A 248,976-nucleotide genomic window follows, 5' to 3' on the forward strand; every position below is an offset into this window, starting at 1 on the left:
ACATGGAGACAGGTGTCAAAATCGTCAGAACAAATAGAATTATAGCTCTCTATGCACATCATTAACAAAATAGAGTAAATTTGTACAAGTAAACTAGAGTAATAAATCTGTACAAATATATATATATTCTTTCATTCATTCATCCAATCGTATTTACTGAGCACTTACTGTGTGCAGAGCACTGGACTAAGCGCTTGGGAAGTACAAGTTGGCAAGTGAACTAGAGTAATAAATCTGTACAAATATATATATATTCATGCATTCATTCATCCAATCGTATTTACTGAGCGCTTACTGTGTGCAGAGCACTGTACTAAGCGCTTGGGAAGTACAAGTTGGCAAGTAAACTAGAGTAATACATCTGTACAAATATATGTATTCATTCATTCATCCAATCGTATTTACTGAGCGCTTACTGTGTGCAGAGCACTGTACTAAGCACTCGGGAAGTAGAAGTTGGCAAGTAAACTAGAGTAATAAATCTGTACAAATATATATATTCATTCATTCATTCATCCAATCGTATTTACTGAGCGCTTACTGTGTGCAGAGCACTGTACTAAGCGCCCGGGAAGTAGAAGTTGGCAAGTAAACTAGAGTAATAAATCTGTACAAATATATATATTCATTCATTCATCCAATCGTATTTATTGAGTGCTTACTGTGTGCAGAGCACTGTACTAAGCGCTTGGGAAGTCCAAGTTAGCAACATATAAAGACGATCTCCACCCAACAGTGGGCTCACAGTCTAGAAGGGGGAGACAGAGAACAAAACAAAACATATTAACAAAATAAAACAAATATAATAAATGTGTACAAATAAAATAGAGTAATAAATATGTACAAACATATACATATATACAGGTGTATACAAGTGTCGTGGGGAGGGGAAGGAGGTAGGGCGGAGGCGATAGGGAGGAGGAGGGGAAAAAGGGGGCTCAGTCTGGGAAGGCCTCTTGGAGGAGGCCTATTGTATTTCCTAAGCGCTTACTGTGTGCAGAGCACTCACTCAATCGTATTTATTGAGCACTTACTGTGTGCAGAGCACTGTACTAAGCGCTTGGGAAGTCCAAGCTGGCAACATCTAGAGATGGTCCCGACCCAACAGCGGGCTCACAGTCTAGAATCAATCAATCAATCGATCGTATTTATTGAGCGCTTACTGTGCGCAGAGCACTGTACTAAGCGCTTGGGAAGTCCAAGTTGGCGACATATAGAGACGGTCCCTACCCAACAGTGGGCTCACAGTCTAAAAGGGGGAAGGGGGGGAGACGGGCAACAAAACAAAACTGAGCACCCGAATGACTGTTTCGACCCTTCACTGAGTTGGGACATTTCAGGCCAAAGCAGTGTGGCCTGATGGCCAGAGCCCAGGCCTGGGATTCGGGAGGACCCGGGCTCTGATTCCAGCCCCGCCACTTGTCTGTTGCGTGACCCTGGGAAAGTCACTTCTCTGGGCCTGTATATATCATCATCAATCGTATTTATTGAGCGCTTACTGTGTGGAGAGCACTGTAGTAAGCGCTTGGGGAGCCCAAGTTGGCAACATATAGAGGCGGTCCCTACCCAACAGCGGGCTCATATGTAGATATGTTTGTATGCATTTATTGGGGAAGCAGCGTGGCTCAGTGGAAAGAGCCCAGGCTTTGGAGTCAGAGGTCATGGGTTCAAATCCCGGCTCCTCCACTTGTCAGCTGGGTGACTTTGGGCAAGTCACTTCACTTCTCTGGGCCTCAGTTACCTCATCTGTAAAATGGGGGTGAAGACTGTGAGCCCCAAGTGGGGCAACCTGATCACCTTGTAATAATGATAATAATAATAATAATAATAATAATGATGGCATTTATTAAGCGCTTACTATGTGCAAAGCACTGTTCTAAGTGCTGGGTAACTTCCCCAGCACTTAGAACAATACTTTGTGCATAGTAAGTGCTTAATAAATGCTATTATTATTATTACTCTATTTATTTATTTATTTATTTTGCTTGTACATATTTATTCTAGTTATTTTATTTGGTTGATATGTTTTGCTTTGTTCTCTGTCTCCCCCTTCTAGACTGTGAGCCCACTGTTGGGTAGGGACGTCTCTAGATGTTGCCAACTTGTACTTCCCAAGCGCTTAGTCCAGTGCTCTGCACACAGTAAGCGCTCAATAAATACAATTGAATGAATGAATGAATGGGCAGTGAGCCCCCCATGGGACAACCTGATCACCTTATAACCTCCCCAGTGCTTAGAACGGTGCCTTGCACATAGTAAGCGCTTAATAAATGCCATTGTTACTGGCTCAGTGGAAAGAGCCTGGGCTTTGGAGTCAGAGGTCATGGGTTCAAATCCCGGCTCTGCCAATTGTCAGCTGTGTGACTTTGGGCAAGTCACTTCACTTCTCTGGGCCTCAGTTCCCTCATCTGTAAAATGGGGATTAAGATTGTGAGCCCCCCGCGGGACAACCTGATCACCTTGTAACCTCCCCACTGCTTAGAACAGTGCTTTGCACATAGTAAGCGTTTGATAAATGCCATTATTATTATTATTATTAAAATGGGGGGTGAGACTGAGAGCCCCATGTGGGACCGGGATTGGACCCCATTACTTTGTATCTCTCCCAGAGTTTAGAATAGTGCCTGGCACATAGTAAGGGCTTAAATTTAGAGAAGCAACATGGTTCAGTGGAAAGAGCCCGGGCTTGGGTGTCAGAGGTCGTGGGTTCTAATCCCCGCTCCGCCAGTTAGCAGCTGGGTGACTTTGGGCAAGTCACTTCACTTCTCTGTGCCTCAGTTACCTCATCTGTAAAATGGGGATGAAGACTGTGAGCCCCCCCATGGGACAACCTGATCACCTTGTAGCCTCCCCAGCGCTTAGAACAGTGGTTTGCACATAGGAAGTGCTTAATAAACTGTTGGGTGGGGACCGTCTCTATATGTTGCCAACTTGTACTTCCCAAGCGCTTAGTACAGTGCTCTGCACACAGTAAGTGCTCAACAAATACGATTGAATGAATCATTATTATTATTATTCTCTGGGCCTCAGTTACTTCATCTGTAAAATGAGGATTAAGACTGTGGGCCCCATGTAGGACAACCTGATCACCTTGTATCTACCCAGCGCTTAGAATAGTGCTTGGCACATAGTAAGTGCTTAACAAATACCAAAATTAGTATTATTATTATTAAATACCACAAAATTTAAAAAAAATAAGAAAAAGAGCGAGGAGGACACCTTCATTTTCCAGGTTAGTAGAGTAGAACAGAGCACAGGGCAAGTGACGCTTGAATCAGTGAGCCTGGCTAAAAGAGCCCAAATAATCTTCTGGATCCCCTGCAATTCTCCAAATAATAACAACAATAATAATAATAATAATAATAATAATAATAATAATAATAATAATAATGGCATTTATTAAGCACTTACTATGTGCCAAGGACTGTTCTAAACACTGGACACCCACTCCTTTGGAAAACTCAGTCCTTCTCTGTAAGCTCATCAGGGGAAGGGAATGTGTCTATCTAGTGCGTGGCTCAGTGGAAAGAGCCCGGGCTTGAGAGTCAGAGGTCATGGGTTCGAATCCCGGCTCAGCCACATGTCTGCTGTGTGATCTTGGGCAAGTCACTTCATTTCTCTGAGCCTCAGTTACCTCATCTGTAAAATGGGGATTAAGATAGTGAGCCCCATGTGGGACAACCTTGTATTTCCCCAGCGCTTAGAACAGTACTTTGCGCATAGTAAGCATAGTAATAGTAATAGAGAAGTAATAGTAATAGAGAAGCAGCATGGCTCAGTGGGAAGAGCCCGGGCTTTGGAGTCAGAGGTCATGGGTTCGAATCCCGGATCTGCCACACGTCTGCTGTGTGACCTTGGGCAAGTCACTTCACTTTTCTGAGCCTCAGTTACCTCATCTGTAAAATGGGGATGAAGACTGTGAGCCCCACGTCGGACAACTTGATCACCTTGTATCCCCCCCCAGCGCTTAGAACAGTGCTTTGCACATAGTAAGTGCTTAACAAATGCCATAGTAAGTGCTTAACAAATGCCATCATCATTATTATTATTATTATTAGTGTTCTATAGTATTCTTCCAAGTGCTTAGTACAGTGCTCTGCACACAGTAAGCGCTCCAATACAATTGATTTTCTTCCACTGCCCGCCTTCCACGATCAGTCGGAAGGTGATGGGTTCTAATCCTGGCTCCGCCACTTGTCTACTGTGTTGCCTTGGGCAAATCACTTCTCTGACCTCATCGGTAAAACGGGAATTGAGACCGTGAGCCCCTCGTCGGACAGAGACCGCGTCCAATCCCATTTGCTTGTATCCACCCCGAAGCTTAGTACAGCGTTTGACACATAGTAAGCGCTTAATACCCCAATTAATATTATGATTTTCTTGGCACCTGAGACTTTGTGGTTAGCACCAGCCCAGGAGAGCCCTTTGGTCTTTGCTTGGGGGAAATAAGGCAGGGCCAAGAGAAGCAAACTTCTCCCGACTTTAAGAAACCAAACTGAGTTGAAATCTGAGTCAGAGCACTTTCTGGAGACCCCCAAATCTGCTCTTGAGTGGTGCCGATAAAACCTATTTCCTTTTCCTTTGCGCTTACGGATCCTGAATCGTACCTGTTTGGAAGGAGGAGGTTTAAAGATAATAATAATTACGGTATTTGGTGAGCCCGTTGTTGGGTAGGGATTGTCTCTGTTGCCAAATTGTAGTTTCCAAGCACTTAGTACAGTGCTCCGCACGCAGTAAGCGCTCAATAAATACGGCTGAATGAACGACTGAAACGTTTCTCATTTTCCAGTACGGTGCTTGGTGGCTTCAAGGTGCTTGAATAAACTCTGTGGAGTTGCAAGTTGTGTGGCCTAATGGCTAGAGCCCGGGCTGGGGAGCTAGAAGGCCCTGGGTTCTAATCCTCTCTTCGCCACGTCGGCTGTGTGACCTTGGCCAAATCATTTCCCTGAGCCTCGGTTCCCTCATCCGTCAAATGGGGATGAAGACTGTGAACCTCACGTGGGACAGTGAATGAGTTCGACCTGATTAGCTTGTATTTAAACTCGGCATTTAGGACAGTGCTTAGCACATAATAAGCGCTAAGCAAATACCACGATTATTATTAAGGAATCCCAGTTCTGGCTCGAGATACCCCAAGCCTTTCCCCTCTAGGATTTATCCTTTAACCCATCATCGATTTAGTGCCCCAAATCATCATCAATTGTATTTATTGAGCGCTTACTATGTGCAGAGCACCCAAATCTACTAGGACATTTGAGAAAAACACATTTATAAGTTCTAAGCTGGTGAGCCCCAAAGGGGACAGGGACTGTGTCCAACCTGATGACCTTGTATCTACCCCAGCGCTTAGAACAGTGCTTGGCACATAGTAAGTGCTTAACAAATGCCATCTTTATTATTATTATCCATCCCAGCACTTAGAACCGTGCTTGGCACATAGTAAGTGCTTAACAAATGCCATCTTTATTATTATTATCCACCCCGGCGCTTAGAACCGTGCTTGGCACATAGTAAGTGCTTAACAAATGCCATCTTTATTATTATTCTCCATCCCAGCGCTTAAAACCGTGCTTGGCACATAGTAAGTGCTTAACAAATGCCATCTTTATTATTATTCTCCACCCCAGCGCTTAAAACCGTGCTTGGCACATAGTAACTGCTTAACAAATACCATCATTCTTATTATTATTGAACTCCTTATCTTCCCTCCCAAACCCTGCCCTCTTCCTGACTTTCCCGTCACTGTAGACGGCACTACCATCCATCCCGTCTCACAAGCCCGCAAACTTGGTGTCATCCTCGACTCCGCCCTCTCAATCAATCAATCAATCAATCAATCGTATTTATTGAGCGCTTACTATGTGCAGAGCACTGTACTAAGCGCTTGGGAAGTACAAATTGGCATCACATAGAGACAGTCCCTACCCAACAGTGGGCTCACAGTCTAAAAGGGGGAGACTCGTTCACCCCTCACATCCAAGCCGTCACCAAAACCTGCCAGTCTCACCTCCATAACATCGCCAAGATCCGCCCTTTCCTCGCCATCCAAACTGCTACCCTGCTGGTTCAATTTCTCATCCTATCCCGATTGGATTACTGCATCAGCCTCCTCTCTGATCTCCCATCCTCCTGTCTCTCCCCGCTTCAGTCTATACTTCACGCTGCTGTCCAGATCATCTTTGTCCAGAAATGCTCTGGGCATATCACTCCCCTCCTCAATAATCTCCAGTGGCTACCAATCAATCTGCGCATCAGGCAGAAACTCCTCCCCCTGGGCTTCCAGGCTGTCCATCCCCTGGCCCCCTCCTACCTCCCCTCCCTTCTCTCCTTCTCCAGCCCAGCCCGCACCCTCCGCTCCTCTGCCACCGCTAACCTCCTCACCGGGCCTCATTGTCGCCCGTCCCGCCATCGACCCCCGGCCCACGTCCTCCCCCGGGCCCGGAATGCCCTCCCTCTGCCCATCCGCCAAGCTAGCTCTCTTCCTCCCTTCAAAGCCCTACTGAGAGCTCACCTCCTCCAGGAGGCCTGCCCAAACTGAGCCCTTTTTTCCTCTCCTCCTCCCCATTCCCCCCGCCCTACCTCCTTCCCCTCCCCACAGCACCTGTATATGTTTGTACAGATTTATTACTCTATTTTACTTGTACATATTTACTATTCTATTTTGTTAATGATGTGCATTTAGCTTTAATTCTATTTATTCTGACAACTTGACACCTATCCACATTTTGTTGTCTGTCTCCCCCTCCTAGACTTGAGCCCGTTGTTGGGTAGGGACCATATCTATATGTTGCCGACTTGTACTTCCCAAACACTTAGTACAGTGTTCAGTACAGTAAGCGTTCAATAAATACGATTGAATGAAAGAATTATTGAGAAGCAGCATGCCTCAGTGGAAAGAGCCCGGGCTTGGGAGTCAGGATGTTGGTTCTAATCCCCACTCTGCCACTTGTCTACTATGACCTTGGGCAAGTCAGTTCGCTTTTCTGTGCCTCAGTTACCTCATCTGTGAAACGGGGACTAAGACTGTGAGCCCCACGTGGGACAACCCGATGACCTGGCGCTTAGAACAGTGCTTGGCACATAGTAAGCACTTTAACAAACACCATCATTATTATTATTGAGAAGCAGCATGTCGTAGTGGAAAGAGGCCGGGCTTTGGAGTCAGAGGTCATGGGTTCAAATCCCGGCTCTGCCAATTGTCAGCTGTGTGACTTTGGACAAGTCACTTCACTTCTCTGTGCCTCAGTTACCTTATCGGTAAAATGGGGATTAAGACTGTGAGCCCCACGTGGGACAACCCAATTATCCTGTATCCCCCCCAGTGCTTAGAACAGTGTTTAGCATATAGGAAGCGCTTAACAAATGCCACCATTCTTAGTATTGAGAAGCAGCGTGCCTTAGTGGAAAAAGCCTGGGCAATTAAATGCCATCATTATTATTATAGTAACAAATGCCATCATTATTATTATAGTAAGCACTTAACAAATGCCATCATTATCATTATAGCAAGCGCTTAACAAATGCCATCATTATTATCATAGTAACAAATGCCATCATTATCATAGTAAGCGCTTAAATGCCATCATTATTATACTAAGTGCTTAACAAATGCCATCATTATTATAGTAGCAAATGCCATCATTATTATAGTAAGCGCTTACCAAATGCCATCATTATCATAGTAAGCGCTTAAATGCCATCATTATTATACTAAGTGCTTAACAAATGCCATCATTATTATAGTAGCAAATGCCATCATTATTATAGTAAGCGCTTACCAAATGCCATCATTATTATAGTAGCAAATGCCATCATTATTATTATAGTAAGCACTTACCAAATGCCATCATTATTATTATAGTAGCAAATGCCATCATCATTATTATATTAAGCGCTTAACAAATGCCATCATTATTATTATAATAGCGAATGCCATCATTGTTCTTATAGTAAGCGCTTAACAAATGCCATCATTATCATTATAGCAAGCGCTTAACAAATGCCATCATTATTATCATAGTAACAAATGCCATCATTATCATAGTAAGCGCTTAAATGCCATCATTATTATACTAAGTGCTTAACAAATGCCATCATTATTATAGTAGCAAATGCCATCATTATTATAGTAAGCGCTTACCAAATGCCATCATTATCATAGTAAGCGCTTAAATGCCATCATTATTATACTAAGTGCTTAACAAATGCCATCATTATTATAGTAGCAAATGCCATCATTATTATAGTAAGCGCTTACCAAATGCCATCATTATTATAGTAGCAAATGCCATCATTATTATTATAGTAAGCACTTACCAAATGCCATCATCATTATTATATTAAGCGCTTAAATGCCATCATTATTATTATAATAGCAAATGCCATCATTGTTCTTACAGTAAGCGCTTAAATGCCATCATTATCATTATAGCAAGCGCTTAACAAATGCCATCGTTATAATTGCTATTCATTATAGGAGGAGGGGCATCGAAGAAATTGCGTCTTCTGTTTTCCATTCCCGGTCGAGGCCAAGGTAGAAGCGCTCAGTACGGAGCCAGGCACATAGTAAGCGCTTATATCTTGTACATATCTATTCTATTTATTTTGTTAGTATGTTTGGTTTTGTTCTCTGTCTCCCCCTTTTAGACTGTGAGCCCACTGTTGGGTAGGGACTGTCTCTGTATGTTGCCAATTTGTACTTCCCAAGCGCTTAGTACAGTGCTCTGCACATAGTAAGCACTCAATAAATACGATTGATTGATTAACACCAGAATAATGATTATCATTGTTACTACAGAAGAGTAGGGCAGCTTCCAAATCATAATGACGGCATTTATTAAGCGCTCACTATGTGCAGAGCACGGTTCTAAGCGCTGGGGTGGCTACGAGGTCAGGTCGTCCCACGGGGGGCTCACAGTCTTCATCCCCATTTTCCAGATGAGGGACCTGAGGCCCAGAGAGACGAAGTGACTCGCCCGAAGTCACACATCTGACAACTGGAGGAGCCGGGATTATCCGAACCCACGACCCCCCCGACTCCAAAGCCCGGGCTCTCTCCACCGAGCCACGCTGCTTCTCCGAAACCCACACGTCCCACCACCCCTTGACCGTTCGCTCCACCCCGTCCGGGGAAGACCCAGGGTCAAAGGTCACGTATTATCCCTCTCGACTCGACCGTGAGCGGGAGGCAGGCGGGGAACGTCACCGTTTATGGCGGCGTCGCCCTCTCCCCGGCGCTTCGCCCACGGTAAGCGCTCAATAGACACGATCGAACGAATGAACGAGGCGGCGCCGATAAAGTGCATATCCTTTTTATTGAGGCACTACAAGGCATCGTGAACGGCCCGTCCTAGAGGCGAGCCCGTCTAGAGGAGTCGGCCGCACGCTTTCACGGTTTCGAGGATTCACGTGAGGGCTGAAGTGCAAACTGAATACATTCCCGGCTTCACCGGCGGAGCTCCGGCCCGATCCGTCACCGCACCGGTCGCCCGGCTTCGGGGATCCCGTCTCGGAAAAGCAAAAGGGGGGGGAAGGACGGAGCAGCGGAAACTTTTCTAACCCTTCGTCCGCCCGGGGAAGCCTTTCGGGGGGCCGCGGGAGGGGGAAGGGGGAGAGGGCCGCGGCCACGCTGGCTTTCAGTCCTGGTAGAGGAGGTAGCCCGAGAAAGTGGAATATTTCCAGCTGCTCCCGTACACGGCTCCCCTGTGGAGCCGGAGCCAGACCTGGTCTCCCCGGAAGAGCTGGAGGATGGCGTGGTTACTGGCGGTCTCGTGATCGGGGGCCCCGTCGTTGGCATAGGCCGACACCAGCACCTCTTCGTTCTTCATGAGGTTGACGTAGAGGGGCACGTTGACGGCCAGCTTCAGCATGTGGAAGATGAACACGTAGGTGCCGTCCACGGGGCAGTTGAACCGGCCCAGCTGCAGGTCGAAGGTCTCGCCCAGGTTATTCAGGAGCAGGTCGAAGACGATGGGTTGGTCCAGGGTGCCGGGAGCCAGGTTGGAGGTGCGCGCCGCCGAGAAGGCCACCCGCATCTGCTGGGGCAGCGGGTACACGTGCACGGGCAAGAGGGCGGCGGCGGCGGCGGCGGCCTCGCCGCGGGACTCCCCCGGACCGGCCTCTCCGTCGGCGTAGGGTTCGCCGTCGCGGTCCGGGCTGCTCAGCTGAGAGCAGTCGCCCCACCCTGCCGGCGGAGCAGCGCGGGTCAGCGTCTCACCGGGATCGGGGCCGCCGCGGCAAAGGTGGGCGCTCACTACGTGCCAGGCGAGCCGGGCCGGCCCGCTGACGAGGGAGGCCCGGGCAAGCGACTTGCCCGAGGTCACCCGTGCAGACGAGAGGCGAAGCCGGGATTTGAACGAGCTCCCCTCAAAACCCAACGGAGCTCCCCTCCTCCAGGAGGCCTTCCCGGGCTGATCCCCCCGCTCCTCCTTCATTCCTTTATTCAATCGTATTTAGTGAGCGCTTACTGGGTGCGGAGCGCTGGACTGAGCGCTTCGCCCCCACGTTCTCCCTCCGACCTACCCCCTTCCCCTCCCCGCGGCACCTGTGTAGGCTGGTACCTATTTATTACTCTATTTTATTCGTGATGTGCCTATAGCTTCTTCTAGACTGTGAGCCCACTGTGGGGTAGGGACCATCTCTGTTGCCAACTTGTACTTCCCAAGCACTTAGTACAGCGCTCTGCACACAGTAAGCGCTCAATAAATACGATGGAATGAATGAATATAGCTAGAATTCCATTTATTTTGATGGTACCGACACCCGTCTATTTGTTCTGTTCCGTGGTCTGCCTCCCCCGCTTCTAGATCGAGGAGTCTTCTAGACTGAGCGCCCACCGTGGGGTAGGGACTGTCGTCTCTGTTGCCAACCTGTACTTCCCAAGCGCTTAGTACAGTGCTCTGCACACAGTAAGCGCTCAATAAATACTATGGAATGAATGAATATAGCTAGAATTCCATTTATTTTGATGGTACCGACACCCGTCTATTTGTTCTGTTCCGTGGTCTGCCTCCCCCGCTTCTAGATCGAGAAGCAGCGTGGCTCAGTGGAAAGAGCCCGGGCTTGGGAGTCCGAGGTCAGGGGTTCGAATCCCGGCTCCGCCAATTGTCAGCTGTGTGACCTTGGGCGAGCCACTTCACTTCTCTGGGCCTCAGTTACCTCATCTGTAGAAGGGTGATTCATCCATTCATTTTCATTCAGTCGTACTTACCGAGCGCTTGCCGTGTGCTAGAGCACTGTACTAAGCGCTCGGGAAGTCCAAGTCGGCAACATCTAGAGACGGTCCCTACCCGACAGCGGGCTCACAGTCTAGAAGGGGGAGACGGACGACAACGAAACGGAACGTATTCACGAAATAAAAGGAATAGAAGAAATATGTACAAATAAAATAGAGTAATAAATACGTAGTACAAATAGAGTAATAAATATGGACAAACGTATATACAGGTGCTGTGCAGAGGGGAAGGAGGGGGCTCAGTGTGGGAAGGCCTCCTGGAGGAGGGTGGCATCCGCCCCAGTGCTCAGTACGGTGCCCGGCATGTAGTGAGCGCTCCACAGATACCGTAATGATTATTAACTCTTAATCGGAGCCCGGTGGCTCTCGGACGGAAGGCCCCGCCTGGGGAGGGCCAAAAAACGGGGCGCGTCACGGCCGTCCGCCCCACCGTGGGACACCCTGATCACCTTGTATCCTCCCCAGCGCTTAGAACAGTGCTTTGCACATAGTAAGCACTTAAATACCATCATTATTATCATTATTATTATCGCGAGCCCGTTGCCGGGTAGGGACCGTGTCTATATGTGGCCGAATTGTACTTTCCAAGCGCTTAGCGCAGTGCTCTCGATAAATACGATTGAAGGAACGAATGAACCCGGATCCTTTTGACTCCCAGCCCGGGCTCTGTCCACTAAACGACGACGCTGTTTCCACACCTGTTCTCCCTCCACCTTAAGACTGTGAGCCCCATGTGGGCCGGGGCCTACCTGATGAACGTGTGCCTCGCTCCAGCACTTGGGACGTAGTAAGCGCTTAAATATCTCAATTATCGTTAGTGAGCTCGAGCGCGCTATTCCGTACCTTCCCCAGACCGCAAACTCAAAAAAGTTCACCAGGCTTCACCAGGCCGGGGTGGTGGGGAGGAGCTTTTCAGATGACAGACTTACAATCACCAAATCCCAACTCCCAAGTCAATCATTCAGTGGTATTTATTGAGCGCTTACTAGGTGCGCAAGCACTGTACTAAGCACTCGGGAGAGGATGACAGTGTTAGTCACACGTTCTCTGCCCCCGGTGAAATTTCGAGGCTAGTGTTATTCAACGGTCTTTGTGTGCCAAAGTTGTCGATTGTTGGACAAGCAGTGTGGCCTAGTGGAGAGAGCCGGGGCGTCAGAAGGACCTGGGTTCTAATCCCGGATCTGCCACTTGTCTGTTGTGTAGCAAGTCACTTCACTTGGAGAAGCAGCGTGGCTCAGTGTTAAGAGCACGGGGTTTGGAGTCAGAGGTCATGGGTTCAAATCCCGGCTCCGCCAACTGTCAGCTGTGTGACTTCGGGCAAGTCACTTAACTTTTCCGTGCCTCAGTTACCTCATCTGTAAAATGGGGATTACAAGTCACTTAACTTCTCTGTGCCTCAGTTACCTCATCTGTAAAATGGGGATTAAAACTGCGAGCCCCCCGGGGGACAACCTGATTTCCTTGTAACCTCCCCAGCGCTTAGAACAGTGCTCTGCTCGTAGTAAGTGCTTAACAAATACCATCATCATTATTATTCTCTGGGCCTCAAGTTACCCCATCTGTAAAATGGGGATTAACAACTCGAGCCCCACGTGGGGCATGGACTGTGTCCAACCCGATTAGCTTGTATCCGCCCCAGTGCCGGGCACATAGGTAGCGCTTAAATACCACAAAAACAATAACGGAGTCAGTTCTATTGCCAAAAGTAATACACAAGGGGTGTCTCCTTGACCCCCTCCAATCTGGTTTCAGTCCCCTCCACTCCAAAGCCACCCTCTCAAAGGTCACCAACGATCTCTTTCTTGCTAAATCCAATGGCCTCTATTCTATCCTAATCCAAGCACTTAGTACAGTGCTCTGCACACAGTAAGCACTCAACAAATACAATTGAATGAATGAATAATCCTCCTCCGCCTCTCAGCTGCCTTCGACACTGTGGACCACGCCCTTCTCCTGGAAATGTTATCCAACTTTGGCTTCGCTGACTCCATCCTCTCCTGGTTCTCGTCTTACCTCTCCGGTCGTTCATTCTCATTCTCTTTTGCGGGCTCCCCCTCCCCCTCCCATCCCCTTACTGTGGAGGTTCCCCAAGGTTCAGTTCTCGGTCCCCTTCTGTTTTCCATCTACACTCTCTCCCTTGGTGACCTCATTCACTCCCACGGCTTCAACTATCATCTCTACACTAATGACACCCAGATCTCCATCTCTGCCCCTGCTCTCTCCCCCTCCCTTCAGGCTCGCGTCTCCTCCTGCCTTCAGGACATCTCCGTCTGGATGTCTGCCCGCCACCTAAAACTCAACATGTCCAAGACTGAACTCCTTGTCTTCCCTCCCAAACTCTGCCCTCTCCCTGACTTTCCCGTCTCTGTTGACGGCACTACCATCCTTCCCGTCTCACAAGCCCGCAACCTTGGTGTCATCCTCGACTCCTCTCTCTCATTCACCCCTCACAACTGAGCCATCACCAAAACCAGCCGGTCTCAGCTCCGCAACATTGCCAAGATCTGCCCTTTCCTCTCCATCCCAACCGCTCCCCTGCTCGTTCAAGCTCTCATCCTATCCCGTCTGGACTACTGCATCAGCCTTCTCTCTGATGTTCCATCCTCGTGTCTCTCCCCACTTCAATCCATACTTCACGCTGCTGCCCGGATTGTCTTTGTCCAGAAACGCTCTGGGCATATTACTCCCCTCCTCAAAAACCTCCAATGGCTACCGATCAATCTGCGCATCAGGCAGAAACTCCTCACCCTGGGCTTCAAGGCTGTTCATCCCCTCGCCCCCTCCTCCCTCCCCTCCCTTCTCTCCTTCTCCAGCCCAGCCCGCACCCTCCGCCGCTAATCTCCTCCCCGTGCCTCGTTCTCGCCCGTCCCGCTGCCGACCCCCGGCCCACGTCCTCCTCCTGGCCCGGAATGCCCTCCCTCTGCCCCTCCGCCAAGCTAGCTCTCTTCCTCCCTTCCAGGCCCTACTGAGAGCTCACCTCCTCCAAGAGGCCTTCCCAGACTGAGCCCCCTTTTTCCTCTTCCCCTCCCTCCCACCTTACCTCCTTCCCCTCCCCACAGCACCTGTATATATGTTTGTACAGATTTATTACTCTATTTTATTTTACTTGTGCATATTTACTATTCTATTTATTTTATTAATGATGTGCATCTAGCTTTATTTTTATTTATTCGGATGTTTCTAGACTGTGAGCTCACTGTTGGGGAGGGACTGTTTCTAGATGTTGCCAACTTGTACTTCCCAAGCGCTTAGTACAGTGCTCTGCACACAGTAAGTGCTCAATAAATATGATTGACTGATTGATTGACTTGACACCTGTCCACGTTTTGTTGTCCATCTCCCCCTTCTAGACTGTGAGCCCGTTGTTGGGTAGGGACCGTCTCTGCATGTTGCCAACTTGTAGTTCCCAAGCGCTTAGTCCAGTGAGCTGAGCGCACACAGTAAGCGCTCAATAAATACAATTGATTGAATGAATGAATGACTGAATATTCAATCCATCGCTAAATCCTGTCGGTCCCACCTTCACAACATGACTAAGATCTACCCTTTCGTCTCCATCTACCACGTTAATCCAATCTCTCATCCTATCCCGCCTGGATTACTGCCTCGGCCTCCGTGCTGACCTCCCAGCCTGCTGTCTCTCCCCACTCCAGTGCATACTTCACTCTGCTGTCCGGATCATTTTTCTACAAAAACATTCGGGACGTGTCACCCCACTCCTCAAAGAACTCCAGGGGTTGCCCAACCACCTCGGCATCAAACAAAAACTCATCTTTGGCTTTAAAGCTGTCCATCACCTCGCCACCTCCTCCCTCCCCTCCCTTCTGTCCTTCTCCAGCCCAGCCCGCACCCTCCGCTCCTCTGCCGCCGCTAACCTCCTCACCGGGCCTCGTTCTCGCCCGTCCCGCCGTCGATCCCGGGCCCACGTCCTACCCCTGGCCTGAAATGCCCTCCCTCCTCAAATCTGACAGCGACCCTTCCCACCTTCAAAGCCTTACGGAAGCCACATCTCCTCCAAGAGGCCTTCCCAGATTAGGCCACCCCCCCTTCCCTTCTCCCACTCCCTTCTGTGTCACTCTGACTTTCTCCCTTTGTTCTTCCCGTGTTTTACTTTTAGAGAAGCAGCGTGGCTCAGGGGAAAAGAGCACGGACTTTGGAGTCAGAGGTCACGGGTTCAAATCCCAGCTCTGCCAACTGTCAGCTGGGTGACTCTGGGCAAGACACTTCACTTCTCTGGGTCTCAGTTACCTCATCTGGAAAATGGGGAGGAAGACTGTGAGCCCCCCGTGGGACAACCTGATCACCTTGTAACCTCCCCAGACTGTGAGCCCACTCTTCTAGACTGTGAGCCCACTGTTGGGTAGGGACTGTCTCTATATGTTGCCAACTTGTACTTCCCAATCGCTTAGCACAGTCCTCTGCACAGAGTAAGTGCTCAATAAATACAATTGATTATAACAGTGCTTTGTACATAGTAAGCGCTTAATAAATGCCATCATTATTATTATTCCCCATCCCAGTGTGTGTACATATATATATATAACTATTGATATGATTGATCAATAACTATAACTATAACGATAACTATATATAGATATATATATATACATATATATATGTACACACACATGCACTGAGGCCCAGAGAAGTGAAGTGACTTGCCCAAGGTCACATAGCAGAGAAGGACAGAGCTGGGATTAGAACCCATGACCTTCCAACTCCCAGGCCCGGGCTCAATCCACTAGGATTACATAGTCATGAAAAGCAGGCCACATTCAGACATTGAAAATATCTGTCTATCATCTATCTATATCTCTCTATCATCTATCTCTATTATCTATCATCTATTACCTATCTATCATCTGTCAATCTATCATCTATCTATAATCTATCTGTCTATCCTATTTATAATAATAATAATAATAATAATAATAATGGCATTTATGAGGCGCTTACTATGTGCAAAGCACTGTTCTAAGCGCTGAGGAGGTTACAAGGTGATCAGGTTGTCCCACAGGGGGCTCAATGTCTTAATCCCCATTTTACAGATGAGGGAACTGAGGCCCAGAGAAGTGAAGTGACTTGCCCAAAGTCACACAGCTGACAATTGGTGGAGCTGGGATTTGAACTCATGACCTCTGACTCCAAAGCCTACGCTCTTTCCACTTAGCCACGCTGCTTATCTATCTAGCTATCCTATCTACCTATCCTATCTATCTCCTGCTGTTGGGTAGGAACCGTCTCTGTATGTTGCCAACTTGTACTTCCCAAGGGCTTAGTACAGTGCTCTGCACACATTAAGTGCTCAATAAATACAATTGAATGAATGAATATATATATATAGATATAGATACATCTGTCAATTTATTTGTATTGATGTCTGTCTTCCCCCTCCTAGACTGTAAGCTCGTTGTGGGCAAGGAATTTGCCCGTTTATGGTTGCACTGTACTCTCCCAGAGCTGCTTGGAGAAGCAGCGTGGCTCAGTGGAAAGAGCCCGGGCTTGGGAGTCAGAGGTCATGGGTTCAAATCCCGGCTCTGCCAATTGTCAGCTGGGTGACTTTGGGCAAGTCACTTCACTGGGCCTCAGTTACCTCATCTGTAAAATGGGGATGAAGACTGTGAGCCCCCCTGTGGGACAACCTGATCACCTTATAGCCTCTCTAGCGCTTAGAACAGTGCTTTGCACATAGTAGGCGCTTAATAAATGCTATCATTATTATTACCGTAGTAAGAGCTAAATACGATCGACAGTATTGTGTTCCTGTGGTTCAATAAATTCACGTTGTCGTACTTCTAGCTTGTCCAACAATGTACACGTGACAAATCCATTCTGCATTACATTAAATGCACATTGTCGAAAGAATGCCCCATAATTTCACATGATCCTTCTATCCAACCTGTTAGAGAATGGACTGGATTTATTCATATTCAATCACGTTTGTTTTTTGGGTTTTTTTCCCAGGCACTGTACTAAGCGCTGGAGTAGATACAAGCTAATCAGTTGGACACAGTCCATGTCCCACATGGGGCTCACAGCTGCAAGACCCTGGGCTTGGGAGTCAGAGGTCGTGGGTTCTAATCCCGGCTCCGCCACTTATCAGCTGTGTGACTTTGGGCAAGTCACTTTGCTTCTCTGGGCCTCAGTTCCCTCATCTATAAAATGGGGATTAAGACTGTGAGCCCCCCGTGGGACAACCTGATTACCTTGTATCTACCCCAGTGCTTAGAACCGTGCTTGGCATATAGTAAGCACTTAACCAATACCATCATCATTATTATTAATAACCTTTTCCAGCATATGTTATATCTTTGTGCATTCTCCCATTGCAGGTAACTTCTCTCATTCCCTACTCACTAGTAATATATATATATATATATAGAGAGAGATATATATATAGATATATACGTATCTATATATATATTACTTTCTTCCCTCCTCCTACCCTTATTATACCTATTATTATTATGCCTACTATACTATATTATACTATACTATATTATACTATGTTATAGTAATATATATATTACTTTCTTCCCTCCTCCTACCCTTATTACACCTATTATTATTATGCCTATTATACTATATTATACTATATTATACCTATTATACCTACCCTATTATAAGTACTAATATATATATATATAACTATTATATATATTATTGTATATATTAATATATATATATATATATATATTCCCTTATTCCCTTTCACGGAAAAGGGAAAGAATCTACTGCCCAACACTAATCATCAGAAGCAGCATGGCTCATTGGCAGGAGCCCGGGCTTGGGAGTCAGGGGTCGTGGGTTCTAATCCCAGCTCCGCCACTTGTCAGCTGTGTGACCTTGGGCAAGTCACTTCACTTCTCTGGGCCTCAGTGACCTCATCCGTAAAATGGGGATAAAGACTGTGAACCACACCTGGGACAACCTGATTACCCTGTATCTACCCCAGCGCTTAGAAGAGTGCTTGGCAAATTGTGAGCGCCTAACAAAATACCATTATTATTATTATTAGACCTGAAAGCCTACCGTTATTCAACTTCACATAATAGAATAATAATAATGATGGCATTTGTTAAGTGCTTACTATATGCAAAGCACTGTTCTAAGCGCTGAAGCACTGTTTTAAGCGCTGAAGTAGTCTTCAACTGTCAGTCCTAGCCAAAGGTATTAGTGTGGCCTTTATTCAGTGACTGACATCTCGATTTGGGCTTCCACAACAGGGAGTCACTTGTCCCATCTCAGATAATAATAATAATAATAATGATGGCATTTATTAAGCACTTACTATGTGCAAAGCACTGTTCTAAGCGCTGGGGAGGTTGCAAGGTGATCAGGTTGTCCCACGGTGGGCTGACAGTCTTAATCCCCATTTTCCAGATGAGGGAACTGAGGCCCAGAGAAGTGAAGTGACTTGCCCAAAGTCACACAGCTGACAACTGGCGGAGCCAGGATTTGAACCCATGACTTTTGACTCTACAGCCCTTGCTCTTTCCACTGAGCCACGCTGCTTCTGCCTACGGTGGACTGCTCAGAAAGAGGCCTTGAGAAGCAGTGTGGCCTAGTGGATAGAGCAGGGTCCTGGGAATCAGAAGGACCCCAGATCCACCCAGGTTTTTTGGGCGACCTTGTCCAAGTCACTTCACTTCTCTGGGCCTCAGTTACCTCCTCTGAAAAATGGGAATTAAAGCAGGGAGCCCCACGCGGGACAGGGACTGTGTCCAAACTGATTCGCTTGGTTCCACCCCGGCGCTTAGTATAGTGCCTGGCACATAATAAGCCCTAAGCCAAATACCGCAATTATTATTATTAGCTCTGGCACCCCAAGGTGGGAGTCGCAGGGAGGGCCTGAAGCAGAACGGAGCAGCGGAGACAATGACTGTCCCTCCTTTCAAAGCCTTAGTGAAAGCCCATCTCCTCCTAGAAGCCTTCCCTGATTAAGCCCCTCCTTTCCTCTTCTCCCACTCCCTTCTCCACCACCCGGACTTGCTCCCTTTACTTTTCCCCCACAACACATGTCCATTTCTAGACTGTGAGCCCGCTGTTGGGTAGGGACCGTCCCTATATGTTGTCGACTTGTACTTCCCAAGCGCTTAGTACAGTGCTCTGCACACAGTAAGCGCTCAAATACGACTGAATGAATCTCTGACACTTCTTTATTTACGGGGGGAGGTCCCCCGGCTCCGGCCTGGAATTCCCTCCCTCCCAACATCGGCCAAGCTAGCTCTTTTCCTCCCTTCAAAGCCCTACTGAGAGCTCACCTCCTCCAGGAGGCCTTCCCACATTCAGACCCCTTTTTCCTCTCCTCCTCCCCATCACCCCACCACCCTACCTCCTTCCCCTCCCCACAGCACTTATATATATTTGTACAGATTTATTACTCTATTTATTTTACTTGTACATATTTACTACTCTGTTTTGTTAATGCTGTGCATAGAGCTGTAATTCTATTTATTCTGTCACCTGTCTAATGTTTTGTTGCCTGTCTCCCTCTTCTAGACTGTGAGCCCGTTGTTGGGTAGGGACCGTCTCTAGATGTCGCTGACTTGTACTTCCCAAGCGCTCAGTACAGTGCTCTGCACACAGTAAGCGCTCAATAACTACAGCGTGGCACAGTGGAAAGAGCTCGGGCTTTGGAGTCAAGAGGTCATGGATTCAAATCCCAGCTCCGCCAATTGTCAGCTGTGTGACTTTGGGCAAGTCACTTCTGGGCCTCAATTACTGCATCTGTAAAATGGGGATTAAGACTGTGAGCCCCCCCATGGGACAACCTGATCACCTTGTAACCTCCCCAGCGCTTAGTACAGTGCTTTGCACATAGTAAGCGCTTCATAAATGCCATCATTATTAAATACGATTGATTGAATGAATGAATGTCTGTCTTCCCACTCTCCAGACTGTAAGCTCGCTGTGGGCAGGGAATGTGTCTGTATATTGTTGTACTGTACTCTCCCAAGCACTTAGTACAGTCCTCTACACAATATAAGCGCTCAATCAATACTACTGAATGAATCATCATCAATCGTATTTATCGAGCGCTTACTATGTGCAGAGCACCGTACTAAGCGCTTGGGAAACACAAATTGGCAACATATAGAGACAGTCCCTACCCAACAGTGGGCTCACAGTCTAAAATGAATAAATGATGGAGCATGGGTTGGAGAGTCAGAAGGTCATGGGTTCTAATCCCAACTCTGCCATTTGATTTCTAGACTGTGAGCCCGCTGTTGGGTAGGGACCGTCTCTATATGTTGCCAACTTGTACTTCCCAAGTGCTTAGTACAGTGCTCTGCACACAGTAAGAGTTCAATAAATACGACTGAGTGAATGAATTTGATTTCCTTTGTGGCCTTGGGCAAGTCACTTCACTTCCCTGGGCCTCAGTGACCTCATCTGTAAAATGGGGATGAAGATTGTGAGCCCTATGGGGAACAGCGACTGTATCAACTCCAGGGCTTAGCAGAATGCCTAGCACATAGTAAGTGCTTAAATACCACCATTTTTTAAGGTGAGCTTTGGAGCCCCGTAGCTACTCAGTTTTATTCATTCAATTGTATTTATTGAGCGCTTACTGTGTGCAGAGCACTGTACTAAGCGCTTGGGAAGTACAAGTTGGCAACATATAGAGACGGTCCCTACCCAACAACGCGCTCACAGTCTAGAAGGGGGAGACAGGACAACAAAACCTATTAACAAAATAAGATTACGCATTCGAGCAGGTACAAGAGGCAGCATGGCCTAGTGGATAGAGCATGTCCGTGGGAGTCACAGGTTGTGGGTTCTAATCCTGGCTCCGCCATTTGTCAGCTGTGTGACTATGGGCAAGTCACTTCACTTCTCTGTGCCTCAGTTACTTCATCTGGAAAATGGGGATTGAGACTGTGAGCCCCACGTGGGACAGGGACTTTGTCCAACTTGATTACCTCATATCTACCCCAGCACACAGAAGAGTGCTTGGCACATAAGCGCTTAATACCCTAATAATAATAATAATAATAATAATAATAATAATAATAATAACCATAATAATTAGAATACCATAATTATTATTATTATGGCATTCTAATTATTATGGTATGATTATTATTATTATGGTATTATAATTATTATGGTATTATTATTATTACACACAGAAGAGTGCTTGGCACATAAGCGCTTAAAACCCTAATAATAATAATATAACCATAATAACCATAATAATTAGAATACCATAATAATAATTATTATTATTATGGTATTCTAATTATTACAGTATAATAATAATTATTATTATTATTATTACAGCTGCATATTTGCCTTAAGAGACAGCCCACAGACCTCAGCATCCAGCAGTGTTGCCTAGTGGAATGAACACAGGCTTGCGAGTCAGAGGACCTGGGTTCTAATCCTACGCTGCCGACTGCTTGGTTGAGCGACCTTGGGCAAGTCCCTTCACTTCTCTCTACCTCAGTTACCTCATCTGGAAAACGGGGATGAAGACTGTGAGCCCCCCGTGGGACAACCTGATCGCCTTGTAACCTCCCCAGCGCTTAGAACAGTGCTTTGCACATAGTAAGCGCTTAATAAATGCCATTATTATTATTAATGCCATATTAATATTGCATACAATAATAATTAATATAATAGTATACATAATTATATTTAACTATAATTATATATAATTATATTTAATATATGAGTAATTAATATAATAATAACATGTTAATATTATAGCATTATTTGTATTATATTAATGTGATTACATTATATTAATTATTAATAAGTCCTCCTCCCTCCAATCTAGACTGTAACCAATCTGATAAAGTTGTATCTACTCCAGCACTTACAACAGTGCTCGTCAGTGTGCTCTGCACACAGTAGGTGCTCAATAAATACGATTGAATGAATGAATGTCATGAAACATAGTAAGGGCTTAATGAGTACCATTAAAAAAAAAAAAATTAAGCAGGACAATTTAGATTTTAACTAGAGTTCCAAACGGTCTCAGGCCCCCTTTTAGACTGTGAGCCCACTGTTGGGTAGGGACTGTCTCTATATGTTGCCAATTTGTACTTCCCAAGCGCTTAGTACAGTGCTCTGCACATAGTAAGCGCTCAATAAATACGATTGATTGATTGATCTGTGGCGGGTGTAGACACAATGTTTACTCCCCCAGATCTCCCCCATCTAGACTATGAGCTCACTGTGTACAGGGAACTTGGTATAATTCTATTTATTTATAATAATGCTACTGATGCCTATTGACTTATTTTGATGTCTGCCTCCCCTCTTCTAGACTGTGAGCCCTTCGTGGGCAAGGATTGTCTCTCTCTATTGCTGAATTGTACTTCCCAAGCAGGTAATAGCATGGCTCAGTGGAAAGAGCCCGGGCTTTGGAGTCAGAGGTCATGGGTTCAAATCCCGGCTCCGCCAACTGCCAGCTCTGTGACTTTGGGCAAGTCACTTCACTTCTCTGTGCCTCAGTTACCTCCTCTGTAAAATGGGGACTAGGACCGTGAGCCCTCCCGTGGGACAACCTGATGACCTTGCAACCTCCCCAGTGCTTGGAACAGTGTTTGGCACATAGTAAGCACTTAATAAGTGCCTAAATTATCATTGTTAATACAGTGCTCTGCACACAGTAAGAACTCAAATACCAATCATATTTATTGAGCGCTTACTGTGTGCACAGCACTGTACTAAGCGCTTGGGAAGTACAAGTCGGAAGGAATGAATGAATGACTGTTGTATTGTACTCAAGTGCTCAGTACAGTGCTCTGCACAAAGTAAACGCTCAATAAATACCACTGATGATGATAGAAAGGATTTGCAGGATGGTATTTCTATAGAATCTTAAAGTACCATTACAAGGTTTTGCTACACTTTAATACCAGTGGTTAATTCTGTTTCACAACCGTGTCCGTAGTACAAAAAAAAACAACTCAATAAAAGGATTCATTCATTCATTCACTCGTACTTATTGAGCACTTCCTGTGTGCAGAGCACTGTACTAAGCGCTTGGGAAGTACAAGTTGGCAAGAACCAGGAGTTGAAGATGGTCATTTCACTCCTACTGTGGGCGGGGAACCCACAGTACCCAACTCTGTTGTATTGCACTCTCCCAAGCGCTTAGTGCAGTGCTCTGCACATAGTAAGCGTTCGCTAAATACCACTGACTGATTTGAAATTGGCCCCTTAAGGCACAGCAACTGAAGTAACCTTGAGTTCATCTTTCACCGGCTTCAAACCACCTGAAGTCTAAAAATAATTTTTAGAAGGCGAAACACCGGCTGAATCGGGGCAATCATCAAGACCACGTGTTTTCCAGAGAACAGACCGCATTCAAGCCAAACTTCCTCGGGTTTCCCGGGTTCCCAAATTTAGAAAGGGTTTCAACCTCATTACTGTGGAAGCAACCACCAGCATCTGATTCGTTTCCAGGGAAGCTGAGGCCCAGAGAAGTTCACTTCGGAAAAGTGGCCGTGGCCTAGTGGAAAGAGGAGGCGTCTGTGAGTCGGAGGACGTGGGCTCTAATCCCTGCTCTGCCGCTTGCCTGCTGTGGGATCTTGGATGAGTCACTTCACTTCTCTGGGCCTCAGTTCCCTCCTCTGTAAAAAGGGGATTGAGACGGTGAGCCCCCCGTGGGACGTGGAGCGTGCTGATTTTCTATCTCCCCCAGCGCTTCACATAGTGCCTGGCACGTAGAAAACGCTTCTTTAACAAACACCCTTAAAAAAATCCCAACTACGCCTATTCCTTTTTTCCGAGCCTAGGGTCCTCTTACCTCTGGAGTTGGCCCTGGGACCGGACGTTCCTCGTTTATAACCTTGTTGAAAATGGAGGTCCTAAAAAAGAAGACATCACCGGCTTAGTCCGTGCTCGCAGACCGAAAGCGCATCCTCTGCCCTGGAAGCTTTGTCCTCTAATAATTCTGCCGCTAACCTCCTCACTTGGCCTTGTTCTCGCCCGTCCCACCATCGAGCCCCGGCCCACGTCCTTCCCTTGGCCCGGAATTCCCTCCCTCCACACATCCACAAAAATAGCTCTCTTCCTCCCTTCAAAGCCCTTCTGAGAGCTCACCTCCTCCAGGAGGCCTTCCCACACTGAGCCCCCTTTTTCCCCTCCTCCTCCCCATCCCCTCACCACCACCCTCCCGTCCCCACAGCACTTGTATATATTTGTACAGATTTATTACTCTATTTTACTTGCACATATTTACTATTCTATTCATTTTGTTAATGATGTGCATATAACCTCCTTCCCCTCCCCACAGCACCTGTATATATGTTTGTACATACTTATTACTCTATTTTACATGTACATATTTATTCCATTTATTTTATTTGGTTTATATATTTTGTTGTCTGGCTCCCCCTTCTAGACTGTGAGCCTGCTGTTGGGTAGGGACTGCCTCTATATGTTGCCAACTTGTACTTCCCAAGCGCTTAGTACAGTGCTCTGCACACAGTAAGTGCTCAAATACAATTGAATGAATGAATATAACTTTAATTCTATTTGTTCTGACGGTTCTGACGCCTGTCTACATGTTTTGTTTGGTTGTCTGTCTCCCCCTTCTAGACTGTGAGCCCATTGTTGGGTAGGGAACGTCTCTATACGTTGCCGACGTGTACTCCCAAGCCCTTAATACAGTGCTCTGCACACAGTAAGTGCTCGATAAATACGATTGAATGAATGAATTTGTTAAGCGCCTATGTGCTGATCACTGTTCTAAGCGCTCCCTCTGAGCTGGCAATGTGTCTATTGTTCTGTTGGACTCTTCCAAGCACTTAGTACAGTGTGCTGCACCCAATTAGCGCTCAATAAATACGACAGGAGGCCTTCCCAGACTGAGCCCCTTCCTTCCTCTCCCCCTTGTCCCCCTCTCCATCCCATCTTACCTCCTTCCCTTCCCCACAGCACCTGTATATATGTTTGTACATATTTATTACTCTATTTATTTTACCTGTACATATCTATTCTATTCATTTTATTTTGTTAGTATGTTTGGTATTGTTCTCCGTCTCCCCCTTTTAGACTATGAGCCCACTGTCGGGTAGGGACGGTCTCTATATGTTGCCAACTTGTACTTCCCAAGCGCTTAGTACAGTGCTCTGCACACAGTAAGTGCTCAATAAATACGATTGATTGATTGATTGACAATGAACGGAGCCTCGCAGCCCATCACGAGACCCGATCTGGCCTTCTCCACTTTGCCGACGAGCGCTGGAGTGGCCCACCAGGATCCCAGGAGTTTCCCAGCACACCTCTCTGGCTCCCATAATAATGATAACGGTGGCATCTGTTAAGCTCTTACTAAGTGCCGAGCACTGTTCTAAGCACTGGGGTAGAAACAAGGTTAAAAGGTTGCCCCACGTGGGGCTCACAGTCTTCATCCCCATTTAATCAATCGTATTTATTGAGCGCTTACTGTGTGCACAGCACCGTACTAAGCGCTTGGGAAGTACAAGTTGGCAACATATAGAGACAGTCCCTACCCAACAGTGGGCTCACAGTCTAAAAGGGGGAGACAGAGAACAAAACCAAACATACTAACAAAATAAAATAAATAGAATAGATATGCACAAGTAAAATAAATAAATAGAATAATAAATACGTACATAAATACATATATACAGGTGCCAAAGGCCAAAGGGTTGTTGACTTACAAAACTCCACCTTCCCGGGGGAAATGGAGGGGGAGCATTCTTATTTGGGAATAGCAACAGGGTCCCTAAATACCTGAAGACAAAGGTCAGGAAAGCTCAAGTGCCTTGGACTAAATCCCACAGGAAGCGGAGAGGATTAGGACGTTTGGGAAAGGCCGAGTTTACTTGAGGATCTCGCCGGTTCTCAACTGCCACCGGCCAGATTCTGCTCCAAGGGGTCTAATAAGCTCACCGTGGGCAGGGAACATGCCTACCAACTGCTGAGAAGCAGCGTGGCTCGGTGGAAAGAGCCCGGGCTCTTTAACAGTTTAACAGATGAGGTAACTGAGGCCCAGAGCAGTGAAGTGACTTGCCCAAAGTCACACAGCTGACAAGCGGCAGAGCCAGGATTAGAACCCGTGACCTCTGACTCCCAAGCCCGGGATCTTTCCACTGAGCCACGCTGCTTCCCATCTGCTTCCGGGTTGCCGCTTTCTTACTCGGGTCCGGTTAGGAGAGTGGCAGATGGAAGGAGAACTGCTTCTGCGGAACCCTTCCACTATGTTGCCGACTTGTACTTCCCAAGCGCTTAGTACAGTGCTCTGCACACAGTAAGCACTCAATAAATACGACTGAATGAATGAATGAAGGGTTTGTGACTAAACTCGCTGGGGGCAGGGAACCTATCTGCTAATTCGGCTGTATTGGACTCTCCCAAGCATTTAATACAGTACTATGCGCACAGTAAGCGCTCAATAAATACCACTGCCTGACTGGGACTAGATTTAGCGCGTGATTTAGAAGCACAGTTGGCCCAAGTCTCGACCCAAAGACACTGTTACAGTTCAGGGACCAGACTTCTTCTAGATTCTCTCTCGTCCCCTTCATCCTCCCCTTCTCCTGACAACTGGGAGTTGCTAGTCCTGGGATCTAATCCTGCTGCGTGACCTTGGGCAAGTCCTTTAACTTCTCTGGGCCTCAGTTTCCTCATCTGTAAAAATGGGAATTCAATAGCTGTTGTCCCCCCTGCTTTGATATGCGAGCCCCATGGGGAACAGGGACTGATTATCTTGTGTCTGGCGGAGAGCTTAGTTCAGTGCTGACACATAGTAAACACCAAATACCACGATTACAATTATAAGGCAACTTTTTGGCAGTAAACACCGTGGCCTAGTGGACTGAGCCCAGGTCTGCGGGCCAAAGGTCCTGGGTTCTAATCCCTGTTCTGCCACTTGCCTGCAGTGTGACCTTAGGCAAGCCTCTTCACTTCTCTGAGCCTGTTTTCTCAACTGCAAAATGGGGATTCAATATTATTATTGTATTTGTTGAGCGCTTACTATGTGCCAGGCACTGTACTAAGCACTGCGGTGCTTACAAACAAATTGAGTTGGAAACAGTCCCTGTCCCACATAGGGCTTACAGTCTCAATCCCCATTTTACAGATGGGGGCTTACATTATTCAATCGTATTTACATTATTCAATCATACATTACAAAGTAAGGGCTTAATAAATACCATAAAAACCCCCCACCAAAACAACAACATAAAACCCATAAAAAAAATTTTAAAAAAGGAACACCACTGCACCTAAACTGAAAGGCTTTGCCACCTGGCTTCCCTGGTGGAAGTCGGAGATAATAATAAACAATAATAATAATAATAATAATGGCATTTATTAAGCACTTACTATGTGCAAAGCACTGTTCTAAGCGCTGGGGGGATACAAGGTGAGGAGGTTGTCCCACGTGGGGCTCACAGTCTTCATCCCCATTTTACAGATGAGGTAACTGAGGCACAGAGAAGTTAAGTGACTTGCCCAAAATCACCCAGCTGACAAGTGGCAGAGCCAGGATTCGAACCCATGACCTCTGACTCCAAAGCCCGTGCTCTTTCCCAGTGAGCCACGCTGCTTCTCTTATTAATAATAATAATAATGGTATTTATTAAGCACTTACTATGTGCAGAGCACTGTTCTACGCACTGGGATAGATACAAGGTAAGCAGGTTGTCCCACATGGGGCTCACGGTCTTCATCCCCATTTTCCAGATGAGGGAACTGAGGCCCAGAGAAGTGAAGTGACTTGCCCAAGGTCACGCAGCAGACAGGTGGCAGAGTCAGGATTAGAACTCACGACCTCTGACTCCCAAGCCCAGGCTCTTTCCACTGAGCGACGCTGCTTCTCAAGTGACCCGAGCCTCATGCTGTCGTCGTAACATCTGAGGCCGGAAGCCGTTGCCCTTTGTCGTTTGGAGGAAAGGTTTCATCGCCCTTCCAACCCCACAGCGCTTAGGCCCCAAATAGCCCGGGCTTGGGAGTCAGAGGTCATGGGTTCTAATCCCGGCTCCGCCACTTGTCAGCTGTGACACTTTGGGAACTTCACTTCTCTGGGCCTCAGTTACTTCATCTGGAAAATGGGGATCAAGACTGTGAGCCCCGCGTGGGACAACCTGATAACCCTGTATCTACCCCGGCGCTTAGAATAATAATAATAATAATAATGGCATTTATTAAGCGCTTACTATGTGCAAAGCACTGTTCTAAGCGCTGAGGAGGTTACAAGGTGATCAGATTGTCCCACGTGGGGCTCACAGTCTTCATCCCCATTTTACAGATGAGGTAACTGAGGCACAGAGAAGTTGTGACTTGCCCAAAGTCACACAGCTGACAATTGGCAGAGCCGGGATTCAAACCCATGACCTCTGACTCCAAAGCCCAGGCTCCTTCCACTGAGCCACGAGTGCTTGGCACATAGTAAGCACTTAAATACCATCCTAATCATCATTTATTTCTATTACTATCTGTCTCTCCCTCTAGACCACGAGCTCATCGCGGGGAGGGAATGGGTCCATTTATTGTCCTCTCCCAAGCGCTTAGTACACTGCTCTGCACACAGTAAGTGCTCATTAGCAAAGCAGCGTGGCTCAGTGGAAAGAGCCCGGGCTTTGGAGTCAGAGGTCATGGGTTCAAATTCCGGCTCCGCCACTTGTCAGCTGTGTGACTTTGGGCAAGTCACTTAACTTCTCTGGGCCTCAGTTACCTCGTCTGGAAAATGGGGATGAAGCCTGTGAGCCCCCTGTGGGACAACCTGATCACCTTGTAACTTCCCCAGTGCTTAGAACATAGTAAGCGCTTAATAAATGCCATCATTATTATTAAGTACAACTGACAGAAGTAGGGAGATGATGGACACGCCACACCAACAGAGGCCAAAGTTCACCCTTGTTTGCTCTGCTTCCCGGAGCTCTAAGCTGCTCTAGCGGCTTCCAGTCCCTGCAAAGATGAAGCGGCATCGCACGTTTCCGAGAGTGCTTTGGGGCGGTGGGCCAGGCCGGTATTAAGTTGCCCTTGAACCGGGCGGGACGAGGTGCGGGTTACAGCCCTGAAGTGCTCTGGGCATGTTACTCCCCTCCTCAAAAATCTCCAGTGGCTACCAATCAATCTGCGCATCAGGCAGAAACTCCTCGCCCTGGGCTTCCAGGCTGTCCATCACCTTGCCCCCTCTTACCTCACCTCCCTTCTGTCCTTCTCCAGCCCAGGCTGCACCCTCCACTCCTCTGCCGCTAATCTCCTCACCGTTAGGCCTCATTCTCGCCTGTCCCGCCATCGACCCCCGGCCCACGTCCTCCCCCGGGCCTGGAATGCCCTCCCTCTGCCCATCCGCCAAGCTAGCTCTCTTCCTCCCTTCAAGGCCCTACTGAGAGCTCACCTCCTCCAGGAGGCCTGCCCACACTGAGCCCCCTCCTTCCTCTCCCTCTCCATCCCCCCCGCCTTACCTCCTTCCCTTCCCCACAGCACCTGTATATATGTTTGTACGGATTTATTACTCTATTTTACTTGTACATATTTATTCTACTTATTTTACTTTGTTAATATGTTTGGTTTTGCTCTCCGTCTCCCCCTTCTAGACTGTGAGCCCACTGTTGGGTAGGGACCGTCTCTATATGTTGCCAACTTGGACTTCCCAAGCGCTTAGTACAGTGCTCTGCACACAGTAAGCGCTCAATAAATACGATTGAATGAATGAACGAATAAAATGGCCCAAGTATCAGGCTCCCTTACCCTTTGGGGATACGGCGTTCCAGGGAACTCTCGTCCTGGAAACTGCAGCTGGCCGTAGCCACCGTTGGCGATTGCAGGAGATCCTCTGTAAGCATCGAAACCTGATGGGAGTTAAAGGGAATGGTTTTTTTGTTAGACGGATTAAATGCCGAAAGCTACACCTAAGAGTAAAGAAAAAAGCAGCAGTGTGGCCTAATGGGTAAGCGCCCGGGCCTGGGAGTGAGAAAGACCTGGGTTCTAATCCCGGCTCCGCCGCGTGTCTGCCGGGTGACCTCGGGCAAGTGGCTTCACTTCTCTGGGCCTCAGTTCCCTCATCTGTCAAATGGGGATGAAGACTGTGAGCCCCACGTGGGACAACCTGATCACCTTGCATCCCCCCCAGCGCTTAGAACAGTGCTTTGCACATAGTAGGCGCTTATCAAATGCCATTATTATTATTATTATTATTATTAATCCCCATTTTCCAGATGGTTATATGTTTGTATGTGTTTATTACTCTATTTTACTTGTACGTATTTATTCTATTTATTTGATTTTGTTAATATGCTTTGTTTTGTTGTCTGTCTCCCCCTTTTAGACTGTGAGCCCGCTGTTGGGTAGGGACCGTCTCTATACGTTGCTGACTTGTACTTCCCAAGCGCTTAGTACAGTGCTTGGCACACAGTAAGCGCTCAATAAATACAATTGAATGAATGAATGAACAAATGCCATCATCATTATTATTATTATTATCTGGAAAATGGGAATAGGAGTGTGAGCCCCACGTGGGACAGGGACTGTGATCATCCTGATTAGCTTCTATCTACTCCAGTGTGTAGAACAGTGCTTGGCGCATAATAAGCACTTAACAGACTAAGCCCCCTTTTTCCTCTGCTCCCCCTCTCCAATGCCCCGACTCACTCCCCTCACTCTACCCCCTCCCTGACCCACAGCACTTGTGTATATATGTAATTATTTATAATTATAATTCTATTTATCTTTATTAATGATGCAAATAGATCTATAATTCTATTTATTTATAATGCTAATAATGATGGCATTTGTTAAGTGCTTACTATGTGCAAAGCACCGTTCTAAGCGCTCGGGAGGCTACAAGGTGATCAGGTTGTCCCAGTTGGGGCTCACGGTCTTAATCCCCATTTTACAGATGAGGGAACTGAGGCCCAGAGAAGTGAAGTGACTTGCCCAAAGTCACCCAGCTGACAATGGGTGGAGCCGGGATTTGAACCCCTGACCTCTGACTCCAAAGTCCGCCCTCTTTCCACTGAGCCACGCTGCTTCCCCGATACTACTGATGCCTGTTGACTCGTTTTGATATCTGTCTCCCCCACTTCTAGACTGTGAGCCCATTGTGGGCCTCTATTTGTTGCTGAATTGTACTTCCCAAGCCCTTAGTACAGTGCTCTGCACACAGTAAGCGCTCAATAAATACGATTGATTGATTGATTGAATGAATGAATGAATGAACAAGTATCCTAATTATTATTAGGAAGAGTTCTCTTAGACTGCTTAATATGTATAGTATAGTATTCAAAGCCCTACTGAGAGCTCACCTCCTCCAGGAGGCCTTCCCACACTGAGCCCCCTCCTTCCTCTCCCCCTCGTCTTACCTCCTTCCCCTTCCCACAGCACCTGTATATATACTTATACATACTTATTACTCTATTTCATTTGTACATATTTATTCTATTTATTTTATTTTGTTAATATGTTTTGTTTTGTTCTCTGTCTCTCCCTTCTAGACTGTGAGCCCGCTGTTGGGTAGGGACTGTCTCTATATGTTCCCAACTTGTACTTCCCAAGCGCTTAGTACAGTGCTTTGCACACAGTAAGCGCTCAATAAATACGATTGAATGAATGAATGAATCAACAGTCAATACAACTAAACCTAGCCAGTGTCCCTATACTGTCACTGCTCTAGACTGTAAGCACTTGTGGGCAGGAAATGTCACGTTTATTGCTGTACTGTATTTTCCCAAGCACTCAGTACACTGGTCTGCACACGGTAAGCGCTCAATCAATATTACAATGAATGAACCACATTCAAATGCAGCTACAATGGTTTGTCCCTCCAGATTATCAGTTTCTTGTGGCCCCAGGACATCTATCAACTCTGTTATATCATATTCTTCCAAGTGCTCTGCACTCAGCTGATAATAATAATGATGGTATTTGTTAAGCGCTTACTATGTGCAAAGCATTGTTCTAAGCACTGGGAAGGTTACAAGATGATCAGGTTGTCCCACATGGGGCTCACGGTCTTAATCCCCATTTTACAGATGAGGTCACTGAGGCACAGAGAAGTGAAGTGGCTTGCCCAAAGTCACACAAGCTGACAATTGGCAGAGCCAGGATTTGAATAGTAATAATAATGATGGCATTTGTTAAGCGCTTACTATGTGCAAAGCACTGTTCTAAACGCTGGGGGGATACAAGGTCATCAGGTTGTCCCACGTGGGGCTCGCGGTCTTAATCCCCATTTTACAGATGAGGTAACTGAGGCCCAGAGAAGTGAAGTGGCTTGCCCAAGGTCACACAGCTGATAAGTGGCGGAGCCAGGATTCTAACCCATGACCTCTCAAGCCCACACTGTTTCCACTGAGCCACGCTGATAGGACTGAGTGAGCCATGAAGATAATAATTCTGGTACTTGTTAAGCGCTTCCTATGTGTCAAGCACTGTCCTAAGCGCTGGGGTAGATACAAAGTAATCAGATTGGACACAGTCCCTGTCCCCCACGGGGTTCACAATCTCAGTCTCCATTGGACAGATGAGGAAATCGGGGCCCAGAGAAGTAAAATAATAATAATAATAATAATAATAATAATAATGGCATTGGAATCATATAGAGACGGTCCCTACCCAACAGTGGGCTCACAGTCTAGAAGGGGGAGACAGAGAACAAAACAAAACATATTAACAAAATAAAATAAATAGAATAGATATGGACAAGTAAAGTAAATGAATATTATTAATTTAGGAGGCTCCTCCTCTCCCTCCCACCCCCAAACAGTGGGGGTCTCTCAAGGTTCAGTTTCGGGTCCCCTTCTATTCTTCAGCTGCACCCACTCCCTTGGAGAACTCATTCGCTCCCGTGAATTCAGCTACCATCTCTGTGTGGATGATTCCCAGATCTACCTCCTCCAGGAGGCCTTCCCAGGCTGAGCCCCCTTTTTCCTCTCCTCCTCCCCATCCCCCCCGCCCTACCTCCTTCCCCGCCCCACAGCACCTGTATATTTATTTCTACAGATCTATTACTCTATTTATTACTTGTATATATTTACTATTTATTTTGTTTATAATGTGCATACAGCTTTAATTCTATTTGTTCTGACGATGTTGACACCTGTCTCCATGTTTTGTTTTGTTGTCTGTCTCCCCCTTCTAGACTGTGAGCCCGTTGTTGGGTAAGGACCGTCTCTATATGTTACCGACTTGTACTTCTCAAGCGCTTGGTACAGTGCTCTGCACACGGTAAGTGCTCAATAAATACGATTGAATGAATAATGATGAAATGACTTGTCCAAGGTCACACAGCAGACAAGTGGTGGAGCCGGGATTAGAACCCGTGACCGTCCAACTCCTGGGCCTGTGCTGTGCTCTAACCACGTGGCTCCGTGAGAAGAGCATGGGTTTGGGAGTCAGAGGTCATGGGAAGCAGCGTGGCTCAGTGGAAACAGCACAGACTCTGGAGTCAGAGGTCAGGGGTTCAAATTCCGACTCCGCCAATTGTCGGCTGTGTGACTTTGGGCAAGTCACTTCACCTCTCTGGGCCTCAGTTACCCCATCTGTAAAATGGGGATTAAGACCAAGCCCCTTGTGGGACAACCTGATCACCTTGTAACCTCCCCAGCGCTTAGAACAATGCTTGGCACATAGTAAGCGCTTAATAAATACCATCATTATTATTATTATTATCTGTAAAATGGGGATTAAAAGTGTGAGCCTCACGTGGGACAACCTGACTACCTTGTAATCCCCCCAACGCTTAGAACAGTGCTTGGCACATAGCAAGCGCTTAACAAACGCCATTATTATTATTATTATCTGTAAAATGGGGATTAAAAGTGTGAGCCTCACATGGGACAACCTGACTACCTTGTAACCCCCCCAGCGCTTAGAACAGTGCTTGGCACACAGCAAGCACTTAACAAACGCCATCATTATTATTATTATTATTATTATCTGTAAAATGGGGATTAAAAGTGTTGAGCCTCACGTGGGACAACCTGACTACCTTGTAACCCCCCCCCCCCCAGTGCTTAGAACAGTGCTTGGCACATAGTAAGTGCTTAACAAATGCCATCATTTTATTATTATTATCTGCAAAATGGGGATTAAAAGTGTGAGCCTCACGTAGGACAACCTGACTACGTTGTAACCCCCCCAGCGTTTAGAACAGTGCTTGCCACATAGCAAGCGCTTAAATGCCATTATTATTATTATTATTATTATTATCAGCAAAATGGGGATTAAAAGTGTGAGCCTCACGTGGGACAACCTGACTACCTTGTAACCCCCCCAGCGTTTAGAACAGTGCTTGCCACATAGCAAGCGCTTAAATGCCATTATTATTATTATTATTATTATCTGTAAAATGGGGATTAAAAGTGTGAGCCTCACGTGGGACAACCTATCTTGTAACCCCCCCAGCGCTTAGAACAGTGCTTGGCACATAGCAAGCGCTTAAAAAATGCCATCATTATTATTATTATTACCTGTAAAATGGGGATTAAAAGTGTGAGCCTCACGTGGGACAACCTGACTACCTTGTAACCCCCACCAGTGCTTAGAACAGTGCTTGGCACATAGCAAACACTTAACAAATGCCATCATTTTATTATTATCTGCAAAATGGGGATTAAAAGTGTGAGCCTCACGTGGGACAACCTGACTACCTTGTAACCCCCCCCCCCCAGCGTTTAGAACAGTGCTTGCCACATAGCAAGCGCTTAAATGCCATTATTATTATTATTATCTGTAAAATGGGGATTAAAAGTGTGAGCCTCACGTGGGACAACCTGACTACCTTGTAACCCCCCCAGCGTTTAGAACAGTGCTTGCCACATAGCAAGCGCTTAAATGCCATTATTATTATTATTATCTGTAAAATGGGGATTAAAAGTGTGAGCCTCACATGGGACAGCCTACCTTGTAACCCCCAGCGCTTAGAACAGTGCTTGGCACATAGTAAGCACTTAAAAGCCATTATTACTATTATTATTACTATTAACCACTAGGCCCAGGTCACTTTTTCCTTTTAGATAGCATTCTGATATCACCAATAATCCCTTTTTCCTTTTAGACGGCATTCTGATATCACCAATAATCCCTTTTTCCTTTTAGACGGCATTCTGATATCACCAATAATCCCTCTTTCCTTTTAGACGGCATTCTGATATCACCAATAATCCCTTTTTCCCTTTAGACAGCATTCTGATATCACCAATAATCCCTCTTTCCTTTTAGACGGCATTCTGATATCACCAATAATCCCTTTTTCCCTTTAGACAGCATTCTGATATCACCAATAATCCCTCTTTCCTTTTAGACGGCATTCTGATATCACCAATAATCCCTTTTTCCTTTCAGACGGCATTCTGAGATCACCAATAATCCCTTTTTCCTTTTAGACGGCATTCTGAGATCACCAATAATCCCTCTTTCCTTTTAGACGGCATTCTGATATCACCAATAATCCCTTTTTCCTTTCAGACGGCATTCTGATATCACCAATAATCCCTTTTTCCTTTTAGACGGCATTCTGGAATCGCCAATAATCACCCTTCTAGGACCAAGAGGATCAAAGACAGTGAAGAAGTCTAAAAGCCTACCTTTATAGCCACCAGGAGACCGATAAGAATTGGTCAGCGACCGCCCACCTCGGGCGCATCCTCTAACAGTTCCTCGGCCACCGAGGAAAGACTGGTTGGATCTGGGGAACACAGTCTGGGCTGGATAAAAGGCAAGGCTACCATTGCTTGCTTGAACAGCTCCCTCGGGATGATAATTCACTGTTTAACGAAACAGAGAGAGAAAAAAAATAATTATGGCATTTGTTAAGTGCTTACTTTGTGCCAGGCACTGTACTAAGCATTCATTCATTCGTATTTATTGAGCACTTACTGTGCGCAAAAAAATAATTACGGTATTTGTTAGGTGCTTACTTTGTGCCAGGCACTGTACTAAGCATTCATTCATCCGTATTTATTGAGCACTCACTGTGTGCAGAGCCCTGTACTAAGCGCTTGGGAAGAACAAGTTGGCAACATATAGAAACAGTCCCTACCCAACAGCGGGCTCACAGTCTAGAAGGGGGAGACAGGCAACAAAACAAAACATATTAACAAAATAAAATAAATAGAATAGTAAGTGCTTAACAAATATCGTACAAAAACAGACTTTCCTCCTCCTTCAGGAGAAATGTGGTTCTATGGCATGAGACGGTGAATCAATCAATCAATCAATCGTATTTATTGAGCACTTACTATGTGCAGAGCACTGTACTAAGCGCTTGGGAAGTACAAATTGGCAACATATAGAGACAGTCCCTACCCAACAGTGGGCTCACAGTCTAAAAGGGGGAGACAGAGAACAAAACCAAACATACTAACAAAATAAAATAAAATAGAATAGATATGTAGAAGTAAAATAAATAGAGTAATAAATATGTACAAACATATATCCATATATACAGGTGCTGTGGGGAAGGGAAGGAGGTAAGATGCGGGGGATGGAGAGGGGGACGAGGGGGAGAGGAAGGAAGGGGCTCAGTCGGGGAAGGTGAATCAATCAATCAATCGTATTTATTGAGCACTTACTGTGTGCAGAGCACTGTACTAAGCACTTGGTGAAGGTCAGAAATCCATGGTATAATTTCAAAGCAAATGCAGACTATAAGGCTCAGATCATTTTCCTAGCAGTGATTTGTCAAGGTCTCACATCCAGGGCATCAGAACTTGTGAGCACAAAACTTTCTGCAGCGTGGCTCAGTGGAAAGAGCCCGGGCTTTGGAGTCAGAGGTCCTGGGTTCTAATCCCAGCTCCGCCCCTTGTCAACTGGGTGACTTTGGGGAAGTCACTTCACTTCTCTGGGCCTCAGTTACCCCATCTGGAAAATGGGGAGGAAGACTGCGAGCCCCCCGTGGGACAACCTGATCGCCTTGTTAACCTCCCCAGCGCTTAGAACGGTGCTTTGCATTCAATTCAATCGTCTTTATTGAGCGCTTACTGTGTGCAGAGCACTGTACTAAGCGCTTGGGAAGTACAAGTTGGCAACATATAGAGACGGTCCCTACCCAACAGTGGGCTCACAGTCTAGAAGGGGACATAGTAAGCACTTAATAAATGCTATCATTATTATTATTATGATTACTAAGTGTAGGATATACAATAATCATCATCATCATCATCAATTGTATTTATCGAGCGCTTACTATGTGCAGAGCACTGTACTAAGCGCTTGGGAAGTACAAGTTGGCAACACATAGAGACAGTCCCTACCCAACAGTGGGCTCACAGTCTAAAAAGGGGAGACAGAGAACAAAACCAATCAATCAATCAATCAATCAATCGTATTTATTGAGCGCTTACTATGTGCAGAGCACTGTACTAAGCGCTTGGGAAGTACAAATTGGCATCACATAGAGACAGTCCCTACCCAACAGTGGGCTCACAGTCTAAAAGGGGGAGACAGAGAACAGAACCAAACATACCAACAAAATAAAATAAGTAGGATAGAAATGTACAAGTAAAATAAATAAATAAATAGATAAATAGAGTAATAAATATGTACAACCATATATACATATATACAGGTGCTGTGGGGAAGGGAAGGAGGTAAGACGGGGGGATGGAGAGGGGGACGAGGGGGAGAGGAAAGAAGGGGCTCAGTCTGGGAAGGCCTCCTGGAGGAGGTGAACTCTCAGCAGGGCCTTGAAGGGAGGAAGAGAGCTAGCTTGGCGGATGGGCAGAGGGAGGGCATTCCAGGCCCGGGGGATGACGTGGGCCGGGGGTCGATGGCGGGACAGGCGAGAGCGAGGTACAGTGAGGAGATTAGTGGTGGAGGAGCGGAGGGTGCGGGCTGGGCAGTAGAAGGAGAGAAGGGAGGTGAGGTAGGAGGGGGCGAGGTGATGGAGAGCCTTGAAGCCCAGGGGGAGGAGTTTCTGCTTGATGCGCAGATTGATCGGTAGCCATTGGAGGTTTTTGAGGAGGGGAGTAATATGTCCAGAGCGTTTCTGGACAAAGATAATCCGGGCAGCAGCATGAAGTATGGATTGAAGTGGAGAGAGACACGAGGATGGGAGATCAGAGAGAAGGCTAGTGCAGTAGTCCAGACGGGATAGGATGAGAGCTTGAATTAGCAGGGTAGCGGTTTGGATGGAGAGGAAAGGGCGGATCTTGGCAATGTTGCGGAGCTGAGACCGGCAGGTTTTGGTGACGGCTTGGATGTGAGGGGTGAATGAGAGAGCGGAGTCGAGGATGACACCAAGGTTGCGGGCTTGTGAGACGGGAAGGATGGTAGTGCCGTCAACAGAGATGGGAAAGTCAGGGAGAGGACAAGGTTTGGGAGGGAAGACAAGGAGCTCAGTCTTCGACATGTTGAGCTTTAGGTGGCGGGCGGACATCCAGGTGGAGATGTCCTGAAGGCAGGAGGAGATGCGAGCCTGGAGGGAGGGGGAGAGAGCAGGGGCAGAGATGTAGATCTGGGTGTCATCAGCGTAGAGATGATAGTTGAAGCCGTGGGAGCGAATGAGGTCACCAAGGGAGTGAGTGTAGATTGAGAACAGAAGGGGACCAAGCACTGAACCTTGGGGAACCCCCACAGTAAGAGGATGGGAGGGGGAGGAGGAGCCTGCAAAAGAGACTGAGAAGGAACGACCGGAGAGATAAGAGGAGAACCAGGAGAGGACGGAGTCTGTGAAGCCAAGGTCAGATAACGTGTTGAGGAGAAGGGGGTGGTCCACAGTGTCAAAGGCAGCTGAGAGGTCGAGGAGGATTAGGACAGAGTATGAGCCGTTGGATTTGGCAAGCAGGAGGTCATTGGTGACCTTTGAGAGCGCAGTTTCCGTGGAATGAAGGGGACGGAAGCCAGACTGGAGGGGGTACCAAACATACTAACAAAATAAAATAAATAGAATAAATATGTACAAGTAAAATAGAGTAATAAATATGTACAAACATATATACATAATAAGTGAGTGAGCACGGGTTAAGTAGTTGAGCAGGAAAGTTGCAGTATAGCTGTCTACCCATTTTCCAGGAGCGAGAATGTAGGAAGTTGGGCAAAACGTGTCACACGTGTCATTTCAGAGTGTTTGAGAGCTAGTGGGTTTTAGAGAGCTTGTCTTGTCTTATGCCAGCGTTGGGCAAAACGTGTCACACGTCATTTCACAGTGTTTGAGAGCTAGTGGGGTTTAGAGAGCTTGTCTCATCTTATGCCGGCATTGGGAAAAACGTGTCACCCGTCATTTCAGAGTTTTAGAGAGCTTGTCTCGTCTTATGCCGGCGTTGGGCAAAATGTGTCACACGTCATTTCAGAGTGTTTGTGAGCTAGTGGGTTTTAGAGAGCTTGTCTCGTCTTATGCCGGCGTTGGGCAAAACGTGTCGCACGTGTCATTTCAGAGTGTTTGAGAGCTAGTGGGTTTTAGAGAGCTTGTCTCGTCTTATGCCGGCGAGTCATCTCTGACCTATAGCGATGCCACGGACACATCTCTTCCAGAACGCCCCACCTCCATCTGCCCCTCTTCTGGTAATGGACCCACAGAGTTTCCTTTGTCCAAATCCAGAAAAGGTTGACCATTGCCTCCTTCCGCGCAGTCAACTTGAGTCTCCGCCCTCGACTCTCTCCCAGCCCGGGGATGTTTTGACTTGTAGCGGATTGCCCGCCACGCGCTAGCCACTGCCTAAGCTAGGAATGGAATGGGCAGGCCTCCGCTCGACTCCCTCCCGCAGCCGAGACTGGTAGAGGACTGGAAACTCTGCAGGTGCCACCCTGAGAGGGTTTTAGAGAGCTAGCAATCTAGAAAACTCATTCATTCAATCGTATTTATTGAGCGCTTACTGTGTGCAGAGCACTGGACTAACTTGCTTTGAACTGATGCTAGGGTGGGTGGAATGAAGTCAGGACCGGAGACTGAGACAGTCTCTGTCTCCCCCTTTCAGACTGTGAGCCCACTGTTGGGTAGGGACTGTCTCTATACGTTGCCAACTTGGACTTCCCAAGCGCTTAGTACAGTGCTCTGCACACAGTAAGCGCTCAATAAATACGATTGACTGATTGATTAATAATGGCATTTGTTAAGCGCTTACTATGTGCAAAGCACTGTTCTAAGCGCTGACTGTACTCTCTCAAGTGCTTGGTACAGAGATCTGCACATGGTAAACACTCAATAAATATAACTGAATAATAATAATAATAATGGCATTTGTTACTATGGGCCAAGCACTGTTCTAAGCGCTGGGGGGATACAAGGTAATCGGGTTGGCCCACATGGGGCTAACACAGTCTTCATCCCCATTTTCCAGATGAGGGAACTGAGGCCCAGAGAAGTGAAGTGACTTGCCTAAAGTCACCCAGCTGGCAAGTGGCAGAGCCGGGATTAAAACCCATGACCTCTGACTCCAAAGCCCGGGCTCTTTCCTTTGAGCCACACTGCTTCTCTAATCATCATCATCATCAATCGTATTTATTGAGCGCTTACTGTGTGCAGAGCACTGTACTAAGCGCTTGGGAAGTACAAGTTGGCAACATATAGAGACTGTCCCTACTGCTCCGCACAAATTAGAAGCAATGTGGACTAGTGGAAAGACCCCCGGGCCCCGGGTCTTGATCCTGGCTCACGCTGCGTAACCGTGGATAAGTCACTTCACTTCTCTGTGCCCCAGTTCCCTCATCTGCAAAATGGGGATTCGTCCCCTGCTCACCCTCCTACTCACTCATTCATTCAATTGTATTTACTGAGCGCTTATCGTGTGCACAGCACCGCACTAAGCGCTTGGGAAGTACAAATCAGCAACATAGAGACACGGTCCCCACCCAACAAGGGGCTCACAGTCGAGAAGGGGGAGACAGACACCAAAACATGTCACACCGTGAGCCCCATGTGGGATCTGATTATCTTGGATAATAATAATAATAATGGTCCCAGCACTCAGTAAGTGCCATATAGTAAGAACTTAAATACTACAATTATTATTATTATTATGAAAGTACCACATTCATTCATTCAATTGTATTTATTGAGCACTTACTGTATGCAGAAGACTGTACTAAGCACTTGGAAAGTAAAATTCGGCAATAGAGATAATCCCTACCCAACAACGGGCACAGAAGTGCTCTCTCTCAGAGTCACACCTGGAGAGTTTCCATCATCATCATCAATTGTATTTATTGAGCGCTTACTATGTGCAGAGCACTGTACTAAGTGCTTGGGAAGTACAAATTGGCAACATATAGAGACAGTCCCTACCCAACAGTGGGCTCACAGTCTAAAAGGGGGAGACAGAGAACAAAACCAAACATACTAACAAAATAAAATAAATAGAATAGATATGTACAAGTAAAATAGAGTAATAAATATGTACAAACATACATATATACAGGTGCTGTGGGGAAGGGAAGGAGGTAAGATGGGGGGATGGAGAGGGGGACGAGGGCCAGTCTCGACTGTGAGCCCGCTGTTGGGTAGGGACCGTCTCTATATGTTGCCAACTTGTCCTTCCCAAGCGCTCAGTACAGTGCTCTGCACACAGTAAGCGCTCAATAAATATGACTGAATGAATGAAGAGAAGCAGCGTGGCTCAGTCGAAAGAGCACAGGCTTTGGAGTCAGAGGCCATGGGTTCAAATCCCAGCTCCGCCACTTGTCAGCTGTGTGACTTCAGGCAAGTCACTTAACTTCTCTATGCCTCAGTTACCTTATCTGTAAAATGGGGATGAAGACTGTGAGCCTCCCGTGGGACAACCTGATGACCTTGTAACCTCCCCAGCGCTTAGAACAGTGGTTGGCACATAGTGAGCGCTTAACAAATATCATCATCATTATTATTATTATTGTTAACGAATGAATGACTGTGGGAGGGAGAGTCAAGCAGAGGTAGACTAAAGGCATGGCTGAGTGGCCAGAGCCGGGCTTGGGAGTCAGAGGTTGTGGGTTCTAATCCCGGCTCTGCCACTTGTCTGCTGGGTGACCTTCGGCAAGTTGTTTCACTTCTCTGTGCCTCAGTTTCCTCTTCAGTAAAAATGGGGATTAAGACTGTGAGCCCCATATGGGACAGGGACTTTCCAACCTGACTGCCCTGTATCTACCCTAGGGCTTAGAACAGTGCTTGGCACATAGTAAGCGCTTAAATACCATTATCCTTCCCCACTCCTTCCCTTACCCACAGCACCTGCATATACGTATATATGTTTGTACATATTTATTACTCTATTTTACTTGTACATATCTATTCTATTTATTTTATTTTGTTAGTATGTTTGGTTTTGTTCTCTGTCTCCCCCTTCTAGACTGTGAGCCCACTGTTGGGTAGGGACTGTCTCTATATGTTGCCAACTTGTACTTCCCAAGCGCTTAGTACAGTGCTCTGCACACAGTAAGCGCTCAATAAATACGATTGATTGATTGATTATCGTTATTATACTCATTCCATTCCTAGCTTGGCCAGTGGCAGGCAATCTGCTACAAGTAAAAACTCTCCTGTGCCGGGCAGCAGCGGCATGGAAGAAAGTCGAGGGCGAAGACTCAAACTGACTGCGCGGAAGGAGGCAATGGTCAACCACTTCTGGATTTTGACCAAGAAATCTCTGCGGATCCACCACCAGAACGATGGCAGATGGAGGTGGGGCGTTCTGGGAGAGATGCGTCCGTGGTGTTTCTATGGGTCGGAGATAACTCGACAGCACAAAAGACGAGACCACAGAAAGCACAGCAAAGAAGGAAATAGGGTGGAAATGAGGAATTAATCGGGTTTAAATAATAATAATGGCATTTATTAAGCGCTTACTATGTGCAAAGCACTGTTCTAAGTGCTGGGGAGGTTACAAGGTGATCAGGTTGTCCCAAGTGGGGTTCACAGTCTTAATCCCCATTTTACAGATGGGGCAACTGAGGCACAGAGAAGTTAAGTGACTTGCCCAAAGTCACACAGCTAATTGGCAGTGCCAGCATTCAAACCCATGACCCCTGACTCCAAAGCCCGTGCTCTTTCCACTGAGCCACGCTGCTTCTCTATAACAATAACAATATCTTGTAATTGCTTTAAACGTGCCAAGCACTATACTAAACACTGGGTTAGGTATAAAATAATCACGTTGCATACAGTCTCTTTCCCACAAGGGCAAATCCTGTCTACAGGAGTGAGAGAACAGGTATTTATACTCCATTTTACAGATGCGGAAACTGAGGCCTAAAGATGTTAAATGATTTCCCTTTTAGACCGTAAGCCCACTGTTGGGTAGGGACTGTCTCTATATGTTGCCAACTTGTACTTCCCAAGTGCTTAGCACAGTGCTCTGCACACAGTACGTGCTCAATAAATACGATTGACTGATTGATTTCCCACAGTAACATGGTAGGTAAATGTCAGAGCCTACACTCTTTCCAATAGGCCACACTGCTTCTCTCAGCCCATACATTTTATCAAGAAATCCATCGTATTTATTGAGTATTGACTGTGTGCAGAGCAATGTACTAAGTAAGCACTTGGGAAAGTACAACACAACAGAGTTGGTGGATATGATCCCCGCCACAAGCAGCTTACAGTCTAGAGGGACTACAGACACTACAAGAAATTATAGAAAGGGAAAATGGTCGAGGATGTGTATCATCTTTATGCACACTTTTGGACAATCAATCATATTTATTGAGCACTTATTATGTGCAGAGCACTGTACTAAGCGCTTGGGAAGTACAAACTGGCAACATATATAGACAGTCCCTACCCAACAGTGGGCTCACAGTCTAAAAGGGGGAGAGAGAAAGGGACAACAGTCTCTTTGTTCTAAGGCTCTCTTAGTTATGTAGGGTATTTAATAAGCTCTTCCTAAGTGCTAAATTCTGGGGTAGACAAATATAATCAGAGAAACATATAGCAGAGAAATATATAGAGAAGCAGCGTGGCTCAGTGGAAAGAGCTCGGGCTTTGGAGTCAGAGGTCACGGGTTCGAATCCCAGCTCCTCCACGTGTCTGCTGTGTGACCTTGGTTAAGCCACTTAACTTCTCTGCGCCTCAGTTACCTCATCTGTAAAATGGGGATTAAGACTGAGCCCCACGTGGGACAACCTGATCACCTTGCATCCCCCCAGCGCTTAGAACAGTGCTTTGCACATAGTAAACGCTCAATAAATGCCATCATTATTATTATTATTATAATCAGATCAGATACGGTTACCTTTCCCACCCAGTACTGATAGTCAAGCAGGTGTCTTATCTCCATTTTAAGGGGAAAAAGTATGCCCAATGACGTCATGAAGAGATCAATCAATCGTATTTATTGAGCGCTTACTGTGTGCAGAGCACTGTACTAAGTGCTTGGGAAGTACAAATTGGCAACATATAGGGACAGTCCCTACCCAACAGTGGGCTCACAGTCTAAAAATGCTCCCTTCGAGGTAAGCATAGATGCTTTTTTAATTGACCCAAGCCACAACATTTAAATTCTACTAGTGCCTTAGAGAAGCGTGGCTTAGTGGAAAAAGCACAGGCTTAGAAGTCGGAGGTCGTGGGTTCTAATCCCCGCTCTGCCACCCGTCAGCTGTGTGAGTTTGGGCGTCACTTGACTTCTCTGTGCCTCAGTTACCTCATTTGGAAAATGGGGATTAAGACTGTGAGCCCCCCGTGGGGACAACCTGAGACTCCTGTATCTATCCCAGTGTTAGAATGGTGATTGGCACATAGTAAGCACTTAATTATTATTATTATTACTATTATTACCTGTTTGCAGAGACTCTTGAGAAGGAGGAGCTTGCTCAACATGTGTAGGCGATAGCTGGCACTGAGATGGCGTTTGGGTACTTGCTGTAGAGTAGCTCTGGTTATTTCCGCTTGAGTACGGGGGACTCTCTTTTGTCTCCTGCTCTTTCCGGGGAGGCAGGGGTGCGTTGACATTAAATACCTAAAAAGAGCAAAAAGCGTGCCTTGGGAAGGTTGTCAGAGTTCCACGATTTGCAAAAACTCACCTAGGTTTTCCGAGTTTAAATTCATTCATTCTTTCAATCAATCGTATTTACTGAGCACTTACTGTGTGCAGAGCACTGGACTAAGCGCTTGGGAAGTACCAGTTGGCAACATTTAGAGACGGTCCCTACCCGACAACGGGCTCACAGTCTAGAAGGGGGAGACAGACAATGAAACAAAACATGGAGACAGGTTTAAATGCTAAGGCCAACTTCCAGGCTAGACTGTAAACCCTTCAGGGGCAGGGGATGTGTCTACCGACTCAATCAATCAATCGTATTTATTGAGCGCTTACTGTGTGCAGAGCACTGTACTAAGCACTTGGGAAGTACAAGTCAGCAACATCTAGAGATGGTCCCTACCCAACAACGGGCTCACAGTCTAGAAGGGGGAGACAGACAATAAAACAAAACATGGAGACAGGTTTAAATGCTAAGGCCAACTTCCAGTCTAGACTATAAACCCTTCAGGGGCAGGGGATGTGTCTACCGACTCAATCAATCAATCGTTATTTATTGAGCGCTTACTGTGTGCAGAGCACTGTACTAAGCGCTTGGGAAGTACAAGTTGGCAACATATAGAGGAGGTCCCTACCCACCAACGGGCTCACAGTCTAGAAGGGGGAGACAGACAATAAAACAAAACATGGAGACAGGTTTAAATGCTAAGGCCAACTTCCAGTCTAGACTATAAACCCTTCAGGGGCAGGGGATGTGTCTACCAACTCAATCAATCAATCGTATTTATTGAGCGCTTACTGTGTGCAGAGCACTGTACTAAGCGCTTGGGAAGTACAAGTTGGCAACATATAGAGGCGGTCCCTACCCACCAACGGGCTCACAGTCTAGAAGGGGGAGACAGACAATAAAACAAAACATGGAGACAGGTTTAAATGCTAAGGCCAACTTCCAGTCTAGACTATAAACCCTTCAGGGGCAGGGGATGTGTCTACCAACTCAATCAATCAATCGTATTTATTGAGCGCTTACTGTGTGCAGAGCACTGTACTAAGCGCTTGGGAAGTACAAGTTGGCAACATATAGAGGCGGTCCCTACCCACCAACGGGCTCACAGTCTAGAAGGGGGAGACAGACAACAAACCAAACATATTAGAACAAAACCATATTGCACTGTCCTCTCCCAAGCACTTAGAACACTGCTCTGCGCACATTAAGTACTCAATAAATACCACCGATTGATGGACTAATCCTGCTGAAGATATCTTAGCATCCTGGTTCTCGAGCTCGCCTCAGAGACAGTATTATTTGGACACTCACAGGCACAGCTTTGCTCTAGACACTCAAAGAACCAAGAAGGAGGGAAGTCAAGTCCCGCCTCAGAGCACCAGGTGAAGATACTTTCATTCATTCAATCGTATTTATTGAGCGCTTACTGTGGGCAGAGCACTGTACTAAGCGCTTGGGAAGTACAAGTTGGCAACATATAGAGACTGTCCCTACCCAACAGCTGGCTCACAGTCTAGAAGGGGGAGACAGACAACAAAACAAAACATATTAACAAAATAAATAGAATAAATATGTACAAATAAAATAGAGTAATAAATATGTACAAACATATATAGAGGTGCTGTGGGGAGGGGAAGGAGATAAGGCGGAGGGGATGGGATGGGGGAAGAGGGGGAGAGGAAGGAGAGGGCTCAGTCTGGGAAGGCCTCCTGGAGAAGCTGAGCTCAGTAGGGCTTTGAAGATACATACCTTGTACATATTTACTATTCTATTTATTTTGTTAATGATGTGCCTTTGGCTTTAATTCCATTTGTTCTGACGACGTGATACCTGTCCACATGTTTTGTTTTGTTGTCTGTCTCCCCCTTCTAGACTGTGAGCCCATTCATTCATTCATTCGCATTTATTGAGCGCTTACTGTGTGCAGAGCACTGTACTAAGCGCTTGGGAAGTACAAGTCAGCAATATATAGAGACGGTCCCTACCCATCGACGGGCTCACGGTCTAGAAGGAGGAGACGGACAATAAAACAAAACTTGTAGACGGGTGTCAAGTCGTCAGAACAAATAGAATTAAAGCTAAATGCACATCATTAACAAAATAAATAGAATAGTAAATCTGTACAAGATAAATCTGTACAAACAGGGGCTGTGGGGAGGGGAAGGAGGAGAGGACAAAGGGGGCTCAGTCTGGGAAGGCCTCTTGGAGGAGGTGAGCTCTCAGTAGGGCTTTAAAGGGAGGAAGAGAGCTACCTTGGCGGATGTGTGTATCCACTGCGTGGAACTTTGCTTGGCACAGAGTAGGCGCTTAAATACCATTATTAAATACCATTAAATACCATTACTCCCCTCCTCAAAAACCTCCAGTGGCTACCAATCAATCTGCGCATCAGGCAGAAACTCCTCCCCCTGGGCTTCCAGGCTGTCCATCCCCTTGCCTCCTCCTCCCTCCCCTCCCTTCTGTCCTTCTCCAGCCCAGCCTGCACCCTCCGCCCCTCCGCCGCTAATCTCCTCACTGTACCTCGCTCTCGCCTGTCCCGCCATCGACCCCCGGCCCACGTCCTCCCCCGGGCCTGGAATGGCCTCCCTCTGCCCATCCGCCAAGCTAGCTCTCTTCCTCCCTTCAAGGCCCTGCTGAGAGCTCACCTCCTCCAGGAGGCCTTCCCAGACTGAGCCCCTTCCTTCCTCTCCCCCTCGTCCCCCTCTCCATCCCCCCATCTTACCTCCTTCCCTTCCCCACAGCACCTGTATATATGTATATATGTTTGTACATATTTATTACTCTATTTATTTATTTTACTTGTACATTTCTATCCTATTTATTTTATTTTGTTGGTATGTTTGGTTCTGTTCTCTGTCTCCCCCTTTTAGACTGTGAGCCCACTGTTGGGTAGGGACTGTCTCTATGTGTTGCCAATCTGTACTTCCCAAGCGCTTAGTACAGTGCTCTGCACATAGTAAGCGCTCAATACATACGATTGATTGATTATTCTTCTTATTAGATGGGACGGACACCGTCCACATTTAGTACTTACTGTCTGCATGGCTTGAAAGGGTGCGGTGTTGACGGTTACGGAGTGACTGCTCACTGGCGGAGTCTGGAACACCTGTTGCCCCTGAGAGCCTGCGGGCACGGAGGTATTTGGAGCAGGCAGTGAAGACGGCTCCTTGTTCGACAGAGAAACTGCTGCCTAAGGGGCCGAGAGAGATAAAGGTGAGGTCACCCGCCCGGAAGACCACCCAGGAACGACAGCAGTGGTTTAACGCTAAACCCCTTTGCACACAGTAAGCGCTTAATAAATGCCATCATTATTATTATTATTATTATTATAAACCCCCCAGCCCGGACGTGTCAGCCGTTTCTGCGGGATGACACCATTCGGGGCGAGCCAGGGCAGAGAATGGCTTTTGCTTAGAACGGCGAATCTCCATTGCTAAGGAGGCAGAGGCCCCACAGAACTTTCCACGCGTCCGTCTGCTGACCGAGGGAAAAACCTCTACCGCTGAAAGCGGCCCAACGTTTACATCGTGGAAGGGAGCCAAGGTCTCGCCGACTGCCAGACTAATCAATCGTATCTATTGAGCGCTGTGTGCAGAGCACTGGACTAAGCGCTTGGAAAGTACAAGTTGGCAACATAGAGAGACAGTCCCTACCCAACAGTGGGCTCACAGTCTAGAAGGGGGAGACGGAGAACAGAACCAATCATATTAACAAAATAAAATAGGATATGTACAAGTAAAATAAATAGAGTAATAAATATGTACAAACATATATACAGACTGACCATTTGTCGGTGTATTGTAATAAGACTTGTACTTCCCAAGTGCTTAGTACAGTGCTCTGCACGCAGTAAGCACTCAATAAACACGATTGAATGAATGAATAATGATGGCATTCGTTAAGCGCTTACTATGTGCGAAGCACTGTTCTAAGTGCTGGGATAGCTACAGAAGCCAGAGAAGCAGCGTGGCTCAGTAGGAAAAAGCACGGGCTTTGGAGTCAGAGGTGATGGGTTCAAATCCCCGCTCCACCAATTGTCAGCTGTGTGACTTTGGGCAAGTCACTTCACTTCTCTGTGCCTCAGTTACCTCAGTTAAGACTGTGAGCCCCACGAGGGACAACCTGATCACCTTGTAACCTCCCCCGCGCTCAGAGCAGTGCTTTGCACATAGTAAGCACTTAATAAATGCTATAATTATTATTATTATTACTACTACAAGGTAATAAGGTTGCCCCATGTGGGGCTCACAGTCTTAATCCCCATTTTCCAGATTGAGGGAACTGAGGCCCAGAGAAGTGAAGTGACTTGCCCAAAGTCACATAGTTGGCAAAAGGCAGGGCCATGATTAGAACCCAAACCCGGGCTCTTTCCACTGAGCCACACTGCTTCTACACACAGTGGGTGGTTAGTTTGCGTCAAGAACTGGAGCCACGGATTACCCAGACCATTAGACAATGAAGATCCAAACGTTCATCACAACACCTCATTACTGCTTAGAGGTAGAATGCTATCTTGAGAAGGAAGTGAGGATTTGTATGTACCAGAGGAATTTCTGGACTTCCAAGCTCCGTTTCCGATCCAGACGAAGTCTGATCAGCGTTAGATAAGGAAACATTTGAGCCCTGAATTACAGGGGTGCCTGCAGCCTAGAGAGAACAGAGGGGAGGGGAGGAAGGGAGGGAGAAGAGGAAGAGGGGAAAAAATTAAAAGCACCACAAGTCACTCTCAGAGTCACTTAATAATAATGGCATTTATTGAGTGCTTACTTTGTGCAAAGCACTGCTCTAAGCGCTGGGGAGGTTACAAGGTCATCAGGTTGTCCCACGGGGGGCTCACAGTCTTCACCCCCATTTTACAGATGAGGGAACTGAGGCACAGAGAAGTGACTTGCCCACAGTCACACAGCTGACAATTGACGGAGCCGGGATTTGAACCCCTGACCTCCGACTCCAAAGCCCGGGCTCTTTCCACTCTTCTCCACTTCAAGACAATGTAAGTTGCTCAAATCCACTACCTGCTACAATTATTTAGGAACACACTTGCTTAATTCTACAATTCCTCCTTTTTACCACTCCCTTCTCGGTCAATCGTATTTAGTGAGCGCTTACTGTGTGCGGACCACTGTTCTGAGCGCTTGGGAGAGTATGATATAACAATAAACACACACATGCCCTGCCCACAACAAACTTACAGTCCAGAGAGGGAGACAGATGATAGAAATAAACACATTATAGATATGTACGGCTGGGAGGTGGAGAGGAATAAAGGGAGGGAAGCGGGGAGGCTCAGAAGGAAGCTGAAGAAAAGGAGAGGGCTTAAGTCAGGGAAGGCCTCTTGGAAGAGGTGTGCCTTCATTAAGGCGTTGAAGGGGGGGAAAAAAGAGTCATTGTCTGCCGGATAATAATAATAATAATAATAATGGCATTTATTAAGTGCTTACTATGTGCAAAGCACGTGCTGGGGGGGATATAAGGCGATCAGATTGTCCCACGTGGGGCTCACAGTCATCACCCCCATTTTACAGATGAGGGAACTGAGGCTCCGAGAATTTAAGTGACTTGCCCAAGGTCACACAGCAGACACGTGGTGGAGCCAGGATTTGAACCCATGACCTCCGACTCCAATCAATCATATTTATTGAGCGCTTCCTGAGTGCAGAGCACTGGACTAAGCGCTTGGGAAGTACAAGTTGGCAACATATAGAGACGGTCCCTACCCACCAACGGGCTCACAGTCTAGAAGGGGGAGACAGAGAACAAAACCAAACATATTAGAACAAAACCAAACATATTGCGACTCCAAAGCCCGGGCTCTTTCCACTGAGCCACGCACTTCCCAGATACGTCATCCCCCGGGCCTGGAATGCCCCCAATCCCTCTGCCCCTCCGCCAAGCTAGCTCTCTTCCTCCCTTCAAGGCCCTGCTGAGAGCTCACCTCCTCCAGGAGGCCTTCCCACACTGAGCCCCTTCCTTCCTCTCCCCCTCGTCCCCCTCTCCAACCCCCCCATCTTACCTCCTTCCCTTCCCCACAGCACCTGTATATATGTATATATGTTTGTACATATTTATTACTCTATTTTACTTGTGCATATCTATTCTATTTATTTTATTTTGTTAGTACGTTTGGTTTTGTTCTGTCTCCCCCTTTTAGACTGTGAGCCCACTGTTGGGTAGGGACTGTCTCTATATGTTGCCAATTTGTGCTTCCCAAGCGCTTAGTACAGTGCTCTGCACATAGTAAGCGCTCAATAAATACAATTGATGATGATGATGATGATAGGGAGGGAATTCCAGACCAGAGGCGGGCCGTGAATGAGACGTCGGCAGTGAGGCAGAAGAGATCAAGGTTCAGTGCGTACAGGAATGAAATACGCGGGCTGGCTTGTAGGAGGAGAGTAGCGAGGATGAAATGGACTAGACCTCAGTCTTACATCCCTAGTTGGGCAAGATTTGGAAGCGGAAAGAAAGGAAGGGAAGAAGTGATGTCTACTTGCATTTGCTATTACGCACACAATGGTGTCCCACAGTACTTCCCAAGCGCTTGGTACAGTGCTCTGCACACGGTAAGCGCTCAATAAATACAACTGAATGAATGAATCAGGCGAGAAGCAGCATGGCCTAAGAGAGAGAACACAGGGCCCGGGTTCTAATCTTGACTCTGCCACTTTGCTGTGAAGAATGGGGACAGTCACCTTACCTTCTCTGGGCCTCATGCTCCTAATCTGTAAAATGGGACAGGGCTCTGCACATAGTAAGCGCTCAATAAATACGATTGATGATGACTGAATCCATGGGGGACAGGCTGGGCAACAGTCCCTGATTATCTCGTACCTACCCGGGTACTTAGCACCTCGCAAGTGCTTCACCAGTAGCATAAGTGAATTCACTCATTCATTAGAGAAGCAGCGTGGCTCAGTGGAAAAGAGCATGGGCTTTGGAGTCAGAGGTCACGGGTTCAAATCCCGGCTCTGCCAATTGTCAGCTGTGTGACTTTGGGCAAGTCACTTCACTTCTCTGGGCCTCAGTTACCTCATCTGTAAAATGGGGATTAAGACTGTGAGCCCCCCCCGTGGGACAACCTGATCACCTTGCAACCTCCCCAACACTTAGAACAGTGCTTTGCACATAGTAAGCGCTTAATAAATGCCATCATTATTATTATTATTCAATCGTATTTGAAGGCCTACTGTGTGCTGAGCACTGTACTAAGTGCTTGGAATTTGGCAAAAGATATAGACAATCCCTACCCAACAATGGGCTCACAGTTTGCACATAGTAAGCACTTAATAAATGCCATTATTATTATTATTAGAAGGGGGAGACAGATAGACAGACAGATAGACAGATACAGACAATCCCTACCCAACAATGGGCTCACAGTTTGCACATAGTAAGCACTTAATAAATGCCATTATTATTATTCAATCATATTTACTGAGGGCCTACTGTGTGCTGAGCACCGTACTAAGTGCTTGGAAAGTACAATTTGCCAAAACATAGAGACAATCCCTACCCAACAATGGGCTCACAGTTTGCACATAGTAAGCGCTTAATAAATCAACCGTATTTATTGAGCGCTTACTGTGTGCAGAGCACAGCCGTTATTTTTATTAATTATTATTATTATTATTATTATTATTATTATTATTATTATTAGAAGGGGGAAACAGATGACAAAACAAAGCGTGTACCCAGGTTTTTACCCTTGAGAAACAGCTTCTTACGCACAGTGCTTGGCGGGGCCCAGTTTCCTTTCATCCAGTCAAAGGATCTGGTCCTAATAAACTTTACAAAGGCCACTTTCCAGTTTTCCCCCAAGCCAACTCACCTCACCCATTCAATCAATCGTATTTATTGGGCGCTTACCGTGTGCAGAGCACTGTACTAAGCGCTTGGAAAGTATAATTCAGCAACAGATAGAGATGGTCCCTACCCAACAGCAGGCTCACAGTCTAGAAGGGGAAGGCAGACAGCAAAAGAAGTAGACAGGCATCAGCAACACCCCTGCCTCCGATTCCGAGGGTCGGGAAATGGGGAAAATGGGATCTTCTTTGGATCTGAGGAGGCCGGGTCTGCGAGTCAGAGGACCTGGATTCTAATCCCAAGTCTTCCAGCCTGCAGTGAAACTTTGGGCCAGGACTGGAGAACCAGTGCGGCTTAGTGGAGAGCTCACAAGCGTGGGAATCAGAAGGTCCTGGGTTCTAATTCTGACTCCGCCACATTCATTAATTTATTCAATCGTATTTATTGAGCGCTTACTGTGTGCAGAGCACTGTACTAAGCGCTTGGGAAGTACAAGTTGGCAACATATAGAGCCAGTCCCTACCCAACAGCGGGCTCACACCACGTGTCTGCTGTGTGACCGGGGGCAAGTCACTTCACTTCTCCGGGCCTCAGTTACCTCCTCTGGAAAATGGGGATTAAGCATGTCAGCTTAAGCATGTGGGAAAGGGACCATGTCCAACCCAGCTTGCATCTATCCCAGCGCTTAGAACAGTGTTTGGCACATAGGAAGTGCTTAATAAGTGCCACTGTCTGGGCCTCAGTTTCCTCATCTGAAAAATGGGGATTAAAAAACTTGTTCTCCCTTCCAGTTAACCTGTGTCCAACCTGCTTTATCTTGTATTTACTATGAGCCGGCACTTGGCATAGAGTAAGTGCTTATCAAAGATCATTATTATTATTATTGGCTTGGGAGTCAGAGGTTGTGGGTTCTAACCCAGCGCTTAGAACAGTGTTTTGCACATAGTAAGCGCTTACTATAAATGCCATTATTATAATTATTATCCTGGCTCCGCCACTTGTCAGCTGTATGACTCTGGGCAAGTCACTTCACTTCTCTGTGCCTCAATTCCCTCAGCTGCAAAATGGGGATGAAGACTGTGAGCCCCACATTCGACAACCTGATTACCTCTCTACCCCAGTGCTTAGACCAGTGCTTGGCACACAGTAAGCACTTATTAATTCATTGATTAATGAAGGTATTTGTAAAGTGAGGTAGATTTTTCAAGTCAGAAAGTTCTTCCCAGAAAACATGGGCATGAACTGGGTTCTTCTCCCACTCCCTTCTGCGTCACCCTTGCACTTAATCTGTACCCTTTCTTCACCCCACTCTCAGCCCCACAGCATTTAAATACTCAAATACAATTTATAGATAAATTAAATAGATATTATATAATATATATATTAAATATATAATACATATAAATTAAATTAATTTATATTAATGTCTGTCTCGCCCTGTGGACTGTAAGCTCCTTGTGGGAGGGGAATGGGTCTACCGACTCTGTTCTGTTGTACTCTTCCCAGCACTTGGTACGGTGATCAATAAATACGATTGATGATGATGATGCTGATCCGCACACAGTGAGCACTCCAATCCCAACCACTGATTGAGCTAAGAAATAAGCATACCTGGGATGGCTGTTTTAAGAAGTCACTGGAACTCGGCAGTTTCTCTTCCCTGGAAGCTGTAAGAACGGAGGATTAGTCCAGCAATAGCGAACAGCCTTTTTTTACACAAGAACAAATTTTAGCTCAATTTAAACCAAGAGGTGAACGATTGAAAACAGTCTGGTCCTAGTGGACAGAGCGCAGCCCTGGGAAGCAGAGGACCTGGGTTCTAATCCTGGCTCTGCCTCTTGCCAGCTCCGTGACCTTGAGCAAGTCACTTCTCTGCCCCTCGTCTGTAAAATGGGGATTAAGACAGCAAGCCCCATATTGGACCGAGACAGTGCCCAACATGACTACCTTGTATCTACCCCAGCACTTGGTACATTGCTTGGCACAAAGTGCTTAATGCCACTATTATTATTATTATTATTAGAATGGGCAGTAATGTGGCGACCAGGCTGTTACTTGGGGGAAAGTCACTGGACTGAAAATAATAATAATAATAATAATAATAATAATAATAATAATGATAGCATTTATTAAGCGCTTACTATGTGCAAAGCACTGTTCTAAGCACTGGGGAGGTTACAAGGTGATCAGGTTGTCCCACGGCGGGGGCTCACAGTCTTAATCCCCATTTTACAGACGAGGGAACTGAGGCCCAGAGAAGTGAAGTGACTGGCCCAAAGTCACACAGCTGGCAACTGGCAGAGTCGGCATTTGAACCCATGACCTGGGACTCCAAAGCCTGTGCTCTTTCCACTGAGCCACACTGCTTCTCTGAGAAGATTCTGCTTCATGAGATCAATGGAGTTGCTTAGGATTATAAAGCCACAACACGTAGTTAGCGCTTAATAAATAAATGCCATTAAATAATGACGACGGATGTTGAATGACCACGTGTCTTCAGAGCCAACCGAGGGGCTGGGGAGCGGGAAAGAGGCCGGACTGATGTTTGCTCACTCCGCAAGCGACCCCGGTACATCGTGGCTGAACCAGACCGCCGCACCCAACTGACTGAAGTCCAGATTTTGTCAATATGACAGATTGGAGAAAATGCCAGATCAGTGGTACTTACTGAGCGCTTACTGCGTGCAGAGAACTGCACCATGTGCTTTGGGAGAGTACAATATAATCGCATATATACATATGTATATTATATATGTATGTATACATATGCACACATACACATATATATACATGTCTATATGTTTGTACATATTTATTACTCTATTTTACTTGTACATATCTATTCTATTTATTTTACTTTGTTAATACGTTTGGTTTTGTTCTCTGTCTCCCCCTTCTAGACAGTGAGCCCACTGTTGGGTCGGGACTGTCTCTATATGTTGCCAACTTGTACTTCCCAAGCGCTTAGTACAGTGCTCTGCACACAGTAAGCGCTCAGTACGATTGATTGATCGATTGAATCGAATCGGAAGACACCGGGGGTTTCAAGTTGCAAATGGAAAGCTTGATTGCCGGACACTACTCCCCACGTGCTAAGCTACGAAAATAGCTGAAGGTTTTTGCCTGTGGAGGGGGAAATGGGGGACGGGTTTTAGATTCAAATTGACCCTGTATATTTGTATATATCTTTGTACATATTTTTTTACTCTATTTATTTATTTTATTTGTACATATCTATTCTATTTATTTTATTTTGTTAGTATGTTTGGTTTTGTTCTCTGTCTCCCCCTTTTAGACTGTGAGCCCACTGTTGGGTAGGGACTGTCTCTAGATGTTGCCAATTTGTACTTCCCAAGCGCTTAGTACAGTGCTCTGCACATAGTAAGCGCTCAATAAATATGATTGATGATGATGATGATGACCCTGAGTTAGCTCATCTCTGCCACTTTGACCCCCAAGAGGCAGCTTGGCCTAGTGGAAAAAACTCGGGCCTGGGACTCAGAGGATCTGGTTCCTAATCCCAGCTCTGCCAATTACTTGTTGTATTGCTCTTTCCCTAGCGCTTAGTACAGTGCTCTGCACACAGTAAGTGCTCAATAAATGCAATTAAGCGTGACCAGCGTGACTCAGTGGAAAGAGCGCGGAATTGGGAGTCAGAGGTCGTGGGTTCTAATCCCAGCTCCACCACGTCAGCTGTGTGATTTGGGGCAAGTTACTTCACTTCTCTGTGCCTCAGTTACCTCATCTGGACAATGGGGATTAAGACTGTGAGCCCCGTGGGACAACCTGATCACCTTTTAGCCTCCCCAGTACATAGGACAGTGCCTTGCACAGAGTAAGCATTTAATAATGCTGTCATTATTATTATCCTCTGTGCCTCAGTTACCTCATCTGGAAAATGGGGATTAAGACTGAGCCCCACGTGGGACAGCCTGATTACCTTATGTCTACTCAAGTGCTTACAACAGTGCTTGGCACATAGTAAGTGATTAACAAATACTATTATTATTATTATTACCATGGGCAAGTCAACTGACTTCATTATGCCTCATTTTCCCCAATCGTAAAAAGGGGATTAAATACCTGTTCTCCCTCCTACTCTGTCAACTCCCTGCAGGATAAGGGCTATGTCCAACCCAATTAACTTGTGTCTACCCCAGTGCTTAAGAAGTGCTTAGCAAATAGCACTTTAAAAAAAAGGTATATCCTAAGCAGAGATAAAATTACCACACTGCATGGAAAGTTTTCTCTGAAAGCATCCTCAGGCTAGACTGAGTTAGGAAGTAGAGCTAGACACCATCATAATAATAATGATAATAATAATGGCATTTATTAAGCGCTTACTATGTGCAAAGCACTGTTCTAAGCGCTGAGGAGGTTACAAGGTGATCAGGTTGTCCCACATGGGGCTCACAATCTTAATCCCCATTTTACAGATGAGGGAACTGAGGCACAGAGAAGTTAAGTGACTTGCCCAGAGCTGACAAGTGGTGGAGCCGGGATTTGAACCCATGATCTCCAACTCCAAAGCCCGGGCCCTTTTCTACTGCGCCACATGCTTCTCTAAATCAGGACAGGAAACCAAATGGTGGCTTTTAATAATAATAACAATAATAATAATAATAATAATGGTACTTGAAGCAGCACGGCTCAGTGGAAAAGAGCACGGACTTTGGAGTCAGAGGTCATGGGTTCAAATCCCGGCTCCACCAATTGTCAGCTGTGTGACTTTGGGCAAGTCACTTCACTTCGCTGTGTCTCAATTACCTCATCTGTAAAATGGGGATTAAGACTGTGAGCCCCCCGTGGGACAACCTATCACCTTGTAACTTCCCCAGCACTTAGAACAGTGCTTTGCACATAGTAAGCGCTTAATAAATGCCATCATTATTATTATTACTTGTTAAGCACTTTCTATGTAGCAAGCACTTTAAGTGCTAGGGTAGATACAAATTAGGGTGGACACAGTCCCAGTCCCATATAGGGCTCACATTCTTAATCCCCATTTTCCAGACGAGGTAACTGACGTCCAGAGAAATGAAGTGACTTGCCCAAGGTCAGAGCAAAAGATATGGTGGAGCTGTGATTAGAACTCATGACCTTCTGACCCCCATGCCCATGAGCTTTCCTCAGAGCTGCAGAGTGGCATAGGGGATAACTCAGCTCTGCCCAACTTTTTTTTCCCCTTTCAATGGTATTTGTTAGGCACTATGTGCCAGGCACTGTACTAAGCGCTGGGGTAGAATAGAAACAAGCTAACCAGGTTGGACACAGTCCACGTCCAACACGGGGCTTACAGTCTTAATTCCCATTTTACAGAGAGGGAACAGGTGCATAGAAGTGAAGTGACTTGCCCATGGTCACACAGGAGACAAGTGATGGAAATGAGATTAGAACCCAGGTCCTTCTGACTACTGGGAATGTTGCTTTATCCACTAGGCCATACAGCTGCTTCTCCTAGGAAGTCCCTTTGGCTTCTGAGAAGTGTTGGAAAATAATAACAATAATAATGATGGCATTTATTAAGCGCTTACTATGTGCAAAGCACTGTTCTAAGCGCTGGGGAGGTTACAAGGTGATCAGGTTGTCCCACGGGGGGCTCAAAGTCTTCATCCCCATTTTACAGATGAGGTAACTGAGGCCCAGAGAAGTTAAGTGACTTGCCCAAAGTCACACAGCAGACAATTGCCGGAGCCAAGATTTGAACCCATGACCTCTGACTCCAAAGCCCGGGCTCTTTCCATTGAGCCACGCTGCTTCTCTAAAGTCATCCCTTCTGCACCCTGGGCTTTGGAGCGTCTTTTCCTTTCCTGCAATCCCTTTGCCCGCCTTTTGAAAGGTTTAAAGAATGTCAACCTGTTTGTGACCTTACCATTTAACATTTTAAATTAATGAAAGACTTTCTCTCCTTCCCCTGGGTTGTGCAAATGATTGCACTTAGTTTTGCACCCTTAAGTCACCCTTCTTTCAGCTCCACAGCACTATGTACGTATCCAAAATGATTTATATTAAATGGCAGTCGCCCTTCTAGACTGTAAACTCATTTCAAGCAGAAAGTGTCTACCTGCTCATATTGTACTCTCACCAAAGCACTTAGTACAGTGCTCTGCACACAGTAAGTGCTCAATAAACACAATTGATGATCAACACAGGGCTGTACAAAAATACAGTTGAAGTTTACTATCTATTCTATTTATTTCATTTTGTTAGCATGTTTGGTTTTGTTCTCTCTCCCTTCTAGACTGTGAGCCCACTGTTGGGTAGGGACTTTCTCTATATGTTGCCATCTTGTACTTCCCAAGCGTTTAGTATAGTGCTCTGCACACAGTAAGCGCTCAATACAGTTGATTGATTGATTGATTTACGCAAGACCAAATTCTACGGCTGTATTTAATGGGTTTAAGGTGCAAGACACGTATTAGTATGCTCAAGTCTAGTTCAAAAATCAAGAGCCCAAGTCCTGTTTGCTGAATAATCTTATCTAGTAAAAAAAAAAAAAAAAAAAAAAAGATGCAAGTGATAACCAAGTCAGATAATCGGACAGGTGACAAAGCTGGGATTAGAACCCAGGTCCTTCTGACTCCCACTATCCACTAGGATAGGAGACTGCTCTATCCATAGGCCAAGTTGCTTCTTTTCCATCCTTCTCCATCCTCCCTGGATGGCAGGACAGGTGAAGGGATGGATATAAAGCCTGGGGAGCCCAAGTTGGGAGAGGAGCCAACCTGCTAGGTAACTGGAGATCGATCGATAGACCAGGAATCAAAGGGACTGACTGGGACTCCCAGACTGAGCCCCCTTTTCCCTCTCCTCCTCTCCATCCCCCCCGTCCTACCTCCTTCCCCTCCCCACAGCACCTGTTTGTACGGATTTATTACTCTATTTTACTTGTACATATTTACTATTCTATTTATTTTGTTAATGATTTGCACCTAGCTTTATATTTCTACTTATTCTGATGACTTGACACCTGTCCACATGCTTTGTTTTGTTGTCTGTCTCCCCCTTCTAGACTGTGAGCTCGTTTTTGGGTAGGGACCGTCTCTATATGTTGCCAACTTGTACTTCCCAAGCACTTAGTACAGTGCTCTGCACACAGTAAGGGCTCAATAAATACGACTGATTGATTGATTAGTACAGTGCTCTGCACACAGTAAGCGCTCAAAAAATATGATTGATTGAATGAATGAATGAATGGAAGGCCAGCCAGAATGAGGATAGGCCATTCAGGACGCTGAGCAAAGGAAAAATAATAATAATAATGTTGGCATTTGTTAAGCGCTTACTATGTGCAAAGCACTGTTCTAAGCACTGGGGTAGATACAAGGTAATCAGGTTGTCCCACAAGGGGCTCACAGTCTTCATCCCCATTTTACAGATGAGGGAACTGAGGCCCAGAGAAGTGAAGTGACTTGTCCAAAGTCACACAGCTGACAAGTGGCGGAGCAGGGATTTGAAATCCCCTCTCCTCTGCATTCTCCACATCCTTAGATGTGTACCCTTTTAGCATTTTGACAGTTCATTGAGGACAGGGAATATGTCTGTTCATTGTTATATTGTACTCTCCCAAGCACTTAGTACAGTGCTTGGCACAGATTAAGTGCTCTGCACACAGTAAGCCCTCAGGATAGAGCTCTGCACGCGCTAAGTGCACAATAAATACAAATGACTGACTTCAAGCCCCACAGCATGCATATTCATTCATTCATTCGTATTTATTGAGCGCTTACTGTGTGCAGAGCACTGTACTACACACTTGGAAAGCACAATTCAGCAACAAATGGAGACAATCCCTACCCAACAACGGACTCACAGTCTAGAAGGGGGGAGACAGACAACAAAACAAAGCAAGTCAAGAGGAATCAGTAGCATCTATACAAATAGAATTATAGATATATACACATCATTAATAAAGTGAATAGAATAATAAATGCGTACACATATCCACAAGTGCTGTGGGGCAGGGGCAAGGGAGGAGCAGAGGAAAAGGGGGGCTCATTCTCTATCATTTCCCCTATCTGTAACTTTAATGTCCGTCTCCCCCCCTCAAACTGTAAGCTACTAGAAGGCAGGGATCATGTCTACCAACTCTACTGCTCCCTCTCAAGCACTTAGTACAGTGCTGTGCACATAGTAAGAGCTCAATCCATACCATGGCAGAAGTGACCCTGAAGTCAGAAGATTAAGGAAAGGGAAAAAAGGGGTTCAGATTGAATTAGACCTTATGGGGGAACACAGATTAACTTTCAACGATATGTACTTATTTGTAAGAGAGCATAAATAAGCAGAGAAGCAGCATGGTCTAATGGATAGAGCCCAGGCTTGGGAGTCAAAAGGATCTGGGTTCTAAACTAGAAGCAGCGTGGCTCAGTGAAAAGAGCCTGGGCTTTGGAGTCAGAGGTCACGGGTTCAAATCCCAGCTCCGCCAATTGTCACTTTGGGCAATCACTTCACTTCTCTGGGCCTCAGTTGCCTCACCTGAAAATGGGGATTAAGACTGTGAGCCCCCCATGGGACAACCTGATCACCTTGTAACCTTCCCAGCGTTTAGAACAGTGCTTTGTACATAGTAAGTGCTTAATAAACGCCACCATTATTAATTATTATTAAACCCAGCCCCACCGCCTGTCTGCTGAGCAACCTTGGCCCAAAAGCCTTCACATCTCTGGGCCTCAGTTCCCTCATCTGGAAAATGGGGATGAAGACCGTGAGCCCCATGTGGGACATGGATTGGGTCCAACCCGATTAGTTTGTATCTATCCCAGCGCTTAGTAGAGTGCCTGGCACACAGTAAGCACTTAAAAGCACAGAAACTTAAAAATCAATGAATACCGAGATAAAAGGAATCCCCGGAGAACCATAAAGAAGCAGCGTGGCTCAGTGGAAAGAGCATGGGCTTTGGAGTCAGAAGTCAGGGGTTCAAATCCCGGCTCCACCAATTGTCAGCCGTGTGACTTTGGGCAAGTCACTTAACTTCTCTGTGCCTCAGTTACCTCATCTGTAAAATGGGGATTAAGACTGCGAGCCCCCTGTGGGACAACCTGATCACCTTGTAACCACCCCAGCACTTAGAACAGTGCTTTGCACATAGTAAGCGCTTAATAAATGCCATTATTATTATTATAACAACCCCGGATTTGCCACCTGCCAGCTGGGTGACTTTGGGCAAGTCACTTCACTTCTCCATGCCTCAGTTACCTCATCGGGAAAATGGAGATGAAGACTGTGAGCCCCATGTGGGACAACCTGATAACCTTGTATCTCCCCCAGCACTTAGAAAGGGCTTGGCACATAGTAAGAGCTTAATACCATCATCATCATTTATTATTATTATAAAGACTTAACCATATTGCCTGAAGATCAATTTATCAGGATTGGCGAATATAATTAGTCACCTGGATGCAAGCTGTATTTTTTCCCCTCGCCTCTGGTGCTGTTGTGTTTTCAGAGCTTTTACAGAGCAAGAATTTTAATTCTGGAGTTTTCCATTACCTACCTTTAGGACTACTAGGATTGGTTGAAGGTGGCTGAGGTGGAGCAGTGGCACTTGGAGGAGGTTTGTCAAAATCCAGAACTGATTCCTTAGGTTTATCCATTAAAAAAAAAAATATAAAAAATAAAACATCATGAAGGGGGAAAACCAAAATCGAGCATTCAAAGGAAGATTAGTTTATCTTCAGGAGGTTACAAGCTCATGCTTGCCTTTTAGTTAGGATTTTTAAAGTCTGCTGGCCATTTATTTCCCCAGTCTTCCCAAACTCCCAGACTTTTGACCACCCACGAAACCCTTCACGGTCTTCTGCTGTGAGAATTATTCCTCGCGGAGACTGAGCCTTGTCTTGCCCCAGCTCCATGGGCAATCACTCTGGTAGTGGATCCGCAGAGATTTCTTGGAAACAATCCGGAACTGGTTTATCATTGCCTCCTTCCTCGCGATAAACTTGAGTCTCCACCCTCGACTCTCTCCCAAGCCGCTGCTGCCCAGCACGGGGGAGTTTTGACTTGTAAGCAGACGGCCTTCCACTCGCTAGCCACTGGGCAAGCTAGGAATGAACGGACAGGCCTCTGCTTGACTCTCCCTCCCGTAGCCGAGACCGGCAGAGGACTGGAAACTCTCCAGTTGCGATCCTGAGAGGGGGAGACCGGGTACCTTGTCGAAAACTTCCAAATACAAGACCACCTAACCTTGCATTCTGAGTGTACACCAGATGGCTACCATCAAGGTGGGGTCTGTCTTCAGTCACTTTAGACTCAAAACGAGAGAGCCCGTGACTTGCCTAGTTTAAAACAGTAAAATGGCTAGGGCCACTCAAAGTAACCTAGAAACTCATACTTGCATAAAGTTACAAGTTCCTTGAATGTGAGTCATGAGATCCTGCAGCTTCTCTCTTCTGAGCACGGGATCCTTGGGAAGGGTTGGGGAAGAAGAAAATTCGGAGGAGGCAGGCTGATATACCTAGTGAGAAACAAGCCTATGAGGTACAGTGAAGAGTGAAATTCAAAAAAAGTCAGTGGTTCGGGTTAGTCAACTTTTGTCATCACCATAACTGAATACACTTAGGTCACATTTCCTGTTAGTTCCTGCCATCCCCTCCAAATTAAAAAACAGAAACAAAAAACCAATCCAAATAAAAACAAATACAAACCCACTTCCTACTACCAAGAAAGTGTCAATAAGGATGTGATTGCTAAATTTAAGAGGAATGGCAGGTGAAAAAGGAACAGAAAAGGCACAAGGATGATAAATAATTGTCTCATGAATAGACAGGTTATAGGACAGAACAGGATCCGAATCTAAAAGAGAAAAAAAAATACTCAAAACTTCCTTTAAGCTGGCAAAAAGTGGATAAATATCAAAAGCGTAGCAAGGATGGTGAGATGATTAGTACTAAAAAAGAAAAAGACTAGCTTTCATTCCTGCTTCAATTGCCAGGGTATTCTCCCGAGTGGACACTATGTTTGTTTTGTTTCTATGTATGCAGTGGATGGCTTCAACTAAAATTTAATGCTTTCTACTCTTAGGGGTCACAAGCCTTCAGATAATTCTTGGCTAAATTTCATGATCAAGGTAGGTCAAAGTTACACTAAGTAAGCCATTCCAGTAAGCAATTTGAATTTTTTTTTTATAACCAGTAGCCTGGGAATATATTTTGATCTAATTTTTTTTTTTTATTAAAGGGAAAGCTTTCTAGTTTATGTCTGGCACCCACTAGACTGCAAGCTTGATGTGGGCAGGGAATGTGTCTACCAATTCTGTTATATCATCATATTGTATTCTCCCAAGCACTCACAGACTACGTGCTCAGTAAATATGAAAAACTGATAAGTGAACATAGTCGAGACCAAGGACAATCCAAATGTGAATGGAAAAAATGCTCCTTTAGGGTTGAGAAACGGAAAATAAGGATGGTATTTGCTAAGAGCTTACTATATGGCAAGCACTTTTTTTTAAATTAATCCGATTGAACAGACCAGCTAGGGCACAGGTCAGAATGACTTAGGCCCTCTGATATCTTAAACTCGTTGTGGGCACGGAAATTGCCTGTTTTTTGTTGTATTGTACTCCCCCAAGCACTTAGTATAGCGCTCTGCACATAGTAAGTGCTCAATAAATACGACAATGAAAGAACACGAACATTTTCTTTATGGTTCTTCCTGAAGAATCATTCCTTTCACCGGGATATGAGACAAGACCCTAAACACACGGTGACTATGGTTCAGAATCTGAGAGAACAACGTCTCTGCAGAGCTTATTTTTTAAATCTGACTGCCAAACTCTGATCATTGCAATGAAGGCTAAAAGGAAACACTGATGTTATCAATACCTGTTCTCTTTTCTACTTAGTCCCTGTCCCACATGGGGCTCGCATTCTATGTCCAAACTGATTATCTTTTATCTAACCCAGTGTTTGGCATATAGTAAGCTCTTCAACAAATACCATCATCATCAGATGAGAGACGATTCTCCAGATATCCCCTATACATGGAACCTGGATTTTAGGAGTGCAATTATATTCCTCTCCCTGTTTCCAGACTGCCATGCACACGAAGAATACCGAGCTTTAAAGCTCTCACCAGCGATAGTCAAAGAAGCAACACGGCCCAGTGGCTAGATCACGGGCCCAGGAGTCAGCAAGACTTGGGTTCTAATCCCAGCTCCGTTACTTGTCTCCTGTGAGACCCTGGGCAAGTCACGAAATGTCTCTGTGCCTCAGTTACTTTGTTGGCAAAATGGGGATTAAGACTGTGTGTCCCACTTGATTGGCTTATATCTATCCCAGCGCTTAGAACAGTGCCCGGAATTTAGGCACTTAAGTACCATAGCAAAACCAAAAATAATAATAATCAATCGTATTTATTGAGCGCTTACTGTGTGCAGAGCACTGTACTGAGCGCTTGGGAAGTACAAGATGGCAACATATAGAGACAGTCCCTACCCAACAGTGGGTTCAGTCTAAATAATAATAAAATAAATGGGTTCAGGAACTCAGATCCCAGAGGGAAGAGGTTCAGCTATGTTATTTTCTGCTCCACCCTCTCCCCAAATCATGGCATAGTGCCTAGAGCATGGGGCTGGGGGTCAGAAGGTCAAGAGTTCTAATCCGACTCCACTGCCTGCCTGCTGTGTGACCTTGGGCAAGTCACTTTACTTCTCTGTGACTCAGTTACCTCATTTGTAAAATGGAGATTGAGCCGGTGAGCCCCAACTGGGACAGGGACTGTGTCCAATCCAATCTGTTTGTATCCACCCCAATGCTTAGTGGAGAGCATGGCACACAGTAAGCACTTAAATTCCATAATTATTATTATCCCTCCTCCTCCAACAAGATTTTTCTGCTCCACCACCAACCAATTGATTTCCCAGAACCCTGAGCTTAAATCACCCCCTTCAGTCAACTCGGGAACTTAGTGACTCTCACGTGAACTCAATTTATTTAGATCACACAGCTAAGGGAAGGTATGGCTTGGGAGTCCAAAGAAGTGGATTCTAATCCCAGCTCTGCCCCTTGTCTGCGTGACACTGGACAAGTCACTTTGTTTCTCTGTACCTCAGTTACATCATCTGTAAAATGGAGATTAAGACTCTGAGCCCCATGCGGGACAGGGACTACGTCCAATCTGTTAACCTTGTATCTACCCCAGCTCTTAGAACGCGCTTGGCACATTGTAAGCGCTTAACAAATGCCTTAATTATTATTATTTTGAAGCTCGTCTCCTGCCATTAAAGCTCCACGTGGGCAGAGAATGTGTCAGTTAATCCCCACTTCCCAAACTCCTAGTAAATGCCCTGCTACTACCGAGGCAGTTTAGTTCTTGTGTGTTTGAATATTTCGCCTCGAGACCCCAGCAGTAGTTTGCTTTGTTTGATCCACACTACAGTCCTATCTTACACCAAAGCGCAAAGGGCAGCAGATTTCTGGAAAAGAATGAGTTGCGATGCACGACAGGGCAGGCCATATCCAAAATTTCCGTCAAAATGAGCCGTCACCCTCGTGCCTAGAAGCGATCTGCAGCGGAACCTGCTTGCTTAGCCCCCCGGCATGCTGTTACATTACCCACTTGGTTCACTTCAAGGTCTTGTTTCGGTCTGCGCTCTCGTTTCTAGTTAATAAAAGAGTCACACTTTCAGGAGCATAAATACCGATGGAAGATTTTGTACAAGTTCATTAAGTAAAACAAGCTTGGGTGTTCCAGATTAAGTGACTCAACACCCGCTGCAGAGAGGACTTTCCTTCAAATGCTTTTCCCTCTCAACCTTCGCAATAAAAGCGTCGGATCGAAGGGGAGGGGTGGCCCGGTGATGTTTTGGGGTTTTGCTATTCTAACCTTGTGGTCATATTCAGATCGAACTAGGCTAGAAGAAGAACGAGGCCCGACAGATATTTACCGAAGGAGCTTGGACACCTTATTTAATTAGTTGGGAACATGTTTGGACCAAGGCCTACATTACAGGCCACTGAGGAACAAAATGGACTCCCCTTTAAAGGCCCGCGGTTCCCACTGAGTGTGACTTAGTGGAAACAGCACAGACTTAGGAGTCGGAAGGACCTTAGTACAGTGCTCTGCACACGGTAAGCGCTCAATAAATATGATTGAATGAACTGAATGAATGCACAATAATAATAATTATTACGGTACTTCTTAAGCACTTCCTATGTGCTAAGCACTGTAGTAGCCACCGGGATAGATATCTGATAATCAGGTTGGACACAGATTTTGTCCCACATGGGGCTCACGTTCTTGTACTTGGATCTTCAAAGCCCTACTGAGAGCTCACCTCCTCCAGGAGGCCTTCCCAGACTGAGCCCCCTCCTTTCTCTCCCCCCTCCTCCCCATCCCCCCCGCCTTACCTCCTTCCCCTCCCCACAGCACCTGTACATATCTTTGTACGTATTTATTACTCTATTTTATTTGTACATATTTATTCTATTTTATTTTGTTCATATGCTTTGTTTTGTTATCTGTGTCCCCCTTCTAGACAGTGAGCCTGCTGTTGGGTAGGGACCGTCTCTATATGTTGCCAACTTGTACTTCCCAAGCGCTTAGTACAGTGCTCTGCACACAGTAAGCACTCAATAAATACGACTGAATGAATGAATGCATGACCTGGATTCTATCCCAGCTCCGCCACATGTCAGCTGTGTGACCTAAGCCCAGTCACTTCACTTTTCTGGGCCTCAGTTACATCATCTGTAAAATGGGGATTGAGACCGTGAGCCCTATCTGGGACAAAGTCTATGTCCAACTCCACTTGTTTGTATCTAACCTGGCGCTTAGTACAGTGCCTGGCACGTAGTAAGCACTTAAATACCATAATAATAATTATTATTATTTTCAGGGCCTCAGTCACCTCACCTGTAAAATGGGGATTGAGACTGAGCCCCATTTGGGACAGGGACTGTGTCCAACCCCATTTGCTTGTATCTACCCCAGAGCTTAGTACAGTGCCTGGCACATAGTAAGTGCTTAAATACCATAATTATTCTTCTTCTCAGGGCCTCAGTCACCTCATCTGGAAAATGGGGATTAAGAGTATGAGCCCCACATGGGACACAGACTATATTATCCACCTCAGTGCTTAGTACAGTGCCTGGCACAGAGTAAGCGCTTAAATACCATAATTATTATTATTCTTAGGGCCTCAGTCACCTCATCTGTAAAATGGAGATTGAGACTGAGCCCCATTTGGGACAGGGACTGTGTCCAACCCCATTTGCTTGTATCTACCCCAGCACTTGGTACAGTGCCTGGCACATAGTAAGTGCTTAAATACCATAATTATTATCATTCTCAGGGCCTCTGTCACCTCATCTGCAAAACGGGGATTAAGAGTGTGAGCCTCATGTGGGACAAGGACTATATTATCCACCCCAGTGCTTAGTACAGTGCCTGGCACATAGTAAGTGCTTAAATACCATAATTATTATCATTCTCAGGGCCTCTGTCACCTCATCTGCAAAACGGGGATTAAGAGTGTGAGCCTCATGTGGGACAAGGACTATATTATCCACCCCAGTGCTTAGTACAGTGCCTGGCACATAGTAAGTGCTTAAATACCATAATCATTATCATTCTCAGGGCCTCTGTCACCTCATCTGTAAAATGGGGATTAAGAGTGTGAGCCTCATGTGGGACAGGGACTATATTATCCACCCCAGTGCTTAGTACAGTGCCTGGCACAGAATTAACAACACCATAACTATTATTATTATTGTTCTCAGGGCCTCAGTCACCTCATCTGTAAAACGGGGATTAAGAGTGCGAGCCCCACGTGGGACGGGGCTATATTATCCAGTCCAATTTGCTTGTCTCCACCCTAGGCTTTAGTACAGTGCCCGGCACACCGTAAACACTTGAATACCAGAATTACTATTATTATTATTATTAATAACGGCATCAAAACCAAACCGTTACCCATCAACTCACATCTTTGGGTTCAGCGCTGCACTTCCTGGGCACCAGCAGCTCTTTCGCCACAAAACTGGGGGTGGCACTGCCCGACTTGGGAGGAGTCTGTAACTGTTGGGACGTCGGCGGCGGCTGCTGCTGCTGCTTCAGCCCATCGGTCTCCCAGAGCTTCCGGGTCTCCGGCTTTCGAGCCCGGTCTTCGGCGACCGGCGTCATCCACTGCTTGGGGTTTTCCTGCTTCTGCCCGGCTGCCCAAGGTTTGGGAGGCTGCTGCTTTGAGTCACCCTGCAACTCGGCGGTCCAGGATTTGGGAAGCTCCGGCTTCTGGGGCTCCTCGGGGATCTGAGGCGGCTTGGGCTTGAGGGTCTCCTGTTGGGGCCCCTCCTGAAGGTGATCGGTCCGGGGTTTCACACCATCCTGCTTTTTCGGCTCCTGGGCCACCCCAGCCTGGGAGGCCCCGGGCGGCGTGCCCTCCCAGGCCTTGGATGATTCCCGGTTCTTCTCTGGATCCTTCGGGGCGATCAGTGCTTCCCAAGATTTGGGAAGATTGGGCTTTCTAGCATAGGCCGAATCCCAAGACTGAGGTTCCTCGGGTTTCTTGGTGGAATATTCCACGTCGGGCAAGTAGCGTCTGTTGAGAAACTGAGAGGAATGTCCTGTTTCAGTCACGCGGCGTGGCACATCATCATCATCAATCGTATTTATTGAGCGCTTACTGTGTGCAGAGCACTGGACTAAGTGCTTGGGAAGTCCAAGTTGGCAACATATAGAGACAGTCCCTACCCAACAGTGGGCTCACAGTCTAAAAGGGGGAGACAGAGAACAAAACCAAATATACTAACAAAATAAAATAAATAGAATAGATATGGCACATCATCATCATCATCATCAATCGTATTAATTGAGCGCTTACTGTGTGCAGAGCCCTGGACTAAGCGCTTGGGAAGTACAAGTTGGCAACATATAGAGACAGTCCCGACCCAACAGTGGGCTCACAGTCTAAAAGGGGGAGACAGAGAACAAAACCAAACATACTAACAAAATAAAATAGAATAGATATGTACAAGTAAAATAAATAAATAAACAAAGTAACAAATATGTACAAACATATATACATATATACAGGTGCTGTGGGGAAGGGAAGGAGGTAAGATGGGGGGATGGAGGGGGCACGAGGGGGAGAGGAAGGAGGGGGCTCAGTCTGGGAAGGCCTCCTGGAGGAGGTGAGCTCTCAGTAGGGCCTTGAAGGGAGGAAGAGAGCTAGTGGACAGAGAGTCAGAAAGATCAGGGTTCTAATCCCACCTCCACCACACATCTGCTGTGTGACTTTAGGCAGGTCACTTCACTTCTCTGGGCCTCAGTTCCCTCATCTGCACAATGGGGATTATTATTAATAATAGTAATAATGATGATGATGGTATTTGTTAAGCGCTTACTATATGCGAAGCACTGTTCTAAGTTCTGGGGGGGGATACAAGGTGATCAGCTTGTCCCATGGGGGGGCTCACAGTCTTAATCCCCATTTTACAGATGAGGTAACTGAGGCTCAGAGAAGTTAAGTGGCTTGCCCAAGGTCACACAGCAGACATGTGGCAGAGCTGAGATTAGAACCCATGACCTCTGACTCCCAAGCCTGGGTTCTTTACACTGAGCCACGCTGCTTCGATTAAGACTGTGAGCCCCACGTGGGACAGAGACTGTGTCTAACCTGATGACCTTGTATCTACCCCAGTGCTTAGAACGGGACTTGGCATATAGTAAGCACTTAACAAGTATAATAATAATAATAATAATGACGGCATTTATTAAGTACTTACTATGTGCAAAGCATTGTTCTAAGCGCTTGGGGAGGTTACAAGGTGATCAGGTTGTCCCACACGGGGCTCACAGTCTTCATCCCCATCAATCAATCGTATTTATTGAGCGCTTACTGTGTGCAGAGCACTGTACTAAGCGCTTGGGAAGTACAAGTTGGCAACATCTAGAGACGGTCCCTACCCAAACAGTGGACTCACAGTCTAGAAGGGGGAGACAGAGAACAAAACCAAACCATTTTACAGATGAGGTAACTGAGGCCCAGAGAAGTGACTTGCCCAAAGTCACACAGCTGACAAGTGGCAGAGCCAGGATTCAAACCCATGACCTCAGACTCCAAAGTCCGTGCTCTTTCCACTGAGCCACGCTGCTTCTTTATCATAAGTACCATAATAATTATTAAGACCATGAGACACGGAATGACAGTTAGGTGGACGTGTCGCCACTCTTCTCACCTTTGACTTTAAGGAACTCAGCCATGCTGGAGAAGTATTTCCATCCCCCCCCCCCCGCCTTACCTCCTTCCCCTCCCCACAGCACCTATATATATGTATATATGTTTGTACGCATTTACTACTCTATTTTATTTGTACATATTTAGTCTATTTATTTTATTTTGTTAGTATGTTTGGTTTTGTTCCCTGTCTCCCCCCTTCTAGACTGTGAGCCCACTGTTGGGTAGGGACCGTCTCTATATGTTGCCAACTTGTACTTCCCAAGCGCTTTGTCCAGTGCTCTGCACACAGTAAGCGCTCAATAAATACAATTGAATGAATGAATGAATGACTGGCCTCGGCTACCTTTTTCTCTGCTGCCTGAGATTCATGATCTCCAAGCCCTGCAGCCCAGGGGACAGGAGGGGGTGAGGTGGAGGTGGCTACATGCTGAGTACCCCAATGCTCCCAGTACCCCGCCTGGCCTTCCTTAGACCTCAGTTGGAAGTGAGGGGGAGGTGATGCGAAGGGGGTAGCGGGAGGTGATGAGAAGCAGCATGGCTCGAGAAGCAACGCGGCTCAGTGGAAAGAGCCCGGGCTTGAGAGTCAGAGGTCGTGGATTCTAATCCCAGCTCCGCCACTTGTCAGCTGTGTGACTTTGGGCAAGTCACTTCACTTCTCTGGGCCTCAGTTCCCTCATCGGTAAAATGGGGATCAAGACCGTGAGCCCCAAGTGGGACAACCTGATTACCGTGTATCTCCCCCAGTGCTTTGAACAGTGCTTGGCACATAGTAAGCACTTAACAAATACCATTATTATTATTATATTATTAAATAAGATGGCTAGTTTGCTAGGGCATTCTGGATTGATGTCTGTCACTTCCCCCTCTAGACTATAAGCTCACTGTGGGCAGGGAATGTGACTAGTGTTTGTACTTTCCCAAATGCTTAGTACAGTGCTCTGCACACAGTAAGCATTCAATAAATACAACTGAATGAATGGAGTGTGGGAATGTAGTATTTGCTATTAGACTGCAGACCAATATTATAATTAATATTATAAATTAATATTATAATTAATATTAGACTTCTTGTGGCCAGGGATTACATCTACCAATGCTACTGACTTTCCCTGAGTGCTAAGTACAGTACTCTACACAGCCAGGAGGCATTCAATAAGCCCCATTGATTGCCAAAGAACCATAAGGCCAGATGTGAAACTACTTGTTTTCAATGCTTACTCTTTAAGACATATCATTAAGGACTAGAAAATAGATTAGTGCTTTAAGGAGAGGACTAAAAAACAATGGGGTAGCAGCTCTCTGGTATCTCCCATGGCTTCAACTACCATCTCAACATGGATGATTCCCAAATCTACCTCTCTCCTGCTCTGAAGGCTTGGAATTTCCTCCCGCCTGCAGGCCATCTCTATTTGGATGCCCCTCTGACAACTCTAACTTAACATGTCCAAACCTGAATTCCTCATCTTCCCACCCAAATCCTGTCCTCTCCCTGACTTGCTCCTTCACTATAAAGCAACAGTGCCATCCTCCCTCTCAAAAGTCCATAACCTTGGTTTTATTGATTCAGTCATATTTATTGAGCACTTACATTGCAAAAACCACTGTACTAAGCGCTTGGGACAGTACGATATAACAATAAACAGACATTCCCTGCCCACAACGAGCTCACAGACTAAAACGGGGAGACAGGCATTAATATGCATAAATAAATACATTACAGTTATATACATAAGTGCCGTGGGGCTGGGCACTTTATCCATGACTCATTCATTCATTCATTCATTCAATCGCATTTATTGAGCACTTACTGTGTGCAGAGCACTGTACTAAGCGCTTGGAAAGTACAAGTTGGCAACATATACAGACAGTCCCTACCCAACAGCGGGCGACATCTCATTCAACCCACACATTCCATCTGTCTCCAAATCCTGTTGATTCAACCTTCAGCAACGCTAAAATCCACCCTTTTCTTTCCATCCAAACGGCTACTATGCCGATCCAAGCACTCATTCCTCATTTTGACTACTGCATTAGGCTTCTCATTAACCTCTCTGCAAACTCTCTTTCCCCACTCCAGTCCATACGTCGATCTCCTGCCTAGATCGTTTTTCTAAAAAAAATAAAATAAAATAAAAACCGAACACATTGTCTACCCCTCCCACTCATAAAAAAAAAAATCTTCCAATGATTGTCCATCCACCTCCACATCAAAACAGAAACCCCTTCTTTACCATTGGCTTTAAGGCACTCAGCTCCCTCTCTCTAACCTAACTTTGCTGATTTCCTATCATTGGGGCATTTGTTTTATGATGTGCCAGGCACTGAACAGCTGAAATAAATTCAAGACAATTGGATCAATTGTCAATCAATCAATTCAAGACAGTCCGTGTCATTCATTCAATCGTATTTATTGAGTGCTTACTGTGTGCAGAGCACTGTACTAAGCACTTCTTTCATTCAATCATATTTACTGAGCACCTATGTGCACAGCACTGTACTAAGCACTTGGAAAGTACAATTCAGCAAGAGAGAGAGACAATCCCTGTCCACACCGGGCTTACAACTAGAGGTGGGGCAGACGGACATCAATGTAAATAAATAAAATGACAGATATGGATGCAAGTTCTGTGGGACTTGGGGAGGGAGAGCAGAAGGAGCAAGTCAGGATGACACGGAAGGGAGTGGGAGAAGAAAAAAGGGAGGGCTTAGTTTGGGAGGGCCTCTTGGAGGAGATGGGCCTTCAGTAAGGCTTTGAATCAATCAATTGTATTTATTGAGCACTTACTGTGTGCACAGCACTGTACTGAGCGCTTGGGAGTACAAGCTGGCAAGATATAGGGTAAGTCCCTACCCAACAGTGGGCTCACAGTCTAGAAGGGAGACTTTGAAGTGGGGGAGAGGCACTGTCGGTCGGATTTGAGGAGGGAGGACTTTCCAGGCCAGAGGCAGGACATGGGCCAGGGGGTTGGTGAGGAGATAGATGAGATCGAAGGAGGGAAGCGTGCGGGCTGGGTTGTAGGAGGAAAGTAGTGAGGTGAGGTAACAATAATAATGATGGTATTTGTTAAGCGCTATGTGCAAAGCACTGTTCTAAGCGCTGGGGGGTACAAGGTGATCAGGTTGTCCCACGTGGGGCTCACAGTCTTCATCCCCATTTTACAGACGAGGTCACTGAGGCTCAGAGAAGTTAAGTGACTTGCCCAAGGTCACACAGCAGACTGTGAGCCCACTGTTGGGTAGGGACCGTCTCTATATGTTGCCAACTTGTACTTCCCAAAAGCTTAGTACAGTGCTCTGCACACAGTAAGCGCTCAATAAATACAATTGAATGAATATGGCGGAGCCGGGATTCAAACCCATGACCTCTGACTCCCAAGCCCGGGCTCTTTCCACTCAGCCACGTTGCGTATTTTAGAGCCAGTGGTGAGGAGTTTGATGTGGAAGGGGTTGGCCATCGACCTACTGCAGTTTTTTGAGGAGCGGGGTGACATGTCCTGAACATTTTGTAGAAAAATGATCTGGGCAGCAGAGTGAAGTATGGACTGGAGTGGGGAGAGGCAGGAGGCTTGGAGGTCAGCAAGGAGGCTGATGCAGTAATCCAGGAGGGATAGGATGAGTGATTGGATTACAACAATAACAACAATTACGGCATCTGTTAAGTGCTTACTATGTGCCAAGCACTGGGGTAGATACATGGTAATCAGGTTGTCCCACATGGCTCTCACACTTTTTATCCCCATTTTACAGATGAAGTAACTGAGGCACAGAGAAGTTAAGTGGCTTGCCCAAGGTCACAGCAGACAAGTGGCGGAGCCGGGATTTGAACCTGCATCCTCTGATTCCTCAGCCCGTGCTCTTTCCACTAAGCCCCACTGGATTAATGTGGTAGCAGTCTGGATGGAGAGGAAAGGGAGGATTTTAGAAATGTTGTGAAGGTGGGACTGACAGGATTTCGTGATGGATTGGATATGTGGGTTGAAGGAGAGATAGGCAAGGGTAACGGCCAAGGTTACGGGTTTGTGAGACAGGAAGAATGGTGGTGTCACCTACAGTAAGGGGAAAGTCAAGGTTTGGGAGGGAAAATAAGGAGCTCTGTTTTGGACTTGTTAAGCTTGAGGTGACAGGAAGACATCCAAGGAGAGATGTGTTGAAGGCAAGACAAAATGTGAAAATGCAGAGAGGGAGAAAGAGCAGGGATGGAGAGGTACGATTGATTGATTGAGGTAGATTTGGGGATCATCCGCATAGAGGTGGTAGTTGAAGCCACGGGAATGAATGAGTTCACTAAAGGAGCGGGTGTAGATGGAGAATAGAAGGGGACCCGGAACTGAACCCCCCCAGTTAGGGGATGGGAGGCAGAGGAGGACCCTGTGAAGGAGACTGAGAATGGAAGGCCACAATGATCAGAGGAGGACCAAGAGAGGACGGAGTCAATGAAGCCAAGGTTGGATATGTTTCCAAAAGAAGGGGATGGTCCACAGTGTCAAAGACAGCTGAAAGGGTCGCGGAGGATTAGGATGGAGTAGAGGCCATTGGATTTGGTGACCTCTGAGAGGATAGTTTTCAAAAATCTCCAGTGACTGCCTGTTAACCTATGCATCAAGCAAAAATTCCTCACTATCGGCTTCAAGGCTGTCCATCACCTCGCCCCCTCCTACATCACCTCCCTTCTCTCCTTCTCCAGCCCAGCCTGCATTCTCTGCCACCATTAACCTCCTCACTGTACCTCCTTCTCGCCCATCCCGCTGTCGACCCCCGGCTTTAATTCTATTTGTTCTGATGACTTGGCAACTATCCACATGTTTTGTTTTGTTGTCTGTCTCCCCCTTCTAGACTGTGAGCCCGTTGTTGGGTAGGGACCGTCTCTATATGTTGCCAACCTGTACTTCCCAAGTGCTTAATACAGTGCTCTGCACACAGTAAGCGGTCAATACAAATGAATGAACAAATGAATGAGTGGTGGGGACGGAAGCCAGACTGGAGGGGGTCAAGGAGAGAATTGCAGGAGAGGAAGGGGAGGGAGGGGGTGTAGACAAATCGCTCAAGGAGTTTGGAGAGGAATGCTAAGAGGGAGATGAGGGCAATAACTCGAGGGAGCCGTGGGGTCAAGAGAGGGTTTTTTTTTTTATGACGGGGAGATGTGGGCATGCTTGGAAACAGTGGGGAAGAAGCCACCGGAGAGTGAACTGTTGAAGATGGCTATTAGAGGGAGAAGGTTCCCTTTTTCCGCCTCATAGGGCTCACAATCTTAATCCCAATTTTACAGATGAGATAACTGAGGCACAGGGAAGTGACTTGCCCAAGGTCACACAGCAGAGAAGAGATTAGATCCAGGTCCTCTCACTCCTAGGCCTGTGCTCTTCCCATTAGGCACACTGCTAGGAAAACCCAACAGACACACTCCACTCCCCTAACAGCAACCTACCTCTCTGTACCGCCATCTCATCTAGCCCACTATCAAACACTTGCCAACATTCTCCCTCAGCCCCGAAACTCCCTCCCTCTTCATATTCATTTAGTCTTACTTACCGAGTTCAGGACACTGTACTAAGCCCTTGGGAGAGGACAACAGAACAATAAACAGACACATTCTCTGCCCACAACAAGCTTACAGCCTAGAGGCAGTCCACCACCCGACCCACTTTCGAAATCTTCTAAAAACAAAAATAAACCAAAAAGCACCTCATTCAAGAGGCCTTCCCAGACTAAGACCTTAATTTCCCCTCTCCATTCTCCCTCTTGCATCGACTATGTACCCATTAAGCACTGATACCCAGCTTCAGATGGTCATCGGTTCTAATCCCGGCTCCGCCACTTGTCTGCTGTATGACCTCAGGCGAATCACTTCCCTTCTCTGGCCTCAGTTACCTCATCTGTAAAATCAGATTGAGGCTGAGCCCCACGTAGCACAGCAACTTTGTCCAATCTGATTTGCTTATAATAATAATAATGATGATGATGGCATTTATTAAGCATTTACTATATGCAAAGCACTGTTCAAAGCACTGGGGAGGTTACAAGGCGATCAGGTTATCCCACGGGGGACTCACAGTCTTAATCCCCATCTTACAGATGAGGTAACTGAGGCACAGAGAAGTTAAGTGACTTGCTCAAAGTCACACAGCTGACAATTGGCGGAGTCTGGATTTGAACCCACGACGTCTGACTCCAAAGCCCGTGCTCTTTCCACTGAGCCATACTGCTTCTCACGCTGCTTATATCCACCCTAGTGCTTAGAAAAGTGCCTGGCACATAGTAGGCACCTAACAAATACCATAAATTATTGTGCACAATATCTATGTAAATATTAGAACACTATCTCCTCTATTCCCTAATCTATTTTGCTGTCTCCTCCTGTAGACTATAAGCTCCTTGAAGACAGAGTTCATTCTAGCAACTCTGTTGTATCTTGCCCAAGCACTTAGTACAGTTCTCTGCACCAAGTAAACAGTGAGTACCACTGATAGATTCCATCCTAGTATTTGTCAGTGATCCCATCTGCCCCATCATTCACTCATTCAACCATATTTATTGAGCGCTTACTTTTTGATAGATTCCACCCTAGTATTTGAATCAGTGATCCCATTTGCCCCATCATTCACTCAACCGTATTTATTGAGCGCTTACTGTGTGCACAGCATTGTACTAAGCGCTTGGGAAGTACAAGTTGGCAACATATAGAGACGGTCCCTACCCAACAACGGGCTCAGTCTAGAAACACTGACATCAGACACTGAAGTTGGTAAGCAAGGACTGCAAAATATACTGTTCTAAAATCCGTGCCTCCTTTTCATCAATTGGCTTCGAATCCAGCTAAATTTCTTATACTGCATTTCCCCTATCCCTAATCTATTTTAATACCTGTTTTCCCTGTAGACTGTAAACTCCTGGAGAGCAGGGATTACATCAACCCACTCTGATTTCCCAAAAGCACTTAATACAGTGTGCCTGACCCCATCACAGCTCCTCCTCCTTGCCCTCGCTGAAACGCGGCTCTCCCCAGATGACAGTCTCCCCTGCTGCTCTCTCCAGAAGGAGCCTCTTCTCCCACTCCCCCAGACTCACTGGGAAAGTGGGAGGAGTCGGCTTCCTTCTCTCTCACCCATCCTTCTTTTTCCCTTCCGTTGAAGCCCATGCCGTCCAACTCTTCCACCCACTCCAGATCCTAGTCATGGTCACTGTATTCCACCCAGGCCCCACCGCTAACTTTTAGAACCATTTCAACCCAGCACACATACATCTCTCCTCTAATGCCTCATTGTACCTCCATCTTGTGCATTTCATTAGCAACCTCTCGCCCACATCCTGCCTCTGGCCTGGAATGCCTTCCCTCCTAACATCCGACAATTACTCTCCCCCTGCTTCAAAGCCCCATTGAAGGCACATCTCCTCCAAGATGCCTATCCTGACGGAGCCCTCCTTTCCTCTTCTCCCATCTCTTCTGCATCATCCTTGCAATTGGGTTTGCTCCCGCTATGCACTCCTCTCAGCCCCACATCACTTATCTCCATATCCATAATTCATGGAGAAGCAGCGTGGCTCAGTGGAAAGAGCCCGGGCTTTGGAGTCAGAGGTCATGGGTTCAAATCCCAGCTCCCCCAATTGTCAGCTGTGTGACTTTGGGCAAGTCACTTCACTTCTCTGGGCCTCAGTTCCCTCATCTGGAAAATGGGGATTAAGACTGTAAGCCCCCCCGTGGGACAACCTGATCACCTTGTAACCTCCCCAGTGCTTAAAACAGTGCTTTGCACATAGTAAGTGCTTAATAAATGCCATTATTATTATTATTTATATTAATGTCCATCTCCCCCCTAGACTGTAAATCCATTGTGGGCAGGGAATATGCCTGTTATATTATACTCCTCCAAGTGCTTAGTACAGTGCTCTGCACACAGTAAGTACTACTGATTTATTACCTCATCGCCAACCTTCTGCCCACATCCTGCCTCTGGCCTGGAATGCCTTCCCTTTTCACATCTGACAGACTGACAATTATTCTCCCCACCTTCACAGCCTTACTGAAAGCTCGTCTCTTCCATGAGGGCTTCCCTAAAGCCCTCATTTCCTTTTTTTCCACTCCAGTCTGTATCATCCTTGCGCTTGGATTTGTACCCTTTATTCACCCCTCCCTCAGCCCTACAGCACTTATGTACAAATATGTAATTTATATTAATGTCTATATCCGCCCTCTAGACTGTAAGCTCACTGTGGGCAAGGAACAGGTTTACTGTTACCCTGCACCCTCCCAAGTACTCAATACATTTGATTACCTGCCTTCATTACTTACCTACTTATAGTTTTTTCTGTTGTTATTATTAGGGAGTGAAGAGGAAAGGAGAGGGAGAGGGGAAAGAAGTGTTTGATAGTACACAGCCCAGATACCAAGGCAAAGATCCAAGCTGAGCCAAGGTAATCAGTATAACTCGGGACATCAGGAATTTGTTTAAAACATAGTCAGATGGCTTTAGAGTGTGGCCCCTGCTAGGTCTCCTTAAGGGCTGGGATCAGTGCTGTATATCTCTCTGCACACCGTGGGCGCTCATTAAATACTGGTAATGTAGCCTAGTGGATAGAGCACGGGATGGAGTCAGAAGGACTTGGGTTCTAATCCCAGCTCAGCCATTTGTCTGCTATGAGACCTCGGATAAAATCACTTGAATGAGGCACAGAGAAGTTACCTCGTCTGCAAAAAGTAGGATTAGGACTCTGAGCCCTATTTGTAAAATGTAAAATCTCATCTGTAAAATGGGGATTAAGACTGTGAGCCCCCCCGTGGGACAACCTGATCACCTTGTAACCTCCCTAGCTCTTAGAACAGTGCTTTGCACATAGTAAGTGCTTAATAAATGCCAGCTTTATTATCTGAGATAATGATAATAATAATTACGGCATTTACTAAGGGCTTACTCTGTGCCAGGCACTGTACTAAGCCCTGGGGTGGATACAAACAAATCGGGTTGGACGCAGTCCCTGTCCCACGTGGTGCTTACACAGTCCCCACAGTCTCAATCCCCCTTTCCCAGATGAGGGAACTGAGGCATAGAGAACTGCAGTGACTTCCCCAAGGTCACCAGGCAGACAAGTGGCGGAGCCAGGATTAGAACTCATGATATTCCGACCCCCAGGCCTGGGCTCCTTCTCGATAGGGACTGTGAGGGTTCTTGTGAAAGATAGGGACTGTGTCCAACACAACGGTCTTCTGTCCACATCAATCTTGTAACCACACCAACACTTAGTACAGAGTGCCTGGCACATACTAAGCACTTAATGTTGCTTGGACCTCCATTAAAGGAGGCAAGGTACTGAAAGAGATGGAGCAACAAAAGCAAGGAAGAAACGAATGCAGTAATTCCTTGGCCAGGATTCACTCCCACCATTCATTCAATTGTCTTTACTGAGCGCTTCCTGCATGCAGAGCACTGTACTAAGCGCTTGAGCGCCATAATAAGCACTTAACCATCAACTCCTCTCAAACGGTGTGATTCCATTCACGCGACCTTAGACATCGGTCATCTCCTTTAGTTTGGATCTTTGGGCTCAAACAATTTATTTATTTATTTATTTTACTTGTACATTTCTATCCTATTTATTTTATTTTGTTGGTATGTTTGGTTCTGTTCTGTCTCCCCCTTTTAGACTGTGAGCCCACTGTTGGGTAGGGACTGTCTCTATGTGTTGCCAATTTGTACTTCCCAGGCGCTTAGTACAGTGCTCTGCACATAGTAAGCGCTCAATAAATACGATTGATTGATTCATTCATTCATTCATTCACTCAAATGTATTTATTGAGTGCTTAGTGTGTGCAGAGCACTGTGCTAAATGCTTGGGAAGTACACATCGGCAACATATAGAGACGGTCCCTATCCAGCAAAAACGGGCTCACAATCTAGAAAGGGGGAGACAGACAAAAAAAAAAACCCAAAACAAGTAGATAGGTGTCAATACCAGTAGATAGGTGTCAATAAAGGCTTCGTTAGCAGAGTAATTCCTTATGCCTTACCTCTTGCGCCTGAATTTCCGGCTGCCTCAGTTCCACGATGGTTTCTAGGAAGACAGGACAATACCAAGACTTAATGATAAATAATACGATTTGATGTTAGAAGCATCGCAGTCCGTGCTGATCTGTCCTGGAAGCATGTTTGAGTTTCATTCTGGAAAATGGGGCAGCAAGTCTTAAGCTATTAATTGTGATTAAGAGTGGCTGCTTTCAGGTTCTAATAGGGTACTTAGGACCATCACAGAATAATACTACTGGTTTTACGAGCAGCTCATTCAGATTGAGTAGGATTTCCCCATTAAATCAGTCTGTTCCCTCAAATGCAAGGAAAAAAAAAAGCGCGCAGGGAGAAGACGACGGACCTATTGGGGCAATTAAATTTCAGAATTGAACCGTGAAGGCTAGAGTTATCAAGCGCCACGCCGGATTTGCAGAATAATAAGTCAAATCTATAACACAAATAAATCCATAAGAGGGCCATGACCCCCAAGTCTGACTGGATGCAAAGCGGGAATACAGATGTGACACGTTTCAGACCGAACCTGATTCTGCCTTTGAAAAGTGTTTTTTCTTCAGTTCTTCCAGTCCCTCTTTTTCCTTTATGGGATGGGGAATAGGAACGCTTTCAAAATATCCAGAGTTCAACAGCTTAGATAATAGATCCTTCATGTGTTTGTCTAAGAATAAAAAAGAAAAATGCAGCATTTACGACTGATGTTACCTTCCAAGATATATTCTTTTTTTTAAAAAAAATGGCATCTGTTAAGTGCGTACTGTGTGCGAGACATGTACTAAGCACTGGGATAGATACACACTAATCAGGTTGGACACAGTGTGTCCCCCACATGGGGCTCAGTCTTAATCCCCATTTTACAGATGAGGTAACTGAGGCACAGAGAATAATAATAATAATAATAGTGGTATTTGTTAAACGCTTACTATGTGCCAGGCACTGTACTAAGTACTGGGGTGGATACAAGCAAATTAGGTTGAGCACAGTCCCTGTCCCACTTGGGGCTCACAGTCTTAATCCCCATTTTCCAGATGAGGTAACTGAGGCACAGAGAAGTGAAGTGACTTGCCCAAGGTCACACAGCAGACAAGTGGTGTGTCTGAAATTAGAACCCAGGTCCTTCTGACAGGCAAGCCCATGGCCTATCCACTACGCCACACTGCTTCTCTCATTTGTTTCAGGTAGGGATTGTCTGTATATGTTGCCAATTTGTACTTCCCAAGTGCTTAGTACAGTGCTCTGCACACAATAAATGCTCAATAAATACGACTGAATGAATGAATGAAAATCTGCAAATCTGCTAAGGTAACTCATAATAACTCTAGCTGAGCCCTACAGAACATGACTGCCACAATTAAGAAATTCAGCCCACCTAGCCAAACATAATCCAAAACTGATTGGGGCTTGCTTTGTTGTGCTCTACACCCCACTTTTCTCCACACGCCTGAGAAGGGGAATTGCTTGATCTTATAATAATAATAATAATAATAATAATAATGGCACTTGTTATGCACTTACTATGTGCAAAGCACTATTCTAAGCACTGGGAAGGATACAAGATGATCAGGTTGTTCCACATGGAGCTCACAGTCTTAGTCCCCATTTTACAGATGAGGGAACTGAGGCCCAGAGAAGTTAAGTGACTTGCCCAAAGTCACACAGCTGACAAGTGGCAGAGCCGGGATTTGAACCCACGACCTCTGACTCCCAAGCCCGGGCTCTTTCCACTGAGCCACGCAGCTTCCCATGAACCTATGCTTCCCAGAACCTATATGGGAAATTTCCAGGCTTTAGGAGCAAGGATGAAGGAAGCATAAGTTTAGGAGGGTTCTTGCTTATACTGCAAAAACAGACACTTATGCATGTCTGTATTTATCTTTACAGAAAATCATTTGTTAAGGAGTTTTTATCCTGTGTTGGTACTGCTTCCCACTGATTCATTCATTAACTCAATCGTATTTATTGAGCGCTTACTGCACGCAGAACTTTGTTCTTCCTCCAAGCTTTCACTCTCCGTACATAAGTTCGTGTCTCTCCCGTTAGATTGGAGGTTCCTCCTCCTCTAGACTGAGTTCTTTATGGGCAGGGTTTGTTCCAACTCTGTTGTACTGTACTCTTCCAAATGCTTAGTACGATGCTTTGCATATAGCAAGCGCTCAAATACCCATGATTGATAGGTAATGGAAGATACCTACATTAGAGGCTTAGGAGCAGGTCATCAGAAAGCATTTAGGTCAAACTGCAAAAGTAGAGCGTAAAAACACTCAAAAGTGTTCAGTCCATGTTTCCCCACTCCTCAAGAAACTCCAGTGGTTGCCCATCCACCTCCGCATCAAACAGAAACTCCTCACCGTCGGCTTTAAAGCAGTCCATCACCTTGCCCCCTCCTACCTCACAACTCTTCTACTACAACCCTGCCCGCACACTCCGCTCCTCTGATGCTAACCTTCTTGCTGTACCTTCATTCATTCAATCGCATTGAGCACTTCCTGTGTGCAGAGCACTGTACTGAGCGCTTGGGAAGTACAAGTCGGCAACAGACAGAGACGGTCCCTACCCAAAAACGGGCTCACAGGCTAGAAGGGGGAGACAGACAATAAAACAAAACATGTAGAAAGGTGTCAAGACCGCCAGAATAAATAGAATTATAGCTAGATGCACATCATTAACAAAATAGAGTAGTAAATATGTACAAGTAAAATAGAGTAATAAATCTGTACAAATATATACAAGTACTGTGGGGAGGGGAAGGAGGGGGCATGGGGAGGAGGAGAGGAAAAAGGGGGCTCAGTGTGGGAAGGCCTCCTGGAGGAGGTGAGCTCCCAGTAGGGCTTTGAAGGGAGGAAGAGAGCTAGTTTGGTGGATGTGTAGAGAGGGAGGGCATTCCGGGCTAAGGGAAGGACGTGGGCCGGGGGTCGACGGTGGGACGGGTGAGAACAAGGCCCAGTGAGGAGGTTAGCGGTGGCAGAGGAGCGGAGGGTGCAGGCTGGGCTGGAGAAGGAGAAGAAGGAAGCTGAGGTAGGAGGGGGTGAGGGGATGGACAGCCTTGAAGCCGAGACTGAGAACTTTTTGCTTGATTTGTAGGTTGACAGGCAGCCACTGGAGATTTTTGAGGAGAGGAGTAACATGCCCAGAGCGTTTCAGCACAGAGATGATCCAGGCATCAGTGTGAAGTATAGACTGAAGGGGGGAAAAGACAGGATGATGGGAGATCAGAGAGGAGGCTGATGCAGTAATCCAGTAGGGATGGGATGAGAGATTGAACCAGCAAGGTAGTGGTTTGAATGAAGAAGAAAGGGCGGATTTTGGCGATGTGGAGGCGAGACCGGCAGGTTTTGGCGACGGACTGGATGTGTGGGGTGAATGAGAGAGCGGAGTCGAGGATGACACCAAGGTCGCGGGATTGTGAGACAGGAAGGATGGCAGTGCCGTCTACAGTGACGGGAATCTTAACTGTCTTGCCACCAACCTCTCGCCCATATCCTACCTCTGGCCTGGAATAACCTCCCTCCTACTATCAGACAGATAACTGCTCTCCCTCATTTCAAAGCCTTACTGAAGGCCCATCTCCTCCAAGAAGCCTTCCCTGATTAAGCCCTCCTCTCCTATTCTCCCACTCCCTTCTGCGCCACTCTTACTTGCTCCATTCATCCTCCCACCCCCACAGCACATTTATACCTGTAATTTAATTACATAAATAAATCTATTTATTTATATTAATGTCTGTCTCCCCCTCTAGACTGTGAGCTCACTGTGGGTAGGAATGTGTCTGTTGTTAGAGTGTATTCTTCCAAGTGTTTAGTTCAGTGCTTTGCACACTAAGTGCTCAAATAGTAAGACAATGAATGAAGGGCAACATCATGGTAGTAATCTCTGAAGGATTGGTTTCCAAACTGGAATCAATATGCAGAGCGTAGACAAGTTGAGCAAAGGTGATCTCAAAGACTCTTGGTTAAGATCTGGTGATGAAGTTACCCAGATAGCTTGTGAAAAGGATTAAAATATGTCTGATCTAAGCTCACTGTGGACAGGGAACACGTCTATCAAATCTGCTGTACTGTAATCTCCCAAGCGCTAGTACAGTACTATGCACACAATAAGCGCTTGATCAATTATCTGCAAACAGTGGGGGCAGGGTGGTTACCTAGTTCAGCAGTCAAAGGAATCCAATATGGAGAGACTATTCTTGGTTTCATTGTCAGGAAAAAGAATTAGTTGAGCAAAAAATGTCAAGATAGTTTGATGCATTATATTCAGGGGAGAAAAAACCCCACTCGAATCTGCAGAAACTAAACACAATGAGCTCACAGTCTGGGAACACTTTAGAAAGCTGAGCTTTACTCACTGGCCTCAATAAGGAATAGAATAAGGCTCTAAGAGCCAGGATGTAATTAAGCATAAGTCTGAAGAAACTGTACAGACTGTGAGCCCACTGTTGGGTAGGGACTGTCTCTATGTGTTGCCAATTTGTACTTCCCAAGCGCTTAGTACAGTGCTCTGCACATAGTAAGCACTCAATAAATACGATTGATGATGATGATGTACAAGTACAGCAGAAAGGATGAGGAAATCACAGAGAAGCAGCATGGCTTAGTGGATACAGCACAGGCATGGGAGTCAGAAAGTCATGAGTTCTAATCCCCGCCCCTCCACTTGTCTGCTGTGTGACCTTGGACAAGTCATTTCAGTTCTCTGAGCCTCAACTGCCCCATCTGTAAAATGGGGATTGAGAATGTGAGCCCCACGTGGGACAGAGACGATGTCCAACCTGATTTGCTTGTATTCAACCCACATTTAGTACAATGCCTGGCACATAGTAAAAGCTTAACAAATACCATAATTATTATTACAACCACAAGCTAAATAAGTCACAGTGGAAGAGAGGCGGCGGGGGGGTGGGCGGGGGGTAAGAGGGGAGACGGGGAAAAGAGGGGAGACGGGGAAAAGAGGGGAGACGGGGAAAAGAGGGGAGACAGGGGAAAAGAGGGGAGACGGGGAAAAGAGGGGAGACGGGGAAAAGAGGGGAGACGGGGAAAAGAGGGGAGACGGGGAAAAGAGGGGAGACGGGGAAAAGAGGGGAGACGGGGAAAAGAGGGGAGACGGGGAAAAGAGGGGAGACGGGGAAAAGAGGGGAGACGGGGAAAAGAGGGGAGACGGGGAAAAGAGGGGAGACGGGGAAAAGAGGGGAGACGGGGAAAAGAGGGGAGACGGGGAAAAGAGGGGAGACGGGGAAAAGAGGGGAGACGGGGAAAAGAGGGGAGACGGGGAAAAGAGGGGAGACGGGGAAAAGAGGGGAGACGGGGAAAAGAGGGGAGACGGGGAAAAGAGGGGAGACGGGGAAAAGAGGGGAGACGGGGAAAAGAGGGGAGACGGGGAAAAGAGGGGAGACGGGGAAAAGAGGGGAGACGGGGAAAAGAGGGGAGACGGGGAAAAGAGGGGAGACGGGGGAAAAGAGGGGAGACGGGGAAAAGAGGGGAGACGGGGAAAAGAGGGGAGACGGGGAAAAGAGGGGAGACGGGGAAAAGAGGGGAGACGGGGAAAATAGAAAAAGAGACAGCAAGATCAGGTCTCCAGTCCCCAGAAGGAAAGTATTTGATGTATAAAGTTTGTGTGAAGGGGCAAATAGTAACCTAGGTTTCCAAAGTTAGAAGTAAGCTTCTCGAACACCAAGTTTAGTAGTAAAGTGGACACGAAGAGGATGAGGAAATGCAACTCACAAGTAGTCCCCACGACTGCTTTATCACTGCCTTCCAAAAGGTCCCAAAAGCAGAGTGATGATTGTTCCATCTGGTCTTCAACACTGACACGGGGAAGCAGCAAGCAGAAGGTAAGATAACAATAAATGGGGAAAGGTACCGCCAAAGACTAGTAGCCCGCTACCCAGTGCTGCTTTACTAATCGGGTGAGCTCCCCCAGGACACTGCCATCATCCTATAACTCTCAGAGAAGCAGCATGGCTTAGCAGAAAGAGCCCGGGCTTGGGACTCAGAGGTTGTGGGTTCTAATCCCAGCTGCCACTTGTCAGCTGTGTGACTTTGGGCAACTCACTTCACTTCTCTGGGCCTCAGTTCCCTCATCTGTAAAATGGGGATGAAGACAGAGCCCCATGTGGGACAACCTAATTACCTTGTATCTACCCCAGCACCTAAAACAGTGCTTGGCACATAGTAAGCGCTTAACAAATACCAGCATTATTACCTCTCCTAGAATGGGCCAGGACGATGAAAGGACACACATGGATAATAATAATTAGGGTATTTGTTAAGCGCTATGTGCCAAGCATTGTTCTAAGCACTGGAGTAGATACAAGGTAATCAGGTTGACCCACGTGGGGCTCACAGTCTCAATCCCCATTTTACAGGTGAGGTAACTGAGGCACAGAGAAGTGAAGTGACTTGCCCAAAAATCACACAGCTAAGTAAGTGGTGGAGTCAGGATTAGAACCCATGACCTCTGACTCCCAAGCCCGGGCTCTTCCCACTAAGCCATGCTGCTTCTCCTAAGCCACACTGATGGATGTGATGAGATGATCTGGGAGGGAACTGCGAAAGCCTGTAAGATCGAGTCCTCAATAGCAACCCATAGCCACATTAAAAACGATACAAGTGATAATAATAATAATAATAATGGCATTTATTAAGCGCTTACTATGTGCAAAGCACTGTTCTAAGTGCTGGGGAGGTTACAAGGTGATCAGGTTGTCCCACAGAGGGCTGACAATCTTAATCCCCATTTTTACAGATGAGGTAACTGAGGTCCAGAGAAGTTAAATGATGGTACTTGTTAAGCACTTACTACTTGCCAAGCACTGGTCATGAGTTCTAATCCTGGCCCTGCCACTTATCTGCTGTGTGACCTTGTGCAAGTCACTTCACTTCTCTGGGCTTCAGTGACCTCATCTATACAATGGGGATTGGGACTGTGAGCCCCACATAGGACAGGGGACTGTGTCCAACCCGATTTGCCTGTATCCACCCCAGCGCCTGACACACAGTAAGCACTTAAATACGATCATTCTAACTGCTGGGGTAGATACACGCTCATCAGGCTGGATACTCCCATTTTACAGGTGAGGTAACAGACGTAGAGATCCCTCTGGACTGTGAGCCCGTTGTGGGCAGGGACTGTCTCTCTTTAATCACTATATTGTACTTTCCAAGAGCTTAGTACAGTGCTCTGCACACAGTAAGCACTCAATAAATACGATTAAAAAGTGACTTGCCCAAGGTCACAGTGGATGCAGGGCAGAGCCGGGATTAGAACCCAGGTCCTCCGACTTCCAGGCCTGTGGCCTTTCCACTAGATCACACCACTTCTCGACACTAAACAAAGCATTAGCAGTATGCAAGCGGCCACACCAAGTGAGATTATGACACGCATAATAATAATACCATTTATTAAGGGCTTACTATGTACAAAGCACTGTTCTAAGCGCTGGGGAGGTTACAAGGGTATCAGGTTGTCCCATGGGGGGCTCACAGTCTTAATCCCCATTATTATTAATAATAATGATAGCATTTATTAAGCGCTTACTATGTGCAAAGCACTGTTCTAAGCGCTGGGGAGGTTACAAGAGGATCAGGTTGTCCCACGGGGGGGCTCACAGTCTTAATCCCCATTTTACAGATGAGGGAACTGAGGCCCAAAGAAGTGAAGTGACTTGTCCAAAGTCACACAGCTGGCAACTGGTGGGGTGGGGATTTGAACCCACGACCTCTGACTCCAAAGCCCGGGCTCTTTCCACTGAGCCACGCTAAACGAAGAGCAGAAGGGAAACCATTTCATGGAACAAGTGCTTACGTCTAAGCGCCTACCGAAAATTACGGAAATTTCGAGGCATTGCTCGGCAATGTGATGGGGGGGCAGTGGGATTAATGGTGCTAAATCTTAAAAAGTACTTCTGAATCCACTCCACAAAGTTCATCAATGAGCCGTTTAAAGTCCCGGCTTACCTTAAGCTCTCGTTCCTCTGGGGGCACGTCAGCTTGGAGAACTTGATGAGGTAGTCGAGTTCCTTCGAAGGCAAGTAAACGGCCCCGTTCGAGCCCTCCTTGAAATCTTTCTGTACGTGATCTTGAGTGAAATTCTGCAGTACGTACTGGACTTGGAATATAGTGCGCAGCTTCTTTTTCTCAGCCTCAAGTTTTATTATATGCTCTCTTCTCTGAGCCTTTTTCTGAGCTTTCAGTAACTATTAGATAGATAGTGTTGAATTGGGTTTTTGAAGTCACAAGCACAGGAACGATAATAATAATAATAATAATGGCATTTATTAAGTGCTTACTACGTGCAAAGCACTGTTCTAAGCACTGGGGAGGTTACAGGGTGATCAGGTTGTCCCATTTTACATCCCCATTTTACAGATGAGGTAACTGAGGCACCGAGGAGTTAAGTGACTTGCCCAAAGTCACACAGCTGACAAGTGGCGGAGCCGGGATAGTAACATTACCCATGAAGCCAGGCTTGGATTCCAGTTTCAGGCCTGAGAATCAGAGACCTGGTTTCTAATCCAAGCTGTGCGACTTGCGGGGGGGAGTCACTTAACTGCTCTGTGACTCAGTTTCCTCATCTGTAAAATGAGGGTTTCAATACCCACTCTCCCAGCCTCTTGGACTGTATGCTCCACGTGGGAATCGGGTCTTTGTCTAATAATAATGATGGCATTTATTAAGCGCTTACTATGTGCCAAGCACTGTTCTAAGCACTGGGGAGGTTACAGGGTGATCAAGTTGTCCCACAGGGGGCTCACAATCTTAATCCCCATTTTACAGATGAGGGAACTGAGGCACAGAGAAGTTAAGTGACTTGCCCAAAGTCACCCAGCTGACGACTGGCAGAGCGGGGATTTGAACCCATGACCTCTGACTCCAAAGCCCGTGCTCTTTCCACTGAGCCACGCTGCTTCTCTAATTATTAGCTTGGATCAACCCCAGACTGTGAGCTCCACGTGGGACAACCTGAGCACCTTGTATCCCCCCCCAGTGCTTAGAACAGTGCTTGGCACATAGTAAGTGCTTAGCAAATGCCATTATTATTACTATCCCAAAAGTCTCAGACAGTGCTCAGCACAGAGTAAGCGCTCAATAAATACCACTGATTGGGTTTGTCGGTATGGCTGAAGTGAGCTCCGGTCTGGGGAACGCCCCAGAATTCCCGTCCCATCTCAGATGCTTACTTAGAACTAAAACATAACCCCACCTAACTCTGGTCACGGAATTATGTTCTCATGCTCTAAAAGGCAGCTGGAAAGATGCAACAGAAAAATATTTACTTGCCGGAGTACTATTCTGCCTCTAGACTATATGTTCATTATGGTCAGGGAATTCATTCATTTAATCGTATTTATTGAGCGCTTACTGTGTGCAGAGCACTGTACTAAGCGCTTGGGAAGTACAAGTCGGCAACATATAGAGACGGTCCCTACCCAACAATGGGCTCACAGTCTAGACGGGGGACTGACAACAAGTGGACAGGTGTCAAGGCGTCAGAGCAAATAGAATTAAAGCTAAACGCACACCATTAACAAAATAAATAGAACAGTAAATATGTACAAGTAAAATAGAGTAATAAATCTATATAAATAAATATATAAACAAATATATGTACAAACATATATACAGGTGCTGTGGGGAGGGGAAGGAGGTAGGGTGGGGGGGGATGGAGAGGGAAATGGGGGCTCAGTCTTGGAAGAGGTGAATGCGGCTGCTAATTCTGTGTTGTACTCTCCCAAGCGCTTAGTCCAGTGCTCTGCACAGAGTAAGCACTCAATAAATACCACTGAATGATTGATCGTCAGAAGCTTTGTGACCCTGGCTCACTCCCACAACAGCGTACCGTGGTCAGGGAAGCGGAAATATAATGACTAGTTTCAGCCATACTGTTTTGGCAAGCTTGTGCCCATTTTTCTAAACGCCGTTTCACATAAGCAGTCAGCAGTTTCCTGCTTTTGTTTACTGTGCAGAATGACTGGAAGAAGAGTCCAGAAAAGGAAAAAAATATATACATTTATACTTACATCTTGGCTAAGTCCCGATAAGGTCTTCTGCAGCTCCTTGGCAAATTCTAGGTGATGCAGCACTTCATCGTACTTTTCAACTGCTTCCTGCCAAATAACCAGTGCGGGAGAAAGAGCTGAGCTTTTCAGAAGTCAGTTTTTGAGAAGCAATGTGACCTAATGGAAAGAGCATGGGCCTGACAGGGGACGTGGGTTCCGATCCTGGCTCCGCCACTTATCTGCTGTGTGAACTTGGGCAAGTCACTTCTCTGGGCCTCGTCTGTAAATTGAGGATTGTGACTGTGAGCCCCCCGTGGGACATGGACTGTGTCCAACCTGATTCAGTTGTACTTACCTCAGCTCTTAGCTCAGTGCCTGGTTCATGGTAAGTACTTAAAAGCCATTTAAAAAATAAAAAAGTCAACATAAGCTACTGTCTAGGAAGGGTAGTGGACAGAACCTGCTGAGTAGGCTATTATAAGAGAAGGGAGGGGGCACTTTTATTATTATTATTATTATTAATCATTATTAATTGTATTAATATATTATAATATATTATATAATATATAATAATGTATAGAAATATATAATTATATAATATAATTATATATAATAATATTTATTATTATTATTAATGACATTTATTAAGCGCTTCCTATGTGCAAAGCACTGTTCTAAGCGCTGGGGAGGCTACAAGGTGATCCGGTTGTCCCACAGGGGGCTCAGTCATAATCCCCATTTTGCAGATGAGGTCACTGAGGCACAGAGAAGCTAAGTGACTTGCCCAAGGTCACACAGCTGACACTTGGCGGAGCCGAAATTTGAACCCATGACCTCTGACTCCAAAGCGCCTGCTCTTTCCATTGAGCCACGCTGCTCCTCAATGGTGGTTCTCTAGACCATAAGCTCTTTGTGGGCAGGAACATGTCTGCTAATTCTGTTGTCTCCCAAACACTTAGTACAGTGCTCAATAAATACAACTGATTGGCTGTATTCAAGGATCTCATCTAAAGGCCTTTATTAGCCCTTATTTTGAATCTCACTCCACACCCAAAAATCAGAAAGAAGAAAAGGGTCTACTACCCTCGGAGGCATATCCTCTGTTCACACGCTTACAGGATATGTTTTGTTGTCAGTCTTCCCCTTCTAGACCGCGAACCCATTGCTGGGTAGGGACCGTCTCTATAGGTTGCTGATTTGTACTTCCTAAGCACTTAGTACAGTGCTCTGCACACAGTAAGCGCTCAATAAATCCAACTGAATGAATGTAGATGAAGCGACTGTGATTAAAGCAAGACAGTCCTCAAATCCTTCTCTCCAGGCCAGAGGAGAGGATTCGAGTTTCTCTCTGAAGCCATAAGAAGTAGTCACAGGCCTTGTTCCTCTAGTCATTCTAAATCTAAGATAGGCAGAGGAAAACTACACCAGCTTCTACCATTCTGACTTGAGTCCTTTTTTTATGGTATTTGTTACACACTTACTATGTGCCAAGCACTGTACTAAGTGCTGGGGTAGATACAAGCGTGGCTTAGTGGAAAGAGCCCAGGTTCGAAGTCAAAAGTCATGGGTTCTAATCACAGCTCTGCCACTTGTCAGCTGTATGACTTTCGGCAAGTCACTTCTCTGTGCCTGTTACCTCATCTGTAAAATGAGGATTAAGACTGTGAGCCCCACGTGGGACAACTTGATTACCTTGTATCTACTCCAGCGCTTAGAACAGTGCTTGGCACATAGTAAGTGCTTCACATATACCATCATTATTATTATTACAACCTAATCAGGTTAGACACAGTCCATGTCCCACACCGGGCTTGCGGTCTCAATCCCCATTTTACAGATGAGGGAAGTGAGGCACGGAGAAGTTAAGTGGCTTGGTGGCTGCATTCGATTTCATTCCCTGGAAATAATTTAGGATACACACATGGTGTTGTCTCACGAACACCGTTACAAGTGCAAGGGTCACATTAGACCACAAAGTGTCACTAAAGACTTAGAGACGCCTACTAGTTTGTGTTTAAATTCAAGCCGGTGGCTTCTCAATTAGCGTTTCCCCGATCTGCAGAAGCGGCTACCGAAACCGAACCGTGCAATTTCACAGAGTAGGATTACAACTCGTCTATTCAAGTTTCATTAAAGTGGCAACCAAGTAAATTACAATTTGCTCCATAACTGCTTCAACTCTCAGGTCAAGATGTCCTTCTCAAAGGCCCCAACAGAAAGATACTGAAATGGGAAGTTGTTTCTGATCATTTGGGCCTTTTTAGAGCCTTTACTCCGATTGGGAGGACTGATAATTGGCGTTGCCCAGTCTGAAAAGGCACAGATCTATAGACTTTGTAGTACAACTGGGGAAGGGTGGCTACTATTAATAGCAAAATAACCCAAGAGATACAGAAAAAGGGGAAAGGGTTTCAAAGTCACCCTATTTCTTAATCTCCTAGTCATTTTTCCCCCGACTGAAAACACGATCTTCATTCTACGAGACATATCTGGAAGATCCCAGGGCAAGTCAACTAGTTGGCCATTATATTCTCCACCCTCCCCAAATCCTCTCATCACCAGATCTACCAGGTGGATTCCTTAAAACTGAGTCACCAAGTTTGAAATTTTCTAAGCCTGAAAGGGAAAAATGCATGATTTACCAACTGATCTGGATTAAGGGACTCTCCATTCTTCAGGCGATCCTTATAATCTTCTAGTTTGATCTAGAAATAAAAGAAACGTCCACATTATTTCAGGCAATTCTTTGCCTCTAAACTGGCACCGTGCTGCACGTCATTTGTAATTCCTAATTTTATCCCCCACCCCGCATTAGGTTTTGTAATAGTTGCAGCTTTCTGCCAGCGACAATTGAAATGCTTGACGCACAAAAGCACACAATGCTCAGCATATTCTCAGTCATCTAGTACTATCAATCAATCGTCAATCAATCGTATTTATTGAGCGCTTACTGTGTGCAGAGCACTGTACTAAGCGCTTGGGAAGTACAAGTTGGCAACATATAGAGACAGTCCCTACCCAACAGTGGGCTCACAGTCTAGAAGACAAAACCTAGAATCTAGTACTAGGTTTGTAAGCTCAAAGGGTGCAAAATTCGTTGCGGAATTCTGTATTTGGCTAACAGATTTTCAGGAAATGGTCTTACTGCAATGCCTCTTTGGAGTTAAAAGAGTCATTCATTCAATCGTTATTTATTGAGCGCTTACTGTGTGCAAAGCACTGTACACTAAGCGCTTGGGAGAGTACACTACAGCAATCAACAGATATTTCGTGCACACGATGAGCTAGCTCACATGTAGAAACAATTAACTTGTCCCAGTATTTGGAAGAGCACTTGGTTTATATTAAGTGCTTAACAAGGACCATAATTATTATTATTGTTATTAAGGAAATGGAGTCCATTTAAGATGAAAAATGGGCTGGGGTCCTCGTTAGGGTTATTAGAGACCCAATAGCAACCCAATGAGTTTTAAGGGCGTTCTTCAAGTCAGTCATCCAAACAGCTTGAACAACGGAAGCAGAAGTGGCCTAGTGGATGGAGCCCCGGCCCGGCCTGTACTTCCCAAGCGCTTATACAGTGCTCTGCACACAGTAAGCGCTCAATAAATACGACTGATTGACTGATTGATCAGAAGGACCTGGGTTCTAACGCCAGCTCTGCCACGTGTCTGCTGTGTGACCTTGGGACAGTCACTTCACTTCTCCGGGCCTCAGTTCCCTCATCTGTCAAATGGGGATTAAGGCTGTGAGCCCCACGTGGAACAGGGACTGGGTCCAACCTGATTAACTTGTATCTATCCCAGGGCTTATTACAGTGCCCGGCGCATAGTAAGCACTTAACATCATTAAAAAAATAAATAAAATGGTACAATTTCAGGCCCCTGCAAGCAAAAATCATTTAAGATCTACCTGTACACAACTGTTGAACTGAGCAAAGAACCAGCGTGGCTTAGTAGAAACAGCGTGGCTTAGTGTATATACGTATATACACTTGTATATATGTTTGTATGTATTTATTACTCTATTTTATTTGCACATATTTATTCTATTTATTTTGTTAATGTTTTGTTTTGTTGTCTGTCACCCCCTTCTAGGCTGTGAGCCCGCTGTTGGGTAGGGACCATCTCTATATGCTGCCAACTTGTACTTCCCAAGCGCTTAGTACAGTGCTCTGCACACAGTAAGTGCTCAATAAATACGAGTGAATGAATGAATGAATGAATGGTGGAAAGAGCTCAGGCTTGGGAGTCAGAGGACGTGGGTTCTAAGCCCAACTCCGCTACTTATCTGCTGTTTGACCTTAGACAAGTCACTTTACTTCTCTGTGCCTCAGTGACCTCATCTGTAAAATGGGGATTGACTGTGAGCCCCATGTGGGACAACCTGATTACCTTGAATCTACCCCCAGTGCTTAGAACAGTGCGTGGCACGTAGTAAGCGCTTAACAAGCACCCTAATAATAATAATAATAATAACGATGACAATGGTATTTGTTAAGCGCTTACTATGTGCCAAACTCTGTTCTAAGCGCTGGGGTGGATACAAACAAATGGGGTTGGACACAGTCCCTGTCCCACATAGGGCTCACAGTCTTAATTTCCATTTTACAGATGAGATAACCGAGGCCCAGAAAAGTGAAATGACTTGCCCAAGGGCACCCAGAAGACACGAGGCAGAGCCGGGATTAGAACCCATGACTTTCTGATTCCCAGGCCAGGAAGTTATACCATGCTTTTTCTCAAGTTTGACAGGAACTGTCTGAATTGCTTTCCATTAATACCATCATTATTCCAGTGCTTAGATCAGCGTTTGGCACACTGTAAGCACTTAACAGATACCATCATCATCATTATTATTATTATTAAGATCATATATTCCTGGAAGGTAAAACAGCAGCTTAATGTTAATGGCAGCTTTAACATCTTGGATAGCTGTGTGAAAGTATGAACATATTCTGGGCAGTGGGCTTTCCAAATATTAAAACGTCCTCCCATAACAGCAGGTTTCAAAGTTCCTAATACTACCATGCTCAAATAATGCTTGACTATTTTTCTTTTTTAATCAATCGTATTTATTGAGCGCTTACTGTGTGCAGAGCATGGGCAGTGGGCTTTCCAAATATTAAAACGTCCTCCCATATCAGCAGTTTTCAAAGTTCCTAATACTACCATGCTCAAATAATGCTTGACTATTTTTCTTTTTTAATCAATCAATTGTATTTATTGAGCGCTTACTGTGTGCAGAGCATGGGCAGTGGGCTTTCCAAATACTAAAACGTCCTCCCATAACAGCAGTTTTCAAAGTTCCTAATACTACCATGCTCAAATAATGCTTGACTATTTTTCTTTTTTAATCAATCGTATTTATTGAGCGCTTGCTGTGTGCAGAGCACTGTACTAAGCGCTTGGGAAGTACAAGTCGGCAACATATAGAGACAGTCCCTACCCAACAGTGGGCTCACAGTCTAGAAGGGGGAGACAGAGAACAAAACCAAACATATTAACAAAATAAAATAAATAGAATAGATATGTACAAGTAAAATAGAGTAATAAATATGTACAAACATATATACATATATACAGGTGCTGGGGGGAAGGGAAGGAGGTAAGACGGAGGGGATGGAGAGGGCCACATGATCCTGGCACTTAGTCTTAAAACTGCCATCATGACTGTACATTTTTGATAGGTTATGTGAGGCGGAGGAATGATTTGCTCAATAAATACGATTGATTGATTGATTGATTTACCGAGCTGGATTTTTACATGACTTTCGGAAATGACCAGCTCATAATGACCTCTGAGTTGCCTAACTACCTCTGAAAAGCTGTTTTATCCAGTTCAACCCAAACAGTTGCTCAGACCCATTTGCCTGTCATTTTAAACGGTCTATTACTGCACTGCAACATCGGCTACTGCAGGATAATAATAATAATAATGCTAAATTGTATTTGTTAAGTGCTTACTATGTGCCAACCACTGTTCTAAGTGCTGGGGTAAATACAACGTGATCAGGTTGTCCCTCGTGGGGCTCAGTCTCAATCCCCATTCTACAGATTCATTCATTAGAGAAGCAGCGTGGCTCAGTGGGAAGAGCACAGGCTTTGGAGTCAGAGGTCATGGGTTCAAATCCCAGCTCTGCCAACTGTGTGACTTTGGGCAAGTCACTTAACTCTCTGTGCCTCAGTTACCTCATCTGTAAAATGGAGATTAAGACTGTGAACCACTGTGGGACAACCTGATGGCCTTGTAACCTCCCCAGCACTTAGAACAGTGCTTGGCAGATAGTAAGCACTTAATAAATGCCATTATTATTATTATTCATTCACTCAATCATATCTATTGAGCACTTACTGTGTGCAGAGCACTGTACTAAACGCTTGGGATGTACAAGGTGGCAACATATAGAGACGGTCCCTACCCAGCAGCGGGCTCACAGTCTAATGAGGTAACAAGCACAGAGAAGTGAAGTGACTTCCCCAAGGTCACACAGCAGACAAGCGGCAGAGGCGGGATTAGAACCCACGTCCTCAGACTCCCAAGCCCGGGCTCTTCCCATTGAGCCACGCTGCTTCTATTTTAAGAATATTTCTATTTTGATTTTTGAGACCCAGTCCTAATAATAATAATAATAATTGTGGTATTTGTTAAGGACTTAGTATGGGTTCTTAGTATGGGTGCCAGGCTCTTGGCACTAGGCCATCAATCAATCGTATTTATTGAGCGCTTACTGTGTGCAGAGCACTGTACTATGCTGCTTATTGCTTGGCTTTTCTCATGACGACTTCAATTGAGCCCAATTCTTTCAGTATCTCAAGATACTCCCTAGAAATTAGACAATTGGGGCAACACATGAACTTTTTAATTCCACTAGGAGATGGCTTGGCATCTTCCCAGACTGAGGCCCCTCCTTCCTCTCCCCCTTCTTCTCCTCCCCATCCCCCCCCCCCCCCCGCCTTACCTCCTTCCCCTCCCCACAGCACCTGGATATATGTTTGTACAGATTTATTACTCTATTTTACTTGTACATATTTACTATTCTATTTATTTTATTAATACGCTTTGTTGTCTGTCTCCCCCTTCTTGACTGTGAGCCCGCTGTTGGGTAGGGACTGTCTCTATATGTTGCCAACTTGTACTTCCCAAGCGCTTAGTAATTATAATAATAATAATGATGGCATTTATTAAGTGCTTACTATGTGCAAAGCACTGTTCTAAGTGCTGGGGAGGTTACAAGGTGCTCAGGTTGTCCCTTGTGGGGCTCACAGTCTTCATCCCCATTTTACAGATGAGGGAACTGAGGCCCAGAGAATAATAATAATAATAATAATGGCATTTATTAAGTGCTTACTATGTGCAAAGCACTGTTCTAAGCGCTGGGGAGGTTACAAGGTGATCAGGCTGTCCCATGGGGGGCTCAAAGTCTTCATCCCCATTTTATAGATGAGGGAACTGAGGCCCAGAGAATAATAATAATAATAATAATAATGGCATTCATTAAGTGCTTACCATATGCAAAGCACTGTTCTAAGCGCTGGGGAGGTTACAACATGATCAGGTTGTCCGACAGGCGGCTCACAGTCTTAATCCCCATTTTACAGATGAGGGAACTGAGGCACAGAGAAGTGAAGTGACTTGCCCAAGGTCACACAGCTGACAAGTGGCGGAGTTGGGATTTGAACCCGTGACCTCTGACTCCAAAGCCCAGGCTCTTTCCTCTAGAGCCATGCTACTTCTTGCCCAAAATCACCCAGCTGACAAGTGGCAGAGCCAGGATTTGAACCCATGACCTCTGACTCCAAAGCCCGGGCACTTTCCACTGAGCCACGCTGCTTCTCATGCTCTGCACACAGTAAGTGCCCAATAAATACGATTGAATGAATGAACACCACTAAACAGGTAACAGCTAAACTTTGCTTCCTCTGAGGTCAGGGTCTGAATCCAAAGCCTGAGCCCCAAACACTGTACTAAAAGCTTGAGTACAATAAAACAAATTAATAACAATAAGAAGAAGAAGAATGGTATTTGATAAGCATTTACTATGTGCCAGGCACTGTACTAAGTGCTGGGGTAGATAAAAGGTAATCAAGTTGTCCCATGTAGGGCTCACAGTCTCAATCCCCATTTTACAGATGAGGGAACTGAGGCCCAGAAAAGTTAAGTGACTTGCCCAAAGTCACACAGCTGCCAAGTGTGACCCTCCCCTCCTCACAGCACCTGTACATATGTATACCCCAAGTGCTTAGTACAGTGCTCTGCACACGGTAAGCGCTCAATAATTACGATTGAATGAATTAATATGTTTGTACGTATTTATTGCTCTATTTTATTTGTACATATTTATTCTATTTATTTTATTTTGTTAATATGTTTTGTTGTCTGTCACCCCCTTCTAGACTGTGAGCCCGCTGTTGGGTAGGGACCGTCTCTACATGTTGCCAACTTGGACTTCCCAAGCGCTTAGTACAGTGCTCTGCACACAGTAAGCGCTCAATAAATATGATTGAAAGAATGAATGAAGTGGCAGAGCCGGGATTAGAACCCATGACCTCTGACTCCCAAGCCCGAGCTCTTTCCACTAAGCCACGCAGCTAAGCCTCTCCTTCCTCTCTGCCTTGCATTACCTCCTTCCCCTCCCCACAGCACCTATATATGTATATATGTCTGTATGGATTTATTACTCTATTTATTTTACTTGTACATATTTATTCTATTTATTTTATTTTAATATGTTTTGTTGTTTGTCTGCCTGTTCTAGACTGTGAGCCCATTGTTGAGTAGGGACCGTCTCTATATGTTGCCAACTTGTACTTCCCAAGCGCTTAGTACAGTGCTCTGCACACAGCAAGCGCTCAATAAATACAATTGAATGACTGAATGAACTTAATCCTTACCTCCAATCAACTGTGCCTAAACCGTTAGACTGCATCAAAACTGTTTATTTTTCTCAGCCTACTAAGCGCTTCATCACCAACACTGAGCTGTCACGGAGAAGCAGCGTGACTCAGTGGAAAGACCACAGGCTTTGGAGTCAGAGGTCATGGGTTCAAATCCCGGCTCCGCCAACTGTCAGCTGTGTGACTTTGGGCAAGTTACTTAACTTCTCTGGGCCTCAGTTCCCTCATCTGTAAAATGGGGATTAAAACTGTGAGCCCCCCGTGGGACAACCTGATCACCTTGTAACCTCCCCAGCGCTTAGAACAGTGCTTTGCACAGAGTAAGCGCTTAACAAATATCATTATTATTATTAAAAAGAGTTAACACGCCTCCCCCACAGCTTGATTTACCATCAGGGAATAAAGGAAGATAAGCCATGTCTTCCTCTCAGGACAATCCCCCATTCAACCCATCAATGGTATTCATTCATTTGTATTTATTGAGCGCTTACTGTGTGCAGAGCACTGTACTAAGCGCTTGGGAAGTACAAGTTGGCAACATATAGAGACGGTCCCTACCCAACAGCGGTCCCTACCCAAACAGGTATTTGAGCGCTTACTCTGTGCTGAGCACTGGACGAGGGTTGGGAGTGTCCAGTACAAAATTCCTCTAGACTGGGAGCCCGTTGCTGGGTAGGGACCATCTCTATCTGTTGCCAACTTGTACTTCCCAAGCGCTTAGTACAGTGCTCTGCACACAGTAAGTGCTCAATAAACACGACTGAATGAATGAATGGTTGGTGAACACATTCCCCGCCCACAGCGGGCTGACTCAATTAAGGGTGAGATTCAACTCATTCAGTCGTACTGATTGAGCACTTACTGTGTGCAGAGCACTGTACTAAGCGCTTGGGAAGGATAATTCGGCAACAGATACAGTCCCTATCCACCCCAGTGACGACATGAAAAAGCAACTGGATAGGAGGCTTTCTTGGGGAGGTCCCTATGTTACAATTGAAGGTCAATCATCAATCGTATTTATTGAGCGCTTACTGTGTGCAGGGCACTGTACTAAGCGCTTGGGAAGTACAAGTTGGCAACATAACATAGGTCCCTACGTTAACAACCACTGCCTTTAAAAAAATGGTATTTATTCTTATATTTTGTCCTCCCACGTGATAATACAGTGCTCGGCACACAGTAAGGACGCAATCATTTGTATATATGTTTGCATGTATTTACTACTATATGTATTTATTTGTACATATTTATTCTATTTATTTTATTTTAATATGTTTTGTTTTGTTGTCCGTCTCCCCCTTCTAGACTGTGAGCCTGCTGCTGGGTAGGGACCGTCTCGATATCTTGCCAACTTGTACTTCCCAAGCGCTTAGTACAGCGCTCTGCACACAGTAAGCGCTCAATAAATACGACAAAGAATGACAGCAACCCCCCCATTTTTATTTTTTTAATGTTACCTCAGAACACATTAACCAGAGTGCCTGACTGACCCGTTGACTGAAAACGCTGAACCTCTACTGTGTGACCTTGGGCAAAGTCACTCAACTTCTCTGTGCCTCAGTTCCCTCATCTGTAAAATGGGGATGAAGACTGTGAGCCCCACGTGGGACAACCTGATCACCTTGTAACCTCCCCCAGCACTTAGAACAGTGCTTGGCACATAGTAAGCGCTTAGCAATTACCATTATTATTAAATACTGTACAAGAATTGGGATCTGTGGGGCGGGCGAGTCAGAAGGACGTGGGTTCTAATCCCGACTCTGCCCCCTTGTCCGCTGGGTGGCCTTAGGCAAGTCACTTCACTTCTCTGGGCCTCAGTGACCTCATCTGTAAAATGGGGATTGAGTCTGTGAGCCCCACATGGGACAGGGACTGTGTCCAACCCAATTTGCTTCCCGTAGTACAGTGCCTGGCACATAGGAAACAATTAAATACCACAATTATTATTATTCTCTGTGCCTCCGTTCCCTCATCCGTAAAATGGGGATCAAGACTGTGAACGCTTAGTACAGTGCCTAGCACAGTAAGCACTTAAATACCACAATTATTATTATTCTCTGTGCCTCCATCCCTCATCTGTAAAATGGGGATCAAGAGTGTAAGCGCTTAGTACAGTGCCTAGCACACAGTAAACACTTAAATACCACAATTATTATTATAATTCTCTGGGCCTCCATTCCCTCATCTGTAAAATGGGGATCAAGACTGAGTGCTTAGTACAGTGCCTAGTACATAGTAAGCACTTCAATACTGCAATTACTATTATTATTATTCTCTGTGCCTCCATTCCCTCATCTGTAAAATGGGGATCAAGACTGTGAGCACTTAGTACAGTGCCTAGCACACAGTAAGCACTTAAATAGCACAATTACTGTTATTATTTTTCTCTGTGCCTCCATTCCCTCATCTGTAAAATGGGGATCAAGACTGAGCGCTTAGTACAGTGCCTAATACATAGTAAGCACTTAAGTAGCCACAATTATTATTATTTTCTGTGTCATGCCTCCATTCCCTCCTCTATAAAACGGGAATCAAGACTGTGAGCCCACTCTTCTAGACTGTGAGCCCACTGTTGGGAAGGGACTGTATATGTGGCCAACTTGTACTTCCCAAGCGCTTAGTACAGTGCTCTGCACAGTAAGCGCTCAATAAGTACGATTGATTGAGCGCTCAGTACAATGCCTAGTACATAGTAAGCACTTAAATACCACAATTATTACTATTCTCTGTGCCTCCATTCCCTCATCTGTAAAATGGGGATCAAGACTGTGAGCACTTAGTACAGTGCCTAGTACATAGTAAGCACTTAAATACCACAATTATTATTATTTCCTGTGTCCCTGTGCCTCCGTTCCCTCATCTATAAAATGGGTATCAAGACTGTGAGTGCTTAGTACAGTGCCTAGCACATAGTAAGCACTTAAATACCACAATTATTACTATTCTCTGTGCCTCCGTTCCCTCATCTGTAAAATGGGGATCAAGACTGTGAGCGCTTAATACAGTGCCTAGCACATAGTAAACACTTAAATACCACAATTAGTATTATTCTCTGTGCCTCCGTTCCCTCATCTGTAAAATGGGGATCAAGACTGTGAGCGCTTAGTACAGTGCCTCGTACATAGTAAGCACTTAAATACCACAATTATTATTCTCTGTGCCTCCGTTCCCTCATCTGTAAAATGGGGATCAAGTCTGTGCGTGTTTAGTACAGTGCCTAGCATATAGTAAGCACTTAAATACCACAAATATTATTCTCTGTGCCTCCGTTCCCTCATCTATAAAATGGGGATCAAGACGGCATATTTAGTACAGTGCCTAGCATATAGTAAGCGCTTAAATACCACAATTATTATTATTCTCTGTGCCTCCGTTCCCTCATCTATAAAATGGGGATCAAGACTGTGCATGTTTAATACAGTGCCTAGCATATAGTAAGCACTTAAATACCACAATTATTATTCTCTGTGCCTCCGTTCCCTCATCTGTAAAATGGGGATCAAGACTGTGAGCGTTTAGTACAGTGCCTAGTACACAGTAAGCACTTAAATACCACAATTATTATTCTCTGTGCCTCCGCTCCCTCATCTGTAAAATGGGGATCAAGACTGTGAGCGCTTAATACAGTGCCTAGCACATAGTAAGCACTTAAATACCACAATTAGTAGTATTCTCTGTGCCTCCGTTCCCTCATCTGCAAAATGGGGATCAAGACTGTGCGCGCTTAGTACAGTGCCTCGTACATAGTAAGCACTTAAATACCACAATTATTATTCTCTGTGCCTCTGTTCCCTCATCTGTAAAATGGGGATCAAGACTGTGCGCGCTTAGTACAGTGCCTAGCATATAGTAAGCGCTTAAATACCACAATTATTATTATTCTCTGGGCCTCCGTTCCCTCATCTGCAAAACGGGGATCAAGACTGTGCGCGCTTAGTACAGTGCCTCGTACATAGTAAGCACTTAAATACCACAATTATTATTCTCTGTGCCTCCGTTCCCTCATCTGTAAAATGGAGATAAAGACTGTGCGTGCTTAGTACAGTGCCTAGCACATAGTAAGCACTTAAATACAATTATTATTATTCTCTGTGCCTCCGTTCCCTCATCTGGAAAATGGGGATCAAGACTGTGCGTGTTTAGTACAGTGCCTAGCACACAGAAAGCGCTTCAATACCGCAATTATTATTATTATTCTCCGGGCCTCCGTTCCCTATTTGCCAAACAGGGATCTAGACTGCGGGCCCCGAATGGGGCAGGGACGGCGTCCGACCCCATTTCCTCGCATCCACCCCGGCGCTCAGTACAGCGCCCGGCCCTTAGTGAGCGCTCCCCAAGCACCACCCCGGTGACTAATCGTTACCTTCTTCTTCTCAATGTTCCGAATCTTGTGTTTGAGGCAAAGGAGCCCGTTATCCACGTACATCTCGTAGGCCTGGGAAGGGGAGGCGGCCAAGCCGAGGGCAGACTGCAGCGGGCCGGAGGCGAGTTGGCTCTCTCCATGGGGGTTGTGATTCGTCTGGGGTTTGGCCGGCCTCATGCTCCCCTCTTCGCCCTTCTTCGAGGGACAGGGGCCACCGGGAGAGGACAGCGGAAGTTGCACCATTGAGGCTGATGAGGCTGGAGGGGGAGAGGGAAGGGAAAAGAAAGGAAAACCCTGAGGAAAAAATCTCTCCGGCATCCATTCGATCGTATTTATTGAGCACTTACTGGGGGCAGAGCACTGGACTAGGCGCTTGGGAAGCACAAGCGTGGCTCCAGAGTGAGAAGCAGTGGAAAGATCACGGGATTTGGAGTCATCCATTCATATTTATTGAGCACTTACAGCGGGCAGAGCACTGGACTAAGCGCTTGGGAAGTACAAGCGTGGCTCCAGAGTGAGAAGCAGTGGAAAGATCACGGGGTTTGGAGTCATTCATTCATATTTATTGAGTACTTAGTGCGCTCAATCGTATTTACTGAGCACTTACAGCGGGCAGAGCACTGGACTAAGCGCTTGGGAAAGACAAGCGTGGCTCCAGCGTGAGAAGCAGTGGAAAGATCACGGGATTTGGAGTCATCCATTCATTCATATTTATTGAGCACTTACAGTGTGCAGAGCACTGGACTAAGCGCTTGGGAAGTACAAGCGTGGCTCCAGAGTGAGAAGCAGTGGAAAGATCACGGGGTTTGGAGTCATTCATTCATATTTGAGTACTTAGTGCGCTCAATCGTATTTACTGAGCACTTACAGCGGGCAGAGCACTGGACTAAGCGCTTGGGAAAGACAAGCGTGGCTCCAGCGTGAGAAGCAGTGGAAAGATCACGGGATTTGGAGTCATCCATTCATTCATATTTATTGAGCACTTACAGTGTGCAGAGCACTGGACTAAGCGCTTGGGAAGTACAAGCGTGGCTCCAGAGTGAGAAGCAGTGGAAAGATCACGGGATTTGGAGTCATTCATTCATATTTATTGAGCACTTAGTGCGCTCAATCGTATTTATTGAGCACTTACAGCGGGCAGAGCACTGGACTAAGCGCTTGGGAAGCACAAGCGTGGCTCCAGCGGGAGAAGCAGTGGAAAGATCACGGGATTTGAAGTCATTCATTCATTCATTCAATAGTATTTATTGAGCACTTACAGTGTGCAGAGCACTGGACTAAGTGCTTGAGAAGTACAATTTGGCAACATCTATATGTTGCCATCAATAAATACGATTGAATGAATGCACATCTAGAGATGGTCCCTACCCAACAGCGGGCTCACAGTCTAGAAGGGGGAGATAGACAACAGAACAAAACATAATAAAAAAAATAGAATAAATATGTACAAGTAAAATAGAGTAATAAATACGTACAAACATATACATATATGCAGGTGCTGTGGGGAGGGGAAGGAGGTAAGGCGGGTCTCAATCGTATTTACTGAGTGTTTACAGTGTGCAGAGCACTGGACTAAGTGCTTGGGAAGTACAAGCGTGGCTCCAGCGTGAGAAGCAGTGGAAAGATCACGGGATTTGGAGTCATCCATTCATTCATATTTATTGAGCACTTACAGTGTGCCCAATCGTATTTATTGAGCACTTACAGTGTGCAGAGCACTGGACTATGCGCTTGGGAAGGACAAGCGTGGCTCCAGCGTGAGAAGCAGTGGAAAGATCACAGGATTTGGAGTCATTCATTCATTCATATTTATTGAGCACTTACAGTGTGCTCAATCGTATTTATTGAGCACTTACAATGTGCAGAGCACTGGACTAAGCGCTTGGGAAGTACAAGATGGCAACATCTATATGTTGCCATCAATAAATACGATTGAATGAATGAACGCACATCTAGAGACCGTCCCTACCCTACAGCGGGCTCACAGTCTAGAAGGGGGAGATAGACAACAGAACAAAACATATTAACAAAATAAAATAAATACGTACGAATAAATAATACGAATAAATACGTACAAGATGAATAGAGTAATAATTACATACAAACATATACAGGTGCTGTGCGGAGGGGAAGGAGGTAAGGCTGGTCTCAATTGTATTTACTGAGTGCTTACTGTGTGCAGAGCACTGTACTAAGAGCTTGGGAAGTATAAGCGTGGCTCCAGCGTGAGAAGCAGTGGAAAGATCACGGGATTTGGAGTCATTCATTCATTCATATTTATTGAGCGCTTACTGTGTGCAGAGCACTGTACTAAGCACCTGGGAAGTACAAGTCAGGAACATATAGAGACGGTCCCTACCCAACAATGGGCTCACAGTCGAGAATGGGGAGACAGACAACAAAACAAAATATATTAACAAAATAAAATAAATAGAATAGTAAACATGTCCAAGTAAAATAAATAGAGTAATAAATCTGTACAAACATCTATACAGGTGCTGTGGGGAGGGGAAGGAGGTAGGGCAGGGGGGATGGGGAGGAGGAGAGGAAAAAGGAAGCTCAGTCTGGGAAGGCCTCCTGGAGGAGGTGAGCTTCCAGTAGGGTGGAAGAGAGTCAGAAGTTGTGGGTTCTAGTCTAATTCATTCATTCAATTGTATTTATTGAGTGCTTACTGTGTGCAAAGCACTGTACTAAGCGTTTGGGAAGTCCAAGTAGGCAACATATAGAGACGGTCCCTACCCAACAGCAGGCTCACAGTCTAGAAGGGGGAGACAGACAAGAGAACAAAACATATTAACAAAATCAAATAAATAGAATAAATATGTTCAAGTAAAATAGAGTAATAAACACATACAAACATATATCCATATATCCAGGCACTGTGGGGAGGGGAAGGAGGTAAGGCAGGGGGGATGGGGAGGGGCAGGAAGGGGAGAGGAAGGAGAGGGCTCAGTCTGGGGCTCTAATTCTAATCCCGGCTCTGCCAATTATCAGCTGTGTGACTTTGGGCAAGTCACTTCACTTTGCAAGCACTCAATAAATACGATTGATTGATTGATTGATTGACTCTCTGGGCCTCAGTTCCCTCATCTGGAAAATGGGGATGAAGCCTGTGAGCCCCCCGTGGGACAACCTGATCACCTTGTAACCTCCCCAGGCTTAGAACAGTACTTTGCACATAGTAAGCGCTTAATAAATGCTATCATGGTTATTATTTGCATATAGTAGGCACTTAATAAAGCCATCATTATTATTATTATTATTATTATTATTATTATTATTATTATTATAAGTCGGCAACAGATAGAGACAGTCCCTACCCAGCAATGGGCTCACAGTCTAGAGGCAGTCGAGAAGCAGCGTGGCTCAGTGGAAAGAGCCCAGGCTTGGGAGTCAGAGGTCATGGGTTCAAATCCCGGCTCTGCCAACTGTCAGCTGTGTGACTTTGGGCAAGTCACTTCACTTCTCTGGGCTTCATCTGTAAAATGGGGATTAAGACTGTGAACAACCCCCATGGGACAACCTGATCACCTTGTAACCTCCCCAGCGCTTAGTACAGTGTTTTGCACATTGTAAGCGCTTAATAAATGCTGTGTGACTTTGGGCAAGTCACTTAACTTCTCTGTGCCTCAGTTACCTCATCTGTAAAATGGGGATTAAGACTGTGAGACCCCCATGGGACAACCTGATCACTTTGCATCTCCCCGCCCCAGTGCATGGCACATAGTAAGCGCTTAAACACCATAATCATCAAATACCACAATTATTAAATGCTTAGGACAGTGCTCTGCACACAGTAAGCGCTCAATAAATACGGTTGAAGGAATGAATGCAGCAAAATCTTTAGGAAATGGGGTTTCTTTTTCGGGAAAGTAGGGGTAATTATGCCTAAATGGGTTTTTAATTGTAGATCTGCTTGGTCATGTGGAGTTTTCTAGAATCATCCCCTCTGCTGCCTGATTTCCGGACAATGGAAAGGATAGTAAGCGCTTAACAAATACCAACATTATTATTATTATAATGGGAAGCAACGTGGCTCAGTGGAAAGAGCCCGGGCTTGGGAGATAGAGGTCATGGGTTCTAATCCCAGCTCTGCCACTCCTCAGCTGTGTGAATTTGGGCAACTTGCTTCATTCATTCATTCATTCAGTCGTATTTACTGAGCGCTTACTGTGTGCAGAGCACTGTACTAAGCACTTGGGAAGTACAAGTTGGCAACATATAGAGACGGTCCCTACCCAACAACGGGCTCACAGTCTAGAAGATAATAATAATAATAATAATGACAGCATTTATTAAGCGCTTACTATGTGCAAAGCACTGTTCTAAGCGCTAGGGAGGTTACAAGGTGATCAGGTTGTCCCACGGGGGGCTCACGGTCTTCATCCCCATTTTACAAGAAGGTTCTGCCTAGCTAGATGATGATGATAATACTGTTAGTATTTGTTAAGCGCTTATTATGTGCTGAGCACTGTTCTAAGCGCTGGGGTAGATACAAAGTAATCAGGTTGTCCCACGTGGGGCTCAGTCTTCATCCTGTATATATGTACGTACGGTTGTATGTATTTATCACTCTATTTTACTTGTACGTATTTATTCTAATTATTTTATTTTGTTAATATGTTTTGTTGTCTGTCTCCCCCTTCTAAACTGTGAGCCCGCTGTTTGTATGTATTTATTACTCTATTTTACTTGTACATATTTATGCTATTTATTTTATTTTGTTAATATGTTTTGTTTTGTTGTCTGTCTCCCCCTTCTAGACTGTAAGCCCGCTGTTGGATAGGGACCGTGTCTAGATGTTGCCGACTTGGACTTCCCAAGCGCTTAGTACAGTGCTCTGCACACAGTAAGCGCTCAATACAATTGAATGAATCATTATTATTATTAATCAATCAATCGCATTTATTAAGCGCTTACTGCATGCAGAGCACTGTACTAAGCGCTTGGGAAGTCCAAGTTGGCAACATATAGAGACGGTCCCTACCTAACAGTGGGCTCACAGTCTAGAAGGTGGGCTCACAGTCTGTTCCCTCATCTGTAAAATGGGGACTAAGACTGTGAGCCCCCCCCCATGGGACAACCTGATCACCTTGTAACCTCCCCAGCGCTTAGTACAGTGCTTTGCACATAGTAAGCGCTTAATAGATACCATCATTATTATTCTTCTTCTCTGGGCTACAGTTCCCTCATCTGTAAAATAGGGATTAAGACTGTGGGCCTCACGTGGGACAGCCTTGATTACCTTGTATCCCCCCAGCACTTAGAACAGTGCTTGGCACATAGTAAGCGCCTAACAAATACCAACATCATTATTATTATCATTATTATTAGGAAGGGGGAGACAACAAAACAAGCAGACAGGCATCAGGAGCCAAATAGATAGAATTATAGACATATGCACATTCACAGAGTAATAAATATGTACAAATATACACAAATGCTGTGGGGAGGGGGAAGGGGAGGAGGAGCAGAGGAAAAAGGAGGGCTCAGTGTGGGAAGGCCTCCTGGAGGAGGTGAGCTCTCAGTAGGGATTTGAAGGGAGGAAGAGAGCTAGTTTGGCGGATGTGTAGAGGGAGGGAATTCCGGGCCAGAGGAAGGATGTGGGCCGGGGGTCGATGGCGGGACAGGAGAGAAAGAGGCCCACTGAGGAGGTTAGCGGCAGAGGAACGGAGGGTGCGGCTGGGTTGGAGAAGGAGAGAAGGGAGGTGAGGTAGGAGGTATGTTGCCAACTTGTACTTCCCAAGCGCTTAGTACAGTGCTCTGCACACAGTAAGCGCTCAGTAAATACGACAATGAATGAATGAGGGGGCGAGGGGATGGACAGCCTTGAAGCCAAGGGTGAGGAGTTTTTGCCTCAAGTGAAGGTTGACAGGCAACCACTGGAGGCTAGGATTTTAAAAAAATGACGACAAGGCAGGTTTCTCCCCCTAATGCGCAGGCTTTGGAGTCAGAGGTCATGGGTTCAAATCCCAGCTCTGCCACTTGCCAGCTGTGTGACTTTGGGCAAGTCACTTCACTTCTCTGGGCCTCAGTTCCCTCATCTGGAAAATGGGGAGTCATTCATTCATTCAATCGTATTTATTGAGCGCTTACTGTGTGCAGAGCACTGGACTAAGCGCTTGGGAGGTCCAAGTTGGCAACATAGAGAGACCGTCCCTACCCAACAGCGGGCTCACAGTCTATAAGGGGGAGACAGACACAACAAAACATATTAACAAAATGAATATAACAAATATGTTCAAATAAAATAAATTCATTCAATTGTATTTATTGAGCGCTTACTACGTGCAGAGCACTGTACTAAGCGCTTGGGAAGTACAAGTTGGCAACATAGAGAGACTGTCTCTATATGTTGCCAATTTGTACTTCCCAAGTGCTTAGTACAGTGCTCTGCACATAGTAAGCGCTCAATACGATTGATGATGATGATAGAGAGACCGTCCTTACCCAACAGCAGGCTCACAGTCTATAAGGGGGAGACAGACACAACAAAACATATTAACAAAATAAATATAACAAATATGTTCAAATAAAATAAATTCATTCAATCAATTGTATTTATTGAGCGCTTACTATGTGCAGAGCACTGTACTAAGCGCTTGGGATGTCCAAGTTGGCAACATATAGAGACCGTCCCTACCCAACAGTGGGCTCACAGTCTAGAAGAGGGAGACAGAAAACAAAACAAAACATATTAACAAAATAAATAGAATAAATATGTACAAATAAAATAAATTCAATCTGATTTGAGCGCTTATTGTGTGCAGAGCACTGGACTAAGCACTTGGGAAGTCCAAGTTGGCAACATATAGAGACCATCCCTACCCAACAGCGGGCTCACAGTCTAGAAGGGGGGAGACAGACAACAAAACATATTAACAAAATAAAATTAATAGAATAAATATGTACAAATAAAATAAATTCATTCATTCAATTGTATTTATTGAGCACTTACCGTGCAGAGCACTGTACTAAGCGCTTGGGAATCAATCATATTTATTGAGTGCTTACTGTGTACAGAGCACTGTACTAAGCGCTTGGGAAGTACAAGTTGGCAACATATAGGGACGGTCCCTACCCAACAGCGGGCTCCCAGTCTAGAAGGGGGAGACAGACAACAAAACAAAACATATTAACAAAATCAAATAGAATAAATATGTACAAGTAAATTAATAGAGTGATAAATATGAACAAACATATATACAGGATGAAGGCTGAGCCCCACGTGGGACAACCTGATTACTTTGTATCTACCCCAGGGCACAGAACAGTGCTCGGCACATAATAAGTGCTTAAATACTAACATTATCATCATCATCTAGCTAGGCAGAACCTTCTTGTAAAATGGGGATGAAGACTATGAGCCCCCCGTGGGCCAACCTGATCACCTTGTAACCTCCGCAGCGCTTAGAACAGTGCTTTGCACATAGTAAGCGCTTAATAAATCCTGTCATTATTATTATTATTACTATTACCTTCTAGACTGTGAGCCCGCTGTTGAGTAGGGACCGTCTCTATAGGTTGCAAACTTGGACTTTCCAAGTGCTTAGTACAGTGCTCGGCACATAATAAGCGCTTAACAAATACTAACGTTATTATTCTCGTCATTGTCTAGCTAGGCGGAACCTTCTTTCCCTCAAGGACAGAAAGGGGAAAGATTCCAAGGCCAAGGAAAGTCAGCTGGGCATTTCAAAAATCTGCTTATCACTACTCGGAGGCATCTTGCCTGCTTTGGCCAAGGCCAAACTGGGTGATACACTAATAATAATAATAATAATAATGGCATATATTAAGCACTTATTATTATTATTAGTAATAATATTAGTATTGCACACAGTAAGCGCTCAATAAATATGATTGATGATCTTGCCCGCTTTGGCCAAGGCCAAACTGTGTGTTACACTAATAATAATAATAATAATAATGGCATTTATTAAACACTTACTTTGTGTAAAACACAGTTCTAAGCACTGGGGGGGGATACAAGGTGATCAGGTTGTCCCACGTGGAGCTCACAGTCTTAATCCCCATTTCACAGATGAGGTAACTGAGGCTATACCGTGGCTCAGTGGCAAGAGCCCAGGCTTTGGAGTCGGAGGTCATGGGTTCAAATTCCAGCTCCACCACTTGTCAGCTGTGTGACTTCGGGCAAGTCACTTCACTTCCCTGGGCCTCAGTTACCTCAACTGAAAAATGGGGATGAAGACTGTGAGCCCCCCGTGGGACAACCTGATCACCTTGTAACCTCCCTAGTGCTTAGAACAGTGTTTTGCACATAGTAAGCGCTTAATAAATGCTGTCATTATTATTATTATTATCTTCTAGACTGTGAGCCCGCTGTTGGGTAGGGACCGCCTCTATATGTTGCCAACTTGTACTTCCCAAGTGCTCAGTACAGTGCTCTGCACACAGTAAGCGTTCAATAAGAGCCCACTGTTGGGTAGGGACCGTCTCTATATGTTGCCAACTTGTACTTCCCAAGCGCTTAGTACAGTGCTCTGCACACAGTAAGCGCTCAATAAATACGATTGAATGAATGAATGAAGCAAGTTTCCCAAATTCACACAGCTGAGGAGCGGCACAACCGGGATTAGAACCCATGACCTCTAACTCCCAAGCCCGGGCTCTTTCCACTGAGCCACGTTGCTTCCCATTATAATAAAAATAATGTTGGTATTTGTTAAGCGCTTACTATTCTTTCCATTGTCTGGAAATCGGGCAGCTGAGGGGATGATTCTAGAAAACTCCACATGACCAAGCAAAGCAACAAATAAAACCCATTTAGGCATAATTACCCCCACTTTCCCGAAAAAGAAACCCCATTTCCTAAAGGTTTTGTTGCATTCATTCATTCAATCGTATTTATTGAGCGCTTTCTGTGTGCAGAGCACTGTCCTAAGCACTTAATAATTGTGGGATTTGATGATTATGGTGTTTGTTAAGCGCTTACTATGTGCCATGCACTGTTCTAAGCGCTGGGGGGAATACAAGGTGATCAGGTTGTCCCACGTGGGGCTCACAGTCTTAATCCCCATTTTCCAGATGAGGTAACTGAGGCACAGAGAAGGTGAGTGACTTGCCCAAAGTCACACAGCTGACACGGCGGAGAAGGGTATTTGTTAAGCACATACTACATCAGCCACTGCACTCAGCGCCGGGGTGGATAACACGCAACTCAGGTTGGACACAAAGAGAAGCAGCGTGGCTCGGTGGAAAGAGCCCGGGCTTGGGAGTCAGAGGTCATGGGTTCTAATCCCGGCTCCACCACTTGTCAGCTGTGTGACTTTGGGCAAGTCACTTCACTTCTCTGGGCCTCAGTTCCCTCATCTGGAAAATGGGGGTGAAGACTGTGAGCCCCCCGTGGGACAACCTGATCACCTTGTATCCCCCCCAGCGCTTAGAACGGTGCTTTGCACATAGTAAGCGCTTAATAAATGCCATTATTATTATTATTATTACTATTATTCTTTTCAGTGTTTAGAACAGTGCTTGGCACATAGTAAGCACTTAACAGCATGGCTCAGTGGAAAGAGGCCAGGCTTGGGAGTCAGAGGTTGTGGGTTCTAATCCCCGCTCCGCCATGTCAGCTGTGTGACTTTGGGCAACTCATTTCACTTCTCTGTGACTCAGTTCCCTCATCTGTAAAATGGGGATTAACTGTGAGCCCCCCCCCACCGCCATGGGACAACCTGATGACCTTGTAACCTCCACAGCACTTAGAACAGTGCTTTGCACATAGTAAGTGCTTAATAAATACCATTATTATTACTAATCAATTGTAATCAATCAATTGTATTATTGAGCGCTTACTATGTGCAGAGCACTGTTTCACTTGGCACATAGTAAGCGCTTAACAGCATGGCTCAATGGAAAGAGCCCGGGGGTTGGGAGTCAGAGGTCATGGATTCTAATCCCAGCTCCGCCACTTGTCAGCTGTGTGACTTTGGGCAAGTCACTTCACTTCTCTGGGCCTCAGTTCCCTCATCTGGAAAATGGGGATTAAGACTGTGAGCCCCACGTGGGACAACCTGATCACCTTGTATCCCCCCCAGTGCTTGCAACAGTGGTTGGCACATACTAGGCGCTTAAATGCCATCATCATCATCATCATTATTATTATTAAGAGCCTGTCCCAATCTCACAGTCTCAATCCCCATTTTACAGATGAGGAAACGGAGGCCCAGAGAAGTGAAGTGGCTTTCCCAGGGTCACACAGCAGACAGGTGGCCGAGCTAGGATTCTTCATTCATTCAATCGTATTTATTGAGCGCTTACTGTGTGCAGAGCACTGTACTAAGCGCTTGGGAAGTGCAAGTTGGCAACATATAGAGGCGGTCGCTACCCAACAGCGGGCTCACAGTCTAGAAGTAGAACTCATGACCTTCCGATTTCCACTCCCACGCTCTATCCACTGCGTCAGGCAGAGAGGTGGCTATGCCATGCTTAAGCATTAACCGTAATTAAGCTCCTCACTCATTCAATAATATTAATAATGATGGCATTTATTAAGTGCTTACTATGTGCAAAGCACTGTTCTAAGCGCTGGGGAGGTTACAAGGTGATCAGGTTGTCCCCTGAGGGGCTCACAGTCTTCATCCCCACTTTACAGATGAGAGAACTGAGGCCCAGAGAAGTGAAGTGATTTGCCCAAAGTCACACAGCTGACAATTGGTGGAGCCAGGAGTTGAACCCATGACCTCTGACTCCAAGGCCCGGGCTCTTTCCACTGAGCCATGTTGCTTCTCTAATCCTATTAATCCCATTTATTAATCCTAATAATCCTATTTATTAAGCACTTACTACGCGCAGAGCACTGTATTATCTCATCTGTAAAAAGGGGATTAGGACTGTGAGCCCCACGTGGGACAACCTGATCACCTTGTATCCCCCCAGTGCTTAGAACAGTGCTTGGCACACAGTAAGCGCTTAACAAATACCGTCATTATTATTATTATTGTTATTATTATTAATAAGCACTTGGGAAGGAACAATACAACAATAAAGAGGGACAAACCCGGCCCTTCACCTTACTGTGCATTCACTCAATCACATTTATTGAGCGCTTATCACGTGCAGAGCACTGTAGTAAACTCCTTACTGTGCATTCAATCAATTGCATTTACTGAGGACTAACTGCGTACAGAACACTGTACTAAGCGCTAGAAAAGAATAGACAGAGACCATTCCTGCCCTCCTCCTTACTGGGCATTCTCTCTATCACATTTATTGAGTATTTACTGCGTGCAGAGCACTGTACTAAACTCCTTACTCTACATTCACTCAATTACATCTATTGAATGCCTACCGCGTACAGGGCACTGTACTAAACTCCTTACTATGCAATCAATTGCATTTACTGAGCATTAACTGCATGCAGAGCACTGTATTAAGCGCTAGGAAAAGAATACAATAGACAGTGACCATCCCTGCCCTCCTCCTTACTGTGCATTCAATCACATTTACTAAGTGCTTACTGCGTGCAGAGCACTGTACTAAACTCCTTACTGTGCATTCACTCAATTGCATTTACTGAGCACTAACTGCGTGCAGAGCACTGTCCTAAAAACTAGGAAAAGAACAATGCAACAATAGTGGCAATCCCTGCCCTCCTCCTTATGTGCATTCACTCAATCACATTTACTAAGCGCTAACTGCGTGCAGAGGACTGTACTAATCTCCTTACTATGCATTCACACAATTGCACTTACTAAGCATTAACTGCGTGCAGAACCCTGTACTAAGCGCTAGGAAAAGAACAATGCAACAGTGCCCATCCCTGCCCTCCTCCTCACCTGCATTCAATCACATTTATTAAGCACTTACTGCGAGCAGAGCGCTGTAGTAAACTCCTTACTGTGCATTCACTCACTTGCATTTACTGAACACTAACTGCGTGCAGACCACTGTACTACACTCCTTACTGTGCATTCACTCAATTGCATTTACTGAGCAGTAACTGCGTGCAGAACACTGTACTAAACGCTAGGAAAAGAATGCAACAATAGATAGAGGCCATCCCTGCCCTCCTCCTTACTGTGCATTCACTCAATCACATTTATTAAGCACTTACTGCGAGCAGAGCACTGTACTAATCTCCTTACTGTGCACTCAATTGCATTTACTGAGCACTAACTGCGTGCAGACCACTGTACTAAACTCCTTACTGTGCATTCACTCAATTGCATTTACTGAGCACTGCGTGCAGAGCACTGTACTACACTCCTTACTGTGCATTCACTCAATTTCATTTACTGAGCGGTAACTGCGTGCAGAACAATGTACTAATCTCCTTACTGTACATTCACTCAATTGCATTTTAAGTGCTAACTGCGTGCAAAATACTGTACTAATCTCCTTACTATGCATTCACTCAATTGCATTTACTGAGCACTGCGTGCATACTACTGTACTAAACTCCTTACTGTGCATTCACCCAATTGCAATAACTAAGCATTAACTGCGTGTAGAACACTGTACTAAGCACTAGGAAAAGAACAATGCAACAATACAGTGACCATCCCTGCCCTCCTCTTTAATGTGCATTCACTCCATTGCATTTATTGAGCGCTTTTTGCGTGCAAAGCAGTGTGCTAAGCGCTTGAGCCCCTTCTGGCCTTCTCCTCCCGCCAATTCCAGCGGCTTCCCCTTTGACCGACCTCCTCAGCTTGCAGCCCCCCCAATGCTGGCACATAGTAAGCGCCTCCCCCATGCCCCCCGATGAGTCCTCCAGTGCCCTGGAGCTGCATTGGAAAAGGGAGCGGCGGGAGATGCAGTAACTGCCCCCGTTGCATTAGCCGCAGCTGATGCATTACCTGCAGCCGCTGCATTAGCGGCGGCAGATCCACTCGCGGCGGGAGATAAAGTAGGTACCGCCTGTGCATTAGCTGCTGCAGCTGCGTTCACACTGGGACATGCATTACCTGCGGCAAATGCATCAACTAATGCACATGCATCAGCTGCAAAACTGCATTCACACCGGGAGATGAATTACCTGCTGCAGATGCATTCACACTGGGAGGTGCATTATCTGCTACAGCTGCATTCACACTGGGAGGTGCATTACCTGCTGCAGATGCAGTCACACTGGGAGGTGCATTTTCTGCTACAGCTGCATTCACACTGGGAGATGCATTACCTGCTGCAGATGCATTCACACTGGGAGGTGCATTATCCGCTACAGCTGCATTCACACTGGGAGATGTAGTAGCTGCGGTAGACGCAATAATCGCTGCACACGCATGACCTGCAGCAGACGCATGAGTTGCAGCTGATGCATGACCTGCAGCAGACGCATTAGTTACTGCGGGTGCCCTGCCTGCAGCAGATGCAGTCACACTGGGCGATGCATCAGCCGCAGCAGCTGCATTCACACTGCATTAACTGCTGCAGATGCACTCCCATTGGGAGAGGCATTAGCTGCGGCAGACGCATTACCTACTGCAGATGCCTTCACACCGGGAGGTGCATTAGGTGCGGCAGGTGCAGTCACGGCGGGAGCTGCATTAGCTGCAGCCTGTGATGCAGTCACAGCGGGAGCTGCATTGGGAGCGGCAGGCGCATTACCTGCGGGAGCTGCATGGGCTGCGGCAGCTGCCTTCACAGCGGGAGGTGCATTAGCTGCAGCGGGGGGGAAGGGGAGCTGGGCATCATCCGCACCTCCCCCGGGTGGGACGAAAGAGCTGAAAAGGCGACCCCTGCCTCCTCCGCCTCCTCCTCCTCGCCCGGCCCCTCCCCCACCTGGGCCGGGCATCCTGGGGCCCCGCCTCCGCGCGCCACGCCGGGCCAGCGATGACGTCAGCGGCGACGTCAGCGGTGACGTCACGCGCCGTCGCCCCGGCTGGGCCATCCCCCACCGCCGGACGCGCGCCCGCAGCCCGCCGCCCCCGCCCCCTTATATATAGGACGCCCCTCCCCGCCCGCCAATCAGCGCCAGGAAGGACCTCTCGTGGCCGGGAGGCCACGCCCCTCTCCCCGCCCACCAATCAGCGCCCCGCAGACCACGCCCCCTCTCCCCGTCCACCAATCAGCGCCAGGAAGGGCCTCGGGTGGCCGGGAGGCCACGCCCCCTCCCCGCCCACCATTCCGTGCCCCGAAAGACACGCCCCCTCTCCCCATCCACCAATCAGCGCCAGGAAGGTCCTCCGGGAGGCCACGCCCTTCTCGTCGCCCACCAATCAGCGCCCGCAGGCCACGCCCCTCTCCCCGCTCACCAATCAGCGCCCCGCAGACCACGCCCCCTCTCCCCGTCCACCAATCAGCGGCAGGAAGGCCCTCCGGGAGGCCACGCCCTTCTCGCCCACCAAACATCGCCCGCAGGCCACGCCCCCTCTCCCCGTCCACCAATCAGCGCCAGGGAGGACCTCTGGTGGCCCGGTGGCCACGCCCTTCTCGCCCACCAATCAGCGCTCCCCAGGCCACACCCCCTCTCCCCGTTCACCAGTCAGCGCCAGGAAGGCCCCCTCGTGGCCGAGAGGCCACGCCCCTCTCCCCGCCCACACCCTGCTCACCAATCAGCGCCCAGCAGGCCACGCCCCCAGCCCGTCCACCAATCATCAGCGCCCCACAGGTCACGCCCCCTCACCCCGTCTACCAATCAGCGCCAGGAAGGCCCCCCCGTACCCGGGAGGCCACGCCCTTCTCCCCGCCCACAACCCCGCTCATCAGTCAGAGCCCGGCAGGCTCCGCCCCGTCCACCAATCAGAGCCCCGCATAACCCGCCCATCCCCCAGGAGGCCACATCCCCTCTCTGCGTTCACCAATCAGCGCCCGGCAGGCCCCGCCCTCGGAGGCCACGCCCCTTCTCCCCGCCCTCAGCCCGCTCACCAATCAGCGCCCGGCAGGCCCCGTCCCCTCGCCCCGTCCACCAATCAGCGACCCGCATTGCCCTCCCATCGCCTAGGAGGCCACGCCTCTTTTAGCCGTCCACCAATCAGCGCCCAGCAGGCCACGCCCATCGTCGCGGACAGTTAAACAGACCGGAGGCAAGCGTGTTTCTGCTGGCTCAGCCCTGGAGTCAGTTTTGTGGTTGTTCATCATCAATCGTATTTATTGAGCGCTTACTATGTGCAGAGCAGTGGGGGTGGGAAGGACCCTCGGAGCTGGAGGGAGGAGGGGGAGAGAGAGACCAGACTCCAGGTGGCTTCAGTCGATTAATCAGTGATATTTATTGAGTGCTTACTATGTGCAGAGTACTGCACTAAGCGCTAGGGAAAGTACAATACAATAGTGTTGGTCAATGCGCTCCCTGCCCACAGGGAGCTTACGAAAAAGCAATGTTTTAGGCACCATATAGGACTGGGGCCTCCTTTAGAATAATAATATTGGCATTATGTTAACCGCTTACTATGGGTCAAGCACTCTTCTAAGCACGGGGGAAGATCCAAGCTGCGTGGCTCAGTGGAAAGAGCGCGGCCTTTGGAGTCAGAGGTCATGGGTTCGAATCCCGGCTCCACCACAAGTCTGCTGTGTGACCTTGGGCAGGTCACTTAACTTCTCTGAGCCTCAGTTACCTCATCTGTAAAAATGGGGATTAAGACTGTGAGCCCCACGTGGGACAACTTGATCACATTGTATCCCCCCCCCCAGCGCTTAGAACAGTGCTTTGCACATAGTAAGCGCTTAACAAATGCCATCATCATCATCAATCGTATTTATTGAGTGCTTACTGTGTGCAGAGCACTGTACTAAGCGCTTGGGAAGTACAAGTTGGCAACATCTAGAGACAGTCCCTACCCAACAGTGGGCTCACAGTCTAAAAGGGGGAGACAAAACCAAACATACTAACAAAATAAAATAGAATAGATATGTACAAGTAAAATAAATAAATAAATAGAGTAATAAATATGTACAAACATATATACATATATACAGGTGCTGTGGGGAAGGGAAGGAGGTATGATGTGGGGATGGAGAGGGGGACGAGGGGGAGAGGAAGGAAGGGGCTCAGTGTGGGAAGGCCTCCTGGAGGAGGTGAGCTCTCAGTAGGGCCTTGAAGGGAGGAAGAGAGCTACCTTGGCGGATGGGCAGAGGGAGGCCATTCCAGGCCCGGGGGAGGACGTGGGCCGGGGGTCGATGTGGGACAGGCGAGAACGAGGCCCGGTGAGGAGATTAGCGGCGGAGGGTGCGGGCTGGGCTGGAGAAGAAGAGAAGGGAGGTGAGGTAGGAGGGGGCGAGGTGATGGACAGCCATCATTATTATACAAGCTAATCAAATTGGACAGAGTCCCTATCTTACATAGGGCAGTAAGTGCTTAATAAATACCATTGTTGTTAACTCTGTATCACCTTGTAACCTCCCCAGTGCTTAGAACAGTGCTTTGCACATAGTAAGCGCTTAATAAATGCCATTATTATTATTATAAGGCTCCCAGTCTCAATCCCCATATTACAGATGAGGGAACTGAGCCCCAAAACCACTTCCCCTCGCTCCTAATCACGCCATTTCTCGCCTGCCCCGGAATGCCCTCCCTCCGCACACCCGCCAAGCTAGCTCTCCTCCTCCCTTCAAAGCCCTACTGAGAGCTCACCTCCTCCGGGAGGCCTTCCCACACTCAGCCCCGCCCTACCTCCTTCCCCTCCCCACAGCACCTGTATAGATGTTGGTATAGATTTATTACTCTATTTTACTGGTACATATTTACGTATTCAATTTATTTTATTTTGTTAATATGTTTTGTTTCGTCTTCTGTCTCCCCCTTCTAGACTGTGAGCCCGCTGTTGGGTAGGGACCGTCTCTAGATGTTGCCAACTTGGACTTCCCAAGCGCTTAGTACAGTGCTCTGCACACAGTAAGCGCTCAATAAATACGATTGAATGAATGAATGAACCAATCAGCGCCCCGCCTTCCCCGCCCATGGACCAGGAGGCCACGCCCCCTATCCCCGCCCTCACCCTGCTCATCAATCACTGCCCGGAAGGCCCCGCCCCCTCCCCCGGAGGCCACGCCCCATCTCCCCTCTCACCAATCAGCGCCCAGCAGGATCCGCCCCGTCCACCAATCAGCGCCCCGCATTCCCCGCCCATCACCCAGAAGGCCCCGCCCCTTATCCCCGCCCTCATCCTGCTCACCAATCAAAGCCCGGCAGGCCGCACCCCACCCCTGAGGCCACGCCCCCTCCACGTCCCCCAATCAGCGCCCGGCAGGCCCCGCCCACGGCGGCGGAGGCCACGCCCCTTCTCTCCGCCCTCAGCCCGCTCACCCATCAGCGCCGAACAGGCCCCGCCCCCTCCCCGCGTCCACCAATCATTGCCCCGCATTCCCCGCCCATCGCCCGGGAGGCCACGCCCCTCTACCCGTCCACCAATCAGCGTCCCGCATTCCCCGCCCATCGCCTCGGAACCACGCCCACCCCCACCGAAGCTCCGCCCCCTTCGACCTGGCCCCTCCCTTACTTAGCCTATTGAGCTGCTCATTCATTCATTCATTCATTCATTCATTCATTCATTCATTCATTCATTCATTCATTCAATCGTATTTATTGAGCGCTTCCTGTGTGCAGAGCACTGTACTAAGCGCTTGGGAAGTACAAGTCGGCAACATAGAGAAACGGTCCCTACCCAACAACAGCTAATGTGCGCTCAACATTGCCCTAAGCACATGGAGGAGCACTACAGAGTGAGAATCTATCAATCAAACATATTTATCAATAATAATAATAATACTTTTGGTATTTGTTGGTATTTCTACTGTGTGGTACTCTGCATACAGTAAGCGCTCAATAAATATGATTGAATGAATGAATCTGTTAAGCACTTACTATGTGCAAGCACTGTTCTAAGCGCTGGGGAGGATACAAGCTGATCAGGTTGCCCCATGTGGGGCTCACAGTCTTAATCCCCACTGTACAGATGAGGTCACTGAGGAACAGAGAATAATAATAATAATGGCATTAATTAAGCATTTACTATGTACAAAGCACTGTTCTAAGCGCTGGGGAGGATACAAGGTGATCAGGTTGTCCCATGTGGGGCTCATAGTCTTAATCCCCATTTTACAGATGAGGTCACTGAGGCACAGAGAATAATAATAATAATGGCATTAATTAAGTGTTTACTATGTGCAAAGCAGTGTTCTAAGCACTGAGCACAGAGAAGTGAAGTGACTTGCCCAAAGTCACAAAGCTGACAAGTGGAGGAGCCGGGATTTGAACCCATGACCTCTGACTCCCAAGCCTGTGCTCCTTCCACTGAGCCTGAGGGCTTACTGTGTGCCGAGCCCTGTAGTAATTTCTAGGGAGCGTACAATAGAACAATATCATAGACATCTTCCCTGCCCACAATGAGCATACAGTCTAGAGGTAGAATTAACAATCCAGTGGTGTAGACAGGCGCCAAAAAGTCTTGGGTTCTAATCCTGGCTTTGCCACTTGTCTGCTGTGTGCCTTGGGTAAGTCTTTTCACTTCTCTGTGCCTCAGTTCTTTCGTGGTGGAGATTGTGAGCCCCGCATGGGTCAGGGACTGTGTCCAACCTGATTTGCTTGTCTGCTGTGTGACCTTGGGTAAGTCTTTTCACTCCTCTGTGCCTCAGTTCTTTCGTGGTGGAGATTTTGAGCCCCACATGGGTCAGGGACTGTGTCCAACCTGATTCGTTTGACTCCACCCCATTGCTTAGTGCAGTGCCTGGTAATAATAATAATAATAATGTTGGTATTTGTTAAGCGCTTACTATGTGCCAAGCACTGTTTTAGGAGCTGGAATATTTACAAGGTTATTAGGGTGTCCCACTTGGGGTTCACAGTCTTGATCCCCTTTTTACAGATGAGGTAACTGAGGCTCAGAGAAGTTAAGTGACTTACCCAAAGTCACACAGCTGACAGGTGGTGGAGCCGGGACTCTCAAACCAAGCTTACCGGTACACTGTAAGCGCTTAATAAGTGCATTTACTGTTAGGAAGACCAAAAGTGCTGCAGTTGGCTATAACAAGATAATTTAAAGCTAGGTAAAAGAAAGAGTCATAGCTTAAATAATAATATAATAATGATGGCATTTATTAAGTGCTTATTATGTGCAAAACACATAAAAATAAGCGCTAGGGAGATTACAAAGTGATCAGGTTGCCCCCAGGGGACTCACAGTCTTAATCTCCATTTTACAGGTGAGGTAACTGAGGCACAGAGAAGTTAAGAGACTTACCCAAAGTCACACAGCTGACAATTGGCAGAGCCGGGATTTGAACCCGTGACCTCTGACTCCAAAGCCCGGGCTCTGTCCACTGAGCCACGTAATAATGTTGGCATTTGTTAAGCGCTTACTATGTGCCAAGCACTATTCTAAGCACTGGGGGGATCCAAGGTGATCCGGTTGTCCCCCGTGGGGCTCACAGTCTTAATCCCCATTTTACAGATGAGGGAACTGAGGCACAGAGAAGTGAAGCGACTTACCCAAAGTCACACAGCTGACAAGTGGCGGAGCCGGGATTAGAACCCATGACCTCTGGCTCACAAGACCAGGCTCTTTTCACTGAGCCAAGCTGTACATTCAAACAAATCTCTGAATCTGATGTCAGGGTAGCTCTGAAGTGTCAAAATTCCTTCAATTGCATTTACTGAGCGCTTACTGTGTGCAGAGCACTGTACTAAGCGCTCGGGAAGTACAAGTTGGCAGCATAATGGCTCCAGCCTCATGACAGAAAAGGAAAGGATCTGAAGAGAGAGCAAGGATTTCAGTATTTGTCGCAACAGTCCTTCTTTGAAGACTGTCCAACATGCAAAGACATAATAATAATAATGATAATAATAATAATAATAATGACATTTGTTAAGTGCTTACTATGTGCAAAGCACTGTTCTAAGCGCCGGAGAGTTTACAAGGTGATCAGGTTGTCCCACGTGGGGCTCACAGTCTTAATCCCCATTTTACAGATGAGGTAACTGAGGCTCAGAGAATAATAATAATGATAGCATTTATTAAGTGCTTATTATGTGCAAAGCACTGTTCTAAGCGCTGGGGGGATACAAGGTGATCAGGTTGTCCCACGGGGGGTTCACAGTCTTAATCCCCATTTTTCAGATGAGATAACTGAGGCTCAGAGAATAATAATAATAATAGCATTTATTAAGAGCTTATTATGTGCAAAGCACTGTTCGAAGCGCCGGGGGGGATACAAGGTGATCAGGTTGTCCCATGTGGGGCTCACAGTCTTAATCCCTATTTTACAAATGAGGTAACTGAGGCTCAGAGAATAATAATAATGATGGCATTTATTAAGCGCTTACTAGGGCAAAGCACTGTTCTAAGCACCAGAGAGATTACAAGGTCATCAGGTTGTCCCACGTGGGGCTCACAGTCTTAATCCCCATTTTACAGATGAGGTCACTGAGGCTCAGAGAAGTTAAGTGACTTGCCCAAGGTCACACAGCAGACATGTGGTGGAGTCAGGATTCGAACCCATGACTTCTGACTCCAAAGCCCGGGCTCTTCCCACTGAGCCACGCTTGATACTTGCTCCAACTGTTGAAGAAAATGCTGCATCATTTAGAGCCATAATAGCAATAATCGGGGTATTCAATAGTATTTACTGAGTGCTTACTGTGTGCAGAGCACTGTACTAAGCGCTTGGGAAGTACAAATTGGCAACATATAGAGACGGTCCCTACCCGACAACGGGCTCACAGTCTAAGTAGGAGGGAGCCCAAGGATTGAATCCCCATTTTGCAGATGAGGGAACTGAGACACAGAGAATGGACGTGACTTGCCCAAGATCACACCCCCAACAACAATAGACAGTTATTGTGTATTCACTCAATCACATTTATTGAGCACTTACTGCGTGCAGAGTCCTTACTGTGCATTCACTCAATTGCATTTACTGAGCAGTAACTGCATGCAGACCACTGTACTAAACTCCTTACTGTGCATTCACTCAATTGCATTTACTGAGCAGTAACTGCGTGCAGAGCACTGTACTAAACTCCTTACTGTGCATTCACTCCATTGCATTTAGTGAGCAGTAACTGCGTGCAGGGTACTGTACTAAACTCCTTACTGTGCATTCACTCCATTGCATTTAGTGAGCAGTAACTGCGTGCAGAGCACTGTACTAAACTCCTTACTGTGCATTCACTCCATTGCATTTACTGAGCAGTAACTGCGTGCAGGGTACTGTACTAAACTCCTTACTGTGCATTCACTCAATTGCATTTACTGAGCAGTAACTGCGTGCAGAGCACTGTACTAAGTGCTAAGAAAAGAACAATACAATAATAGACAGTGACCATTCTTGCCCTCCTCCGTACTGTGCATTCACTCAATCACATTTATTGAGTGTTTACTGCGTGCAGAGCACTGTACTACACTCCTTACTAAATGCATTCACTCAATTGCATTTACTGAGCAGTAACTGCATGCAGAGCACTGTGCTAAGCGCTAAGAAAAGAACAATACAATAGACAGTGACCATCCCTGCCCTCCTCCTTACTGTGCATTCACTCAATCACATTTATTGAACACTTACTGCATGCAGAGCACTCTACTACACTCCTTACTGTGTATTCATTCAATTGCATTTACTGAGCACTAACTGCACGCAGAGCACTGTACTAAACTCCTTACTGTGCAGTCACTCAATCGCATTTACTGAGCATTAACTGTGTGCAGAGCACTGTCCTAAGCGCTAGGAAAAGAAGAATACATCAATGGACAGTGACTATCCCTGCCCTCCTCCATTTTTTGCATTGCACTCAGATCTGAGCTCCCCAAAGTCACTCCTTCCCCTTCTCCAACCCCCTGGCTCTCAACACTCTCTGCTACTCTCCCATCCTTCCCAGCTGTATCCTCAGAGGAGCTCTCCTCCCTCCTCTCAAGTGCTCCTCCGGCCACCTGTGCTTCTGACCCCATTCCCTCTCATCTTATGAAATCTCTCGCTCCGTCCCTCCTCCCATCCTTAACTTCCATCTTCAGCCGCTCACTCTCCACCGGGTCCTTTCCCTCTGCCTTCAAACATGCCCATGTCTCTCCCATCCTAAAAAAACCCTCTCTTGACCCCACTTCCCCTTCTAGTTATCGCCCCATCTCCCTCCTATCCTTCCTTTCCAAACTCTTCTAATAATAATAATAATAATAATGGCATTTATTAAGCACTCACTATGCGCAAAGCACTGTTCTAAGTGCTGGGGAGTTTACAAGGTGATCAGCTTGTCCCATGGGGGCTCACAGTCTTAATCCCCATTTTACAGATGAGGCCCAGAGAATAATACTAATAATAATGGCATTTATTAAGTGCTTACTATGTGCAAAGCACTCTTCTAAGCCCTGGGGGGGTTACAAGATGATCAGGTTGTCCCATGGGGGGCTCACAGTCTTAATCCCAATTTTACAGATGAGGCCCAGAGAATACTACTACTACTACTAATAATAATGGCATTTATTAAGCGCTTACTATGTGCAGAGCACTGTTCTAAGCACTGGGGAGGTTACAAGGTGATCAGGTTGTCCCACAGGGGGCTCACAGTCTTAATCCCCATTTTACAGATGAGGCCCAGGGAATAATAATAATAATAATAATAATGGCATTTATTAAGCACTCACTATGCGCAAAGCACTGTTCTAAGTACTGGGGAGTTTACAAGGTGATCAGCTTGTCCCATGGGGGCTCACAGTCTTAATCCACATTTTACAGATGAGGCCCAGAGAATAATAATAATAATAATGGCATTTATTAAGTGCTTACTATGTGCAAAGCACTCTTCTAAGCGCTGGGGGGGTTACAAGATGATCAGGTTGTCCCATGGGGGGCTCACAGTCTTAATCCCAATTTTACAGATGAGGCCCAGAAAATACTACTACTAATAATAATAATAATGGCATTTATTAAGCGCTTACTATGTGCAGAGCACTGTTCTAAGTGCTGGGGAGGTTACAAGGTGATCAGGTTGTCCCACGGGGGGCTCACAGTCTTAATCCCCATTTTACAGATGAGGCCCAGAGAATAATAATAATAATAATAATAATGGGATTTATTAAGCACTTACTATGTGCAAAGCACTGTTCTAAGCGCTGGGGAGTTTACAAGGTGATCAGGTTGTCCCATGGGGGGCTCACAGTCTTAATCCTCATTTTACAGATGAGATAACTGAGGCACAGAGAAGTGAAGTGATGTGCCCAAAGTCACACAGCTGACAAGTGGTGGAGCAAGGATTTGAACCCATGCCCCCTGACTCCAAAGTCCGGGCTCTTTCCACTGAGCCACGCTGCTTCTCTTCTTCTTCTAATGCCAACCTTCTCACTGTACCTCAATCTCTCCTGTCTCACCGCTCACCACTCACCCACATCCTGCCTCTGGACTGAAGCCCCTCTCTCCTCACAGCCGTCAGACAATAATAATAATAATGATGGCATTTATTAAGCGCTTACTATGTGCAAAGCACTGTTCTAAGCGCTGGGGAGGCTACGATGTGACCAGGTTGCCCCACGGGGGGTTCATAGTGCTAATCCCCACTTTACAGATGAGGTAACTGAGGCACAGAGGAGTTAAGTGACATCCCCAAAGTCACACAGCTGACAAATGGCGGAGCAGGGATTTGAACCCATGACCTCTGACTCCAAAGCCCGGGCTCTTTCCACTGAGCCACGTCCTTCAAAGCCTTACTGAAGGCCCATCTCCTCCAAGAGGCCTTCCCTGACTAAGCCCTCCTTTCCCGTTCTACCATTCCCTACTGCTGTGTGGCTTAGTAACAACAGCCCGGGTTTGGGAGTCAGAGGTCGTGGGTTCTAATCCTGGCTCCACCACTTAGCAGCTGTGTGACTTTGGGCAAGCCACCTAACTTAGAGAAGCAGCGTGGCTCAGTGGAAAGAGCCCGGGCTTTGGAATCAGAGGTCATGGGTTCGAATCCTGGCTCCGCCACATGTCTGCTGTGTGACCTTGGGCAAGTCACCCCCAAGGTGACTTCTCTGAGCCTCAGTTACCTCATCTGTAAAATGGAGATTAAGCCTGTGAGCCCCATGTGGGACAACTTGATCCCATCGCATTCCCCCCCAGCACTTAGAACAGTGCTTTGCACATAGTAAGCACTTAACAAATACCGTTATTATTATTATTATTCTCTGGGCCTCAGTTCCCTCATCTGTAAAATGGGGATTAAGACTGTGAGCCCCATGTGGGACAAGCTGATCACCTTGTAACCTCCTCAGAGCTTAGAACAGTGCTTTGCACATAGTAAGCCCTTAACAAATGCCATCATCATCATTATTATTATTATTGTCTGGGACTCAGTTCCCTCATCTGTAAAATGGGAATTAAGACTGTGAGCCCCACGTGGGACAACCTGATTACCAATGCTTGGCACATAGTAAGTGCTTAACAGATACCATCATCATCATCTTTCCACTAAGCCACGCTGCTTCCTTTCCTTTCCTTTAAAGCACCCAATCTCTTTTCCTCCTCTCCTAATTTACCTCCCTTTGTGTTTGGAAAATGAGGAAAGAATGGGACAGGGGTGCTAATTGCCTCAGGTGTGATTGATTGGATTACGGAGGTACCCGGATACCCCAATCTTATCATCCTCCACCCAGTTGAAGAGATGGATTCGTGACCTGCTAATGAGTCTGTATCCTCCAGTTGGTTCTTGCAGCTAGAATCTGAGAGACCCAAATTACTTGTAACATCTGACAAATAATCCTTCTCTGAACTATCAAAAAAAAAAAATCATGGACCCTGCATCGAGTTCAAAAGGGTAGAGAAGCAGCGTGGCTCAGTGGAAAGAGCCCGGGCTTGGGAGTCAGGCGTCATGGGTTCAAATCCTGACTGTGCCAATTGTCAGCTGTGTGACTTTGGGCAAGTCACTTCACGTTTCTGTGCCTTAGTTCCCTCATCTGTAAAATGGGGATTAAGACCGTGAGCCCCACGTGGGACAACCTGATCACCTTGTATCCTCCCCAGTGCTTAGAACAGTGCTTTGCACATAGTAAGAGCTTAACAAATGCCATCATTATTATTATTAAAAGGGTATGTCAGAGACAAGTTTATTACTATTGCCACTACTGCTACAATAATGCTAGAGCTTCTTCTAGGACTAGTAGGGACGCAGGAGAAGCAGCGTGGCGCAGTGGAAAGAGCATGGGCTTTGGAGTCAGAGGTCTTGGGTTCAAATCCCGGCTCCGCCAACTGTCAGCTGTGTGACTTTGGGCAAGTCACTTCACTTCTCTGGGCCTCAGTTCCCTCAACTGTAAAATGGGGATGAAGACTGTGAGCCCCATGTGGGACAGCCTGATCGCCTTGTAACCTCTCCCAGCACTTAGAACAGTGCTTTGCACATAGTAAGTGCTTAATAAATGCTATTATTATTATTATTATTATTAGGGAATGGTGGTTGATGGACGGAGTTTTCTCCCCTTCTAGATGGTAAGCTCGTTGTGTGCAAGGAATACGTGTTTGTTGTATTGTTCTATTGAACTCTCCCAAGGGCTTAGTAGAGTGCTCTGCACATAGTATAAGCACTCAATAAATAATGAGAAGCAGCATGGCCTAGTGGCAAGAGCACCAGCTTGGGAGTTAGAGGACTTCATTCATTGATTCAATCGTATTTATTGAGTGCTTACTGTGTGCAGAGCACTGTACTACACGCTTGGGAAGTACAAGTCGGTAACATATAGAGACGGTCCCTACCCAACAACGGGCTCACAGTCTAGAAGGGGGAGACTGACAACAAAACAAAACATGTAGACAGGTGTCAAAATCAAAATTAGACTTGGGTTCTAATCCCAGCTCTGCCACTGGCTCCTGCTGTCACTTAATTTCTCTGTGCCTCAGTTCCCTCATCTGTAAAATCAATCAATCAATCAATCAATCGTATTTATTGAGCGCTTACTATGTGCAGAGCACTGTACTAAGCGCTTGGGAAGTACAAATTGGCATCACATAGAGACAGTCCCTACCCAACAGTGGGCTCACAGTCTAAAAGGGGGAGACAGAGAACAGAACCAAACATACCAACAAAATAAAATAAGTAGGATAGAAATGTACAAGTAAAATAAATAAATAAATAGATAAATAGAGTAATAAATATGTACAACCATATATACATATATACAGGTGCTGTGGGGAAGGGAAGGAGGTAAGACGGGAGGATGGAGAGGGGGACGAGGGGGAGAGGAAAGAAGGGGCTCAGTCTGGGAAGGCCTCCTGGAGGAGGTGAGCTCTCAGCAGGGCCTTGAAGGGAGGAAGAGAGCTAGCTTGGCGGATGGGCAGAGGGAGGGCATTCCAGGCCCGGGGGATGACGTGGGCCGGGGGTCGATGGCGGGACAGGCGAGCGCGAGGTACGGTGAGGAGATTAGTGGTGGAGGAGCGGAGGGTGCGGGCTGGGCAGTAGAAGGAGAGAAGGGAGGTGAGGTAGGAGGGGGCGAGGTGATGGACAGCCTTGAAGCCCAGGGTGAGGAGTTTCTGCTTGATGCGCAGATTGATCGGTAGCCATTGGAGGTTTTTGAGGAGGGGAGTAATATGTCCAGAGCGTTTCTGGACAAAGATAATCCGGGCAGCAGCATGAAGTATGGATTGAAGTGGAGAGAGACACGAGGATGGGAGATCAGAGAGAAGGCTAGTGCAGTAGTCCAGATGGGATAGGATGAGAGCTTGAATTAGCAGGGTAGCGGTTTGGATGGAGAGGAAAGGGCGGATCTTGGCAATGTTGCGGAGCTGAGACCGGCAGGTTTTGGTGACGGCTTGGATGTGAGGGGTGAATGAGAGAGCGGAGTCGAGGATGACACCAAGGTTGCGGGCTTGTGAGACGGGAAGGATGGTAGTGCCGTCAACAGAGATGGGAAAGTCAGGGAGAGGACAAGGTTTGGGAGGGATGAAAATGGGGATTAAGACTGTGAGCCCCATGTGAGACAAACTGATTACCTTGTATCTATCCCAACGCTTAAAACAGTGCTTGGCACGTAGTAAGTGCTTAACAAATACCATTATTATGATTATGATTATTAATAATAAATAAGATTGGCTGACTGACTGATTAGTCAAAGCCAGCTCAACTTCAAGCAATCCAGAGTTTCCTTATAGATAGCTGGTACAGTGTCCTAGCTTCACACATGATCCCCTTCTAGACTGTGAGCCCGTTGTTGGGTAGGGACCGTCTCTAGATGTTGCCAACTTGTACTTCCCAAGCGCTTAGTACAGTGCTCTGCACACAGTAAGAACTCAATAAATACGATTGATGATGATGACGAACAGTAGCAAGGCATAGGTTCCCTGCCCTCAAGGAACTGACTCTGATGGTGATGATAATGAAAATAATAGTATTTAAGTGCTTACTGTGTGCCAGGCACTGTACTAAGCGCTGAGGTGTATGCAACCAAATTGGGTTGGATGCAATCCCTGTTCACAGTCTTAATCCCCATTTTAAGGATGAGGGAAGCATAAGTATAGAGAAGCAGCGTGGCTCAACCCTGGGGTTGGGAGTCAGAGGTCATGGGTTCTAATCCCGGCTCCACCACTTGTCAGCTGTGTGACTTTGGGCAGGTCACTTAACTTCTCTGGGCCTCAGTTACCTCATCTGTCAAATGGGGATTAAAACTGTGAGCCCCATGTGGGACAACCTGATAACTTTGTATCCCCCCCCCCCCAGCGCTTAGAACAGTGCTTCGCACATAGTAAGTGCTTAACAGATACCATTATTATTAACTACTATTAATAATAATAGTGGTATTCATTAAGTGCTTCCTATGAGCCAAGCACTATAATAAATGTATGACTTAGAGTTAGGATAATCCAGTTGGACCCAGTCCCTACCCCAAATGGGACTTAGAGTTTACCATCATTTCTATTCTTCATTCAATTGTATTTATTGAGCATCTACTGTGTGCAGAGCACTGTACTAAGCACTTGGGAAGTATAAGTCGGCAACATATAGAGACGGTCCCTACCCAACAACTGGCTCACAGTCTAGAAGGGGGAGACAGACAACAAAACAAAACATGTAGACAGGTGAAACAAAAGATGTAGACAGGTTATCATCATCATCATCATCATCATCAATCGTATTTATTGAGTGCTTACTATGTGCAGAGCACTGTACTAAGCGCTTGGGAAGTACAAATTGGCAACATCTAGAGACGGTCCCTACCCAACAGCGGGCTCACAGTCATAAAGGGGGAGACAGACAACAAAACCAAACATATTAACAAAATAAAATAAATGGAATAAACATGTACTAATAAAATACATAGAGTAATCATCATCATAATCAATCGTATTTATTGAGCGCTTATTATGTGCAGAGCACTGTACTAAGTGCTTGGGAAGTACAAATTGGCAACATCTAGAGACAGTCCCTACGCAACAGCGGGCTCACAGTCTAGAAGGGGGGGACAGAGAACAAAACCAAACGTATTAACAAAATAAAATAAATGGAATAAACATGTACTAATAAAATACATAGTCATCATCATCATCAATCGTATTTATTGAGCGCTTACTGTGTGCAGAGCACTGTACTAAGCACTTGGGAAGTACAAATTGGCAACATATAGAGACAGTCCCTACCCAACAGCGGGCTCACAGTCTAGAAGAGGGAGACAGAGAACAAAACCAAACGTATTAACAATATAAAATAAATGGAATAAACATGTACTAATAAAATACATAGAGTAATCATCATCATAATCAATCGTATTTATTGAGCGCTTACTGTGTGCAGAGCACTGTACTAAGCGCTTGGGAAGTACAAATTGGCAACATATAGAGACAGTCCCTACCCAACAGCGGTCTCACAGTCTAGAAGGGGGAGACAGAGAACAAAAAATAAAGATTAAAAAAATAAAATAAATGGAATAGACATGTACTAATAAAATACATAGAGTAATCATCATCATCATCAATCGTATTTATTGAGTACTTACTATGTGCAGAGCACTGTACTAAGCACTTGGGAAGTACAAGTTGGCAACATCTAGAGACGGTCCCTACCCAACAGTGGGCTCACAGTCCAAAAGGGGGAGACAGAGAACAAAACCAAACATACTAACAAAACAAAATAAATAGAATAGATATGTACAAGTAAAATAAATAGATAAATAAATAGAGTAATAAATCTGTCCAAACATATACACATATATACAGGTGCTTTGGGGAAGGGAAGGAGGCAAGATGGGGGGGATGACGCGGGGGAGAGGAAGGAAGGGGCTCAGTCTGGGCTCACAGTCTTGTTGAGCGCTTACTACGTGTGCGGGACTGTACTAAGCGCCGGCTCCCCGCCCCCTCTCCCGGATTATTATTATCACTATTATATTTGATAAGTGCTTGCTATGTGTCCAGCAGTCCCTCTCTTTTAGACTGTGAGCCCACTGTTGGGTAGGGACTGTCTCTATATGTTGCCATCTTGTGCTTCCCAAGCGCTTAGTACAGTGCTCTGCACACAGTAAGAGCTCAATAAATACGATCGATTGATTGATTGTTCCACATGGGGCTCACAGTCTCAGTAGGAGGGAGAACCGGCATTGAATTCCCACTTTAGAGACGGGGAAACTGAGGCACAGAGAAGTGAAGTGACTTGCCCAGGGTCACCCAACAGGCAAGTGGCAGAGCCAGGAAGACAACCCTGGTCTTCTGACTCTAAGGCCCACGCTCTTTCCACTAGGCCACCCTGCTTCCCCCAACCCACTTGAACTAACTTAGTACTTGTTTGCTTCAGTGCTATTTTTTAAGTGCAGGCTCACAAAAGAACCATTTGGTGGTGATTAAGAGATTAATTGAACTGCGCAGACAGGAATGACGTGGGAAGAGCTAAATGTTTGACCTGCAGCTTTCTGTTATAAACATGGGAGCTGAAAAACTTCATTAGGTTCAGATCTGGTCTAGCGATTTACCAGATTTGCATACGTCGCCCCTTTAGGACGTGAGTCGAGCCGTGTCATGTTAATATAGTCTGATAGATCCAGGGCAAATTCAATATAACTTTGCTGCGGCTCAGGGGAAAGCATTCTGGGAATCAGGAGACCTAACAATCCATCCATCAATCAACCTGGCATATTTGTTGAGCGCTTATTGTGTGCAGAGAGCTAAGCGATTGGGAGAGTATGATATAACAGACCATAATAATAATAATAATGATGGTATTTGTTAATCGCTTACTATGTGCAAAGCACTGTTCTAAGCACTGGAGAGGTTACAAGGTGATCAGGTTGTCCCATGGGGGGGTTAACAGTTTTAATCCCCATTTTACAGACGAGGTAACTGAGGCACAGAGAATAATAATAATAATAATAATTTTGGTATTTGTTAAGCACTTACTACGTGCAAAGCACTGTCCTAAGTGCTGGGTAGGATATAAGGTGATCAGGTTGTCCCATGTGGGGCTCACAATCTTAATCCCCATTTTACAGATGAGGTAACTGAGGCACAGAGAAGTGAAGTGACTTGCCTAAAGTCACACAGCTGACAAGTGGCGGAGCTGGGATTTGAACCCATGACCTCTGACTCTAAAGCCCGGGCTCTTTCCACTGAGCCACGCTGACTTGCCCAAAGTCACACAGCTGACAGTTGGCGGAGCCGGGATTTGAACACATAATAATAATAATAATAATAATAATAATAATAATAATGGCATTTGTTAAGCACTTACTATGCGCAAAGCACTGTTCTAAATTCTGGGGAGAATACAAGGTGATCAACCTGCCCACATGGGGCTCACAGTCTTAATCCCCATTTTACAGATGAGGTAACAGGCACAGAGAAGTGAAGTGACTTGCCCAAAGTCACCCAGCTGACAATTGATGGGGCCAGGATTTGAACCCATGACCTCTGACTCCAAAGCCCGGGCTCTTTCCACTGAGCCATGCTGCTTCTCCAAATTTACAATCAATCAATCACATTTATTGAGTGCTTACTGTGTGCAGATCACTGTAGTAAGCGCTCGGGAGAGTACACTAGAACAGTAAGCAGACACATTCTTTGCCCACCAAGAGCTTTCAGTCTACAGGACCAGTCCCAACTCTGCAAATAGGGGGATGCCAGATAGACTCTGTTATTAGTGCCTCACTGAAGACACACCTCCTCCAAGAGGCCTTCCCTGACAAAGCCCTCATTTCCTTTTCTCCCACTCCCTTCTGCGTCACCCTGATTTGCTCCCTTTTTTCACGCCCACCCCTCAGCCCCACAGCACTTATGTTCATATCTGTAATTTATTTATATTAAAGCCTGTCTCCCCCTTTAGACTATAAGCTCATGGTGTGGGCAGGGAATTCATTCATTCATTCATTCAATCGTATTTATTGAGCGCTTACTGTGTGCAGAGCACTGTACTAAGGGAATGTGTCTATTATAATTCATTCATTCAATTGTATTTATTGAGCGCTTACTGTGTGCAGAGCACTGTACTAAGGGAATGTGTCCATTATAATTCATTCATTCAATCGTATTTATTGAGCACTTACTGTGTGCAGAGCACTGCACTAAGGGAATGTGTCTATTATAATGCCATCTTGTACTCCCCTGTGCTCTTTATTCACTCATTCATTCATTCAATCGTATTTATTGAGCGCTTACTGTGTGCAGAGCACTGCTCTAAGGGAATGTGTCTATTATAATTCATTCATTCAATCGTATTTATTGAGCGCTTACTGTGTGCAGAGCACTGTACTGAGAATATGTCTATTATAATTCATTCATTCAATCGTATTTATTGAGCACTTACTGTGTGCAGAGCACTGTGCTAAGAGAATATGTCTATTATAATTCATTCATTCAATCGTATTTATTGAGCGCTTACTGTGTGCAGAGCACTGTACTAAGGGAATATGTCTATTATAATTCATTCATTCAATCGTATTTATTGAGCACTTACTGAGTGCAGAGCACTGTACTAAGAGAATATGTCTATTATAATTCATTCATTCAATCGTATTTATTGAGCGCTTACTGTGTGCAGAGCACTGTGCTAAGGGAATGTGTCTATTATAATGCCATCTTGTACTCTCCCATGCTCTTTATTCACTCATTCATTCATTCATTCAATCGTATTTATTGAGCGCTTATTGTATGCAGAGCACTGTACTAAGGGAATGAGTCTATTATAATTAATTAATTCATTCATTCAATCGTATTTATTGAGCGCTTACTGTGTGCAGAGCACTGTACTAAGGGAATGTGTCTATTATAATGCCATCTTGTACTCTCCCACGCTCTTTATTCACTCATTCATTCATTCATTCAATCGCATTTATTGCGTGCTTACTGTGTGCAGAGCACTGTACTAAGTGCTTGGGAAGTACAAGTTGGCAACATATAGAGACAGTCCCTACCCAACAACGGGCTCACAGTCTCGTTTAAGTGCTCAATAAATAAAACTGATCGGTGATGAAGGTTTCTGACAGGACAGGCTATTGCATGGACAATCCTAATACTACTACTACTACTACTACGACGAATAATAATGGTTTCTGTTAAGTGCTTACTATGTGCCAGGCACTGTACTAAGTGCTGGGGTGAATACAAGCAAATCAGGTTGGATATAGTCCCTGGGGCTCACAGCCTCAATCCCCATTTTACAGATGAGACAACTGAGTGAGGCGTGGAGAAATGAAGTGACTTGCCCAAGACCACATAGCAGACAAGTGGCAGAGCAGGGATTCGAACCCATGACCTTCTGACTCACAGGCCCATACTCTATCCACTAGAGAAGCAGCGTGGCTCAGTGGAAAGAGCCCGAGCTTTGGAATCAGGGGTCATGGGTTCAAATCCCAGCTCCGCCACATATCTGCTGTGTGACCTTGAGCAAGTCACTTAACTTCTCGGAGCCTCAATTCCCTCATCTGTAAAATGGGGATGATGACTGTGAGCCCCACGCGGGACAATCTGATCACCTTGTATCCCCCCCAGCGCTTAGAACAGTGCTTTGCACATAGTAAGTGCTTAACAAATGCCATCATTATTATTATTATTACGCCATGCTGTGTCCCATGCTTCCCTTATGGGGAGGAATTGTGTCTACTAGCTCTGTTCATTCATTCATTCAATTGTATTTATTGAGCGCTTACTGTGTGCAGAGCACTGTACTAAGCACTTGGGAAGTACAAGTCAGCAACATCTAGAAACGGTCTCTACCCAACAACGGGCTCACAGTCTAGAAGGGGGAGACAGACAACAGAACAAAATATAGAGACAGGAGACAGACAACAGAACAAAATATGTAGACAGGGGTCAAAATCATTCTGGACTGTGAGCCCACTGTTGGGTAGGGACCGTCTCTGTGTGTTGCCAACTTGTACTTCCCAAGCGCTTAGTACAGTGCTCTGCACACAGTAAGCACTCAATAAATACGATTGAATGAATGAATGAATCAGAAATGTGTCAAGCACTGTTCTAAGCACTGGGGTAGATACAAGGTAATTGCGTTGAACACAGTCCACCTCCCACATGGGGCTCAGTCTTTATCCCCATTTTACAGATGGGGGAACTGAGGCAGAGAGAAGTTAAGTGATTTGGCCAAGGTCACATGGCAGGCAAGTGACAGAGCTAGAATTTGAACCCAGGTCCTTCTGATTCCCAGGCCCATGCTCTACCCACTAGACCATGCTACTATTACTACTGCTACTACTGCTATTGCTACTACTACTAATAATAATAATTATGGAATTTATTAAGCGCTTACTATATGCCAGGCACTGTATTAAGTACTGGAGTGGGTACAAGAGAAGCAGCGTGGCTCAGTGGAAAGAGCACAGGCTTGGGAGTCAGAGGTCATGGGTTCAAATTCCGGCTCCACCAACTGTCAGCTGTGTGACTTTGGGCAAGTCACTTCACTTCTCTGGGCCTCAGTGACCTCATCTGTAAAATGGGGATTAAGACGGTGAGTCCCAGGTGGGACAACCCGATCACCTTGTATCTTCCCCAGCACTTAGAATAGTGCTTTGCACATAGTAAGTGCTTAACAAATGCCACTATTATTATTATTATTACAAGCAAATCTGGTCAGACACAGTCCCTGTCCCACATGGGGCTCATAGCCTCAATCCCCATTTTATAGATAAGGTAACTGAGGCACGGAGAAGTAAAGTGACTTGCCCAAGGTCACACAGCAGACAAGTGGCAGAGCCGGGATTAGAACCCATGAGCTTCTGATACCCAGGCCCATAATCTAGCCACTAAACCATACTTCTAGACTGTGAGCCCACTGTCGGGTAGGGACCGTCTCTATATGTTGCCAACTTGTACTTCCCAAGCGCTTAGTACAGTGCTCTGCACGCAGTTAGCGCTCAATAAATACGGTTGATTGATTGATACTGTTAACCCTCTTCTTCCTCCTTCTTTTCCTCCTCCTTCTTCCCCTCCTCTTGCCCCTTTTCCTCCTCCTCCTCCTTTTATTCATTCACTCATTCAATCGTATTTTAACCCTCTTCTTCCTCCTTCTTTTCCTCCTCCTTCTTCCCCTCCTCTTGACCCCTTTCCTCCTCCTCTTCCTTTCATTCATTCACTCATTCAATCATATTTAATGAGCACTTACTGTGCGCAGAGCACTGTACTAAGCGCTTGGGAAGTACAAGTGGGCAACATATAGAGACGGTCCCTCCCCAACCACGGGCTCACAGTCTAGAAGGGGGAGACGGACAACAAAACAAAACACGGAGACAGGTGTCAAAATCGTCAGAACAAATAGAATTATAGCTCTATGCACATCATTAATAAAATAGAGTAGTAAATATGTATAAGTAAAATAAATAGAGTAATAAATCTGTACAAACTTATATACAGGTGCTGTGGGGAGGGGAAGGAGGTAGGGCGGGGGGATGGGGAGGAGGAGAGGAAAAAGGAGGCTCAGTGAGAGAAGGGAGGGGAGGAAGATGGACAGCCTTGAAGCCGAGAGTGAGACATTTTTGCTTAATTCGAAGGTTGACAGGCAACCACTGGAGATTTACTTTTACTACTATGACCACCTCTCCAGGTGCTGATTTAAAGACTGCCCTTATAAGACCCCAGGCACCTAATTCATTGACCTCTAACAAGCAATTTATACAATTTCAGACTGACACTAGTTTATTGGGAATTGAGCAGGGGAAAGGAAACGTTCCTCGAACTCATTATTTCCATAGTTCTGTGGGAGTGAACTATTTGAGTGCTAATGTGAAAACAGCTTCAATTCAGGGTTTAAAAGGGGGAGCAGATTTTATCATTCTGCTTAGGCTTACAAAGAATGAAACAGTAATGGGAAAATTAAATGGCTGATTGAAATTATCGTACATTTATTTTCCACATCATCCATTAAATTAGAGCTGTGACACTGATTTCTAAGTAGATAATAGAGAAAGCTAAATTAGCATGCCTACTTAAAATTTGTCCAAGTGGTTTGCAAATTACTTATTTGGTAACACAGTCACAGCGCTTGTCAGTGATACACTGAATATATTGAAAGTTTCTTCCAGGCAGGATAGACTACAGATTACCAGATAAATATAATGAAGTTTGTTTTAAAACTCGGAGTCAAAAGACTACTATGAACAGGCCCACTCGCTTCGCTTCTCTAATGCTATCCTTCTCAATGTGCCTCAGTTTCTCTCGTCTATCTTACCGCCGACCCCTGGCCCACGTCCTGACTCTGGCCTGGAATCAATCAATCAATCAATCGTATTTATTGAGCGCTTACTATGTGCAGAGCACTGTACTAAGCGCTTGGGAAGTACAAATTGGCAACACATAGAGACAGTCCCTACCCAACAGTGGGCTCACAGTCTAAAAGGGGGAGACAGAGAACAGAACCAAACATACCAACAAAATAAAATAAGTAGGATAGAAATGTACAGGCAAAATAAATAAATAAATAAATAAATAGAGTAATAAATATGTACAACCATATATACATATATACAGAATGCCCTCCCTCCTCAAATCCCACAGACAATGACTCTCCCCGCCTTCAAAACCTTACTGAAGGCCTATCTCCTCCAAGAGGCCTTCCCAGATTAAGCCCCGCTTTTCCTCATCTCCCACTCCCTTCAGCATCGCCGTGACTTGCTCCCTTTATTCATCCCCCCTCCCAGTCCCACAGCACTTCTGTCCTTATCTGTCATTTATTTATTTCTATTAATGTCTGTCTCTCCCTCTAGACTGTAAATAAGCTCGTTGTGGACAGAGAATATGTCTGTTTATTGTTATGTTGTACTCTTCCAAGTGCTTAGTAAGTGCTCAATAAATACCATCGAATGAAGGAATGAATGAAAAGGCTTTTTCAACACAGAAGGAGGGAAAGGGATTTGAAACTGGCTGTCGATAATACACGGAGGTCTCTAGATCACCATGCAATTCCGAAAATAATAACAGAATTTGTTAAGCGCTTATTACGCACCAAGCACTGTACTAAATGCTGGGGAAGATACTATACAATCCAATCAGATAAATTCCTGTCCCACATGGGGCTCACAGTCTAAGTGGAAAGGAGATCTGGCAATTGAATCTCTGTTTTACGGAGGGGGAAACTAAGGCATAGAGAAGTTAAGTGACTTGCCCAAGGTCAGAGAGCAGGCAAGTGGCGCAGTCAGGATTAGAACTCAGGTAATAATAGAAGTAATAATTATTTGATAAACACCAACTATGTGCCAAGCACTGTTCTAAGCACTGGGGTTATTACTCTATTTATTTATTTATTCTACTTGTACATATCTATTCTATTTATTTTATTTTGTTAGTATGTTTGGTTTTGTTCTCTGTCTCCCCCTTTTAGACTGTGAGCCCACTGTTGGGTAGGGACTGTCTCTATATGTTGCCAATTTGTACTTCCCAAGCGCTTAGTACAGTGCTCTGCACACAGTAAGCGCTCAATAAATACGATTGATGATGATGATACAAGATAACAAAGCCAGATCTGCACCCTTTAGGCACTTGTTATTCACCCTACCTTCAGACCCAGAGCACTAATAATAATAATAATAGTGGCATTTATTAAGCACTTACTATATGCAAAGCACTGTACTAAGTGCTGGGGAAGATACTATACAATACAATCAGATAAGTCCATGTCCCACATGGGGCTCACAGTCTAAGTGGAAAGGAGAACTGGCAATTGAATCTCTGTTTTACAGAGGGGGAAACTAAGGCATAGAGAAGTTAAATGACTTGCCCAAGGTCAGAGAGCAGGCAAGTGGTGCAGTCAGGATTAGAACTCAGGTAATAATAGAAGTAATAATTATTTGATAAACACCAACTATGTGCCAAGCACTGTACTAAGCAATGGGGGTAGATACAAGATAACAAAGCCAGATCTGCACCCTTTAGGCACTTGTTATTCACCCTACCTTCAGACCCACAGCACTAATAATAATAATGACATTTATTAAGCACTTACTATGTGCAAAGCACTGTACTAAGCGCTGGGGAGGTTACAAGGTGATCAGGTTGTCCCACGGGGGGATCACAGTCTCAATCCCCATTTTACAGATGAGGTAACTGAGGCCCAGAGAAGTGAGGTGACTTGCCCAAAATCACACAGCTGACAAGTGGCGGAGCTGGGATTCAAACCCATGACCTCTGAGTCCAAAGCCCGGGCTCTTTCCACTGAGCCACGCTGCTTCTAATGGATAAGGCATCTTATTCTGGATCAGAAGAATGAGCTTTCTAGTCTCTTCGTGGTCGGAATTTTTTAAAATTCTAGACTGCGAGACCGTTGTTGGCTAGGGACCGTCTCTATATGTTGCCAACTTGTACTTCCCAGGCGCTTAGTACAGTGCTCTGCACACAGTAAGTGCTCAATAAATACAATTGAATGAATGAATGAATGAAATCCCAAGCACTTAGTACAGTTCTGTGCACACAGTAAGTGCTTAATAAATATGATTAAATGAATGAATATGATACTTTCCCAAGCACTTAGTGCAGTGCTCTGCACAGGTTGAGTATTCCATCAATCAATCAATCAATCAAATTATTGAGTGCTTACTGTGTGCAGAGCACTGTACTAAGTGCTTGGGAAGTACAAGTTGGCAACATATAGAGACAGTCCCTACCCAACAGTGGGCTCACAGTCTAGAAGGGGGAGACAGAGAACAAAACAAAACATATTAACAAAGTAAAATAGAATAGAGAAGCAGCGTGGAGGAGTGGATAGAGTTTGGCCCTGGGAGTCAGAAGGTCATGGGTTCAAATCCTAGTTCCACCACTTGCCCGCTGTGTGACTTTGGGCAAGTCACTTCACTTCTCTGGGCCTCAGTTACCTCATCTGTAAAATGGGGATGAAGACTGTGAGACCCCCGCGGGACAACCTGATCACCTTGTTAACCTCCCCAGCGCTTAGAACAGTGCTTTGCACATAGTAAGTGCTTAATAAATGCTATCATTATTATTATTCTCTGGGCCTCAGTTGCCTCATCTGTAAAGTGGGGATTGAGACTGTGAGCCCCATGTGGGACAGGAACTGTGTCCAACCCAATTTTCTCGTATCCACCCCAGCGCTTAATTCGATGGCTGGCACATAGTATAAGCACTTAACTAATACCATCGTCATCATCGATAAATACGATCAATCGATGAATTAAGCTTGTTATCATTTTTGGTCCTCATTTTCTTATAGTATCATTGCATTCATTTATTCATTCAGCCAGTAGTATTTATTGAGCTCTTACTGTGTGCAGAGCATTGCACTAAGCACTTGGAAAGTACAATTTGGCAACAAATAGAGACAATCCCTGCTCACGATGGGCTCACAGTCTAGAAGTGGGGAGACAAACAAAACAAAACCAAACAAGTAGACGGGCAGCAAGTGCATCAATATAAATAGAGTTATAGATTTATACACATCATTAATAAAATTAATAGAATAACAAATACGTACATATATACACAAGTGCTGTGAGGCAGAGAGGGGCGTAGAGCAGAGGGAGGGAGTTGGGGAGAGGAGAAGGGAGTGCCTGTTTGTTTCGTTTTGTTGTCTATCTCCCCCCACTTCTAGACTGTGAGTCCACTGTTGGGTAGGGACCGTCTCTATATGTTGCCAACTTGTACTTTCCAAGCACTTAATATAGTGCACACAGTAATACGACTGACTGAATGAATAAAAGGTCGTGGGTTCTAATCCCGGCTCTGCCACTTGTCTGCTGTGTGACCTTGGGCAAGTCGCTTCACGTTTCTGTGCCTCAGTTGCCCCATCTGTAAAGTGAGGATTGAGACTGTGAGCCCTGTGTGGGACAGGGACTGTGTCCAACCCGATTAGGTCGTATACACCCCAGCGCTTAGTACAGTGCTCGGCACCTAGTAAGCCTATAATAAATAATAATAATAATGGCATTTGTTCAGCGCTTACTATGTGCACAGCACTGTTCTAAGCGCTGGGGAGGGTACAAGGTGATCAGGTTGTCCCACGTGGGGCTCACAGTCTTAATCCCCGTTTTACAGATGAGGGAACTGAGGCTCGGAAAAGTTAAGTGACTTGCCCAAAGTCACACAGCAGACATGCGGCGGAGCCGGGATTCGAACCCATGACCTCTGACTCCAAAGCCCAGGCTCTTTCCACTGAGCCACGCTGCTTCTCTATACTTCCCAAGCACTTAGTCCAGTGCTCTGCACACAGCAAGCGCTCTCCCCCTCCCCATCCCCCCCACCCTATCTCCTTCCCCTCCCCACAACACCTGTATATATGTTTGTACATATTTATTACTCTATTTATTTTACTTGTACATATTTATTCGATTTATTTTATTTTGTTAATATGTTTTGTTGTCTGTCTCCCCCTTCTAGACTGCGAGCCTGCTGCTGGGTAGGGACCGTCTCTAGATGTTGCCAACTTGGACTTCCCAAGCGCTTAGCCCAGTGCTCTGCACACAGTAAGCGCTCAATAAATACGATTGAATGAACGAATGAATAGGAGGGGGCGAGGGGATGGAGAGTCTTGAAGCCAAGAGCGAGGAGTTTTTGCTTCAAGCGAAGGTTGATAGGCAACCGCTGGAGATTTTCGTTTCCGACCCATTGCGACCGCACAGACACATCTCTCCCAGATCGCCCCGTTCTCCATCTGCCATCGTTCCGGGAGTGGATCCACAGAGTTTTCTTGGTCAAAATCCAGAAGTGTTTGACCATTACCGCCTTCCACGCAGTCAACTTGAGTCTCCTCCCTCGACTCTCTCCTACACCATTACTGCCCAGCACGGGGGAGTTTTGACTTGTGGCAGATTTCTTGCCACTCACTAGCCACTGGCCAAGCTAGGAATGGAATGGGTAGGCCTCTGCTTGACTCCCCTCCCATAGTCGAGACTGGTAGAGCACTGGAAACTCTCCAGAGGGGAGAGAGATTTTTGGAGCGTCTCAAAGAAATCTTTCAGTTAGAACGTATCTCACTAGAGGGCATCAATCATTCATTCATTCAATCGTATTTATTGAGCGCTTACTGTGTGCGGAGCGCTGTACTACGCGCTTGGGAAGTACAAGTTGGCAACATATAGAGACGGCCCCTACTCAACAGTGGGCTCACAGTCTAGAATCAATCCCAAATAAACACTCACTCTGCACACAGTAAGCGCTCAATAAATACGATTGATTGATTAATCCCCAAAACGCTAAAATACTTTAAAACTTCCTTTAACACCCTACCGTCTGTCTAATAGAAAGAAGGCTAGTTTTGTAACTCTCATCCTTGATCAGCGTGGAGTTACCATATTCCTGCCCAAAGGAACTGAGTTTATTGCTGCTCAGAGAAATTAAGCTTATTGCTGGCTCTTAGTTACTCAATGATTAGATTGTAAATTATCATTTATTCATTCATTCAATCGTATTTATTGAGCACTTCCTGTGTGCAGAGCACTGTACTAAGTGCTTAACCTAACCTTCCCTGACTGGGAATCAAACCAGGGCTGCAGCAGTGAAAGCGCAGCGTGGCTCAGTGGAAAGAGCCCGGGTTTTGGAGTCTGAAATCATGGGTTCGAATCCCGGCTCCACCACATGTCTGCTGTGTGACCTTGGGCAAGTCACTTCACTTCTCGGAGCCTCAGTGACCTCATCTGTAAAATGGGGATGAAGACTGTGAGCCCCACGTGGGACAACCTGATCACCTTGTATTCCCCCCAACTCTTAGAACAGTGCTTTGCACATAGTAAGCACTTACCAAATGCCATTATTATTATTACTATTATTGGAGAAGCAGCGTGGCTCAGTGGAAAGAGCACGGCCTTTGGAGTCAGAGGTCATGAGTTCAAATCCCGGCTCTGCCAACTGTCAGCTGTGTGACTTTGGGCAAGTCACTTAACTTCTCTGGGCCTCAGTTACCTCATCTGTAAAATGGGGATTAAGACTGTGAGCCCCCCGTGGGACAACCTGATCACCGTGTAACCTCCCCAGCGCTTAGAACAGTGCTTTGCACATAGTAAGCACTTAATAAATGCCATTATTATTATTATTAACCCTGTTGTTTATTATAAAAAAAGTCTATTGCATTCTCATCTCACAAAGAAATTTTCCCAGCAGAAAGTCCCCACTTTCTTTCGGTAAGGGAACTGATGGTGTTGTAGAAGGTCGATGATAATAGTTTGCCCCAACAGTTAATAGTAATAATAATAACAATGATAACTGGGGTATTTGTTAAGCACTTACTATGTGCCAAGTACTGTGCCAAGCACTGGGGTAGATACAAGATAACTGGTTTGAACGCAGTCCCAAAGCCTTAATCTCGATTTTACAGATGAGGGAACTGAGACACAGGGAAGTGAAGTGACCAACTTTTGCCAATGTTGCCAACTTGTACTTCCCAAGCGCTTAGTATGTGCTCTGCACACAGTAAGCGCTCAATAAATACAATTGATTGATTGATTGACTTTCCCAAGGTCACTCTGCAGACATATGGAATAGCTGGAATTAGAACGGGCTTGGGAGTCAGAGGTCATGGGTTCGAATCCCTGCTCTGCCAGTTGTCAGCTGTGTATCTTGGGCAAGCCACTTCATTCATTCATTCAATCGTATTTATTGAGCGCTTACTGTATGCAGAGCACTGTACTAAGCGCTTGGGAAGTACAAGTTGGCAACATATAGAGACGGTCCCTACCCAACAGCAGGCTCACAGTCTTGAAGGGGGAGACAGACAACAAAACAAAACATATTAACAAAATAAAATAAATAGAATAGTAAATATGTGCAAGTAAAATAAATAGAGTAATAAATACGTACAAACATATATACATATATATAGGTACCTTGGGGAGGGAAAGGAGGTAAGGCGGGGGGATGGGGAGGGGGAGGGGGGGAGAGGAAAGGGGTGCTCAGTCTGGGAAGGCCTCCTGGAGGAGGTGAGCTCTCAGTAGGGCTCTCTGTGCCTCAGTTACCTCATCTGTAAAATGGGGATTAAGACTGTGAGCCCTATGTGGGACAACCTGATCACCTTGTAGCCCCCCAGCACTTAGAACAGTGCTTCACACATAGTAAGTGCTTAACAAATACCATCATTATCATTATCAAGCGCTTAGAACAGGGCTTCGCACATAGTAAGTGCTCAACAAATGTCATCATCGTCATTATTATTATTACCCCAGTGCTTAGAACAGTGCTTGGCACATAGTAAGTACTTAACAAATACCATCATTATTATTCAATTGTATTTATATTGAGTGCCTATGGTGTGCAGCGCACTGTACTGAGCACTTGGGAGAGTACAGAGAGCTGTACTGAATGCTTGGAAAAGTAATAATAATAATAATGATAGCATTTATTAAGCACTTACTATGTGCAAAGCACTGTTCTAAGTGCATGGGAGTTTACAAGGTGATCAGGTTGTCCCACATGGGGCTCACAGTCTTAATCCCCATTTTACAGATGAGGGAACTGAGGCCCAGAGAAGTGAAGTGACTTGCCCAAAGTCACCCAGCTGAGAAGTGGCGGAGTCGGAAGACACATTGGTAGAGTTGGTAGACACATTCCCTGCCCACAAGGAGGTTACGTTTAGAGGGGGAGAAAGACATTAAAATAAATTACAGATATGTACACATGTGCCGTGGGGCTGAGAGCAGGGTGCCTATCAAGTGCTTAAAGGGTAAAAATCTAAGTGCATAGGTGATGCAGAAGGGGACACAATAAAGTTGGTACATGCAATCCTTGCCCACAAGGAGCTTACAGTCTACAGAGGGAGACAGACATTAAAATAAATTACAGGTAGGGTGGCACCTGGGGATTTCCAGTCCTCTACCAATCTCGGCTCCAGGAGGGAGAGCGAAGCAGAGGCTTACCCATCCCATTCCTATCTTGGGCAGCGGCTAGCGAGTGGCAGGCAATCGGCTACAAGTCAAAACTTCCCCAAGCTGGGCAACAGCGGCGTGGGTAAGAGTCAAGGCTGAGACTCGAGCTGACTGCGCGGAAGGAGGAAATGGTCAACCACTTCTGGATTTTTGACCAAGAAAACTCTCTGGATCCTATGGCAGATGGAGAGCGGGGCGTTCTGGGAGAGATGTGTCCGTGGAGTCACTATGGGTTGGAAACAACTCAACAGTCCCGCCGTCGACCCCCGGCCCACATCATCCCCCTGGCCTGGAATGCCCTCCCTCTGCCCATCCGCCAAGCTAGCTCTCTTTCTCCCTTCAAAGCCCTACTGAGAGCTCACCTCCTCCAGGAGGCCTTCCCACACTGAGCCCCTTCCTTCCTCTCCCCCTCCTCCCCCTCCCCATCCCCCCCACCTTACCTCCTTCCCCTCCCCACAGCACCTGTATATATGTATATATGTTTGTACAGATTTATTACTCTATTTATTTATTTTACTTGTACATAGCTATTCTATTTTATTATGTTAATATGTTTGGTTTTGTTCTCTGTCTCCCCCTTCTAGACTGTGAGCCCACTGTTGGGTAGGGACTGTCTCTATATGCTGCCAGCTTGTACTTCCCAAGCACTTAGTACAGTGCTCTGCACACAGTAAGCGCTCAATAAATATGATTGATTGATTGATTGATATATGTTTGTACATATTTATTACTCTATTTATTTATTTATTTTACTTGTACATATCTATTCTATTTTATTTTGTTAATATGTTTAGTTTTGTTGTCTGTCTCCCCCTTCTAGACTGTAAGCCCACTGTTGGGTAGGGACTGTCTCTATATGTTGCCAACTTGTACTTCCCAAGTGCTTAGTACAGTGCTCTGCACACAGTAAGTGCTCAATAAATACGATTGATTGATAATAATGTTGGCATTTGTTAAGTGCTTACTATGTGCCAAGTACTATTCTAAGCAATGGGGTAGATACAAGGTAATCAAGTTGTCCCACATGGGGCTCACAGTCTTCATCCCCATTTTCCAGGTGAGGTAACTGAGGCCCAGAGAAGTGAAGTGACTTGCCCAAGGTCACACAGCTTACAAGCGGCGGAGGTGGGATCAGAACCCATGACCTCTGACTTCCAAGCCTGTGCTCTTTCCAGTGAGCCACACTGCTTCTCTAGTAGAGTATAAGGATATGGATGGTAATGCTGTGGGGCTAGGGGTTTAACGGGTACACAGCTAAGTCAATCAATCAATCAATCAATCGTATTTATTGAGCGCTTACTGTGTGCAGAGCTCTGTACTAAGCGCTTGGGAAGTACAAGGTGGCAACATATAGAGACAGTCCCTACACAACAGTGGGCTCACAGTCTAAAAGTCCATTAGTGAGAGGAGGGAGGGGAAATAAGGGGGTAGTCAGGGCAGGCTTCTTGGAGGAAAAGTGATTTTAGGAGGGTTTTGAAGGTAGAGAGAGTGGCAGTCTCGGTGTATATGAAGAGGGAGTGAGTTCTAGGCCACAGGGAGATGTGGGCCAGAGGTCGGTGATTCATTCATTCATTCATTCATTCAATCATATTAATTGAGTGCTTACTGTGTGCAGAGCACTGTACTAAGCGCTTGGGAAGTACAAGTTGGCAACATATACAGTCCCTACCCAACAGTGGGCTCACAGTCTAGAAGGGGGAGACAGAGAACAAAACAAAACATATTAACAAAATAAAATAAATAGAATAAATATGCACAAATCAAATAAATAAATCATGAGATTCAGTCACTCATTTTTCAGTCGTATTTGTTGAACGGTTACTGTGTACAGAGCCCTGTCCTAAGCACTCGGGAGAGGACAATATAACAATAAACAGACACACTCCCTGCCCACAATGAGCTTACGGTCTAGAAGGGGAGACAGACATGAGTAGAAATATATAAATGACAGAAATGGACGTAAGAATGGAGAAGCAGTGTGGCTCAGTGGAACGAGAATGGGCTTTGGAGTCAAGGGTCATGGGTTCAAATCCCGGCTCCACCAACTGTCAGCTATGTGACTTTGGGCAAGTCACTTCATTCATTCACTCATTCAATCGTATTTATTGAGCGCTTACTGTGTGCAGAGCACTGGACTAAGTGCTTGGGAAGTACAAAGTGGCAACATATAGAGATAGTTCCTACCCAACAATGGGCACTTCACTTCTCTGGGCCTCAGTTCCCGTGGGACAACCTGATCACCTTGTATCCCCCCCAGCAATTAGAACAATGCTTCACACATAGTAAGCGCTTAACAAATGCCATCATTTTTATTATTACCTTTTGCTGGTTTTGATTATAACTTATAAGTTATAACCGTTTTGCACATCTCCCCGTTCTTATATGTTGTACATCATGCATCTTATGTACTTTCCAAGCGCTCAGTACAGTGCTCTGCACACAGTAAGTGCTCAATAAATTCGATTGAATGATTATTTATTAATTTAGAGCTTTGGAACTAGCTGTAATTCTATTTATTCTGACGATTTTGACACCTGTCCACATGTTTTGTTTTGTTGTCTGTCTCCCCCTTCTAGACTGTGAGCCCATTGTTGGGTAGGGACTGTCTTTCTATGTTGCCAACTTGTACTTCCCAAGTGCCTGGTACAGTGCTCTGCACACAGTAAGCGCTCAATAAATTCGTTTGAATGAATATTTATTAGTTTAGAGCCTTGGAACTAGCTGTAATTCTACTTATTCTGACGATATGACACCTGTCTACATGTTTTGTTTTGTTGTCTGTCTCCCCCTTCTAGACTCTGAGCCCGTTGTTGGGTAGGGACCGTCTCTCTATGTTGCCAACCTGTACTTCCCAAGCCCTTAGTACAGTGCTCTGTACACAGTAAGTGCTCAATAAATTCGTTTGAATGAATGAATGAATCTGTAAAAGGGGGATGAAAACTGTGAGCCCCCTGTGGGACAACCTGATCATCTTGTAACCTCCCCAGCGCTTAGAACAGTGCTTTGCACATAGTAAGTGCTTAATAAATGTCATTATTATTATTATTATTGTTATTATTAAGTGCTGTGGGGATGGCAGGGGGGATGAATTAAAGGGAGCAAGTCAGGGTGATGCAGAAGGGAGTGGAAGACAAGGCTTAATCAGAGAAGTCCTCGTGGAGGAGATGGGCCTTCAATAGGGCTTGAAGCGGGGAGAATCATTGTCTGGCAGATTTGAGGAGGGAGGGAGAGTATTCCAGGCCAGAGGCTGGAGGTGGGTGACAGGTCGGCAGAGAGATGGAGGAGATCAAGGTACAGTGACTAAGTTGGTGTTAGGTGAGCTAAGTGTGCGTGTTTCAATAACATACATAATAATAATAATGACGGCATTTATTAAGTGCTATGTGCAAAACACTGTTCTAAGTGCTGGGGAGGTTACAAGGTGATCAGGTTGTCCCATGTGGGGCTCACAGTCTTAATCCCCATTTTACAGATGAGGTAACTGAGGCACAGAGAAGTTAAGTAATAATGATGGTATTTATTTAGCACTTACTACGTGCAAAGCACTGTTCTAAGCACTGGGGAGGTTACAAGGTGATCAGGTTGTCCCATGTGGGGCTCACAGTCTTAATCCCCATTTTACAGATGAGGGAACTGAGGCACAGAGAAGTTAAGTAATAATGATGGTATTTATTAAGCGTTTACTATGTGCAAAGCACTGTTCTAAGCGCTGGGGGGATACAAGGTGATCAGGTTGTCCCACGTGGGGATCACAGTCTTAATCCCCATTTTACAGATGAGGGAACTGAGGCACAGAGAAGTTAAGTGGCTTGCCCAAAGTCACACAGCTGACAGTTGGCAGAGTGGGGATTTGAACCCATGACCTCTGACTCCAAAGCCCGGGCTCTTTCCACTGAGCCACCCTTTTGTACTCTCAAGTTAAGTGGCTTGCCCAAGATCACACAGCTGACAAGTGGCAGAGCAGGGATTCGAACCCATGCCCTCTGGCTCCCAAGCCCGTGCTCTTTCCACTGAGCCACACTGATTCTCTAAAAACCCACAACAATAACAACAACAACAACAACAACAACCACAACCACGCTGCTTCTCGGTTGTCCCATGTGGGGCTCACAGTCTAAATCCCCATTTTATATATGAGATCACTGAGGTACAGAGAAATTAAGTGACTTCTCCAAAGTCACTAGCTGATAAGTAACGGAGCCGGGATGAGAACCCACGACCTCTGACTATCAAGCCCCCGCTCTGTCCACTAATACACACTGTTTTTCTAATAATAATAATAATAATAATTGAACAATAATAATTAATATTATTATGGTATTTGTTAAGTGTGTACTATGTGCCAGGCACTGTTCTAAGCACTGGGGTGGATACAGGCAAATAGGGTTGGACACAGTCCCTGTCCCACATGGGACTCAAAGTCTTCATCCCCATTTTCCAGATGAGGGACAGGAGAAAAAGAGAAGTGAAGGGCCTTGCCAAAGCCCACACAGCAGACAAGTGGTGGAGCCAGAATTATAATAATAATAATAATAATGGCATTTATTAAGCACTTACTATGTGCAAAGCACTATTCTAAGTGCTGGGAGGCTACAAGGTGATCAGGTTGTCCCGGGGGGGGCTCACAGTCTTAATCCCCATTTTACAGATGAGGTAACTGAGGCACAGAGAAGTTAAGTGACTTGCCCAAAATCACACAGCTGACAAATATCAGAGCCAGGATTTGAACCCATGACCTCTGACTCCAAAGCCCATACACTTTCCATGACACAGACAGTTCATCAGGGTTGCCACATCAGGGCCAGCATTGAAGAGAAACAGTAATGGTCATTTCCAATTTACTCCCCGTTTCCGGACAGGAAGGTCAGCCCCATTATTCCCATGCCCATTGCACTCTCCTGCTGAGAAAGAATAGTTTTAGAATGGAAACTGATAGAGCAACAAAAGAAAAATTATAAATGCAACATATTCAATTTGGACCCAAACCGGTTCAGGCCTTGAATAATAATAATAATAATAATAATAATAATAATGATGATGGCATTTATTAAGCGCTTACTATGTGCAAAGCACTGTTCTACGCGCTGGGGAATTTACAAGGTGATCAGGCTGTCCCACGTGGGGCTCACAGTCTGCAGGCACATGCAATTACTGACTCTCTTAATAATAATAATAATAATGATGGCATTTATTTAGCGCTATGTGCAAAGCACTGTTCTAAGAGCTGGGGAATTTACAAGGTGATCAGGCTGTCCCACGTGGGGCTCACAGTCCGCAGGCACATGCAATTACTGACTCTCTTAATAATAATAATAATGATGGCATTTATTGAGCGCGTACTATTTGCAAAGCACTGTTCTAAGCGCTGGGGAGGTTACGAGGTGATCAGGCTGTCCCACATGGGGCTCACAGTCTGCAGGCACATGCAATTACTGACTCTCTTAATAATAATAATAATAATAATGATAATGATGGCTTTTATTGAGCGCTTACTATTTGCAGAGCACTGCTCTAAGCACTGGGGAGGTTACAAGGTGATCAGGTTGTCCCACGTGGGGCTCACAGTCTTAATCCCCATTTTACAGATGAGCTAACTGAGGCACAGAGAAGTGAAGTGATCGGCTGTTGGAAAGACAACTAGCCAGACAGACTGTTTTGGTACAATATTTATTCATTCATTCAATCATATTTATTAAGCACTTACTGTGTGCAGAGCACTGTACCAAGCACTTGGGAAAGTACAGTACAACTATAAACAGTGACAATCCCTGCCCACAACGAGCTCACAATTTAGAGGGGCGGAGACAGACATCAATACAAATAAACAGCCGTAAATACAAATAAATAAAATTACAGATATTTACATAAATGCTGGGGGGAGGGAGGAGGGCGGGGGGAGGAAAGGGAGCAAGTCAGGGCGATCCAGAAGGGAGCGGGAGATGAGGAAAAGTGGGGCTTAGTCTGGGAAGGCCTCTTGGAGGAGATGGGCCTTCAGTAAGGCTTTGAAGGATGGGGAGAGTCATTGTCTGTCGGATTTGAGGAGGGAGGGCATTTCAGGGCAGAGGCAGGACGTGGGCCAGGGCTCGGGGGTGAAATGGAGGCCCAGTGAAAAGGTTAGCACACAGTAGGCGCTCAATAAATACAATTGAATGAATGAATGAATCACCTTATATCCTCCCTAGCACTTAGAACAGTGCTTTGCGCATAGTAAGTGCTTAACAAATGTCATTATTATTACTTATATTTACCATTCTATTTATTTTGTTAATGATGTGCATATAGCTTTAATTCTATTTGTTCTGATGGTTTTGACAACGGTCCACATGTTTTGTTCTGTTGTCCGTCTCCCCCTTCTATCAATCAATCAGTCGTATTTATTGAGCGCTTACTGTGTGCAGAGCAGTGTGAGCAGAGCAGGGAAGTACAAGTTGGCCACATATAGAGACAGTCCCTACCCAACAGTGGGCTCACAGTCTAGAAGGGGGAGACAGAGAACAAAACCAAACATATTAACAAAATAAAATAAATAGAATAGATATGTACAAGTAAAATAAATAGAGTAATAAATATGTACAAACATATATACATATATACAGGTGCTGTGGGGAAGGGAAGGAGGTAAGAAGGGGGGGATGGAGAGGAGGACGAAGGGGAGAGGAAGGAGGGGGCTCAGTCTGGGAAGGCCTTCTGGACTGTGAGCCCCTTGTTGGGTAGAGACCGTCTCTCTTTGTTGCTGACTTGTACTTCCCAAGCGCTTAGTACAGTGCTCTGCACACAGTAAGCGCTCAATAAATATGATTGAATGAATGAAGCAATGAAGAGGAGCAAATTCTGTGGGCTGGGTTGTAAAAAGGTGATGGACCACTTTATAGCCAATGGTGAGGAATTTTGTTTTGTTGGGTTTGATTTGGATTGGGGGTTTTTTCTGTGGTATTTCTTAATAATAATAATGGTATTTGTTAAGCACTTACTATGTGCCAAGCACTGTCTTAAGCACATACTATAATAATAAAATAATGGCATTTATTAAGCACTTACTATGTGCCAAGCAAGCACTGTTCTAAGCGCTGAGGAGGTTATAAGGTGATCAGGTGGTCCCACGGGGGGCTTTCAGCCTTAATCCCCATTTTACAGATGAGGTCACTGAGGCACAGAGAAGTGAAGTGACTTGCCCAAAGTCACACAGCTAACAAGTGGCGGAGCGGGGATTTGAACCCATGACCTCTCACTCCAAAGCCCGGGCTCTTTCTACCGAGCCATGCTGCTTCTCTGTGTGCCAGGCACAGTACTGGAATAGAATCAGCCTGGCCTAGTGGCTAGAGCACAGACCAGAGAGTCCAAAGGATCTGGGTTCAAATCCTGGCTCCACCACTTGCCTGCTGTGTGACCTTGGGCAAGTCACTTCACTTCTCTGTGCCTCAGTTACCTCATCTGTAAAATGGGGATTAAGACTGTGAGCCCCAACTCGTATCTTAGAGCTTAGTACAGTGCCTGGCACATAGTAAGTGCTTAAAAAATACCATACAGAAATCAACTAATTGGGTTGCACAAAGTCCCTGTCCCACATTCTTAATAATAATAATAATAATAATGATATTTGTTAAGTGCTTACTATGTGCAAAACACTGTTCTAAGTGCTGGCGAGGTTACAGGGTGACCAGGTTGTCCCTCGGGGGGCTCACAGTTTTAATCCTCATTTTCCAGATGAGGTAACTGAGGCCCAGAGAAGTTAAGTGAATTGCCCAAAGTCACACAGCTGACAGTTGGCGGACAGTTCGTTCATTCAATCATATTCATTGAGCACTTACAGTGTGCAGAGCACTGTACTAAGCGCTTGGGAAGTACAAGTCGGCAACATATAGAGACAATCCCTGCCCAACAACGGGCTCACAGTCTAGAAGGGAGAGAAAGACAACAAAACAAAGCAAGTAGACAGGCATCAGTAGCATGGCCCACAGTCTTAATCCCCATTTTACAGAATAGATGGTATTCTGTTAAACCCTTATTATGTGTCAAATACTGGGCCCCCTTTTTCCTCTCCTCCTCCCCATCCCCCCCGCCCTACCTCCTTCCCCTCCCCACAGCACCTGTATATATGTTTGGACAGATTGATTACTCTATTTATTTTACTTGTATATATTTACTATTCTATTTATTTTGTTAATGATGTGCATTTAGCTTTAATTCTATTTGTTCTGATGACTTGACACCTATCCATATGTTTTGTTTTGTTCCCTGTCTCCCCCTTCTAGACCGTGCGCCCATCGTTGGGTAGGAACCGTCTCTATCTGTTGCCAACTTGTACTTCCCAAGTGCTTAGTACAGTGCTCTGCACACAGTAAGCGCTCAATAAATACGAATGAATGAATGAATGAATGAAAATACCGTTCTAAGTGCTGGAGTAGACACAAGCCAATCAGGTTGGACACACTCTCTGTCGGGACTCACCGTCTAAGTCGAATTCACTTTTTTGGACTGCCGGGAAGCTTAATAAATGCCATTAAAAAAAAAAGATCTTTTTTATTTTCCTCACACTTTAACAATAACTCATTTCCAAAGCTAAAAATCCAACTCCTGTTCAATTGCATGTACTTCGCCAACTTTGCCCAGATAAGGCACATTGCACTGAGGTTTTTATTTATAAGGCAAAGCAGGTTTTTGAACAAAAAGAAGGGGACAATTTTTATGGTCACTCAAATGTGACTTCTTTTCTCCTGCCTCCCAGATTTTTCCACCCCATGGAGATCTGAGTGGATCCATTGTGCAAAACTCAAACACGAGGCAGGGTCAGTGGAAAAAATGAGCCCAGGGCCATTTAGGAAAAGCCTGTGTTGAATAATAATAATTATTATAATAATGATGGCATTTGTTAAGCGCTTACTATGTGCGAATCACTGTTGTAAGCGCTGGGGGAGATACAAGGTGATCATGTTGCCCCACGTGAGGCTCACAGTCTTAATCCCCATTTTACAGATGAGGGAACTGAGGCTCAGAGAAGTGAAGTGACTTGCCCAAGGTCACACAGCAGACATGTGGGGGGGGCCGGGATTAGAATTCACGACCTCTGACTCCCAAGCCCATGCTCTTTCCACTGAGCCACGCTGCTTCTCTGGAATTTGTTAAGCGCTTACTACGTGCCAAGCACTGTTCTAAGCACTGGGGAGGATACAAGGTGATCAGATTGTCCCACGTGGGGCTCTCAGTCCTAATCCCCATTTTACAGATGAGGTCACTGAGGCCCAGAGAAGTGAAGTGACTTGCCCAAAGTCACCCAGCTGACAAGTGGCAGAGCCAGGATTTGAACCCACGACCTCTGACTCCCAAGCCCGTGCTCTTTCCACTGAGCCACGCTGCTTAGCAGTGATTTCTGCGGATTCTCTCCAGGGTCGTAAAAGTTCTCCAACTCGGCGATTGAATGGTGCTTTCTGCTTTGTCCTCTCCCAAGTGCTTAGTACAGTGCTCTGCACAGAGTAAGCACTCAATAAATACAATTGAACGAATGAGTGAAGCCTCTAGCCAAGAAATATTTTTAAAATGAATCCAGCATCTAGTCTGTGGCAATTTTTAATTTTCAGGAAAGCCTTACTACTGAATTAGCTAATTGCAAAATGGAACATCTTAGGAAACACTCAGAGACACGCATGGAAACAGCATCAGGGAGCAATAATAATTGAATTGACCCTTTTAACCTCCTTTTAGTAATAATGCAAGGCAGTCCACGAGAAGTGGCTTAATATCCTTTAGGGACCGCCTAATGCCATTTTCTAAAATCCAACTCTGGGATTTCTTTGAGATCCACTCCTCTTTCATTTATGCTTTATGGACCCTGGGGTAAACAGCACCATTAAGGAGGCCAGTTAGACAATCTGACGTACACACTCTCATATTTCCCAGACTCCTACAGGTTATCTTGTTCCGTTATCAGATGAGGAGGTTGAAAGGGTAGAAAAATAATAATAATAATAATAATAATGGCATTTATTAAGCACTTACTATGTGCAAAGCACTGTTCTAAGCGCTGGGGAGGTTACAAGGTGATCAAGTTGTCCCACAGGGAAAGAGAGAGGGAATTGTTTTATTTTTTAGACTGTGAGCCCACTGTTGGGTAGGGACTGTCTCTATGTGTTGCCAATTTGTACTTCCCAAGCGCTTAGTACAGTGCTCTGCACATAGTAAGCGCTCAATAAATACGATTGATTGATTGATTGATTGATTATTAGCTGTTTGAAACGACCAGCCCTTTGTAATTCACTGTGCAAAACTCCTTCTAAACTTCTGTTTTCACAAGGGACGTTAGATGTCAAATCCCTGGAAAAGGAAGGACTGAAATGAGCATCCTTGTTTATAAATCAATAGTACACTCTGGAGGGCTGTCAACTGGATTTCCAAGAAAAGATCTTGCGCTGTGGATTTTGCCACGAACTGGAAAGTATTTCCACCCCGGGGCAAAAATCCAGGATTTTTAAAAGACAGAGCTTTGTGGTTTCTCTCAACTCAGAATTACAACCGTTACTATTTTCAGCCGGGATCCGGTTAGACTTGAAATGCTATGATTAACCGTCTTTAAAGTCTATGTCTGTTTGGAGTTACCTTGGGGCATAATTAAAGATAACCTATGGCAAGCATGGTCGGAGGGTAGGGCGTTCAATGATTTTCATCCACCTGACTGAACGGATAGTGTGTTGTCAGCAGTGGAGTGCAATTTGGTGGGTTTACTTTTTGTTGGAAATCAGAAAATAACGGTCATTCGCTCATCCATTTCCACTCTCCAGACAGGTTCTCCTTGGCTGCTGCCATACTGTAGTAAATAAAGGCCAAGGCTTCCCTTCATTTGAAAAAAAACAAACACCTCAGAAGTGCCCGTAGAGTTCTGGAAGAAAACCAACCCGTAGGTTGAATTTTTCACCATCTGCTGTTGTTGGAAGACTGTGAGCCTTAGCTGAGCTGACTCTGTTGTGGGAGACTGTGTCTGATTCATTCATTCGATCGTATTTATTGAGCGCTTACTGTGTGCAGAGCTTGGGAGAGTACAATTCAGCAACAGATAGAGACCATCCCTACCCAACAACGGGCTCCCAGTCTTGAAGCAGCGTGGCTTAGTGGAAAGAACCCGGGCTTGGGAGCCAGAGGTCATGGGTTCTAATCCTGACTCTGCCACTTGTCAGCTGTGTGACTTTGGGCAAGTCACTCACTTAATTTCTGTGGGCCTCAGTTACCTCATCTGGAAAATGGGGATTAAGACTGTGAGCCCCATGTGGGGCAACCTGAGACCTTGTATCTCCCCCAGAGCTTAGAACAGTGCTTGGCACATAGTAAGTGCTTAACAAATACCATCATTATTATTATTACTATTAGAAGGGGGAGGCAGACAACAAAATGAATAATGTTGGGTAGGGACCGTCTCTATATGTTGCCAACTTGGACTTCCCAAGCACTTAGTCCAGTGCTCTGCAATCAATCAATCAATCAATCAATCATTTTTATTGAGCACTTACTGTGTGCAGAGCACTGTACTAAGCGCTTGGGAAGTACAAGTTGGCAACATCTAGAGACGGTCCCTACCCAACAGTGGGCTCACAGTCTTGAAGGGGGAGACAGAGAACAAAACCAAATATATTAACAAAATAAAATAAATAGAATAGATATGTACAAGTAAAATAAATAGAGTAATAAATATGTGCAAACATATATACATATATACAGGCACACAGTAAGTGCTTAATAAATACAATTGAATGAATGAATGAATGAATGAGCCCCATGTGGGACAGGGACTGGGTCCAATCGGATTTCCTTGTATCTACCACGGAGCTTAGAACAGTGCCTGACACATAGTTAGTGCTTAACAAAACACCCCAGTGCTTAGAACAGTGTTTAGCACATAGGGTAGGGACCGTCTCTATATGTTGCCAACTTGTACTTCCCAAGCGCTTAGTACAGTGCTCTGCACACAGTAAGTGCTCAATAAATACGATTGATTGATTGATTGATTAACAAATACCATAATTAAATACCAGAATTGTGAGTAAAAGTGTGTGAAAATGGTACCACCCTGTGGAGTTGCCGAGCATGACAACCAGTGTTAGATTTTCAAACAAGTCGTTTGAAAGGAATGGCATTTATTGAGCGCTTACTGTGGGCAAAACACTGTGCTAAGCGCCTGGGAGACTACAATACCACAATAAACAAATGCTTACAATGAGCTTACAGTATAAAGAGTGTGATTTCTTGCCATCAATCAAGTTTCTAGACTGTTTGCCCACTGTTGGGTAGGGACTGTCTCTATATGTTGCCAACTTGGACTTCCCAAGCGCTTAGTACAGTGCTGTGCACACAGTAAGCGCTCAATAAATACGATTGAAGGAATGAATGAAAGTGTATTCATTGATCACTTACTATTTGTTTATTCAGTCGTATTTATTAATAATGTTGGTATTTGTTAAGCGCTCACTATGTGCCAAGCACTGTTCTAAGCGCTGGGGAGGTTACAGGGTGATCAGGTTGTCCCACGGGGAGCTCACAGTTTTAATCCCCATTTTACAGATGAAGTAACTGAGGCCCAGAGAAGTGAAGTGACTTGCCCAAAGTCACACAGCTGACAATTGGCGGTGCCAGAATTTGAACCCATGACCTCTGACTCCAAAGCCTGTGCTCTTTCCACTGAGCCACGCTGCTTCTCTTACCATGTACAGAGCATTCATTCATTCATTCAATCACATTTACTGAGCGTTTTCTATGTGTAAAGCACTGTTCTAAACGCTGGGGTGAGTACACTACAACAATAAACAGACACATTCCCTGCCCACAGCGAGCTTACCGTCTAGAGGGTGTGTGGTTTTCTGCCGTCAATTAAGTGTATTTATTGAGCACTTACTATTCATTCAATCGTATTTATTGAGCGCTTACTGTGTGAAGAGCACTGTACTAAGCGCTTACTGCATGAAGAGCACTGTACTAAGCACTTACTGCAGAGAAGCAGCCTGGCTCAATGGAAAGAGCATGGGCTTTGGAGTCAGAGGTCACGGGTGTAAATCCTGGCTCTGCCAATTGTCAGCTGTGTGACTTTGGGCAAGTCACTTCACTTCTCTGTGCCTCAGTGACCTCATCTGTAAAATGGGGATTTAGACTGTGAGCCCCCCGTGGGACAATCTGATCACCTTGTAACCTCCCCAGCGTTTAGAACAGTGCTTTGCGCATAGTAAGCGCTTAATAAATGCCATCATTATTATTATTATGTGCAGGGCATTCATTAATTCTTTCAGTTGTATTCACTGAGCGTTTACTGTGTGCAAAGCACTGTTCTAAATGCTTGGGAGACGACAATATAGCAATGAATGGGCGCATTCCCCGCCCATAACGAGCTCACAGTCTAGAGCACTGTACTAGGCGCACGGGAGAGTACAATATAACAGAATTAGCAGAAACGTTCCCTGCCCATAATGAGTCAAAACCTGATCTGCTCTGGGGCCCGGTCCTTATTCCACTGAACATATGAGGAAAGAGTTAATGAAAACATGAATCTTTTGGCTTAGTGGATAATAATAATAATAATAATGATGGCATTTATTAAGCGCTTACTATGTGCAAAGCACTGTTCTAAGCGCTGGGGAGGTTACAAGGTGATCAGGTTGTCCCACAGGGGGCTCACAGTCTCAACCCCCATTTTACAGATGAGGTAACTGAGGCACAGAGAAGTTAAGTGACTTGCCCAAAGTCACTGCTGACAATTGGTGGAGCTGGGGGGGGATAGAGCGTAGGCTGGAAGTCAGAAGTACCTGAGTTCTAATCCTGCCTCTGCCACTTCATTCATTCATTCCATCGTATTTATTGAGCGCTTACTGTGTGCAGAGCACTGTACTAAGCGCTTGGGAAGTACAAGTTGGCAACATATAGAGACGGTCCCTACCCAACAGTGGGATTATCTACTGTGTGACCTCTGGGGAGTCGTTTCACACGCCTGCTGTGTAACGTTGAGCAGAGCAAGCAAGCAGGGAAGCACCATAGCCTAGTGGAAAGAGCAGAGGGCAGGGAGTCTAATCCAAGCTCTACCACTTACCTCCTGTATGACCGTGGGGAAGTCATTTCACTTCTCTATGTCTCAGTTCCCTCATCTGCACGATGGGACTGCAGTATCTGTTAAAAATAATAATAATAATAATAATAATAGCTTTTGTTAAGCGCTTACTATGTGCTAAGCACTGTTCTAAGCACTGGGGAGGTTACAAGGTGTCCTTCTGGAAATGGAGAATGAAGACTCAATCTAGGGACACTGTCTAACCAGCTCTGAAAATGCCTTCCTAAAGCACACAGCGCTCAATAAATACGATTGAATGAATGAATTTGCTGCCCAAAACAAGCTCAGGGTCTAGAGGGGGAGACAGACTGAGCCCCCACCTTCCTCTCCCCCTCCTCCCCCTCCCCCCTGCCTTACCTCCTTCCCCTCCCCACAGCACCTGTATATAAGTATATATTTTGTAAGTATTTATTACTCTATTTTATTTGTACATATTTATTCTATTTATTTTATTTTTGTTAATACGTTTTGTTTTGTTGTCTGTCTCCCCTTTCTAGACTGTGAGCCCGCTGTTGGGTAGGGACCGTCTCTGTGTTGCCAACTTGGACTTCCCAAGGGCTTAGTACAGTGCTCTGCACATAGTAAGCGCTCAGTAAATATTATTGAATGAATGAATAATATAAATCATTAAATGAATGACAGATGTATAATGATAGATGTATACAGAGCTATACCTATGTGCTGTGGGGATGGGAGGGAGGATGAACGAGGGGAGCAAGTCAGGTTGACGAGAAGGGAGTGGGAGAAGAGGAAGGAGGGCTTAGTCAGGGAAGGCATCTTTGAGAAGATGGGCCTTCAATAATAATAATAATAATAATAATAATAATAATAATAATAATAATAATAATAATAAATAGGGATTCATTCATTCAATTGTATTTATTGAGCGCTTACTGTGTGCAGAGCACTGTACTAAGCGCTTGGGAAGTACAATTTGGCAACATATAGAGACGGCCCCTACCCAACAGCGGGCTCACAGTCTAGATGGGGAAGACAGAGAACAAAACAAAACACATTAACAGAATAAAATAGATAGAATAAATATGTACAAGTAAAATAAATAAATAAATAGAGTAATAAATACGTACAAACATATATACATACATACAGGTGCTGTGGGGAAGGGAAGGAGGTAAGGTGGGGGGATGGAGATGGGGAGGAGGGGGAGAGGAAAAAGGGGGCTCAGACTGGGAAGGCCTTCTGGAGGAGGCGAGCTCTCAGTAGGGCCTTGAAGGGAGGAAGAGAGCTAGCTTGGCGGATGGGCAGAGGGAGGCCATTCCAGGCCCGGGGGATGACGTGGGCCGGGGGTCAACGGCGGGACAGGCGAGAACGAGGCAAAGTGAGGAGGTGAGCGGCAGAGGAGCGGAGGGTGCGGGCTGGGCTGGAGAAGGAGAGAAGGCAGGTGAGGTAGTAGGGGGCGAGGGGATGGACAGCCTTGAAGCCGAGGGTGAGGAGTTTCTGCCTGATGCGTAGGTTGATTGGTAGCCACTGGAGATTTTTGAGGAGGGGAGTAACATGCCCAGAGCGTTTCTGGACAAAGACAATCCGGGCAGCGGCGTGAAGTATGGATTGAAGTGGGGAGAGACAGGAGGATGGGAGATCAGAGAGGAGGCTGATGCAGTAATCCAGTTGAGATAGGATGAGAGATTGAACGAGCTGGGTAGCGGTTTGGATGGAAAGGGAGGATCTTGGCGATGTTGCGGAGCTAAGACCGGCAGGTTTTGGTGACGGCTTGGATGTGAGGGGTGAACAAGAGAACGGAGTTGAGGATGACACCAAGGTTGCGGGCTTGTGACACGGGAAGGATGGTAGTGCCGTCAACAGTGATGGGAAAGTCAGGGAGAGGGCAGGGTTTGGGAGGGAAAACAAGGAGTTCAGTCTTGGACATGTTGAGTTTTAGGTGGCGGGCAGACATCCAGATGGAGATGTGCTGAAGGCAGGAAGAGATGCGAGCCTGGAGAGCGGGGGAGAGAGCAGGGGCAGAGAGGTAGATTTGGGTGTCATCAGCGTAGAGATGATAGTTGAAGCCGTGGGAGTGAATGAAGTCACCGAGGGAGTGAGTGTAGATGGAGAACAGAAGGGGACCAAGAACTGAATCTTGAGGAACCCCGACAGTAAGGGGATGGGAGGGGGAGGAGGAGCCTGCAAAAGAGACTGAGAATGAACGACCGGAGAGATAAGACAAGAACCAGGAGAGGACAGAGTCTGTGAAGCCAAGGTTGGATAGTGTGTTGAGGAGAAGGGGGTGGTCCACAGTGTCAAAGGCAGCTGAGAGGTCGAGGAGGATTAGGACAGAGTATGAGCCGTTGGATTTGGCAAGCAGGAGGTCATTGGTGACCTTTGGGAGGGCAGTTTCCGTGGAATGTAGGGGACAGAAACCAGACTGGAGGGGGTCGAGGAGAGAGTTGATGTTGAGGAATTCGAGGCAGCGCGTGTAGACGACACGTTCGAGTTTGGAAAGAAATGGTAGGAGGGAGATGGGGCGATAACTAGATGGTGAGGTGGGGTCAAGAGAGGGTTTGTGTCCAACCCGATCATCTTGTATCAACCCCAGTGCTTAGAACAGTGCTTGGCGCATAATAAGCGCTGAACAAATACCATTGTTAATAATAATGATAACAATAGTAATAAATGTCATTGACTGACTGATTATCGATAATCAGCAGTCTTGGTTTTAAAGTCTTGCTAAATCGTTTTCACAATGGCTTGGGGATTCAGGCCTGCACAGCTACCGTCTCTCTGGCGGAATGTGTTTTCAGGGGAAGCAGTTTGCTGTGAACTCAGATTTACCTGTTTAAAGGACACTGCGCTTCAGACTCAAGGGAAGTGTTAAAAGGAGAATCCTAAATTTACAATGCAACCTAGGCATTTCAATCAGTCAGTCAATCGTATTTATTGAGTGCTTACTGTGTGCAGAGCACTGGACTAAGCGCTAACTTTGCCACTTGTCTGCTGTGTGACCTTGGGCAAGTCACTTCACTTCTCTGAGCCTCAGTTTCCTCATCTGTAAAATGGGGATGAAGACTGTGAGCCCCACTTGGGAGAATCTAATCACCTTGTATCCCCCCCCAGCGCTTAGAGCAGTGCTTTGCACATAGTAAGCGCTTAACAAATACCATCATTATTGTTATTATTAGAGGGGGAGACAGACATTAACATAAATAACTTACAGCTATGGACATAAGTGGCTGTGGGGCTGGGAGGGGGATGAATAAAGGGAGCAAGCCAGGGTGATGCAGAAGGGAGTGGGAGAAGAGGAAAGGAGGGCTTAGTCAGGGAAGGCCTCTTGGAGGAGATGGGCCTTCAATAAGGCATTGAAGGGGAGGAGAGTGATTGTCTGGTGGATTTGAGGAGGGAGGGCAATCGAGGCCAGAGGAGGACGTGGGCCAGGGGTCGGCAGCTAGACGGGAGAGATGAAGGCACAGTGAGAAGCAGTGATTGTCAATAAGAAGCAGTGTGGCTTACTGGAAGTACTTAGTATTCATTCAATCATTCAATTCATTCAATCGTATTTATTGAGCACTTACTGTGTGCAGAGCACTGTACTAAGCACTTGGGAAGTACAAGTCGGCAGCACATGGAGATGGTCCCTGCCCAACAGCGGGCTCACAGTCTAGAAGGGGGAGACAGACAACAAAACAAAACATACTAATAAAATAAAATAAATAGAATAGTAAATATGACCAAGTAAAATAGAGTAATAAATCTGTCCAAACATATATACAGGTGCTGTGGGGAGGGGAAGGAGGTAGGGCGGGGGGAGATGGGGAGGAGGAGAGGAAAAAGAGGGCTCAGTCTGGGAATGAGTGCTCTGCACACAGTAAGTGCTCAATAAATACGATTGAATGAATTGAATCATCATCATCATCATCATCAATCGTATTCATTGAGCGCTTACTATGTGCAGAGCACTGTACTAAGCTCTTGGGAAGTACAAATTGGCAACATATAGAGACAGTCCCTACCCAACAGTGGGCTCACAGTCTAAAAGGAGGAGACAGAGAACAAAACCAAACATACTAACAAAATAAAATAAATAGAATAGATATATAATAAATAGAATAGATATGTATAAATAGACTAGATATGTAAATAGAATAGATATGTATAAATAGAATTGAATGAATGAAAGAACACAGGCCTGGGAGTCACAGGATCTGGGTTCTAATCCAGCTTGCTTGGAAGGGACTAAAAGGAGAGTTCGATTTCAGACCAAAAACCCATCCAGTGCACGTGTGATTTCGGGGAAACAGCATGGTCTAGTGGATAGACCAACTTGTACTTCCCAAGCGCTTAGTACAGTGCTCTGCACACAGTAAACGCTCAATAAATACGATTGAATGAATGAATGAATGATAGAGCCCAGGCCTCGGAGTCTGGAGGACTTGGGTTCTAATCCCACTTTGCCACTTGTGTGATCTTCTCTGGGCCTCAGTTACCTCATCTGAACAATGGGGATGAAGACTGTGAGCCCCACGTGGGACAGGGACTGCGTCCAACCTGACTTGCTTGTATCTACCGCAGCCTTTAGTACAGTGCCCGATACAATAACAAAGAGCTTAACAAATACCATTACAAAAAAAATTATGTGCGCAGGATTTTATGATATACCATAAATTAGAACCCAGACCCCATGTCCACTACTGTTCATTATGAAAGGATTTTTCCTCCTTCCACAACTCTTTTGAATTTCAAGATTTGGAAAGGTTTGTTCAGGGCTGGACATAAGCTACCCACAAGTGAGCCATGGCATAAGCCATGACTCTCTGTGCCTCAGTTACCTCATCTGGGGATTAAGACTGTGAGCCCCAGGTGGGACAACCTGATTACCTTATATCTACTCCAGTGCTGAGAGCAGTGCTTGGCGCATAGTAAGCGTTTAACAAATATTATTATTATTATTATTATGACTCCTTTGTGGGATATCTTTTCCTCAATGCCCAGAAGTGCTCTAAAAGAAAGAAAGAAACAAATAAACAAACAAAAAGATTGTTTGCAATCTGTAACCACCCAGAGTTCAGCACTGCTGCTGGCATATTTTTTGGGTGCTTCATTCATTCTGTGTTCCGGCAGTAAAGAGGCACCCTTCCTTCACTTTCTACTCCTCACCCTCATTCACTCAATCATATTTATTGAGTGCTTACTGTGTGCAGAACACTGTACTAAGCGCTTGGGAAGTACAAGTCGGCAACATGTAGAGACGGTCCCTACACAACAATGGGCTCACAGTCTAGAAGGGGGAGATAGACAACAAAACAAAACATGTGGACAGGTGTCAAGTCATCAGAATAAATAGAAATAAAGCTATATGCACATCATTAACAAAATAAATAGAATAGTAAATATGTACAAGTAAAATGGAGTGATAAATCTGTACAAACATATATACAGGTGCTGTGGGGAGGGGAAGCAGGTAGGGACTCAACCCTCAAACCTCAAGCCTCAAGCCTTCAATCCCTTCGTTTACCTAATTCATTCATTCATTCAATCGTATTTATTGAGCGCTTACTGTGTGCAAACCACTGTACTAAGTGCTTGGGAAGTACAAGTTGGCAACATATAGATACGGTCCCTACCCAACAGTGGGCTTACAGTCTAGAAGGGGGAGACGGAGAACAAAACAAAACATATTAACTAAATAAAATGAATAGAATAAATATGTACAAATAAAATAAATAAATAAATAGAGTAATAAATACATACAAACATATATACATACATACAGGTGCTCTGGGGAGGGGAAGGAGGTAAGGTGGGGGGATGGAGGGGGGAAGAGGGGAAGAGGAAGGAGGGGGCTCAGTCTGGGAAGGCCTCCTGGAGGAGGTGATCTGCCTTGCTACTTTTTATGGTATTAGTTAAGCACTTCATTCATTCAATCGTATTTATTGAGCACTTACTGTGTGCACAACACTGTACTAAGCACTTGGGAAGTACAAGTCGGCAACATATGGAGACGGTCAATACCCAACAACGGGCTCACAGTCTAGAAGGGGTAGACAGACAACAAAACAAAACATATTAACAAAATAAAATAAATAGAATAGTAAATACGTCCAAGTAAAAGAAATAGAGTAATAAATCTGTACAAACATATATACAGGTGCTGTGGGGAGGGGAAGGAGGTAGGGCGGGGGGATGGGGAGGGGTAGAGGAAGGGGGGCCTCAGTCTGGGAAGGCCTCCTGGAGGAAGTGAGCTTACTATGATGTCAAGGACTGTTCCAAGCGCTGGGGTAGATAGAAGTTAATCAGGGTGGTTACAATCCCTGTCCCATGTGGGGCTCACAGTCAAGCAGGAGGGAGAAGGGGCATTGAATCTCCATTTTTTTGCAGTTGAGGAAACTGAGGCCCAGAAAAGTGAAGTGATTTGCCCAAGGTCATACAGCAGGCAAGTGGTAGAACCAGGACTAGAACTCAGGTCCTCTGACTCACAGGCCCGTGCTCTTTCCCCAAAGTCTCTTCCCCCTGTTCTCCAACCCCCCGGCTCTCAACACTCTCTGCTACTCTCCCATCCTTCCCAGCGGTATCCTCAGAGGAACTCTCCTCCCTCCTCTCAAGTGCTACTCCGGCCACCTGTGCTTCTGACCCCATTCCCTCTCATCTTATGAAATCTCTCGCTCCATCCCTTCTCCCCTCCTTAACTTCCATCTTCAACCGCTCACTCTCCACTGGTTCCTTCCCCTCTGCCTTCAAACATGCCCATGTCTCTCCCATCCTAAAAAAACCCTCTCTTGACCCCACCTCACCTTCTAGTTATCGTCCCATATCCCTCCTACCATTCCTTTCCAAACTCCTTGAACGAGTTGTCTACACGCGCTGCCTAGAATTCCTCAACAACAACTCTCTCCTCGACCCCCTACAGTCTGGCTTCCGTCCCCTTCATTCCACGGAAACTGCGCTCTCAAAGGTCACCAATGACCTCCTGCTTGCCAAATCCAACAGTTTATACTCTGTCCTAATCCTCCTCGACCTCTCAGCTGCCTTTGACACTGTGGACCACCCCCTTCTTCTCAACACGCTATCTGACCTTGGCTTCACAGACTCCGTCCTCTCCTGGTTCTCCTCTTATCTCTCCGGTCGTTCTTTCTCAGTCTCTTTTGCAGGCTCCTCCTCCCCCTCCCATCCTCTTACTGTGGGAATTCCCCAAGGTTCAGTGCTTGGTCCCCTTCTGTTCTCAATCTACACTCACTCCCTTGGTGACCTCATTCGCTCCCACGGCTTCAACTATCATCTCTACGCTGATGACACCCAGATCTCCATCTCTGCCCCTGCTCTCTCCCCCTCCCTCCAGGCTCGCATCTCCTCCTGCCTTCAGGACATCTCCATCTGGATGTCCGCCCGCCACCTAAAGCTCAACATTTCGAAGACTGAGCTCCTTGTCTTCCCTCCCAAACCTTGTCCTCTCCCTGACTTTCCCATCTCTGTTGACGGCACTACCATCCTTCCCGTCTCACAAGCCCGCAACCTTGGTGTCATCCTCGACTCCGCTCTCTCATTCACCCCTCACATCCAAGCCGTCACCAAAACCTGCCGGTCTCAGCTCCGCAACATTGCCAAGATCCGCCCTTTCCTCTCCATCCCAAACGCTACCCTGCTCATTCAAGCTCTCATCCTATCCCGTCTGGACTACTGCACCAGCCTTCTCTCTGATCTCCCATCCTCGTGTCTCTCTCCACTTCAATCCATACTTCATGCTGCTGCCCGGATTATCTTTGTCCAGAAACGCTCTGGACATATTACTCCCCTCCTCAAAAACCTCCAATGGCTACCGATCAATCTGCGCATCAGGCAGAAACTCCTCACCCTGGGCTTCAAGGCTGTCCATCACCTCGCCCCCTCCTACCTCACCTCCCTTCTCTCCTTCTACTGCCCAGCCCGCACCCTCCGCTCCTCCACCGCTAATCTCCTCACTGTACCTCGCTCTCGCCTGTTCCGCCATCGACCCCCGGCCCACGTCTTCCCCCGGGCCTGGAATGCCCTCCCTCTGCCCATCCGCCAAGCTAGCTGTCTTCCTCCCTTCAAGGCCCTGCTGAGAGCTCACCTCCTCCAGGAGGCCTTCCCAGACTGAGCCCCTTCTTTCCTCTCCCCCTCGTCCCCCTCTCCATCCCCCGTCTTACCTCCTTCCCTTCCCCACAGCACCTGTATATATGTATATATGGTTGTACATATTTATTACTCTATTTATTTGTTTATTTATTTATTTATTTATTTTACCTGTACATTTCTATCCTACTTATTTTATTTTGTTGGTATGTTTGGTTCTGTTCTCTGTCTCCCCGTTTTAGACTGTGAGCCCACTGTTGGGTAGGGACTGTCTCTATGTGATGCCAATTTGTACTTCCCAAGCGCTTAGTACAGTGCTCTGCACATAGTAAGCGCTCAATAAATACGATTGATTGATTGATTGATTGATTGATTTCCATTAGGCCACACTTTCTCAACAACCTAGCTCTCTTCCTCCCTTCAAAGCCCTACTGAGAGCTCACCTTCTCCAGGAGGCTTTCCCACACTGAGCCCCCTCCTTCCCATCCCCCCCGCCTTACCTCCTTCCCCTCCCCACAGCACCTGTACATATGTATATATGTTTGTACGGATTTATTACTCTATTTATTTTACTTGTACATATTTATTCTATTTATTTTATCTCGTTAATATGTTTGGTTGTCCGTCTCCCCCTTCTAGACTGTGAGCCCGCTGTTGGGTAGGGACCGTCTCTCTATGCTGCCAACTTGTACTTCCCAAGCACTTAGTACAGTGCTCTGCACACAGTAAGCGCTCAATAAATACAATTGAATGAATGAATGAATGAACCCCATTTCCAACCCCTTACTAATAAATGGCTTTTCCTCTCTCCTTTTTTTGGAAATTGTATTTGTTGAACGCTTACTATGTGCCAGGCACTGCACTAAGTGCTAGGATAGACACAAGGTTGGACGAGGTCCATATCCCACGTGGGGCTCACGGTCTTAATCCCCGTTTTACCGATGAGGTAACTGAGGCACAGAGAAGGGAAGTGACTTACCCAAGGTCACACAGCAGACAAGTGGCGGAGTTGGGAATAGAACCCATGACCTTCTGACTCTCAGGCCTGGGCTTTATCCATTTCAAACCCTTCAGACCAGTTCTCTCATCTGTAAAATGGGGATTGAGACTGTGACCCCCACGTGGGACAGGGACTGTGTCCAACCCCATCTGCTTGTATCCACCCCAGCGCTTATTACATTGCTTGGCACACACTTAAGCACTTAAATACCTTTATTATTATATTTATATATTCATATTACTATTTACATTAATATATTTATTTATTCATTCAATCGTATTTATTAAGCGCTTACTGTGTGCAGAGCACTGTACTAAGCGCTTGGGAAGTCCAAGTTGGCAACATAAAGAGACAGTCCCTACCCAACAGCGGGCTCACAGTCTAGAAGACTGTTATTTATATTATTCCTGCTGAGAGCTCACCTCCTCCAGGAGGCCTTCCCAGACTAAGCCTCCTTTTTTCTTCTCCTCCTCCCCATCCCCCCAATCCTACCCCCTTCCCCTCCCCACTGCACCTGTATATATGTTTGTACGGATTTATTACTCTATTTTACTTGTACATTTTTACTATTTATTTTGTTAATAATGTGCATCTAGCGTTACTTCTATTTATTCTGATGACACCTGTCCACATGCTCTGTTTTGTTGTCTGTCTCCCCCTACTAGACTGTGAGCCCGTTGTTGGGTAGGGACTGTCTCTATATGTTGCCAACTTGGACTCCCCAAGCGCTTAGTACAGTGCTCTGCACACAGTAAGCGCTCAAGAAATACGATTGAATGAATGAATATTATTGTTACTAACCAAAACCTGAAAACACCCCCTCCTCCAGGAAACTTCCCCTGAATTGGCCACATCAGATTGTACTGATCAATCAATGGTATTTATTGAGCACTTACTCTGTGCAGAGCACTGTACTAAGGGCTTGGGAGAGGACAATACAACAGAGTTGGTAGACATGATCCTTGCCCACAAGGATTGAGAAGCAGCGTGGCTTAGTGGAAAGAGCCCGGGCTTGGGAGTCGGAGGACGTTGATTTTAATCCCGGCTCTGACACTTGTCTGCTGTGTGAACTCGGGCAAGTCACTTAACTTCTCTGTGCCTCAGTTACCTCATCTGTAAAATGGGGATTGAGACTGTGAGCCCCAAGTGGGACAACCTGATTGCCCTGTATCCGCCCCCCGCCCCCAAGTGCTTAGAACAGTGCTTGGCGCATAGTAAGTGCTTAACAAATACCATAATAACAATAATAATGATATTACAATCTAGAGGGGGAGACAGACATTAAAATAAATTATGGATATATACGCAAGTACTCTCTCCCCCTCCTCCTCCTCCCCACCGCACCTGTATATATGTTTGTACATATGTATTGCATCTGGTCGACTACGCTCCCTCGGGGGCTGTGCGGGTTCTGTGCCGCCCACGGGACTTCACCTCCTCCAGGAGGCCTTCCCAGACTGAGCCCCTTCCTTCCTCTCCCCCTCGTCCCCCTCTCCATCCCCCCCATCTTACCTCCTTCCCTTCCCCACAGCACCTGTATATATGTATATATGTTTGTACATATTTATTACTCTATTTATTTTACTTGTACACATCTGTTCTGTTTATTTTATTTTGTTAGTATGTTTGGTTTTGTTCTCTGTCTCCCCCTTTTAGACTGTGAGCCCACTGTTGGGTAGGGACTGTCTCTATATGTTGCCAATTTGTACTTCCCAAGCGCTTAGTACAGTGCTCTGCACATAGTAAGCGCTCAATAAATACGATTGATGATGATGATGATGATATGTATTACTCTATTTATTTGTACATATTTATTCTATTTATTTTGTTAATATGTCTTGTTTTGTTGTCTGTCTCCCACTTCTAGACTGTGAGCCCGCTGTTGGGTAGGGACCATCTCTATATGTTGCCAACTTATACTTCCCAAGCACTTAGTACAGTGCTCTGCACACAGTAAGTGCTCAATACAATTGAATAAATGAAGTGCAAAGGTGATGCAGAAGGGAGAGGGAGGAGGGGAAATGAGGACTTGGTCACGGAAGGCCTCAATAGCAGAAATGTGGTTTTAATAAATCACATTATTTGAGGAGACCGGTGGTCTTTAAGATACGATAATAATAATGATGGCATTTGTTAAGTGCTTACTATGTGCAAAACACTGTTCTAAGCGCTGGGGAGGTTACAAGGTGATCAGGTTGGGAGTACAATACAACAATAAAGTGACAATCCCTGCCCACAACGAGCTTACAGTCTAGAGGGGGGATATCTATGTATTATATATTACACATTATTTATTTGTATTAATGTCTGTCTCCCTCTAGACTGTAAGCTTGTTGTGGGCAGGGCACGTCTTCCAACTCTGTCACAGTGTACTCTCCCCAACGCTTAGTGGAGTGCTCTGCGGAAGCAGCGTGCCCTAGTAAGAAGAGCCTGTGCCTGCAAGTCAGAGAATCAGGGTTCTAATCCCAGCTCTGCCAATTCCTTGCTGGACTTGGTTAAGTCACTTAACTTCTCTCATGCCTCAGTTTCCTCACCTGTAAAATGGGGATTCAATCCCTGTTCTCCCTCCTACTTAGAGTTTTCGTGTCTGTCTCCCCTCCTCTAGACTGTGAGCCCGTTGTGGGCAGGGACTGTCTCTATTTGTTGCTGAATTGCATTTTCCAATCAATCAATCAATCAATCAATCGTATTTATTGAGCGCTTACTATGTGCAGAGCACTGTATTAAGCGCTTGGGAAGTACAAATTGGCAACACATAGAGACAGTCCCTACCCAACAGTGGGCTCACAGTCTAAAACGGGGAGACAGAGAACAGAACCAAACATACCAACAAAATAAAATAAGTAGGATAGAAATGTACAAGTAAAATAAATAAATAAATAGAGTAATAAATATGTACAACCATATATACATATATACAGGTGCTGTGGGGAAGGGAAGGAGGTAAGACGGGGGGATGGAGAGGGGGGCGAGGGGGAGAGGAAAGAAGGGGCTCAGTCTGGGAAGGCCTCCTGGAGGAGGTGAGCTCTCAGCAGGGCCTTGAAGGGAGGAAGAGAGCTAGCTTGGCGGATGGGCAGAGGGAGGCCATTCCGGGCCTGGGGGAGGACGTGGGCCGGGGATCGATGGCGGGACAGGCGAGAACGCGGTACGGTGAGGAGATTAGCGGCGGAGGAGCGGAGGGTGCGGGCTGGGCTGTAGAAGGAGAGAAGGGAGGTGAGGGAGGAGGGGGCGAGGGGATGGACAGCCTTGAAGCCCAGGGTGAGGAGTTTCTGCCTGATGCGCAGATTGATCGGTAGCCATTGGAGGTTTTTGAGGAGGGGAGTAATATGCCCAGAGCGTTTCTGGACAAAGATAATCCGGGCAGCAGTATGAAGTATGGATTGAAGTGGAGAGAGACACAAGGATGGGAGATCAGAGGGAAGGCTGGTGCAGTAGTCCAGACGGGATAGGATGAGAGCTTGAATGAGCAGGGTAGCGGTTTGGATGGAGAGGAAAGGGCGGAGCACTTAGTACAGTGCTCTGCACACAGTAAGCACTCAATAAATATGACTCACTGAATGACTGAATCAATCAATCGTATTTATGAGAGGCCAGGTCAGTTGTGTTAATAGTGGGACTGTTTGTGTCACCCCCGGAGACCCTAACCCTTCCAAGACTCTGTCACTGCTCTGAGCCCCCTTAATACCATTCCCTTCTGCAAATGCTCCTGTGAAATTCACTCATTCATTCAATCGCATTTATTGAGCACTTACTGTATGCCGAGCACTGTACTAAGCGTTTATGACACAGTGAAGCAAAAACACCAGAGGAAAATGTGTCTATTTTTCTAAATAAGACTAAAATTTATTCAATTGTCTAAGAAAAGTTTTGATTACAAGTGTATGAACAGTATAAAAAAGTACAAAACAGATCTGTAGATTTCTAATACATTAATACAAAGTGCATAACTACATACAGTACACAACCTACAGGCAAAGGAAGAGTTGGGGGGGAGGGAGGGGGGAGAAGTCTGCGGTTGAGGTCCAACAATAAATAAATAAATACAGAAGTAGAGATGATCCGTAGTATATAGTATATTCTACCACCAATACTGCAGCCATAAACGTACAAAAACCACGGTGACATTTAAACAGTAACTCAGGAGAAGATGCGTAGGGGATGATGAAACGGAAGTTCTGGCATGCAATTTAAAGATCACGGCTTTGTCAAGGCTGACAATTCTTTAACGCTCCGTTTTCACTGTGCAGGACGCGCGTGGGGAAGTTTTGAGATTGGTGCGTTCTCCTCAGCAAGATGATGGCAGGCTCCCAATTCAACCCAACTGTTGGATACCCGTGCAACCGGTCAACCTATGTACTGTTCTATTACAGAGCAGTGCGGTCTTCCGGACTGCGAGCAGGCCTGGGGGGGTCGGAGGACCTGGGTTCTAATCCCAGTTCCACTGCCTGCTCGCTGATCCTGGGCAAGTCGCTTCGCTTCTCGGCGCCTCAGTTTCCTCCTCCGCCAAATGGGGGTGAAATACCCACTTCGACCATGAGCCCCACTTGGGGCGGGAACTGTGTCCAACCGGATTATCTTCATCATCATCATCATCAATCGTATTTATTGAGTGCTTACTATGTGCAGAGCACTGTACTAAGCGCTTGGGAAGTACAAATTGGCAACATATAGAGACAGTCCCTACCCAACAGTGGGCTCACAGTCTAAAATCTTGTATCGACCCGAGCGCTTGACAGAGTGTTTGATGCAGAAGCAGCGCCAGCCAAGTACCATGACTATTATTGAAGCAGCGTGGCTCAGTGGAAAGAACACGGGCTTGGGAGTCAGAGGTCATGGGTTCTAATCCCAGCTCCGCCACATGTCTGCTGTGTGACCTTAGGCAAGTCACTTATCTGAGTCTCAGTTACCTCATCTGTAAAATGGGGATTAAGACTGTGGGCCCCACTTGGGACAACCTGATCACCTTGTAGCCCTCCAGTGCTTAGAACAGTGCTTTGAACATAGTAATCGCTTAACAAATGCCATCATTATTATTATTATTAGTAGTAGTAGTACTTAATAATAATAATAATAATAATAATAATGGCATTTTATTAAGTGCTTACTATGTGCAAAGCACTGTTCTAAGCACTGGGGAGGTTACAAGGTGATCAGGTTGTCCCCCGGGGGGTTCACAGTCTTAATCCCCATTTTACAGATGAGGTCACTGAGGCACAGAGAAGTTGCCCAAAGTCACATAGCTGACAGTTGGTGGAGCCGGGATTTGAACCCCTGACCTCTGACTCCAAAGCCCAGGCTCTCTCCACTGAGCCATGCTGCTTCTCATACTGTCTCCACTTCTCCAAATCCAGCCTTAAAATGATTAATTCCTCCCCATCTTCGGTTTGAATAGACCCTCCCTCAATCCCAAACATTTAGAAAATAATAATAATTGTGTGTATTTGTATTTACCGTGTGCCAGGCACTGTACTAAGCGCTGGGGCGGATACAAACCAATCGGGTTGGACACAGTCCCGGTCCCACGTGGGGCTCACAGTCTCAATCCCCATTTTACAGAAGAGGTAACTGAGGCCCAGAGAAGTGAAGGGACATGCCCAAGGTCCCACAGCAGACAAGTGGCGGGGCCGGCATTAGAACCCGTGACCTTTGACTCCCAGGGACATGCCCTATCCACTATGTCAGGCCGCTTCTCTAAGAAGAGTTGTGAACTTGTCCCAAAAACAACTTGGTCCTAATTTAATTGGTAGAGAATTTTCTTAAAACATATTTAAAACCGTATAGCTACGCGTGTAGCATTTATTTGATCTCAAAGTCTCCACGTTCAAAACTCATGTGAAAAAAAACCAACACACCTCACTCGTATCCCAACCTCTTTTCCTTCCTTGTGAAATCTGACATCAAACGTACAAGTAAAACACAACGAATAAATTCATAGCAGTGGGACTGTGCTACCCATCCCAAGGGTCAAAACAAGTCAAATGCCCGCACTGCAGGTGACACCAACAAAGATCAACTCGAGAAATCCAGAGATAAGATGGAATCATATGCGTCCTTAAGGTCATCAATTAACGGGATTCATAAAACAGTCACCGCCGTACAGGCAACGGTCACAAAGTAAACAGAAAAGCTCCTTGTGGGCAGAGAATGTATCTGTTTATCATTATATTGGACTCTCCCAAGCGCTCAGTACAGTGCTCTGCACACAGTCAACGCTCAATAAATATGACTGAATGAACAAATTATTTACATCCATGTAAAGCCCACAGGAAAATGTGCCTAAGAAACGTTAAAACGTTTTTGTTTTGCTCCCTGCACATTTGCAGTTTGCTTCCCTAAGAGGGTTTGCTATTTCTTTTACAGCCCATCAGTAGATACACTATGTTCCCTACCTTGGCAGAAGGTGAAGGAAGGACAGGAGGCTCAAGTCTTTTCTTAAAGACCTCCGAGCAAGATCTGGGGTTTCAATTTAACAGCTTCCTCTTACCCCTCTCTTCGATCTGAGGAAGAACATGAGAAAACACAACTTTCGGGTGGTGTTACCCCCGTCCTTAATTCCACTGACTCCTCACTGGATAATTGCAACTTTTTCCCCTGTGATGCTCGGCAGGCTAAAACACTTGATCTTGCTTCGAAATGTCAGTAGTACGGGTTCGGGCCCTCAGAATCTTTGCAAGACTGGCGTGTTTCACAATTCATTTTAAATATCCGCACGGGGAAATTTCTCTCACTGAGCTCCGATCGACTCTCTGTTGCCAGGGGGGAAAAGAATTGCTACTGGCCAAACGAAACAATACGCAACAACCACCGCTTCTCAATACAGGAAGACTAAACTACCTATCGTACAACAAATCCACCCCCACCCCCAATAATCCCAAGGTTGACTCATTAGGAGATCGAATCGAAAAAGACTGTAAAAAAAAAGACTTAAAGAGCACTTTACAGCAGCATACAGCTTCCCTATGAAATACTTAGCATCTTAAATAGTATGTACAATCCTTTTTCGTAAGACAAGACGCTGGCTTGGGAGTTTGTAGAACCGTAGAAAAAAACCCAAACAATTATAGAGACGGTCTTTTGGCAGATTAGCAGATTCTCTCGGAGTTGCCTTTCCAGAGTTTCAAAGGACCATCACCACTCCTCTTGAGGGGCGATGGGCAGGGCCTTTGGTGATTCCTCCTCTGGTTTCTCAGCCGCTGCCTTCTTATTGCTGCAGCAAGGTTTAAAAAGGTGTGTGTCTATGAGGACTTCCCCAAAGCGCCCTTTATAGATAATCCCACAGCACACTTTTTGTCTGGAAGGAAAAACAAAAGCAAAATCAGACCGGAATACACACGGGATGCACGAAAAAGCAATCTGTCGCCAACTATCAATGGCATTTCCACGATCTCATCCCGATTTTTTTTTTTTACGGTACTTCATTCATTCAATCGTATTTATTGAGCGGTTACTGTGTGCAGAGCACTGTACTAAGCGCTTGGGTAGTACAAGTTGGCAACATATAGAGATGGTCCCCATCCAACAACAGGCTCACAGTCTAGAAGGGGGAGACGGACAACAAAACAAAGCATGTGGACAGGTGTCAAGTCTTCAGAACAAATAGAATTAAAGCTAAATGCACTTTATTAACAAAATAAATACAATAGTAAATATGTACAAGTAAAATAGAGTAATAAATCTGTACAAACATATATACAGATGCTGTGGGGAGGGGAAGAAGGTAGTGGGGGGGATGGCACGTAGTAAACGCTTAACAGATAACATAATAATAATTATTGTCATAATTATTATTAGACTGTGAGCTCCATGTGAGAGCTGGTGATCTTCCATCCCCTCCAGCGCTTGGCATGTAGTAAAGGTTTAATAAATAAGATGATAATTAATACTATCATTATTATTATTAGACTGTGAGCTCCATGTGAGAGCTGATGACCTTCTTTCCCCCCGACCCCCAGCGCTTAATACACTGTTTGGCATGTAGTAAAGGCTTAACAAATAACCCAATGATCATTATTATCATTACTATTATTAGATACGGGAGCTGATTTCCCTCAGTGCTTAGTACAGTGCTCGGCACATGGTAAGCGCTTAACCAACAGCTCGGTTATGATCAATCAATCAGCGGTATTTATTGAGAGCTTACTAGCTAAGTATTCAATAGTAATCATGATAGCATTTGTAAAGCGCTTACTATGTTTCAAACACTGTTCTAAGCGTGGGGCAGGATACAAGCAGATCAGGTTGGACACAGTCCTTGTCCCAACGTGGGCTCACAGTTAATGCACATTTTCCAGATGAGGTAACAGGCACAAAGAAGTGAAGTGACTTCCCCAAGGCCATATAGCAGACAAGGGGCAGAGCTGGGATTAGAACCCAGGTCCTCTGCTTCCCAGGCCCGTGATCTATCCACTAATCAACACTGCTTCTCCTCAAAATTATTCCCCAATGTGCTTCAGCCATCTCCCAAGAAAATGCTAATACCCCTGCTAAAAATTAAACTGGGATGTAGTCAGGAGAAACCAGCTTCAAAAAAGATTTATTAATTACAGTATTTGTTCAGCACTATGTAACAGGCACTGTTCTAAGCACTGAGGTAGACTGTACTTCCAAGCATTTAGTACAGTGCTCTGCCCACAGTAAGCGCTCAATAAATATGTGACAACAAATGAATGCAAGTAAATCAGGTTGGACATAGTCCCTTGTCCCTCGTGGGGCTCATGCCAAAAATGATTATGGTATTTTTGTTCAGCATTTACTATGTATTAAGCACTGTACTGAACGCTGGGATAGATCCAAGATAATCCGGATGTTAAGGCACTGTGCCAGGCACTGTACTAAGCGCTGGGGTGGATACAAGCGAATCGGGTTGGACACAGTCTCTGTCCCACACGCGGCTCACAGTCTAAAGTGGAGGCCATTACAGAATCAGCTGCCTTGGCTGTGACTTTCCCACTTAGCCTACCGACGCTTGAAGAAAATAAGGGCTGGATAAAGAAAGTTTTCAAGTATTCTTTAGTCAGGATGAACTCCCAACTCCCACCCGCACTATTATCCAGTTGCACAAATGCCGGGGCATCACCACCTGCTTCCTAAAAGCCATTTAACTGCTGAGGAAATGGGTGGCAGAGGCCTATCGCTATGACAGTTGGCAACTTGAGGAACCCACTGCCGGTTGGTTTGTACCTTTTCCAGTAGGTGAGATCCAAGAAAGAGAAGACCGGTGTTCTGCTGGCACCCGACGCCATCTCTGTGTCAGACCCATCGTCCGACTGGTTACTGTAGCACGGGGACTGAGCCGGAGAGGCACTTGAGGTGGTGCTGTGAGCATCCGAATCTGAGAGAAGGAGGGAAAATGCGTCGCACGTTTTATAAATAATAGTAACCGTGGCAGGGCAGCGTGGCTCAGTGGAAAGAGCCTGGGCTTGGGAGTCAGAGGTTGCGGGTTCTAATCCCCGCTCTGCCACCTGTCAGCTGTGTGACTCTGGGCCTCACTTCCCTCATCTGTAAAATGGGGATGAAGACTGTGAGCTCCACATGGGACAACCTGATCACCTCATATCTCCCCCAGCGCTCCGAACAGTGCTTGGCACATAGTAAGCATTTAACAAATACCAACATTATTATTACGGGTGACACGCTTATCACGTGCCAAACACTGTACTAAGTGCTGGGGTAGATACGGGAAGCAGCCTGGCAGGTAGAGCACGGACCTCAGAGTCAGGTCACAGGGTATCTAATCCCGGCTCCGCCCCTTGTCCGCTGAGTGATCTTGGGCAAGTCACTTCTGTAAAATGGGGATTGAGGCAGGGAGTCCCATGTGGGCCATGGACTGTGTCCAACCTCATTAGCTTTTATCTACCCCAGTGCTTAGAACTGTGCCTGGCACCATAGTAAGCACTTAACAGATGTCATTAAAACGAAACAAAATGAAAAAAAAAAATATCCACAAAGCTCTGGGACAGGGTACTCAGCCAGATGGGCATAATTTATAATTTCTATATGTATGCACAAGGGCACACACACACTCAGAAAAAAAAATTCCAACAATAGGGAGGATAGGCACCTACAATTTAGGGGCTAGCACCAGCTAATTACTGAAGTCTCCAAGTTGCCAGAACCCAGGACATGCTGCCAAATCAATTTTAAAGATGACAGTGCCAATGTTGGAAACTGGCTCCTCCTGTCCCTCCTCCAAAAATCAAGTGTGGCGTTAAGAAAAATCAAGGCCACAATGTGCCAACTGGTATAAACCCATGAAAAACTGTTTAGGATAGCAAAATACACGGGGAGAAGATAATGAGTGAAACAAACATTATTATTATTAATATTATTATTATTATTATTAAGGCCTATTGGCCTTTCAAAAAAGTAAAGAATTAAAGTCATTTGTATGGGGGGTTTGTAATAATAAAAAGTTCATGGCAACAAAAATGATCTCCCCAACACAGCTTCTCTCCCACCATGAAGCCTGATGGCACGAAGCCATCGAAACAGCTTGGCCTGGTGGACAGAGTTTGGGCATCGGAGCCAGAAGGACCTGGGTTCTAATCCCGGCTCCACCACATCTCCTATATGAACTTGGGCAAGTCACTTCACTTCTCTGGGCCTCAGTTCCCTCATCTGCAAAATGGGGATGAAGACTGTGAGCCCCGCGTGGGACAGAGACTGTGTCCATCCAACCCATCTGGCTTGCGGGCCAACTTACTGTGGCGTTTGAATTCTTTTTGCAGTTTGCTGATCTGGTTGCTTTTTATTCTGCTTCCAGAGAGAGTTTTCACTTTCTTTGGTTTCAGTGTCGTCTTCAGACTAGGCCCTGCCCGGGCATCCACCACCTGGAAGAGAACAATAAATATTTAATCACTTCTAAGAAGGCCAGTCCACTCTTGCTTCATTCATTCATTCATTCATTCAATCGTATTTATTGAGCGCTTACTGTGTGTAGAGCACTGTACTAAGCGCTTGGGAAGTACAAGTTGGCAACATATAGAGATGGTCCCTACCCAACAGTGGGCTTCAGCATGGTATAGTGGAAAGAACCCGGGCTTGGGAGTCAGAGGTCGTGGGTTCTAATCCCAGCTTGGCCACTCGTCTGCTGTGTGACCTTGGGCAAGTCACTTAACTTCTCTGAGCCTCAGTGACCTCATCTGTAAAATGGGGCTTAAGACTGTGAACCCCCCATAGGACAACCTGATTACCTTGTATCTACCCTAGCGCTTAGAACAGTGCTTGGCACATGGTAAGCACTTAACAAATGCCATCACTATATTATTATTATTCTGGCTCAGCCAACTGCTGGCTGGGTGATCGCAGGCAAGTCACTTCAACTTCTCCGTGCCCCAGTTCCCTCAACTGGAAAATGGGGATGAAACACCTGCTCTCCCACCTAATTAGATCGTGAGCCCCACGTGGTACAGGGACTGAGTCTAACCTAATTAACCTGAACCTACCCCAGATCTTAGAACAGAGGGTGTCACATAGTAAGCGCTCAAAAAACCATTCACTATCCAATGGCTTCTTTCCTACCGCTTTCAAACATGCCCATGTCTCCCCTATCCTAAAAAAACCTTCCCTTGACCACATGGCTCCCTTTAGTGATCGCCCCAGCTTCCTCTCCAAACTCCTTAAGCAAGTTGTCTACAACCTCTTATTTCTTTCTTTGTACAGAAACACTATGGGCATGCTACTCCCCTCCTCAAAAATCTCCAGTGGCTACCAGTCAACCTACGCATCAAGCAAAAACTCCTCACTCTTGGCTTCAAGGCTCTCCATCACCTCGCCCCCTCATTCATTCATATTTATTGAGCACTTACTGTGTGCAGAGCACTGTACTAAGCGCTTAGGAAGTACAAGGTGGCCACATATAGAGACAGTCCCTACCTCACCTACCCTCCTACCTCCCCTCCCTTCTCGCCTTCTCCAGCCCAGCCTGCACCCTCTGCTCCTCTTCTGCTGCTAACCTCCTCACTGGGCCTCGTTCTCGCCCATCCCGCCGTCGACCCCCGGCCCACGTCCTTCCCCTGGCCCGGAATGCCCTCCGTCTGTACATCCACCAAGCTCGCTCTCTTCCTCCCTTCAAAGCCCTACTGAGAGCTCACCTCCTCCAGCAGGCCTTCCCAGACTGAGCCCCCCTTTTCCTTTCCTCCTCTCCAACCCCCCGGCTCTACCTCCTTCCCCTCCCCACAGCACCTGCATATATGTTTGTACAGATTTATTACTTTATTGATTTTACTTGTACAAATTTACTATTCTATTTATTTTGTTAATGATGTGCATCCACGGGGAAGCCGCGTGGCTCAGTGGAAGGAGCACGGGCTTTGGAGTCAGAGGTTGTAGGTTCAAATCCCAGCTCTGCCAACTGTCAGCTATGTGACTTTGGGCAAGTCACTTCTCTGGGCCTCAGTTCCCTCATCTGTAAAATGGGGATGGAGACTGTGAGCCCCACATGGGACAATCTGATTACCTTGTATCTACTCTAGCGCTTAGAACACTGCTTGGCACATAGCAAGCGCTTAACAAATACCAACATTATCATTATTATTATCTAGCTTTATTTCTATTTATTCTGATGACTTGACACCTGTCCACATGTTTTGTTTTGATGTCTGTCTCCCCCTGCTAGACTGTGAGCCCGTTATTGGGTAGGGACTGTCTCTATATGTTGCCAACTTGAACTTCCCAAGGGCTTAGTACAGTGCTCTGCACACAGTAAGCACTCAATAAGTACAACTGAATGAATGAATGAATCTCTCTGGCAGTTCATTCTCAGTCTCTTTCGTGGACTCCTCCTCCCCCTCCCACCCCCAGCTGTGGGGGGTCCCTCAAGGGTCAGTTCTGTGTCCCCTTCTATTCTCCATCTACACCCAGTCCCTTGGAGAACTCATTCCTTCCCTTGGCTTCAACTACCACCTCTATGTGGATGATCCCCAAATCTACATCTCCAGCCCTGATCTCACTCCCTCGCTCCAGGCTCACATCTCCTCCTGCCTTCAGAACATCTCTACCTGGATGTCCCCCCGTCACCTCAAGCTTAACATGTCCAAAATAGAACTCCTTTACCTTCCCACCCAAACCCTGTCCTCCCCGTGACTTTCCCATCACTGTAGACAGCACCACTATCCTTCTTGTTTCACAACATGTCCAAGACTGAGCTCCTTATCTTCCCTCCCAAACCCTGTCCTCTCCCTGACTTTCCTGTCACTGTAGACGGCACTACCATCCTTCCCGTCTCAAGCCCGCAACCTTGATGTCATCCTCGACTCCGCTCTCTCGTTCACCCCACACATCCAATCCGTCACCAAAACCTGCTGGTCTCACCTCCGCAACATCGCCAAGATCCGCCCTTTCCTCTCCATCAAAACCGCTACCTTGCTGGTTCAATCTCTCATCCTATCCCGAGTGGATTACTGCATCGGCCTCCTCTCTGATCTCCCATCCTACTGTCTCTCCACGCTTCAGTCTATACTTCACTCTGCTGCCCGGATTATCTTTCTACAGAAACGCTCTGGGTATGTCACGCCCCTCTTCAAAAATCTCCAGTGGTTGCCGGTCAACCTACGAATCAAGCAAAAACTCCTCACTCAGCTTCAAGGCTCTCCATCCCCTCTCCTCTCTCCCCTCCCTTCTCTCCTTCTCCAGCCCAGCCCGCACCCTCCGCTCCTCTGCCGCCGCTAACCTCCTCACTGGGCCTCATTCTCACCCGTCCCGCCGTCGACCTCTGGCCCACGTCCGTCCCCTGGCCTGGAATGCCCTCTTTCCTCACATCCGCCAAGCTAGCTCTCTTCCTCCCTTCAAAGCCCTCCTGAGAGCTCACTTCCTTCAGGAGGCCTTCCCAGACTGAGCCCCCCTTTTTCCTCTCCTCCTCCCCTCTCCATCACACTCCCCACCCTACAGCACTTGTATTTATTTGTACATATTTACTACTCTATTTTATTAATGATGTGCATATAGCTACAATTCTATTTATTCTGATGGTTTTGACACCTGTCTACAAGTTTTGTTGTCTATCTCCCCCTTCTAGACTGTGAGCCCGTTGTTGGGTAGGGACCGTCTCTATATGCTGCTGACTTGTACTTCCCAAGCGCTTAGTACAGTGCTCTGCACACAGTAAGCGCTCAATAAATACAATGAACGAATAAATGAACAAGACTAGCTGCTGACTTGTACTTCCCAAGCGCTTAGTACAGTGCTCTGCATATCAGTAAGCGCTCAATAAACACAACAATGAATGAATAAATGAACAAGCCTGTAACCTGGGCATTATGCTTCACTCCTCTCTGTCATTCAACACACATATTCAATCTGTCACCAAATCTTTTCGGTCCCACCTTCACAACACTGCTAAAGTCCACCCTTTTCTCTCCATCCAAACTGCTACCATGTCAATACAATCCCTCATCCTATCCCACCTGGATTACCCCCTCGGCCGCCATGCGGACCTCTCTGCCTGCTGCCTCTCTCCACTCCAGTCCATACTTCATTCTGCCGCCTGGATCATTTTTCTTCCAAAACATTCAGGACCCGTCATCCCCCTCCTCAAAAACCTCCAGTGATGGCCTATCCACCTCCATATCCAACAAAAACTCCTCACCATTGGCTTTAAGGCTGTCCATCCCCTCGCCCCCTTCTACCTGTATATATGTATATATGGTTGTACATATTTATTACTCTATCTATCTATTTATTTATTTATTTTACTTGTACATTTCTATCCTATTTATTTTATTTTGTTGGTATGTTTGGTTCTGTTCTCTGTCTCCCCCTTTTAGACTGTGAGCCCACTGTTGGGTAGGGACTGTCTCTATGTGTTGCCAATTTGTACTTCCCAAGCGCTTAGTACAGTGCTCTGCACATAGTAAGCGCTCAATAAATACGATTGATTGATTGCTTGATTGATTCTACCTCTCCTTGCTTCTCTCTTTCTCCAGCCCAGCCCGCACCCTCCGCTCCTCTGCCTCTGCTAACCTTCTCACTGAGCCTCAGTCTCACCTGTCTCACCACCGACCCCGGCTCACATCCTGCCTCTCGCCTGGAATGCCCTCCCTCCTCTAATCCTACAGAAAATTACCTCCCCACCTTCAAAACCTTACTGAAGGCCCATCTCCTCCAAGAGGCCTTCCCAGACTAAGCCCCACTTTTCCTCATCTCCCACTCCCCTCTGCGTTGCCTCTGACTTGCTCCCTTTGCTCTTCCCCCCTCCCAGCTCCACAGCTCTTAAGTCCACATCTGCAAATTTATTTCTTTGTGTTGATGTCTGTCTCCCCCTCTCTAGACTGTAAGCTCATTAAGGGCAGGGAATGTCACTGCTTATTGTTGTACTACCCCAAGTGCTTAGTACAGTGCTCTGCACACAGTAAGTGCTCGATAAATACGACTGAATGAATGAAAGACCATAAAAAACAAAATAAAAAAAAAGCAACTGTCAAACTGCCAGCCACAGAGAAGCAGCGTGTCCTAGTGGATAGAGCACGGGCCCGGGAGTGAGAGGACCTGGGTTCTAATCCCGGCCCTGCCACTTTTCTGCTGTGTGACCTTGCGCAAGTCCCTTCACTTCTTTGTGCCTCCGTTCCCTCATCTGTAACATCTGTAAAATGGGGGGATTAAGACTGTGAACCCCATGTGGGACAGGGATGGTATCCAACCTGATGACCTTCTATGTACCCCAGCACTTAGGCTTCTCCTGATTCCAGGCTTTTTTAAAAAAAAAAATCAATTCCCTTTTTCCACTCCCAGGCAGGAAGTTTTGCTTGGGAAAATGGTGATATATATATTTTTTTCCTACTCTCTTCACCAAAGCTTTTTTCTTCTTTTCTTGGGCGGTACTGAATTTTATCAGTCATCAGAAAGTAGGGAGGGGGAAGTTAGCCAAGAATGAAATAAAGAGAGTGGGTCGCAGGAGTTCAGTAAGCGCTTCAGTAATAGTATTAGTATGCAGTAGTAGTAGTAGTAATATCCACTGGGGCCACATTGAAGGGGACAGAGACTTGGGGGAACTGCAGACGTGTTGCAGAAATAAGGAAGGAGATAAAAATTGTACTTTCGAAGCACTTACAATATAGCAATAACAGACACATTCTCCCCCATTGCCCCGTCTCCTTCCTTCAGCTCTACCCCCCTCCCCACAGCACTTGTGTATATATGTACATATTGATTATTCTACTGATTTTATTAATACTATGTATATATCTATAATTCTATTTATTTCTATTGATGCATTAATGCCTGTCTACTTATTTTGTTCTGTTGTCTGTCTCCCCTTCTAGACTGTGAGCCCGTTGTTGGGTAGGGACCGTCTCTATATGTTGCCGAACTGTACTTTCCAAGCGCTTAGTCCAGTGCTCTGCACACAGTAAGTGCTCAATAAATACGATTGAATGAATGAATGAATATTACAGTGCTCTGCACACAGTAAGAGTTCAGTGAATACGGTTGAATGAATGAATGAATGAATATTACAGTACTCGGCACACAGTAAGAGTTCAATGAATATGACTGAATGAACGAACAAGTGTTTGGCACATAAGCGCTTAACAAACACCACAATGATTATTTATGATGATGAAATATCCACTACATTGTTCAACGTCACCCCCAGAACGGCCAAAAGAACCCATTCCTTGGCTCTGTTCACCACCTGAACACCAATAACGACTACACCAAGCTCTCTAAGATGCTGAGCAAACACCACACCGTTTAGTACAGCACAGTTAGCGCTCAATAAATATGACTGAATGAATGAACCGTGGGCCCAGCCCCACCAAGATGGCCTGATGTGACCATCAAGACTTTAACAAGCCAGCCCAAGGTTGAAAGCAGGGAGACACCTTTTATGAAAAGGTTTGCTTGTTGCCCTGCTCTGAGGGTTTTTAAATTAAGAGGAAATTTGAAATTCTAAGTCAGCAGCCATTCGGGACCTCTTAAATCTCTTCAATGCCATTGTGGCAACAGATAGAGGTCTGACCATTGCATAAAAGCAAAAAGCAGACCCTTGCCTCCCTCTCCCTTACTTAATATGCTGATAAAAGTGAGGGTTTTTTGCTTTCTAAAATGATATTTTTTAAGCGTTTACTACGTACCTCTCTACTAAGAGCTGGAGAAGATACAGGGAAGCAGCGTGGCTCAGTGGAAAGAGCAAGGGATTGGGAGGTCATGGGTTCTAATCCCGGCTCCACCAATTGTCAGCTGTGTGACTTTGGGCAAGTCACTTCACTTCTCTGTGCCTCAGTTACCTCATCTGTAAAATGGGGATTAAGTCCATGAGCCCCCTGGGGGACAACCTGATCACCTATAACCTCCCCAGCGCTTAGAACAGTGCTTGGCACATAGTAAGCACTTAATAAATGCCATCATTATTATCATTATTATACAAGCTAATCAGGCCTGACACAGTCCATGTCCCACAGGGGGCTCACGGTATTCATCCCCATTTTACAGATGAGGGAACCGAAGCCCGGAGAGGTGAAATGACTTGCCCAAAGCCACATAATAGACAAGTGGCGGAGCCAGAATTAGAACCCTGGTCCTTCCGACTCCCGGGTCCACGCTCTAACCACTGGGCCACGCTGCTTCTCGGGTTGGGGAGAATGGAGCGTTTGGCAAAAAACCAAAATGAATATTCTCGATGAAGTTTTAGAAGCGACCTTCCTGCTGAGGAGAAAAAAGGAAGCACCGCTCTTCGCAAGGCATAAAAAGTACAATAGGGAGAAGGAGCCGGTCACTAACATGATTCCAGTTTTTTTTTGATCCCGCTGGCAGCTTTTTCCATCTTTTCACCAGAAGCACACATGCGTTACAGATGTCTCCTGCTCGAGTCTCATGCAACCTGACAAGAGAAAAATCCTCATTAAGCTTCCTTTAACCCAAAGAATTCATGCACAAACACATTTCTTACAGAACAAGCCCCATCCCTTGACAATGCAACTTTCAAACTCTCCTGCCCCATCAGATTCTGCCCTTTAGGATTGGGTGGATTTTATTTCAAGAACGGAATTGATTTTTCTTTATTTAAAATCCGACGAACCCCTTGACCTAATCACATCTTCTGGCAACAATTTAGCAGATGTAATAGGAAATTGAAATTTTAAAACTACAAGGCAAAAAAATACCTTTCAAGGACGATCAGGCAAAAAAAAAAAATCTGTCACTACAATTGGTCAATATACCCCAAATAAATCAATGAGATGAGCTCTACTTAAAACTGTATTTTTTAATGCTATCTGTTGAGCGCTTACTATGTCCCAGGTGCTGTACTAAAGCGCAGGGATAGATATAAGCTAATCAGGTTGGAAACAGTCCTGTTCCACATGGGGCTCTCTTGTCTTCATCCCCATTTTACAGATGAGGTAACAGAGGCCCAGAGAAGTAACTTGCCCATGGTCATACAGCAGACAAGTGGCAGAGGTGGAATTAAAACCCAAGTCCTTCAGACTACCAGGCCCGCTATCCACTAAGCCACTCTCCCATGGAGAAGGCAGTAATGTCCACTTCAGGACAGAAACACAAATTGTGTCGTGGTCAACAAGGTTTCAAAGCCCGGACTATAGACCAACAAATGACAAACAGGAAGACAGATATAAAGACAGGTTGTGGGTGAAAGACACAGAATGGTGAAAAACGACCCAGTAGGTGTGAAAATGAAAATCAATCAATCGTATTTTGAGCGCTTACTGTGTGTAGAGCACTGTACTAAGCGCTTGGGAAGTACAAGTTGGCAACATATAGAGACAGTCCCTACCCAACAGTGGGAAAATAATCTCCAGGGTGAGGGGCTTCTTTCTAGCCTTGTCCAGAAGGGCTCCGTCGCCGTGCACAGCGTGATTTGTTTCAATGAACTGAAGAAGTCCGAGGCGATGCTTCAGCCCAACAGCAAATCCCCAAAAGAAATGCAAAAATCACTTTCGGCCTGGGCCAAAAAAACACTTTAACAAGGAATGAAATTGTGCCTAAGAGGCAGCCACTAGTCTGGCTTAGGAACCAGAAAGGGCTCTTGTGGTCTGTTTGGCATTCTACTGTCCTCTCCCAAGCGCTTTGTACAGTGCTCTGCGCACAGCAGGCGCCCAGTAAATACGACCGACTGAAGGAAGGAAGGAGTGTTTCAAGCTGGAGGGTTCTACCTCACAGGGCGGTTTGAGAATCGCAAGTTCCCACAACTGACGGGACCACGGCTGATTCTCACCTGTGCGCTCTTCCCCGGTGCTTACTATAGCATTTTGCATACAGTCAGCGATTAATAAATACTATTACCACTACCACAGTCTTTTAGACTGTGAGCCCACTGTTGGGTAGGGACTGTCTCTATATGTTGCCAACTTGTACTTCCCAAGCGCTTACTACAGTGCTCTGCACACAGTAAGTGCTCAATAAATACGATTGATTGATTGACTGATTAAAAGCAGTGTGATCTAGCAGAAAGAGCAAGAGCCTGGGAGCCAGAGGACTGGGGTTCTGCCACCTGCTTGCTTTGTAACCCTGGACAAGTCACTTCACTTCTCTGGGCCTCAGTTAACTCATCTGGAAAATGGGGAATAGGACTGAGCCCTATATGGGACAGGGATTGGGTCCAATCTAATTACCTTGTAGTGCTTCGTACAGTGCCTGGCACATAGTAAAGCCCTTCACAAATATTTTGAAAAACAAAACAAAAAAGCCACAGTGCTAATGAGCCATGTAGAACTGCTGGGATTTAATTGGGGGCAGAACACAGAGAAGGAGGCAGAGTTTTGTTGGATTTTTTTATGGTATTTGTTAAGCACTTACTATGTGTGCTAGACACTGTACTAAGCATTAGGGTAGACACAGGCTAATAGCGTTGGACACAGCCCCTGTCCCACATGGGGCTCACTGTCTTAATCCCCATTTTACAGATGAGGGAACTGAGGCCCAGAGAAGTGAAGTGACTTACCCAAGATCACACAGCTGACAAAGGATGGAGCCGGAATTAGAACCCAGGTCCTTCAGACTCCCAGGTCTTATCCACTATGCCAAAAGCTCACCTCCTCCAGGAGGCCTTCCCAGACTGAGCCCCCCTTTTCCTCAGCTCCTCCTTCCCTCCCCATCATCCCTACTCCCTCTGCTCTACCCCCTCCCCGCCCAACAGCACTTGTGTATATATGTACATACTTATTATTCTATTTACTTTATTAATGATGTGTATATATTTATAATTCTATTTATTTACACTGATGCAATTGATGCCTGTCCACTTATTTTGTTTTGTTGTCTGTCTCCCCGCTTCTAGACTGTGAGCCTACTGGGTAGGGATTGTCTGTCTCTGTTGCCGAACTGTACTTTCCAAGCGCTTAGTACAGTGCTCTGAACACAACGTACTCAAATACGATTGAATCAATGAATGAATGAAAGTCAATGACATCTGACCTTTAATGGTGGTAAAAAAAGGGATTTAAGGGCTGAAACACCTCATCAAACCCAGTTTTACGTGGTTTTTCTTCTACTGCCACCAGGCAACTGATTATAGAAAGCGGGGGGAATCAAATTCAATGTCCTTGTGCTATGGTATTGGTAGAAACTCTCACCCTATATAATGATGGCATTTATTAGTACTTACTATGTGCAAAGCACTGTTCTAAGCGCTGGGGAGGTTACAAGGTGATCAGGCTGTTCCACGGGGGGCTCACAGTGTTAATCCCCATTTTACAGATGAGGGAACTGAGGCACAGAGAAGTGAAGTGGCTTCCCCAAGGTCACACAGCTGACAAATGGCGGAGCTGGGAGTAGAACCCATGACCTCTGACTCCCAAGCCATGCTCTTTCCACTGAGCCACGCTGTGTACTTTCCAAGCACTTAGTCCAGTGCCCTGCACACAGTAAGGGCTCAATAATTGTGATTTGAATAATAATAATAATGATGGCATTTGTTAAGCTCTTATTATGTGTGAAGCACTGCTCTAAACTCTGTGGAGGACACAAGGTGATCAGGTTGTCCCACGTGGGGCTCACAGTCTTAATCCCCATTTTACGGGTGAGGGAACTGAGACCCAGAGAAGTTAAGTGACTTGCCCAAAGTCACACAGCTGACAAGTGGCGGAGCCGGGATTTGAACACATGCAAGCCCCCCGATCAGACTGAGCCCCCTCCTTCCTCTCCCCCTCCTCCCCATCCCCCCCGCCTTACCTCCTTCCCCTCCCCACAGCACCTGTATCTATGTATATATGTTTGTACGTATTTATTATTCTATTTATTTATTTATTTATTTATTTATTTAATTTGCACATATTTATTCTATTTATTTTATTTTGTTAATATGTTTTGTTTTGTTGTCTGCCTCCCCCTTCTAGACTGTGAGCCCGCTGTTGGGTAGGGACCGTCTCTATATGTTGCCAACTTGTACTTCCCAAGCGCTTAGTACAGTGCTCTGCACACAGTAAGTGCTCAATAAATACAATTGAATGAATGAATGACTCCACAGCCCGGGCTCTTCCCAATGAGTCACGCTACATGAGAAGCAATGTGACCTAGTGGGAAGAGCCCAGGCCCGGGAGTCAGAAGGACCTGGGTTCTAATACCGGCTCGGCCACTTGTCTGCTGTGTGACCTGGGGCACGTCACTTCACTTCTCTAGGCCTCAGGTTACCTCGTCTGTAAATTGGGGATCCAACCTCTGTTCTCCCTCCTACTTAGACTGTGAGCCCCATGTCGGACCTGATTATCCCCCTCCCATCCTCTTACTGTGGGGGTTCCCCAAGGTTCAGTGCTTGGTCCCCTTCTGTTCTCAATCTACACTCACTCCCTTGGTGACCTCATTCGCTCCCACGGCTTCAACTATCATCTCTACGCTGATGACACCCAGATCTCCATCTCTGCCCCTGCTCTCTCCCCCTCCCTCCAGGCTCGCATCTCCTCCTGCCTTCAGGACATCTCCATCTGGATGTCCGCCCGCCACCTAAAGCTCAACATGTCGAAGACTGAGCTCCTTGTCTTCCCTCCCAAACCTTGTCCTCTCCCTGACTTTCCCATCTCTGTTGACGGCACTACCATCCTTCCCGTCGCACAAGCCTGCAACCTTGGTGTCATCCTCGACTCCGCTCTCTCCTTCACCCCTCACATCCAAGCCGTCACCAAAACCTGCCGGTCTCAGCTCCGCAACACTGCCAAGATCCGCCCTTTCCTCTCCATCCATACCGCTACCCTGCTCGTTCAAGCTCTCATCCTATCCCGTCTGGACTACTGCATCAGCCTTCTCTCTGATCTCCCATCCTCGTGTCTCTCCCCACTTCAATCCATACTTCATGCTGCTGCCCGGATTGTCTTTGTCCAGAAACGCTCTGGGAACATTACTCCCCTTCTCAAAAGTCTCCAGTGGCTACCAATCAATCTGCGCATCAGGCAGAAACTCCTCACCCTGGGCTTCCAGGCTGTCCATCCCCTCGCCCCCTCCTACCTCCCCTCTCTCCTTCTCCAGCCCAGCCCGCACCCTCCGCTCCTCTGCCGCTAATCTCCTCACCGGGCCTCACTCTCGCCTGTCCCGCCATCGACCCCCAGCCCACGTCATCCCCTGAGCCTGGAATGCCCTCCCTCTGCCCATCTGCCAAACTAGCTCTCTTCCTCCCTTCAAGGCCCTACTGAGAGCTCACCTCCTCCAGGAGGCCTTCCCAGACTGAGCCCCTTCCTTCCTCTCCCCCTCGTCCCCCTCTCCATGCCCCCCATCTTACCTCCTTCCCTTCCCCACAGCACCTGTATATATGTATATATGTTTGTACATATTTATTACTCTATTTATTTTACTTGTACATATCTATTCTATTTATTTTATTTTGTTAGTATGCTTGGTTTTGTTCTCTGTCTCCCCCTTTTAGACTGTGAGCCCACTGTTGGGTAGGGACTGTCTCTATATGCAGCCAACGTGTACTTCCCAAGCGCTTAGTACAGTGCTCTGCACACAGTAAGCGCTCAATAAATACGACTGACTGATTGATTGATTGATAGACCTACCCATGAGAAACTCATCTAAATCTCACCTGTGCATTCTTTCCCAGCGCTAGCTCACTGCTCTACAGACAATAAGCGCTTAATTCATTCAATTCATAGAGAAGCAGCGTGGCTCAGTGGCAAGAGCCCAGGCTTTGGAGTCAGAGGTCATGGGTTCAAATCCCGACTCCACCAATTGTCAGGTGTGTGACTTTGGGCAAGTCACTTCACTTCTCTGGGCCTCAGTTACCTCATCTGGAAAATGGGGATTAAGACTGTGAGCCCCATGTGGGACAACCTGATCACCTTGTAACCTCCCCAGTGCTTAGAACAGTGCTTTGCACAAAGTAAGCGCTTAATAAATGCCATCACTATTATTATTATTCACTCAATCATATTTATTGAGCGCTTACTGTGTGCAGAGCACTGGACTAAGCGCTTTGGAAGTACAAGTCGGCAGCAACAGGCTCACAGGCTAGAAGGGAGAGACAGACAACAAAACAAAACACACAGACAGGTGTCAAAACCGTCACAATAAATAGAATTACAGCTATATGCACATCACTAACAAAACAGAGTAGTGAATATGCACAAGTAAAATAAATAGAGTAATAAATCTGTACAAATATATACAAGTGCTGTGGGGAGGGGAAGGGGGTAGGGTGGGGGGGAATGGGGAGGAGAGATGCTATTACTACTATTAGATGGACTGTTTCTGTGGAACAAATCAACCTGAAATTACCTAATTCTCTACTGCGTTTGGATAGTGAAAACCTACGGTCTTCAGGAAACCCCCAAGTGGTTAGCAACAATAATTATTGGCATTTGAAGGTGGCATTTGAAACCGTGTTTTTAGTTCTTTATTTCAGCTCGATCTTCTAGGCTGGGAGCCTGCTGTTGGGTAGGAGCCGTCTCTCTACGTTGCCGATTTGTACTTCCCAAGCGCTTAGTACAGTGCTCTGCACACACTAAGCGCTCAATAAATACGACTGAATAAATGAATGAACTAATCATCTCCTCATTCCCACTTGTGTACTCTTTCCCAGCGCTTGGAACAGTGGTCCGCACACAGTAAGCATTTAATAAACACTATTACCACTAAAAGCAGTGTGGTTTAGTGGATAAAAGCACGGGCCTGGGATCCAGAGGACCTGGGTTCAAATCCTGCTGTGCCAGTTGTCTGCCAGGTGCCCTTGGGCAAGTACCTTCAACTTCTCTGGACTTCAGTTTCCTCAACTGCAAAATGGAGATTTAATCCCTGTTGCTCCTATTTAGGCTGTGAGCCCCATGTGGGACAAGGACTGCATTCATTCAGTCGTATTTATTGAACGCTTACTGTGTGCAGTGCACTGTACTAAGCATTTGGGGAGTAAAAATCACTGTATCATCGGGCCTGCTAATCAGGTAGCTTGTATCTACCCCAGTGCTGTGCTTGCCACATAATAAGCACTTAACGAATCAAGCGCTTAATACAGTGCTCTGCACACAGTAAGCACTCAATAAATACGACTGAATGAATAAGAAAATATCAATTACAGGAGGGAGGGGGGTGGTACTTCTGTCTGAATTTTGAGGACATATCTGCCAAACCTCTAGACTTTTACCTCACTGTGGGAAGGGAATGTGTCTTATTGTTGCATTGTACTTTCCCAAGAGCTTAGTACAGTGCTCTGCACACAGTTAGTGCTCAGTAAATACAACTGAACGAATGAATGAATTCTGTTATAACGCAGTCTCCCAGGCACCTAGCAGGGGCTCTGCACATGCTCTCCCCATCGTCCCCCTCTCCATCCCCCCCATCTTACCTCCTTCCCTTACCCACAGCACCTGTATATATGTATATATGTTTGTACATATTTATTACTCTATTTATTTTACTTGTACATATCTATTCTATTTATTTTATTTTGTTACTATGTTTGGTTTTGTCTCCCCCTTTTAGACTGTGAGCCCACTGTTGGGTAGGGACTGTCTCTACATGTTGCCAATTTGTACTTCCCAAGCGCTTAGTACAGTGCTCTGCACACAGTAAGCGCTCAATAAATACGACTGATGACGATGATGATAAGTGCACACTAATAATAATGATGGCATTTATTAAGTGCTTATTATGTGCAAAGCACTGTTCTAAGCGCTGGGTAGGTTACAAGGTGATCAGGTTGTCCCAGGTGGGGCTCACAGTCTTAATCCCCATTGTACAGTTGAGGTAACTGAGGCACAGAGAGGTTAAGTGAGTTGTCCAATTGGCGGAGCCGGGATTTGAACCCATGACCTCTGACTCCAAAGCCCATGCTCTTTCCACTGAGCCACGCTGCTTCTCTAATAGTCAGTTATTGAGCGCTGACTGTGTGCAGAGCACTGCGCTAAGCACTTGGGAGAGGACAATCTAACACATACATTTGATTGGTTGAATCAGAAGGAACTAGTCAAGCTCAAATAGCAAAAAGAGAGTGAGCTAACCACCAGGCAGTCAAAGAAACCCAATCGCCCGGGGCGTTTTGTCTCATGTCATTTCACTCCCCGGCAAAATTCACTTTCCAGACCAACAGGGAACCCGCCATTTCCATCCGATCTTACCCAAAGCAACTCTGGAAATCCTTCTCGTAGCGTTTACTGTCGGTGAAACGGGAACTAGACGACTTAGCTCTGCAGATGCAACAGCCTTCTATACTCCGGTACATCTTTGGCTTGTGAAAACCAAACATCTTCTCTGCTCGGAGCAGCCTGGAAGAGCAAACGGGAATGGTCACGGGGGGGTTCAGGCGCAAAAAGCCACGGAAGCGGGGCGCCGACTGACCCATCTCCTCACGGAACAGCTCAACCAGATGAAGACACAATAATAATAACGACAATGATAATAATGGCATTTTAAAGTGCTTACTATTGTATCAAACACTGTTCTAAACCCTGGAGTAGGAACAAGCTAATGAGGATGGACACAGTCCCTGTCAAAGCAGCATAGCATAGTGGAAAGAGCCCGGGTTGGGAGTCAGAAGTCATGGGTTCTAATCCCGGCTCCGCTGCCTGTCAGCTGTGTGACTTTGGGCAAATCACTTGACTTCTGTGTGCCTCAGTTCCCTCATCTGCACGATGGGGATTTAAACAGTGAGCCCCACAAGGGACAACCTGATCACCTTGTATCCTCCCTGGCACTTAGAACAGTGCTTTGCACATAGTAAGCGCTTAACAAATGCCATTATTATTATTGGGAGTCAGAGGTCGTGGGTTCTAATTCTGGCTCTGCCACTGATCAGCTGTGTGACTCTGTGAGCAAGTCACTTGACTTCTCTGTCCTCAGTTACCTCAGCTGTAAAATGGGGATTAAGACTGTGGGCCCCACGTGGGACAACCTGATTACCCTGTATCTACCCCAGTGCTTAGAACAGTGCTCGGCACATAGTAAGCACTTACCAAATGCCATCATCATCATCACACATGGGCCTCACAGTCTCAATCCCCATTTTACAGATGAGGTAACTGAGGGCCAGAGAAGTGAATTGACTTGCTTAAGGGTCACACAGCAGACAAGGGGCAGAACCCAGGTCCTTCTAACTCCCAGGCCTGTGCTCTACCCACTAGACGACACTACTCTTCCAAGTGCTTAGTACAGTGCTGGGCACTCAGCACTCAATGTATATTGATGATTATAGTATGCTTACTGTGGAAGGGTGTTCACACAGTAGTGTGGCAAAATAGACCAAAAAAAAAAAAATCACACAACTTCAATAGTTTTCACCTTTTGCAAGAAGAATGACTTCCTGGGCATTTTTCCTATATTTAAACAGGAGCCACCTCAAATCTCTAATCTGGCAACACATTGAACTTATGACATTATCAGGTCACACTCCAACTAACCTGAATTCAAATTATATAAGCAAAACAGGTCTTGCAAAGACTACTCCTGGAGCTTTTCGGCAGCCCTTCACATCCTATCACGTGCCCCCTTACCAAATGTTTCTCTACCCCCAGGGGCAATTTTGCTGAGATATCTGGACGGTTTTGCAGCCTTAGCTCTGAGATGGGAAGAGAATATAAAGGCTGGTTAAAAAAAACAAGTACACTGAGCCTCTGAAAAGCAACTCAAAATAATTCAGATACGGAGTTTTTAAAATCCCGATTGCCCAATGATGGCATTTGTTACTATGTGCCAAGCACTGTTCTATGCGCTGGACGAGGGAAATACAGGTGATCAGGTTGTCCCTCGTGGGGCTCACAGTCTCAATCCCCATTTTACAGATGAGGAACTGAGGCCCAGAGAAGTGAAGTGACTGGCCCAAAGTCACAAAGCAGACAAGTGGCGGAGCCGGAATTTGAACCCAAGACCTCTTACTCCCAAGCCCAGGCTCTTACCACTGAGCAGCGCTGCTTTTCTACCTTAATTCTGTTTGTAAAAATCCTGGTGAAGCTCCCCCATATTGGCCATGTTTAAAATTACCATCTACTTTCAATGGCATTCAAAAAGCCAAAGAAAACGAAAAGAGAGAAAAATAAAACCTCAAGACATATCAGAGTGCCAATTAAAATTACAAACTCAAGTCAGTATTACATAATAATAATAATAATAATAATGGCATTTATTAAACACTTACTATGTGCAAAGCACTGTTCTAAGCGCTGGGGAGTTTACAAGATGATCAGATTGTCCCACGTGGGGCTCACAGTCTTAATTTTAGACTGTGAGCCCACTGTTGGGTAGGGACTGTTTCTGTATGTTGTCAAGTTGTACTTCCCAAGCGCTTAGTACAGTGCTCTGCACACAGTAAGCGCTCAATAAATACGATTGATGATAATCCCCATTTTACAGGTGAGGGAACTGAGGCACAGAGAAGTTAAGTGACTTGCCCAAAGTCACACAGCTGACAAGTGGCGGAGCCGGGATTTGAACCGATGACCTCTGACTCCAAAGCCCGGGCTGTTTCCACTGAGCCACGCTGCTTCACCATTCTTACGGTACTTATATAAGCAATATAAATAATACATAGGGAAAGAGCACGGCACAGTGGATAGAGCACGGGCCTGGGAACCAGAAGGTCATAATAATAATAATAATAATGGCATTTATTAAGCGCTTACTATGTGCAAAGCACTGTTCTAAGCGCTGGGAAGGTTACAAGGTGATCAGGTTGTCCCTCAGGGGGCTCACAGTCTTAATCCCCATTTTCCAGATGAGGTAACTGAGGCACAGAGAAGTTAAGTGACTTGCCCAAAGTCACACAGCTGGCAGTCGGCGGAGCCAGGGTTTGAACCCATGACCTCTGACTCCAAAGCCTGGGCTCTTTCCACTGAGCCACGCTGCTTCTCATGGGTTTTAATCCCTGCTCCTCCACTTAATTCATTCATTCAATCGTATTCATTCAGTGTCGAAGGCAGCCAAGAGGTGGAGGAGGATTAGGATAGAGTAGGAGCCCTTGGATTTGGCAAGAAGGAGGTCACTGGTGACTTTGAGAGGACAGTTTCGGTGGAGTGTAGGGGATGGAAGCCAGACTGGAGGGTCTCAAGGAGAGAGTTGGCGTTGAGGAATTCGAGGCAGCGGGTGTAGACAACTAGTTCAAGGAGTTTGGAAAGGAATGGTAGGAGGGAGATAGGGCGATAACTAGAAGGTGAGGTGGGGTCAAGAGAGGGTTTTTTTAGGATGGGGGAGACGTAGGCATGTTTGAAAGCAGAGGGGAAGGAACCAGTGGAGAGTGAGTGGTTGAAGATGGAAATTAAGGAGGGGAGGAGGGACGGGGTGAGAGATTTCATAAAATGAGAGGGAATGGGGTCTGAAGCACAGGTGGATGGAAAAGCACTTGGGAGGAGGGAGGAGATCTCACCTGAGGATACTGCTGGGAAGGATGGGAGAGTACCAAAGAGGGTTGAGAGCGAGGGGGGATGGAGAAGGGGAAGGAATGACTTTGGGGAGCTCAGACCTTGTCTGCTGTGTGACCTTGGGCAAGTCACTTCAGTTCTCTGGGCCTCAGTTATCTCATCTGCAAAATGGGGATTGAGATTGTGAGCCCCATGTGGGACAGGGACTGTGTCCCACCTGATTTTCTTGTATCCATCCCAGCACTTAGTACAGTGCTCGGCACAGAGTAAGCACTTAACAAATACCACAGTTATTACTATTATTTTTATTATTATTAAGGACCTAGTTCTAATCCTGGCTCTATCACTTGCCTGCTGGGTGACCTAGGGCAAATCATTTACCTCAGTTACCTCATCTGTTAAATGGGGACTGAGACAAATTGAGACTGTGAGCCCCATGTGGGACAGTCTTTTAGACTGTGAGCCCACTGTTGGGTAGGGACTGTCTATATGTGTTGCCAATTTGTACTTCCCAAGCGCTTAGTACAGTGCTCTGCACACAGTAAGTGCTCAATAAATACGACTGATGATTGATGATGACAGGGGCCGTGTCCCACCCAATCAACTTGTATCTACCCTAGTGCTTAGTAAAGTGCCTGGCACATAGTAAGCACTTAATAATAATAATAATAATAATAATAATAATAATAATAATAATAATGATACTTTTGGTACTTGTTAAGCGCTTACTATGTGCAAAGCACTGTTCTAAGCACTGGGTAAGATACAGGGTGATCAGGCTGTCCCATGTGGGGCTCACAATCTTAATCCCCATTTTACAGATGAGGTAACTGAGGCACAGAAGAGTTAAGTGACATGCCTAAAGTCACACAGCTGACAAGGGGTGGAGCTGGGATTTGAACCCATGACCTCTGATTCCCAAGCCCGTGCTCTTTTCCACTGAGCCACATCATTTAAATCTATGTATTATATACATATGTACACACACATATACGAGAAGCAGCGTGGCTCAGTGGAAGGAGCATGGGCTTTGGAATCAGAGGTCATGGGTTCAAATCCCAGCTCCACCAACAGTCAGCTGTGTGACTTTGGGTAAGTCACTTCACTTCTCTGTGCCTCAGTTCCCTCATCTGTAAAATGGGGATTAAGACTGTGAGCCCCATGAGGGACAACCTGATCACCTTGTAACCTCCCCAGAGCTTAGAACAGTGCTTTGCACATAGTAAGTGCTTAATAAATGCCGTCACTATTATTATACACACACATACACACACACAAGCACACACACATGGGCAGATTAGATCTGTGGAGATAATGTCACAGGGGTGGCTAAGGTGAACTAAACAAGGAAAAATGCAAGCAAGGCAGAAACACACACATCAACACACACCGTAATTCATTAGTGCAACAAAATTACTCACAGTCTGACGCTTTTGCCCTTTGCCTATTCATGCCATCTCTGACTTGTCTGATGTTGGTTTGTTAAAACAGCATGGCCTAGTGGAAAGAGTACAGGCCTTGGAGTCAAAAGATCTGAGTTCTAATCCCCCGTATGCCACTTGCCTGCTGTATGACCCTGGTGAGGTCACTTCATTTCTCTGCTCCTCAACTCATCAGTAAAATGGAGATTAAATAACTGTTCTCCCTCCTACTTAGACTGTGAGACCCATTTGGGATGGGGGGTGTGCCCACCTGATTTACCTTGCATTTACCCCAGTGCATAGTACAACGACTAGCCCAAAGTCACAGAGCAGACAAATGGCTGAGTGGGGATTAGAACTCAGGCCCCTTTGGCTCCCGGGCCCGTGCTCTATCCACTAGAACATGCTGCTTCTCAATTTATCATCTCACTAACCGGGATTTTACTAATCTCGCCCCTCGCAAGGGAGTCTTGTTTATTCTGTTACAGACCCAACCAGATCCAACTAAACCACTTGCTCTACAGGAAACAGAACGGGGGTTTCTTAAAAATGGGAAGTTCCAAATAGACATGTTCCGCTCTGAACGGAAACCATTAAAATGGACCTGAAGTTGAGAAAAACCCAAGAAGGGGAGAAGGCACAGGGGAAAGAAAACAGAGGTGCTGATTTTGTCTTTTACAGTTACATTCAAAAAGAAAAGGCCTCATGAGGGGCCGAAAGAGGATGAATTCACCCTATCCCTCCAAATACCCCTGCCAAGTTTTACAAGGAAGCACAGGCCATGAGAACACCCAGCACGTGGGGATTAAAGATATGAGTGGAGCATCTGAATCCAGGGCAGATAAGATTTCAACCTCCCTAGCAGACAGACAGAATCAGAAAAGTCCAGACCTAAATTCTCAAGGTCACGATTTAAATCCCTGTTGTGCTATTTAGATTTAAGAAGATATGAAAAGCTGAGGCCTGCAGGCAGGTGAGATTCTAAAGATGGGCTCACACTGTAGAGTAATAATAGCAATAATAATAACAATAAAAATAGGGGTATTTCTTAAGTGCTTACTATGTGCCAGGCACTGTTCTAAGCACTGAGGTAGACACAGTCCCTGTCCCGCATAGGGCTCACAGTCTTAATCCTACTTTATTATTCTCTGGGCCTCAGTTACCTCATCTGTAAAATGGGGATTGAGACTGTGAGGCCCATGTGGGATGATGATGGCATTTGTTAAGCACTTACTAGGTGCAGAGCACTGTTCTAAGTGCTGGGGTACATACGGGGTATTCAGGTTGTCCCATGTGGGGCCCACAGTCTTAATCCCCATTTTACAGCTGAGATAACTGAGGCTCAGAGAAGTCAAGTGATTTACTCACAGAGTCACACAGCTGATCAGTGGGGGAGCCAGAATTAGAACCCATGACCTCTGATTCCCAATAATAGATAGTGGAACTGAAGCTCAGAGAAGTGAAGTGACTTACCCAAAGTCACACAGACCCAAGCTCTAGCCATTATGCAACTCTACAGCCAGTGGCTTGTGATTCCTCTTGGTTCATCATTCATTCATTCAATCGTATTTATTGAGCGGTTACTGTGTGCAGAGCACTATATTAAGCACTTGGAAAGTACAATTCAGCAACAGATGGAGACAATCCCTACCCAACAACGGGCTCACAGTCTAGAAGGGGGGAGACAGACAACAAAACAAAACAAATAGGCATCAGCGGTTTACCTAACAAGGCTGATGAGGAATTAGAGAAAGTTCCATGAACACATATTTGGTCAATTCACCACTTAAAATAAATGGACTTGGATTAAACCCAAAACTTCATGGACAGAGCAGTGACCTTGGGAGTCAGGAGATCTGAAGGCAAATCCCAGGTCTGCCAAATAATCAATCAACGATTCATTCATTTGTATTTATTGAGCACGTACTGTGCGCAGAGCATTGTATTAAGTACTTGGGAAGTACAAGTCGGCAACATATAGAGATGGTCCCTACCCAACAATGGGCTCACAATCTTGAAGGGGGAGACAGACAACAAAACAAAACATAAAACTAATAATGATGATGGTATTAGTTAAGTGCTTACTATGTGCAAAGCACTATTCTAAGCGCTGGGGGGATACAAGCTGAGCAGGTTGTCCCATGTGGGGTTCACAATCTTAATCCCCATTTTATAGATGAGGTAACTGAAGCCCAGAGAAGTGAAGTGACTCGCCCAAAGTCACACAGCTGACAATTGGTGGAGCCGGAATTTGAACCCATGACCTCTGACTCCAAAGCCCGTGCTCTTTCCGCTGAGCCATGCTGTTTCTCTGTAGACAGGTGTCATGTAGACAGGTGTCAAAATCATCAGAACAAATAGAATTCTAGTGATGTTTACTGAGTGTTTACTGTGTGCAGGGAACTGCACTACGCCCTGCGGCAAGCACAAGAGAATGAGTCGGTAATAATAATAATAATGATGGCATTTGTTAAGCGCTTACTATGTGCAAAGCACTGCTCTAAGTGCTGGGGGGATACAAGGTGATCACGTTGTCCCATCTGGGGCTCACAGTCTTAATCCCCATTTTACAGCTGAGGTAACAGGCTCAGAGAAGTTAAGTGACTTGCCCAAGGTCACACAGCAGACATGTGGGGGAGCTGGGATTTGAACCCATGACTTCTGACTCCCAAGCCCGTGCTCTTTCCAATGAGCCACGCTGCTTCAAGTCGGTAGGCTTGATTCCCGCCCCCAAGGGGTTTACAGTCTACGGAGGAGAAATATGCTAAAATTCATCACAGGTAGGGGGAATGGGGAACCAAACTGGTCTTTGGAAGCCCAAATGACTCGACTTAGATGAGCAGATTTTGGACACATCATCGGGATGACTAATTATCTGGGAAGACACTAATGCTAAGAAAAGTCCTGACAAAGAAAAGACAAACCTGTGGCTAGATGGATAGAGACCGTAACAATGATAATGGAAGAACCATTAGAGAGGTTGCAGATTATGGCAGAGGAAAGGACGTTCTGGAGAAAGTATATCCATGGAGTTGCTATGAATCAGAAATAGCTTGAGAACATAATAATAATTATAATAACAGCCCTATTTAAAAATGTGCATCTCCTCCAAGAGGTCTTCAACGACTAAGTCCTCTTGGCATTGTGGCTAGAGCCCGGGCTTGGGGGTCAGAAGGTCATGGGTTCTAATCCCAGCTCCGCCACTGTCTGCTGTGTGGCCTTGGGCAAGTCACTTCACTTCTCTGGGCTTCAGTTACCTCATCTGTAAAATGGGGGTTAAGACTGTGAGCCCCACGTGGGACAGGGACTGTGTCCAATCTGACTTGCTTGTATTCACCCCAGTGCTTAGTACAGTACCTGGCACACAGTAAGTGCTTAAATACCACAATTATTATTTTCTCTTCTCCCACTACCATCTGTCACCTTTGCATTTATATTTGTGCCCTTTAATCACTGTCCCTCAGCCCACCAGCAATTAAACACAGAGCTGTAATTTATTTATATTAACATCTGTTTCCCTCTTTAGACTGGAAGCTCGTTGTGGGCAGGGAGTATAATAATAATAATAGCATTTATTAAGCGCTTACTATGTGCAAAGCACTGTTCTAAGCGCTGGGGAGGTTACAAGGTGAGCGGGTTGTCCCACGGGGGGCTCACAGTCCCCATTTTACAGATGAGGTAACTGAGGCCCAGAGAAGTGAAGTGACTTGCCCAAAGTCACAGCTGACAATTGGCGGAGCCAGGAATTGAACCCACGACCTCTGACTCACAGCCCGTGCTCTTTCCACTGAGCCACGCTGCTTCTCTATGCCAACTCTGTTATACCGTACTTTCCCAAGTGCTTAGTATGGTGCTCTATACCCAATAAGCGCTCAATAAATACAATCAATTGATGAATAAATTGATAAATAAATGCTGTGGGGCTGGGCTAAGTGTCCAACTGCTTAAGGTAAGTGCATAAACTACCAGAAGGGTGGGTAGGTAAGGGAAGTGCCATTTTCAGGGCCTCTGAAGGTGCCAGCAACTGACTGTGTGACCCTGGGTGAGCCAGTGGTAGTAATAATAATCATAATTTTGGTATTTGTTAAGCACGTACTATGTGCCACGCATTCTTCCAAGAGCTGAGATGGATACAGGTCAGTCAGGATGAACACAGTTCCTGTCCTATGTTGGGCTCACAATTCATTCATTCACTCAGTTGTATTTATTGAGCCTTACTGCGTGCACAGCACTGTACTAAGCCTTTGGGAAGTACAAGTCGGCAACATACTAGTAGGAGGAGTAATAAATCTTAGTTCCTGTTTTCCAGATAAAAATAATAATAATAATAATGGCATTTATTAAGCAGTTACTATGTGTAAAGCACTGTTCTAAGCACTGGGGAGGTTACAAGGTGATCAGGTTGTCCCACGGGGGGCTCACAGTCTTCATCCCCATTTTACAGATGAGGTAACTGAGGCACAGAGAAGTGAAGTGACTTGCCCAAAGTCACACAACTGACAATTGGCGGAGCCGGGATATGAACCCATGACCTCTGACTCCAAAGCCCGGGCTCTTTCCACTGAGCCACGCTGCTTCTCCAGATGAGGTAACTGAAGCCCAGAGAAGTGAAGTGACTCACCCAAGGTCACACAGCAGACACGTGGTGGAGCCAGGATTAAAACCCTGATCCTCCTGACCCCCAGGCTTGGGCTCTATCCACTAGGCCATGATGCTTCTCCAGTAGTAACAGTAGTCCCATGTTGGACAGGGGCCGTGTCCAACCCGATTTGCTTGTGTCCACCCCAGCACTTAGTACGGTACCTGGCCCATAGTAAGCGCTTAACAAATACCATTATTATTATTTGAGCGTCCCCTGGGAGCAAAAGGCTGCACTAGGGAAGGACAAAATAACCGAATAAACCTCCTTCTACCACTGCTGAGGGTGAATACCAATGGCTATGCACGCTCTAAAGAGGGCTGACGCAGGTTTACATGATGTGGGATGCTGGGAATCAATCATGGAAGGCCGGATGGGGGAGGAGGGCTCTGGATTTACTGAAGAAAGGAGTTCCAGGCCAGGGGATCAAACATCAGTGCGAGGCGGGAAGGTGGAGCAAAGTACAGTTAGACAGTTGAGTCTCTATCTCAGTTTGCTCACCTGGAAACCTGGGGATAAGATTCCTGCCCTCCACAAATCTCCTAGATTGGGAGCCCCACATGGGACAGACACTAAGCCCAATATGATCTTGTATCTACCCCCCAACATTTAGCACAGTGCTTTGCCGCATAGTCTAGGCTTAATAAGTGCTATTATTATTATTTTTAGCAATGGAAGCTGTCATTCCAGTGTCTGAATTCTTGTTTTGTTGTCTGTCTCTCCCTTCTAGGCTTGTGAGCCCGTTGTTGGGTAGGGGCCGTCTCTATATGTTGTCAACTTGTACTTCCCAAGCGCTTAGTACAGTGCTCTGCACACAGTAGGCGCTCAATGAATACGATTGATTGAATGAATGAATGAATGGGAAAAAAACCAGTAAAATGGAAGCCAACAATCCACTGACAATTGTTCTCCAATCTGTTCTGGATATGCCTTTCAACTGCACCTTAATTTGGTAAATATTTAACTGAACTCTAAGATTCTTCTTTAGGAACAAAGGCTGGGTAAAGGGACTATTGTTTTTATCTGACTGGTTAAAAAAAAGATCAACCATGAGATAAAACAGCCTCTGAATGGCAATTGTGTGTTGCAAGAAAGCAGCTTGGCTTAGTGGGTAGAGCATAGGCTTGGGAGTGTGAAAGATCTGAGTTCTAAGCCAGCGCTTAGAACAGTGCTTTGCACATAGTAAACGCTTAACAAATACCAACATTATTATTATTATTATTAATCCCAGCTCTGCTCCATGTCTGCTGTGTGACATCAAGCAAGTCACTTCACTTCTCTGTGCCTTGGTTACCTCATTTGTAAAATGGGGATTAAGATTGTGAGCCCCACGTGGGACAGGGACTGTGTTCAACTTAATTAACTTGTATCTATCAAAGCGCTTAGTACAGTTCTTGGCACACAAAAATGTCAGGGAGGGAGACATCTGGGAGTCAGAATGACCTGGGTTCTAATTCCGGCTCTGCCACTTGTCTGCTGTGTGACCTTGGGCAAGCTACTTCGCTTCTCTGTGCCTCCTCTGTAAAATGAGGATGAACACTATGAGCTCCATGTGGGACACGCAATGTGTTCAACCTGATTAGCTTGTATCTACCCTAGCACTTTGTACAGTGTCTGGCACTTTAAACCACAAAAAGAGAGACAAAGATGAGGCAATGCAAGCCATGAAGATAGACAAAGCCCATTCCCAACATATACTGTATTCTCCCAAATGCTCAGTCCAATGCTCTGCACACAGTAAGCGCTCAAATACAAATGATTCCCCATAAAACGTGTCTTAGAAGCCAAGCACCACCAAGTAGCCCCCACTGACTCATTTTGTTGTCTGTCTCCCCCTTCTAGACTGTGAGCCCGTTGTTGGGTAGGGATTGTCTCTATCTGTTGCTGAACTGTAATAACAATAATAAAAATAATAATGGCATTTAGTAAGTGCTATGTGCCAAGCACTGTTCTAAACGCTGGGGAGGTTACAAGGTGATTGGTTGTCCCACGGGGGGGCTCACAGTCTTCATCCCCATTATACAGATGAGGGAACTGAGGCCCAGAGAAGTTAAGTGACTTGCCCAAAGTCACACAGCTGACAATTGGCAGAGCCGGGATTTGAACTCATGACCTCTGACTCCAAAGTCATTCACTCGTATTTATTGAGCACTTACTGTGTGCAGAGCACTGTACTAAGCGCTTGGGAAGTACAAGTTGGCAACATATAGAGACGGTCCCTACCCAACAGTGGGCTCACAGTCTAGAAAGTGCGTACTCTTTTCCACTGAGCCACGCTGCTTCTCTTGTACTTTCCAAGCGCTTAGTACAGTGCTCTGCACACAGTAAGTGCTCAATAAATATGACAAAGAACTGACCAACTTAGCAATAATTTGTTCAACAGCTGAGGTGGGGAAGACGGGGAGAAACAGTGAGGATTCCAATCTCCCAGGAGCAAAGAATCTGCTCACACAGATATATAAAAATTCTGTCTTGAAATCCTACAAAGTGCTACTTCCTGACTCCCCTGGCCCTTTTTAAAGGCTATTTGTTAAGTGCTTCCTATAAACTAGGCCCTGAACTAAGGGCTGGGGTAGATACCAGATACACAGTCCACGTCCTCCCATGAGGCTCACATTGTCAACCCCCATTTTCCAGATGAGGGAACTGAGGCACAAAGAAGTGAAACACTTGCCCAAGGTCACCCAGCAGGAAAGTGGCAGAGCTGAGATTAGAACCCAGGTCCTCCTGACCCCGGGGACCCAGAATCTATCCACTAGGCCACGATTAAACTGCGAGCTTCATGGACTGGGTCTCACCTGATGAACTTGAATCGATCCCAGCACTTAGTGCGGTGGCTAACACAAAGTACTTAATCAATCAATCAATCAATCGTATTTATTGAGCGCTTACTATGTGCAGAGCACTGTACTAAGCGCTTGGGAAGTACAAATTGGCAACATATAGAGACAGTCCCTACCCAACAGTGGGCTCACAGTCTAAAAGGGGGAGACAGAGAACAGAACCAAACATACCAACAAAATAAAATAAATAGGATAGAAATGTACAAGTAAGACAAATAAATAAATAAATAAATAGAGTGATAAATATGTACAACCATATATACATATATACAGGTGCTGTGGGGAAGGGAATGAGGTAAGATGGGGGGATGGAGGGGGGACGAGGGGGAGAGGAAGGAAGGGGCTCAGTCTGGGAAGGCCTCCTGGAGGAGGTGAGCTCTCAGCAGGGCCTTGAAGGGAGGAAGAGAGCTAGCTTGGCGGATGGGCAGAGGGAGGGCATTCCGGGCCCGGGGGATGACGTGGGCCGGGGGTCGATGGCGGGACAGGCGAGAACGAGGTACGGTGAGGAGATTAGCGGTGGCGGAGCGGAGGGTGGGGGCTGGGCAGTAGAAGGAGAGAAGGGAGGTGAGGTGGGAGGGGACGGGGTGATGGACAGCTTTGAAGCCCAGGGTGAGGAGTTTCTGCCTGATGCGCAGATTGATTGGTAGCCATTGGAGGTTTTTGAGGAGGGGAGTAATATGCCCAGAGCGTTTCTGGACAAAGATAATCCGGGCAGCAGCATGAAGTACGGATTGAAGTGGAGAGAGACACGAGGATGGGAGATCAGAGGGAAGGCTGGTGCAGTAGTCCAGACGGGATAGGATGAGAACATCATTAACATCATTATTAGAGAATAATAACAATCGTCAATCGTATTTGAGTGCTTACTGCCCTAAATGACTCCTGAACCAACATTCTCATTGCCAGCTCTTCTATCTGTCCTCTGCCAAGCGCTTAGTACAGTTCTCTGCACACAGTAAGCGCTCAATATGATCGATCGACTGGTTGACCTGCGCCTGAGGGAAATTAAAGTATATCAATGCGGCTCACAGAACTCTTACAGTCCATGGCAATAATAATAATAATGGCATTTATTAAGCGCTTACTATGTGCAAAGCACTGTTCTAAGTGCTGTGGAGGTTATAAGGTGAACAGGTTGTCCTACGGGGGGCTCACAGTCTTAATTCCCATTTTACAGATGAGGTAACTGAGGCACAGAGAATAATAATAATAATAATGATGGCATTTATTAAGCGCTTACTATGTGCAGAGCACTGTTCTAAGCACTGGGGAATTTACAAGGTGATCAGGTTGTCCCATGTGGGGCTCACAGTCTTCATCCCCATTTTACAGATGAGGCAACTGAGGCCCAGAGAAGTTAAGTGACTTGCCCAAAGTCACACAGCTGACAATTGGCAGAGCCGGGATTTGAACTCATGACCTCTGACTCCAAAGCCCGTGCTCTTTAAACTGAGCCACGCTGCTTCTAAATGGCAATGGCCATTTAGGGGGGCTGAGATAGTGATAATAATTATTATGGTATTGGTTGAGTGCTTACTATGTGCCAAGCACTGTTCTAATCGCTGGGGTAGGTACAAGGTAATCAGGTTGGACACAGTCCCTGTCCCCCATGGGGCTCACAATCTCTATCCCCATTTTACAGATGAGGTAACAAGCACAAAAGTGAAGTGACTTGCACAAGGTCACACGGCAGAGAAGGGGCAGAGCCGGGATTAGAACCCACATCCTCTGACCCCCAAGCCCGGGCTCTTGCGGCTAGGCCATGCTGCTTCTCTGAGATGGTTGTGCAGGTGTGTCCTTGGGTGCTAAAAAGCGTTGTCATGATGTCCTACGCAAACACACACGGACCCAGGGCACGCCGCTTTAAACGGATTAATACTTGGCAAACCTATTAAACCTTTCCTGAGTTTGCCATCCTCAAGACCCCGGGGAATTCGTAGCTAACACACAGTTTTATTTTGAGCCTTGTTTACAGCAACTCCATTTTCGGATCGTGGCTGCTGCCTGATTGGGTTGCATTCGAGTGCACAGAGAAGAGTCTGAGACATTCCTTTCATTTAATCGTATTTATGGAGCGTTTACTGTGGGAAGTTCCTGCCGGAAATCAGCCAGTCAAATTTATTGGGCACTTACTGTGTACTAAGCGCTTGGGAGAGTACACTACAACAAAGAGACCCACTCCCTGCCCACAGTGAGCTAACAGGGGGGAAACAGACATTAATATAAATACACAAATTATGGATATAATAATAATAATAATGGTATTTGTTAAGTGCTTACTATGTGCCAAGCACTGTTCTAAGCGATGGGGGAAATGCAAAGTTATCAGGTTGTCCCATGAGGGGCTCACAGTCTTCATCCCCATTTTACAGATGGGGTAACTGAGGCACAGAGAAGTGAAGTGACTTGTCAGCTGTGTGACTTTGGACAAGTGGCAGAGCTGGGATTAGAACCCATGACCTCTGACTCCCAAGCCTGTGCTCTTCACACTAAACCACGCTGCTATATATAAACACATAAATTACAAATATAATAATAATGATGGTATTTGTTAAGTGCTTACTATGTGCCGAGCACTGTTTTAAGCGCTGGGGTAGATACAAGGTTAACAGGTTGTCCCACGTGGGGCTCACAGTCTTCATCTCCATTTGACAGATGAGGTAACTGAGGCCCAGAGAAGGAAGTCACTTGCCCAAAGTCACACAGCTGACAAGTGGTGGGGCAGGGATTCGAACCCATGACCTCTGACTCCCAAGCTTGGGCTTTTGCTACTAAGCCACGTTATGGATGGAAGTGGTAAGTGCTTAGTACAGTGCTCTGCACACAGAAGCGCTCAATAAATATGATTGATTGATTGATTGACTGATTGATTGAGGGGCTGGGCTTCATTCATTCAATTGTATTTATTGAGCACTTACTGTGTGCAGAGCACTGTACTAAGCGCTTGGGAAGTACAAGTTGGCAACATATAGAGATGGTCCCTACCCAACAGTGGGCTCACAGTCTAGAAAGGGGAGACAGAGAACAAAACAAAATATATTAACAAAATAAAATAAATAGAATGAATATGCACAAATAAAATAGAGTAATAAATTCATACAAACATATACATATATACAGGTCCCACAATGGGCCCCCGAAACAAGAAACCCCCCAAGTTTCTGAAAAATCCAGAGAAGGCTTCCCTGAAGCAACTAATAAAAATGCCCTGAAATGGAATGAAGCAGTGTGGCCTAATGGATAGAGCCTGGGAGTGAATTATAATAGTAAATACAATAATTGTGGTATTGTGGACTGTGTCCAACACAATTTGCTTGTAACTACCCCAGTGCTTAATACAGTGCCTTAACACTTATTATTATTATTTTTATTATTGTTCCATAGCTCTAAAATCCAGAAGATACTGGGGCTCAATTTGGATTGTCAAAAAAATAGTGGTCACCAATAGACTTCTTGAGGAAAGAAATGAACCTAAATTAACCTAAAACCAGGGATTAGAAAAGCTTTTCTTTAAAAAAAAAAAAAATCAATTACTGATGAGATTTTGCCTCAGAGTTCAAACCAAGTTTCTGATTTAAGCCTCGACACTGAAATTTTATAGCAGCCGAAGATGCAGAGCTTCAGGGTTTCAAACCAATCAATGGGGTTTTCTTAAGGGCTTACGGTACGCAGAAAACTGTACTGTTTGGGACAGTCTACTTTGATAATTCCTGCCTCCAAGGAGCTCAAAAATCTACATAGCTTACAGTCAATATTTTTTTTCTATAAGGTGTAAAAAAAGCATTACCTCACTCCATTATTTCTGCATTGCTTAAGAGCATTTGGCAAGCTTTCCCTCAAACGTCCTTTAAAGTCTGAGGAGAGTGGTAGTTTCCCTGAATAATCAAGAGAAGCAGCGTGGCTCAGTGGAAAGAGCACAGGCTCTGGAGTCAGAGGTCATGGGTTCAAAACTCGGCTCCGCCAACTGTCACCTGTGTGACTTTGGGCAAGTCACTTAACTTCTCTGGGCCTCAGTTCCCTCATCTGGAAAATGGGGATGAAGACTGTGAGCCCGCCATGGGACAACCTGATCACTCTGTAACCTCCCCAGTGCTTGGAATAGTGCCTTGCACATAGCAAGTGCTTAATAAATGAAATCATTATTATTATTACCAACTCTATTGGATTATACTTTCCCAGTACCCGGGTAAGCACCACAAATTAGGTGACCACAATCCCTGTCCACAAGAAGTTCATTTCGACTGAACGTGGTGGATGCCTTTTAGGGAGCTTACAATCTGATCCCTCCATCAATCAATGGTATTTATTGAGCACTTCCTGGGTCCTAAGCTCCTGGGACAGTCCAATACAACAATGAACTGACAGATTCCCTGCCCACAAGGAGCTTCCAGCCTAGTGGGGGAGAGACATTAAAATAAATTACAGTTAGGACGGGACGTCCTGGAGAAAGTGTATCTGTGGAGTCGCTATTGAATCGGAAACTATGAATCGGAAACGACTTGAAAGCACTTAGTAATAACAGAAGGAGCAGAGTAAAAGGAGATGCAAATTAAAGTGTTGTGGGGTGGGCTGAGTATTCAAGTGCTTAGTGGGTAGAGAATGGGAAAAAAGGTCTATTAATGAGACTGTGAGCCCACTGTTGGGTAGGGACTGTCTCTATATGTTGCAAATTTGTACTTCCCAAGCGCTTAGTACAGTGCTCTGCACATAGTAAGCACTCAATAAATACTATTGATGATGATGATGATGATTGATGATGAGACAGCCACTTTCTGCTCCACCACTAAATGATGACTTGATTACCAAGGCAACCTTAGGAGACTAACAGGGTCAAAAATCCGGAGAAGCAGCCTGGCCTAGTGGATAGACCACAGGTCTGGGAGTCTGAAGGACCTGGGTTCGAATCCCCACTCCGCCACATTTCTGCTGTGTGACCTTGGGCAAGTCACTTAACTTCTCTGAGCCTCAGTTACGTCATCTGTAAAATGGGGATGAAGACTGTGAGCCCCACGGGGGACAACCTGATCACCTTGTATCCCCCCCAGTGCTTAGAACAGTGCTCTACACATAGTAAGCACTTAAATGCCATCATCATTATTATTAATATTAATCAGGTTGTCCCACTTGGGGCTCACAGTCTTAATCCCCATTTGACAGATGAGGTAACAGGCACAGAGAAGTTAAGTGATTTGCCCAAGGTCACACAGCAGACAAGTAATAATAATAATAATAATATTAATAATAATAATGATGATGGTATTTGTTAAGCACTTACTATGTGCCAAACACTGTTCTAAGCACTGGGGGAATACAAGGTAATCAGGTTGTCCCACGTGGGGCTCACAGTCTTAGTTCCCATTTTACAGATGACGTAACTGTGGCACAGAGAAGTGATGTGATTTGCCCAAAGTCACAAATGGCAGGGCCGGGATTAGAACGCACAACCTCCACGACTCCCAAGCCCAGGCTCTTGCCACTAGGCCACACTGCTTCTTCTTTTATGTGACTGGGACGATAGCCAACTTTATTAGTTGGTACCTATCCCAGTGCTTAGTGCAGTGCCTGGCGGATAGTAAATGCTTAACAAATAACATAAAAACAAAAATCTGTTCTTCTTCCTCCTTAAACTGTGAGCCCCATGTAGGACACAGACAGGGTATGACATGGCTATTTTGCAAAGACCCCTGAGCTTAGAATGCTGCTTGGCTTATAGTAAAGCACTCAACAAAAACCACTATTATTATTATTACCATTATTCTGCTCACATTTGAGCTGGTTCCCTTCCCCACTGGGTGTGTAGACTCAAAGAAGGCCTCTGCTGGCATTCCTTCATTGTAATAATAATACTAATAATGGGATTTGTTAAGCGCTTACTATGTGCAAAGCACTGTTCTAAGCGCTGGGGAGGTTACAAGGTGATCAGGTTGTCCCACGGGGGGCTCACCGTTTTAATCCCCATTTTACAGATGAGGGAACTGAGGCACAGAGAAGTGAAGTGACCTGCCCAAAGTCACACAGTTGACAGAGCTGGGATTTGAACCCACGACCTCTGACTCCAAAGCCCATGCTGTTTCCACTGAGCCACGCTGCTTCTCTATTGTAATAAAAAGCCTGTTGTTGGGTAGGGACCGTCTCTATATGTTACTAACTTGTACTTCCCAAGCACTTAGTCCAGTGCTCTGCACACAGTAAGCACTCAATAAATATGATTGAATGAATGAATGAATAATAACAATAGTCATAATAATAATTCAGGTATTTGTTAAGTGCTTACTATGTGCCAGGCACTATACTAAGAGCTGGGATAGATACAAGAAAACTGGGTTGGAGACAGTCCCCATCCCACATGGGGCTCACGGTCTCAAGCCCCATTTTCCAGATGAGATAACCGAGGCCCAGAGAAGTGAAGTGACTTGTCCCAAGTCACACAGCAGACATGTGGCAGGGCCGGGATTAGAACCCTGGTCCTTCTTACTCCAGGCCTGGGTTCTATCCACTAAGCCTCGCTGCTCCTCTACCAACTCTGTTGTACTTTCCCAAGCGCTTAGTACAGTGTTCTGTGCATGGTAAGTGCTCACTGAACACCACTGATTGACTCACTGATTTCACCTAAACCAGATCTGCACACTCGCTGTTCCAATTCTGGTTCATTCATTCATTCCAACGTATTTACTGAGCGCTTAGTGTGTGCAGAGCACTGTACTAAGTGCTTGGGAAGTACAAATCGGCAACAGATAGAGAAAATCCCTACTCAACAACGGGCTCACAGTCTAGAAGGGGGAGATAGACAACAAAACAAAACAAGTAGACAGGTGTCAATAGAAATTTACTTCGATTACTCTGATCCCACAGCCACAGGGAATATAATCACCACTCCACCAGTCTTTGAAGAATTCCCACTCGGACTCGCAATTCCCAAATACTTCCCGGCCACTTTGAGGTCGGCGTTACCATAAAGCACTTGACTGATTCAATGCTTCTCCTCCAGCAGATTGCCCGGCTGAACCTGAAAGGCAACTGAAGTGTTTTTTATTTCCAGTCTGCTGGAAATGGCAAGGTCAGAAGCAACAACTTAGAAGAGCCCACTTTAAAAAAGCAGCGTAGCCTAGTGGAAAGAGCACGGGACCTGGATTCTAATCCCTGTTCTGCCACGTGTCTGCTGTGTGACCTTGGGTAAGTCACTTCACTTTTCCATCTTCGGTTACCTCATCTGAAAAATGGGGATTAAGACTATGAGCCCTTTCCAGCCCCACAGCACCTATGCACATATCTGTAATTTATTTATATTCACGTCCATCTCCCACTCTAGAATGCAAACTCATTACGGGCAGGGAATTTGTCTGATATTATTATACTGTACTCTTCCAAGTGCTTAGTAATAATAATAATAATGACAGCACTTATTAAGCGCTTACTATGTGCAACGCATTGTTCTAAACACTAGGGAGGTTACAAGGTGATCAAGTTGTCCCACTGGGGGCTCACAGTCTTAATCCCCATTTTCCAGATGAGGTAACTGAGGCTCAGAGAAATGAAGTGACTTGTCCGAAGTCACACAGCTGACAAGTGGTGGAGCTGGGATTTGAACCCATGACCTCTGACTCCAAAGCCTGGGCTCTTTCTACTGAGCCACGGTATAGTGTTCTGCACAGTAAATGCTCAATAAATATGATTGATTGACTTACTGACCAGGACTGTGTCCAACCTGATTAGCTTGCATCTACTCCAGCACTTAGCATGTAGTAAGTGCTTAGCTAATAATAATAAAATAATAATGATAATAATAATAATGGTATCTGTTAAGCGCTAAGTGCCAGGCACTGTACTAAGCACTGAGGTGGGTACAAGCAAATTGGGTCGGACAGCGTCCCTGTCCCACATGGGGCTCACAGTTTTAATCCCCGTTTTCCAGATGAGGAAACTGAGGCCCAGAGAAGTGAAGTGACTTGCCCAAGGTCACGCAGCAGACAAGTGGTGGAGCCGGGATTAGAACCCATGACCTTCTCTGACTCCCAGGCCCGGGGCTTTGGAGTCAGAGGTCATGGGTTAAAATCCCAGCTCCGCCACTTGTCAGCTGTGTGACTTTGGGCAAGTCACTTAACTTCTCTGGGCCTCTGTTACCTCCTCTGTAAAATGGGGATGAAGACTGTGAGCCCCCCGTGGGACAACCTGATCACCTTGTAACCTCCCCAGCGCTTAGAACAGTACTTTGCACGTAGTAAGCACTTAATAAATGCCATTATTATTATTATTATTACGCCATGCTGCTTCTTTGTAATAATAATGATGGCATTTGTTAAGCGCTTATTTTGTGCAAAGCACTGTTCTAAGCACTGTGTGGTGCTTAGACGTAAGGTGATCAGGTTGTCCCACATGGGGCTCACAGTCTTAATCCCCATTTTACAGATGAGGAAACTGAGGCACAGAGAAGTTAAATGACTTGCCCAAAGTCACACAGCTGACAATTGGTGGAACCGGGATTTAAACCCATGACCTCCGACTCCCAAGCCTGTGCTCTTTCCAGTGAGCCATGCTGCTTCTCTATCGACCCAAGCGCTTAGAACAGTGCTTGGCACATAGTAAGCACTTGGATACCATCATCATCACACAGTAAGCGCTCAATAAATATGACTGAATGAAGACAACAGCAAAATTGGAGAATGGAAACTCCAGGGGCAACAGAAACAACAGGGAGTTAAGGGGGAAGGAAATGATGGGAAAGGGGAAAGGAAAGATGTTGCCAACTTGTACTTCCCAAGCGCTTAGTACAGTGCTCTGCACACAGTAAGCACTCAATAAATACGACAATGAATGAAATGGAGTGATTAAAAGCCAGAGACACAGGTCAACTAGAGTAAACTCTAAAATGAGCTAATGCAATTTTTCTGAGATCCTCTTACCTTTCCGCTACAGAATCCAGAAAGCAAGATGCCGCCTTCAAACAAAAAATTCATGACAAAGGGAGGCTTTGAGCTCTTGCAAATTGACATTCCAACCTTCGGGGCTACTATTTGAGCATCCCACCATATTTATCCCAACCCCGGATCTCTACACTCCATACCCGCTCAACGCTTACAGCAGAGTTGGAGCGAACCGATCTATTCCATTGCCACAGGGCACCTAAGTTCAGGAAAGAAAGAGCCATCTCTCCTTTGAAGCTGCTTATCGGTTCTCTTTTAAGGAGATTCTGGAAAAATTCCCACATTAGGGTAGTCAAGCCTAGACTCATCCCGCTGCTGCTTCGGCAAAACTTCTCTGCCCCGTGGGGGGCTCACAGCCTCAATCCCCATTTTACGGATGAGGTCACTGAGAGGCAGAGACGTGACTTGTCCAAGGTCACACACAGCAGGCCTCAAAACCAGGCCCGTGCTCTGTCCACTAGACCACACCGCTTGTTTGTTTTGTTGTCTGTCTCTCCCCCTTCTAATAATAATAATGATGGCATTTGTTAAGTGCTTACTATATGCAAAGCACTGTTCTAAACACTGGGGTAGTACAAGGTAATCAGGGTGTCCCATGGGGGGCTCACAGTCTTCACCCCATTTAACAGATGAGGGCCAGAGAAGTTAAGGCCAACCTGTACTTTCCAAGCGCTAGTACAGTGCTCTGAACACAGTAAGTGCTCAATAAATACGACTGAATGAATGAATGAAGTAACTTGCCCGAAGTCACACAGCTGACCACTGGCAGAATCAGGATTAGAACCCACAACCTCTGACCCCCAAGCCTGGGCTCTTTCCACTAAGCCACGCTGCTTCCCAATAATAATGGTATTTGTTAAACGCTTACTATGTGCCAAGCACTCTTCTAAGCACTGGGGTAGACACAAGGTAATCAGGTTGTCCTATGTGGCGGGTCACAGACAATCCCCATTTTACAGATGAGGTAACTGAGGCAAATGACTTGCCCAAAGCTGCACGGCTGACAAGTGGCGGAGCCGGAATTAGAACCCATAACCTCTGATTCCCAAGCTCGGGATCTTTCCACTAAGCCACGGTGCTTCCCTTCTAGACTGTGAGCCCGCTGTTGGGTAGAGATTGTCTCTATGTGTTGCCGAATTGTACTTTCCAAGCACTTAGTACAGTGCTCTGCACACAGTAAGCGCTCAGTAAACAAGATGGAGTAATTGAATGAATGACATCACATCACGCTTTAGCCAGATGCTTCCTTAATTCCCCAGCAGCATTTTATGTTACCTGCCCTGGTGTCAATGCACTAGAAGTAAAAGATGCCATCTCAAAAGCTCTCTTACTCCTCCTTCTCCCCCTCCATTTGGTATTAGTAGACAATTCCCTACATAACAATAATAATGATGATGATGATTCATTCATTCAAATCGTACTGATTGAGCGCTTACTATGTGCCCAGCACTGTTCTAAGCGCTGGGGTAGATATAAGGTAATCAGGTTGCCTCACGTGGGGCTCACAGTCTCAATCCCCATTTTCCAGATGAGGTCCCTGAGGCCCAGAGAAGTGAAGTAACTTGCCCAAAGTCACACAGCTGACAAGTGGCAGAGCCAGAATTAGAACCCATGACCTCTGACTCCCAAGCCCAGGCTCTTTCCACTAAGCCACGCTGTTTCTCTGTATCCACCCCAGCGCTTTGTACAGTGCATGGCACATAGTAAGCACTTAAATACCAGAATTATTATTATTATTTACCTCAGTACCTGTTTCTCCACCTCTAAAACTGTAACTATTCTTGACTTTTTCCTGTATTTGGTTTGGATATAATAATAAATATGGTATTTGTTAAGCTCTTACTATGGGCCAAGGGCTAAGCGCTGGGGAAGATACAAGGTGATCAGGTTGTTCCACGTGGGGCTCACAGTCTCAATCCCCATTTTACAGATGAGGTAACTGAGGCACGGAGAAGTTGAGTGATTTGCCCAAGGCCACACAGCAGATAAGTGGTGGAGCCAGGATTAGAACCCATGATCTCTGACTCCCAAGCCCGGGCTCTTTCCACTGAGCCACGCTGCTTCTCTAAAGCCCCCTCGGATTGATATATTGTCCGTCTCAATTCAGTCGTATTGACTGAGCGCCAGATGAGGTAACTGAGGCACAGAGAAGTTGAGTGATTTGCCCAAGGCCACACAGCAGATAAGTGGCAGAGCCAGGATTAGAACCCATGATCTCTGACTCCCAAGCCCGGGCTCTTTCCACTGAGCCACGCTGCTTCTCTAAAGCCCCCTCGGATTGATATATTGCCCTTCTCAATTCAGTCATATTGACTGAGCGCTTCCTGTGTGCAGAGCACTATACTAAGCGCTGGGGAGAGTACAACACTACAGAGACACATTCCCTGCCCACAACGAGCTTACAGTCTAGAAGGGGAGACAGATATTAATATAAATACCTACATCATTCTTATCCTCATGGTCATAAATCCTCACCAACAGCTCTGTGAAATTCAGAGGAAGTGGTCGGAGATGCCCATTTTGGTAGGAGAAACTGAGGCACCGAGTGTATGCCGCAGAGAAAAAGAGAAAGTCTCTGACCTAGGGGGCTTAAAAGCAGAGCTGAGGGCATGAGTCCAATTTGGATCTTGGAAGGAATGGGGCACATCAAAGTGACCGGATAAGCAGCATGGCTCAGTGGAAAGAACCCCGGCTTGGGAGCCAGAGGTCGTGGGTTCTAATCCTGGCTCCGCCACATCTCTGCTGTGTGACCTTGGGCAAGTCACTTCACTGGGCCTCAGTTACCTTATCTGGAAAATGGGGATTAAGACTGTGAGCCCCCCATGGGACAACCTGATCACCTTGTAACCTCCTCCGCGTTTAGAACAATGCTTTGCACATAGTAAGCGCTTAACAAATGCCGCCATCATCGTTATTATTACTCTAATCCTGGCTCCGCCACTTGTCTGCTGTGTGACTTTGGGCAGCTCTCACTTCGCTTCTCTGGGCCTCAGTTACCTCATCTGTAATATGGGGATTAAGACGGTGAGCCCCACGTGGGACAACTGGATTGCCTTGTATTTACCCCAGTGCTTAGAACAGTGCTTGGCACATAGTAAGCACTTAAATACCAACATCATTATTAGTATTATTAGTATTATTATTCTGAACAAGGCTTTTGGGCCTATTGAGAAAAATGTCATTTATCTACCCCGGCGCTTAGAACAGTGCTTGGCACATAGTAAGCGCTTAACAAATACCAACATTATTATTATTATTATTATTATTATTATTATTATTATTATTATGAACAAGGCCTTTGGGCCTTTTGAGAAAAAAGTCATTTATCTACCCCGGCGCTTAGAACAGTGCTTGGCACATAGTAAGTGCTTAACAAATACCAACATTATTATTTTTTTTTATTATTATTCTGAACAAGACCTTTGGGCCTTTTGAGAAAAAAGCCATTTATCTACCCCAGCGCTTAGAACAGTGCTTGGCACATAGTAAGTGCTTAACAAATACCAACATCATCATCATCATCATCATTATAATTATTATTATTCTGAACAAGATCTTTGGGCCTTTCGAGAAAAATGTCATTTATCTACCTCAGCGCTTAGAAGAGTGCTTGGCACATATATGCACTTAACAAATACCAACATTATTATTATTCTTAACAAGGCCTTTGGGTCTTTCGAGAAAAATGTCATTTATCTACCTCAGTGCTTAGAACAGTGCTTGGCACATAGTAAGTGCTTAACAAATACCAACATCATCATTATTATTATTATTATTATTGTTATTATTATTATTATTATTCTGAACAAGACCTTTGGGCCTTTCGAGAAAATTGTCATTTATCTACCTCAGTGCTTAGAAGAGTGCTTGGCACATATAAGCGCTTAACAAATACCAACATTACTATTATTGTTATTATTATTCTCAACAAGGCCTTTGGGCCTTTCGAGAAAAATGTCATTTATCTACCCCAGTGCTTAGAACAGTGCTTGGCACATAGTAAGCTCTTAACAAATACCAACATCATCATCATCATTATTATTATTATTATTCTGAACAAGACCTTTGGGCCTTTCAAGAAAAATGTCATTTATCTACCTCAGTGCTTTATCTACCTATGTGCTTTATCTACCTATGTGCTTGGCACATAAAAGCGCTTAACAAATACCAACATTATTATTACTGTTATTATTATTCTTAACAAGGCCTTTCGAGAAAAATGTCATTTATCTACCTCAGTGCTTAGAACAGTGCTTGGCAAATAGTAAGCGCTTAACAAATACCAACATCATCATCATTATTATTATTATTCTGAACAAGACCTTTGGGCCTTTCGAGAAAAATGTCATTTATCTACCTCAGTGCTTAGAACAGTGCTTGGCACATATAAGCGCTTAACAAATACCAACATTATTATTACTGTTATTATTATTCTTAACAAGGCCTTTGGATCTTTCGAGAAAAATGTCATTTATCTACCTCAGTGCTTAGAACAGTGCTTGGCACATAGTAAGCGCTTAGCAAATACCAACATCATCATCATCATTATTATTATTATTATTATTCTGAACAAGACCTTTGGGCCTTTCGAGAAAATTGTCATTTATCTACCTCAGTGCTTAGAAGAGTGCTTGGCACATATAAGCGCTTAACAAATACCAACATTACTATTATTGTTATTATTATTCTCAACAAGGCCTTTGGGCCTTTCGAGAAAATGTCATTTATCTAAGCCAACAGTGTTTTGGGAGGCCACAGTCGATGCCTACCTGAACTTTTATAGCAACAGGATGTTGTGCTAAGAGACCTATCGTGTTTTTTATGTTGGGATTTGGCAACTTCCTGTCAGAATGATTTATGTACACATGGCCTCTAAGAATGAATAAAATCGGTGTCCTCCGCAAACACGTGACCCAGTTTGGTTTTCTCTAATAATAACAGAGAAGCCGCGTGGCTCAGTGGAAAGAGCACAGGAATTGGGAGTCAGAGGTCATGGGTTCTAATCCCAGCTCCCCCACTTGTCAGCTGTGCGACTTTGGGCAAGTCACTTAACTTCTCTGTGCCTCAGTTCCCTCATCTGTAAAATGAGGATTAAGACTGTGAGTCCCATGTGGGACAACCTGATTACCTTGTATCCACCCCAGAGCTTACAACAGTGCGTCACATAGTAAGCACTTAAATGCCATCATTTTTTTCCCCCCCTCTGGGCCTCAATTCCCTCATCTGTAAAATGGGGATTAAGACTGTGAGCCCCACGTGGGACAGCCTGATTACCCTGTATCCCCCCCAACGCTTAGATGACTGCTTGGCACCTACTAAGCGCTTAACAAATAGCACCATTAATAATAATAATAATAATCGTGGTATTTGTTAAGCATGCACAGTAAGGAGTTTAGTACAGTGCTCTGCACGCAGTAAGTGCTCAATAAATGTGATTGAGTGAATGCACAGTAAGGAGGGGGGCAGGGATGGTCACTGTCTATTGTTGTTGGGGGTGTGATCTTGGGCAAGTCATGTCCATTCTCTGTGCCTCAGTTCCCTCATCTGCAAAATGGGGATTCAATCCTTGGGCTCCCTCTTACTTAGACTGTGAGCCCATTGTCGGATAGGGACCGTCTCTATATGTTGCCAACTTGTACTTCCCAAGTGCTTAGTACAGTGCTCTGCACACACTAAGCACTCAATAAATACGATTGAATACCCCGATTATTACTATTATGGCTCTTACTGATGCAGCATTTTCTTCAACAGTTGGAACAATTATCAAGTATGGCTCAGTGGAAAGAGCCCGGGCTTTGGAGTCGGAAGTCAGGGGTTCGAATCCCAGCTCCGCCACATGTCTGCTGTGTGACCTTGGGGAAGTCACTTAACTTCTCTGAGCCTCAGTTACCTGATCTGTAAAATGGGGATTAGGACTGTGAGCCCCACGTGGGACAACCTGATCACCTTGTAACCTCTCCGGCGCTTAGAACAGTGCTTTGCACATAGTAAGCGCTTAATAAATGCCATCATTATTATTATTCTCTGAGCCTGTTACCTCATTTGTAAAATGGGGATTAAGACTGTGAGCCCCACGTGGGACAACCTAATCACCTTGTATCCCCCCAGCGCTTAGAACAGTGCTTTGCACATAGTAAGCGCTTAACAAATGCCATTATTATTATTATTATTATGTCTTTGCATGTTGGACAGTCTTCAAAAAAGGACTGTTGCGACAAATACTAAAATGCTTGCTCTCTCTTCAGATCCTTTCCTTTTCTGTCATAAGGCTGAAGCCATTATGTTGCCAACTTGTACTTCCCAAGCGCTTAGTGCAGTGCTCTGCATGAGAGTAAGCGCTCAATAAACACGACTGAATGAATGCCAAGCACCGTGTAAATACAAGATAATTATATCAGGAACAGTCCCTGTCCTATATAGGGCTCACGGTCTAAGCAGGAGGGAGAACAGGTATTGAATCCCCCATTCTATAGACTGAGGAAACTGAGGCACAGAAGTTAAGTGACTTGCCCAGGGTCACACAGCAGACAAATGGTAAAGCAGGGATTAGAACCCAGGTCCCTTTAGTTGGCTGCTTTTTCTTCATGCAGGGATCTGGTTTATAACTTCTGGCGTTTAAGAACTTTTCAATTTCAGCTGCTGGTGCTAAATCTGCTTAGGAAAGATTGCCAATGTTTAACTAAGCTAATACCGACACACAAAAAATCATATTCTCCTATTACTCACTAGACAATGATATCATATCTCAAAATACCAGGGCAATTCCAGTTATTAAATAGCTCAAAGTAATTTTAACTTTCCACATATTAGTAAGGGTCGACAAAGCAGTAAGCCAAATTAAGTCTTATGATTCTGCTAAGCATTTAAGGGGAGAGCAATTTTTTTTTCCATTAAATTGTGTTATGGAACTATTTTGTTCACCCTGATGTGAGCTGAATATGCGGGTGTGATGCTCAAGTTCTTTTTAGTATGATAAACACCTCGAGTTTGAGAGGTGAGGAAAGAGAAGAAAGGCAATCTTTTCTTTTTGATCTGAATTACCTTTCAGATGGCTCTCTTTCAATACTATCTGTTGAGGTCTTACTCTGCGCAGGGCGCTGAATAATAATAATAATGATGGCGTTTGTTCAGTGCTTACTAAGTTGCCAAGCACTGTTCTAAGTGCTGGGGTAATACTACTACTACTACTACTACTACTACTACTAATAATAATAATAATGTAGTGTTCTAAGCACTGGATTGGCTTTGGGCAAGTCACAACTTCTCTGTGCCTCAGTTACCTCATCTGTAAAATGGGGATTAAAACTGCGAGCCCCACATGGGACAACCTGCTCACCTTGTAACGTCCACCGGCGCTTAGGACAGTGCTTTGCACATAGTTAGCGCTTAACAAATACCATCACTATTATTATTATTTCTTACTGCAAGACTTCCCTCTTCTAATGCCAGCCTAATCCCTGTAATAATAATAATAATGATAATGATGGCATTTGTTAAGTGCTTACTATGTGCCAGGCACTGTTCTAAGCACTGGGTACCTCACTCTCCCCCACCTCATCGCCCACATCCTGCCTAGGGCCTGGAACAAGCTCCCTCTACATATATCCAACATGTGACCACGAGAAGCAGCGGGGCACAGGGGAGAGAGCATGGGCCTGGGTTCTAATCCCGTCTCCGCCACTTGTCTGCTGTGTGACCTTGGGCAAGCCGCTTCACTTCTCTGGGCCTCGGTTACCTCATCTGGAAAATAGGGATTGAGACTGGGAGCCCCATGTGGGGCAGGGACTGTGTTCGTCTCAATTTGCTTGTATCCATCCCAGCGCTTAGGACAGTGCCTGGCACATAGTTAGCACTTAATACTATAATTATTAGCATGGCTCAGTGGAAAGAGCCCGGGCTTGGGAGTCGGAGGTCATGGGTTCTAATCCTGGCTCCGCCACTTAGTCATTCATTCATTCAATCGTATTTATGAAGCGCTTACTGTGTGCAGAGCACTGTACTAAGTGCTTGGGAAGTACAAATTGGCAACATAGAGAGATGGTCCCTACCCAACAACGGGCTCACAGTCTAGAAGGGGGAGACAGACGACAAAACAAAATATGCAGACAGGTGTCAAAACCGTTAGAATAGAATTATAGCTGCCTCGCACATAGTAAGCACTTAACAAATACCATCACTGTGATTATTTCCACTGGATGATGCTGCTTCTCTGAATTGAATATTCCTGAACTGCACTGAGGTGGGGGACCTACAGAGGAACCTCAGTCCTGAGGCTTCAGGGCAGAACATCTCCAGAAAGGAACTGATTAACAATTGTGGTATTTGTTGAGTGCTTACAATGTGCCGGGCACTGTATTAAGCACTGGGGTAGATACAAGGTAACTGGGTTGGCGTGGCTCAGTGGAAAGAGCCCGGGCTTTGGAGTCAGAGGTCATGGGTGCAAATCCCGGCTCTGCCAATTGTCAGCTGTGTGACTTTGGGCAGGTCACTTCACTTCTCTGGGCCTCAGTTACCTCATCTGTAGAATGGGGATGAAGACTGTGAGAGCCCCCCGTGGGTCAACCTGATCCCTTGTAACCTCCCCAGCGCTTAGAACAGTGCTTTGCACTTAGTAAGCGCTTAATAAATGCCATTATTATTATTATTCAGTCCCCGTCCCACACGGGACTCACAGTCTTATCCCCACTTTGCAGACTGTAAGCCCACTGTTGGGTAGGGACTGTCTCTATACGTTGCCAACTTGTACTTCCCAAGCGCTTAGTACAGTGCTCTGCACACATTAAGCGCTCAATAAATACGACTGATTGATTGATTTGCAGAGGAGGTGACTGAGGCCCAGAGAAGTGAAGAGACTTACCCAAGGTCACACAGCAGACAAGTGTCAGAGCCGGGATTGGAACCCAGGTCCTTCTGACTCCAAAGCCCGTGCTCTAGCCCCCGGGCCATGCTGCTTCTCACACAGCACAGAACAGAATGCTCCCCTAATACACTCCATCCCTAAGAGACACCTAGTAGGGTGGCTATCGACCCTACTAAATCAATCAATCAATCGTATTTATTGAGCGCTTACTGTGTGCAGAGCACTGTACTAAGTGCTTGGGAAGTACAAGTTGGCAACATACAGAGACAGTCCCTACCCAACAGCGGGCTCACAGTCTAAAAGCCAAGCAAAGAGGTGCCTAGGCTCTCACATGGATTATGTCACCGACGCCGTGTCAAGTGATGATGTCGCAGTCGTCATTTTATGGAAATCAAGCCGGGTTTGGCTGATCCTAGACCATCTTCCCAGGGGGAGGGGACCTTTCCACCCAATTTGCTCCTTCCAAGGTCCAGATGACCCCCGCCCTCCGTCCCCCACCTCCCATTCGGAGGTGGAACCACAAAGTTTAACCGCAGGAGCCAAGGCAGAAGGAAGAGTGTGGGAGTATTTGTTCGGATGATTTTGACACCTGTCCACATGTTTTGTTTTGTTGTCTGTCTCCCCCTTCCAGACTGTGAGCCCGTTGTTGGGTAGGGACCATCTCTGTATGTTGCCGACTTGTACTTCCCAAGTGGTTAGTAGCAATAATAATAATAATAATAATAATGATGGCATTTATTAAGCGCTTACTATGTGCGAAGCACGGTTCTAAGCGCTGGGGAGGTTACAAGGTGATCAAGTTGTCCCACAGGGGGCTCACAGTCTTAACTCACATTTTCCAGATGAGGTAACTGAGGCACAGAGAAGTTAAGTGACTTGCCCAAAGTCACACTGCTGACAATTGGCAGGGCCAGGATTTGAACCCATGACCTCTGACTCCAAAGCCCGGGCTCTTTTCCACTGAGCCACGCTGCTTCTCGACAGTGCTCTGCACACAATAAGCACTCAATAAATATGACTGAATGAATGAATACAGCTATATATACACATATATATAGCTATATAATTATACACACTTAGCTGTGTGACCTTGGGCAAGTCACTTAACTTCTCTGTGCCTCAGTTATCTCATCTGTAAAATGGGGACTACGACTGAGCACCCCACATGGGACAACCTGATTACCTTGTATCAACCCCAGCACTTAGAACAGTGCTTCGCACATAGTAAGCACTTAAATACCATCGTTATCATTATTATTATTTTATTATGTCCACTGTCCTCACCTTCAGTGCACATCTCCACCAAGAAGCCTTTCCCATCTAAGCCCTCATTTTCTCTTCTCCCACTCCCTTCGGCGTCCCCGTTGCATTTGGATTTACCCTTTTATTCTCCCCTCCCTCTGCCTCACAGCACTTTTATTTCTATTAACATCCTTTTCCTCCTCTACACTGTAAGCTCTATTAATTATTAATTAATGATGGCATTTGTTAAGCGCTTACTATGTGCGAGGCACTGTTCTAAGCGCTGAAGGGGGATACAGGGTGATCAGGTTGTCCAGCGTGGGGCTCACGGTCTTAATCCCCATTTTACAGATGAGGGAACTGAGGCTCAGAGAAGTTACGTGTCTTGCCCAAGGTCACACAGCAGACGTGTGGCGGAGCCGGGATTAGAACCCATGACCTCTGACTCCCAAGCCCTGGCTCTTTCCACTGAGCCATTCTGTTATACTGAACTCTCCCAAACACTTAGTACAGTGCTCTGCAACCAGTAAGCACTCATTAAATGCCACTGATTGATTGATTGGAGGGAGAACAAGTATTTAACCCCTACTTTACAGTGGAGGCCAGAGAAGTTAAGTGATTTGCCCAGGGCCACACAGCAAGCGGGTTTAGAATCTGGGACAGTAAAACAGATTTAGTAGACATGGTTCCTACCCTCATGGATTTTACATCCAGGATGGTAAAAACCAGAAAAAGGAAAACAAAAACTCCAAGACACAAGATGATAAAATACCTTCACAGCGTGGCTCAGTGGAAAGAGCACGGGCTTTGGAGTCAGAGGTCATGGGTTCGAATCCCCGCTCCGCCACACGTCTGCTGTGTGACCTTGGGCAAGTCACTTAACTTCTCTGAGCCTCAGTTACCTCATCTGTAAAATGGGGATTAAGACTGTGAGCCCCACGTGGGACAACCTGATCACTTTGTATCCCCCCCAGCGCTTAGAACAGTGCTTTGCACATAGTAAGCACTTAACAAATGCCAACATTATTATTATTATTAAGTTAATTAGAAAAAGTCTCAAAAGGGATTTTTTTTTCTCCCCAATTTTCCCCCCACCCACTCCCTTAAAAAAATAAATAAAAAACCAGCAACACATACTCAAAGTCCTTGCTCACCAAATCACCCCCAATTCATCCATTTTGATGAAAAGCAAATTCATTCAATTGGCCATTGGAGACTGATAATAAAATAATAATAATAATAATAATAATAATAATAATAATAATTGGCATTTGTTAAGCGCTTACCATGTGCAAAGCACTGTTCTAAACGCTGGGGAGGATACAGGGTGATCAGGTTGTCCCACATGGGGCTCACAGTCTCAATCCCCATTTTCCAGATGAGGCCCAGAGAAGTTAAGTGACTTGCCCAAGGTCTCGCACCAGACAAGTGGCGGAGCCGGAATTAGAACCCATGACCTCTGACTCCCAAGCCCGTGCTCTTTTCACTGAGCCACATTGCTTCTCTTCCACTGTCGAATCAAATACTCCACTCGAGCCAAAGGATAAACGAGAAAAGACAGAGAGCGAGAGTCTCTGGGGCAAGCAGAATACATTCACCCATTCAAGAGTATTTGTTGAGCGCTTACCATGTGCAAAGCACTGTGCTAAGTGCTCTGCTAATGCACAAATAATAATAATAATGATGGCATTTATTATTCATTCATTCATTCAATCGTATTTACTGAACGCTTACTGTGTGCAGAGCACTGTACTAAGCTCTTGGGAAGTCCAAGTTGGCAACATATAGAGACGGTCCCTACCCAACAGCGGGCTCACAGTCTAGAAGGGGGAGACAGACAACAAAACAAAACATATTAACAAAATAAAATAAATAGAATATGTACAAGTAAAATAGAGTAATAAATATGTACAAACATATATACATATATACAGGTATTTATTAAGCGCTTACTATGTGCAAGGCACTGTTCTAAGCACTGGGGAGGTTACAAGGTGATGAGGTTATCCCACAGGGGGCTCACAGTCTTCATCCTCATTTTACAGATGAGGGAACTGAGGCACAGAGAAGTTAAGTGACTTGCTTGAAGTCACACAGCTGATAATTGGCAGTGGAATTTGAACCCATGACCTCTGAGTCCAAAGCCCGGGCTCTTTCCACTGAGCCACGCTGCTTCTCACAATGAGAAATGACAAAGTTCTAGTGAGGACTCTACTCATGAAGGGGCCTGCTTCCCTCCCACTCTCTAGGCTGTAAGCTCACTGTGGGCAGGGAATGTGTCTGTTTATTGTTGTATTGGACTGTCCCAAATGCTTAGTACAGTGCTCTGCACACAGTAAGCACTCAGTGAATACGACTGAATGAAGGGATGAAAATGCCAAACAAAAAGCCAAGACTCCCAACGGCAAATGACACCCACCCTTCATTCATTCAATAGCATTTATTGAGAGCTTACTGTGTGCTGAGCACTATACTAAGCGCTTGGGAAGTACAAATTGGCAACATATAGGGACGGTCCCTACCCAACAATGGGCTCACAGTCTAGAAGGAGCGTGGCTCAATGGAAAGAGCATGGGCTTTGGAGTCAGAGGTCATGGGTTCAAATCCCGACTGCCAATTGTCAGCTGTGTGACTGAGGGCAAGTCACTTAACTTTTCTGGGCCTCAGTTACCTCATCTGTAAAATGGGAATGAAGACTGTCACCCTGTATCCCCCCCAGTGCTTAGAACAATGTTTCGCACATGGTAAGCGCTTAACAAATGCCATTATTATTATTATTGTTACTATCAAGTAGGCCCACAATAAATACTGAAGATGACAACTTCTGCTCGGAGTTAGTATTTCCAGTTAAAAATAGCCAAAGGACAGTTAAGTCAAAGAAAAGCAACAAATTAATTCTAAACACTATTTTGGGGGGTGTACACTGTCTGAGAGGATACTAAAACTAAAAAGCCGTAACATCCACCTGATCACTTTCTAGTAACCTCATAACTCTCAGGGAAGGCTCTAAATTGATCAGTCATTCATTAAGAGCCCGGGCTTGGGAGTCAGAGGTCATGGGTTCAAATCCCAGCTCCACCAATTGTCTGCTGTGAGACCTTAGGCAAGTTACTTCACTTCTCTGTGCCTTAGTGACCTCATCTGTAAAATGGGGATTAAGCCTGTGAGCCCCATGTGGGACAACCAGATCACCTCGTATCCTCCCCAGCGCTTAGAATAGTGCTTCGCACATAGTAAGTGCTTAACAAGTGCCATCATTATTATTATTATTCAAATCACATTTATTGAGCCCTTACTGTGCAGAGCACTGGACTAAGCGCTTGGAAAGTACACAGCGTGGCTCAGTGAAAAGAGCCCGGGCTTGGGAGTCGGAGGTCATGGGTTCTAATCCCGGTTCCACCACTTGTCAGCTGTGTGACCTTGGGCAAGCCACTTCACTTCTCTGGGCCTCAGTTCCCTCATCTGTAAAATGGGGATTAACACTGTGAGCCTCACATGGGACAACCTGATCACCTTGTATCCTCCCCACCGTTTAGAACAGTGCTTTGCACATAGTAAGCACTCAACAAATGCCATCATTATTATTATTATTATTATTATTACTCAAATCCTGGCTCCGCCAATTGTCAGCTGTGTGACTTTGGTCAAGCCAATTCACTTCTCCGTGGCTCAGTTAACTCATCTGTAAAATGGGGATGAAGACTGTGATCCCCAAGTGGGACAACCTGATCACCTTGTATCCGCCCAGCGCCTAGAACAGTGCTTCGCACATAGTAAGCACTTAACAAATGCCATCATTATTATCATTATTATTATAATACGGCATCAAACCAATACTCCCAAGAAAAGAGAAACAGGGAAAACAGAAGCAGAAACACCATTTGGTGTTGGCTACTGGAATTCTAGAATGCAGTCTACCGCCTGCAATACTAAGCGCTTAACAAATACCATTATTATTATTATTATTATTATTATTATTGGAATGGTAAAGGGTCAAAGTTACAATTTTAGAATAGGACTTAAGCCAGCACCAGAAGTTAACTAGAAAGGGAAACCTGGAGAAATACAAATTAAAAAAAAAATGACAACTGGGAAGAAATCAACTGTCTGGAACAAAGATATTCCCTCTCAAGACTTCACCTCCTCACAACTCCTGTCTATCTCCCCTTTAGTCATTCTATTTTTAAAAACAGACACAATGGTCAAACAAATATTCAAACATCAGAGAGACAGCACAAGAATCAAGCCTGTTTTCATCCAGAAAACCGTCACTTTAAAGAAGAGAAGCTTTACCCCTATAGAGGATATCAGAAATGCCTCGAATACCATCAGGGATCGGTGAACTCCTTTATGGAAATTGTTCAGACTCCTCCTTTAATAAAAGATTGGCAGCAAGACTCGGGAAATCTTGCAAAATCAATTATTAAACTGTTCGCAAGAATCCCGGCAAGGCCTGCCAGGCCCATCTTCCAATCCATCTCCCGAATCTATCAATATCTCAAGTCCTGCACTTTTCCTTGGAGATTCCACAGAAAAATAATTTTTTTTTTTAAAAAGAGGAATTGTTAACCATTCCCAAGACAGACCCCGTTAAGAGGGATAGCTGAAGCAAAGTTGCCATAGAAAGCGCTTAGTACAGTGCTCTGCACACAGTAAGCACTTAATAAATATGAATGAATGAAAAGGGGACACATTTCGATAAGCAATAATCTGCGAGCTAGCAGTAATCTTGGGATTGGGAGGCAGGGACAACACACACAAAAAACCAGACTGAGGTCACATGGACAGGACTGATTTTCCCCCCATTCATCCCAGCGCTTTGCACACAGTAAGCGCTAAACAAATGCCATCATTATTATTATTCAATCATATTTATTGAGCACTTACTGTGTGCAGAGCACTGTACTAAGCACTTGGAAAGTGCAATTCAGCAATAAAGAGACAATCCCTGCCCACAACGGGCTCACACTCTAGAAGGGGGAGACAGACAAAACAAAACATGTAGACAGGTGTTAAAACTATCAGAATAAATAGAATTACAGCTATATGCACATTAACAAAATAGAGTAGTAAATATGTACAAGTAAAACCTGCCAACTTTCCTTTCTCTGCTCCCCTCCCTGCCTCCTCTAGAGTGTAAACTCACTGTGGGCAGAGATTATCTCTCTCTATTGTACTTTCCAAGTGCTTAGTACAGTGCTCCGCACACGGTAAGCGCTCAATAAATACGACTGACTGAATTGATCCCAATCCCACAAAGGCACACAAAAGAAAAAAGGGACATGCATGTTTTCCTTCTTCACTCTCCTTAGTGATCTCGTTGTTGGGCAGGGACTGTCTCTCTCTGCTGCCTAATTGTCCTTTCCAAGCGCTTAGTACAGTGCTCTGTACACAGTAAACGCTCAATAAATACGACAATGAATGGTAGCATGAAACTTCCCCATGATTGTCAGCTGAGGTGGCGATCCAGCCCTGATCCGCCGGATGGATCTTCCAGCTGCGATCGATGGATGGACCTTACTGAGCGCTCACTGCAGAGAGCACGGTGTGCTACACGCTGGACGCCTGCGACTTCTCTCTTCCCCGCGGCGCAGCCCCCTCCACCGCATGTCCACGCAAACCCAAGGGGCCAAAAATATTGAAATATTAAATACTGAATATTAAATATTGAAATTCAAGTTTTTCCCCTCTTCAGCTCCTTTCTTCCTCTATCAATCTATTTATTTTGTTAACGATGTGCATATAGCTATATTTCTATTTGTTCTGATGATTTTGACACCTGTCTACATAATAATAATGATGGTATTTGTTAAGCGCTTACTATGTGCGAAGCACTGTTCTAAGCGCTGGGGGGGATACAACGTGATCAGGATTGTCTATATGTTTTGTTTTGTTGTCTGTCTCCCCCTTCTAGACTGTGAGCCCGTTGTTGGGTAGGGACCGTCTCTATCTGTTGCCGACTTGTACTTCCCAAGTGCTTAGTACAGTGCTCTGCACACAGTAAGCGCTCAATAAATACGATTGAATGAATGAATCTATACTTCTGTTTATTCTGATGGTATCGACACCCATCTCCATGTTTTGTTTTGTTTGTCTGTGAGCCCACTGTTGGGTAGGGATCGTCTTTATATGTTGCCAACTTGTACTTCCCAAGCGCTTAGTACAGTGCTCTGCACACAGTAAGCGCTCAATAAATACGATTGAATGAATGAATGTCTGTCTCCCCCTTCTAGACTGTGATCCTGTCGTTGGGTAGGGACCGTCTCTATATGTTGCCAACTTGCACTTCCCAAGCGCTTAGTACAGTGCTCTGCACACAGGAGGCACACAATACATACAATTGAATGAATGAACCAATCAATCCTATCTATTGAGCCCTCACTGTGTGCAGGGCACTGGACTGAGCGCTCCAGAGAGAGTCCCCTTCAACAAAGCTATTCGACAGGATCTCTCCCCAACCCTGATCCCAGGGAGTCTAGACTATTCCCCCTCCTCTGGACTGGATGCCCGCTGTGGGCATGGCCCAAGGCTACTAACTCTGTTGTCCTGTTCTCTCCCAGGCGCTAGTTACAGCGCTCCATGCGCCTTAAGTGCTCAATAAATACCGCTGATTGATTATTCTCTCGGGAGCTTAGTATAGTGTGCCGCTCACAGTAGGTGTTCAATAAATATAACTGTTTGCTCTCCTGGGCATTTCATACAGTGGTCCCCAGCCCACGTCCTCCCACCAGCCTGGAATTCTCTCCCTCCACACATCCGCCATTGTCTCCCCCTTCTAGACTGTGAACCCACTGTTGGGTAGGGACCGTCTCTATAGGTTGCCAACTTGTACTTCCCAAGCGCTTAGTACAGTGCTCTGTACACAGTTAGCGCTCAATAAATACAATTAAAAGAATCCGCCAAGATAGCTCTCTTCCTCCCTTCAAAGCCCTACTGAGAGCTCACCTCCTCAAGAGGCCTTCCCACACTGAGCCCCCTTTTTCCTCTCCTCCTCCCCATCCCCTCCGCCCTACCTCCTTCCCCTCCCCACAGCACCTGCATAGATATTTGTACAGATTTATTACTCTATTTTATTTGTACATATTTACTATTCTATTTATTTTGTTAATGATGTGCATCTAGCTTTATTTCTATTTATTCTGATGACTTGACACCTCTCCACATGTTTCGTTTCGTTGTCTGTCTCCCCCTTCTAGACTGTGAGCCCATCTTTGGGTAGGGACCGTCTCTATAGGTTGCCAACTTGCACTTCCCAACCGCTTAGTACAGTGCTCTGCGCACAGTAAGTGCTCAATAAATACGATTAAATGAATCCGCCAAGCTAGTTCTCTTCCTCCCTTCAAAGCCCTACTGAGAGCTCACCTCCTCCAAGAGGCCTTCCCACACTGAACCCCCGTTTTCCTCTCCTCCTCCCCATCCCCCCGGCCCTACCTCCTTCCCCTCCCCACAGCACCTGTATAGATGTTCGTACAGATTTATTACTCTATTTTATTTGTACATTTTTATTATTCTATTTATTTTGTTAATGATGTGCATCTATATATGTATATATATGTATACATGTATATGTGTGTATATGTATATATGTTTGTAGCACTTAGTTGTACTTCCCAAGCGCTTAGTACAGTGCTCTGCACATTGTAAGCGCTCAATAAATACAATTGATTGATTTGTACATATTTTTTTACTCTATTTATTTATTTATTTAATTTATTTCTACATATCTATCCTATTTTATTTTGTTAGTATGTTTGGTTTTGTTCTCTGTCTCCCCCTTTTAGACTGTGAGCCCACTGTTGGGTAGGGACTGTCTCTATATGTTGCCAATTTGTACTTCCCAAGCACTTAGTACAGTGCTCTGCACATAGTAAGCACTCAATAAATACGATTGATGATGATGATGATGATCTAGCTTTATTTCTATTTATTCTGATGACTTGACACCTGTCTACATGCTTTGTTTTATTGTCTGTCTCCCCCTTCTAGACTGTGAGCCCGTCGTTGGGTAGGGACCGTCTCTGTATGTTGCCGACTTGTGCTTCCCAAGCGCTTAGTACAGTGCTCTGCACACAGTAAGCGCTCAATAAATCCGAGTGAATGAATGCATGAATGCTCCACACCCAGTAAGTGCTCAATAAATACCACTGATTGACTGATTACTCTCCCAAATGCTTAGGATAGGATTCCAATCAATCAATCATATTGTAGGCCCTCAGTCACTATTTCCTTCATTCAACTGTATTTATTGAGCGCTACTGAGAGAAGCAGTGAAGCAGTGTGGCACAGTGGAAAAAGCTCAGGCTTGGGAGCCAGAGGTCATGGGTTCTAATCCCGGCTATGCCACTTGTCAGCTGTGTGACTTTGGGCAAGTCACTTGTACTCATTCAATCGCATTTATTGAGCGCTTACTGTGTGCAGAGCACTGTACTAAGAGCTCGGAAAGTACAAGTTGGCAACATATAGAGACGGTCCCTACCCAACAGCAGGCTCACAGTCTAGAATAGCTCAGTATAGAGTCTAGACACCCCATCTGCTGGGTGACCTTGGTCTGGTCACTTCTCTGCACCACAATTCCCTCCTCTGCAAAACAGATGAGAAGCAGCGTTGCTCAGTGGAAAGAGCCCAGGCTTGGGAGTCAGAGGTCGTGGGTTCAAATCCTAGCTCCGCCACTAATAATAATAATAATAATGATGGCATTTATTAAGCGCTTACTATGTGCAAAGCATTGTTCTAAGCGCTGGGGAGGTCACAAGGTGATCAGGTTGTCCCACGGGGAGCTCACAGTCTTCATCCCCATTTTACAGATGAGGGAACTGAGGCCCAGAGAAGCTAAGTGACTTGCCCAAAGTCACACAGCTGACAATTGGTAGAGCAGGGATTTGAACCCATGACCTCTGACTCCAAAGCCTGGGCTCTTTTCCACTGAGCCACGCTGCTTCTCTGTGTGACTTTGGGCAAATCACTTAACTTCTCTGTGCCTCAGTTACCTCATCTGGAAAATGGGAATTAAGACCGTGAGCTCCACGTGGGACAGGGACTGTGTCCAACCTGATTTGCCTGTATCCTCTGCAGGCAACCGGATCACCTTGTATCTATCCCAGCGCTTACAACAGTGCTTGGCACATAGTAAGCGCTTAACAAATGCCATCATTATTATTATCGTTATTTTAAGAGGGCTGGGGGAATGGAGGATGGTTTAAGCGCTTAGTACATTTGAAAACCAGCATGCCACAGTGGCAAGAGCCTGGGCTTCGGAGTCAGAGGTCGTGGGTTCGAATCCCGGCTCCGCCAATTGTCAGCTGTGTGACTTTGGGCAAGTCACTTCACTTCTCTGTTCCTCAGTGACCTCATCTGTCAAACGGTGATGAAGACTCTGAGCCCCACATGGGACAACCGGATTACCTTGTTTGGCACATAGTAAGCACTTAACAAATACCACTATCATTATTATCAAAGTGCCCTTACACCTATACACCATGATCATTATTATTATTACAGTGCCCTGCACACAGTAAGTACTCAGTACTCAATAAATACTATGTGCTTGGCACATAGTAAGCCGTAACAAATACCATCATCATTATTATTAGTACAATGCTCTGCACACAGTAAGCACTCAATAAATACTATGCGCTTGGCAGGTAGTAAGCACTTAAACAACACTATCATCATCATCATTATTATTACTACTATTCTATTTATTTCATTTTGTTAATATGTTTTGTTTTGTTGTCTGTGTCCCCCTTCTAGACTGTGAGCCCGCTGTTGGGTAGGGACCGTCTCTATATGTTGCCAACTTGGACTTCCCAAGCGCTTAGTACAGTGCTCTGCACATAGTAAGTGCTCAACAAATATGATTGAATGAATGAATTACAGAACTCAGCACACAGTAAGCACTCAATACTATGCACTTGGCACATAGTAAGTGCTTAATACAATCCTCATTATTATTATTCTTATTACAGTCTCCTGCACACAGTAAGCGCTCAATAAATATTATGCGCCTGGGACATAATAAGCACTTAAATACCATCATCATCATCATTAATAATAATAATAGTAATAATAATGGCATTTATTAACCGCTTACTATGTGCAAAGCACTGTTCTAAGAGCTGGGGAGGTTACAAGGTGATCAGGTTGTCCCACGGGGGGCTCACAGTCTTAATCCCCATTTTACAGATGAGGGAACTGAGGCCCAGAAAAGTGAAGTGACTTGCCCAAAGTCACACGGCTGACAAGTGGCAGAGCCGGGATTTGAACCCATGACCTCCGACTCCAAAGCCCGGGCTCTTTCCACTGAGCCACGCTGCTTCTCTATTACAGTGTCCTGCACATAGTAAGTGCTCAGTAAATATTATGTGTATTAGAGAAGGTAATAAATACTATCCTCTTGACACATAGTAAGTGCTTAACAAATACTATCACCATTATTATTATTGTGCAGAGTAAGCTCTCAATAAATACCATGCACTTGGCACATAGTAAGCACTTAACAAATCCCACCATCATTATTATTATTAGTACAGTGTTGTGCACACAGTAAGCGCTCAGTAAATACTATTCACTTGGCACATAGTAACCACCTAATACCATCATCATTATTAGCAGTAGTAAAGTACCTTGTGCAGAGTAAGCGCTCAATAAATACTATGCGCTTGACACATGGTAAGCGCTTAACACCATCACATTATTATTGTGCAGAGTAAGCGCTCAATAAATACTATGCACTTGGCACATAGAAGGCGGGTAACAAATCCCACCATCATTAATATTAGTAGTACAGTGTTGTGCACACAGTAAGCGCTCAGTAAATACTATTCACTTGGCACATAGTAACCACCTAATGCCATCATTATTAGTAGTAAAGTACCTTGTGCAGAGTAAGCGTTCAATAAATACTATCTGCTTGACACATGGTAAGTGCTTAACAAATACTGTAACTATTATTATTATTGTGCAGAGTAAGCGCTCAATAAATACCATGCCCTTGGCACACAGTAAGCACTTAACAAATCCCACCATCATTATGAGTAGTACAGTGCTGTGCACACAGTAAGTGTTCAGCAAATACTATTCACTTGGCACATAGTAAGCACCTAACAAACACCATCATCATTATTAGTAGTAGTAAAGTACCTTGTGCAGAGTAAGCGCTCAATAAATACTTTCTGCTTGACACATGGTAAGCGCTTAACAAATACTATAACTATTATTATCATTGTGCAGAGTAAGTGCTCAATAAATACCATGCACTTGGCACATGTAAGCACTTAAATCCCACCATCATTATTATTACTACAGTGCTGTGCACACAGTAAGTGTTCAGCAAATACTATTCACTTGGCACATAGTAAGCACCTAACAAATACCATCATCATTATTAGTAGTATTAAAGTACCTTGTGCAGAGTCAGCGCTCAATAAATACTATGCGCTTGGCACATGGTAAGCGCTTAAATACATCACCATTATTATTATTGTGCAGAGTAAGCGCTCAACAAATACTATTCATTTGGCACACAGAAAGCGGTTAACAAATCCCACCATCATTATTAGTTGTAGTACAGTGTTGTGCACAGAGTAAGCGCTCAATAAATAGGAGGGAATGAAGGAATCGCCTGTTTCCAGGCTGCAACTACAGCCACACCGGCAGTTGGGAGCTGAGCTGGCTGCCACCACATGCCAGCTCTCTTTGTTTTCTGTCCGGCCCGGCTCTGCCTCCCTGCAACCCCGGGAGAGGCGACCAACGGTTCGCTCAGGGTCTAACACCCTTCCCCCTTTTATCCCCCTACCAAAAAAGAAGTCCTTCCACCCCTCTCTGTCTCCAGGGCTGCAGAATTTTCATGCAACTCTTTGCAGCGAGTCCTGAAGGTCCCAAGCTTCCAGGAACAAGTTCAGGGACTTTCTGGCTTGGGGAATACTGTTTGGACGCCCTCACCAGCCCACCCCCCCATCAAATCAACGCCCAAGCACCTGCAAAATGCCCCCCCCCCAAAAAACCTGCCCCCCACCCCAGGAAAGGATTAAACTAAAATCAAAAGTGCAGGCCGGAGAGGTCTCTCTGTGCACGTGTCATGTCAGACACCCTGCCTGCGTGGGGAGTCTCCCCCGCTCCCGACCACGTTGGCCACCCCCCTCCTGCCTTCCAAAAGCGGGAAAAAGAGGCAATTTTTCCATACATTTAAGTGCATTTCCCAGCTGCAGACTCAACCTTGCAAAAATTCTCCTGCAAAAGCTACAGGTGTATGCAGCCCGGGAGGGGAAAAAAAAGGTCCTAAAAAGGGGGTGCTGGAGGGGAGGGATAAAAAGGGGGTGTCGTTGCATGCATCCATCCACGCATGCATGCATATATGCATGCAGACATGCATCCAGGGTCCGGGAGGGATTGCAATCCAGCTCTATTTCGCAGCGGCCGCGTGTTTTGCCTCTCATTGTGGCATCTGAGTGGAGTTGGGGAGATCAGGCCTCGTGCCTGCCAAGGCTCCCAACCCCCAAAACCACCCAGACCGCGCTTAGTACAGTGCTCTGCACCCAGTAGGCGCTCAATAAATACGACTGAATGAATGGACCACCCCCAAATCCCCTGCCCAGCTCAGCCACGACCATCAATCCTCCCCTGCCATCCTGCCATTATCCCCCAAATAGGACCTGTTTGGGGGGTGCATTCGGTATTTATTGAGCGCTCCCTGCTCGGTCATTCATGCCATCCTATTTACTGAGCGCTTACTGGGTGCGGGGCACTGCACTAAGAGCTTGGAAAGTCCAATTTTGGGCTCTTTCCTTAGTTGTTTTGTTGTCTGTCTCCCCCTTCTAGACTGTGAGCCCGCTGTTGGGTAGGGACCGTCTCTATCTGTTGCCAACTTGGACTTCCCAAGCGCTTAGTACACTGCTCTGCACACAGTAAGCGCTCCATAAATACGACTGAATGAATGAACTTCTGCAGCTCCTTTTCAACGTGGCCCTGGTGGCTACTAGTATTGGGAGCCCGTTGTTGGGCAGGCACTGTCCCTACCTGCTGCCAAACTGTACTTGGAACAGTCTCTATATGTTGCCAACTTGTACTTCCCAAGCGCTTAGTACAGTGTTCTGCACACAGTAAGCGCTCCATAAATACGACTGAATGAATGAATGCTTTTCACACAGTAAGCGCTTAATAAATGTCATCATTAGTATTATTACTTTCCACGCGCTCAGTACAGTACCCTGCACCTAGCAATAATAATTACGGCATTTGTTAAGTGCTTACTATACGCCAAGCACATGTGCATTACTACTACAGTGTTCTGTACACAGTAAGCGCTCAATACGACTGAATGAATGTGTATTCCTGCTACTGCTTAAGCGCCTACTGAACTGCTGCGACCCCCTCTATCTCATCCTTTGCTCCTTTCCCCCTCCCTACTTTCTGGTGACTGCTAAAATTCAACACTGCCCAATAAAAGGGAGGTTTGAACACCGCCTAAGTAGCAAAAAACAAGCTTCGGTGGAAAAACATAAATAAATCACGACTTTCCCAAGCAAAACTTCCTGGCCGTGAGTGGGAAAGGGGAATTGGATTGTCCCCCAAAAAACAACCTGGAAGCCAAGGGAATGGGTTGGGGAGAAGATAAAGTCACTCACCTTTTAAAGAGCTGCTCTCCAGGCTCAGGCACGTGCTCGGTGGGGGCGTGTTGTGTGTGTGAGTGTTGTGTGTGTGACTGCTGTGCACTAAGCAATCCCTTCTTCCCAGCTTTTTGCAGAATGTGTCTCCCAGCTCCTCCTTGCAAAGCTCCTGGAAGGTGGGAAGAGTTGGCCTCCCGTCTGCGCATGCGCCGTTCCCGGGCCCCGGTTCCCGTGAATCGAGCTCATTTGCATACGGGGGCGCGCGCGGGGGGCGAGGGGGGCGCCGCGCGCGTACGTGCTACGTGGGGGGCGCGTACGTACGGCGTGCGCGCCCCCGCGCGGGCCTCTATTGTCCTTTTATGGGGAGAAGCGGGAAAGATGGCGGGGAGGGCGTGACGTCAACCGACGCCTCGTGAGGGGCCGCCCTGAGGGAGAGGGGGTTCCTCCCTCCATCTCGAGCTCTTATTTATTTATAATAATAATAAAGATGGTATTTATTAATTGCTGACTATGTGCAAAGCACTGTGCTACAGGTTGCCCCACAGTCTTCATCCCTGTGTGACAGATGAGGCCCAGAGAGGTCAAGTGATTTGCCCAAAGTCACACTAGCTGACAAGTGGAGGAGGAGGGATTAGAACCCACGACTTCTGACTTTTTGTTTATAATAAACAAATTAACAAGTAAATAAACAGTCCCCGTTATGGACTGCGGGCCCACTGTTGGGTAGGGGCCATCTCTATATGTTGCCAATTTGTACTTCCCAAGCGCTTAGTCAATCAATCAATCAATCGTATTTATTGAGCGCTTTCTGTGTGCCGAGCACTGTACTAAGCGCTTGGGAAGTCCAAGTTGGCAACATATAGAGACGGTCCCTACCCAACAGTGGGCTCACATTCTAGAAGGGGGAGACGGAGAACAAAACCAAGCATAACAAAATAAAATAAATAGAATAGATATGTACAAGTAAAATAAATAAATAACTAGAGCAATAAATATGTACAAACATATATACAGGTGCTGTGGGGAAGGGAAGGTAGTAAGATGGGGGGGATGGAGAGGGGGACGAGGGGGAGGGGAAGGAAGGGGCTCAGTCTGGGAAGGCCTGGAGGAGGTGAGCTCTCAGTCCAGTGTTCTACACACTGTAAGCACTCAATAAATACGATTGATTGAATGAATGAATGAATAATGGCGATAATCATGGTATTTGTTAAGGGTTGACTAGGGGCCAGGCACTGTGCTAAACTCTGAAGTGGTGTCCCTGCCTCATGTAGGCCTTACTGCCTCAATCCCCATTTGACGGATGAAGGAACTGAGGCCCAGAGAATAGTAATAATAATGATGGCATTTGTTAAGCGCTTACTATGTGCAATGTTCATTCGTTCATTCAATCGTATTTATTGAGCGCTTACTGTGTGCAGAGCACTGTTCATTCATTTAATCATATTTATTGAGCTCTTACTGTGTGCAGAGCACTGTACTAAGCACTTGGGAAGTACATATTGGTACTTTTCCCAGGAGTGGGAAAAGGGAATTGGATTTTCCTCCAAAAGCACTGTTCCAAGCCCTGGGGGGATACAAAGTGATCAGGTTGTCCCACATGGGGCTCACAGTCTTAATCCCCATTTTACAGATGAGGTAACTGAGGCACAGAGAAGTGAGTGACTTGCCCAAGATCCATACTTCATGCTGCTCCATACTTCATGCTGCTGCCCGGATTATCTTTGTCCAGAAACGCTCTGGGCATGTCACTCCCCTCCTCAGAAATCTCCAGTGGCTACCAATCAATCTGCGCATCAGGCAGAAACTCCTCACCCTGGGCTTCCAGGCTGTCCATCCCCTCGCCCCCCTCCTACCTCACCTCCCTTCTCTCCTTCTCCAGCCCAGCCCGCACCCTCCGCTCCTCTGCCATTAATCTCCTCACCGTACCTCGTTCTCGCCTGTCCCGCCATCGACCCCCGGCCCAAGTCATCCCCCGGGCCTGGAATGCCCTCCCTCTGCCCATCTGCCAAGCTAGCTCTCTTCTTCCCTTCAAGGCCCTATTGAGAGCTCACCTCCTCCAGGAGGCCTTCCCAGACTGAGCCCCTTCCTTCCTCTCCCCCTCGTCCCCCCTCCATCCCCCCCTTCTTACCTCCTTCCCTTCCCCACAGCACCTGTATATATGCATATATGTTTGTACATATTTATTACTCTATTTATTTTTTTATTTATTTTACTTGTACATATCTATTCTATTTATTTTATTTTGTTAGTATGTTTGGTTTTGTTCTCTGTCTTCCCCTTTTAGACTGTGAGCCCACTGTTGGGTAGGGACTGTCTCTATATGTTGCCAATTTGTACTTCCCAAGCGCTTAGTACCGTGCTCTGCACATAGTAAGCGCTCAATAAATACGATTGATGATGACATAGCAGACAAGTGGTGGAGCCGGGATTAGAACCCATGACTTCTGACTCCCAAGCCCGGGCTCTTTCCACTGAGCCACACTGCTTCTCCACCTGATTAGTGTAAACTAAATTAGCTGGAATAGTGCATTTTAAAAACCTACTGCTGAAATGGACAAAACTCAAACTGGGAAAAAAAAAGGGAAATGGAATTGACAGTAAATAAGACTTAGTAAAATCATATCTCCCCCAGAAGTCTTCCGCAAGTGACCTCTCATCACTACTGATAGCCCTACTGAGAGCTCACCTCCTCCAAGAGGCCTTTCCAGATTGAGGCCCCTTTTTCCTCTCCTCCTCCCCATCCCCCCAGCCCTACCTCCTTCCCCTCCCCACAGCACTTTATATATTTGTACAGATTTATTACTCTATTTATTTTTCTTGTACATATTTAGAGAAGCAGCATGGCTCAGGGGAAAGAGCCCAGGCTTGTGAGTCAGAGGTTGTGGGTTCAAATCCCGCCTCTGCCACTTGTCAGCTGTGTGAACGTGGGCAAGTCACTTCACTTCTCTGTGCCTCAGTTACCTCATCTGTAAAATGGGGATTAAGACTGTGAGCCCCACATGGGACAACCTGATCACCTTGTACCCTCCCCAGCACTTAGAACAGTGATGCGCACATAGTATGTGCTTAACAAATACCAAAACTATTATTATTATTATTACTATTCTATTTATTTTGTTAACGATATGCATATAGCTGTAATTCTATTTGTTCTGTTGACTTTGACACGTCTACTTGTTTTGTTTTTTTGTCTGTCTCCCCCTTTTAGACTGTGAGTCTGTTGTTGGGTAGGGACCGTCTCTATATGTTGCCAACTTGTACTTCCCAAGGGCTTAGTACCTTGCTCTGCACAAAGTAAGCGCTCAATAAATACAATTGAACGAATGAATGAACGAATCACTACCTTATTTTCCCTCCCTATTGTGTCATTTATGCATTTGTGCCTCTTTCCCCTAAGCAGTCAATCAATCAATCATATTTACTGAGCACTTACTGTATGTAGAGGACTGTACTAAGTGCTTTGGCAAGTTCAACACCAAAAAGTGGGTAGAGATGTTCCCTGCCCACACGGAGCTTACAGTCTATACCACTTACAGACTACTACTAATAATATTAATTATAATAATGGTATTTGTTAAGCTCTTGCAATGTGCCAAGCACTGTTCTAAGCCCTGGGGTGGATACAAGATGATCAGGTTGTCCCACGTGGGGCTCACAGTCTTCATCCCCATTTTACAGATGAGGGGACTGAGGCCCAGAGAAGTGAAGTGACTTGCCCAAAGTCACACAGCTGACAAGTGGTGGAGTCGGAATTAGAACCCATGACCTCTGACTCCCAAGCCCTTGCTCTTTCCACTAAGCCACGCTGCTTCTATATGAGAATGCGTCTACTATGAGAAGCAACTTGGCATAGTGGATAAAGTACGGCCCTGGGAGTCAGAAGGTCATGGGCTCTAATCCTGGCTCCACCACTTATCTGCTGTGCGGCTTTGGGCAAATCACTTCACTTCTCTGGGCCTTAGTGACCTCAACTGTAAAATGGGGATTAAGCCTGTGATCCCCATGCGGGACAGGGACTGTGACCAAACTGATTACCTTGTATAACAGTGATGGTATTTGTGAAGCACTTACTATGTGCCAGGCATTCATTCAATCATTCATTCAATCGTATTTATTGAGCGCTTACTGTGTGCCAAGCACTGTACCAAGCACTTGGGAAGTACAAATCGGCAACATATAGAGACGGCCCTTACCCAACAACGGGCTCACAGTCTAGAAGGGATAAAAATAACAATAGTCATGGTATTTATTAAGCGCTTACCACGTGCCAGGCACTGTACTAAGCGCTGCGGAAAATACAGGCAAATCATGTTGGACACAGTCCTTGTCCCACGTGGGCCTCACAGTATTGATCCCCCTTTTCCAGATGAGGTAACTGAGGCCCAGAGAAGTGAAGTGACTTGCCCAAGGTCACAATTCTGTTCTGGATCTACCCCATTGCTTAGAACAGTGCTTGGCACATAGTAAGCACTTAACAAACGCTATCATGATGATGATGATAAAAATATTCTTATACAATTATTTATACTATATATAGTATAATACACTTATACTATAACTTCCCCTCTTTGTCAGTGATTTTAACATCTGTCTCCCCAGCTGGATTGTAAGCTCTTTGAAGGCAGGGATCATGTCCCCTTTCTCTATTAGAGAAGCAGCATGGCTCAGTGGAAAGAGCCCGGGCTTTGGAGTCAGAGGTCATGGGTTCAAATCCCGGCTCCGCCAATTGTCAGCTGTGTGACTTTGGGCAAATCACTTAACTTCTCTGTGCTTCAGTTCCCTCATCTGTAAAATGGGGATAGACTGTGAGTCCCATGTGGGACAACCTGATCACCTTGTATCCCTCCAGTGCTTAGAACAGTGCTTTGCACATGGTAAGCGCTTAACAAGTACCATTATTATTATTATTATTGTTGTTGTATTCCCCCAGGAAACACAATACGATGCTCAGCACAGAGTTGGATCGATTTATTGGAGAGTCTTGTCCAGTAGGATCAGAGCGAAGAAAAAGTTAACTATCTTGATATAGCGGAGGTCTGATTAATCAATATTAATGAATAAATAAACACAAATGAGCCATTGTTGAGGGAAGAACAGCAGTTGGTATATAATGCAACAGGCATTACATTAGGCTCTCACAATAAAATGCTATTGACATGATAAGCCACTTTAAACTTACCTCTGTGTTCATTTTATAAACTACTCAATTGTAACCGAAATGGAGTGCTTAATGGAAAAACCGATAGTTGAGTTGCATTTAAAAACAAAAGCAGAATTTTGTAGCTCTAGAGTATTGGTGAACTATGACCAAAAATTGCAGTAAGTACACGGGCAGTGATTTTGGAAGGAATTAGAAAATTTTCAACAGTTTCAAACCAGCCATAAATCCCAAGGAGTGAGATTTCAAGGTGTTGAGGAAGTTGCTTCTCAAGGCGGTTTCTTTTCAACACAACGGACACGTTTCAAAATTTCAAAGTCCAAATAGTTAACAAGGGTGTTCAAAGCGAGCACTAAAAGCACTTAGTACTAATTATAATTACTCCCAATAATTATTTCTAGATTCCCATCAATCTGCAGAGTTCTGTGGTTTGAAATAATGCCTAAAAAAATAGCAAAGTTTCTGGACCCTAGAGTATATGATCCCATGACAGAAATGATACAATCCAAGATAAAAAAAACACAGTGAAAATGATCCTACAACATGCCCTCATCTACTCTCCTTTCTTCTGACTCCAAAATGAGTGGTCCTTGGCCTAATTTCATTGTTAGAAGTTTTCACCTTAATGAATGCTAACCCAGGTTCTCCGGAAGTTGGTTAAAGCTACTGTTTGGCTCTGATAATGATTCTCCTAATCCCAGACCCACATCCGTTAGATCATCTTAGTAAACCAAAGGTTTGCAATGTTATTGTGTAATAATAATAATAATAATGGTATTTGTTAAGCACTTACTATGTGCCAAGCACTGTTCTAAGCACTGGAATAATATAATATAATGTTGGTATTTGTTAAGCGCTTACTATGTGCCAAGCACTGTTCTAAGCAGTGGGGTAGATACAAGGTAATTAGATTGTCCCACGTGGAGCTCACAGTCTTCATCCCCATTTTACAGTTGAGGGAACTGAGGCCCAGAGAAGTTGTGACTTTCCCAAGGTCACGCAGCTGACAAGTGGCGGAGCCGGGATTAGAACCCATGACCTCTGACTCCCAAACCCATGCTTTTGACACTAGGCCATGCTGCTTCTCTAACCATGTACTCTCCCAAGCATTTTGTACAGTGTTTTGCACACAATAAGCGCTCAATAAATACGATTGAATGAATGAAGGCATTTTGTTCAGAAAAACCCATACCCCTTTAGAATCTAGAATTATCACCTGAGGGATTCACATCGTGGAGAACAGGGGTAGGTCACGGGTTCTAATTTCAGTCCCACCACCGGTCTGCCGTGTGGCCTTTGACAAATCACTTGACTTCTCTGTGCCTCAGTTACCTCATCTGGAAAATGGGGATTGAGACTGTTAGCCCCACGTGGGACAAGGACTGTGTCCAACCTGATTTGCTTGTATCCATCTCAGTACTTAGTTCAGTGTCTGGCACATAGTAAGTGCTTAGCAAATACCATTATTATTATCATTATTATTATTATGTAAATAGGATCAATCAATTAATTGCATTTATTGAGCGCTTACTGTGTGCAGAGCACTGTACTAAGCGCTTGGGAAGTACAAGTTGGCAACATATAGAGACAGTCCCTACCCAACAGTGGGCTCACAGTCTAGAAGGGGGAGACAGAGAACAAAACAAAACATATTAACAAAAATGAAATAAATAGAATAAATATGTACAAGTGAAAGCATGGTGGCAATCAAGGCACACAGCCTAGTGGGCTGGAATTTTGCGGCCTGAGACGATGATGTGGGTCTGGGTGGGTATGTCCCATAATATTATATTATCATCATCATGATAGTATTATTATATTTGTGAAGCATTTACTATGTGTCACGCACTGTTCTAAGCACTGGGGTAGATACAATTTAATCAGGTTGGACACAGTCCCTGTCCCACTTGGGCTCACGGTCTTAATAGGAGGGTCATCAGATAGTGTATCCTCATTTGACAGTTGAAGAAACTGAGGCCTAGAGAATTAAGTGACTCGCCCAAGGCCACGCAACAAAAAATTGGCAGAGCAAGCATCAGAACCCAGGTCCTCTGACTCCCAAGGTCATGCTCTTTCTACTAGGCCACCTGGAATCAATCAATCAATCAATCAATCAATCGTATTTATTGAGCGCTTACTGTGTGCAGAGCACTGTACTAAGCACTTGGGAAGTACAAGTTGGCAACATATAGAGACAGTCCCTACCCAACAGTGGGCTCACAGTCTAAAAGGGAAGCCCTGGAAGCACTAGATTGTAAGCGCATTGTGGGCAGGGAATGTGTCTACCAATTTTGTTGTACAGTACTCTCCCAAGCACTTAGTACAGTGGTGGGCACACAATATGTGCTCAATAAATAATAATAATTATGGCACTTGTTAAGCACTTACTATGTGCCAGGCACTGTACTAACCACTGGGGTGAATACAAGCAAATTGGGTTGGACACAGTCCCTGTCCCACGTGGGGTCAGTCTCAATCCCCATTTTACAGATGAGGTGACTGAGGCCCCGAGAAGTGAAATGACTTGCCTAAGGTCTCCCTCTCTCTTCTGCTCCCTTTATTCATCCCCCCTCCCAATCCCACAGCACATAGGTCCTTATCTGTCACTTATTTACGTCTATTAATGTCGGTCTCCCCTTCCAGACTGTAAGCTTCTTGTGGGCAGGGAAGGTGTCTGTTCTAGTGCGCTCTCCCAAGCGCTTAGTACAGTGCTCTGCACACAGTAAACGCTCAATAAATATGCTTGACTGACTGACTCCAAGAGGCTATTTACCAGCTCGGAGCTCCCACAGGCCTCGAGTCCCAAGCGTCAAGGAGCTGCTCAGAGCCGGCAGCGGATGGAATTGAAGGAGGAATCTGCCCCTCAGATAATAATAATAATAATGATAATAATGATGGCATTTATTAAGCGCTTACTATGTGCAAAGCACTGTTCCAAGCGCTGGGGAGGTTCCAAGGTGATCAGGTTGTCCCACGGGGCGGCTCGCAGTCTTCATCCCCATTTTCCAGATGAGATA

General features: G+C 45.7%; 2 protein-coding genes across 9 annotated transcripts; both read right to left on the reverse strand.

Annotated features, from left to right (window-relative positions):
* Window positions 1–9,314: 9,314 nt before the first annotated feature.
* On the reverse strand, window positions 9,315–118,124 carry CAPRIN2 (caprin family member 2). Of its 7 annotated transcripts, XM_038768642.1 has the most exons (21): window positions 118,050–118,124; window positions 104,310–104,566; window positions 93,695–93,757; window positions 91,074–91,160; window positions 89,011–89,249; window positions 86,776–86,858; window positions 81,588–81,722; window positions 81,049–81,092; window positions 68,795–69,418; window positions 66,428–66,469; window positions 63,201–63,323; window positions 62,364–62,448; window positions 54,479–54,534; window positions 49,607–49,711; window positions 48,099–48,254; window positions 44,856–45,036; window positions 35,755–35,934; window positions 29,921–30,021; window positions 24,000–24,060; window positions 23,613–23,702; window positions 10,108–10,183 (listed from the first exon to the last, which is right to left on the reverse strand). In XM_038768642.1, exons 1-20 carry the CDS (start codon window positions 118,060–118,062, stop codon window positions 23,617–23,619), a joined length of 2,721 nt encoding a protein of 906 aa, XP_038624570.1. In that variant the 5' UTR covers window positions 118,063–118,124; the 3' UTR covers window positions 10,108–10,183; window positions 23,613–23,616. The 7 variants fall into 7 exon arrangements, with proteins under 7 accessions (XP_038624520.1, XP_038624528.1, XP_038624537.1 ...); XM_038768592.1 differs by lacking the exon at window positions 23,613–23,702 and having other exon boundaries at window positions 9,315–10,183; XM_038768600.1 differs by lacking the exons at window positions 23,613–23,702; window positions 118,050–118,124 and adding an exon at window positions 117,876–117,959 and having other exon boundaries at window positions 9,315–10,183.
* Window positions 118,125–176,732: 58,608 nt separating this feature from the next.
* SINHCAF (SIN3-HDAC complex associated factor) lies at window positions 176,733–240,936 on the reverse strand. 2 transcript variants are annotated; one of them, XM_038740119.1, is made up of 7 exons: window positions 240,820–240,860; window positions 200,693–200,768; window positions 196,041–196,187; window positions 188,263–188,362; window positions 181,250–181,376; window positions 179,728–179,878; window positions 176,733–177,838 (listed from the first exon to the last, which is right to left on the reverse strand). In XM_038740119.1, exons 3-7 carry the CDS (start codon window positions 196,166–196,168, stop codon window positions 177,676–177,678), a joined length of 669 nt encoding a protein of 222 aa, XP_038596047.1. In that variant the 5' UTR covers window positions 196,169–196,187; window positions 200,693–200,768; window positions 240,820–240,860; the 3' UTR covers window positions 176,733–177,675. The 2 variants fall into 2 exon arrangements, with proteins under 2 accessions (XP_038596047.1, XP_038596056.1); XM_038740128.1 differs by lacking the exon at window positions 200,693–200,768 and having other exon boundaries at window positions 240,820–240,936.
* Between the last annotated feature and the right edge of the window lie 8,040 nt (window positions 240,937–248,976).

The sequence above is a fragment of the Tachyglossus aculeatus genome, chromosome 2 (genome assembly GCF_015852505.1).
Source record: "Tachyglossus aculeatus isolate mTacAcu1 chromosome 2, mTacAcu1.pri, whole genome shotgun sequence".
NCBI lineage: Eukaryota > Metazoa > Chordata > Mammalia > Monotremata > Tachyglossidae > Tachyglossus > Tachyglossus aculeatus.

What these genes read in the sequence shown, in the direction of transcription:
- CAPRIN2 (XM_038768592.1), bottom strand. An exon ending in CCCTTAATCCAGATCAGTTG is followed by an intron (nt 91,161 to 93,694) that starts GTAAATCATGCA and finishes GTTATTTGGCAG; the next exon opens with GAAGCAGTTGAAAAGTACGA. An exon ending in AGCAGTCGTGGGGACTACTT is followed by an intron (nt 81,723 to 86,775) that starts GTGAGTTGCATT and finishes TTTTATTCTTAG; the next exon opens with ACAAACACATGAAGGATCTA.
- SINHCAF (XM_038740128.1), bottom strand. Translation starts at nt 196,168, where the DNA reads ATGTTTGGTTTTCACAAGCCAAAGATGTACCGGAGTATAGAAGGCTGT. An exon ending in CAAAAAAAAACTGGAATCAT is followed by an intron (nt 181,377 to 188,262) that starts GTTAGTGACCGG and finishes GTTCTCTTCCAG; the next exon opens with GTGGTGGATGCCCGGGCAGG. An exon ending in AAAAGAATTCAAACGCCACA is followed by an intron (nt 179,879 to 181,249) that starts GTAAGTTGGCCC and finishes TCCTTCTCTCAG; the next exon opens with ATTCGGATGCTCACAGCACC.